The following is a 232,024-nucleotide window of genomic DNA, read 5'->3' as shown; positions in this document are numbered from 1 at the left end:
AGGCAATTTTTATAGTAGAGTCTATGAAAGTAAATAAAGCTGTTCTCATTTACATGTTTTTCTGTTTCTGTTGTCAGACAGCAGGATGAGAATGAAATAGTGACTGAACCTCAGCCCATTAAAGTGATAGTTCTGGTTATTTGACGTGGGGTTGTGTGAGGTACTTATAGATACTTATAGTCAGTGTATTACTTGCAGTAGATTCGTAGTAGTACCCTCTCAGTTTGGAGAAGCAGTCGGGAGAACTGGGACAGAAGCTGAGCTCTATGCTGTGGATGGTGGCAGCTACAAAAACGTGTTTTCGCCACTTTAAAAAAATACCCATCGGAAAAAGCCAATATCATTTGAAGTGTATGCTATATTTTGAATATTTTCACCTCTTTATCAAACAGTGCTTTCCTTTGGAACAACATTTTCTAAACCATTTAACTATCTGGTGTCAAAGTTGCTAAGTTGGCAACACTGGAAAGGCAAGGCGCCTCTCTCTCCCCTCATACCATCATAACCAATCTGGCAATTTGACTAAGGTAAAACCACCTACCTAATTAACATATGGACACGGAAATAAGTAAAGAAATGCAGAAATACAGAAACAAATACATGAATAAAGCTAGAAATGCATACATAAATAAATGAATAAATTATTAAATAAATACAGAAATACATGAATGAATGTTGAAAGACACAAATAAATAAATAGAAAATAAATGTAAAAATACAGAAATAGCATTTTTCATTACAAAAATCTATTTATTTTGCATTGAATTATGTATTTAATAATTTGTTTCTGCATTTAATGAGTTACTAATGTATATAATCATGTATACTATGTATTATTGTATTATTATGTAAATGATTATTATCATATAATGTATATAATTATGTCGTTTTTAGCTCTTAGTTTGTCTGTGATGGTGTGAGAGGTTCAACAACAGACATAATAAGACCTCATGGTCCATGACCATGGCCTTGGAACAAGCACACAACAGACACATGTTCACATACACACACTCAGTATATACACACCCGCTATAACATCTGACACCGCTTCCCTGCTGCTCCCGCCGTGTCAGGAGGGGAAGTCCATTCATTTCAGAAAAATGCCTTGTGAATCAGAAAGACTGAACCAGGACTGAGGTTTCAGTTTACATGGAGACTGAATGTTAACAGCCTGTGTCCACCCCACCCAAAACCATTCATAAATAACATTTATGTTTTATATGCAAAGGCTGTGATAAGGTGGACCAGGACCATCGATCACAAAGTGCTGTCCACTGCATTGAACCGTAAAATTAAGGTAGCATGAAATTTGACATGCTCATTTTAACCACATAGTTGTCAAATGTCTGAAACTTTAGCAGCCAATGTCTTATTTTGCACAATCTGCTGTGGTCCATCTTGTGGCTCTCTACCTCTCAGTAGCAGTCACAGTCAGACATATCAGCTATCACAATGCTTTTAATATTTCCTGTTCACAAACCAAACCTTAAGCTTTATTCAGGACCAATCTATCATTGAGATTTGTACTTTCATATAGACACACTCCAGTGAAGTCAGAATAAGGGGAATGCTGTAGGGTTGCAGTTTTGGAAATTATTCCATATTCTTACATTGTGCAAAACTGATTTTTTTTTATATTATCATATATTTAACAGCAACAATGTGACCACATCTCTCCCTATGAACCCTTTTTCTAAAACATCTTGGTGTTCTCCCAAATATGTTGTGCTGCTGGTTCCCTGTGTTAATTAAAAAAATGTCCCTTTGTCTTCTTGTCTGTTGCCAGAATGAAAGCAATAATGGAGAGAAATCTGAAGGGTCACTTTGTTTAAAACCAGGAAGTTATCAACAAAGGGCCTTCACTGATATTAATTGAATCCGCGTTCCTGTGAGATTAGCTACCGCTGCTCTGGCCTTGACCTTACAGCAGGCTTTCCAGGGCTGACAATGTACATGGATCTCACTCTCTCATACTGTATATTTATTCTGTAGGCTGACCTGCCCATAACATCAACACAGACAATAGACCCCAGTGGATGAAATGTTTGTTCTTGTGTCGGTGACTGCCAGAATCATGAAATATCAAACTGATTCAACATGACTTGGAAATATAACAACATATTTCTTTTCAATCTCCACTTTCCTGAATTTCAGCAAATCAGTCAACCAGCACTATCGGGCTTTTCACAACCTGAAAACCGCTAACATGACATCACCGAAGCAACGGTCACGTCCAATTTAGAGGCCAGAGAGCGACAGGAGGCCTGAACCCCCACTAATGGGAAATAGATATTGTACTTGTTGCACTGCTTGGAGGGTAAATTTATTGGGAAATATCACCCACCACCTCACTAAATGATGGAGACAGAGGCAAATTAGAGCAAGGGTCAGTCTGACAGATCCATCAAGCTATGAAAAGGCCCTGCCATCATATTCCCAACACAAATTACATATCTGCTTTCTTTAGAGAGCCGGAGCTCTGGGATAACAGGCTTTTTTTTAAAGGAGCCTTGAGGCCGTTGGGTAAAAGCCCAAAAGAAACAACTCCCATGTAAATCTCAGCAGGATATTGTGCTGAATGTGTGTGGGCATATCACGTTCTGGTAAAACACCCATGCATGCACGCGCACAATTATCACATCCCAGTGAAGAAATACACTTCGTCCATTCTTCCCATCTCTGAGGTCGAGTTAAAAAAACAGCAGAAATGTGAAGTGAGGAGGAAGTGACAAATAAGTGCCCTTTGATTTGTTTTACAGTTAAAATACTCAAGCTCATTCCCAAGTGTTTCGTCTCTGTTTTCTGTCAATATTATGAAACCTGCGGCAATTCCCAGATCTCAAATAAAACCTCAAATTTCACTTGATTTTTTGGAATCCTCTTTTTTTTTTTTTTTTTTTTTTTTAAGAAAAAGTGTAGCCTGTCAAGAAGGTGAAACATTCCCATCTTTGTTTGACAGTCAACGACCAAAGGCTACTCAGACTTTGTGAAATCCAAATAATTAAAGGATTTGGCCAATCAATCTCCCAGTGCAATTTCCTCCATCCTGGCTCCAGCCCAATGGGGTTTAAGGGAAGCCTGTGGAGGTGAAGGTCACGGGCCAATGGGACGTGTTCAGGAAGTAGCAGCACACAGCGCAGCCTGTAATGAATATCATGGGCGTCAGAGTAAACACAACACCCCCAGTCACAGCTCAAATCACACTCTATCTAGAATATTCTGCATTCCCAGCAAACATTGCACACTGAGTTACTTCAGTGTCTGAGTACAGGGTTGCTCACTTAGCACTGTCTGTAAAATAAGTCTAACTGGAGACTGCGCTGTATGAATGGAGAAGCAATAACTGACAAACAACATTTTTATGGTATTAGAAAAACTCTTTCATGGAGGCAATTATAGTTGGCTCTGCAAATGATGTCTGCACAGAAACGCACACATTCATAGAAGCACACTAGCAGCAGAACACACTAACAACATGAATGTGAACCACAAAAAATAATAATCTATTAGCTATTAGTCAAGGTTCGTAGTACAACCTTGATATTTGTGTCAGCGAATAACATGGCTATTGAGAGATGGAGAGACACAGAACAAAGGCTGTATGTCAGACCTGGGAGAGGACATCAATCCTGTAAGTGTTCGAAATACACACAGACACACACACACACACATACACACACACATATTCCATTTATTTTCCTTAATCACCGATCAGCCCTCCTGTCAAGTGGTTTGAGCCGTGCTCAGAGAAAATACTCTGTCAGTCAGTGAGATCTTAAGCACAATGAATCTCTCTATATTTCGCCACCGGCTGTGAAGACAGAAGTGAACAAAATGAATCTGAATCAGTCAGATGTCAATTAGACATGAAGTAATACTCCCACAGAGGCCCATTGTGCTGTGGGATGGTGTCTCCATACAAAAGTCAAGATGTCACATGAGGTGAAACTCTGAGAAGTCTGGTTCTGTCCTCAGGTAAAACAGGATGAGACGAGATTGTATGACCACCTGTGTGTCCAGGAGTTCTCCATCAAAAGCAAAGAGCCAGAGGAGAAAGAAAACCCCAAAACACAAAACTATTTATTGAGACAAATTCGGAGCAGGAAGGGAAATATTTGGTTAGTACGGCGGCAAACGGTCGGCAGCGTTGGAGCAGTCCACGGCTGAAGTGGGGGGGAACAGCCAGCCCTTTGTTTGCGGACAGAATGGTGCACTCCGTGGGGTCACTGCAGGAGGCCCAACATCACAGACACAAGGACACACACACACATTCTCCTGCTCTCTCTCTCTCTCTCTCTCCCTCACACACACACACACACACACACACACACACACACACACATACGTTTGCCTGCACATGCATGCACACAAAAAACCATAACATTCCTCTGCTTCTATGAATGTTTTATTAACCATGTGAATGGGTCACAGAGTTACACCCCCTGGCATAACTATAGTCTCCATAGTCACACACACAAAAACACACCCCTGCTCTTTCTCACACTCACACACCTACCTACCAGGCGAAGTGGATGACATTCACATGGTGGGATTTCTGGTCTTTCATTACCCTCCAACCTGTGTCTCCTTGTTAGGTCAGGCTGTCAGAATCTGGCCAGAAACCATGAATCCCTGCTTGTAGGCAATCTGTGTTTTACTGGGCATTCTGGTAACAGGCTTACCGCTAAAGCAGAGCATATCCTTACACTTTCCACTGGTGGTATCTAGCCATGCAAATAGTTTTGGTTTTATTTGCCGTCACTGACATTTCTGCTTTCACCCTAGTACAATGGAAATGTGTTTGTGGTGATTACAGCATCGAAACATTATATTAAGAAATAAATGTGTTTCCAGAGACAATGTCATGGTCACTCTGGATAATCCATAAATTGTTTTCGGTGTAAATTGAAATCAATTGTAGCCCCTACAAAAACTGCTGACAGCATGTCTTATGGATTATCCAGAGAAATGGGGACACTTTTACTGGAAAGAGATGCTGTTGCTGAAATTTTAAATGTTTTTAAATTTTTTTCCCAACACTGTGAGCACCACAAACAAAAATGCTGTCACCTCGGTTGTATCGAGTAGGAACCAGAAATCTCAAGGTTGTGAGATTTCTAGTGTCTCAGAACTTGGACAAGTAAAAACCAAAACTGCTTGCATGTCTAGACACAGCCAGAGCTGAAAAAACAGTTTTGCCAAATATTCTCATTTGCTTTCTTTCCAAGTTTTAGATAAGAGGATCAACACCACTGTCCTGTCTATATACTAGATATGAAGCTAGAACCAGCAGGAGGTTAGTTGAGCTTGATATGAAGTGTAAAAAACTATTGTTTTTATATTTTGTACAGATTAAAATTAGTACAATTTAAATATTTTTTAGTTTGTACTGTGCCACACTGGCTGTTCCTCCTGCTTCAAGTTTCTGTACCAGGCTAAATGCCATGTTTGCTTCAGATTTCTATTTATATTTAGTGTTTTTTTTTCATAACTTGGTGACTTGAGCCTTTAATGAAATGCAGGCAAGAAAGAGAGCCCAGCAGAAAACTCCTACAACAATGTAGTGATTTAGACGTGGCAGCGGTTTTCACCTGGATGTTTTTGTCTGTTTAACAGCATCCTAAAAGTTTTAAAACAGCCTTTAAACTGGCACTGGCACTTTTCGCAGACGTTCCAGCAGTCCTGAGTGACCTCTTGTATGTTAGAGTGTGACCTGTTGTTTTGTCCACCCATAAAATATTCCTGAGGTACACAGGAAATTCACTTATAGCAGCTGTAAACATCCTGGAGGATACACAACATGCAAAACATTTGGCTCAAACTTCCCCCTTTTTAATTTTATGAGCACAAGAAATTGCCGGTTAGTCCGTCCCCCATATGTGCACAGCACTGTACTTTCTGGAGAAACCATGACAACATCAGCAAATAGATGAAGACTGGCCAATAGTTGATCCATACCAAATCCCCTGAGCCTGCACACAAACATCCATCAGACCCCCCCAGAGCTGAGCTCTGAAACCAAATCTTGCCCAATACCATGCAAAGGTGTTAAACTAGGAGCATTTCCAGAACCAACCATCAGTCTTTGCACCACACATAAACGCACACAGACACACACACACACACGGGCATGTTAATTCCTCACGCTCCTCTATACCCCCACAGAGAGAAGAACACAACTCCTGTTTGGTTTGGACGGCCCTACGAGGGGACCTCTATGTTGAACAAACTATTACACACTGTGGCCCTGTAACACAGCCTGAGTGGTCAGATAAAACAAGTTTCACGGTTCAGTGCTAATGCAGAGATCAGTGGGCAGTTTAACTCATATATCAGAAGACCTGGATCACAAAACAATCATTCAAACCCTGCAGTGACAAATCATATTCAATCCTACAGGTCATGAGTTGCTTCATGTATCCACACGTTATTCAACAATCCACATTTCATCCATCTGTTAAATTCTGTTTTGCGTCTCTCTCGGCTCTGTGGTGCACTGATGCATGCTGTGCATCATGGTGGCTGCAGCCCCAGTTGTCCCTTTAATGTGATTTCTGATCCCAAAGATCACATTGCTGCATGTCCACACTCAGCCTGAAAGTGGCTGTTGCGCATCTGATGTGGCTGTATTTATTAGAATCAAAACGTGTGAGATTCTGATCTCAGTCTGAGTCTGATTACTTCCACATGTGGCTTTGAAGATCCAATAGCAACAGAAGAAAAGTCAAATTGTTGTGCACTTTGACCTGTCACTTAATACGCCCGCGCCTCAGGCAGAAACATAAAAGTCATACCAAAATGACATGTGTAACCATTGCTTTAGATGATGCGCCTATTGAGAGCTCTTCAGAAACATTTACCCGTGTGTGTTTTTTTTCTGTCCTGCTGTTTTTCATCTTATTAGATCTAGTCACAATGATGCTGCTGTCCTCACAGTCATGATGGAGCGAGGAGCATTATTGTAGATAATGCCCAACATTAATCTCACCCTGCCCTACATATTCAGGGTTAGAGGTCAAAGTCATTTCATGTTTTCATCCTCACGCTTGAACTTGGATTGGGCTGTCTCCTCCCCAGGACTATTTATTATGACCCTAACGCCCTGGTTTCAGATATCACTTTGACTCTCCCTCCCTCCCTCTCTGCTCACACATATGTTAGGTGCTGTTCAAACTTTTTGAGCCATTCCTGGATAAACTCTCATCTGCATTTTGTCTGGAAGATGATTCACACTTCCCGGTTTGTGTAAAATGCAAAGGCCCCCTTGTTTATTTCTTTGTGCTCAGAGAAGAGCAACAAGATCCTCTCATGTGGCCGTAATGACTAGGAGTTTTTAATGGCTTGTTAATAACAGAGAATGACGGCTCGCTGTTGGGCAATTATTGTTTGGTTTTCAATTTTTATTACTTCAAAAGAAGCAACAGTATATCTTTCAGTATTTGTTTGTGTAGCCAGGAGTTTTGATTTACGGAGTGGTCGGTCTCAAATGCCACTCGAAGTCCTTGCTGGGTTTCTCACAGTGTTTTTCAAAGATGACACTTAATCAAACGGAAAACAGCACTGCATGTGTTCAAAAAAATAACCACAACAATTAATCATATTTTGTTTTTCAAGAGTGTAACTCCGCATGGTGTGGGAAAAGGCAATGCATTTCTGAGTTTGTGTGCTATGACAAAACCATAGAGAATGCCACTCCAGCCCAATCCTTCATTATACACACACACGCACGCATTCATACGCACACACACTTTCAAACACATCTCCAGAGTAGTCCAGATTTAAGACCTGTCGCTGGTGTGGAACATAGTGAAAAGGAGTATCCTGTGGGGCCCTTGGGGGCCAGAAATGTACTAAGTAGCTCTGTATGTGTGCTTGTGCATGCATGTGTGCATGTGAGTATGTGCGTGTGTGTGTGTGTGTGTGTTTGTATGTGTGTAGTGGCAGAGTGTGACCCGTGAGGCCCAGCTAGTTATAGCCTCCCTGCTGGAGACCACCACTTCCACAAAACAAGCATTGTTGGTACAGAGCTCCAGACATCAGAGACACACACTGGAAGCAACTTGTATGCACACACACACACACACATGTACAAAAATACATACACACACCAGAGACAAGACTGTGTAGAGTTTGAACCCGGCTGTGCCAGCAGAGGTCATGTTCTGTTTGCCATGAATAAAATCACAGAAAGTCCCTCGAAAGTCTCATCTCACAGCTACACCACATTCATTCTCTACAAAACTTACTCTCATACACACACACACACACACACTCACATGCACACAACATTGCTGTACAAAATGCGGATCACTGTTGCTAACAATAGCCCTTGGGTGGTTGGCCAGACTATTATTGTAGGTGTTTCTATGCTAATTATGTGTGACTGAGAGCATGTCAGAGGCAGTTACTGGAAATAATGTGGTGAGATGGAAATTGTGAGGTGGAATTACTCTGCCTGCGAAGAAAAAAGCTCCGTTTATTGAGTTTGAACAGTGGCTTTGTCTGACCGGTGCTAAACAAATGACTACAAGTTCTGTTCTGAAACGCTGCGCCAAAGCCACTGGATCAATGTTGTCACTCCACCGATGCAAACCAACATAAGGAAGCCATCATCATCATCAACATCCTCATCATCATCAGAGAGAGAGAGAGAGAAAGAGAGAGAGACAGAGAGAGAGAGAGAGGAGGGGGGTCAGCATCATGACCTCCGTGCTCTGCAGAGACCTCGTTGGCTGACAGGCGTATACGTCAGCACCTCTCACCGCTCCACTATAAGCCTCTGGCGGTCACACAGGCGCAAGTGTAAAAGTAGCAGCTCCAACTCTTGCCCGGACTAACCCATTCAGCATCCACGTCTGACACAGAGGAGTGAGACGGCTCAGCGAGCGCGAAGCGGAAAGTGAGAGGAGAGGTGGAACATTTACGCACAGCCTCTTTGAGTTTGGATTGTCTTTGGCGCGTCATTAAAGTCCACCTTGGATAGTTTTTGGACAACATTGCTCTGCTCTCTTTGCCTCTTGGATTTTGTATTCATTTCAGCACTTAAATGGCAGCTCTAAGGATGATGTCCTCGCACCTGTTCCTGTTGATGTTGAACTGTTTCCTGGGTGCTGCCTCGGTTAGGACGATGAAAGGGGGCTCCTGGAGCGCACAGGACAGTAGTTTTCTCCACCCCTCGTCGGACCCATTCTCAGATGACCTGGATCAGGACATGGTCTCCCAGCACATGTCCAAGCTGTACGAGAAATACAACAAGGAAAACCGCCTCAGAGAAGGAAACACTGTCAGGAGTTTCAGAGCCAGCCAAGGTGTGTGAACACATTTATCAACCTGTATACAAGACCGCTCAAGTGCATGCATATTTCATTTTGGAACCAAAACGAAAAAAAAAAATCTAGTGTGTAATTAGTGCACTAGTAATCCGACGCAAAGAAACAAAAAAAATAGATGTCAGGAATATCCAGAAAGATTTCCATGAATGATAGTTATTAAAAGTGCAAGCGCTCAGTGGGGCTGCATGGTTCGGTCGGACGCTTTAAATAGGTTGGATTGTTTTGGAACAGTCTGAGAATGCATTTAAATGATTTTGGGACGCTCTGGACACACCGTGTTGGTTGCAGCAGCTGTGCCCCTTCTGCGCGGAGTCTCACCAATTACCACAGACAGACGCGCACTATGCGCAAGAATGCACGCAGGCAATGCCCAGATGCCCAATGCAGTTGAAACCTCTGCGGCAGTTACGCGCTTGCAAAGGGTCACTGCCGTGGCTTCTGTGTTCCTGTTATGGCTACAGGACATGTGTGACTCCACGTCCTGGAGTCAAGGGGCTTAAAGCACAGTCGTACCTCTCTGTCTGATGCTGTTTTTATAAACACAACTCATAGACATTTATATCCCTCGTAGTTCTCAGATGGCATATCATAACACGTGTGTATTTTTACTGCAGAGGCTGAGTGTAATCTAAGGAGAGATGTAAGAGAGTTCTCACAACAATGTGAGATCTGTTAAAACAGTTGATTATGTCGTGGTGTCTGGGCAGACAGTGCTGGCTGTATTAGGCTTAAGGGGAAGCTTTAAGAGAAACTGAGGTAAGCATTTCCATATGCAGGCTGAATCCGAGGTAATGTATATCTCTTGAGTCAGTCCATACTTCCGCTGAACTCTTGTACAATGAACAATAACTCTGCTGTTGAAGTTAATGTTCATCATGAATATGTAGCTCGCTGCTCACACCCCTCCACCCCTGCCAGCCAGATCCCCAGAGCCTGGTGCCTCTTAAGGGCACCTTCTGAAAGGCATGCAGCCTCATACCAGCCATGCAGCTCTGTCATGTAACACACAGAACATGGAAAGGCGTTTAACATTCCCACTTTTTCAGATTTCAGCTGCGGGAATGTGTTTGGTGCAATTTTGTACTTTCTTTACAACTCCCTCTCATATTTATGAGACTAAACTGTCTGCTTCTTTTTCAGACTTTCCTTCCATCATCTAATCACAGCAAATATTTTAGCCTGTCAGTATATGTACCTGTACAAGGACAACCAAAGAAGAGTAGAACATATAAAACAGATTTTGGCTGTAACATACAAGCACCTCTGAGCTGCAAAACAGTCCCATTGTCTCTGTGCGGATTCATCTTTTATGTAAAGGAAGATGTTTCAGAAGAAGTTTGGGTTTTAAAGACACCACTTTATTCATGAAAAACAGGTTTCACCTGACTGACTAACACTGATTGATTGTCTTTGCAGACTCTTCTGACCACAGGATGGTGTATCGGCTAAACTTTACAACTCTCCAGGATTCAGAGGTCATCCTCTCTGCCACATTCCACTTCCTGCTGGATCGGCGCCCTCCTCAAAAACCCTGGTTCTGTAAACGCTTCAAGAGCCCATCCTGTCGTTCCTCAGCCATCCACTCTTCTCCGTCCATCAGCCTCCTCCTTCGCTCTGTCTCCTCTGGGTCAGAGGTTAGGACTGGGTCAATGGGGTCATTTCTAGGCAATGTGACCTTCCACCCCCACAGGAGAGGGGTGTGGCAGATGAAAGATGTGACCCAGGTCATAAAGGAGGCACGGGACAAGGGTCATCTCCTGGTGTCAGTGGAGTTGGACTTAGGGCAGCACTACCAGAGGAAACCAGAGGAGGTGCTGTCTGCTGGCAGCCTGCCCTACCTGTTACTGTATGCTAATGACCAAGCTTTGGCAGAGCCCAACAGCGTGGCTGCAAGCCTTCAGAGATATGACCCTCTCAGCGAAGGAGGAGAGCCTTCACATTCCTCTCAGGCCTCTCAGCTGCTCAAACCTACCTCCTCACCAGAGTCCAAAGGACGTGTGAGAAGGGAAGCAACTATGCCCTCTGACCCCATCCAGAACAATGAGCTGCCCGAGGTTGACTACAGGCCTGATGGATACAGGAAAGATGACCTTTGGGAGAGCACTTGGTACCTCAAACCCAAGCCTAAATCAGGAAGGAAGGAAAACAAGAGAAAGAGCCAAGAGGAAGAAGGAGTGGAGGAAGGTAGAGGAACACAGGATAGAGAAGAACCTCAGGTTCTCAAAGAAGGAGAGAGAACATCACATGGGCTCAAATTTGATGACTTGACTGAGAAAAAACTCAAAGACAGTCGCACGCTGACTATCAGCGACAGACGAAAGCATGAGCGGAGAAATGAGGGAAAGGATGGAAGGAAGCACAAGGGGAGCTCTAACGCTCAGTCACCTGTCCTCAGTTTTGATGAACAAACAATGCGTAACGCCAGGAGGAGACAGTGGGGCAACACCCAGCAAAGAGGCTGCTCCAGGAGGAACCTCAGGGTGGATTTTGCAGATATTGGTTGGAGCGAATGGGTCATAGCACCCAAGGCCTTTGAAGCCTACTACTGCGCTGGTACATGTGGATTTCCCATGCCTAAGGTAGGAGCACATACATCTAAGTCACTGTACGTCATATAATATAACTCCAAAATACCATTAACAAGTTATATTGAGTAACTATATTGTGTTGTTCTTCTTTCTTTTGTTGATTTTCTCTTTTGCATGCCTCCCCTCCGCTCAATCTCTCCCAGGTTACAAGGCCGTCTAACCACGCCACCATCCAGAGCATAGTCCGAGCCGTTGGGATAATCCCTGGGGTTCCTGAACCCTGCTGTGTCCCAGAAAAGATGAGTCCTCTGGCCGTGCTCTACCAGGATGAATCCAGGAACCCAGTGCTCAAGGTTTATCCCAATATGTCCGTCCAGTCCTGCTCCTGCAGATAGAAAGAGGAGGAGGACAAAACAGTGTGGACGTGGAGAGAAACAGAAAACAGGACTAATGGAGACAGAACCATACCTCTGATTGTTGAGTGGTTTCTTGATACCGAGAAACAAAGTCACTTTGGCCATCGTTATTCCTTGAGGAACATAGGCTGTAGAGAAATCACTTCCATCTCTTTTGTTCTGTGGCAGCAGACTTGAAGAGACACATTGTCTGGCGTCTGCCTTAGCGAGAGGAACGGAGTCCCACATGTAAAGCTAGGGCTCCACATGTCTCAGAAGCCCAGTTGTTTTGATTCTGTGTTTGAGATAACATTGAGGATTTAATGGACAGGAGCATTTAAGAGATGTTTTACTTTCATCTCAGAACATACTGGTTTTCAAACAGCTCACACTGAGTTTGTGTTCATCTTTTCTTGGGGCACAAAGGCTATAAAGACTTTATCAATGTGCCATCGGGCAGCTTACACAGCAACATACAGATGAGAGATTAGGAAACATATTTCTACATTTTTTACATAGTGTGCAGTTCTTACTTTGAAGCTAATGATACGCCACAGTGTACATACATGCAGCGTTCATTTGTTTGCAAGACAGACAGGTTATTGTACATTCTTGCTCTGTATATCTTAAAAAGGAAGTATCCAATGAATTGTAGAGGGCATCTGGAATTCATTTACACACACCATCCCTCCAAGAATGTTATAATGAAACCAGAAATATTTTTCTATTTTGAATGTGAAACTTGGTTAAAAATAATTTGTCATGGTTACTAGGTTGTGTATTACTATATTTTAGATGAGATGGTGCTTTGTACATGTGTATTGTTTAAATTATGAAAAGGTAGCCTTCTGTAAGTTAGAATAAAAAGTAATTTAATCCAATGCTGTCACTGGAACATTATTGTTTTGTACAGTTTGTTTTTTGTCCAAACAAACCCAAAAGGGCACCATGGTTCCTCCAAAATAACGTAGTACAAAAACAGGAAGGTTCCACTCAAAGATAGCCGACATTCCCCTACAGCCCCTTGAACCCATTATTACCCTACACCAAAGGCTCAGGCGTCTGTTGACCAGCAAATAATGTGACTGATGCGGCTGCCGTGCATTAATGGTGGATGGAGGAAGCAGGCACGCACCTATTAGGACGTCAGCCACTTGAACTTCAAAACACGGTGCACTTCCTCTTTTCTACCCATCTGCCCCCTCCAATTCAAAAGCAGAACATTTCCAAGTGCAGGATGTTTTCCTCAACAAAAAAAACAGATGGTTACAGATCCATGATCTCAGCCACTTTAACTCAACTGCTTGTCACTTTTATTCTCTGGAGGAGGAAGGTGACCCATGTGGGGCTTAAACAGTGTGTCAAACTGACAGCGAAATGACAGAGGGAACCTTTTGATTATTAACCCATTACTCTGTGGTTGTTTTTGTCCTGAGCCAGAAAAAGTTGGCACAGAGCACCACATCTGTTTGCAACAACAGAACGCTTTGAAGCTCGCTAAGACTGGACAGTAATTTTGTCTCACATACAGAGACATTTAGGAACCACTTGGGGGAAAGGAAGAAAAGATTGAGCCTAACTGTTTATTGCAGTTGGGAATAATGCTAGAAGTCTTCTGGCTTGCGTACATGCAATTGTGCACGAAGAGCTTAAAAAAAAAAATAAAAGGTAGTTTGTTGTTGTCATATGTAAAAACATACTGTGCCACCTCTGCTGTCTGCATTGCTTTGTCCGTTAGATATAAAGAGATAAAGGGTTTCAAGTTTTCATGTTTTACTGTCAGCAATGAACCAATGAGGATTAAATTTGGCGTTTGATACAGATCAACCGAAGAAGACCTTTTAATGTCAAAGTGAAATCAGATCTCTTGGAATATGATTTTCACTTGCTCAAAATTTTGCCTTTCGAGATTCAGAGCAGTCTACACACTGGCAACCGTTATTTAACTAAGTATGTGACCTCTAAAACCAACATCCTGCACCAGACAGTGTCTTTTCTCACAGGGAGTCATTGCTTTCACAAACATTAAATCCCCTTTGATTCAATAAAACATGAAAACTCTCAAGGTTGGGTGCATGGATGTTTATTAAACCAGCAAGTATAATATTTTTTTTAAATCCTATCATTGTAGCTTGGTAATAAAAACTGTGATAAATACTATTTTACCATTTGTTACTACAAGAGTTGAATTAAATGGGCGTTTTTTTGCAAAAGGAAGAGACAGTGTGGCCTACAGCTGCGTTTTCACTGGCAGAGTGTGCTGCTGTTTTACAACGAGCAGTAGCACAATCCTAAATTGATTATCTTTAATCCATACTTGAGGATGACGAAGCGAGACAGATGAGGGGAGAGCGAGATGTCTCAAATACCATGCGCATGATTCAGTTTTCTCCATTTTGAACAAGTGGAAATGTTCTGCAGTTAGAAACCTTTGTACAAACGGACCCTTTATGGGGTCTAACCTCCATTTAAATCATGATGATGACTATAATTAGGGTTATTATAAATCATGTTTGCATTAATAGATGTTTAAGCTTCAAAGTAGGCTGGCCCAATTGTAATGTACACATCCAGGTTCATATTTTTCCCTCATTTCCTGACTGATCCCTTGTACAGTCCAGACCCACAGTCTGCTATTACAAAGTGAACCCTATGTCAACCGCAATCTCAGTCACAGGAGAGTACTTACAATGGTCAGTTCCAGCCGAGAAAACCACAGTAGTCTAGGCTCGTGTACAGAGGCCAATATGCCTAAAAGCCAAAACGAGGCGAGCAGGGAACCAAGAACAATATTTGTTTTTCCACATGATGACTGTTCAATTAAAGCAGAGCAATACAGCCATTATTAGACAACAGAGGATTTTCTGTGTCTGGGCTGAATTGGCTCTTTCCTCACATGGTTACTGAGCTCAGAGAACTAATTGCGCTCTTCATTAGGACATAGCTTTAATAAATTTACACTGTGCCTCTTAATCATTCATTTAATCATGTGGGCCGTTGGGTATTTCATGTAAAAATCCTATTTTTCCTTTTCGAGAGCAAAAAAAAAAAATCTACCTTTACCGGATTCCAAATAACTTTTAGAACTTGTTTTTTCAGGCAAGAAGTTGAAGAAGAAGCAAGATGACATTTGAAGTCTTGAAACAAATGTTACTCTGGATAGATGAAAATAAAACCTGACTTTTAAAACTCAGGGAAAAATTATGAGGCAGTACATTTGTTCTTTTAGCCACATCTTTGTACGGTGTTTGCGTGCACTTTTCATGTCTTGTGTAGGTTGTGGTGCGAATAATAAAACATAATGATCTCCAAGCAACCATGATCACAAGCAAAACATTCACGAAAGAAACCTGTTGTAATTGTCATAACTCCTCCAAGGCACCTGTTGATAGTCTAATCAGTATGTAGCATGCAAACTCTTTTACTCAAATATAAATAGATAGCAGTTGTGTGGGTGGGTTTCCATCCCTGCTGACGTCACAGAGTGACTGAACAGGGGTCCATGCTTGACTTTCCCATGAACTTCATGCCTTCTTCCCGCCTCATTTACCTGCAACAGAGACGGCTATTTAAGTCCATCTGTCCGGAGCCTGACCCGAAAGAGATGTAAGCTGCTCACTGATGGTGGAGAAACATACAATCACACATTCAGAGAAGTGGGCCTATGTGGACTCCATCCAAGTCTGGTGATGAATGACAACCATGAAACTTTTGAACCTAGAACTTGATTTCATTTGTTTTCCTAGTTCAGTTTTTTTTTTTTTTGTTTGTTTGTTTTTTTTCAAATAGCATGATGAAAAGTTGAAACATCTCAAACCACACTTTGATATTTAGCTGATGCATCTTTTAAGCAAACACATTTTTGTCTCATATTGTTAAGTAGTGTACGTGATCTATTGCTCTGTTCTGTCTTTCTATAAACACAGTCACAGTCCTGACGTCATTCAGGACTATCTGATCACAAAGAAAGCATTACACGGAATAAACGACACAGGCAGAAAACAGAAAAGCTGGTCTCAGGTCGACGCCTATTGTAACAGACCAAAACTGCCTCCAACAGGATGGTGGAATAAAATACTCGACACGTCTGTTTTGGTTTTCATCATTTTAGATTTCAAAACGAATGTGCAAACACACTCAAGTCCATATGTTCTGTACAAATCAGAGCAGAGAGAAGCTGATAAATAACAGAATTACGTCGAGATACTTATGACAATCGTGAGCTGTCCTCCAGATCTCCCTCCCCTCCTGAGTTCCATAAGGCACAAAATAATCATCAACCTAACAAACAGGGCTAAAGGACAGACAACAAACTGCAGTGAGATCAGCGTCACGCAAACCTCTATCGTCATCTAGTGGACAGGCTGTGGTGGCCATGCCTGTGCCTCTTGCTATTTTACTTTACATTTACCTACATTCGCTGTTATACACCTAATCTGGAGTATAAACATGTTAAATACGAGCGTCGTTTGGGAAATAAATAGAGTTTTTGTCGCGTCTTGTCTCAGTTATGAGAAGTCATGTGTCTGGACAGGTGGTGCCGCTCTCGGAAGTATTCGTGGCAGATCGGGCAGGTGAGTTTCTCCTCCCTCCTCCTCCTCACCTGGGACTCCGCCGCGAACTCCTTCTTGTGGTGGGAGCGCATGTGGAAGACGAGGTCGGAGGTCATGCGGAAGGACAGGTTGCACTTGGCGCACCAGTTCTGCACCGAGACGCCGAACGAGGTGAAAGTCGGCGGGAGGATCGTGAGGGAGGATGTGGTCTGCAACTGAGCGCCGATGTTCCTGGACCAGTGCTCCGGTGCGTAATGGAAAGCGCTGTTCAGTGCAACCGGGGAGGGCACAGTTTGCAAGTCACCGCTCAGGATGCTGGGTGCCATCAGGTTGTTGTATCCCATATGAGTCCTGGAGGTAAACGCATCAGTCATCTCCTCTAAGCGGCTAGAGGGGGCTGTTGTAGCGCTGCTCAGATGCGCCTGGGGGTCAACAGGAGAAGTTCTTTTACTCGGTTTACAGAAAGCGCTTTTCTGCTCACCCTGGCTGTTGGTCAGGACCAGGGAAAATGCGCTGCTGCTGCTTGAATGCACACCAGAGCTCTCTCCTGTTGTCCCTCTGTCGCGCGTAAAAGTCTCTTTGGCTTCCCCCACTTCAGCAAAAGCGTCATCCTTACATCCCAAATGATCCGGTTTGATCTTATCTGCTCTCAGTTTGCCCGCAGAGGAAGATGCATCACCTGCTGCCTGGTCGTAGCCTTTAATCAGCTGTGTAATATTATCATCATTTGAAATGTTTGTTTTTTCTAACAGAACTGTTTTCCGCCCTTTGGGATAAAGAGTTTCCTCGTATTTCCTTCTTTTGGGAGAAATCTCTGCGTCCTCGCCGCTGCTGGATTTTTTGTGTTCCAGGTCTCTAGCGATGTTGTGAAAATCTGTCACTCGGCGTTGCCTCTTCATCTCCACATGCTTGTGCCCGTAAACCTCGCGGCTCCAGGGGTCACTCTTTACATGAGTGCACAGGAACCGACAGTGGGCCAAGAAAGGATACTCGTTCTTGAAGGCCTGGTTACATCTGCCACATGTGAATTCTACAAGAAGCCAAAAATCACATGATTTGACTATGCACATAGAAATCTGACCTGTGACATATAACCTGGGTTTGGCACATCATTAAAAGATGCTCACAATGCAATGATGGAACCCACCTTCACTTGATCCTCTGGTCATGTCTGTGAAGCCCAGCAGGTGAGACAGCTCCTGGTCGTACCACACCAGCAGCTCTTCTTCTGGCCGGATGTCCCGAGTGGTCCGCACGTACAGCTGACCCGCTTTCAGAAAGGCCTCTGTGTTCTGCTCCTCGCTATTGCGCGCAGCCTGCACCAGCCGCAGCCAGGACAGCACCAGCGCAGAATTGCGCATGGCCTCAGGGTCCACCTGTTGACAGGAATCATTGACATTCTACCCGAGCTCCAAAACTCCACATTTTAATTTCTGCATGTCTTTCCTGCAAGCTTGAGGGTCCTAAAAGGGATGAAACAGCAGTTTGCTGATGTGGCACAAATTTTGACAGCAGGTGGCACGTTTAATTGTTTACTTATATGTTAGTCCCTTTGACAAAGTAGCCAAGACAGGAGCTTCATGGACAACATAAAAGCTCAGTCACACAAAAGAAAGAAGCTAAAGAAATAAATGTGTAAATTCAGTCACAATTGGCCCATATTGACTTAGCCCATATGATAACCAAAGTGAAGTTCAAACCGTGTCTGACCACAGGCTTATAGCCTACAACTCACCCTGAACACATAGGATTTCGCTCGCTTGTCGCAGGACTTCTGCGCTATGAAGGCGATGGTGTCGTAGAAAGTGTTTTGGAGCACACATGGACCAAAGCAGGTGCCTGCGGGGATGCTGCGCGTAACTATGACGCTGCTGTAGAGATCCGCTGGATGCTGGAGGAGTTTACTGTCACCGGCCCAGATGGACCGAGGCAGGAAAGTGTGATCCATCGTCAGACTGTAATAAAGATAAGCAAAGATTAACATTACTTAAAGAAAAAAATAAACAGTGCAGAGTCAAAACATTCAGAATTATTATTTCAAGATAGATTTCAATTCACGAGGCCTAAATTCATCTTTAACAAAATGAAACTAAAATCATGAGAATTGTGACAACTGACGCTCGTTTGTAATGTTTGTTCAGTCAGAGTAAATATAGAGAACAAAGCGCGATATAAAAATAAAACGTAGTGGTCTGACACGCCGTTAGCCAATGGATTCAGGTGCTCTAAACCCACGCTGAATTGTCCTGCGTGCAATATTGAAAAAAGTAATTAGTGCAACAGTATTTTATATATTTTTATTTCTTCTGCTAAAAATTGGCGTCCCAACTGTAAAGCAGGCGCAGCCGGTATCCAGGCAAAATCATTTCTAACGTCCTTTGTCTCAGTTTTTCAGTCGGTTTCTCCTTTTGTCTCCCCATCTGCCGTGGAGCCCAACTGCCTCCTCTGCGCGCAGGATGAGTTCAATCCGTTTTTTCCCCTAATTTATGAACAATATTAACGCACGAACATTACGCGACTGTTGATTCTGACCCTCTCTGAGAAACAGAAAGAATTGCATCTTCTGGGTTTTAGCTTTAATTTTTTTTTTTAAATGCTGAGAGCTGACCGCGGCAGAATGATCTGGTGCCAATCTGAAAATTCCCGTTTTTCCCATTAAGAATAATGACATTTGAGAGTAGAAATAATAATAATAAGAAGAACCGTGCATCCCTGTACGGAAAACCGAGCAGAAGTGCATTAACAGTGATGCGTGTGGACTCACCCGCCGGACACGGAGGGAGATGCTTGTGTCGTGCGGCGGCAAGTTGCAGCGGAGCTCGGTGATGATGCCCTTCTCGTTTCTTGGTGACGAGTTACTTATCCGGCTGAATCTTCCCCCCGTACTGTCGTCCCTCTCCTCTCCCCACTCCCACTTATCCCCTTCAGAGAGCGCGCTGAAGCGTGGCGTATTGATATAAACACGTGCGCGGTCACGCGAATACACGCGCGCACATGCACACACACACACACACACACACACACACGCCTTGAATATATAGCCCCCCCCCCCCCCCGATCAGTTCTCCCGAGTCTGGTTCACAGTCCACTCCACGAAGATGAGGGATATGGGCGTTAAAGGGTAATAGTGGAAATGTGGCTGAGGAACATTTTTGATCAATAGGCCTGCAACACAGCGTGGGGCCGGCTGACGTGGACGTCATATTTTAACGGTTTAAACATAATGTGTCCAGTCTCTGCGTAATTGTGCAATTTGAGGTAACTAACCCAAAACCAGGAACCAAGAACACATCCTGGGGCAGGAGACCTACACGCAGGCCTCAGTTAGTCGGATAAATAACATTAGGCTATAGTGTGTTCATACGCAACAGATACCCAGAATGCACTTCAGTCCATACACGCCATGCGGGGTTCAAAGACAGCTTTTGGTCATGTTTCTGGAAACAATAAGTCCAGCAACACGAGATTTACACGAGCGGTGGAAAAGGTCCTGGCTCATGTGGGCAGTGGGAAATAGTCAAATTGGCCACAGATTACATGACATGATGCAGGGTGGTCGGGGTTTGCCACCGGCCAAATGCATTATTCATAAAGTAAAATGTTTCTGTCTAATGAGCATTTAATGGATTATTCTGCATCAAAGCTTTGGTTTGGGTAAATGTCCTGGTTGTTATCGAGCCAACTTTCTGTAATGAGAGGCACATAAAAGCCTCGGATGGGGAGACCTCTGGCGCAGTCATGGTTAAAGTCTAGGCTGATTACACGAGCTGTGGCCTGAGAAGTACCCTGTGTTGTTATTTAACGTTAGATTACATTTCCTGGAATCGCAATGACAATCAAAGGGACACTCTGAAAACCTTTCGGCATCTCATCATCTCATGGGTCGAACTGCATCAGGCCCATACTGTCCACTGAGTTCCGCTTGTCTTTGCAGTTCCTCTGTTTTTCATTTGGGGGCGAAATGGCTGAATGGACAGTCCCTGGCACATAAAATGATGGACTATTGAAAACAAGACAAAAAAATATGGATTTATTAAAAAATATGAGTTCCTTGAACATGAGAACCCTACTTGTTTGGTTTTCGTGTAATAATAGCATAAAGCAAAAATACTGAGGAGAAACTGTGCATCAAACATCTGTAAGTTACATTAAATCAGCCGTTATTAATGGAATTTCAGAAAATGAAATAATTCAATTTTTTTTCAGGAAATGAAAATGAAAATTTTAGAGAGGGGAAACTGAAAAGTTTGAAATAAACAAAAAAAAAACTAAATCGACTTATTTAAGGACATTCTTGATTTCCTCCCCATCACCAAACGCTGTGTATCTTTATTCTGGGTCAGCAGCCGAGGCAGCCTATCTGCTCAACACTCCTCGAGATTTGAGGGGCAGGATTTTCTTCCTGTGGAAAAAGTGGAGTTTTGTATCTCTCCTCGGGTGTCGCTCCTCTCCTCCATCCTGCCCTGCTCCAGAGCAGTGCTTTTTTTTTTTTTTTTCCTCCGCTGAAAGAGAAAGACTTGGGGAGCCCGGCTTAAACTGAACAAGACTCCTGTGGGCTGAATGCGCCCAACCTTAGAGGACAGACCACCGAGAAGCAAAGCGACACACACACACACACACACACACACAGTCGATTCAGAAACAGATGCTAGAGAGAAAATGTGAAGATCTTTAGTTGTCAGTGTTGGAGCAGTCAACAGTAACCGGGAAAGATGGCGAGGACACAGACTCGCATGTTCCTCGCCTTGGCTTTGCTGGGAATTTTCTTTCTCGGTGTCTCGGTGAGAGCAGAGCTGCAGGCAGAGCAACAGGCGGAGGAGGAGGAGGAGAGGTCCTGTCAGGGCGCCTTCGACCTCTATTTTGTCCTGGACAAGTGAGTGTCTGATATTATTTATGGCTTTGTTAGTTTCTCATCGCTGCGCATTGCCATGCAACCGCCCAGTTGTTTGGAAGCGCGGAGCGCATCAGTCGGTTCAGTCTCCGTGTCTCTGTTGTTGTGACGGTGCAAGAGAAAAAACAAAACAAACAAACAAACAAAAAACTAACCTACAAGTTTAAACTTTGAAAATCGAGAAGCACCAGTTATTGTCAAATGTCTGCCTGTATCACAGAACCAGTCTGAAACGAGATAGCGGTTTCTTGTTTAAAGGAGTCCAAAACCTTGTGACCCTCATTGTTAATCTTTTTGTGCCTTTGAGTACAGGTATGCAGCATTACATATGAAGTAACAGCAGTAGTCGGGACATTAGGCATGCTGTTCTTTTCGTCCGGTTTTACCCACGGGATGTGGGCAGGGCGAGCAGGGTGGATATAGAGTTTCAGGCTGATGACGCCTGCGGACACAGCTGCAGCAGCTGCCCCACAGTGGTGCTGTGTGTCCCGGTGATCTTTCCTTTAAACTATTCTTCTCTCCATCTACTGTGAGCCGGCCGGTTCTTATAGAACAAAAACATCACAAGAGTATGACGTGCATACTGGTACCACTTTCTAAGGCATGTTATATAAGGGGCTTTAAAGTTGTAAGTAATGATGTTATTACCGGTTAATAGGATATTTATTAATGGTTTACATAACAGTAATAAACCATTTGTAAGCACAACATCTGGGTTGCCAGGTTATGAAAAAGCTATGTGTATCTTCCTGCAGAAAAACTTGCTTTGCCTTTTATCTAGCTCTTCAATTCAACAGGCTGGAGCCAGCAACAGACAGTTCAGCCACTGACCCTTCATAAACAGGCAACTTATTTATCTCACAATGACAATTTACAATCCCTTTTAAAGCTGTATATACAAGTGCTTCTACTGCATCTTTAAAAACCGCCTAACCTTGATCTTCAACTGATCTTAAAAGGGAATGTGTGTATTTATTTGATGGGCGGCCATTGAGGGCTGACTGCAAATGGGACATGAGAGAGGAAGAATGACAAACAAAGGTTCTGAGCATGATTTAGATCAGAGACCCTGCGATTACTTAGACCTCTAGGCTGCCAGGAAGCCCATGACTCTCAGAGTAACCCTTCCTTTATGCCACTGTAACATTTTTTATCTTCTGAAACTCAATAGACTTTGGCACAATGTGACACGAAGAAGAATGCACATCAGGCCAGCTCACAGCCTCGACAAACAGACTTGCCTTATTAAAATCTCATACGAGTAAGATTATTCAGGCTTCTTGTTTTCACCAACTTTTTTTGGGCTGCGTGAGCCTGACTCTGCCAGTAATTATCTGTGTGTGATCTCTGCAGGCTCAGATTGTGCTGCTGCTTGTGTGTGCTCGGACATTATAATTGACATTTTTGTCGTATCTTGGCTCGAGCTGCAAGTTGAGATTATGTTCGTGGAGACAGAACAATCAAACATGTCGAAACATGCAAAGTGAGCAGAGCAAGAGAGGGAGAGGGGGAATAACACCAGAAAAACAGAGGTATGGTTGAATTTGGTTGTGCTATTTCTGTAGAGGAATAACAGGTTGTAATGTCAAAAGAATAGATTGTGTTTTCAAAAGAAGGACTGAGTGCAGTGATTTTGCAGCGACACAGTTAAACACTGTGGTATCTGTGTATGACATTTGGGAATATGGTGAGGTAATGGTTTAAAAAGGCCTGCTGTATGTCCTCGGTTGCCCCGGGCTCACTACCTATGAGCTGTGAGGTGGACACGTTGAGTGACATTTCGCTCTGGTTTCGACACATTTTGTTGATCTTTCAGATGTCCACGGCAACATCTGTCAGCCGCTCTTCAGTCTTTACCCTTTGCTTCAGAAAGTTTAGGAGGAGCCTGGGGAGTGAGGCACTACACGCATGGCCAAGCCTCTGGTACGGCTCTGTTTGTTTTTGACGGTCTGGACCTGCGTGCTTCAGCGGGCCTCCAGGAAGCTGCTGATCTTTCTCCTGAGATGGCACCGACTTGTTGGCTGTTTTGCAGATCTTTAAATGCCACACTGTGACCTAATCTAATGTTTCAGTGGTTGAGAAAAGAGCAAAATCATACATAAGGGATATTTTCAAGTGTCTCCACTGGTCTTCACCTCTGCGATATTTGTCTTACTAACATGTCTGGCTGTGGCCTCGATGTCCAGAAGGTTATGAGGCATGCTGAGTAGAGAATGTGTGTGCGCGCCACTGGAAGTATCTCTGCAGACACAGAATGAACATTAGAAAAACTAAACTACCACATTCCTACACTCCACGTCTGATCCGCACCAAATACCAGGCTGCATTTTTCCCTCTATATCTGGTTTGCCCACAAATGGAATAATAGATGTTGGGTTTTATGGTTGGGTTTGAAGCAGAGAGTTGTTTTCACTGATCTGATTGAAGAGATTCTGCCCACATATTACGCAAACTTAGGAACTGCAGATAGACAGTTGGAGAATAATTGCTGAATTTGTTGGATGATGGCAGTGATTTAGATTTGCAATTCCATCTAATTAAAGGAGTAAAGATACAGTGTATGTACAGTACATGAAATGACTTTGAATTTAATGGTACATGTGCTTAGAATGAGAATTTTAAGAAATAATAAGCAATCACTCGAATCATGTTGGGGATTATTTTTATTAGTGATCTGTCAGTTTTTTCCTGATAGATTAATATTACAGAAAATAATTTAAAAAAAATGCCCACAGTCCCAATTGGTTGTTTCACCAGAACAACTGTCCCAAACACAAAGATATTCACTAATATAGAAGAGCAAATCTTCACATTTGAGAAAGTGGAAGTGGCAGATACCTGGAGTTTTTTCCTGATGATTGATAAAAAATTATATCTGTTAACTTTAGATAAATTAATTAACTAATAATCTCTGCACATGGAAAGGTACTAATAATGCTAATAAGGCCAACTCCTGCTCTGTCATTCATACACATAGGATACAATATAGAGGTAGTCCTTTGCTTCACTCTCAATTTGATGAAGAGATCACTTGAAGAGCTGGCGCAGTAAAATAATTTTAACTTTAGTAAACACTGAATATTGAGATTAAGATTTTGTGGTCCAAGTTCCCCCTGTAGACTCCTCCTTACACAAGGATCATGATCATGATCATGCCCTCACTCAAAGAATGAGTGGAGCACGAAGTGGCTGGTTAAATAGGAGGCACAAAAGGGCCATCGTGAATCTAACTAGCTCACACTTTCACCCTGTTTATGACCCTCTTACGCACACACACACACACACACACACACACACACACACACACACACACACACATACACTCAGCCTGCCCTTTGCTAAGTTTGGCGTATAAGCTGTTTGATGTTGTATCCTTCAATAGACACACTCACATTTACCCCCTGCTGGGTGTTACTTCTGTGTCCCTGTGTTGTTCATGTCGCAGCCTTTTCACTCTGCGGACCCTCAACCTGTTGTTAGACTGGCTGTGCTCACTGGGACCATCTGTTCCCCTTCACAGTCACACACACACACACACACACACACACACACACACATGCACGCTCACATAAACACAGATAATAAACACACACAGAGACACGGCCACACAGGCCAGCTGCCTGCTACATGGTCCCTGCTAGAGGCAGACTGCTACATCTGTCCCTGTCTAACCTCAGCCCTCTGGCCCAGCAGCAATTAGCCCCCATTAGCAGCCCCCTGGGACTGGGCTTCATTAAGGAGACTGTCATGTCCATAGCAGCATGTAGCAGGCTAACCAGCAGCTCTCACCACTGACAGGTTACAGTCCGAAGTAATGGAATGTGACTGAGCGGCCAGAGGAATGTCCTCAAATATGGAGGAGATGAACTCTGATGGTTGTTCCTGAAAATATATCTCCAGCTCAATTGCACAAATTTGTACAAAACCTCACACCACCTTTGAATCACATCCTACAAAAAGTAATGGCCGTATTACACAGATATGGATCCAGGTATTTATTTTTATGATTTGATAGTGAAATTGCAGTTATTACCTGTTTCGATTTAAGACCCCATCTCGTGAAAATTATGTTTTTAACATTGTGTCCCTGTGGTGCTTTTTTTATATTATACAAGACATATCATGAGCAAAATAACCAGTCAATGCCATGACTGCCGTGAACTGTAGTGAAACAATGAATGTCACATACCTAAGGAACCAATCCCATCAATTTTTGAGGAGCAGGCAAAATAAACCTGAACCCTTGTCAGTGCAGAGGGAGAGTTTATATCAGAACAACCACAAACACCGTATCAACCACTGCTTGTTGCAAGTGAGCAAACAACATTAACAAATAAACGATGCTAACTGAGCTAATTGTTCTGATATGTCAGCTAGTCACTGATTTTGGTGAACAACAGACTCTTCATCTGAGTCTGGGTCTGACTGAGGCTCAAATGAGTGGCTGAGTCTCTCGGACGTTTCCGCAGCCGACCATCTTGATTCGCTCTGCTGTTTCACTGGTCACCAAAACCTTGTCAGCACAGAAAGCAAGAGTTTGACACTAACTCTGTTAGACACTGTCAGTAAATAACTACACTTACCCTTCTGATAAGTCTTCTAGGCGCCGATTTTGGTGCACAACAAACTTCTCACTCCTTAACAAACTCCCTAGGATACATCCACTCTATTACGTTTTAGTTCTAAAACTCATCTTTTTTTTCTATGTTTACATGCGGCGTCCATATTACTCTGGAGTTTTTTAGCGCCTAAAACGGAGACTTCGGGGTTGAGTTGCAGTCTGGTTGTCGAGAGACTTTTGAATAAGGAGGGAGACATCCGCCTTGGTTCCTGATTGGGTCTTGTCAGCCATGACTGCCTGCTGTGAATGCAACATGGATAATGAATTACAAGCATTACTGACCTTGTTGCCTTTGTTAGCAGCTTTTATACAGTAAAATTCTGCATTTTAATGCTACGACTGCCGATGCTGTTCCTCGTTCGCAGTATCTTTTGCAACTACCCAACTACAGAGTAGACACTTTGCCTCCTTTTTACACCAGCGCGTGCATGCCTAGTGTATGTGAAAAGTCACGTGATATGTTTTCAGGTTTTCAGGTGTGTGAATATGGACAGAGATCATTTCTGATATTATGCTAAAACGGTCGAGATTGTTTTTATTTTAAAAAGCCATTCGTAAAACGCTGTTTTAAAACAAAAAACTACTTACACACAGTAATCTATTAAGTCAATGCTAAATGCTAACATTAGCAAGCTAGCATTCTCACACAAATATTTAGTGTGGTGATATTTAGCACTAAACAGAAACTGATTATTGTGGAGGTATTTGGTCATAAAAGTTGAGTGAGTATCAAAAGTTCTGTTCTGCTTTTTCGCAATGCAGCATTTGATATAATAAAATCGTACTGGCTGTGATTAACAATAGTCATCTGTGGTAACATCACAATTTTTCCATAAAAGGTTGTTTTTTTGTTGTTGTTTTTCAGATCTGGAAGTGTGAAGAATCACTGGATAGAGATTTACTCCTTTGTGGAGCAGTTGGCAGAGAAGTTTATCAGGTAAAAGCAGAATTACTCATTCGTGAATCATTCATGTTTTCTGATGTTTTTTTCTGCTTTGCCAGTGTTAATATGAAACAACTGTTTGTTTACAGCCCCATGCTGAGAATGTCCTTCATAGTCTTCTCCACACGAGGAACCATCATCATGAAGCTGACTGAGAACAGGTAACAGCCACACCTGATCTGTCACTGTGTCTTCTGTCTGGATCTCTGTGTGCCTGTCCCATGCAGGGATTTCATCTCCTCTTGTGTTGTTATCTCTGTCAGCAGTTCTAAATCTTTGGAAACCAGAGTGTTGTTTGCAACTCAGTGTAATTGCTTACAAATTTCATCCAGCTTTAGGCAGCGTACTAATACAAGGCAGTGCATTCAGTTTACAGCTTTGGCTGGGGACTAACACATGGGCCACAAAATTACTTGCCAGTTCCAGCCACTTTCTACCCACATCTACTGTAATTGGAATCTTTCTCAATCTCTTTTCCAGAGAGCAGCCTTCTTCCAGTGTATTTTATCAGTCTGTTTGTTTACCCCACAGGGAGGCCATTACTGGAGGCTTAACAGCTCTGAGACGGGTTATCCCTGGAGGAGACACATTTATGAATTTAGGCCTGGACATGGTAAGGAGGGGTCTAAAGACCCAACACATTGGCAAAACCAGCGCAAATCAAACTGGCTTCTTTTTTACTATAAGAATTTATTCTGGAAAATATCCAGTATTAATTGAACCTGGCAGCTGGAAGCAAGATGAATTAGATAAGTATGAGGAGTGGCTCAGCTCATGAAAGACTCGCTGCCCTATACAAGTTTTTCTGCTGACAAGTGTAAAATTAAGCATGATTCCAAACATCTACCTGATCTGGTTCTCATTTCTCAGGAGCATGTTTCGCTGGTTAAATGTGTAGCAACATTTAAAGATAACATCCAAGTTTGAAAAAAATAAAGACCAGTGACATGTTAATAAGTGTTATATAGAGCATAATTGGAATAACATACCAAATCACACTGAGCAAAGTGAGATTTGTTGGTTGGCTTTGTAACATTATCAACCTCTTTTAATTCGTGTTCTAGTCCTTTTATTGTCTGAAACTGTACTCAGTTAACTTCACTGGTTCAGAGGCTTGACTAACACCCTCTTTGCAATTGCAGGCTAATACCCAGATATATCAAGAGAAGCATGGTAAGCTCTGATCAACACGGTCATTACGTCAGCCTTCACTTAGCACATTTTTTCAGAGAACATGAAAGCTGTGTGTTTTTCAGGTACAGCCAGCGTCATCATCGCTCTAACTGATGGAGAACTGAATGAGTGGCAGTTTGACACAGCTCAGCGAGAGGTAGGATGTGTTAGCAATTAGTGGTTTTGTGGTTAACACTTAATGAAAAAGGATTAAGGATTGAAGTCACAAGCAAACACTGACACAAGGCTGCATCTTGTTACTCTGTGTTAGGTTTGAGTTGATTTTCTAGTCTGTTTTATGGTTGCTCTTTGCGATTTTCCTATTTCTTAGACTGTTCCTCTTAACATCGTAAATAATTTCACAGTTTTTGTTATGGATGCACCTGCAAGTTGGACACAAAAAACATCAAGTTTCATATTACTTAAAAGATTCAAGAGTCAGTACTTCATTGCAAATAACTTGCTTTGATGAGCTTAGGATGTCACATAACCACACTGAATACAGGAAGTAAAACACAACAAATTCCTGTGAATTCTTTAGTTCCTGTTAATATTTATAGCGCTGTGTGAATTGACACAACCTGATGTGTTCTTTTGGAGATATATTTTTTTATGCTCACTTCATCTTGGGTTATTTGTTCTCTTCTTGCAGGCACAGAGGGCCAGGTCTATGGGAGCCATTGTTTACTGTGTAGGGGTCAAAGAATTCAACCAGACCCAGGTAGGATCTACAGGAGGTTATTGTGTTATTGTATTATACCTAAAAAAGCAAATACATTATTTTTATTCTGTGCCTGTATGTTTTTCTAGCTCGCAACTATTGCAGACACTGTGGAACATGTGTTTCCTGTGTGGGGAGGCTTTCAGGCCCTCAGGGGAATCATTGACTCGGTATGACACATACATACCAGATGTATAGTCATAGAAACTCACCCACACAGTGAGGCACACAAAACCATATTATGTTATTGAATTATCTGCTCACTGTGTTTTTTTTTTCCTCTTTCTGGTCCCTCAGATCATCAAGAAGTCCTGTATTGAGATTCTAGCAGCAGAGCCATCCAGTGTGTGTGCGGGAGGTAAGAGGTGTGAGGAGTACCTCCTCCTTGAGACACTGGGCAGTCACGGTGTGCGATTGTGTCAGATGACAGTCATCTAAAGCCTCTGGAGTAGAACATGAGGTTGAGTAATCGCATGGACGCTTATGACCGCAGAGTGACAGAGAGCGTATTGTCATTCACGGCCAGGGGAAAATGAACATAGCCGCTTCAGCACAGCGTGTGTGCAAAAAAATGAGAGAAAAGGGGAGGGGCGGGTGTTGGTCAGAGGAATTAGCCATGAATCTTTAAGCATGGCTGCTTCCTTGGCCTAGTTTGCCACATCATATATGCTAAACAGTCATTTGGACAGTTTCAACCCTGTCTCCCACTTCAGCCCGTCTCCCCACATCCAGCTCCTCTGCTTCTGGACAGCAGGTTGAGGAAGCAAGAGGCAGAATAACAGCAAAGAAAAACGGCGAGAGAGAGAGAGAGCGCCTTAATGTCTAAGCCAGCAGGATGGATGAGCTTTGACATGACCTTATTAGGGCTCACTTAAGAGAGTGCATTTGGAGCCGTCCTACCAGGACAGCCCATGTAGATTAACGTCCATTATGGGATATGATATGAGGAGAGGAGAGGAGAGGAGGAAGGGATAATAAAGAATCACAGTTGTATCCATGTGATAATTACAGTCTCTTGGCTCTAGCCAGAGACTGAGTGTGTGTCACTCGACATGCGGACAAATATCCTCCAGCCTAATTTATTATTCGATTGATGAGCAGCCTAATGGTCAGTGAACTAAGAAACCAAGGACCCACTTTAACCAAGGCCTGTTTCCGGCCTAATTAATGAAGGGCAATGATTGTAATGTGCTTTGTTTGCTTTTGTTGGCTCATAATGTGTATGAATAATATACAGCTCTTATCTTAGAAATCCATAATCTTGTACTTATGAATGGATTTAAATTGCACTATGGTGAAATAAGCTGTGCTTTTGTTCATTACTTAAAGTTTATTCTTGCAGTAAATAATGTGGTTGTCGAGCACGAACACACACATTTAGCGAGTGTTTACTTTTATTTTGAACTGCGAGACTGTGAACAAGATTCCTCAGAGGTGTGAATATAACCATCTACCCTCATCTTTTTACACTTACATACATACACTCTGACATATTGCATAGGTATTGTGACAATCTCTCTCTCTGTCTTCCTCTCTGCCGGCATGTCGTCACATACCGTACATGCTCTACAGTAACACACATGTTTAAGTGTTCTTTAGTGAGTGCGTGCGCATACACACACACACACACACACACAGATCTTCAAGCACATATACACACATGTCCCTCACACTGATGTGAAGTGACCAGACTGTGCTGCCTGCAAACAGGCCATCAGACCGGACAGTGAACGTTAGGCCGCACTATCAGACATGACAGCACTGATTTCCCTCACACACACACACACACACATTGAGAGGACAGTGAGAGTTGGGCCTTAGATCTAACATGACAGCAGAGATTGCTGCTTTCATTAACGTCTGACCCTTTCCTCCGCGTTGTCCCTTCCTCCCTGTCCCCTCCCTGCCCTTCACTGTCCCGTCGCACTAATGTGATTGAAGAGCTGCTGTTCGGACAAGCCGTACCCCATTTTCTTTTCCCACACACACACACACACACAGGACACACATTCGCATGCATGTACATGTGTATAGTCACACACAGACAGACAATCATACAAATGAAATCCTTGTCAAACATTCAGGTGAGGATGTAAATGGACTTGTGGCCACAGAGGCAGGCAGAGAGCAGAGAGGAGAGGGCAGCAGCATATGTGTTGTACATGTCAGCAGGGCACCACCAGTCCCTGCCCACCATGTGTCTGACAGCACTGACCTTTTAGCCCATCAAGCCTCAGTGTGTGTAGTGTGTCAGGATGTGTGTAGAAGATGCTCAGATGCAGACTTTTAACAAAAAGCTCTCACTGATTTATTAAGATTCGCAAGAGCTGTGGAAATCAACCAAGTATAACGTGATATATGAAAATATATTTTTCTTTGGTTTGGAAATATTATAGAAGATTAATTTTTGAATTAATAATCTCCAGTTCTGATAAATGTTAAACTTTTATATCTTTGACTTAAAATAACTAATATGCAATGCAATACACTTCTTAATTAATGAATAATAAGGCAAAGCTTGTAACCATTTTTTTACTGAGAAGATCTGGACAATAACATCTCTCATAATGAGAGTAGTATCTGCCATGCGCCCTATCACGGTGCAGCTCATGCTATTTGATGGTAACATTGTGTGAAAGGGGGGTGACTGCTAAAGCAGACGAGGCACCGAGCAGTAGGAATAATTAGTGTTAAGTCCTCTCATTAAGTTGCAAGTTGTTGTGGCTGTAAACCGCATGAGTTGTCAGTTTATATGAAAATTGATACAGCCCAAGTTATTTGTATTGTGTTATGTTATACAGCTGTAATTTATGGTTTTGATTGCAGTGTTTGTGTTTTACAGTAAAATTAGGCCATGGCTGCGCATTAAATGATAAGGATGTCTGTAATGAGATGTGTGGGGAATCGGGTAGTGTATGTGTGTATGTATACACATGTGGAATCTGAGTCTTGCTCACAAAATGACAGGAGCAGTACTGGAAAGTTGCAAGTCATTGAACAGGTGTAAATAAGCATGAACACACACATGCAGATAGACACAGTCGCATGAGGTCAGCTGTGTATAAAGTTGTATAAGAGATTTGACTGAGCAAAGGTTTTATTTTTGCACTATTTATACAAACTGAGGTGCAATGTGTTTAGTAATATATATTATCTAATATCTGTTTCGTATTTAGTATATCATATATACAACTTATGCCTGTTTTGTGAGAGCTCAATGTCAACTTCCGTCTGCCTTGTACATCACCAGTTTTCATCTGGGATCCTCTCCAACGGCAAATCTGCACTCTTCAACATTTTTGCAGCATCTGTAAACATGTAGGGATGTGCAGACATCTGTAAAGTGATATTTATTTTCCCCTCTCAGCTTTCTCTGTTTTGTGTATCTGTATTTATGGCTTTTCATAGCAGCTTGTCTGACCTTTAAGGAAACACTGTCACGTATACACTCACACCCCATGATGTTTTTATGCAGTGATCTTCACGCTGGAGCTTTAAATGTTAAAGGTGTGGCAAATGTTCACTTCTATTAGCCTGGATAATGCTAGAGGAGACTTCAGTGCTCAGCCAGAGACCACAAACACACAAACACACATATACACACACACACACACGCACACACACACACACACATATATGTCCAAAGACATGCCTGCACACATTCATGCATGCACATACTGAGGACATGTAAACGCTTACACATTCCTCAGAAAAACACAAAGGCAGTGCACACATGTTACGTATGTATCCTCACATACACTTCTGCATACAGACACACACGTGCTGGTGCCATAGGTAAGGTCAGACCTACTTTGACAGTGCTACGCTGTTGTCAGCCCTACAGGCATGTTTTTAAGCAAGTGTTTTTTTCCCACTCTCTAACATATGCTGGGTAGCAGCCACATAGACACTCCAGCATATGCTGGCAAGCCTCTGTCAGTGCGCTTTAACAATGCCCGGGGGAAACTAAAGGTCAAAGACACACACACAAACATACGCACACACCTTCTGGCTACAGCACAGTCTAAGATATTTGTGAAGAGCAACACTTTTAAGCATTAGCACCACTGGAGCATATTATGGCCTTTCCACACATACACGCACAAGCACACAGATATAAACAAGTGGTAATGAAGCATGAACACGTTTCTACTCCTTAAGTTGAGCGCAACAGAAAAAGCGAACGGTTGTCAGCGCTTTGTCTAGTTCAAATCGAAATTGGAGGCCAATTTCTTTTAGCTTTTACGTCTCACATACACATGGCTGAAAATATGTGTCTTAGCATTGTTGTGCATGAGTGTGCATATTGCTCATCATTTCTGACGCTGCCTGTACTCTTGTTGTTTTCGCCTCAGAGCGTTTCCAGGTGGTGGTGAGAGGCAATGGTTTCCTCCATGCCAGAAACATCGATCAGGTCCTCTGCAGCTTCAAGCTGAATGATACACACACTGTGGGTAAGTTCTGTACCAAGTGCTCAAAAGATCAGGATACAGGTTGGCAGAATAAAGGAATAATTTATATTAAAAGGGAAAAGGTTGTGACTGCCACAGAATATATCACAAGATGAGGTCAAAACCTAGTGTATGGCTGGACTGCCTATCGTCAAATCCTGATCCTGTAACTGCGACATCATCACCAAACACATGAATTAAAGACAAAGACCGTGCTGTGTTTCAGCTATATCCACTTATAAAATGATCACTCAGAGAGAAAGTTAGAAGAGACAGATTGTCTCTCTCTGTTCATAGTTTTTACAGGCTTTTGCCCTTATTACAGTAATAAAAGAGAGAGCTCCCGGTTGGCATCCATACGTGGTCCTGCTGTGTACCAGCTTAATACCCAGTTTGTCTGGAAAAAAAGTCTCTAAATTGAGCAACAATGCTCTAAGTTGGAAACACTGCGGCTGCAAACACTCCCTAGTAGAACCTGTTTGCATCAGAAACAGCAACTCAGTCACGAAGCACTCGGCTGACCAGTGGTAGAAATATGATCACTCACTCAGTCAGTCAGTCAGGGACAGTCCAGATTACAGGGCTGGCCCTGCTATTGCGGTCCAAAAATGATAATCAGAAGAGAGCACTGAATTCTGATGGATTCATTTCGTTTGTGTGCTTCTTATTGCAGATAATTTGCTGTAATGCATAAATTCGGACGCTTAAATGGATCATGAGATTCTGGTTTAGATTATGCACCTAAGAAAAATATGCACACTGTGTCTACACCGCAGAAGTTTCAATTTGTACTTCATTAAGTGTGATTTTGTTTTTCCCTGGCCCTGCAGATGAGAGACCAGCTGGAATAGAGGATACCTTCCTGCTCTGTCCTGCTCCTGTTGTAGAGGAGGTTGGGAGGTAAGCTGGATATCTCTTTTGACTCTCGCCTCCTTTTCACCCCTACACCATGTCTTAGCTGTTACTCCAGTTGCCAAACTCTCCATGTACAGCTGCAACACTCTGAGCGAGATACTTGCCAGCTGCACGCAAGTTTGGTGTGGACACAGAAGACTGCTGTCCTTGAACAAATTAGGGCCAAAGTCATTGAGTGTCTGTGATCAATCAGTGTTTGTCACAGCTAACGAAGCCAGACACCAATCACAAGGGGACAACAGGAGTAGAGCCCAGGAACACGTCTTAATGAGAGCCTGCTGGAGAGGACCTTCGCAACTGTGTATGTGTGTGTGTTTATGTGCGTGATGTATCCCAATCTTAGTCTGACACTTTGGGAGAGAGGAAGTGTGAGTAGAGTCGGCCAGGCAGTGTAAACTTTCCTCTGAGGGCTCCCAGCTTTGCTCCTGGAGATTTAGAGCAGAGGTTTCTTGCGGGGCAGACAAAGCGATGCTGTGGGCTGAGCTCGGAGAGGACCCAGACCCAGCAGCCTTCCCATCCCCGCTGCCTGCAGTCCTGTGCATAATTATACACTCCGGCCTGCGGCCTCAGACACCTCCCAGTCATCATCTGTCTTGTTGCTGTCACTCAGATTTCTAGCGTGATTTGAGCTCGTCTTATCCACCAGTGAAAAGTACTGCTCAGAGGTGGCGAAAAGGAATTTTGTTTTTATACTGTGGCTACAAGAGGATTTAAGATTCTGTCACAGCACAATATATTTTACTCACATCTTTTGACAAAAGTAGCACATAATTGACCAAATGACAGAAGAAGCCAAATCAAGTATCTGGTCCTTAGTATGTCTTTGTGTCTGATAGTTGTTGCCAGTGCAGCTTTGTGGCAGGTTGGGCTGCTCCTCCTGAGAGCAAAGCAGAACAGGGGGCATCATTACACACAGCAATGGTGCCTGAAGGAGACATCCTTCCATGTAACAGAAGCCCATTAGAGCAGAGTCAGCACTGCCTAACACCCTGAGTGCTACTAAAGAGGAAGTCAGCTGTGAATGGCTGAAGGGCCCAGAGAGGAGGCCAGCAGCTGGCTGATGAGTTCTGGGCTGTGGAGCAGTGACGTGCAGATAGATGTAGACACATGTAGTGAAGCGAGAGTGTCTCTGTGCAGGCTGCACAGGTGTGGTACAAAATTATGCTTCATGCATTGGTGTGTGTGCCAACATGGTGCTATTTTTAATCCTGTCAGCAAAATCCTCCTTCTCATCAGCCAAGATCACCAGATTTTATATTTGATTGTACAAGTCATTGTAAATTGAACACCTCTGGACGGAGCAATTAGAAGACATCTTCTTGGGTTATGATCAATTTTGATCAACATTTTTCACAATTTTCTTTTGTTGTTAAAACCGTTCTTGTTCAGAAGACTACAAAAATAAAAGCATAGTGCATAACACACATTATCAAAAGAACAGATAACAGCACCTTGACAAAAAAATATCAGCAAAACTTCCACATGCTTGCTTTTCTGAAGCTCTCAACCACATCTCATGGCCTTCCTCACTAAGTAAGTGGACCTTGTGTTGAGAATTTTCTCTTTGTCAAACTGCTTTTTTCAAGGTCACTGTATAAGTCACGGAGGAAGTCACTGAGTGGGGGAAAAAAAAGCAACAAAAATAGTCCTGACACTTGTATATTAAATAATAGAGAGAGAGAAAGATTACTGGTAAAATAAATACGAGATATTTTATTCTCAGACATACAATGAACCATCTACCAGGGAACCAGCTAGAAAGAAAACTGAGGCCACCCACACATAAAGATATAAGATCACCTCCTAATACAGATTGCAAAGCAAATTTCTCACTATTTTCTGCCATTTTATTGATCAAACTTAATCAATAATGAGAATAATCATTAGTTGCAGTCCTAAAAATCAGCCTTACATGTCAGATCACATTATAGGTGAAATGCTTCCTGTTTTGGGGTAGGAAAGTCTATACAGGAGGTCTCAGGGACTCCAGCTCCCAGCATCACCTCTTCACCCGAACCCCAAAGACCCTCAATCACCTCCTGTTCCACCCGAGCCTTGTCGCATATAATGAAGTCATTGACGCTGCCGTCACACAAATCTGTGTTGACTGGGAACCTTCCGGATGCAGCTCCCCCCTCCTACACACATGCACACACACACACACACACACACACACACACACACACACACACACACACACACACAGGGCAAAGACATATATAGTGGGCAGATTGATGATTGATAGGGGCTGAGATCTCTCTGTCAGAGAGGAGCTGATAGCACCGTGTCCCCTGCCTGCCTGAGAGGAGGGCTGACCATATTGGGGAGAGAGAGAGAGAGAGAGAGAGAGAGAGAGGGGAGGGGGAGGGGGAGGGGGCAAAAAAGGGAGAGAAGAAATGGTCGAAAAGATGAGTGGCACCTGCACCATCAATCTCCTACTCTGAAGTGAGTGTCAGCATGAGCTCTGAGACGAGCTGCAGTGGTATGGAGAGGATTCAGGAGGGGGTGAGGAGGCGAAAACAGAAGGGAGGTTTCAGAAGGGAGGGACAGCGCTGAGGGGATGTAGAACAGGAAATGCCCTCCTCCTACCATCCCCCACTCTCTGTTTCCTCTCCTCCGCCCCCCTCAACCCCACCCCACCCTGCTTTGACCTCCCCTTTGTCACCCCCCCCCTCAAATCTAAACCCAGAGCTCAATGGCACCCTTGTCTCTGCCCCCCCCCACAAAACAGCACAAGAAGCCATTCTTTTCCGAAACCTATAACTACAATCCAGCTGTCTGCTGTTTGTACCTTCGCCCATGTCTTGTCTTTGTTCATATTTCTTAAGAGCTTTATGAATAAGCTGTCGACTAAATACTCTGTTGTCCTTTTCGCTGCCTCTCAGTCCTGGGACTCTCTGTCCTGTCTTCTTCCCAACCAAAACATTCCCCCTCGTCTCTTGTCCTTGCCTATCCTGCAGATATCAGCGCCGAATACCGGAGATGAACAAGTCATTTAGCTGTTTGTGGTTTCCACATTAGAGGCCTGGGCCTGATCCAAACAGAGGAGATTCCTTCTGTGGGTGGAGAACTCCCTGACCTCTGTGAAGACTTTGGCTTTGTGTCTATGTCAGCATGTTTGTGTGCTTATAAGGCAGCAAGTATGGACAGAATAGGTGGAGGAATGTGTTCGACACCTCCGGCGAGCTTCTACAGTGGCCAGAACAAGATCGTGAGTGTGGTGCGCACGAGCAGATGTGCACTCAAGTGTGTGCGCATTTCTGTGTGAGAGGATCAGAGCAGTCACGAGGTTGTGTTTTGCAGGGTGATCTACCTGCAGGTGAGCATGAACGAGGGCCTCTCCTACATCACCAGCTCTGTTCACATCACTACGACTGAATGTGTGAGTACATGCTGTGTATGTAGTCTGCACTGTCTCAACACGCATGATGATATTTCCTTCTTGGCATGCTGCCTTATTTGATTAAACTTTTCTTTCACCCTTCTCATTTTCTCTTGGTTAGTCCTCTTCTTCTCTCCTTCCTCTCTGAGGTCTCCTCTGTTGTGTCTGTCATCAGAGGAGGCTGTGAGTACTTCCGCTTCTCATTTTCACCTTTTTCTCATCCATTGTCTTTTAGTTCACGTCAGTCTTAATCCTGTCATTCTCTGTTTGTTTGTTTGTTTTTTTTGTTGTGCAGTTTGACGGCACCATCGTGCTAATATCGTTGCTGGTGGTGTTCCTGCTGTTGGCCCTGCTGCTGCTGTGGTGGTTCTGGCCTCTCTGTTGCACTGTGGTAAGTTACTTCAGACATTAATGTTCCAGCCTGATTATCGGACTCAGTTACTATTTCACTTCATATTTGAATTGCTTAACACATTTGAGACGAGGGTGATGGTTCACAGCTCTGGAACGAGGCTGCATTTGTAAATGGTTTAAATTCTCTTTACCTCATGTCATTGATTTTTTTTTTTTTTTCAATCTTCAGGTAATCAAAGAACCCCCACCACCTCCACCTCCAGAACCAGTAAGTCACCAGCTGCATGAACTTTTTTGTTACTATGCATCTAATCAGTGATCCAAACAAGAAGAATATGAGCTGTATCATAAGTGACGTCTCACTCACAGGACTCAGACGATGATGATGGGATGCCAAAGAAGAGGTGGCCCACGGTGGATGCGTCCTACTATGGAGGAAGAGGAGTGGGTGGCATCAAACGCATGGAGGTAACCACACACACACACACACACTCAGCTTTTGACTCTTGCAACACTGAAAAGAATGTATGTTTTAATTGTGTTTTTCCTTGCTTTGTCTTTCCAGGTTCGATGGGGGGAGAAGGGGTCCACTGAGGAAGGCGCCAAGCTGGACAAACCTAAAAATGCAGTTGTAAAGATGCCCGAGCAGGAATTCGAACCTTATGAGCCCAAACCACGAAAACCGCCCCGCCGCCCCCCGCAGCAGAGGAGGTGGTACACACCAATTAAGGTCAGTCTTTTATGTCACTGCTTTTAGAAATGAAATGCTTATCTAAGGTTGTGTTTTTATTCTTCTTACTTGAAAATCCTCCTTATTTTTTTTTGTCTGTTGTGTCTTTCTGGTTTGTTCAGGGGAAGCTTGATGCTCTGTGGGCTCTGTTCAGGAGAGGTTACGACCAGGTATCTCTGATGAGACCACAGCCTGGAGACGAGGTGAACTGCAGTCACATTTCATTTTTATCTCAACCTAAATCATGACAGTAAAATCCGATGTACCAGAAACAGGCGTAATGACTGATAGAAAACTATAATTTGGTAATTATGTGTAATTTGGGGGGATGGCTCTGTGGGTAACATGGTACAGAAGGTTTCGGAAAGTGTTTTTTGTCCCTGTTGTGAACAATTGAGCATCTGCGTCCTTCTCTCTGTCTGTCACACTGCATAAAAACAACACGTGTCAGTGGGTAACATGTACAGCACAGTCTTCAACACAGCAGCTCAGTACTGCTTTCCTACATGCACACACACACACACACACAGTGAGTCAATGAGATACTGATACCACTCTCTTCGTCAAAGCTGCCATTGTTCACACACAAGGAGTACTGTATCTTCTGTTCTCCTCCCTGTGACTCCTAGAAAATGACTGGGTATCTATCAAGTTCCCAAATAGCATGTTACACACTCACTCTCTACTTTCAAGTGATAATTAGAAAAACTGCCAATGTGTCAGAGAGGCTTTTACATGCTAAGTTTCCTGTAACTTTTCAATGTACTGGCCACCACTGCTGCTTCTGAAAAGTCCTAAAACATGACATCACAGAAATGTTTTCATCATCATACTGGTTGTCATGGTGAAACATCTGGTCTGTTGTAAATGGTTTCATTGTTGCTTTTCATAGCCGAGACCATATCGCTGTAAAATTTATCGATTTGTTCTTTGAATGGCATGATTCATCATCAGTATGAGTGTGTGTGTGTATGTGTGTGTGTGTGTGTGTGTGTGTGTGTGTGCCTACTGTATGTGGAGTCTATAAAAGTGGTCATCGTCTTTCATCTTCTTTCCATCTTTTTTTTTTTTTTTTCTAAGCCAAACAATTCATCCCTGTCAGAAAAGAAGTTTCTAGAGTCTTTGTCAGACACGGAGCAGCTCAACAATGACCCCCACATCTCTTTACGCACCATTAACTGAGGAAAATGAAACGCTGCTTCACACATGGAAAGAAACGAGGGGAAAAGAAATCCACTTTTGTTACAAGGGAGATAGTTGTTCAGAGCTGGTGCTAACAGCCATATCAGACATGAAAGACGACAATGATTTCTCATCATTGACAAAAGCCTGGCACAGATCTACGTTCTCAACAGCAAGAAACTGCAGCTGGGTGTCATACAGCACAGCCAGATTACAAAAAGCCCAACAAGGTGGCAAAAAGCACAGTGATATCTAGCATGGATCAGACTTCTCAACGCGGATTGTTAACCAGCAGCTCAGGAGGAGCTCGTCCTGCTTTCTCCCCACATTACTCCCACTTCACTGCCTCTGCAAACGGTCATCAGCGGGCGGCCAGTTTCTGCCACGCTCCCTGCATTTCACCTCTCCTCTCCGCTGTGTGTGTGCGTGCATGTGTGTGTGTGTCACTGCAAAGTGTGTGTCAGCTCTCCCGAGTGAGCGTCACACAAACAGATGGGGAGTTGAAAGGCCACGAGCAATATTGTGACAGAAGAGATTCCCTTCTTTTGTCCCCAGAGCTGATGGCACTGATGGCCCCATCACACAGTACACACCAGACCAGAGGGCGGCCACCGTCCCTCCGTCCTCACACACAGACGGCTCAAATGAGCACAGCAGCACCTCCCCTTCCTCACCCTCCTCTCCCTCTTACCACAATCGGTTCACTTAAAGGATCAGTTCACCCTAATTACAAAAAACAAAACCATTACTTTTAATTTCACTAAGGTTGTGAAATATTGCTCAAGTTTCCACCACAACACAGTGGACGTGGACTTACACGCTTGTGCTTTCGACCATATCCCACAGTCCTCATTAGCACGCGTAAGTTTGCTCCAGTTACACCGGAACAGAGATTTTAACTGAAAATTTAATTTTAAAAAGTATCAGCAACATCTGCTTCCACAGAAAATGCTATTGGTTTTCATAAGAACAATTTCTTCCACGGAAAGTAGTTCAACATACAAACCGGAGACTTGACCTTTTCTATATTTATTATCACAGTAAATATACTGTTGCAAAACTAGTTAGCAATTGAGCTCAGAAGCTGAAATAGATAGCTAAGAAATAATTATTAATCATCACCTAACTTCTGCCACTCCATGTTTGTAGTGGTACTTGTATGAAAAATGTAAGTCACAATTTCCATTAATTAACATGATTAAATAAACACATTTGGAACATGATGATCCAGAACAGCTGAGCCACTGATTCTGGAAAACGTCACTGTTGAATTTTGTCATCTTTAAATGCACTGAGCGCCACAAATAAAACTGTGTTCACCTTCTCCTACCGTCTCCTAAAGAGAAAGAAAATCTCAGTAGAATAAAGTTAAATGATCTACATGACTGGATGTGAGTGAAAAATGTTTTTTTAACATATAATTTGGACTCTCTCCATTTCAAATCTGTTATGCTGATATAAGGTATTCCATGAATCAGCACAGATTTAGTTTAGAAACTCTGTTAACTCTAGTTAGTGCACATGGAACGTTTCCCTCATGTGAGTGGATCGCTGTAATGTCATGCGAGGTGACAGGCAGAGCTGTCAGGTCAAATGTGTGTCTCCACTCTCTCGTCTTTCTCCCCTTTTCTTTACTATAAATGGTGACAAATGTGTGCACACATCAGCTCCCTGTAAACGGCTACAAACTATCTGCTCTGTGTGTGTGTGTGTGCATGTGTGTGTGTGTGAAGGAAAGGCAAAGTCTTGGGGCTCAGATAGAGAGACGGAGGCTAGACAGAGGAGTGGTGTGAAGAGGGATGCTGGAGGTGTTTTAGGGTTTTGTTTTTCTCCTCAAAAGGAGTTGAGGGTTTGAAGTAAACAGTCGCCAAGAGGGGGATGTAACACAGAGGCAGACATTACAGCCAAAGGGGGCTCACAGCAAGACTGACCATCACAAGTGACACATTGCTGACCTCTCACACAACTCATTTACGTGCGTATCGCCGACTTCAAAGTAGAAAGATCTCCTGTTTTCACCACTGCTCTGCTGCTCTCCTCAACACCAGGCCTCTGGTTTTTTGGTGCTCTCTTGCATCCAGCCCCCTAACCTCTCTCCCTCCTTCTGTTTCTGTTATTCATGAGGCTGAGGTTTCATTCAGGCCATATGCTCTGGTGGAGGCATGCTTACAGTCACACACACACACACACACACACACACACACACACACACACACACACACACACACACACATACAAACACACACAAACACACTCATATTCATGAGCTTGTGTTCTCATTGTGTCCATATGCTCGCTCTGGTGTTGTGCTGCTGCTCTGCTGCTCACAAACTGGCCTTTTCACCACAACCCAGCGACAAGACCAAAGCAGTCACCCCCCCCCCTCCCCATCTTGGCTTCCCCCCAATCAATTACGCACCCCTCATATACAAACTCACAATGGCCCCCCTAAGTCACAAAGCTACTGCTGCTGGGGTCCTCTTAATGGCCCCTGTGTGACTTTAGGGCCTCTCTGTTTAATAAGGTGTTATAATCAGACCACCAAGGGTCTGTGACACAGAGACCTACTCTCCATCCTTCACACGCTGACTGAGCAAGGCAAGACTTTGTGTGTGTGTGTGTGTGTGTTGTCTGCAGAAGGATGCTATGCAGGGAACAGAGAGGGTGAAGACAGGAAAACCATCAATGAGAACAATAAGAGAAGCGTTCCATTCTCTGTGACTTGTAAATTACGTTAAATGTTAAGGGGCCTCTGTTAACTATTGTGGGGATGTTGAAATCGCCCCTTTACATTCCAACAAGTCAAGCACATGAGAGACATAAACCACTTTCTGTTCTGCATCAAGAGAGGGCGAGTCGCAGCAGAGGCTCCTAGAGAAGAGGAGGGGAAGTGGGGAAAGCTTCAGACTGCAAAAGTGTGTGTGTGTGTGTGTGCGCGCGCCTGTCTTTGCTAGCATCACAGCTATTGTAGTGCAGGTGTGGACAGAGGCAGCTCTGTGTGCCGTCCAGAGGCCTCAGACACACATGCCTCTGTCAGCAGAGTTGGGCAAAGACTCACACAAACGACTCTGGCTGCTGGATCTTAGAAGCTCATTGATTTTCTTGGAACAAAGAGGCGCTGCATGTTAATCTGTATTCTGCATTGAAATGATGATGTGGAGCTGTGGTCTGACCTTGTGTGTCTTACAGGGTCGCTGTATTAGTTTCCAACGGGTCAAAGATGGGGAGTCCAGCCCAAACAACCAGGCCCCTCCTCGCACACATCACTCTCCCTCACCTCCTCCTCCTCCTCCCCCTGCCGAACAGCAACCTCTGGTCTCCAATTCTGTCCCCCGTACAAAGCCGCCGTCGAGAGGGCCTCGCACCACGCCACCCTGCCGCACACCCCCTTCCATCGTCCAGTCCCCTCCAGGTCCACCCCCAGCTCGTGCACCCCCGGGGCCTCCAGGACCCCCGCCATCTCGACCCCCACCCAGGCTGTGATGATGAAGAGTGGGACACCAATAAACAACTGATACATCCACAACCCCATAAAAAAAAAACCTTGTCCTCCTTTCACCCCACAGACTCAGACAGCAGAGAGGCATAAACTCTTATAAGCCAGGAGCTCTTACTTGAAGCTCTGTGCTTTGTTGCTGGACAGCAAAAAATATTTATCTGATATCAAAATCAGCTACTGAGTTTCATCAAGATAACATTTTTATTAAAAACACTCAAACATTATAGAAAAAAACAAGCATGTAGTTACTTGATTAAGCCTGTATGTACAGTATTAGAGGTTATGTTGACTTAAGTGGTAAGAGAAAGTGCAATCCTGTACTGGAAATTCAGCAGAGAGGATTTATGTGTTGTTGAAAGTTAGCTTGTGACAGTATGTGTATGAATGGTGATGATAAATACACCAGTTTGCTTTGGTTTTGCAGAGAATAGTAATGTCGAGCGAGGTTGTAGTGATAAATACAGCATGTAATGAAAGATATTAGCCATGTTGGTGATGCTGGCTTTGTTTTTTTTTAAATGTACACTATCTTAGGTTGCTACAAATCACACTGATGCATCCTTTTATCTTTTTGACCAAAGAAACTTTTTTAAATCTTAGTTAAAATGTAGTGTAAGCGTTCAGTGACCTTATTGCAACTGCAGGGCAGTTTCTTCGTATTTTATTTATTGTAATACAGGCCCTGTCTGCATCTGTTTTCTATTTAGTAGCAGGTGGATATTTAGGTCTTCAAGTCTTTGAGGGAGGGGAATATCTAGGTGGATATAAGGAAGCGTTCTGGCACAGCATCTGATGTGTTTGTGGTCTTGTTGACACTTTGTAGTGGAAGCTTTGAAAATGAGTATCTTCAGGGTTCTCCTGTATTCTGCATTTACTGACTGAAATGATCATTTGCATTATTTCTTTATTAACACTTGTCTTCAATAAAAATGTTTTTTACATGTGACCTGCCAGTGATTCCTTTCATAGTTATTAAAAGTGTTAAGTGTATTTAAGTTGGACTTTTTTGCACCGTCATTATGAATCAGTGTACAGACACATTGCCTCATTGCAACAGAGACCTGATGGCATATTTATTAGTTAATTGGATATATTGCAAGATGCCACATTTGGTGTTCCTCTTTAAGGAAATGTTCTTTAATTAAAATAATTACACTTCTGTTGCTGTCAGGACTCAACTTATCTATGACATTTATAGAGGTAGCCTGCAAGATTAATATTAAGGTCATATTTCTGGAACACATTACTGCTCTGATATAAATCTTTGTCACTTGTTTCCCATTTAAATAACCAGCGCAACGGTCCTGCAGTGCACTTGCAGTAATTTCAAAAATGAACTTGTTTTTGCTTTGTCATTATTTGTGTGTAGTGAACACGAGTAAATTTAATGTTACAGCCTTATTCCAAAATAGATTAAATTCATTTTTTTACCTCAAAATTCTATACACACACACACACACACACACACACAATATCCCATAATGACAAAGTGAAAAAAAATTTGCTTAAAACTTTTGCAAATTTATTAAAAATATAACATGTACATAAGTATTCACAGCCTTTGCTCAATACTTTGTTGAAGCACCTTTGGCAGCAATTACAGCCTCAAGTCTTTTTGAGTATGATGCTACAAGCTTGGCACATCTATTTTTGGGCAGTTTCTCCCATTCTTCTTTGCAGAACCTCTCAAGCTCCATCAGGTTGGACGGTGAGCGTCAGTGCACAGTCATTTTCAGATCTCTCCAGAGATGTTCAATTGGGTTCAAGTCTGGGCTCTGGCTGGGCCACTCAAGGACATTCACACACATTCACAGAGTTGTCTCGAAGCCACTCCTTTGTTATCTTGGCTGTGTGCTGAGGGTCGTTGTCCTGTTGGAGGATGAACCTTCGCCCCAGTCCAAGGTCCAGAGCGCTCTGGAGCAGGTTATCATCAAGGATGTCTCTGTACATTGCTGCATTCATCTTTCCCTCAACCCTGATTAGTCTCCCAGTTCCTGCTGCTGAAAAACATCCCACAGCATGATGCTGCCACCACCATGCTTCACTGTAGGGATGGTATTGGCCAGGTGATGAGTGGTGCCTGGTTTCCTCCAGACATGACACTTGGCAATCAGGCCAAAGAGTTCAATCTTTGTTTCATCAAACCAGAGAATTTTGTTTCTCATGGTCTGAGAGTCCTTCAGGTGCCTTTTGGCAAACTCCAGGCGGCTTTCATGTGCCTTTTACTGAGGAGTGGCTTCCTGGAGTGATGCAGGAATGGCTGTCTTTCTGGAAGGTTCTCCTCTCTCCACAGAGCAACGCTGGAGCACTGTCAGAGTGACTATCGGGTTCTTGGTCACCTCCCTGACTAAGGCCCTTCTGCCCCAATCGCTCAGATTGGCCGGGCAGCCAGCTCTAGGAAGAGTCCTGGTGGTTCCAAACTTCTTCCATTTATGAATGATGGAGGCCACCGTGCTCATTGGGACCTTCAATGCTTCCCCAGATCTGTGCCTCGATACAATCATGTCTCGGAGGTCTACAGACAATTCCTTGGACTTCATGGCTTTGTTTGTGTTCTGACATGGACTGTCAACTATGGGACCTTATATAGATGGGTGTGTGCCTTTCCAAATCATGTCCAATCAACTGAATCTACCACAGGTGGACTCCAGTCAAGTTGTAGAAACATCTGAAGGATGATCAGTGGAAACAGGATGCACCTGAGCTCAATTTTGAGTGTCACGGCAAAGGCTGTGAATGCTTATGTACATGAGTGATGTTTTTTGTTTTTTATTTTTAATATATTTGCAAAAATTTCAAGCAAACTTTTTTCACTTCGTCATTATGGGGTATTGTGAGTAGAATTTTGGGGTAAAAATGAATTTAATCCATTTTGGAATAAGGCTGTAACATAACAAAATGTGGAAAAAGTGAAGCGCTGTGAATACTTTCCAGATGTATTGTATAAATAAAGTCTAAAGTACAACAAAGTGCAAAGAGTAAATGGGGTCTGAATATTTTCACAAGTGTCTGTATGCACATGTGCAGCAAAACCTGATGATGTCTGGTCTGAGAATGTTCTGAATCAGTCATAGATATCGAGACTCCCTTTCCTCAGAAACAATGACAGACAAAGTGAACTCAGACACAAAAGAGTGTGATCAGGACAGTCTGACACCTCATGACTCATGAGGAAATGAATAACACAAGGCTTATGGTATGTTAACTCAGCATCCACCACAATACCCTACAGCCTCTTCCTCAATGTCTGGAAGGAGCTGCATCAAAGGCAGGGTCTCAGGAAAATCTCTTAATGCAACTGGAGATAACTGCAGGTTACTGATATGGAAAAGTGGAATTTTTTTGGTTTACTTTTCTATCTAAAAGTCAAATAAAAAGCATCTTAGTCACTGTTATTAATTCAGTCTACAGCGCCCCCAAGAGACCAAATGATGCAATAACAAAGGCACGAATCACTCCTTCCATAACAGTCTTAATGTCTGTCTACATATTCCAACACATGTATAGTTTTTGTCATCAAAAGGTGAGAGATTCATCTGAGGCAAACACAAAGGATTACACTTGAGTGGTTTATTTGACAGCCAAATGATTTTCCGTTTGGTCAGTCCAACTCCATCAAGGCAGGGACAGCACAATCAACATGTTTGTTGTCTCGCACACACACACACACACTCATACACACTTACTACTGACTGCGGTGAAAGCTGTATGATGTCAACTGGAGCATTTCTAGAGCTTTGATAACAGTTTAAAAACAAACCGGTTTCACCTTCAATGACACACACAGACACACACACGCATCCGAGGTGTATGTCCATATTTTAGTAAGTGTTTATAAACACGCCATCACACACAACGCATTTAAAGTCCATTGAGTTATATAAGATATGCTCCTCAGGCTTTCCTCTTTTTCATCTGCATTTTCTTTCCAGACAGCGCCCCCTTCTGAGCCCCTCTCACCATGCCCTTGAACTGGCCCTGGAGTTTGGCGCGCTTCCTGTGAACACAGAATAAAACATGTGAGTGTCTATCATTTTTATATAAATTCATTCCCTGTCAGAGACGTTTATGGGAATCTACAGTGACATGCAGCTCATACCTGCGATTGAGCTGGGCCTTCTTCAGAGGGATGTAAGCGTAAGGATCGAGCTTTCCTTTTTGTTTCACATCTCCTTTTCCTTTCTGGCAGATGCAGGATGAATGAACAGGCAATTAGAATTAAGAGTTTCTAACCAGCAATGCCTGCAGTGTGTGTTTCTGTCAGACTCACCTTTGACTTGTAGTCAGCTCCAACGTCTTGGCTACCTCCAAGAGGTCTGTGGATACCTGAGCCTCCGGCTGAGTGAAGAAAAAAAAACAGTGAAAACCCTTAAAAAAAAAAATCATGCATCAACATGAAATCAGCACAACACTTTGCTTTCTGGTAAAACTGCCCAGATCTTAACCTAAAGCCAAATCCATACCTATAATTAATTTTCACCATGTAAGCTTGGTACTAATCATACCTTTATATTTTAACTGAGGTTCAATGTCCATGTCCTCATCAAAGTTGTCATCTTTGAACTTCCTTTTCTGTGACTTTTTCTGAGGGTGATGAAAAAATAGACATGATAAATGAAAAAACAGCAATAAAAACATCTCTACAACAAGAGAACGCCATAATTCCTGCGTCACATATGTAAGTACTCACACTCTTGACTCCAGCCTCCTCTAGAATATCTTTCATCTCTCCCTCATCTGTGGGAATAGTAAACGGTCATTGTCACAGCCTGCTCAGACACAAAGCAATGTACAGGACATAAAGCAATGCTCACTTACCATTGTCTTTTACATCCTCCTCTTCGTCTTCTTTAATGATCAGCCGTCCGTCTGAGGTCACTTTAAATCCATGCTCAACCTTGGCGCTCTTCTTCAGCTCTGGGTTGGTGGCTGAGAAACAGCAGAGACCCGCATTAACCCCACAGAACATAACACTAACCACAGAACAACATGCGAGCTGGCAGCGACTATCAAAAGGAAAAGTACGGCGGCTCTGTTACCTAACACTCTCTGGGAAACTTTGGGATCCAGGAAGTTGAGCGGGTCATCTTCCTCTCCTTCTTTGAGCCAGGCTCGTCCTTTCTGTCCTTTCTGCTGTTTCCCTGCTTTCTTCTGAGCCTTTCCTTCATCCTCTGACAAATCACTGTCTGACTCCGCAAGGATGTCCTCAATACTTGAAAGGACAGGACAGAACATTATTAGGCAGGAGAAGGGTAAGTGTATGAGGGAGGGCAGGGCTTGAAGTGCACGGGGTGGAGGTCTAACCTTTCACCCTTTGTTTTAGGTTCCTCCTCTTCGCTCTCGGAGTCGTCCTGCTTCTCTGCGGCCTGCTTCCGTCTCTTGGTGCGAGCCTCAGCCTTGCGGATGTTTACGAGCACCTTGTGGTGTTCTGCAGGCAGCATGCTCTTCACCAGCTCAAAACTGGAAACACAGCAGGTGATCAGTCACATGCACAAAAACACATGACACTGTAACGTACAGAAGCAATGCAGCTGTGTTATTAAATACCATCGAAATAACCAGTGTAGAGCTGGCTGCATGCAAGTAGTGTCTGGATATATATGTGGATGATACAGATACAAACGAATGACACAATAATGCGAATATGTGGACCCAGCTCTCACATCTATTCCGCAACAGTAAGAGTGGAGTCAGCTGCGTTACTCTCCACTAACAGCTGGTGCCACTGCTGAACAAAGCACTCCTTTGTCAATGTCAGAACAGGATAAGTCTGCTAACATTATTACTGCTAACATCTCCTTCTAATAAACTCACCACTGCGCTTTCATCAGCTGTGTTTACAGCAAGTCTGTTTCAGTTAACTGGTAGCAAATAAACTGACACTGTTCAAACCAAAGAGACAACAGATGCATCCCTTATGATGAAATATTGGATCCAAATCAAAAACAGCTCAGAAATGAATCAATTCTGTCAGTTCTTGTGAGAATACAATGTATCACCTGAAAGCCATCTGTTGTTCATACTGTATATTACAAATCCACATCCAAAGACAGAAGCACTTTCAAAACATGATTATGCACCAATTCCAGTTAATAAAAATTAAAAAAAAAAGATTTTGCTCATTCTTTGTTTTAGTAAAGTGATTAACTGACGCTGTGGAAGGGAGGGATTAACCATGTGAAATAATAAGAGTTGACACCTGGATGAGAGTTTCAAAAAAAAATCTGCTGGCTGAATCCAGCAACACGTACCCAAACTTCCTGATGAACTTAGTGAAGATGTTCTTCAGTTTTGTTCTGAAGTGCCTCCTCACATCATCCTTGATGTTCCCGATGCCCTCCATCTGAACACAAGAGTGAAAGCTCTGTTAAATGAGGGCACAAATATCTTTAATACTGGACTCTCAGTATCCAGAGTGTACAATGCATACCATGACGGTGACATGTGTAGCCAGTGTCTTGGGGTCCATGATGAAGAGGACAACCTTGATGAAGCCTAAGGCTGCTTTGACTATCTCCCTCGTACGGGACGACAGCAGCAGACAAATGTTGTGCAGCAGCTGCTCCATGGTGCTCACCTCTATCGAGTCTGGGGAAGAAAAGGCGCCGGGCTGAATCCAGTCCACAGACATAAACATTTTAAAACACTGGCGGGAAGTAGCTGAGAGTCAGCAGGCCTACCTTTGTACTCAAACACTAATCGAGTTAGTGCCAACACTGTACAGGTGATCATGGTGACGGAGCCCGTGAGTCCTGCATACACCGTCAACAGGTACTGCTCCATGGCATCTGGATCAGAGACAGATGCTCCATTTGTATTTAAACCTTCACAGTCCACTTGTGTCCACACACACACACACACACACACACACACACACTACGGGAGGAGAAGTGTGTTACCTTTTGTGTTCCCACAGAAGCGAACAAAAGCCTTTCCTATTTCCACCAGCAGATTGTAGGCGGTCTTACGAGCACCGACAGACACCTCCTTTGTACATATGATCACCTGACAGAGAGAACAGCCTCATGACATTGATACACACCAGTACGCTCTGTGTTTGGGTGTTTGCTAGCACTTGTTTGTGTGTATACCTCTGGCAGCAGTGCAGTGATAAAGATTTTGTGTTCTTCGCTGAGCCTTTTCACGATGTGGCTCAGACACTTCAGTCTCGGCTGAGGAGGAAAAAAAAAAAAACAAAAAAAAAACAACACAAATAGAAAGTGTCAATCAGACAGCACTGTAAATCAAGACATACACTCCAATTTACTGCGGGTTTATTCTCTCTCTCTCTACACAGCGGTCTCACCCTCTTTGCTGGTGAAGACGCGTTTTTCAGAGTCTCGAGCAGCACAGCTTTGAGTGTTTCCAGATTAGCCACGACAAATGATCGACACTCATCTCTCTCTCCTCCGCACATCTCCTCCAGCACGCGGTACGCCTTCTTCTGCATGCCCGGCTCTTTGGTCTGAAAACAAATGTTCCACCAAACACAAGGTTGACAATAAATATTCTCCAGTTCAGCAGGTTTGAACTGAGCACAGCATCTATACCCTTACCTCCAAATATGGCCTAATCAGCTCAAAGGTTTTAGTCATGGTGACTTCATCTACAAAGGGAGCCATGGCAACCACAAGGTCCATCATTGACAGCCTGGGGGGTAGAGGAAGCCAGAGGAGTGAGTGCACTGATATTTATCCTATACTAAAATAACTAACTTACAAGGCAGAAATAGTTCTATATAATTAATGTGTATTCATTTCGTACCGTGTGAACTCATTGGTGTCTGTGCTGCTCAGTCGGTCTGTGGCCTTTTGCAGGAAAGTGCAGACCATCTGAGGATGATTGTTTTGATTAGTGATACACCAGCACAAGAAATATGGCCTATGATTGGACAGATCAAAACTGAGGTGGTTTATGTTTACTGAGTATCACAGTAAAGGCTTAAAGTGTAGGTTAAATTATGTAGGCAGACATAAATAGCTTCATCACTGAACCACATGAGAACATTGTGCAGCAGGATGTCAGCAAACTTCACTGACCTGTGTTTCGGTGACAGTTAAGTAGACTTTGATGGTGTCCAGGACCGCCATTCTGTAGGTGCCGGACTCTCCAGCTGAAGGCTGCTGGCCGTACACGTTGAAGAGGATGGGCAGGAAGTTCTTAGAGAAGCGTCCAACTTCTGCCTTTTCTTCTTCTGCAGACATAAAGCAGAAAACTTTTTCAATGGCTGGATTTAAAAAAAAAAAAAAAAAAAAAAGTAGGTGCAGTAGTTTTGTATGTTGTGTCTGTCTCTGTGAACATGTGTGTCCTCCTACCTGTGGTGCAGCTCTTGTTGATGATAGTGCGCAGAGCCTGGCACACTATCAGCCTCAGGTCTGGCCTTTCATTAACAGCCATACCAAGTGTGCGGGCCATGCCTTTGAAGGATGTCAGCAGGTCCACGGGACATGTACAGAAGCCAGGGAGCATGGTCCAAATCTGAAATCACACATCTTCATGACTCATTTGCTTTTTATACTCAGGATTATGTGGATCATCAAGTTTTTTAAGCTACCTGAAGCTGTAAAGTCTGGTAGACTTTGGCTTCCAGTTTTTGTCCTGCTTGCTCCAGCTCTTCAGCTGCAACACAAGAGAAGAGTCATCAGGAAAAGAAAATCCACCTTCCCAGTGACCCAGCCATCAAGAAGAACTGCACACATTTGGTTTACCTCTCTGCTTGAGTGTAGAGGCCAGAGGGAGAAAATAAGAAGCGAAGAAACCAAGGTGAGTATTTTTCACATTATCCCGTATGACCGGGACCAGCCAGCTTCGTGGGAACTCCAAGTCATCACTGATGAAAAAAAAAAAACACTTAGTTAAACAACAACAATGACAAGAAGACTGCTCCACAGTGTTCGTGTGTCTATGCACCCTTACTTGTAGCCGGTGATGTTGAGAGGCACAGCACTGAGCACAACTTCAGGCCCCATGCTCTCCACAGCTCCTCCTACAGCCAGGTCCAACTCTCCACTGAAGGGGAACTGAGGAGTGCAGCGCAGGTCTGCCAGAGACTGCAAGGACTGTCCAGGACACAACAACACAATGAGTCAGGCAAACTTTCACCTTTCTTTACTCACAAAGTGATCCGACAGCGTTTTGCAACTATACCTTTGTCATAATGGGGTGAGCTTGTTTTCCCGCAGTCCGATAGAAGCAGCCCAGGATCTGCAGCACAAATGGCCAGGAGGCATGGAAGCGATAAGACAATCCTTCTTCTATGATACTGGAACACACACACAATCACAATTATGATAAGCATTTACAAATAGCGTCTACAAGCAAACAGAAGAGTGAGACTAGCTTGAGGAACTTACCGAAACATTTTGCAGACATAAGAGGGATTTCCTGCAGAGGCTGTGGCAGTGATGACGCCAATTTCATCCAAGCACGGGGAAACACATTCGGTCAACAAAGTCTGAAGGAAAAACATAGGCATAAAATAATCATCTATAGACTTCCATGTCTGGGATGCGTCCTTGCAGTTGAGCAATCCTTAACAAATCAGAAAACCTCTTTCAACCTGTGTCCTGAAGTTTATTTCTTTACCTTTAGTGTGTTGGTGGCTGCAGAAACCACCTGTGTGTGAGGTGACAACAGGCAGGACATGGCAGCAGAGAAGAGGCGAGGGAGGTGACCCAGACTCAGAGAGCTCTGCAAGCTAGACAGACAGACTGCTGATCAACAAACTGATAACTAATCTACCTGGAAAATATGCAATTACATGATCAAAACAAAAACGTTGCTGTTGTGAGAAACAGGTTATTACCCCGCCAAATGGATGTGTGCCTTCTCCATGACAGCGAGCCAGGCCAGCAGAGGCTGCAGGTCGTTCTCGCTGGGCAGGTAGTCATACAGAGCCTAGGGAGGAGAAATGACAGTTTTCACACCACGTTTTGCACGACAGATTTGGCGCACTTGTTTTGTTTTTCATTCTCTCACCGTGATGATCTGTGCGTTGAGTTCTGGCGAGAGGGTCGAAGCGTTCGGCTTCCCACTAAACAGCTTATGGAAGGCCTGCATGGCACTCGCCGTCACCAGCTACAGCCAGAAACACAGCGGGCTGATTAAAAACTACATTTGAGTGTCAGTTAAGATGAACAAAGGGTATGTGGCTGCACCTATAAGTGTGTCTGCGTTCTCACCACATGGCTGAGTGTCATCACTCGCAGCAGAGTCTCACAACAGGACTTGACAGCTCCCAGAGGAAACGTCCCCATCAACTCCTTTAGAAGACCCAGCACATGAAGTGTAGTGGTGTCCTCTTTGCTGCCTGTGGGGTAAAAAACAGATATATACCACAACTTGCAATTTGTTCACAGTAAGAACACATAAGTACAGACTCAGGCTACACAGATGGATCAGTTAAGTGTCAATGACCATGTTGTTTTACCTCCTGCCTGCTCCATTTCTTTGATGCAGAACTTGGCTGTGGTCACTGCAGCAGGATGATGGGTTGGTGCATTGTCTTTAAACAGGAAGTCGCTACCTCTAAGAATGGAGCAAACACCTTGCTGTGCTGCTTTACGGACCTGAGAGGAAAAGTGGACATAAAATTAAATGGAACAAAGTTTTCTAATTTTAGCATCTCATTCAACGTTGAATTCAACATGTATGACTTCTGAGGGTGGTGAGACAGACCTTAGGCTTGCTGTGCACTGTGAAGCTGAGCAGGCCGTGGTAAGCCTGAAGAGTGGACGGATAAGTCCAGACAGACGCATCCTGCTTCCTCAACAAAGTGGCCAGGCATGACAGGATCTATAGATACAAAAAGTACAAAAAATATATATAGAAATACCGCCCTGCTACTCAGACTAGTTTCAGGTTACATCCCTGGTTATTCAGATTCAATAAAGTCGATCTTTGCTGCCATTTTTAGCAAACAAACACAAACGCAAAAGCAAAATCTACTCACCCATCTAAGGGCCGAGGCGGTGTCAGATGTGGCCTGTTTAGACATAACATCCATCAGAGCCTTGGTGGTGTCCGAGAACTTAGACATGAGCACTGGAGCAGGAACCCTAGAGAATGCAATACACCAATCAGATTAAAAAACATTTGCAGTCATATCTTATTAGCTTTGACATGACTGGGGGTTTTTGTTTTGGAGAAAGAATGTGTACGAGTCCAACCGTTTCATGACGAGGTTAAGGAGGTACGCCACCGCAGCCTGTGACTCTGCTGATTCCACAACCTCCAGGGTGGTCATCTATAAAAAGACACAGACAGGCTTCATTTTCAGGCACAACACCTAGGCTCATTAACACTTCTCAAACACACCAAAAGTTATTTAATGTCTTAGTGAACATATTAAATTAAAAAATAAAAATACCCAACAAAAAACAAATAAAAACAAAACAAAGGCCGAACTCACCAAAGCGGCAAAGTACTCTGTTTCAGTCTCCTTTCCTCCTTGACCACGGATCACCTCAGTAACAGCTGCCAAAACTGCACAGATCTGCGAGGCACATGAGGTGACAGTGTTACAGCTACAGGAGCACTCAAAATCCACTGGATTTGCAATCATATGTTTGTTAGTAGTTTTGACATCCTTGCATCAATTCCTGGAAATGTCAAACAACTTTTCTGCGCTGCCCTGAGTTTTTTTGTTTTTGCTCCAAATGCAAAAGGGTGATTTGACTACATCAAAACAAGAGTTTGCAAACATTACGCACAGCCCACAATTCACAATATCTAATTAAACAATTTGTTAACCAGGTGTGTGGAATAAATGATCTACCTTCTGTTTAATTCCTACCTCTTTGTGAGCAGCTGAATTGGATTCCCAGAAGCGCTGCACCTTTCTGAAGGTCAGGTTGGAGCAGTCTGATAGGCCGCTGAGGAAGGTGCCTGAGGTTCTTTCTGACAACGCCTCGTCTGGGTCCTCTTCCATAAAGGCATCTTTACGGCTGCCTGCATTGACCTCCAGTGGACCTGTCTGCAGCTCATTGTGTAGCTTTAGAGCATCAACTGTTAGATCACTCTTTCCTGTGTGGGGAGGGAAGCCATATGCCTTTACATTAAGCTGACTTCAATGTGAGTCAAAGAGAAGCAATCCTCAAATCAATGATTTTAACTTAGTATCTTCTGGCTTAAGTTAAATATAGTAAGAACATAAACAGAGAAACATGAAAGACAGACATGGGACAGTAAATGACAGTCCTGACTGTTAAATATTTGGACATGGAGCCTTTCTGTGTGGTCTTGGCTTTGTCTTCCACCAAATCAGATTTAAAAATATATGAAGACTAGAAAGCAAAATGCTGAGTATCAGGCTCAAGACAATAAGCCACAGACACATGGAATTGGTGAATGTGGCTTGAGCACAGGACTGACAGGAGCATCACTATAGATGTTACCAGTTAACTAAGGAGACCTGGTCCTTAAAATTGGCCAAATACTTCGTTATTGCATACTATCACTGTCACTTTCAGCTCAGTTCAGGGTGTTACCTGGAGGACATCGGAAATCATTTAAAGACAGGGGTAGATAATGTGTCTCTTTGGCTCACACATACACAAACACACCGTAGTTATTGAAAACCAAAAACTGTTCTTTTATTTAAACTGATTCACGGGAAAAGATAGAAAGCTGTAAAGTTACATTTTCCACTGGCATTGCTAATATACATTTAATGCCGCGACATATTAACTTTTCCTGGGCTGTGAAAAGTTAAATGGCTAACGCTAGCTAACGTTAGCACTAGCCAAAGACTAGCCAAAGACCCACGTGTAATGGGAGGCTTACCGGTGGGTTGGCTGAAGAAACGGCTTTTAGCAGCCTGCCGAAAACGGCTGGTCTGCGGGTTAGAGTCGCTACTGTGTCCTTTCTTCCACCGTTTGAGTTTCGACCCTGTCCCAGATCGAAGTTTCCCCGATTTCACCATTTTCGGGGTTGAAAATAATCACGTTACCCCGACTGTCTGTGCAGCTGCAGCTGACTCTGTCGCTGACCTAGTGACGTCACGGGCGCTCTCACGTGTCTGGGCCTGGTGTTGTTTTCCCGGTAGAGGCCGCTGTCCACACATGGATGTACACAGGACACATAAATATAACAAAAACAAACAAACAAAAAAAAAAAAAAAAAACAAGAAAACATCACAACAAGAGCTGAACTCAACAGCCCCAACTCCATGACAACTGTGCGGCCATTATTCGTTGATGAAGACTGTGCGATGCGACTGAAAGCTACGGGAAAAAAGCCAGTAGTGGACTTTGAGTCGGGACTGATGTGTAAAAACTGCAATTTCCAAGGTAAGAAGGTAAAAGTGCTATGGATGAGATGCATATCTGTTGCCATGACAACCGACTAACTGTGATACAGTTGAAAGCTCCTGAAAAATAAGTGGATCTTGATTTGGGTCAAACATGCACATTCTTTTACTACCATTCATCTGTTTAACTTTATGAAACTATTATACTATAACTATAGCTATAATTATTTCGAATAACACAATTCCTGCTTATTCACTCTACTCGACTATTGACCTTTGACCCCTTAAAACTGCAATTTCTGCTTGAGGCCCCTCCAGTTATGGCCATAATACAATCATGAGCAGATGGTTTGACAGCATTTTTCCAGCTTAGGTTGTCTCATCTGAAAGATTTCTAGAGGCATGTGGAGATGTTAGTAGCCAGATTTATCTGACTTGTGGTACCTCAGAATAAGAAACGCAGACACCAACTTTAACTTTACAATATTTATTGATAAGTTATTGAAGTACAGTGGAGCATCATATTGTACATAAAACTACAGTATCTTGTTTGGGGTGATGAAATTAAAAAACAAAACTGATAACCTCTTATTACCTTTTAGGAATGTGCCCTCGGTACATTCTGTCTCTTCAATATGAACAAACAATTGTGATTTGGAAATGTAGTGTGCACTAAACAACACATATGAAAACTGATATATACATTTTTCTTTTTCTGTGGAGTTTTCTGTTTAAGTTCCAAATTGCATGACAGAAATCTTTTCTTTTTTTTTAAGAGAGAGAGAGAGAGAAAGACTGCATTATTTGTATCCCCAGGTGAACCTTATTCAGTTTATCAGTAAGTACAAGTACAAACACACGTGACAAGGAGGGGAACCCATGTCAACAACAGAGATGTGAGTTGACAGACAGACACTGGGATGTGCATCTTAGGATTCTACTTTTAATCTAAAGTGTTTCAGTGCTTTTCAGTATTCTTACTTCATTTGGAAAAAGGAAAAATACAAAAAGGAGCAATATAAAAGCAATAATTTCTTATATAAAAATGTACACAAAATTCCACAGCAGTACCAACTGGAAAATGATTTCAAGCCCTACTCCTATTCCTGCAGCCCTCTCTGGCACACCCTTTGTCTCTTCTTCACTTCATAGCCATCTGTTTCATTCCTCAGTTAGTTATGACTGAGGGGTTCACATTGACGATCACTTGGACGACAAAGTCCTTCTGGATCTTGGTGTCTTGCAGACGAGTCTTGTCAGTCAGGAGCTTCCCAGAAAAGAACCACCTCTGGCGAATGACATCGATGTCTTCCTGTTCCTCCAATTGTTTCTTTAGCTCAGCGATAGAGTCAGCCATGCTCGCTGTCAGACGCACATCCTTTCCTAAGAAAATCACAAGGCATAAATAGAGTTGACGCAGATTTCTGAGAAAGCTGTGAGACACCGAACAGCTATGAATTATATATTAGTCTCCAGCCTAGATGAGATAAGATGCAATGATATTTCACATGCAAGGGTAAAACTGTATAACATGTAGTTCTTTAAATTTAAATGCCATTTCATATAGTATAGGTCATACTGGGTGTTTCTTACCTGTTGATAATCGCACCCGCAGCTGGAACTCTTGTCTGCATGGAGGAGGCTGAGCTTGTTTTTGTGTGGATTCAGAAACTTTGCTCTCAGTGGATGTTTCAGTGATGAGGTTGACAGGCGGGGCTAAAGTGTACGCTGGGAGCTGGTAGCGGTTTCCCAGTTCGTCATAACTCTCCGTCAGAGAGCCTGCAGAGGGAGGAATGACCTACATTAGAAACAAGTTTCCAAAAGCCTTTCTATCAATGACAGCAACTAACTTCAGCCTTATTACATAAACCCTTTCTCTGCACCCAACCATTGTCTACAGGGGGAAGTATGAGGCCATCACATTTGCACTTTATTTACATACATCACACTTGCATTCTTGAGCTAGTTGAGCGGCTAAAATCAAATCAGCGTGTGAGTATATAAATGTGCATGAACAGAGTGTTTTTCCACCTAACTGTCATGGCTTTGTGTGCACCAATCCATTCACAGTGGTCACGCAGCACTGCGACTATTATGTAACCATTACAGCAGTAATCTCTGAACAACTGATGCATGGGATTCTGCAAACTGTCCTTTGACATTTGGAGAATTATTACAGTGAGTTATGCATTTGTGCTGGAAGTTCCAGGACATTTACAGCTTACAATTGATAGCTGGATGAAAAACATTTCCATTTTTGAGAGGGCGCCTGTGTGTGTGTGTGTGCATGTGTGTTCATGTGCCTGTGGGTGGTTTCATACCATGTGGCAGAGTAATGCAGGCTCCATCCACTATAGCCTGTGCTAGCTCCAGGTCATTGCACTCTGCAGCCAGGGCTGCTGCTCTGAGTGCGTCCCAGATCTCTTTCCGTCCATCAAAGGCTGGAGCCGTATCCCAAAACTCATCCCTCTTACTCCTCAGCTGGCCTTCTGTCATCGGGTATTCACTCTTCCATTTTGGACGCTCCTTCTTGAGGGGCTCATTACGTCCTTGAAAAAAGAAAAAAAAAAAGAAGGCAGTGTTCAATCTGATATAAAAGCCGAATCTAAAGACTGTAGGCCAGTATAATCAGGACTATGCACTGCTGGGCATTTATGCACAGCAACTTTTACTTTTCAAATGGTGCCACATTTGCAGTAACATTTTGCAGCTAGTTTATCCTAATGGCATAATGGCCGCAGCTAAAACTGCTAAAAGGGATTATAGGGCAGTAAAACCAGGTATCTGGTATCTGGTGAAGCTCTTGGAAACCTGCTTAGAATGTAGGTGGTTAATGGGTTAGCTCAGGTCACAACTGCTGTAAAAACAGCTGAGCTCTTTGCCACTTGGTAAGCGTTAGAACGTTAAGAAAATAGTAAATATTTGATTTAAATATCATTTGATTTTAATCTATTAATAATATATTACTTCAAGCAGAGTTGTGTAAAGCTGATGATGGAGCATGTCAAATGAACTTAACCGTTTTTGGCTGACTGTAAATAAAGTGAGGCTCATCTGGCCAATGTGTGCGCCCCCCTGCATCTGTGATATTCAACACTTATTCATTTGCTACATGGGCTACGTAAAGCCAATTACTACTATGCACGCAACTGCTCCAACCACACATAAACAAAGTAAATTTATACACCTAGTGCAGAGGTTTCCATGCTGGTATCCTCTCTACCGATATACCAAGAAAGTGAATTTGACTCAGAGACGGAGGAGAATCAAAGTGATTATTTATAGTGCTGTGGATTACTGCAGTGGCTAGTAACGCATACATCTGCACTGACATGCACTCACACACACAAGCACACAGCAGTGGATTATGGGCAGTAATCAGGTTCCACATAACAGGATTTATCTGCCCCTGTCCCATAAGGCATTGGTTGGAGAGATGAGCACCCTTTGGCCAATGAAAGGCCAAAACACACTCAAGTCTACCACAGCGAGCACACAAAAATACAAACACAAATCCACTACACATAATTTATTACGTCATCCCATTTTCAAACTGTAGAATTTCTACAAACATTGGCCTTACTTCTGTCAAACACAGTATATATGTTCCTATCTGATGGATAATGCAATATAACAATACAATAGTTTCTCTTACTGACTTGGGTATTAGGTGTCATTCCCATCACACAATATACATTACATGATCTTCTATAGCACTGACAGTGCAGGCCACCATTTAATGTTAAATGTGACATCATGATGTTTGGATTTGGTGTAGTGTACTCCACTTTTTCTAATTCAATTTTAATGCCTAGTTTAGTTAAGACCTAGTTTCAATATCAATATCCAAAACTTCCAAAGCCATAATTACAATACAGCAGAAATCTGTAGACAGTAACTGCTATTAAAAATTATAAGCTGTATTCCTTTGATCCGGTGTCTGTAACATTGCTATGCTAATGAACAGTCTATTCGTGATATTTCTCTTGCACAAACATGGCTCTTTAGAGTTCATGTCTGTTTTTGTTATTGTGAAAAAGCATCTGCAAGGTTGCAAAGGAGCGCACTAACAAGCCAGCCAAACAAATGCAGATGTTATGGTTGTCTGGAATCCTAATGAGCAACCTGACTGACGTGAGACAGGAAGGTACGCTGAGATAATTCCGAGCTGCACAGATCTGTTGTGATGACAAATTAATTGAAAGGTATCCTCACAACAGCTACGGATAAAAATAAAAAAATGTAAAAAAGATCCTTAAAGGACAAAATCTATTTTTAGGAGAGTGTTAGGTTGGATGTTTTTAAGGAAGGAGGTTTGAAAGAATGAACATAGGTCACAGCTCCACATTACACACCTTTCCCCCAGTTGTACATAGCGTCACATAACATAGGTACCTTTTTGGTTTGGTTTTGTGTTTGCGAGAATGAGGCTGTTGTAATCAGTGATGAAAACCTGCATTGTATAGAGAATGTTTTATCCACCTCCTGCTGTCGTAAGTCAGTGAGCCAGACTGTTTGTGTACAGTGGAGTGTGAGCGCACAGAGAGATCAACTCCGGTGTGACCTCAGCTCTAAGCCAAGATACCTGGAATATAAGCTTAGCAATTTCAATTGAAGCCAGTGGATCAAGATTTTTCCCTTCAAACTCTTGGTGAATGGAAAAACTACCTATTAAACCGCTACCACAACAGAAGAGTTCCTGTTATGTAAATGAAAGTGATATTTTTGGGCTGTTATTACCTCTGCACCGTTTCTATTTTAAAAGCTACCACTAGTGCATGTAATAGTTCAGTGTACTGCAATGCACTGTGTTCTACACATAATACTGGAAAATACACAAACTCAGAAACATCAACATCAAAGCTAGGAAACAGTTAATCCAATCACATCAGCTTTGCAACCCTAACAAAATTTCTAAACTTCGAAACTCTTCTAATCCATCAAAGAGATGCCAGTCGCTATGAAAGTGTACATCTCAGCAAAAGGCAGCACTGTGGAAATGGTCAATTATAATGTTTGTTTTCTTGTATTTTTAGCCATTTTCCTTCTCGTTGCTTCATTTCATTTGTTGTGTTATTTCATGTACAGCCATTAACTGCAAATTATTAATAAAAGGTTTTCTTGTGGATCACCTGTCAACCTAAGGACAACAAACAACAACATCAACAGCACAATCTTGACCTCTACACAAAACCCTCTGAGGCAAGTTATGACACAACAAAGTGAGCTGCACAAACAGAAAACATGAAAGCTTCTTTTTCAGCCTAGACAAAAAAATCTATACTTACTTTTCAGCAAAATCCTGAAGGGTGTGTTTGGAGCGTGATAGTAGTTGTATTCCCTAGAGTTCGGCACTCCCATAGCTGTTCTTCCTCTGAGGTTTGATGCGAGTCAAACTACAGTACATCAAAAGTTCTCAATAATGAGCTACAGAGACTGACCCTGAGGAAGAAGCTAGCTCTGCTGTGTCCAACCAGTCTGCCGCAACACGCTGCACAATTGACGGGACAACCACCTGATCTTGTTTACCACGATGTGCAGATTCAGATTCAGAGCTTCGTTAACCGTCGTGTAACTTCCCCAGTTGCTTAAAAATGACCACACTCCCTCCACTTATATCCCCTCTAATAACAAACACTCCAAAAGCCAAAAATACCATAGGATCAGTTCATGGAAAGACGTGCAATATATGACGAGAGTAAGATGAGTGTCCTCGCCAGAAGACTTTGCACAAGAGGCCTAATCCTATCAGCTCTATTTAGAGACAGGATAGAAATACCCAAAGGCAACATGCTAAACCTATTAACAGACAATAAACCCTTGTCAGACTGTTACAGTCTGTGTGACGGAGAAACCACGGTAGTTCTGTGAACTGCCCCCAACAGGTGATAGTTTTCCTGCTATTTATATGAGTAAATGCAAACATGTCTTTCGGATGCTGCCCTCCCACAACTATTTCAGCTCATTAAAGATGCCTTGTGTGTAAGTACAAGGGCTGGGACAAGAAACATGATCTGAGAGGTCATGTCTGTCTTGCGGGTATATTATCTCTTTCTGCATGTAAATATATTTTGCAGCAGGTCGACACAAGGTCAGCCATGCACCAAGTAGGTCAAACCCCGATGTGAAAATTCTCCGTGCCGGCCCCTGCTACTGGCTGCTGCTCAATACATAATGCATGACAATCCAGCGGAGCCCACAGCCGCTCTTTCACAGGCAATGGACTGCACAGTGTTTATATAAAACATTGCCCTCATCAGCGCAGGTCCTCAGCACGGATTAGACACATGACTAAGCCATGGCGCCTGAAACATTTAACACCTGAGACAGTAAGCTTTCAGAGTGAGACAGGCGTCCATGCAGCAGGGGTGTAGATGGGAATCACCCTGCATTTTATTAATGCTTGAATTGTTGAGGCTGCATCTTATTGCTTATCTGGCTGACGCTATAAGTACTGTATATTCCCTTTGCACTCTCCTGTACAAGTTGCTGTGTTGTACTAGTTCTAACAGTGCATCCTGATAAATTATTATCTGATGTGCACAGGATGTTTACTGTGTACCACTTGCATTTTAATGCACTGACACAGAAGCAATTTCCTCTTCAATAAAATAATAATTTAATATAACAGTGCCAGGCCTACAACACTATTAGTAACCTCTCTCAAGCTGAAGCACCACTCCATTTGATTTTTTAATAGCACAATAAATGTATGGAAACTGTCTCATTCCCACTTTCTGATGTGAGGACATCATCTCCCAAGCTTGAAGCACTCACTGAAATATGTGGTTATTGTAATAACCGTGTGGCTGCAGTCTGGCGTGTTTTTCCACATTCTCACCTCCACGTTTTTTGCTCCTTGTCGAGCTCCGGGCACTCCCTTGTCCATCCGTCCTACTCCTCCCCACACAGCCTCCCATCACTGTCCCTACATTTCACAACATGGAGAAAAATCATCAGCCCGCCTGTATCATGTTCGCCATGTAGTCGAATACAAACGCTTCTCAATGCAGATGCGCAAGTGATGAACAAACAGTTAATGGTGATGTCAAGTTAAGAGCCTCGTATGGAAAGCATCATCAGGGGATGACAGCTCAGCAGTCCTTGTTCCTGTGAGGTCAGAGCAGCCGCGATGTTTATATCACGTGTACTGCCAGCTGACGGGGACACGCGTCTGAACCTCATGCCACACTAGCTCTGATTCCCATTAACAAATATATATATTTTTAAATGTGTCCATACAGCGCTGCAATTTATGTTATGTGTACTTTAATATATATGTATTTCCGATGGAATTTGATTGATTTGCTGTCTCATCAAGTCACAGGCCTTTTGATATGTCAGTATTAAAAAAAAAAAAAAAAAAAAAAGTGATTCATTTTGCCTACCGGAAATCCAGTCTGCTAAATTATGCATCCGTCTGCAGTTTGCTTGCCACATCCGAACTTGCGTCCAAGTGAAGTTCTCACTGGATCCAGACGAGACAATGAGCTAAAGGTGCGAGTCAGCAGCTTGACAGACACAATCTGGAAACACTGTGCCTGTGCAGGACTCCCGGGCCCTGCAGAGCCTCCAGGAAATCTCAACAGCTTCTCCAAAATAAAAGACAAACTGCAATCAATGTTCCTATCCCCCCCGAACCATAATGAATGGAGCTCACCCGAACAATCCGGTTGCACTGAGCTAGAATTAAATCCCTGTCAGTCCGCACGCATGCGCATCTGAGACCAATTATGTCTTTCGTCATCTCACCAGAATAAGAGCGGAAACTGACAAATGACTCCTTCACAATAATAGTACGGATTGTAATAATTAACCATTCAGTTTGCAAAACGGGCAAAAAAAAACACCAGTCATTACGCTAAACTTGTTTTAAAAAAGGTTAAAAAAATTAATGTGGGGGGGTATTTTGCAATATACGTTTGCATTCCTTAACATTGGTTTTAGTCTGAGACGTAATGCGGAAGTTGTTGGGTTTTTTTGCTGTTGTTATGGTCACTTGACGTTTTTCCAGAGCAAAAGTAATTTACACTTCATCCCTTTTCATAAAATCCGGTATTTGCAATAAAAAAGTAAAACGTTTATTAAAATAGGCCTACACCTGTTTCAGAAATCAGCTGTTGCTGGTGTTTCTTCCTCAAAATCCAAATATTGAGCAAAACTTGAGTAATATAATGTCAGTATTTATTTTGAAATAAAACTGTGTGGAACCAGCCTGATTTACTGCAAACTACAAATATGTCAGCTCAAACAAGTGTATTTTAATATGTAAATAAAATGTACTATCAAGTTTAAATTTATACTACATCCTGTTGTATCTTTTTGTGGGAACAAGTTAATCCTTCCTGATTTAATCTTGGCACAAAAATTCTGTTGAGGTGCCTGGTAAGGATGGGTTGTCCTTGCTTTTGGACCAACTCCAGAGCAAAATCACATATCATCCTGAAGTGTGTGTGTGTGTGTGTGTGGTGGAATATTTGATTATTCCTCTTAAAGCCAAGCATCCTAATGGATAAAAATAAGAAATTTATAGTTAAAATAAAAATGAGGAAAGGTCAGGAACACATGCCAAAATGAAAATACTGAATTTGTTCAAGAGTGTGTGTGTATAGGAACCTATAAACTTGGAATAAGAGCACATAATGAAGGTATGGACACATTTGCACCATACTCCATTATTATCAGTTATCCTTATCCATTTCTGACCAATACCGACATCTGCTGGAAGATTGAACATTGACAGGTGTGTGTGTGTGTGTGTGTGGTCTGTTTCAGACAGTGTGGGCGGGTGTGATGAGCACTGTCAGGGTAGAGGGTTGGAATCAGGCTGAAATCTGTTATCACCCCTTAATCTCTTCTCTCTTTATCTGACAACCTGTCTTTCACATTCCTATCTTAACTGACCCATTCTCTAACTGCCAGTTTATCAAATACTTATCTCATTACTCTCAAGAACATCCTCAACCAACACATCATTTCCTGTCAGCAAGATTCAGTCAAATGACCAATACGTCATTTAGAATAAAATCTTTCATATCTCTCATTTGCTTTAGCGTGTGTGCATCTCCACTGTTGTGTCTGCTTATTTGAGTTGTAAATTTTTGCAGATTAAATCTGGCATGCATCTCAGTTCATGCTTCTCTATTAGCTACATGCGTCAAGGTCTATCTGCGTAAGTGACACTGTGACATAATACTGGAGCTGCAGTTTTTCTGCTCAGTATATAATAAAGTGATTTGGGAGCAAAACATTTAATCCAGATATACAGGCACAGATGCATACCTTAAAGATGTATCTTTTTAACTTGTACAAAAACAAAATCTGTGCATGTGTAATAACAATTTGGCTCTGTAGTAATAAATAAATACTGACAGTGTACATTTATTTAAATAAAGTAAGTTATAAAGATTTATTAACTTATCAGATACAAAATACAGATAAATAACACATTATCATGGTAATGCAGTTTTCCTTGAAAGTTCAAATCAAATGATAATATTGGACTGGAGAGTGCAAATGGTATGGGGAGGTGGGGTTGTTGAGATGAACCATTTTGTCCCAAAGCTTTTTGGCATTTTTTTTTTCCATTTGGTTTAGTTTTTTTAGACAATTGTCAGCTTGGACAGAACAAGCAGAGATAGTCTGTTTCAAAAAAGAAAATATTATTTTACAGGTCCTTTAGTCCAATGATATGTCAGTCAGTACTTGTGGTTTGTAAAAATAGCAAAACCATCAATAGCATAATGCTCATAGTCAAGTAAGACCAGTTTGTGAGTAAAACCCAGTAGAGAACAACCCATCAGTGACACACTGCCTTTTCACTACTGAAAAATGTAGACCATCAAACCATGAGCAATGCCACAGCAAGTTTTTGAGGTATTGGAGGTTGACACAATCCCAGTTCTTCAGTTGTATGAAGCCATTATGCAAGGATCCTTTACGCCAACCAGTTCAAATGACCAGAGGAGGTTGGACACAGAAAAGAGTAGGCTACAAGGATGCCTAGGTTGAGTCTGTCATACAGGTATCAAGTCCTTTTTAACTGGGAAGATGTCCCACGTCAACCCATCACCATATGGGGCATGTCCAGAGGGAAGGAGAACACGCGTCACCCAGTGACTACAGACAAAAGATAAAGCGATAAATATCAACAGAGGTGACAAGACGTACAATGCTATGTTAGTCATAGAAGATAAATGGCAACCTTAACAGAAAATCTCGACAAACATCAGAAAAACACACCTTCTCTTCTCCACGCCAAGGAAGATTTTCCAGTTATTCAGCCTGCCATAGTTGAAGGGGTTTCTGTATACCTGACAGTTCAAGAAAAGGAAAGAGGTCATTAAAAGCCCATTATAGGTCTCTACCACTTAAACCAAAATGAACAAATTTTATATTATATTTAAATGTAAAGGGTTTGTGGCTCATCATAAGAATACCACTCAGTTTATCACAACCTGAATTATTTTAACATGAAATTTTCTAACATGCTCACCTTTCCCCATTTTGCCATTCGCTTTCTTTCTTTACTGTTAATGTGTCTTTCTATGCTGGTCTCTCCTCTGGATATGAGAACTGCGTGCCAAATGGTTAGTGCACCCAGTGCCACTCCCACTGTGCTGAGAGATGAGAACACACTTCATTTGATCCACTGCCAAGGTAATTAAAGACAACAACCGTGTCCCAGTCCTACTTGAAATACTGACAGTTAACAGTATGTGATTTACATGGGTCAGTATGAAATAATTATTATACTTATTATATAATTATTATATAATTATACTTTGATCTACGTCAACAAAACAAACTATTAAACAAATTTCAAATTTGCTTTACCTGGTAAGCACCCACATATAGATGATGCTCTTATGAATCATCTTATCCTTAAAGGTGTACGGTGGTGCAGGTGTCTGATAGTTGGTCTTGACAAAAATGAAAAGAGAGTGTATTACAAAACTAATAGATAAACAAGAGAAGATTGATTATGCTATTCAGTGAGTATGTTGAGACTGTACCTGGCCAGGGGGTAGAAGCCCTATAAGAAGTGCCATCCCTGTTACCGGTTCCCCTGGCTTTTCCATATCCAAATGCTTAAAGCGCTAATGGAATAGCCCGCGTACACAAACCAGAGCGTTAAAAACAGAAACAAGCCAGTGTCAGTAAGGAACAGTTAAGCCCCTCAGAGGAAGACACCAAACATGGAGGAAAGGTAACAGAAAAAACCTAAGCCAAGCAGGCCTACAGGTAACTGCAGTCTATCAACGTAGTGTTAAGTCGGAGCATCTCACCTCAAGAGCATTGTATGCATCTAGAAACAGGTTTCTGCCGCTGATGCTACAGTAGACACAGCCCAAGGTCATGAAGAGACAGAAGGAAAAGAAGTAACGGTGGTTCAAATGGCCCACACAGTTATTCAACCACGCTGAGACGCTGACATTAAGGTAAACGACCATCTCTTCATTTCGTCACATAATATGATCTCTGATACTACTACAAAAATAATGTTAGCACAAAGGATACGACAATGATGGTCCATTTTGAGAATGCATCTGCAAAAGAAAAAGAGAATATTTAGTCAGATGCTTATATAGACAATTCAGCAAGGTTTTTCCTCGCTTAACAGGAGGCTATGGTACTTTAAATTTACATGGAGCCCACCCCCAGACCTTTCTCCAACAATTTAGCTTAGGTGGTAAAATAAAACGTAAATGGTCCAAAAATGATAGGTGGCAAAACGACAATAAACCATACTTCAAGGAAAAACACTCACCAATTAAAGGAAAGACAGAACAGAAGAAAAATGACAGTGAGTCACCTGTTACAGATACCACAGTGGTGTGTTCTTGCTGGTTTGGCCATGATGCATTTTTTGCAGACTGCCACAAATGGAGTGTCATTTTTTTCCTATTTGAAAGAAGACAGTTTTTATTGCATAACAAAGTGTAAGTTTAATGCAAACCCAGGTTAGTTTTATTATTTTTGCACTGCGGAAAAGTGGAGTTGATATCTTACTGTCGGGGGACACCCGGGGGAGGTCTTAGCGGCTTTGTAGTAATGGAAAGCGATCATGATGAGGTTCCAGTGTCCATAACACACATGCCAAGCAATCCACACAGGGGAGTAAGTGTTGAGGACCAGAGGCAGTAGGACCACATAGGCTATCACCACAATGGAGCTGGTCAGTATCACCACCAGACACACAAACACCTTCCGGACAAAGACAGTGGATACCCATAGAGAGCTTTGTTCAGAGAAAAACTTAAAAACTCCTTGTTAATTAGATGAGCACACAGACAAACACATACTCACCGTGCCAAACCAGCGGGTCACATAGTCCACAGTCCAAAACACTGGTTCAAAGACTGAGTCGAAAACCACATCTGAGTCAGTGAGGGTGTTAAAGTAAAGTGACTGCACCAGCAGTCTCATGTAAGCCCATATTTCCCTAATCCACAGAGGCAGCCTGTTCCTTCCTCTCCTGGTCCATGACCGTGACCAGACACAGCACAGCAGGTGGAACATAGAGCTGGGACACCACCGCATCCTGCATCTGTAACATGAACACACCTGCAAGGGAAATAAATAAACAATAAATAGTAGACTCTCGCAGCCGTATGCCAGGTTGACAGACATGCAGCTTAAAAAATGTTGCCTTGTTTTGATAAATTATCAAACTAATTGCATGCATAATACATCCATCTACAACAAAGGGGACAAGCAATGCCAACTAACAATGCAGAGTAGGTCTGCAATTAACTGTTATCACTTAATCAGAAAAAAATCCAAAACCAAAGGATAAATATTTAATTTACTATCACAAGACACAGAAAGGCAGCACATCCTTATAAATGGATAGCTGTCAACAGACAGTGTTTGGCATTTTAGCTTGAAAAACAACTTCCGACTGACTAATCCTCTCACACGTAATCCAGTGTATTATATCAAACTTACCATATGCTGTATTTCAGAGCCTGTCAACTTGGATTTTTTGCCTGTTAAGTTGATTATATAATTCCCAATATCAGTCTGAGCCAGCTGACACTTAAACTTCATCAGGTACTTCTACAACTTACAGAAATAGATGAAGAGGCCTGGGCATTCGCTGGTGTATGAACTAGAAATGCACAGGAGTGTGGAGAAAGGGCTAGCTCACAGGTGACTGACATAGACAAAAAGTCGAGAAAGACACAACAATCTTGCTCTGCTGCATTCCTGGCAGGGTGGAGCCTGGGTGGAGGTTCTGGTTAGCAGCCACCTCAGGTTTTAAGGGGCAGTGGTCTGGAGTGGAGGTGACTTTTGTGAGCAGGACCATTCAGCTTCACTTCACCAGACACTGATGTGTTATTGAAAGACCAGCACAACACATTTAGCTAGCTGTCGCCTCATTAAAAGACCTAACAATTAAAATGTCCATAAATCACAGCGCTCTGAATAGTCTCACTGAATCCAAACGCTCCCAAATCCCTTTTGTTTGGGTGACATACAGTGTTTTCCTACTCAGAAGGCTGTGTGCTGCGGCTCATATTCTGATAAATAACATTTAAGATTTATTTTGGGGAATACTCACTGTTCTATAAAAGCATGAACACTGCCGAAAGCAGCCCTCCCGTCGACATTTTCAAAAGGAAGGCAAAAACGGGATTATTGCCAAATAATAAGCAGCAGGAACGGGGATCTTCTCTGACAGTTAGCAGATCTGAATCCTGATCCGGAATTATTGCGCTTGCGCCAGAGGGGCGGCGAAAGGCATCATGGTACTCGGAGTCAGGAATTACAACATTTCAGAAATTTAAATGCATATGCCCACGTTTCCAGTCTTATATGTAACGTATTCTCACGTAAACAGACTTGTACCGGTTACTTTAATTAATTGACAGAAATTTAATAATCCGGGAATTGGCGGCGGTGATCCTTGGAATTGTGGGATTTGATGTTCTTACCTGCAGCGGCTGTGCTAAGCTACACTTGCACGCCGGTGTGTTTGCCATGTGGACGCTATTGTAGACGGCGATACTAACTTTTCCAACCCCTTGTTAAGTGTGTGCGGTGTTGCTGCTCACCATGTCATTTTGTTTTAACTTCGACGTCCCAGCACAAACAATAAACCCGGACGATGTGGATGGAAATGGACCGCAAAACGTAAAAAAAGACAATGCTGCTGCATCTGTGAGTAATGTTACTTCACTGATAGTTTATTTTAGGTTCAGTTACTCTAAGTACTAAGAGCTGTCAGACTCTAGCTTCCTCAGACCTGAGACTTCTGCTAACATGCGTCCGTATTAATTAAAGAAACAATATGCGCATGCATAGGCGTGCATAACTTCATGAGGTGGGGATTGACTGTGAGGGAAAGAAGACCCTTTGGTACGCCTTTAAAGGCTTAGGCCTGCCTTTTATTTTAGTAACAGTCTTATTTTTTATCTATCTATCTATCTATCTATCTATCTATCTATCTATCACAATGCAGGAGATCCAGCTCGGGACAACCAGAAAGCTAAGGATAGCGTCAAAACAAATGCAGCAAATTAATGAGATTATACATAAATAATTGCATGTGAAAATTCTTGACCTTGGAGAAAGACCAAAAAAATCTTAACTCAGGGGTTCATAGTCTTATTTATTAAATACAATTGTTTATTTTATTATTATCATCATTATTAATTATTATTATTTCATTATTCCACTAAGTGCATAAGCTTTCATTCAAGTGGTTTTAATCCTATTTATATTCTACATAATGTGAAAAATAAAATTAAAAAAAGGCGAGAGATGACAAAAAAGAACAAAATAAAGAAAGAAAGAAAAACAATATAGTCAACTGATAAATGACCTGATAACTGTTTCTAGACTGGCTGGTGTGTAGGTGAAAACACCCATAAGAAAGAAAAATAATTCCATAACTCATTAATAAAGTAAGCTTGAAAGGGTTTCTGGATTTTAATTTTACATGATTAAATGTGGTATTTACCCAAAATAATGATGAATAATGTATCTTTTCAGATATTTCATTTTCTAGACTAGAGTTTAGAATTAGTCAAAGGACAGAAAAGAGTCTTCTCTTTCAGTAGATGCAGAAAAAGTTAAATTATTTTGGGTTGCCTCTTAAATGGAGCACGCAGGAAAACCGGAGAATCACACATACGCACACTCTTTACTCATATATGCAGATCATTTCATTGAGTAATTTCCATTGTGTGAGTAACTCCATCAGTCAATCAACCATGAAAATTGTTTTGCTAACTATGGAACCACTAGAGCGTGTAGGTTGACAGTCTCTTTGCCTTAGAGGGTTAATGTCACAGAGCCGTGGTATGTCAATAAAGAGTCATTGTGGAAATCATACAAGTCCATTCTCATGGGTTGTTATTGTTATGCCTGACCGCAAAGTTCAGAGACCTGCGACAAACTTGGCATTTTTATCTATGCTGTTGTGCTATGGAGGGCGTGATGGCAGGGGTGATTTGTAACAGCCTGCTGTCTAAGTTCATCAGCTAATCAACTAGTCATTACTATGAGTATTATAGAGATATGAGAGCATTTAGTAACTACTAAATACGCATAGAATCAAACAGAATAAGGTAGATTGTCTGTAGCAGTACTGCAAGCCAATTAACAGTTATATTTCATTTGACCTGACATCATTCACTTCATCAGCAGATGTCTCAGTAACTGAAAGTCAGAGCTGGGAACCCATTTTAACCCACTGTCAGTGTAGTTATCAAAGCCTCCGAAAACAAGATGACTACCAGTTGTATTGGTTAGTAAGAATTTCAAGTTAAGAGTGTATTAGTGTATTAGTACAAAATATATTATATAAAAATATTGTGTAAAACATGAACATTTCGTTTTTTACCAAAATGCTTACAGCACACAATAAAGCATATTTATGACATCTACATTTCTTGAGTAAGTTCCTGTGATGACCCAAAGGCACCATGATCATTTAAATTTTAAAATGCTACCAGTGGTCAGACTATATTGCTGATTTATATCTTTATCCTCAGATGTGCTTTAAGCAATGATACTGTCAACTTGTAACATGTGATGTCTATGTAGCTCCTTTGTAGCTCTGTCACAGAGCTGTCAGACACATACATAGCTGAAGGAAAGCATTTGTTCCCTAACCATGCATGCTGTTTTGTGTTTTCCAGAAACAGGAGGATACCAAACCAGCAGAGCCAGTAAAGGAGGCCCAAGAGCACCATCCACCGTCTGACCCACAGTTCCTCCTTATGGATGCTGTCTCTGAAACAGTGACCATTGGAACTCTTCCCACTCTCCACTTCCTCAACGAGACCGTTTTTGAGAAGACGGCCTCAGAAAGAGAGGACGGTGAGAAAATTCTCTCTCGCACTGTGGAGCAGAGGTCTGATCTCATCCCTGGCGTGTATGAGGGAGGGCTGAAGGTGTGGGAGTGCACTTACGACCTTCTGGAGCTCATTGAGAAAGACGGAGAGACCTTTGGGGGGAAGGCAGTTTTAGATTTGGGCTGCGGTGCGGGGCTGTTGGGGATATTGGCTCTGAAGAGAGGAGCCAGACATATCCACTTTCAAGATTATAACAGTACAGTTATTGAACAGCTCACAGTGCCAAATGTAATACTAAACTGCCAAGAGGATGATGACATAGAGACTGAAGATGACAAAGAAAGGAGGGGCAAAGGAAAAATACAAGAGGAAGATGGTTGTAAAAACAAGTTGAAAGAGAAAGAAGGGGTAAAAGATGGCAGCCCATCTCCAAAGAAAAGCGCCGTAGACCTCTCCCAGCACCCATTACTAGCTAAGTGTCGTTTCTTCTCTGGTGACTGGAGCACATTTCCTGCTTTGGTTCAGAAGACGGGCCAACAACCCAAATATGATATTATACTCACCTCAGAGACTATCTACAACACGGCTTACTACCCTGCTCTCCATGATACCCTCCACAAACTGCTGGCACCAGATGGACTGGTCTACCTCGCCACCAAATCCCACTACTTTGGTGTCGGTGGTGGACTGCACCTGTTTGAGACTTTTGTGGAGCAGAGGGGTACTTTCTCTGTGGATCACCTGTGGGATGGGAATGAAGGACTTCAGAGACATGTAGTAGTCCTACGTTTTAAAATGCCAAAGGACACTTGAAAAAGGTCTGTCGGGGACTCTTGTGCTCTGTTAAAAGGGATTTTATTTCATGAAAATAAAAGTGTTCAGCATTGTATATTTAGTCTTCTATATGAAGGTGGGATTGGATCCAGAACCCCATGACTTTCAACGGATAAGCAGTATAGCTAATGGATGGATGGATATATGAAACTTGTATAATGTATGTTACAGCAACAGTGGCAAAACAAGGAATGGCTGTAATAAAAAAATGCTGTCTCATGTCCTATGTGCTCTTTGGTTACCTACACCTTCTCTCACTTCCTATATAGTAATTTGAATATGTCTGCCAGTAACTGAAGTGCAGTTGAAAGGGGCTGTTACAGGTCTTTAGATGCATGGTGAGGAAAGAAAGGAAATGGGCTCAGTGACCTTTGCGAATGATTTCCCCAGTGTTCAAACAGCAGCATGAAAGCCAGGTTTGTTTCTGAAGTCCAGCACAAAATGTCAATTGCAACTTATCCCACCAGCCCAAGGATGTAGTTTGAAAGTGGATTCTAGAGTCACTGCACATCAATGGTGGGACTCTATGGGGTCTGTGTACCTCTTATTCTAGTAATGGTTCCTCCTGTTCCTTTCGGTTTTTACCTTCCGTTAAATTCAGTTCATAACCTTTAGTGTTGCAAGACAAAAACTCATGACACATTATGAGTATAAACATCCTGGAAATACTTGCAAATATGCATCCAAGTACAAGAAGGGAACTATGCTGTAATTTTTCCAACACTACGAGGAATCCCCGTTTCATCCAGATCAAGGAAAGCCATTGAATTGATCTGATAGGGATTTTTATGAGGAAGTATGCATCAAGTTCAGGCAAGTTTCTCGTATTTGAGGTGCCTCGGTGAAGAGAATGAGGAAATCATAGGGTTTTTACATGGTGACTGAATATCTGCTGGCTGTTGTAAAAGCAGGGGTTTTACCTTCCTGATTCAGTCCTGTCACGTCCATCTGAGCGAAGTCGGTCAGTATCATTCTGGTCATGTTTGACTATGACCACAAAGCAAATAAAGTTACTTTAGGAAGACATCGTTATCGATAAACACCACTATCAGGCCTCACCTGAATAATGATTCCAGCTACACAAATATTCACATGAATCGACCTCATTCTGAACATGCCCATGACGCAAGTGGTATACACTGCCCCGCTGATAAATAATATTTAGCAAAGATAAAATTGTTTTCTAGGAAACATGGTGTCACCAGCACAAACATGACATCGTGCATTTCGACACCCACAGCGTGGGGACAGAATTTCCAATTACATATTATGTACATATACTGTAGTGTTAAATGCTATTTCACTGTTACGCACACAACCAAACACCTAACACAGTTTCTGTTTGCATACGCCTGGCCAGCAAACTTCCAGTGTGTTCGCTTCGTCATCATCTCTCATCTCGACAGCTGTTCATGGCCTGTGGGGGAATTCCTGGTTCTTCGAGTAGACACAGCCTTTCCCCTGCTTACTTTATGGGAACAGGGGGCAGGGCCAGTCAGATGGTTTTCCTCAGAAACTATTATGTGTTGATTCACTGTGAGGGGGCGTGCTGTACACTCCCACTGTTTCCTTCTTACTGGGAAGTGACACTCAGCCTTACCGTACAGAGGGAGTGTATGAAAAACAGATAGAGAGGAGGGAGGGAGGCTGATGGGTGATGTGAAAGGTGGCGGTATTTAAGGTTCTTTGCTCTGAATGTCAGACATTATGTAGTATCCTTCCTTGGGACTTGGAGGACATGGGAGAGCGAGCAGAACATGCAGGTGAACAGAGGAGGGATAGCTTACTGTACCTTCATTCAGCTTGGAAAGACTTGCTGCTGATTCAACGCTAAAACATACTTCTGTTGAGATGGGACTGCTGAAGCATGTCTAAAGCCCGACTCTGAAAGAGCACAGCCCTGGGCGGCCTTTATGAGGAGATGTATTTCCAATATATCAAGGATCTGAAAAGAAAATCTTCAGTGACTGTCTGCGGTATGTATATAGGTAGAAAACTATTTCAAACTGGTCAAATCCTGGCACATTTTATTTAAAATCAGATATGCCTATGAAAAATACAAGCTACAAACCTTCGACATGTTTTTAAGTTGTGAAGTTTTTGATACAGGTGAAAAAAAAAAAAAAGAGTTCTTACAAAGAAATACCAACTTCCACATTTTCTGAGCACTGGCAGATTAAGCATGTTAAAATCACACTGTCATGCTATGTTAGCCAATCTTACATTTGAATGAGTGCTGTTTCACTTGAAGACCGGGTTAGTGTCCTCATGGGGGATTTTTTTTTTGTCTAGTAACAGGCTGTAGAACTGGTTGTTTCCCAAACCAACTGCCAGAGAGATAGGAGTTTCCTGAATGTGTTCAGGTGTGGCCTTCCTCAGATCATTGTGCTCTACTGCATGTATCCTAAAAGAATGTACACCCAAAGTGAATAACCCACAGTGACTGAGATAACATTGAGGAATTATCGCTCTCTACTGTCACTGTCAATATTATCTCCAGGCCTCGAAAGGAGAGGTTTTTTTTTAGATGACGGAAGAGATCCTGTAATTCAGCGGGCAACGGTTAATGTCAAACTTACTTTGGAAGGTTTGAAGACACCGTTTGACCAATTGTACGTCATTAATCACACCGTCCCAGAGTTCTTCTCATGGGAGTGTACTGCTATAACTGATGAGTCATTTCATGCCTTGACCGGAGAACATTATCACCACCATCTGATTCAGTGCTTGCATCAGCCCAGTGGACAGACTTTCATTTCAGTGGTTGCAAAGCATTTCCAGGAATACTTAGGTTGAAAAGATGGTTGGATTCCACAGATGACCGTGAAACTCTCCATAGGCTCTGTCTAACCACAGAATTGGATCCATTCAATCACAACTGCATTTTGGAGGTTTGTTTTTCCGTGTTGGTTTTATTTCACTTACAATAAAGTGCCTCTCCATCTGTGGCCAATTTATGAAAAAGTGTATGTTTAAAATTATATATTGCACTATTGTATTACATAAAAGCCAGCTATTACTGATTGATTTCTAAGATCAGTTTTAGTTGGCACTGTCATGTCCTCTTGCACAATCTTCCAATGAAAGAAGTAGGGCTGATGATATCATCTCATTGTCGCGCTGCTTTTCTTAAGAAATAGGTATGGTCTTGGGTGACCTAACCTCAGTGTGCTGCTCAGCATGTTATCATCTGTCTTACTTCTACTTCTCTTTCTCTAGTTTTTATGTTGCTATATTGGTTATAACAGCGTCATTTTGGTTTTATTTCATTAATACATTGGGAATAGATAGATGAGTTGAAAAGAGTATTCATAATGAAACATCGGCTGTATCAAAGGATTAAGCCATTCAAGGATCAAGAGGCTCCAGGGGACCACATTTTTGATAAGTGCTCTACTATGAGAACTGAATTCCATAGATGGTGGCATCTTCAGGTGTCATCTATGGGCTCAGTTCTTTTGGCATGGTACTGGTTTTTCACCCTTACTACACAGCGCTAGAGAGTGGGTTTATGGCGCATTACTTTTGTGTGTGTGTTTAAGTATATTGTTTCCTGTTTTCAAATGGAGTTCATTTGAAATTGCATATAATATTGCTGCTAGTAAAATAAACACATTTCTGAATTACTGATCAAAGTTTATCAAAGTTAATGTTAACCATATTGTATGTTGTTAATAAAGTCAATCAAAGTGAGTTATGTTTCTCTCTAATTTATCAACTCTCATAATATTTTGTCTGAGTTTCAAAATATCGCAATATTTAGGTTATAGAGCTCACAAGAATGCAAGGGCTGCCATGCTCTTATCTAGTCATATGAAATCTGCGGCCGTGGTGATGGCAGTTAGCCAAATTATCTATAAACAACATGATCTGATACAACAGCCGATATCCTTTCCAATTACAACATAACTGAAATAGAAATATGTATGAGGAATCTAACAAAATTTCCAGATAAGACTACTGAAGTATAAAACAGCATATTGTTATATGGACATTGAGGAGAGGAAGACTCAATCATAGATAGTTATAGTAGACCAGTTTAAAGTGGTTCTTGTTGTACCTGTTGTGTCTCAGTTATTCTGAGATATGTTGTGCACGCTACATGGGAACCTCCAGACAACCTCTGTTAGCGCCACGACAGGACTATACATCCTTTCCAATCTCCCCCCAAGAGTTTTTCCTCAGTCCAAACCCTGTTCTGGGGCGAAAGCCATAGTGGTCTGGGTGAAAATTCAACCACAGGAACCAAAGATGCCAAATCTACCACATGGGCTAAAGCTACCACAGGAGAAGGCCCACAGTGGTTTGATTCTTTACCATCATGTTTGAATCCTGGATTTCTGGCATCCAGATATGGAGGTGTATAACATGTGGTGGTGAAAGGCAGAAAAAGGCGGCCGGTATTGTACCACTGTATAATAGAAACATGCTCTGCTGTAGCATGTAACAAAGTAACATGAGGAAATCAAGGGATAAAGAGGAAACGTGTGAAGAATGGCCAACACCCTGCTGACCCTGTTGGCTGTTCATAAAAGCATAAAAAATAAATAAAACTATGCTTCATTGTCATTGCTCTACTCTTACATTCAGCATTGTGGAAAAGATGGCAGCACCATAATTATCTTTTATGAGGGAAGTAATAAAAAACACCCTCATGCTCCACAGCTCAGCATGTCGTTTTTTTTCTCATGATAAGTGTCTGCTGATGGATATTTCAATCATTCTGAAATAGATACATTTCATTGAATAAATTGGCATTTATTTCTTGTTATCACTCATGTGGGAAACAATAAGGCCTCTGTCACGTGGCCCAAAGATGACATTATCCAGGCAGCAGAAAAACAAGCAGGATAGATTTAAATCCTGATAATGAATAGCAGATAAGCACTTTCATATCAACATTCCAGATAGTTCGTTTCTAGTTCTATAAAAATTAGTTTCATGTAGGATTTTTATTCAAAACATACACAACACACAATACTAATTTCCAGCATACAGTGGAAAGATCAATAATCCAGCCACTGCATGTCGTGTTGACTTCTTGGCTATAACATCCTCAAATTAATGATGTTGCTCAGGCAGATTTTGACTGAAATTAACAGACACTTAAATGCTCTGGTTTGAGAGCCCCTTGTTACACTTACTCGGATGAAATGTTTACTAGAGACTAACTGCACAAATGAAATGTTTCACTTTCTGGACTAAGAGTTTATGAAACCATATTGAAATTAAAAAAGATGTCTAAACTAGAAAAGCCAAAATGGCATGTAATACAGTAATGTTAGTTGCAGTGGTGGAAAGTAATGAATATATTATTATAGTATATTTACTTAAATACTTTACCTAAGTACAGTTTTGAGGTGTTTGTGCTTTACTTGCATATCTCCATTTCAAATTACTTAATAACCTACTGCATTCCAGAGGGACATATTTTCTCAAATTTTTCTTTGCTGATTATCATGTTTACTGGATTATCAGATTATACGACGCATTCTTACAGATTAAACAACCCAACACTGAGTTAAAATTAGCTCCACCTCAACCAACTACAACCCTAAAATTGTGCATGCACATTAATGCATCACTTTTTACAACCTGATGATATAACAGATATTAGTATATTCTCACAAAAGCCATCTTTATGCGGAATGAATTCTTTAGATTTGAAACTTTAAGTACATTTACTGATTACACTTGTCTACTGTTAGACTATTTAAGTACATTTTTTTGAATGCAGGACTTAAGTGGGGCATTTTTTAGCTTTTAGCTTTGCTTCGAAGATCAATTTGGCCTATGCATTCATTATTTGGCCACTGAAACACTTTGAAGTCCCGACCTGGCCCCGACCCTAAAATCCGGTCTTCCCTTCTGCTTGATTGACAGTGTATCAGCCAATCAGAATCATCTAAAAATTCGCACAAACATAAACCGCCTTTCCTATTGGTTATTACTGCCGTCTGTCAATTACGTCAGGACCTTCGTCGAACCAATAGCTGAATAGTTATTTTTTTGTAGAGGACGAGCAACAGGCTGGGTCCCTGCTGAGTGTAGCACAACGAACCGAGTTAAAACTGTTTACTGTCGGACAGCATTGCTAGTGTAAAGCCTATATATGGTTTAGTTTTGTCTCTTTTCGTTGATCTGGCTGTAAGTAGAGGAAGATAACTGCATTCGCGTTGTTTCTTTTAATAGAATAACCAGATTTGTTCGAGGCCGTGGCATGGATGAGGTACGGCCTACCAGTGGTGCTCAAGCCCACGGACTGGTGCCGCTGTTTCCCCCCGGACTGCAGGCTATCTACGGGGAATGCCGGCGACTCTACCCCGAGCAAGCCAACCCTCTTCAAGTAACAGCCATCGTTAAATACTGGTGGGTACCCTGTTCTGTTGTTGGCTGGTCTGACACATCTGCAGGCGCTGGGTTTGTGGGACAAGTTAATGTAGTGATGGGTAAATGTTTAGCCAACAGTTAGCTTAGCTGCCAAGCTAACGTTTCTGCCAATTAAATCCAGGAACCAAACTTAAAGAAACTGCTGCTTTTTTGTGGAGTTTGAGGTTTCAGTACCAGGGTATACTATCTTAATTAAAATATGTTAATTTGAATCTAAGTCACCACTTGGATAAAAGTTATTGCCTCCCAGGTAAGCCAGCGGTGTGTACATGAGTGAACTGAGGAGTAATGCGGTCCATTGACAGAAAAACAAAGCTTGATATGGCTGATTTGGTTTTCATTTTATGCTTCTCACAGGTTAGGGGGACCAGACCCGTTAGACTACATCAGTATGTATAGGAATATGGGCTGTCCAGCTCAGGACATCCAGGAGCATTGGCACTATGTCAGCTTTGGACTGAGTGACCTGTATGGGGATAATAGGGTTCATGAGTAAGTACATTAATCTAACAACTTGACTTCCAGTTGCTCAGGGGAGTTGGGGCAAGTTCAACACACATTTGATGTCATAGATGAAGAGCTTCCTGAATTAAATGTTTTTTAATTTGGATTCATTTGAAATTTTGAAAAATTATGATAATTGGTATATCCTATGCTATTATTGTGAAGTGTGTTGTTGATATTGACAAGTAGTAGAATTTTAATGACCCATACATATAAGAGAGAATAAAAGTGCTGTTGCTGGTGTGTGTGTGTGTGTGTGTGTGTGTGTGTGTGTGTGTGTGTGTGTGTGTGTGTGTGTGTGTGTGTGTCAGATTCACAGGGGCAGACGGACCCAGTGGGTTTGGTTTTGAGCTCACCTTTAGACTGAAAAGAGAAATGGGAGAGACAGCGCCACCAACCTGGCCAGCTGAACTCATGCAAGGCTTGGCTCGCTACGTGTTCCAGTCAGGTGAGAGCACAGCATTAAAAACACAAAACAAAGTTCTTGCATCTTTGCATGGAGTAAGCAACCAATTAAAACACAAGGTCAAGGCAAGTTATGTAATCTTAAATGACATTATAGTGCACATTACTTTGAACAAGAAATAGGACAATGCATACACTACTCAGTGTTCTTGTGACAGAGGAGCTTTTTAGATTTATCAAACTAAAAATGGTTTAGTTTTAATTTTAGTTATTAGTTAGACAAGCAGTTTTGATTGAAATTAAGTTGGGCTCTGGAAGTATTGTTTATGATTTAATGTTATGATATTCTTCTGATTAATGGATAAAATATCTGACAGATTAAGCCGTTGTTGTTGCAGCTCCACATTCTTCACCCTTCAACCAGAAACTTTTGTCAAAGAGTAATGATTGCGTTTTTCATTCAGTCACCATTTGTTAATAGACTAGTCAATGATTTATCTGCATTGGTTTTGATAGATCAACTCCCTTTTGGCTGCGGTTACCATGCCACCTTTTCTCGTCTTTGTGAATGTGAGGAATGTTTTCTTTGTAAAGGTAGCATGTAATTCCACAGATACATGTAAACATCCATGAATAGAGGAGTCTGTTTTTGGCAAAGGTCATAAGTTTTGGGTACATCATTTATGTTTGTTGGAGCTCTGGGTATTGACAGGAAGTCTAATTTCCCCTTTCTTTCCTTTTACCATTTTAATAGGATTGTTTTTATGGATGGCAAACAAGAGCACTGTTGCAGTGTGTGAATGTGTACTGTGTGTAAGAGAAATCTGTATAAACTGTTCTGCTAAGTTCTTTAAATCCTTCAGTTGTGTATATAACCTACACAACAAAGTGTGATTGAGAATGGAGGGGGCATTTAAAAACCATGCAGAAAGAGAAGAAGGCTATTCTCCTCAGGCTACCCTCTCTTTTCCACCCAACCCTTCTCTGCTCTCCAGCTGGGGTCAATTTGCGCGTGGGTGGGCTGGGCCCCTGAGCTAAATGAATGCTGATTCCTGGCCATCATCCCCCTCACTTTTCTCCTGCAGCAAATCTGGACTGGGTGGATGTTACCTCCCAAGCAGATTCCTCAGATGGAAATGTAGTTTTTTTTGGGGTTTTTTTTTTGCCACAGTTGGGTTTTGATTTCATTTCTCTCACTCTCTTAGTCATTCTCATTCTTTGCTGATCTTTATCCCCTCTTTTCCTGTTACTGTAACTTCCCCTCAGCCATTCTGTGCTGTGAATAATGAAACGTTGGAGAGGACATGTTTTTCATCCCTGGGCCAAATGCAATCAGAGTGTGTGTATTTCAGAGGACTTGAAATCAAATATTTTGTCATACTCCATGTCTCTGTTTGTTCTCTCTTCCACAGAAAACACATTTTGTAGTGGCGACCATGTATCGTGGCACAATCCACTAGACAACAGTGAATCTCGTATCCAACATATGTTGCTTACAGAGGACCCACAGATGCAACCAATTCAAACGCCGTTTGGTTCATTGAGCTTTCTCCAGGTGAGTTCAAATATGTGGTATTCACACAGTAAATAACTTCACATCACGCACTTGTAGGGTTGTTTTTCCTACTAAATTAAAGGCTCTGGACAAAGCATGGACAAGCATTAGAAGAGATGAGGATGACAATAGCCCCCCAATTTAATATCAGTGATGAAAATGCAGGAGTTACTGTAAAATTTATTTCATATTGGCCAAAATTCCAAACTAAAATAATAAAAACACATGAAAGAAAAAAACTAATCAAAGTAGAGTTTCATTGTCCGGCCAAATAATAGATCTTTGAAGCACAACAGTGTTTCTACACTCATCTGTCCTTTAAGTTTAAGAAAAGTGAGTATGTGTATGTGTGTTTGATGAGTCCTATGGCAACGGGAGACTGGCAGATCAACAGTTTTTTTTTTTTTTTTTTTTTGTAACTAATCAAAATAAGTGCAGCAACAATAGTGGGAAAGACTCAGAAAGTAACATGATTGTAGACAACCTCCCCACGCTCTGCACTGTCTCTTGTAGATTGTGGGTGTATGCACAGAGGAGCTGCAGGCAGCCCAACAGTGGAACGGTCAAGGCATCCTGGAGCTGATGCGTGGAGTCAAAGTGTGAGTATATCTGTGTATTCGCACATGATTCGACTCGATTGAGCTGGGGTGGCTGTGGCTAAGGAGATACAGTGGGTTGTCAGTGGTTCGATCCCTAGCTCCTCTTCTGCATGTTCTTGGGTGAATGTGATTTGTAGTGTAAAGTGCTTTGACTGGACATCAAGACAAGAAAAGCACTATTTAAATGCACTCCGTTTACTATTATACCATGTGTCTTTTAGGTTTTAAAATCATACTTTAGATATTGGGCTATGCCATTTCTCATAGGGTTTACCTTTTTGCTTAACTTTGTTTCATAAGCGATTGTTGATTAGTTCGACCTAGTAACGTTAGTTCTGTTTTATAGCTTAGAATTGCTATGTTAATGGCAGTCTATGAAATTCTATTGTGTGATAAGAAACTCATCGTTTAGATGTATAGTAAATGTAATTTGACACATTCTTCAAGTCATTATCTGTCTTTTGTGTGTGAACTGAAGTGAAAACAGAAAAAAAGTCAAATCATTGCCACTCCACTGTGAAATGCATGGAGCTCAGTCGACAAACACATTGTGAGTAGCAAAGTAAAATGAGGTAGTTTCTTGTCCATTTATTAACTTTGTGTGTTTAACTTGAGGTTAATGCAAACCTGGACTAATGTTGATGATCATCCTGTGTACAGAGCTGGTGGCCCCTGGCTAATCACAGACATGAGGAGAGGGGAGACCATTTTTGACATCGACCCACACCTACAAGTAAGGCTTTATTAAGTTCTCACAATCAGCAAAGCGCACTATATTGCCTTTATGCAATGTGAGAGAATGGGTGATCATATGTTCCACAGCTGCCAACTGCTTAAATATTATAGGCCTGCTTTTCTTATGAGAATCCAACTCATCTGCCAAGTAGTCAAGCTAACTAAGTATTTCCAAAGAATTGATCCTCTTTTCTTGTGAATCAATATGCACTCCTCGGTTGAGGCAATCAGAGACAATACATTCCATGTTCTTGTTAAGTGATTCACCTTCAGTTTCAGCAGATTTCACTTTGTGTTCAGCTTATATGAACATAGACAGAATTTTTTTATGTTTTACTGGATATCATTTAACTGTTCATTACTGTCCTTGGCATCTCTGTGTTCTTTCCTCTCTTTGTCTCTGGCCAACAGGGGCATGGTTGGTTTGATTATTTGTTTTTCTCAGAACTCACAAAGTCATCAGATCACTCAAATCTTTTACAATTATAAACTTGGACTTTTCTCCAACATTAGAATTAGAATGTGGACCCAAAAGATTGCCAAAGGACGAACCACATCAAAAATGTTTGCTCAGCTTTGAGAACACTATCCCTCTGTGTAGATGTGTTCTGTGCACAACTTCACTCCCTAACGAAAAAACATGTACATTTAAACATCAATCATGAAGTGTGCTGTTGAAACAATTTTCCACCTGGCTAAGTCTGCGTTGTCTGGCTGTTCAGTAGTCTTCGACTTACTAACAGATCAGACCCCATAAAGGAACGCACGTAAACTTTCCCAGCTCAGGGGGGGCTGAGTGTGTGTGTGATTTAAAGTTATAGACAGCATCAGTCTGGCTGTGTTGTCGTGTGCACCAACAGTAAATTGCCCGCTATTTTGATAATCGATTACTTGTATGTTATCTGATTTAGTGCCCTCTGTTAACGCAAAAAAATGCATGCTGTGTTAATATTTCTGAAAATGTTAACCTCTTATGAGTTTTACGTGAGCTAGTGTTAATGATTGCGTATATTTCTTGCTCATCTAAGCAGGAGAGAGTGGACCAGGGTATCGAGACAGAGGGCTCTAACCTGAGTGGGGTCAGCGCCAAGTGTGTGTGGGATGATCTCAGTCGACCGCCAGAGGATGAGGAGGACAGCCGATCCATCTGCATAGGATCACAGCCACGCAGGCTCTCAGACAAAGGTATACCAAGTCCCAAAGGAACAAAAGAGTAGACTGAGCATTTCCAAGAACGCTTAACCAATCTGTGCGTATGCTGTCTGCAGTGCATGGTGGGATATTTCCATGCTGATATTTGTGTGTTGACAGACACAGAGCAGATCAGGGAGACCCTGAGAAAAGGACTGGAGTTTAACAGCAAGGCAGCACTACCACCCATCAGCAGCCAGAGGCAGAGCCACGAGAGACCCCAGTGAGTGTTCCTCCCACACACCAACACACACACACATTAACATGGGTTCACCTCAGTACAAGGGTTTCACCAGGATGACTCCTTCCACCATATGCAGTGACTCACAGCATATTTGACATCTGACCTTTTATCACCATTGTTTCTTAGCTACCAGCATAATATGATGGTTTGTCACTATCCTGTAGCTATTTTTCTGTGGAAGTTGTTGCGTCTGTTGCAGAGTCAGGTATCAGTTTTGTGAGAGGAGTTGTGAAATCTGTGTCTGTACACTCCCATATGCAGACACAGGCCAAGGAACTGCTTCCTTCACACCAGCTGTTTCTCACTGCTGATTGTACCATTTCACACTTCCTCACTTACATTTTCCTTCCACCTTTCTTTTCTCTTCGTTGTCTTTTTCTCAGGAGTCGGAAAGACAGTTTGGAGAGTGAGAGCTCAGCAGCCATTGTTCCACATGAGTTGGTCCGAACCCGTCAGTTGGAGAGTGTCCATTTGAAATTCAACCAGGAGTCAGGCACACTGCTGCCCCTCTGCCTGCGGTACGTCACAAAACCTCCCACCCACAAATGACATTTACACGCCGGGAATGTCCATAAGACAGTTAAAAAATAGTCCAAACATTTGTGTTGGATGGGTGTGGCAGAAAAACACCAGAACAAAAAACACAGATGATGCCAGTTTCTCAGACGTTCAAAGGCAACTTTCTGCAAATCAGCTCCAATGATTTGCCTCTTCATACTTGTGCTTTGATGTGACTTCAAACTGTCAAAATTGAAAGGCTAGCTAGTTATTATAATGTTCAGCGCCATTTTAAGGAAGTTGAATGTTCAAAGTAAACATAAATGTAACCTGTGACGTGAATAAAGTGACCCTTATTCACTTAGTGATGGTCATTTTAAACCTAAAGAGGGGATAAGGACTCTGGTCACCTGTATTTGCCTGGTAGGTTTTGTGTAAATAGATTTACTATTTTTACCTCTTTTCAGATCCTTAACCAAAGGAGGTGAGCCAAGGTTACTACTGTACATTGATACCATAATTAAATCACTGGAGTCAACACAGTTCACGCACAATGGCTGGCACCTGTTACACAACCACAAGTGTTTCGAAAGGTCTTAAAAGGTCAAAGGTCATGATTGGTTGCATTAAATCTAGGATTTTAAAATTATGTTTAACTTTCACAGACATAAGAAAGGTTTTTAATTTTTGCAGACAAAATAACATCAAAACAAGAACTCCAATTAGTCCTATAGGAAGTGTATGGTTTTTATAAAAGCTCCTCTGCACAGACAGGAGACATGGTTGAACCCACTTTGTGTAAATCTGTATTTGAAGAAAGAACAAGACCAGAGTTAGTTTACAGAGAGACCTTTGTGTGTGAGAGAGGGAGAGATGTGTGGGGGTTGTAAAGGTCCCGGTTATGTGATATTGGCAGAGTGTGACTGTCAAATGTTGTCTACAAGCTGTGTTGTTAAAGGTTGTGAGAATGTCACACTATGCAACAGACCCATGTTAAGATTTCTGTCATATAAAGACTACATAGAAATTTTCATCACTATCCAATTTCCTTGGTCATTTCAGTTGATAGATTTTATTGCAAAGCATCATAACATCAATTTTAATTCTGATTCATAATATTGTGCAAAAATATTTGTTCTTACATTGTCTACCTTCAACAGGAAATTCTTTAAAACTTCACTAAATCACAAAAAAAGCTTTGAATAAGCTCGATCGCAATTGTTGGAAAGAAAAATACTCATTTATGGCCAAAATAGATGAAAACTCACCCTGATACACTTGTAATGGCCTTTGCAGTTTATGCTGTACTGTATTTACTCTTTTACAGGGGCCGGTTGCTCCATGGGAGACATTTTACTTACAAAAGTATCAATGGAGACACAGCCATTACATTTGTGTCTACGGGAGTTGAAGGAGCTTTTGCTACTGAGGAGCATCCATATGCTGCCCACGGCCCCTGGCTTCAGGTATATACACACACACACACACACACACACACACACACACACACACACTCATAAACTCAGTTTCCATGCTGTGCTTTCATATTTAATGTATGTTTTTGATTTTCTGTTCTTCCTGTATAGATATTGTTGACTGAAGAGTTCGTGGAGCAGATGCTTGGGGATTTACAGGAACTTAACACTCGTGAGGAGGTAAGTTAAAAAAAAAAACCCTGTACTTTAACTTTTATTTTCAGTTTGGTTTTCTTCAACCTGCCTGCCCATTTAACCTTGTACATCCTTTCACTTTCTATAGACAAAGTTACCAAAGGAGTACAGTTGGCCAGAGAAGAAGCTGAAGATCTCTGTTCTACCAGACTCTGTGTTTGATAATCCACTCCAGTGAGACAGACGCTTAATCACTAAAAAAATACCAACAATACCTGCAAACACACACTTCCAGAGTGGACCATCATGAACAGGAAGGCATAGGACATGCAGCGACCCTGAGCCGTCAGGGCGCACAGATATGTTGTTCCCACAGTGGACGGCCAGAGATGGTTTCGTCCCTGAGGATGATCTGAGGGATGATCTGAAGACTTTTGACTGTTACCGCATTCTCAGACTTCCCCCACTGTTTACAACATTTCTCTGAGACTTGAATGCTTTTGAAAATGTCAAGCCAGCCTGTCCAGATGGTTGACCTGTTAGAACAATCATTATAGGTGATACACCAGCTGCAAGGCAAAACAGGATGTTGTCATTCCTCCAGTAAGGCCTGCCAGCTCCAACATATACGTCACATGTGCAGTTGAGCATGCATCCTGTGATCACTGATATTAAATCCCGAGCAATAACTGAAGTGCAGTTCTCAAACTAGTTTTATTCTATTTATTCCAGTGGCCTTAGAAAGGGCAGAAAAGTCCATTCTATCAGTATTGTTTTCAATTGAGCTAATGTGTATAGTATTTACAAATGCTGGACATTTTTCTCTTGTGTGTTTGTGGTCATTACCAAAGTTATAACTGTTCGCACTCCACTGCCAGTACTGTGTGTGTGTCTCAAATGTGTCATGATTCTGTACGAATGACTTGACAGGCTGAACTATTATGACTACTGTTCACTGCCTGTTTGTCTGGGATAACCAAACAAGGATCTGAACTGTTTTCTTAGATATTTGGCAAATGCTGCAGGTGTAACCACCTCGACCCTCTGTGCCAAGAACATGACTCCCATATTGAGTAATATAGTCTTCTTTCAGATTTCTCACACTTGATGATACATGTTCTACAGTTATGAGATCAAATCCATCAAGTCCGTTGTAAATGTGCAAAGACTAGGAATTTGTGTTGTGTCCTCTCTAAAGTTTTGTCTCCGGTGGCCACAGAAATATAAAATGTATTTGTTTTTTGTTTTTTTGTTTTGGTTTTTTATCAGTAGGACCTGCTTGAAAACAAGTTGGAGTAAAATTTCTTAGTGCCCTACGTTGAAAAGGACCACATATTCCCTTTTGACTCTTGCCTTCAGCTCCTGGATTATTAAGGAACATCACTTTGATTCAAGGCTGCTGCGTTCACTGCCTCTTTCTGATGCCGTCATTGCATTCCATGTTAACACCAAATCAAAGAAAAGACTACTTTTACTACAATGTCCTCTTACAAAAATGTACTCTTATACAATCTTATTTTTGTTTGTATTTTTTTTATCCAGAGTGACACATGTAAAGTTTAGACATCATTGATATGGTATTTTGTAATTACTGTCTTATTGACTGAACTGGCTGATTGTAATCCCAAGTGCATTGAAAGGTGTAGATATTTACACAAATAAAGCTGGAACACTAATGCAGAAGTGGAGAGGAACTTATTTCCTAAAATGTATCTATGTACCTTAATATATGATTTCCTATAAAATATATGGGAATAATGAGGAACCTTTTATAATGGGTTTATAAGTATGGTGTTATTATTGGTTGATAAATCATATAAGAATGCTTTATAGAAGCCATTAATAAGAGCAAATTTTGGTTTCTCTTATTAATGAATAAAATTATAAATCGGCTGGAGGCGACTCACTCTATATAGTTAAATCAGATCTGAATGTTGGCCATGTTATTAAATACTCATGGGTTTCTCACTTTCTAATTACCCATTATGTCTGCAGTTATAAATGCTACCCAGACATCAAAAACGACAATAGGTATATCACTCTTTTTCTAATGAGCTACAGTCTGAAGTTGTGCATGTCACTGAGCTGTTGAACAATAGATTTTGGTCCAGATGTTATACAAAACTCACCCGGAAGGTAAGTGGTTTAGCAGTCCACTGGAGTGGTTTTCCTTAAGGTTGCACCACTCAATCACTATATCAACTAGGAACTGATTCACGGAAATCACTATTGCCATGTCCTTTCGAGGGCCTCTGTGTTGTTATTGTAATTATTGTATTAAATATTGTAATAATAATAATAAAGTTGCTTAATTAAAAAGGCTATAAACCCACACACGTTCAGTATTTTCTAACACAGGGGTATGGTTGGCAGGGTACACGCTCAGCTCAGAGGGCAGTGCAAGGGTCAATTTTTTACCCCGGGATCCTCTCACAGGTTAATCTGGTCAAGCTGGACGAAAATAACCACGAACTACAGAAACCTTGTTCTTATTAATAACCTGTAACTGATTTACTAGCGTTAGTTAATTATGGAACCGCTCACGAAACTATATTAACCATAGATAAAGACATTGGTTATAAACCTGATGTTTATTACTGAAGTCTTCATCTATACTCAGCCCAGTATTTTTTTATTTTTTTTTTATACCCAGAGTGATTCAGTGTCCCCCCCCCCCCCCCGTCCCGACCAGGCAGAAATGCTTTTCACCAGAGGATGGCAGGTTACACTAACGCGTCCCGGTCATCTCCAGTCTCTCCGGTAGAGTTTGCTGTGGCTGTTCGTTTGCCTGCCTCCTCTCCGGGCTCCTCCCCCAGTCCGTGCATCAACTCTGTGACGGGTCACGTTATCTGAGGGAGGAGGAAAGGGGAGGTGGGTGGAGGGGGGGGGGGGGCAGTCGGTGTGAAAGCACTGAGCTCCCTCCCGACGAGTCACAAGCCGACTGCACTACTTACGATCAGATATTAGTCAAGGAGTTGACGGGAAAGCGAAAGCGGCTGAACGAACAGCCCGGGAATCGGATGAAAAAGCCCGGCGCAGAGCGCACCCAGCCGGGCACACCGCTGTGATCTCACCGGAGGAGCCGGATCTCATCGCGGGCTGGATGCGATAAGCTCAGAGGCATTATAGGTGCACCGGAGTCTGCCGACGACATGGGAGATAAATAGTTGGTAACGTTGCTTTTCTCCCATAATAATACTATTATAATAATACAACATGTTTCGCTGGCCTGCTGTGATGCGTCTTTGACAATAGGCAAGAGTGTCCTCGGCTAAAAATGAAATGTCAGTGGGATAATTTATTAAACAGAGTCTCGTTTCCAGTGTTGTTCTGTCGCAAGTTGTCGCTTGTGTGAAAATCCCAGGCGAATATCTACGAGCCAGATATTATATCGTCATTGTGAATTGTTTCGATATGACAGTGTGTTGTCCAAGTTTGACTGCGGTTGCACTTCGTTTGACACTTTGTTGCCGCTCCTATATGTGAAGAGTTAATTTTCTTGGCCCACATCTTTCTGTGCCATTCTGGACAGGATGTAAGTAGCAAGACTTTGGCAGGCTTGGTTTCGATGAGGCTGTTTCATTATATATTTCAAAAGGAGCTCAGTGAAGAAAGCAGTCATCCATATTTTCTGAAAATAATTCTCAGTTTTGCTCCTTTTAGCCACGCCGCATCAGTTTGGATCCAGGTGAAGTCATGGACGCAAGTTGGAAAAACTGCTTGGAAGAGGAGCTCCTGTGTCCCATTTGCCTGAATGTGTTTGATGAACCCATCCAGCTTCCATGCAAGCACAACTTCTGCAAAGGTTGCATCTCGGAGGCCTGGGCCAAAGACAATGCTGCGGTCCGCTGTCCCGAGTGCAACCATGACTACAACCAGAAACCCACACTGGAGAAGAACTTCAAGCTCGCCAACATAGTCAAACGCTTTAACGCGCTGAACACTGAGAAAGTCCCTGCTGTGCTGCAGTGTGTCCTCTGCAGGCGAGGAGGCCCCCAGCTGCCTGTGCGGAAGGTCTGTCTCCGCTGCAAGGAGCCCTGCTGCCAAACTCATATCCAGACACACCTACAGCAGCCGTGTGCAGCCCCGGGACACCTGTTAGTTGACGCCGAGGAGCTGAGTGCTTGGACCTGTCCCAGCCATGAGGAGTACAGGCTGCTCCACTGTGAGGAGGAGCAGGTGGCTCTGTGTCCGTTCTGCTGCATCTCTCACTGCACTAACCAAAGACATACAGTCTGCGATGTGGATACACAACGCATACAAATGCAGGTAGATAAATCACACCCACACATGCTCTCCTACTTAGCGATTCGCTTTAAACCGTCAACTGAAATGCAGGTGACAGTCGCAAAACGTGATAGATGCACTTCCTTTCATTGATTCTACTTAGAATTTGAAGGAAGCTAATGTTTTTCACAGTTCACATAAAGGCTTCCTTTCTTTGCCTCTTCCTTTAATCTCACATGATGTGAAAGGGATAGGCAGGTGAAAGCCACCCCTCATAGCACCCACTCCACACTGCCACACCTTCACATTAGCCACCCTGTGCCTTAGGGTAAGTGCTGTGATGCAATCTGCATCCACCGGAAATGATAACCCCAGTGCAGTGGGGGTGGATCCACATGTAGTTTGCCTAGCTGGTTGGTTAAGTACTCCAATCACTTTCAGCATTTGCTGATGAGGAAATGCTGAGTGGCAAGGCCGATGAATGAAATGACTGGTTCTGAGAAGGAAATGTGGTGATTTGGAGGACGTTCACAAGACAGCGAGTTTATAACTCTGCATTTCAAGCATTCCCACAAGTTGGAAAAGTGATTCTAGTGAAATTCCCAGGGAGAAAGAGGAGCATAGATTCTGCTTGTGTTAACCTAACTGACAAGAAGTGAATAACGATCTGCCTTGGCAGGGGTTGACCTCAGGGTGCGTGGAGATATGTGTCTCACTTAAGGCAAGTGTGTCATAGCTGTGTCAACCTCTGTATTTTCCTCATTTCTACGCTTTATTTCAGTTGACTCTCTTTTCACAAGTCTAAAGTAAGTGGCAAGGTGTAAAAAAACAACCACCCACACTGCCTTATACACATTTCTATCTGTGAAGGGGCGGTAGTGAGAATCAGATTAGTCTTAGCATCTGCCGTGTTGTGGTCTTGTTGAAACATTTTATGATCGCATTATTCCAGTTGGGAAAGTTACAGGCGCATTTCTTTCCAGTGTGTAGATCACAAAGTTCTAAATTGGTAGAAGTCTTTGGTGCAAACTGTTGCTCTGGTTCAGAGCTATTATTGGGACAAAAGATGTCTGTTCAGCCCTTTCCACAGCTGCTCTCTACACACACACATGCACACACCCACCCATTTTTCTGTTCTTTCACAACTGTATGTTTGCAGGGTAAATGGAGTTATCCTGGAGTTAGAGTTCCTGGCTCTTCTCAGATGAACACTCTCCATGCTTGGGCCTTTAGAAAGAGTGCACTCTAATACTGATAAATGTGGCTGCAACCAAAAAAGTTAGACTTCTTCTTGGATGCTGGGTCATTTGTTAAAGTAATTTGAGGCCAGCGTGGCTTCTCATCATCACTTACTGAGAGTTTGTTCTCCTTGACAGGGCTGTGGTCTATTTTGGTAAAAGGATTTTAAACTCCCCTGGCAGCACTCTTGTTGCTTTTTGGATAAACAAAGAGGGAAAAACCAATGTAGCTATGTTCGTATCTTTGGCATTTCTGGCTCTCAAAGGAGACTTTCGCAGTAACCCTTTGCAGGTGTGCTGGTAAATTTGGGACGTGAAAGGCAGGATAATATAATAGTAATGTCGTCCCTGGGACAGGCGGAGGTGGAGCCCTCCCACGCAACCTCACCTTGGTTTTCTCAGGCATCTCTGCAGGAAACCATCGCTCATGGAAGCTCTACCGTTAGCAGTTTCTCATATCTGGGCTGGAGTGAGTCAGTTCCCCAGAATGCTGAGGGCTGTCCATTGACATCAGACGTGGGGAATAGTTCTCAGTTGATTGTGAAAGAGGTTCTCTGTTCATTGAGCCTGAGGCTCCTCATTTAAACATGAGCTTCCTGGCAACCCGCGGGTGTCTGGATGCCTAAATAGGACAGTAGGGAAAGTGATCATTGGTGGGTTTAATCTTGATAAAGGTAGGCTTTCACGCTGCTACAGAGAGATCAGCAACCAGACAGTTCCCTCCTGCCCCCGTACGCTATTTCAAGCACACAACATGACGAAAAGGGAATTGGAGGAAACATGGCAAAATGAGGAAGACATGGTTGTTGAGCAGAAGCATCTAGGCAAAGAAAAGCTGCTGCCATTATGTGAAGCCAACTCACATAAAGCAGCTCATGCAACGTTTACGACAGCAATAACCCAGAAAGTGTTCCCTCCTGTTGTACAACTGTCACACAGGAGGTACAGGTACCACTGAGCTTTTATGCTCTGTGTTTAGACAGTGATTGATAATGTAAGTGAACTGTCTGAAAGGCTTTAAAGTATTGCGCACACAGTACTGGATGAAACTAAAAAACACAGCGAACTAACCAGGTACCACGTGAGTTTGCAGGGCAGAGTCAGTCGCTATGGGTATTATCAGATTGTTTGAAGAGGACTGTTTAGCTGAAAGTGCCTCTTGTATAAGCAATGTGTGGTGGAGTGATGTAGTACAGGTGTGGGATGTGACACAAGATTAAGGACCACTGCTGATTTTCAACAAGAATACTGCTAGTCTCATGTGAGAAGATGTGAAAATGTGAGCTTTCCCTCATATGCAGAACATGCCACCACCTCTGTATAATATGCATCCGCATATGCATACATACGCTACTGTTAGCAATTTAGCAACATCTCAGCAACAGGATGTCAGCTGGTTTGTATCTTCAAAGCCTGACAAACATGATGAATGCATGTACGTGAAAACACCTGGCCTCAGTGCATCACTTGCTACAGTTATTTACATACATACATTGGCAGGCTTTTTCTCTTCCTCTTTCATTGGTACATCCAAAATCTTCATGGGCATGCAAGTAGAAACACCACAATACATAGAACTGCTCACCATGACTTTCCCATAAGCGGTCAGAAATGCCACAGGATACTTTCAAAGTCCAAGTGATCTAGTGATCCAAATGTAATCAAAAGGGTTACGCACCACCACGGTTTATTACGTTAACAAGTTCGAATCTGCTATTGCTCTCAGTACAACTGACAAGTCATTTAATACACAAACCAGATGAGTCTTCAGCCAACACATAAATGCTGATTTGTTTAACACATACTAGTTGTGTATATGAATTTAACTCAAGTTTATATGCTTCACATAATGAGTCATTGTGTAGGATAGTTTGTTTAGCTGTCCGTTGCATTCCTCTAAAATGAATATTTAACAACGTATAGTTACCTTAAGGCTAATTTAAGGCAGATTTGCTGCCCCAGCATTTTACATCAAAATCATTTTATGATGTTTGGCCTGCTTCAACACCTCAGATTAGTCCCTGTCCCTTGTGCTCACATAGTACAGCCTTCAGTATCACAAACAGTAAAGCAAAACGCATTCTTGATATCTTTAGTGGGATCCTCTTTAACACTGACAGTCAACACTGCAATGGCGATGCAGTGCAATTAAGGCATTTAATCAAATTAATGGAAATGTAATGTTTTCCTCTAAGCACTTAAGCTGTCCTGATCAATATTCTTATATTAACAATGGATCATTTCATTATGTTTAATGTGAGAGACTTGTAAGAGATGAACCCTCAGAGAAATTTTGTCTGACTCTGCAATTTCCCTCAGCTCTGTGGAGCTTTTTAGCATCTTTCAGTTAGGCTGATTGTTTTGGTCTTACTGCCTCAAGGTAACTGTGCTGACTTGGTCCACTCGCATCAGTGACATTTCCTGCCATGGCAGCCGGCTGGTATTAGGAAAAAAGATATAACCCTGCACACCATCTGCCCATCACCAAATAGCAGACTGTCAAAGATAGCGACTAGCAAACGTTAAAGTCTCCAACAAAGTTGGAGACGAGCCAGCACTGACAGGAGTTAGTGAAAATCAGAACAGAACTAAAAGGAGAGTGAATATTGGACTTAAATTTGTTTGACCCCAAATGTATGCTAATGTTGGTATCTGCTGGAGGTGTAATCAGGCTAATTATTGCTATATATATATATAACACACTCACTAACAACTGAATAGGGCGATATGGGGGTTTACAGGTTGTCCTGCTGTCCCCCAAGTGGCTCTAAAACTCAATTTTTGACAGTTTACAAGCTACTTTTGTTTATTATGTGCTCTCTCCCTTGTTAGTGCATCTAACGTCAATAGTCCAAAGTCCATGTCACAATCCAAGTTATCTTAAGTTGTGAAATAACTGAGCTGGAGGAGACAGAAATCTTCCTGCTGTTCCCCCAAGTGAAACAAGTATCAGCAGTCTTCCTCACTGAAAAGGTTTTAAAGAATATGCAACCATATGCATTTTATCCTAATCATAGTCTTTCTTATTGTTGTGTTTTAGAAACTAGATGGCCTGTTGGAAGTGTTCACTGTGGTATAGTACTGTGGCCAGCCAGTTGTTCTACATAAGACTCCATGAGTGTTGTAAGCAGCTGAAGAGGCCTGTTGCTGCGATACCACAATGTAGATACCCTGAAACTTGCTCACTAGAGACCGCAGGAATGTCCTCATTCTCTCTATCTCTCTTATGTGCTTCAAACTTTCTCTCGGTTTCACTCTCGTTTTTTTGGTATGTCTTTCTCGCTTTCGCTCTGTCCGCTCTTGGCATGTGCAAGCAGAGCCACTCACCGGTTTGCCTTTCCTCCCGTTCCCTCTCTCCCATGCACACTCATGCGGAGGGAGAGAGCAGACCCCAGCGTTGTGCACACAGACATGACAATCTGTCACTGACACAGAGGCCAACGCAAACAATGGGAGCAATGCATGTGGCAAAAGGAGAAGGCAGAGAGGGGTAGAGTGACACCCCCGCTTTTTACTCCCTCACATACACATTAGCGTTCACATATAAATACATACACACGGCTTTGTTTCCATGACGGCAGGTTTTCTCTTACTTGGCCAGGGTGCCTTTCCCATTCAGAGATGTTCATTAAAAAATGTACCTGCCCTCCCCGGTTCCTACTTTCCTGTCAGACTGTGACTGCAGATTGATTTGCATCTGCTGCTGTAAATGGAGAAGGATTATGCTTACTGGTTCTTTTACTGGCCCTTGGCTCTTTTTGCACTCTGATTCAGCCCACAGAGGAAGCCGGCTGTTCCCAACAATGCACTTCATTTGGTGTAGCAGGGCCCCTGATAAACTTAGAAGCAATCAGAGATGGATTTGTGCAATTCTGTTTGCCTTTGCTGGTGCTCTCCTAATGGATAAATGCATGTGGTTGTCGCTGGCAGCTGTCGTTTCCTCCGTCTAATCAGGATTGTGGAGGAGGTTGTCTTAGTGACTCATGAATAGCGGCCAGGTTTGCTGAGGTCCCAGCAGAGGCCAGAGTTTTTAAGAAACTCTCTCTGTTTGTGTGTTTGTGTGTGTGTGTGTGTGTGTGTATTTTTTCTATTTTCAGTGTATCTTGTTCATCTGTCTAATCCATCTCTTGTATGTCATCTCCCCACAGGCCATGCTAATGAGGCAGCAAGACAGACTGGAGGGTCGTGTTCAGAACATCGATGAGCATCTCACCAAGCTGGAGTCAGACAAGACACTGATGAAGGTCCAGTACAACACATACATTGTGTAGACTTTCAGAGACACAATTCTGAACATTATCAGCACTAGTCCCTCAGTTCTCTGTCATCATGTAGGTTTGTGTTTCAGTTAATAAAGATAATATACAATGACTGAACACATCGAGACATTACTGAGTATTGAAGTATCATTTCTTTCTTTTTTGCAGTGTTTTTACTTATTTTCTGTTGAATGGTTTTCTAATTTATGTAGGTTTGATGCTTTTGCCAGGAAATTGCACAAACAATTGGTAAAAGATGCAAAGTTGTTTGTTAAAAATTGGCACTCCAGCAATTTAATATTGCACTTTTGAGGGACTCACAGGAGACTGGTCAGGAAAGTGAAGACTCTTGAGTCATTTTTTTGCAGTCACATTACAGAACTACTTTCACAGGCTCATTTTGACATGTAAAATAGGTGTTGTGCCTGTACAATTTGTGTGTGAATGCATTTTTTGCGCACATGTTTGTAAGTTGTCTCCAACCTGTCCTCTCTCCACAGGATGCAGTGTCTGAACTGAAGGAGCGCGTGAGAGCCCAGTACCAGAGGATGCATACGCTGCTAGAGGCAAACCAGGCTGAAACCATGCAGATGCTGGAGAGCACTTGCACCATGTACGTGAGGAAAAACTCCCAGCAGGTTCTGCAGCTCAACGAGATGCGGCAGGAAGCGGAAAAACTCCTGAGCTCAGTACAAACGTTCTTCCAAAGAGCGGACAGCATTAACTTTATAAAGGTAAAAAAATTGTTTTACAACATTTTGCATGCCCCAAATTAAATGTTGGATTTTAAAAAATACAAAAAGCACCGTCACACACAAACCTCATGTGCAACAAACACTGATGCATGTACACAATCTGAACAGACAGACAACAGCAGAGCCACTATTTATGTGTTCTCCTGTTCTCCTCATAGTAGCTGTTAGTGAGACTTTAAAATGCAGGTGGTGGGTCGGAATGATTTTTTTGTCTTATTTTATTCTCTCTTTTTCAGAATACAAAACCATACCAGCTGCTAATAGACAGGTAAGCATTGTTACTTCTATTGAGTTTCACTGTACATGATTGTATTAGTATTTATCATGTTATACAGCCAGTGAGAGGGCACAACACAGCAAGACAGCAATTAGTATTGCATTGTTTGGTGTTATTGATTAGTTAGATATTCTGTTCATTTAATATTCCTGCGCTCTTTTCCTTCTAAGAAGGTGTTAATCTCTTTAAACTAAATCAGTGATGCTTTCATGGACATTTTTTGGTGCACTGACCCTTATTCTGCTGTTACTTTGACTTGAACAGTGGCTAATCAGATATTCTCTTCCCAACCACAATTCATTTTTCATATACTTTTGCACTTCTTCACCTGTGTTTTAAAACCAAAGAATTTTCCTTGCTGAAGTAGAAGTGTACATGCATATGAAGACATGTAAACCTCACTGTTGGACGTCAGTTGATGAGCACAGTCTGCCTCTATTCTTTGAAATATTAACACAAGTCTCAAGGTGCAGAATGCGTCTCAAGAAAGGTTCTTACTGAATCTGGTCCTCATGGTTTTACATGCGTGTGTCTTTTTTCAGGTCAAACTCACACCTGAGTAGTGCCATGCCTCCAATCAGAGTGGGCCAGCTCAACTCTCATCATTTGCTATCTGATCTCTCAACGAGAGAGAAGAACCTGCGAAAAATGCTGGAAGGTGAGAAAGAAATGCCATGAGATATAATGTGGTCAGGACTATGGCTGAACAATTAATTGAAATATTATCAAAATCGCAATATGGCCAAGTAAAATATCCAATATCTACCAAAATAATCTCAATAGGATTTATTTGGCGTCAGTGAGCGCTAGTCAGGATTAATTATTATCTGTTTCTGCACCACCACTACTTTCCTTTCTCAGAACCGTTCAATGAAGCGCCCATTCTTGAGATTGTCCAGTCTCACAGCAGCTCTGCTGGCTCCCAAATGGGGACGAGTTCAGGACTACAGAAGAGGAAGTACAGCATGGCCTTCCTGGGGAGTACCACAGAAAACTCCACTTCCCAGGATCCTCCACCATTGCTCTACAGCAGCAAAAAACCCTTCCTACCTGACCAGAGTCATCGTGCTTCGTCCATGTTCTCTTCTGAGGGCTTCTCCCAGAATCTTCATGCTGGCCCCGGCCATAGCCGGCTCCTTGACGCTTCAGCCCATCACATGGTGGGTCTAGGGTCCAGCTCTAGCCACCACTCAGGGACCATATTCCCCCCCTCCCACTTCCCAAGTGGAGGTGCCTCGCAACAAGCCATGTACGAAGGGAGGAAAGTACTGATGTGCACTCTGAATAACTGCTGCTGCTCCAGGGCCCCCGCTGCTCGTGCCCGGCCTCCGTACCCAGCGTCGGACTCCTTCCCCTCTGTGACCTCTCAGGAGTTTCCCCCACATGCCCCGCTGTCCGCAAGCCAGCCGCTGCAGCATTTTCCCATCAGGGGACTGATGGAAGCCTCACAAACAGTCAGGCACCCTGACTTCTACGGGCTGTATGGCCAGTCTTCAACCAAGCATTATGGGACCAAGTAATAAACCAGAATCAGTTTGTTTCTTTTTATTGAGAATTTGGCATCAGAAATCAAACATTCGCTTTTTGTTATTTTCCATTTTGGTTCCAGACGTATGCTGTCTGCTTTGTGTCGCCAGCACACCTTCATGATAATGTTGTTTTGACCTTTACTTGACCCTGTTTTGGGAAACCACGCCCGGTTCACTTTGCTATCCCTGTTTACCTTCTGAATCACAGTGACAGCTGTAATGCTGTAATTTGAAAACATTTTGTATTTTTATTTATTTTCTGTTTTAATTTGACTGGAAGCTAATGCTAATGTGAATAATGTAGTCTTAAATCCATTCAAGCAGTGAACTAAGAAACAACATATCCTTCATCACAAGTCCTGACATGGGACTCCAGAGACTTCAGTGCCTAAAAAGACTGTTAACGCGCTCTTAATGTACTTGCAAGTTCCTAGCTCTTGATTATTTCCTGTTTGCGGCTGAAAGCATGCAGGGAGCCTCTCCATGCACTCCAAAGTCCATGTGGCTTTCAAAACACACTGGACTACAACTGCTTGTCAGGTTTTTCATGAATTTTTATATAAGATTATGAATAAACCAAAACCAGTGGAAATTGTTGAATAAACAAGCATATTAAATTACATCTTGGTGTAATTTTAAGCATTGATTTGTGTGGGATTTTAACTATACTCGAAACTAGCTGACACGTTTATTATTTTAAACATTATGTTTTATTGTAGTTTGGGGTCTGTTTGTACTGAGAAGCACACTGTGAGATTTGTTTGGGTTACGGTTTTGCAGTCTGACTCAGTGTGTTACAGTTGAAATGTCAGAGCTTCCTGTAAAAAGAGAAGAAAAAGCCATTATTACAGTGCATCCCACCCTGCAACTCACCCACAGTCTATTCATAGGTTAAGGTTAGTAGATGGAAAAGAAAGACACTGGGTGACCACATGTTTGAGATCTGCTGTGTTCAGAGGAATCTCAGAACATGGTGGAGGAGGTTTGGACAATGATTTGTTAAAGACCGGGCAACAGCAGGCCCATTATCTGCCAATTTAGGACAGTTCACTTCCTTGTCAACATCCTGGTCTCTGGCAAAGTCTCTGTCTCATCCCTCTTTGTCTCATTATTGGAGCTGGTTGTCAAGTTAGGTCAGAGAACAGGAATAACTGATGAGCTGCACCTCCCTCCCCTGTCTCTCTTCCTCTCCCGGGGTATCATTTGCCAGGGCTTGATGCAGAGGGGGAGGAGGAGGAGGAGAGGAGGAGAAGGAGGGTCAGAGTGGCGGATGATATAAGCACAGAGTTTTAATGAGGGCTGGGACAGTATAGTCATCTACTTATCTGTCACTCATACGCCTTTCATCGCTCCCCTCCCCCTTAGCAAGACGATGGGATAGAGGGAGTGAGCTGAGGGGCGGAGTGGAGGGCTGAGAGGGAGGAAGAATGGTTAGAGGGTTTTGGGGGGGGGGCAGAGCAAGTGAGGCACATCACTTATTTATGGGTTATAAAATGCTCTTCCCGTCTTGTTTCATTCTTCCTTTTCTCTAGTCCAGTTGGGTTTTGGTTTTTTTGTTCTTTTATTTAATTTGAGCGTGAATACTAAAATTTGTGAATATCCTTTCTGAAGAAGCCAGCTCACCTCAGCAGCAAATTACATGAGGCAGAAGAGTAGGGCTAGCTGAGGTTTAGTTACAGTGTGGCATCAATTTGACATTTATTGTGTGTGTGTGTGTGTGTGTGTGTGTGTGTGTGTGTGTAAGCCTATTAGCATTCCCCTTGTGCACTGTTCCTTCTGTGTGTGTGTGTGTTATTAATAAAACATACAGTAGATATTCTGAGTGAGGCCATACTATTAATTTAGTCCATATAAATAATTTCATTTATAGCTGCACATTAATATCAACCACGGCATTTTAAACTGTAAAAAACGTTAAAGAAGACTGAATCGGTCTTGAGTTTGAAAATAGTATAAATATATGGAATTAGTATTCTCCTTAAGATTTCTTAAGGAATATTTTTTCAATGCCCACTGCAGATCATTACACAGTCTAATAGTACTTGTAGTCATTTACCAAGCTTAGAACAGGCACAAATATTAAGCTTGAAAGGGAGGTGTGTAGCTTTCTGTGCGTGTGTTTGGTTTCTGCTGCCTCATGTGCAGGCTTGGAGCGGGTTGGATCCTGTTGTGCAAGCGAATGTGTGCTCAGGTGTCAGCACACAATCAGCCAGTTAGTGTATGTTTCCTCATATATGTGCAGAAGTAGGCTCATTTTGTGTGTGTGTGTGTGTGTGTGTGTGTGTGTGTGTGTGTGTGTGTGTGTGTGTGTGTGTGTGCATGTGCACTCATTGAGGTTTAGTATAAGGTGAAGGGTGATGCACTTGACAGCTGTGCTCTGTTGTGGCAGGTGTGTTGGAGCTGTATATGTATGAATATAACACGCCCCTGCCTGCAGCAGGATGTGAGCCTGTTTTCTGTGTGTGTGTGTGTGTGTGTGTGTGTGTGTGTGTGTGTGTGTTCAATGCATGGGGAACTGTCAGCTGTTGTGCAGCTGTTGTTTGTGTGCTTTAGCCAGTGGCTAGATGTACTAGTGGAACTACAGTGGGTACCATCTCTCTCTCTGTTTCTTTCACACACAGTTTCTTGCCAGAATTTATTATAGCATATTCCTCAGCATATTTACATTTGATGACATGTTGATACTGTAACAGATGTTTGGATCCTGAGATGTCAGTAATAGTTCTGCAACATTTGCATCACAGCCACAGATCCACTGCTGCAGAAGCTAAAAGAGGATGTTTTAATAAAAAGAGGATGTTTTGCAGACAACTTTAGAGTCAGTCCCTTAGAATTAAAGAAGGGGGGTTTATAGATTTAACATTTTGCATCAGGACTAAACAATCAAACAGCCAATTGAACTACAGGAGGAGGGGAAAGTAATTATTAAAAGTAGTCTCCAGATCACACTGGTGATATACAGCAGCTAAAGAGTATTTGAGGGTGGAGTTTTCCTCTTTAACTTTCATGGATATTATTGACGTGGTCCCAGTACATTTACACAGCTTGCAGCTTGTGTAACTGTCCCATCAGTTCAGCGGTGAATGTGGAAGGTGGCTGACATGGCAGCACTGAAGTATTATAATATGTATAATAAATGAATGAATATCAGTGTTATTAGTCTGGGCACACACACTGTGTTTGCAGTCCTCCCAGTGACACTGACAGAAACATGGACATATACAGCATAATGCATACAGAGTGGCTATTCATCAAGCATACAGAATGCTAACCTTCATCTGATAAGGCCTTTGAAATCAGTGCCAAAACTCCAATCCAGGATAACAGTGTACACACGCACACACACACACACACACACACACACAAGTGCACAAACATCAAAGACAAAGATCCATGGCCAATGTTTATTGATCTCCAGGTCTATTTTCTGCTCGTGGAAATCATTGTAACATAAACCAGTCCTCTGTCGTCTTTCAGCTGAAGGGAAACAGGCAACGTGAAAACAATGTATGTAAGTGAAACAAGCAAAGACAGGACGGGTGTGTGCAGGTGATCGGCACCAGGGCAAATGTGTCTGTATGAACATGGCAGGCATGTCAGACCAGAATTAAAGGGCATTTCAGGGTCCCTCTGTGGAGAACAGCTGTATCAGTTTTAGAGTGAGAATGCAAAGTGGCGCGCTTCAGCTGTTGCCATAGTAACTTTGGGCGACACTGGAGCGACACATGCAAGCGTCAGAAGTGAAATGAATGAAGTATCTTTAATCAGGATCTTACTTTTATTAATAACTATAATTCTGAGTGTTTTGATTGTTCCCTTTATTATATTATTATCGTTTTGCAGCTTTAGACATTTATTCCACAACATTTTAGAGGAAAATATTTACCGTGTACTCCACCGCCTTCCTCTACAGGCTCCAGCAGAAAGTGGCACTTTTTAAAAGTAGAACAGATATGTCTGCCCGACAATTAGTCCTGCTACTTCTGCTTCTGTTGTCTGCCACATCGACCAGCTTGTGCATCGCTTTGGGCCAGATAAAACTGACAGAACTTCCACACAAGGTCTGCATGTGCTCAGGGAGCGTGTTGCAGCAGAAAATACAGACGCAGTCAAAATCTCCAGTCAACTGTCTTTCTAGAGTTATTGCACAGGCACCCGAAAATCCCCAGCTTTTCCTCTCCTGGGTTCAATTCAGTGACACGATGTTTCTCTTTCTGTTTAAAATAACTGTACTTTCCAAAGTCATCTTCCTTACTGGAACACCTTTGCAAACTGCAGAGATTCCAGCACATATGAACAGCACATGCATGTTAAAAAAAAAGGTAAATCCTGAAAGTAGGAAAATAAGAGTGTTAAAATGTGCACTCTTAGTGTTTTTGTGTTCAAGTGTAGGGCGCTTTACTAGTCTTGGTAAATAGATGTGATAGGGAGGCAAAGCTGAAAGTGTAGTCTGTGAGCAGTTTAGATGTTCTCCTCCTAATTGTTTTTCCCCCGACAGGCCATGATAGGTTACATTCATTAGAGACAGACCATAAATCTGTCCATTCTTTTTTTTTTTCAAACCTAGCTCTCCCTACAGTGGGCTTAACAATGAACCTAAGCCGCTTTGACACTGACGCTCCCTGATGGGATCAGAGTACATTTACGTGCTGACTGAAACGTTTCTATATCGCAGACTATCAAATTGTCCTATTGCCTAATGCCGCCCAGGATGGGGTCAAAGGACAGCTTTTCTGTTATTCTAATGTTAAATTAATTTAATGAGAGACTCAGCATCATCCATATTTATAAGAAGAGCCAACCTCTGGCAAAGATGAAGTTGGATTCTTTTACAGTTACCTGATTACACTCTCAGTGCTGCGTGGTACTTTCCAATTGTCGGTCAATTGTCTGAAAGTCCTACCCAAAATGAAAAATCAGTCATCCATGTACTGTATGCTCATCTCAAACACTCCCACAGATCATCAGTTCTACACTCTCTCTTAATGTGCTGAAATTAATGAGGCCATCTTTTTTTCAATCATAGTGTTGTCAGGGAGGAGAAGACACATAATGGGGAAAAACATACATCGTGTGGTTGATACATACACTTATATTATGTTGCACAAGCTCTTTTGAGAACTTAATGCTTTTTGTCATGTCCTCACTGTCATGTGGACAGACAGGAAGTTTAATAGTAGGATGAAATGTATAAACAATAATTATAAAAACACAGATTTGTTTAAAGTGCACATACACAGAAAGGAATAAAGGATAAAATTGTGTGCAAAGCAAAAAGAAAGCTACCACTGCGCCACTAATGTCAGTGAAGTTTAACATGAAGGTGAATACAGAAGACAGAAATCTGATGTGGTGTGAACTCTTCCTATGAGGCATAAAGCCTCAGTTTCAGTCTTTTAAAATGCTTCTCGGCGTTGCCGCTCGTGCCACAGATACAAGCACCGCTCACTGCTGTAACCTCTACACAAAGGTGAGGACTTAATGTGCCGCACAGACGCCGTACCATAAAACCCTTATACCCAATAAAAGTGGTGTAAAGGTTCACATTTTCCCACTCAGCACACACCAGATGGATGTGCTTTATGAGTCAGAAAATAAGAAGCGGCGGCACCTGCTACCGCTGACATTAACTAGTTGTGGGATTGTTACATGTTGATTTGCTATCCGTCACATGACCCTCTGAGAGCTCTCTGACTGTGGCGGTGTGTAATTCGGGTTCATCTTTTTCCCGCTGCCCGAAAAGAGCTGAGATACTCCCATGATCTGTGAAAGCCACCGCCAAAATCTAGAGCAGGTAAAATGATGTCATCTCAGGCTGCTGCTCCTGTTGTTTCACCACCCTCCTCTCACAGAGAGAGAGAGAGAGATGAGAGTCACAACTACGGCAGCCAACTGGGACACTGTCGGGTAAGACAGTGTATCCTGATCATACAAAATTATTTATTTAGGCCTCCTCTGATTAAAGCAATGCTGTCCTCCTCCTCCTCTTTGCTCCTCCTCCCCCCTCATTACTGTCTCCTTGTTAACAGAAAGCTGCCATCAAGGGCATCACACAGGTGGTCATTTCTCATGTTACCATGGCAGCACCTGGCATGACTAAGTTGTCAGGACAAGAGTTGTGTTATTGTCGCTCAGCGATATGGCCTTTTAAGCGCTCTCTTCCTGTCTCTGTCCTGCTGTGGCACACTCACGCTGCCAGGTCGTGCAGAGACAGGAGAGATATGAATGAGGCTGAGAGTGTTTATAGCTACATGTGTGTTTTTCATTCAGCAGGTCATTCCCCCCCCCCCCCACACACACACTTTCAGTTTCAGAGGATCACATTCCTCCATGCACCTCTGCAAGTGAAGATGGTGGAAGTGCATGGTGCGTTATCATTTGCCTGGTGGGAAAGGTGGTGTTGCTTCTCCCTTTTCTGATTCCTTACATTTCTCTCCCTATATCTGCTCCGGTCTTATCTACGTCGTGCCTGCAGCCTGCTTGCTCTTCCCCACAGAAATGATGTAACAGCAGCTGGCAGATGGACCAAACTTTTGTCATTATTATTTGCAGTTGACAGTCATTCTCCAGATGAATCCTTCAGTGCGCAGTAATGTGCTGCTAAGAAACGCTGCCAAACTTTCTGGCTCCACAGCTGTATCACTTGATGTTTGCACAGTGCGGATGGGATTGTGATGTGCACGCTGACGGTGTGGACAGTAACCTGATAGTCACATCTGCTGTCATGAGGTTTAAACTGGCATCGCACCATTTACTGGCACTCTTCAGCCACACCCCCCCCTCCAATGAGTTATCCATTGTTGGTGGTTTACTGTCAGCTTGGCCAATCATTTTAAACAGCAACAGCAGTTAACTTTAGGTCATGGTGCTTTCAGTGGAAATATCTGTATTTATTCACTTTACTAGCTCTGCTCAGTTCAATAGTTTTTCTGTTACTTACTATTCTTCATTTGCTCTTGTTTTCAGCTTTGATGACCTACACCACGAAATTCAGTTCTACAACCTCAAATGCCCTGAAATCCTTGTTTCTATGAGCAACAGGGTCTTTCAAGAGCACATGTTCTCTCTGTTAGAAGAGCTTTGGTTTTCACTTTAGATTGATTTATTTTGAGTGGTAAGGGTAAGGTACTTGTACGTTCTGCTGCTGCTACATAGCCAGCAGAGCTTCAGCTATTGATGCGTTTACAAGACAAGGTTATAATATGTCCCCTGAGCAGTGCTACTTCTTCAGGGAAGACTGAGTGTTACTAGCTGGTTAGCATGCTAACTTTAGAGGAAGGAAAGATGTGATAGAGGTAAAAGCAAGACAGGAGGGCTGATTCCACCGCTGGTGACAGCTCTTGGTGCTTTGATTCTGAAGTGAACCAAAGTTTCTTCTAGACAGGTAAGTAAACAGCTTCTAATACTAGGTAGCAATAGCAAACTTTACAAACAGCTCATTTAAACTCTTAATTAAAAAAAATATATATAAAAATTTAGGATGTTTTATTTTTTATTATTAAGGATAGTTCAAGTTAAATATTTGGTAATTGAAAATTACATTTGGAGCTTTCAGGGCTTTAAGTGTGGTGCTGTAGTCATAACTTGGTTAACCTTAGCATTATGCTGGCTTTCTGTTATGTGTTTACTATGAACCTTTTACTTGATCTTCCTGCACATCGCCTTTCTGAGTAGATTTAGGACTCAGTACTTACACACCAAGGTCTCACACAGCACCAAAGCCTTACTGTTGTCCCTTACTTGTAAATTGTTTTGATTAAAAACATCTGCCAAATGAGTAAAAGTAAACGTTTACATGAGAACCCACCTACTGTACTGTGTGACCATGTTGATATATAAACTGTATATATATATATATATAATGTAATTGGCTAAAAATTACAGTTCTATTTATATGCATTCAAAAGGGAGATAGACAAACACAAACGGATGCATTCACTATGAGTACAAAATCCCACATTTATGACATCTCACATAGAAAAACAGTATTTTAAACTGGAACAACTGGAAATGGAGATACCTCTTGTGAAACATTTAACAATCTGTATGTATGTAAATCATCTGATTGCACCATTCAGCTGAAATCACAGTTAATCTGGTAAACCCTCTCCTGTCTGACACACACACACACACACACATACATTTTTACTTTTGCAAGAACAGCATCTTTAAACAATACCAGAATCCACTGGTGGTAAAAGACACATTTTCCACCACTGATGCAATAAATGCACATCAGTGGCGATGACTGTATCATGTACAGTATAAAACACTGGGTAGCATTTAATAGCAAAAACAGTTCTTCTACAAGTGAATGTCTTGAGTGCAGTTAAGTACACTGCTCAGACTGAGAGGAGAGGTAAGAACATCAGGGCCCCTCGTGATGTTCCCTCCTCCCACAGCATGTTTAGCTGCCACCACACTAAGCTTTCACATGGCTGTGTGGAAGAAGTAGTAACTCTGTAAAATGTGTCCGTCTGGTACAAAAATCTGTGGTATTTCGAGTGGGTGGGGCCATTCCAAAAACCCATCAGGGACCTCTCCGCCTACTGCTTCTGCTTCTTCTTTGCTGGTTTAATGGGGGTGATCTCTTCCTCCTCATCATCATCATCGTCGTCGTCGTCCTCGTCAGACAAATCAGAATCTTCAACCTCTGAGGCTGTGCGAGAACAGGCCACAATGTTAAACCACTGTCTTCATCTGAATACTGGTATTATATTTAATTATAAGGTCAGAAAGGTCACTTTATTTAATCTGCCCTCTCAGCTGACCTTACGCACAGGCTGTAATATGCAGCCGCACACACTCATTACAACCAGCGGTAAAAAAAAAATCAAAAGAACAGGGTCTAACCCTGATCACCGAGCTTTTTCTGCAGCGCTGATAAATGTATATTTCGCAAAGTTTTGAAATGAGCTACAGTGTGTCAAAGGTCTTAGATTTCATTTGGAAAGAAAGTTGACATTTTACTGCTCAAAGATACTTTTAACTTTTTATGTCATCAGGTCAAATTCAAAGGAAACTGAATTAAGAAACAAAGTATTTCAGAACCTCAAAAATCCCCGCAACACATCACACTAGCTCCTTAGTTACTGCATTAATTTGTCACACATGCAAAACACTGATTAATCTGCAGTTGATCTTCTCGATTCACCGATTGCTCTTTATGTCAGAAAAATGTGACAAATGCACCTCACAATTAGCTGATAGAGGGGATTCAGTAAATTTGCAGAAAACGACCAAATGTTCACATTTGAGAAGATGGATTTTGGCTTAAAATTGATTGAAATGATTAATTATTAAAACTACTGCTGATGAATTTTTCTCTGGATCAACTAGTCATCTCAGCTTGAAAGCAGGGAACCAACATCATTGTTTAATTTTTTAGAGCTGTACTGGTGTTATATTGAGAAATTAGAGTTATTCCTTTATAATTTTTAACAGCTTACGCACAGACCTCTAAATGTTTTAATAGTCTTATTTTGATATGAATCACATACAAAAAACAGATATCGTCAGTGGTTCATTAGTTGTTTAACAAGGTACTGGGATGTTTAAAAGGCTTTTGTTACCAATTAGGTGCAGCCCGCTGACAGTAACTGGTCCCGAACCAGCCTTGAGGCGGATGGTCACCGGGGCTTTCAGCTCAAACTCTCCCAGACTCACCTGAGAAGAGAAGAGTACATGAAAAGAGATATCATCCTTCAGCTTCTGCTGTGCGGTACATGAGCCTGCGCGCGGAGTCTGCTCATGACATTGCACGGTACCATGGGGAGACAGCTGATGTGAAGGTTGGCAATGGGCACTGAAATCGTCTTTCCTTGGTGGTTCATGGCCGTGACCTCCACCACATTGCTCTCCTCCTTGGCGCCTTCTCCCAAACAAATCTGCAGGAATCAGAGAATAATTAAGATAATTATTCTTATTTAACTGTCGGCCGGATCAAAGCGGCAGATTTCACTGGAGAATGTATATTGTCACACGTTTAGACTTCAGGACTGTGAACTAGTGGGGTCAAGACTTCAGCAGCCCTGGTAATGTGGTGACACAATGTCTCTGCTGCAACTGCACATACTGTTCTGAGTTCAAGGAAGTGCTCCAGGTCCTCCTCTTCATCGCCTTGGAAAGTGTAGAAAGGGACTTTGGAGGACAGCTCGCAACCTGAAAGCAAACATCACAAGCACGACTAAATATGCTGCCGTTTCTTTTCATTCATGTGAAGTTGGCCCGCTGGCTAATAGCTGAGAAAATGTCGGGTTTTTTTGTTGTTGTTTGTTTTAGAAAAAAATCGAGGCAGATTCACAGAAGTAACCCACGTGTGCGCCGAGAGAGATAAACTGATAAACTGGATTTAAATTCTTCTTACTGAACAGGAAGCTCTCCAACTTTGATTGACCGGCTAGTCCGATGTCCGAGGATTCATCGTCGTGGAAAGACATTTTGTCGACTCGCTAAATATATATTTTTTTGATTTGCTGTTAACACGTTACAGCTAAACGAGCCTCTCACGAGAAATAACAAGCGCGTCGCAGGCAATGGACATGAGTGTTCGTCATCACTGTGCGCCTGGTCGTGTTCTTATAATACATCCATGTTTTTTTTTTTTTTTCTTTCTTTCTTTTTTTTTCTCCTACATGAACGAATATGTTAGTTAGAATAAAAACTACGTTACTCAAGGATTACAAAAAAACATCTGCTTTGAACTGGTTACTCTTTTTCTGATGATGTGTGGCAGGCAAAAAATGTATAACATTTTAACACAAAAGTTTTTTTTTTTTTTTTTTTTTTTAAGAGATTGAATTTTAATTAAAAAACTGCCTCTCATTTATAAATTTGCCCAAGAACCTTCACAATCAAGAAGGGACAAATAGATTATTCGACACAATAAATAAATGAGGTGATAAATTAATGAAGTCAAGGGCTTGTTTCAGGAATAATGAAATAATAATAATAATAATGTGTGTAAAAAACCTAACAGACTAGATTTTTCTTCTGAGTGCCTAATCCAGTGTATTTCGTGATGAAGACAGTTCAATATTTCTATGCATGTATTTCTATGTAAAGGCATAACTTTCCTTTTGTCAAAACAGAAACCGAAAAGCTTCTTTCAGGGCAGAGACATGACACAAAAGACACAAAGCAATAAAGTAACTTATTATGATTTATTAGTTTTTAATCTTATGTAGTTTACATACAAATTTTACATTGGTAAACTGACACTTTTATGACCCCCGCCCCCTTTAAACTCAGATAATCAAAATGTACAATTGGAGCCCTTTCTCCCAGTCACAGCCCGTTTTCTATCAAACCCGCTTGGCAGAGGAGAAAGTCTGAGTGTCGGAAAACTGCAAAATGAATCATTTAAAACAAGTGTGAAAATTCTGCTGTTGTTTCTGGAGACAAACAGCGGATCTGTTGGTGAGTATCACACCTTGCCGAAAAAGCCAGGTAGGACGGCTGTACAGGACAGGGCATTGTAACAAGGCCAGCATTTTGGTTTTCCTTGAAGAAAAACAAAATGCTGGCAACAGTCTCAAAAAAGATATACAAAATAATAACACTTTATGATTGACAGTGTTAACAGACTGTCTACATACTACAGTATTACGCTCATAGAGGTGAGTGGCATGCTCCCTCCTCTTTGTAGCATAAGATGAGGTTATTCTAATGACTGCCACAGCAAATCCAATACACCTCATGCACATTATGAATGTACACAGTATCAAAACATCACATTGGCAGGCAGCTACTGAAGAGCAACTGATGATCCTCATGTAACCAACAGAACACTCCTATATATACTCAAAGTGCTTCTTTTTTAAATCAACTATATAGATTTACAAAAACAAATGGGAAATGCGTCAGAATATCAAACATTCAACGGACACATAGTAAAAGGCCTAGGAATTTCTGCTTCACGTCCCCACAAATACAGTTCAACAGTGTGGGAGTCAGTGCCACTTTGGTGACATTTGGTGACAGGATTTAACAGCCTCAGCAAATCCTTATTGCGCTCGCCGAAGCTCAACTGAGAGGACATTCGTTTGAGAGTGTGCTATGTTGAAAACAAAGCAGGGAGGGAAGACTGATGACAGGTGTGAACTGATCATTCACAATTACCAATGACATTTTAGCACAGCACATCTGAAACGCCAGCCCAGGTCATTTGTTGATTTACAAGTCAGGTCTTGATTTAGTGGTTATTAAGACCGGCTTTATGACAGTGGGAGCTTCATGCTTCTGTGTTTTTAGGATTCTATATTTCACCTCATGTAATTTCAATGTGAATTGTTGAAAAATGTTTTTTTTTCTACAGCAGATCAGAATGTCAGCATTTTGGTCCCACTGGGTGCTTTTATCAGGAAATGTTGATTTTGCTTTTTTTTTTTTTTTTACTCGGGCCTGTGTATACAAGTAATCTTGATATTTTAACTACTTAAACAAAACGTATGAAAGACAAAACTTAAAATTTCCATAACATTTAGTAATGTATCATTTTACATAAATAAACTAGACTGAGCTAATCTGAGCTTTCTCCAACAGTGATAACCCCGCCAGTCAGCTGAGGTTCACTGAAGGATGTCTGTGCTGGAGTCTGGGATGCAGCAGGTCAAAACTAAGACATGTGACTGTCAACGTCAGGCTATGTCTCTGGAATTTAAGCAACAACAAGGCCAATGTCCAAAATCACCCTTTTCTAGTTTTATCTGACACGTGCTAGACAGTCTTTACACAGAAGACACTGGGGGTCTGCGATATAAACCTAAAATACAAAGGCAATGAACCAAAAGGCAATAGCTCAAAGGGAAAATAAGCAAAAGAACTGCTGACTCATGAAAAAAGAAAAAAAAATGGACAAAAGCAAAGCGCTGAGCAGAAACAGGATGGGAACCATGTTTGTAAACTCGTGGAAGCTTTTCTATTGCTTTCCAAATGTCTACTACTACTTGAACAGAATTTCCTCCTGGTTGACTCTTCAACAGTCTCAACAAATACTTTGCTGGTCTGTGACGATCTTCTACCAAGGGTTTCAAGAACCCCCGAAAGCTACAATTTTCCACCCTTCATGTGTGCAGACTCAGCATTTCACATTACGTTTTGTTAGAAATACGCCACTTGAAAGGCCTCTTTCTCCATGTCTATTGTGGAGGAACTGGAAATACCATGATGTGATGATGAAAGGCAAAACTCTCATATAGCACCTCACATCCTGTATAAAGGTGTCCTACTTATGTCGACAGCTGTGCTATTCTCTACGTCAAAGCTGGGAAAGCAGGACGTGGGGGTAGTGAGACACTACCTGAGATACAGGCCGCCCTCATTTCACAGCTCTGCCTCCATTTCAGATACAGACACTTTGCGTTAGGGCATGCGGGCAATATCCATGTAATGGCTACTGGATTAAATCAGTAAAAGGCTTATGGAGTTATCGTTTCCTGCCTCCTGGAGGTATATGAGTAGTGGGACCCCAGAAATCAGTGCTGGAGTGCCACTCTTCCACGACGACTCAAATCAACTAACTACACATCACTCCTCGGCCTTTTAGCTTTGGATCTCCTGAATCCAACAGAGCCATAGCCTCTAAGGGCAGCACAGGGAATCTGTGTGTGCGACTGCTGTGCTTCTGTACACAAATCCTAAAAAGAGGTCTCCCGGGGCTAGCCCAGATGGTAATGTAATATAAAATCATCATGGAGGTTTTTGTTCTCATGAAGGTAGCAAACATGTTTGAGACGCGTTGACTTGCGCTCTTTGTCTTTTATTGTAGCAGTTCATTTCTTCATAGGCTGCGTCCCATAATGATGATGTCTTTGGGAAAGCCCTCCATTTTGGCCACTTCAAAGCATCCCAGCTTACTATAGAAGTCCAACATTCTCTTATCAGTCTGACGAACCTTACAAAATGCACCATGGGACCCTGTAAGTGAAAAGACAAAAACTCAGTTAAGTCAGTAAAAAATAAAATCCTAAAAATAATGTTCCTGACAACCAGTCTGGCCAAATATGGTGTTCAGCTGACAATAATTTTCTACTGCGCCCCTGACCAGTAATCAACCAGTTCAAGAACTCTGTCACAGGAAGAGAAGATTATTTTGGTTGGTGCTTTGATAGGTTCAGGTGCCTTTTTGTAGTTTGATTTTGATTACTTGCTAAATGGGTGTCAAAAAAGGCAAAAATACAAACAGAGCGTCTACACATAAGATCCTAATCTCAAAAGGAATACCATTACATTGATAAACTACATCTTATGAAAACTGAGCTGGGAAACATTTGTTGTTTTGGACTCTGGTCTCTTTTTAACAGTTCATCTTGATAAGATCAGTGCGCCTGCTTGTTTTCAGCTTTAGGAACACAGCTGCACTAACACTTGTTGAAATACATGGACTGATCTACACTTTTTAGGTCAAATGAAATATTCTAACACCCAGTTGCTAACATGACTAACAACTCTAATACAATATGTTCTTTCTGTTATTGATCCGAGCATTATCAATGAGCGTTGCTCTCATAGGAAAGAACGGCTGCTACCTACCGTTGGCCTTTAGAGAAGATAGAAGACATCCCATCATGCTTTTGGCCACACTAGGGTCAGTCACCTTGGCGTGAATGTCAACTTTGATGAGAGAGGGGAAGTTGGAGAGGAAAGAGTCTGGAAGACCCTCCTCCTCTTCGTGGAAACTCAGCATCATCTTCTACAGGGATGATAGAGATGGTTAAGTAAAATTCAACAATAGGAAACACAACGGACACAGTCAATCCGATAGTAAGAGAGATGGATTAAGACCCTACCTCCGCCTCTGTGAGGTCCTTCTCGCAGTCAGGCTTGTGGTATTTCTCTTGCATGAAGGGTATCCAGTTCAACTTGCATTTCTTGATGAAGGGCTTGACATCCACGGTTCCAAGAGCATAACCGCAGATCCCTTCATCATCCTCTAGCACGAACCCGTAGTCTGAACTCAGTGTCAGGAGACCTCCCACTAACCTGTGAGCAAACAGTAAGGATTTTGTCAGCCATGTTGATTTGCACTGCTGGTCCAGTCTAGGCTGATTGTAAATGCATACATCTCCATGTTTTACCTGTCTCCTATGAGGTCAGGATCATCATCAGAGAAAGGTACATCCTCCATTCCTTCACAGTACATTTCTTTACAGATTTTATAAACTGCAGCCTGCAAAAAAAGAAGGACCGATACACCGGTTATTGTGGTGGATTAGTTGACACACCTAGAATAAACAATTGTTACCATTTAACACTGGGTATAAAAGCATAACCCAGAAAATGCCACAAAGAAACTCAATGTGCATAAAAGAATTTTGGAAATACAGTCTGAAGCTGCCTTTCCATTCAGCACATAGATTTGCTGATATACAGCGCAGTTGAGGAGAATTAGCATTATGGGGCAGAGCACTCCCAGCTTAAACTAGGCCAGGTCTGCTGGGAATGCTTACAACTGGTAAACATTATTTCTTCAACCGTACATTAATAAACATTATTAATGCTTAGTAACTGTTGGTACTTCAGGACACTGTATCTGAGTTCTGGTAAATTCAAAGTGCATAAGGGCATGACTAAACACACAAACAACTTACCTCATCTTTGGGAAAGTATGGCCTTATGGAATAGATTTTGGAGGTTGGCATTGAAGGTGGAGGTTGGTAGAAAAGATCGTTTGCCCCATCTATTGGCAACAATCTCTGTGGGCATCAAAAGAAACAGGTTCAGTGTCACTGTGACCAGGCGGCGCGCTGCTTTGGCTGACTGCCTCACTGTGCATTTGCTACAGTTGAGCCACTGTCAAACCAAAAGGAACTATAGATGAGAGCAAAGTGCTTTCGATTGACAAATTTTAAAGAAAAAAATCATAAATATATTAACTATCGTTCCTTGTTGATCTGACAATGGACAACAAAAGCAAACGTCACATCTTTCTCACTTTTGTTAAAAGGAACATAGCACAACAAGCACATACATATTTGCTTCTCAAATATAATAGAACAAGGGTGGTATTTTGGTCTGACTAAGGTTTTACTGGCTGAAGGAGATGCTCCTTTCCCTTTTGTAAGGCATCGCAATATTTCGCTGCGCAGGACCCTCCTGTTGAGAAAAATAATGATGCTGGCGCAGAGACAGAGAGAACTCCAGGAAAAAAACCAAAGAGTCAAATTAAATGTGGGCTAACTGAGTCATTCAATAGCACTTCAGTTGCCATCATGAGTCTTGCTACTCTCCAAGGATGGAGATGTTACTTTGAGGCTGGATAGCTGTGTTTGATCATGGAGTTTTCCCATTGCAAACATGCTTGCGTACTCGCTGGCGCTGCGATGCTTTGTGCGTGCGCTTGCAAAGGGTTGGCTTGGTAATTTGTGCGCTGTGCTTTCCTGCAAAGAAATGAGATGTCATGAAAATAAAACCTAGCCATGCTCGCTTGCGCTGCGTGCGCCAGGGAAAAGCAGCATCTCCTTGGGCAGTTGCTGAAAGAAACTGAAATCAATCAATCAGAAAATGTCATGCCAAACACTGGCTGTAGACCTGTTTTGTCAGGATGGGGTTCAGGTCACCCATTCCCCTCACACAGACTGACAAAATCCCAAAGTTACACTAGGACATGAACTTCTTTGGCGAACAAGTGAAGGGGATGGAACTCAAATGTTACGAAGCCCGACCCATTCCAATCAGCTCACCTTCGACAGACCAAAGCCCTTCATACCTACGCACACATTACCATCGTCTTCTTTGCTCACAACACTCTTTTTTTTTTTTTTTTCCATTTGATTGCTGTAAGTTCAGTGCATTAGATACCTGGAACTCTCCTGCTAGACCTCCCCTAAAGGCCCAGGGCTCTTGGTCTCCTCTAAGGAACTGTGCTGAGGCCTGACTACGACACCCTGTTAGGAGCAGAGCCAAGCGGACATTGTTACCACAGGATGGGGCTCTCTGACACAGATGAAGGGAGTGGGGAGATGGGGAGGAAGGGGGTCATATGTATCTAATAGCATAATCCATTAAAATAAATTTATTTTGTTTTAATCATTAAAACATAAAAAGGACCTAATTTTGGAATAGATAAATTATATTCAGAGGAAAGATTTTAAGGTAAAATGGGGCTCAAGCAACTAAAGCTTACGTTTTTGCAAATGGAATCAGGTCCAAGATATAAATTATTCAAAAAACTAATGTCAATAAAGCAAAAACCTTCTTTGTGTCAACACAACAATGTCACACTGCTCCACATGACATGGTATTTAGAAATAAGCTCTCATGCAGTGGAACTCACGCTCTTCAAAAACTAAAGAGAAACCGAATCAAGTGCAGTTCAGCCCCCTTGCTGTTTTAGTAAGGGTAATGCTCTTTTAGAAAGCTTTCTGACACCAGAAATATTGTACTAACTTTCACAACCAAAACCCGTACTTCCTATGAGCTACAGAAGTAAGCTTCAGCTGCTGTCACCCCACTGATCTTAGCACCCCGTGTGAAGTCACATTCTCATCTTATCTGCCTCGTCACATGACTGGGGAGCATGAGTCATCAAACCAGGGAGACTGAACAAGAGAGAGGTAGCATGAGCCTTCCCTGTGTTAAAGGGCCTCTCAGCTTTCTGTTAAAAGCTGCAGTCAGACAAACCACAGATGAAACAGATAGTGGGGACAGAGCATATAAAGAGTATATATCTAAAGCAACTCAGGGCTCTCAAGAGTTTGCAGTAATGTTGCTGCTAACAAAGTCTAACCCTGGTTGACAAGGAGCCCTGTCATGTGACCAGACAAATGCAGCGCGCGGGCAGGACACCTAACACTGCCTTACATATGAACCTCACCCTGATACCTAAGACAATTCCTCTGACGAGCTGACACAACACAGCACGCAGATGCACCCACGGCAAGGAACTCTGAACTTGCTTACCCCCAAATTAACCTCCACAAAAACGGACAAAAGAATGATCTCTCAGTGGTTTACTTCCACCTGAATTATCTATTCAGACTGTATTGTCTTAACACAATCACAGTTCTGCAGAAAACATGCAACTCTTGTTCTTGCATGGTCCAACCAGCGTGTGTGAACACAATGATCTTAACTACACAGAAATATATCCCTGAGTAGGATGAGGATCAGGTGCCATGGTTAAATTTCAAAGCCAAGTGTAAATTCCCTTGAGTAGGTGCATCAGGCTGGTCTGAGCCTTTTCTATAGGCCTACTGACAGAAACAAAAAAACATGTTAGAGAGAAGCTGCCAAAGAGAGAAATTTGGGAGTTAACACTTAGGATTCAAAGCTAAATCGCTGCCCAAAATGTGACTTCATCCGGAAGGCTGCTTCCTTTCCTCCAAATCAATCTTTTACATTTATAGATCTAGTTTAAGAAAAAAAAATTACATAAATCCATTTCAAACATGAACAAAAGAAAGAGACAACGCCTGCACTGTGCATACATCGGCCACTGTCGATCCAATAGCAGTAGAAACTTGTACTGTGGATTCTTCCATCTGTACACAGTGAAGGGAGAAAACAGTAGAAAATTGTTATTAGTAAGCGTTCTCAGTACAATAACCAGGGAGGTTGTGACTAAGTGCCGGCTGCACAGCTTCTATTAAGGGGAAAACATGGGGACTGATGTAAAAACCTGCTAATAGCAACAGCAGAAGTCAACTGTTAGACATTTAACAACACTGCAGTTATTAAGAATATATTCAAAGATAACTATATATTTACACACTCCACGATGTTGCCAGAGTGGTTATAATTATTTACTGATGCATTAACCAGTAGTGTGGAGTTTTGATGTGGCTTTGCCAGTGCGGGTATGCTGCCTGCTGTGTACTGTGGGCTAGAGTCCTCAGCTTTACCATATAGCCGGACAGGACAGAAACCTGTGAATGAAACTGGGTTACAGGGAGTAACCTACAGGCCATGCTGGTGCTTCAGACTATCCAAAACAACACTCCAAAAAAAGATGGAGATGTTATCACGAGGCTGAATGCGTCACAGTGCAGCCTCATTTTAGAGACTACTCAGTGAGGCAACAACTTCCTGGAATATATTAATATGGTTCATGTTAAATGCAGCTGATTGAGTTTATGCACCAGAATGGCCTTCCACAGTCAGTCAGTCAACTTGTTCTCCAAGCTCGCGTGCGCGCAAGGGCATGGAGGAGGAGGAGGGGAGGGTGGGGACGTCCCCCTGGCGTCCATCCCCACAGACAGAGAGATGGAAGCAAGTGTGTCTGTGTGGGAATGCAGCAGTGATGTTACTGGATACACAGCAAGCAGCAGTAACCCTGCTGGGACATTTGCCACAGAGACCCAGTTTATATATCACCAAGATGGAGCAGCTTGTTATGGAATAAATAAGGACGATGCTAGCAGTGCAAGCGGCATTCAGTCGGACAAAAAAAAAAAAAAAAAAGAAAACAATCAACACGTGTGAAACAAGACCAAATCACAGAATCATAACTATTAAGAGGTGATGCATCTGGCCTGATCTGTGCTCAGGTATTAGCCACTACTCGGATCCTCACCCTGTATACAGGTGATGGCCAAGATCGCTAAGAGTCATATTTCTCTGAGTCTTTGATCAGCAATGCTAGCATCTGTTAAGCAGACTGTGCAAGATATGTGTTATAAATTTGCCTCTCTTTACTACAAAGCACTGGACTGCAACATAATCCATGCAGCTAAACAATCAATCATTAAGGTGCTTTTTCTTTATATAATCTTAATTTTTTCAAATAGTAAATTTGTCTCTGAAAATGACAAAAGTCAGGATTACCAGACTTGATCAGACTATTGCTATGCTACTGCGCTCTAACAGAAAGCAACTCATGGTTCCCCTCATACATACCTAGCCACTGGACAAAAGACTTGACCATAGAAATGATGCTCTTGATGTCCCAGATGTAAGGGTAGAGGTCGTACAGGATGGTGCGGTTGGCTGAATTGGACAGCCGTGTGAACATCTGGATGACGGAGCAGCACATCTCCTCAAACTTCTCTGCCCTCGACTGCCATTCTGCTACCTGCCACACATAGGCGGAAAAGCACAGGTGGGACATATAATATTAACAATGGTTCTGTTATATAATAATAATAAATAAGTAAATAATAATCTTATTATTTACAGCCAAACTTATCTGACAGCGACAACCAAACATCAGAGAGAAGACTGGTGGTTTAAAAAGAGAAACACAAGCACACTTCCTTCTCCTGTCATAACCACACCACCCAATGGGCAGTATGGGTAGTACACATCCACCATTTTGTTTTCAGCCACCAACAGTCCCACAAGCAGGTTCAGTATATTATAAACTAGTTTTCTCAGACAGACTTTGTTCTCTCCCCTCTCACTCAGTCCATGTGTTTATTTCAGTGTGTTAACCCACCTTGTCGGTTTCCTTCCTCTTGCAGTTGACGCTGACGACGCTGCTATTGGCCCGCAGCCAGTTGAACTCCTTTAACATCTGTATGGCCTTGGGTCCGTGTTCATAAGGCAGGTAGAAGAGCTCTGCCAGCAAACTCAGATCCTCAAGAGTGACGGGCTCTGCTGTGAACAGGGGCTTCTCATTGGGCCCAGGCACAAACAAATCCTGAGGACACAAACCAGTATTAATGTAGCTCTGTAGGGAACTCTAAGTTGTTTTTGTCTTCAATTTCAGTCATAAGGGAAAAAAGAGACTCACAAATGTTTGGGGCACCTGCTTGAGCTGATCGTCTGTCTGCATAGGGGCAATATCACTCCCAGAGTCCTCCTGGAGAGACTCTTCAGGGGACTTTGACTCTATCAGACTCTCCTTGTCTGTATCCATGGGCTTCAGGTCCTCAGCCATCTTGTCAGTTAAGATGGGACTAACATGCTTCTCCTCAGGATCAGCTTCAGCTTCAGCTTCTGGCTCATCCTGCTTCTCAACCACCATTTCCATGGGCTCCTCATCTGAATCCTTCTTCTCCACTTCGACCTGCACAGGTAGAGTATAAAAATACTTGGAAAACCACTTACAGACGTTCTCCTGTCCAATAAACCAATGCTTAAGAAAGAAAGTGAATTTTCTGTATTTTACCAAACCAATTCGAAAATAACCGAGGCCAAGATCAGAAAGAATTCAAAAGACCTGAGGGGTTCGTATGAACACTAGCAGTCATTATGTAGTCAGATGTGTATTTAATCAAGGGCCTAATAAGCAATCTTAATTTTAATATATTTACATAAATAGAAATGCCTGATTCCTCTGAGAAGTGTGCAGTATTCATTCGGGTCATTCAAATTGTACAGTTCTGTGTGAGTACCAATAAAGCTCACCTCCTCTACCTCCTCAGATCTTTTTGCCATGGGGTGTGAGAGTGGATCCAGACAGAGAGGGGGCATGGCTGGAGACATGATGGGCTGCTGGAACACAGTTGTGACTGTCGTGGAGGAGCAGAGAGAGGGAGCAGCCATGGATGACACGTCTATGGCTGTGCCTTTGGCACCACTCTGAGGCACCTGTCGGCCTGACAGACACAGAACAGTTTCACTATATTGCCTTCTTTAGGCTGATTTACAACTAGAATTTTAGGCTACTGGTGGCAATATTATGAGCATGATTCAAGTTATACTTGTCGGAAATATTGATAAAATGAAACCATTAGCATAGCGATATGATATAATAATGGGACTGCTCGTACTGTTGTATTGATGAGGCACACAAAATTCCCCAAGCCATTCTGTGAGAGCCAGTTTTAGGGCTAGCTGTGGGCTGTAGAGCATGTCCGTCTCCAGTTCTTCATCACTGCCCTCATTCTCTAACTTGATCTGGATGGACACTGTGCTGTCCTCACCGTCCGCTGGTGAAGATGGAGAATCAAACACAGAAAAGACAGCAATGATAAATGACCTGCGTTCTGATACCACATGACAGACTATAACCTCATACGCAGAGATCACACTGTACCCTCACCACAATCATACTTACTCATGACCACATCCTTGCGCACCCCATTCATATTGGACTTGTACCAGGTGGCCAGGGTGTGGATTGCTACAAAGTTGGACTCAAACTCGCAGTTTGGGTTGGTGAGGACTCCTTTCAGTCTGGGGATGAGCTCTGTGGAGCGGCCCTTGTATGGACCCAAAAAAAGCCTCTTCTGGTCATAATCATTTGCGTGAATGTTGTCCCAGATCACAGGGGCTCTTTTTAGGATTTTTGACACCTCCTCAATTGATTCCACTGTAATATCTTTGGAAACAACCTTGGGGCCTGCAGAAAAAATATCCTCGTTACTTTATCTACTTCTCTGACTTGTATGACTGTATGCTTGACAATAGTAATGGTGTTAGTCAGTTGACAAGAAACTGTGCTAGACTCACCTGTCCATAGCACATCAATGCTAGGTAGGAGCTTCTCTCCTACTGTGTGGAGGTAGGGGGACTGAGAGACACTTGGGTAGGTGAAAGTTCCACAGTACTCTGTAATTCAAGGCACAAAAACAAACAAATGCTGAATAAATAAGTGGATCAAACATTTGTGTAAAATGTGCAAAGGATTCAAACATAGAACCGAGGTACCTGTGGGACAGAAGAGGAAGGTTTCGGGCTCTCCCAGGTACTGGTAGATTTCGTTGGTAATGGAAACCTGAGCATGTGCAAATGAGCTGAACACCTCTTTGTCAGCAGGGCACATATTGTGGTCAATATCATCAAAAAGTAAGGCAAATGACTTGCAGCCAAAGTGAGAAACCTGAGGGGGGAAAAAGGACGTTTGAAATGAACACAGGGGGTAATTAACAGAACACTTCTATTAAGAGTATTAACACATAGTTCATGGTCATGTCATAAAAAATGTTGCAATACCTGATCAAGTTTCCTCTTGAGTGCAGAAACCTCTTTCTGATTGGAGAAGGTGATGTCCAGTCCAGGGGAAATGGCATAGATGAACTCTATCCCATGCTCCTTAGCAGCACCAATCAAAGTCATGAGTTGCTCTAGGAGATAGTTGGGGGGGGGGGTCACTTGTTGAATGCACTATTGTGCTTTTATGACAATTTATCTTAAAGCTTTTTTCACTTTTAGTGAAAAACTGAATATGCTGACTGTCATTAAATCAGGAATTGCTTATTTTCCTTGCCCCAAGACGGCTGATCCCAAGACCTTTTCTGAATATTCACCTGCTTCTTCCACTGAGTACAGCTCTCTCCAGAACATTCTGTGTTTGTAGTCATCTTTGGGTGCATAAAGGTATGTATTCAGTCCCCATTTCTGCTGCCTGTGAAATGCAGTGTTGTACAAACTCAGTATAACAATTGAAAACTAAATATAAGGGCACTAATGTTATGAACATGTCTGCCCAAATAATTCACGTGTCAACATACCTCCTGAACAACTCTTTCCTCTGTTCCATTGTCCATGGTCGACCGTAAAAGCCTGCAACAGTAAACAATATTTTCAGTTTCCATGCAGTCTGCAGTGCTGAGAATAACCTACATTTCCTGTGCATATTGACCTGCTTTACTGATACAACTAACAATTTGCCCCTAGGTATGGGCAGGACTGGAAGTGCCATTAGACATGCATTTTTTTGCCTTGTTATTCTGCATTTACCATTTTATCATTTTGTTCAGAAATTGTCATAAATGGCCATTTTAAGCGCATTTGCTGGAGGCGAAGAGTATGTCTTAATTTTCCTATTAAATCCAAACTACAAAAAATATGACACTAATGAAAACAAACAATTCCTTGCTGAAAGTGTAACCTGCCAGTGTTTGGTATCTTTATTTGACAAGACTGTCAACATGAATCCTGGTGATCATCACCTGATAATACTTGTCCACCTGCAATTTAAATTCAACTATCTGCCCGTCAACATCTGCATTCACGATTCATTTTAAACGCTTATTTTTTTAGTGCAACCGTCCCTCGTGGTATTAAGCAATGGACAATTAATTTCTAATTATACACTAGATTTTTTCCATCTTATACCAATAATCGTTTCCCTCAGGAAACAGGATTGCTGCAGCATTTTGATGCACTATTTACGACTGCCTGCAGAACACAAGCGGATCAAATGTCAGACTTGAAAGTTTTTGCTTTATATAATCGATATTACCTTCCACGACTCCACTTATGAATTTTCTGTGGCCCGTCAACTCGACTCCAATGCTGGGCTCTTCCACCGGGCCAGGGGCCTCGGCACAAGACTCTCCGGAGACTGGGCTGGGGCTCGGCTCACCGTCCACTTGAGGCGCCTCTAACGTCTTTTCTTTCTGAACCATTGTTAGAGATTTCCCTCGGTAAAAGCCACCACACTCCGAATAATTGACAGAGCCCCGAGTTATTTTTTTTAAAATGTAGTTAAGCAGCAAATTCAACCGAGCAAAACCTGGACGAAATAAATCGCGTCACTGTCTGACTAACGTTGGCTAGCGTACGGTATTAGCCAGTCTATCAAAACTGTCCAAAATGTAGCGACTGCTTCCAGAAGATATAATCGAAATTGCTATCAGGTGGTATAGCACATCGTTTATGTTGGTTAATATTTCAAGAAGAGCAAGACGTTCGTTCGTTTTTGGCCGATCATTTTCTTCTCTTTATGGTAGATTTGCCCTGGTTTTAGTCGTTTCTTCCTGTTTACACCGAGTGCGCATGCTCATGGGACTAGATTAAACCAGTCAAAACTAGATCTGCGTGACAAAACACTGCAAAGATGTCACCGTGGCAAAAAGATAGATGACATCCACACTCCACCACAGTAAACATCAGCACCTGGCTAACGTTATGAAAGGTAAAAGAACCATACATACACTGCTAACGGGAAACTGATTAATAAGGTCAAATGACATAAGTCGCATTTGTACAAAATATCTCGATTACGGTACAAGGTGACAAAACTATTACTGAAATTAGCACTACTCTGTATTTAATTGTGTTAACTGGGAAAAATTAAAATCTCACAGAGTTATTAAGAAGCCAGGTTAATAATTGTTCACATAACTGCTTAAATTGGTTTTGAATTTAAGCAAGTTAACACTCATTGACTTGCTTTATTCAGTGAATGCGTTGACTATCTCTACGGCTTTGTAATATCTTGAGATTCCAGTCCATATTAGGTATGCAGCTGAGCTTCAACAACACATTCAAACAGAGGGGAGGTGCTGCTCATTTGTTGTGACCTGAGCCTGTGTGCCCTGTGTCAGCAAAGTACTCATGCTTTGTTCTAAATCACCAGGATGAGTCCAATTATACTTTTGCATTATTACTCTTAACTTCTAATAAGGTAATAAACTCACAAATCACAAATGTGCATTAGTTAAAAAAGCTGGTGCATTATGTGATAGTGTCATAGTAGGAAAAACTCAGGCATTACTAACATTAAAGAGAGCTCTGTTCCTTTGTTCTGAGTCCATGCAAGCTGTGACAGTACGCTCACCATTTGCATTTGACATTTTGGCATTTCATAACAGTAAAAACACAGATGAAAGCGCATAATAATGATTGATATTTTGAATGTTGGCCCATGGTTGTGGTTAAAGGAATTTGTTTCAAATGTACTTTTCCTGCCATAACGGCCCAAAAGGTTCGCCACCAGAACCCCGACACCAAAGCAGCACAACTTATCATGTATATATTTAGTTGCAAAGCCTGCTTCTCTTGTGACAAAATGTACTGTGTGAAGTATTCTGACAAATAACTTCCCTTTATATTTTTAAAGATGTAACTGAACAGTGACAAATGCAAAGACACAAGTGAGTTAGAATGAAAAAAACAACACGTTTAAGTTTCTCTTTTTTTATTTAGGTTTGTAGCACATTTCAATGTATTACAGCCTCTCCCAATAATTAGGGAGCTCCATTCCACTTATTTTTCCCCTTTTAAAAATGATTTTCTCTCCATACAATTCAAATTGATTTTACATTTAAATAAACTTTAAAAAAATTATTTTATTTCTCTTATTCCTTTTTTTTAACTTCTTTTACTACTTTCATTACAAATCTTCACTTCAATAGAAGGTGTTAGCTTGCAGAAACAAAACAAAACAAACAAAAAAAAAACTAATGCAACAACTAAAATGTAAAGACAGTGTTGCAGGTGGGGAGCCAGCTGTTGGCTCTGAGGTAAGTGTGAGCTGCTTCCTGCTGCAGGCCTCTTGTTACCTCTTCAGATTCTGCTGGGCCTGCTTCAGTAAAGTGTCGAAGTCTAGTGCATGAAACTTGCCTTTCACAGGCAATGGATCGTACTCTCTACTCGAATCTGAAAAGAGAAGGACAGAAATTCAGCATCACATACAAATACAAGGATAAGGACAGCAGTACTTGCTGCATTTGGGTTGAACTATTTCAAAAGACTAATATGACTCAAAACCAAGGATGTAGCCAGGATTTTAAATTGTCAAGCTGTCATGAGCGGCACAACCCATCTCAAACGTCTTACTAGTAAGCCTGAGGAGAAAAAAAAACAAGCAAAAACTGAAGACCATCTTGTGATGGGGGCGACGCCAGTCAACATGTTGGCATTCTGACCCATGAGTCATGACTACAGTATTACACGAGTACTCAGTACACACCCATATTTGAATCACCTTCATTTTGATCTCCACTACACACCTGTAAAGTTTTCCGACTGTATCTTGCACGATTGTGATGCTAGTGTGACACACAAACCCCTGAAGTACCTAAAACCAACTCTGTGGTAATAGTTCAAGCTACAGTCAGTGTCTCCAGGACCACATTTTGCCATGATGACACACTCACACATGCATGCACGCACACACACACCTCTGATGATTTCATTTCCACATTTTATTACCAGCCCCAAGCATGGGTGGGCAACAGATTTTGTCATCACCATAAAGTCACAACTGTGGGAGATGCAGTTATGAAGTTCGAATACGGGTGTGGTGCGATGAGTACTCATGTAATAATGCAGTAGTGACTATAGAGTACCCAGTAAACTGTATCTCTGCATCTCCAAAAAAGTCCAATTTGACTATGATGAGTCAGGGACATCGGAATCGACATTTAAAAAGCCATCGTGAGTATTGTAAAATGTTTGGGGTCGGCTTAATAAAAACCTCCACTTTCACAATATCAATGCAGAGGATATGGCCTGGGTGTCTTCAATGTTAGCTGTAGCCTTGCTAGCAACTTAAAAGGCATGAAAGACTTTGTGGTGACTGTGTGAAAGCTAAAGACTTTTTAAAATGTTCAGCATTCAATATCTTAATGGATACATTTAACTGAACTGTTTGTTTAAACCTGCACACTTCACATTAAAAGGACACTATGTAATATAACATACAATATACAATATGTTATATGACTTCCTCCTGCTGCGCGATCATCCTTTCAAACAGTGGTTCCGTGATCTGCCAAGTTTTGCATTTATTGGCAGCACTTGACAAAGTACAATGGCTCTCAGCCGCATTTAGCTTGTGGTGAACACACTGTATGAGAATGAAGTGCAGTCAATATCTTCAATCTTCTGCAAACCACATCAATCCTGTTTGAATAGATTAACAGCGCTCTGGGAAGGAGCTACGGGAACTTTTGTTGTGTCTGTCGATTTCAAAGCCATGCCTACCCAAGTCAGAATAGCTGGCCTTGCAGAACTGTCTCCTTCCACCAAAACAGAGATCAAATGGCAGCTCATCAGGTTTGCGCAGCTTGCTTCCATTTTCAATGGCTGTGAAAGCATCCTTGGTGTCGTAATATGTCACAAAGCCGTAGTTGTCCCTGTGACAGACAAACAAAATATCAGCCTGTGTTATTGGTCCACTGAAGGTCTTAACAGGTCTTTTTGAGTTTTGAGCTGTGACTTGTCCTTAAAAGAGCGACCTGGGGGTGCTGCCAGGAGGCCCCAGTTATAAACAAGCCTAACTTTGCTGTAGCACTGTAGCTTGGCCTAAGAGGTCACAGACAAGACCAACAAGGTTCAAAGACAGTGCACTTTGCAGCCTTATTCAAATTCCAACAGTAATCCCTCATTACAAAAGCAAAAAATGAAGAAAAATCTATTCATGTATAATTCTTGCTGTTAACGGACTTACCCGTGGTCTCTAAAGTGCAGGGTGCAGTCTTCAATCTCGCCAAATAACGAGAAGCGCTCTTTAAGTTCTTTCTGGGTCATCGTACCCCGAATTCGACCAACATAAACAACCCGGCGCTCCTCCTGAGAGAAGAGTCAATAAGGTGATTGAGTGTTACAACGCTATAATTTGCTCACTCAAAGGGCACATGTGTACTCAAAGTAAAATGAACTTACAATAGCTTTTTCCTTGCGTCTCTTCACCTCTTGCGTATTTGTCTGTGCACTGTGACCACAGCTGGGTCTGTACGAGGGACTGAGGAAGAAAAGATGAGGGGTTCAGTCTTTATTTTTTTTTTTTTTTATTTAATTTTTTTTTAAACTGCACGTACAGCTGTAAAATTCATGTAATGACCATCACTCAGATGAGCATGATTCATAAACTGTAATACCTGTACAATCTACTGCTTCTACTCCACTGTGCTCGTCTCTGAGGGGATTGAGACCGTGACCTGGAGCGACTCCACGATCCAGAACGAGAGGAGGAATACGAGTACCTCCTCCTCCTGGGAGGGGAGCAGGACATAGACAGAGAGGATCTAGATGAGGAACGGGATGAGGAGCTGGAACTGCTCTCGGAGTGACGAGGTCGATACCTGGAGAAGAAAAGGAAGGAATGCCGGAGAGAAACAAGGAAAATCAAACCACCTGGAAATGAGTATTTAGATGCTGCATCAACCAGGTGTTTTTACAGAGGTCCAAACCTTTTCTTAGATGGAGGGCGTGATCTTGACCGAGATCTAGAGGAATGAGAGTCTGACTCTGAACCGCTGGACACGGGGCTGGGAGAACGCTGGGATCTTCTCTTTCTAGACCGACCTCCAGTCCTTTCTCTGGGGCTGGGTGTGCGAGAGGCAGCATGTCGACGGTAGGCCCTCTCAAAAGGCCCTCTCCTGTGGCTTCCTTCTTTAACTGTGGAATCAGTCTCCTGTCGAGCAGGAGAAGCATCTGGAGTTTCCAGAATAGAGCTTCTCTCCATCTCAGCTGTCCTGTGATCCAGGGGCTCTGTCAGTGGAAAATCTTGCGTTTTGGTTGTGACTGCAGGGTTTGTGGGAGATGGGACAGACGATGCCAGCGCAGCTGGGTGCGTCTGTGTGGAGGCTGTAGCGGGTTGCTTGATGGGTTTAATGGTGATAAAAGATTGCTGTTTGACATTCCAGCGCTTGCCTGACTCTCCGGTGGAAGTGCCTTTGTTGGGGAGGCAATAGTCATGGTCCATGCATGCCAAGTGGGGGTCTACAGGAGTGGCAGTGGGAGTGGGTTTACTGCGGGACTTGACTGAGGGCAGTGGGCGAGCTTCTATCTGGATAACCTTGGAAGGGCTCGACTTGGAGGCCTCAGCGGCCTTGCTCTTCCCTAGCAGGGCCACAGGGGCAAGAGGTTTCCACATCTGGTGGGGAGGAGTGGCTGGAGGAGTCAGAGCTGGAGCAGAGGGAAAGAAAGTGCAGCACAATTACACCCAACATTCAAGAGCACATGGCCATCTGTGTTGCAAGGTAGCAAGTCTCAGATCACAATGTACTATTGTTGACCATTTCTAATGAATGTGCTGTTTTAATGCTGAAAGCTATGGGAGCAGAATAAAAGGAGGCACTTCTAATTGGCCCCCTTATAATGATAACAATCTAAAAAAAGTCACCTTTACTATATGTGTTTTGCTGCTGTACTGATTCAACTCTTCTGAAGCCTAAGACAACATGCTGAATTACCTGCGGTACTTGAGAGGTCATTAGCTCTCACACGTTCCACAACTGTTTTCTCTGGAGCCAACTCAAAACTGCAAAGCAAGCACAGGAGCATGTTACTATACTGGTAAATAGTGTATTATTCACCTCAGTTTGTGTTTGGAGTGCAGCCAAATCTGGACCAAAAATCAGGCTGCACAAAGGTCAGACCTGAAAAGGCCATCACTGTGGCCAGACAACAGCAGGGTTTACGGTAGGTCTTGGCAAAAGGTGGACATGTGTCACCTCCACACGCAAACACACATGCAAACACACACGCAAACACACATAGAGCAAACAGGTCTCACTTGACCAGGGTTTTTCCATCACTCACACAGAGCAGCGTGAGGGCTGTAGGGTAACTCACCTTGAGTTTCCTACAGCTGCTGCTCTACCAGAGACCTCCGGCACACACTGCTCCTCTTTGGCTGAAGAGAGAAGGGAGAGGGAAATAAGTGCATCAGCACAGGGACTAACAGATGAAACAAGGGAACCAAAAACTACAATGTTTTGTGTGGATAAAAAAATCAGTATAATTGTGGTGAATAATGTGTTTCTGCTGGGTAATATTTGCTCAGTGCATTGTGCACAACAAACAGTCTGCACCTACGTTAGCCATAGCACACAGTACAATGGTTCAATAACACATCCACAGACATGAGTAATGGCACACACAGTCCAAGCACTTGGTTATGGTTGGGGTTTGCATATCCGCTCAAACAAAGACAGCAGAGCGAGAGTTAAATGGATTTGCGGACAGGGCAAAATTCCAGCAGCTGAGCAGGCAGGAGCACAAAGCAGCTTCTGACCCCCCACAGCACCCATCTCTTAAAGGGGACCATTTCAGTAGTGGGGGAAAAAATCCTGCCATTATGAGCAATCTTTGAACGTTTACACACACTTTTCCAGGAGGATCAGATAAGTGTCAAGTTCACATCAACAGCCCGATAATGTCTCTGTTCCGTAGGTCAATTTTGCTGGACCTCGTGTGTGTGGTCCGTTGGTTAAATATATTAGGAAATGGTCATCTAACTTCACTGATGACCCCCACCCCTAAGCATATGCATACCAGCATTGTACTTGTTATGATCAGTGAAGCTTTTAAAGTAGACACTTGCTATCTTTTTAAGTCTTAGTCAAAGTCCGTCTACCCACTAACACACCACTGCTGACCAGAGATAATGTTTTATGCCACTTCCTGCCATTACGAAACCAGGAAAACTGATACTCTGACTACATTTAGCTTGGTAGTAAACCCACTAACCTACTGCTCTACCATAACCACCCTTAGGCCAGAAATTAAGTACTAAAAATAAAATATACTCTGCAATGTGTAACATAGAACGAACCGAGCAAACAGCACAGTAAAAAAAATCAGCCATTATCGATTACCTTGAGTTTCCTCAAACTGCTCCAGCAAGCTGGTCAGGTCAGCAGCTTCAATACCTACAACAAGACATAACATTATCCAAAATGTTGTGTTTACAGTTATGCTGAAACAAACAAGAACACACATAAATAAGACAGACATTAACACAATACTGAGTCTGTTAAAGTTGTGACAGACGGGTGTAGGATGATCGTAGAGAGAAGTGCTGAAGTTACACAGGGTACCAAGTGTTTAGGTTATTACAGTGACACTGCATATTATTTTACTGCAATAACTACTGGAGCAGAGGAAGTGGGGGCTACAGCTCCAGGGCAGCTGAGATGAGACACTGACAAGGCGATTTTCCTACAAGGGCATTATAGATACATATCAGTTTGTCACTTAATCAATTGTTTCAATGTGTATTTGTTCACAAGAACACATAACATGGCTTCCATCAGAAAAATGAGGTATGGGAATGAAATGGTAATGACTATCAGCCTTTTATAAACAAAGTTAAACCTGAATTTTTAGCAATCATCTTTAAGCTCACCGATCTCACTGGTGAAGGCCTCAATCAGCTCCTGTGTGGGGCTCTTTGCCCTTTGGGGCTTCACGGCTGTAGTGGGGTTCTCTTTAGTTTCAAGCACAACAGGTTCTGCCTTTAGACTCTGGGAGTCTGAGGACTGAGCAGCTGAATAGGAACACTGCTGGGTACCATTAGCTACGGGTTTGGAGGCCTTGTAATCAGCTGTGATGGGGCTATTTAACGTGGTAGCAGCAGTGACCTCAGGCACCTTTTGGGAAACGACAGTGGTCTTCTGAGGGGCACTGGAGGCGGACAAAGTAGCAGCGGTGGGTTTGATCGACTCTGTAGTGGTTTTAGGACAGGGTTTAACAAGCTCCACAGACTTTAGGGATACAGGCTGAGAGTGGGGCCTCTCATCGACTCCACACTTTCCTCCTGAAAGGGCAGGAGAACATTTCCCATCGGCTGACGGCATGAACTGAGTGGCATGTTTGAAAGAAGCTGGAGCGCTCTGAGGCACACAAGGCACCGCTGGTTGAGCAGTGGTGTGTTGATGTGTGGGTAAATCCTTCACTGAATTAGTGGCAGGAGCTGAGGGCTTTTCGGGTACAGGAGGTTTGGAAGGTTCAGGTGTTTGCTGAGGTTTGGGAACAGGAGTAGCAGCTGAAACTTTGCTGGATGAAGCAACCATGTAGGCCGGGGGCACCAGCAGTGCCTCAGGGGTGGGCGGTGCAGCCGGTCCCCTTGGCTGCCAGGCAGGCTTGACCTCCTCCACTTCCTTCTTCGCTACCTGGGGGTTGGGGCGCCGGGAATCCTTGGGGCTGGGGTCAGGCAGGCAGGGAATTGGGGGAAGCTCTTTAGGAAGCTCTGGAAGGCTGGGCCACTTGGTGCTGTTGCTGTCTTGCTTTTCCACCGGCGCCGGCTTTTTCTGCTGCCGGAGCCGCCGGTACTCCTCCAGACTGAGTGATTTAGGTTTCGGCTCTGGGACAGCAGTGGCCACAGGAGGGAGGGCCTCACAAACAGGTGGTGTCATCTGGGGTGTTTCGGGACTAGGAGCAGCTGCGGGGCCCTCTGCAGACGGTGGGGCAGAGACAGCAGAGGGGGCTGCTGATGAATCTTCCAGCGTCTCGGGGGCTGGGCCCGGCTGTTTAGGGGTTTCCTCGGGCTGTTGGGAGCTCACTGCTGTGGGGGAACTGCTACAGTGAGTCTCCTCAGGGCTATCCTTTAACAAAGCAGTGTCCTGTCTGGGTGACGCACATGTGGCAACTTGCACATTCATTTCAGGCAACAGTGTTGTAGTGCTGATTCCTGTTTGTGTTTCATTTTGGCATGAATTTAGTTTCTTAGGTTTCACAGAGGAAGAAGGTGGAGTTGGGGCAACAGGAACCTTTGGGACTTTGTGTTTCTTCTTTTCTTTGACTGACCTTTTTTCAGGCTGTATGGGAGCTTCCTGTCCCGTCTTTCTTACTGTGCCACTCCTAAGGACCCTTCCCTCCACAGGTTCAGGTTGGCACTGTTCTTTGCATTTCTTTTTCTTTTTTCTGCCGGAGGAGCTTTTCTCTTTCATCTCTTCCTTCTGTCGGTTTACGATCACCTCCTCTTTCACATCTGGCCGTTGGTCTGGAGTTGCAGGGGCTGCAACTTTCACTGGAGCCTCGCTGACTGTTACATCATCATCATCATCAACGACTATATGCTCCGAGCTGTCAGAGCCTGCCTTTTCTGCTTCATCTGCTAGTTTCCGCTCATTTTCTGAAGTTTGCTCTGCAAGTGGCAGAGAGACCGGCAGGTCCATGTTGGGGATGGCCAGGATGGGCTCTCCATTCTCGCCCTGGTCCACAACCTCAAGTAAGATGCCTCCTTCGGGCAACATCTGTTCCCCATCGTTGTTCTCTACACAAATGGCCATGCAATACGGGTGCATATGTCTGACCAAGTCCCCCAGGCTAACTGAAACACCATCTTCACCCTCCTGCTCAAAGGTGACAGAAAGCGGGAGGGTCGGACCTTCCCAGTCCAACAGGTCACTGTCAAGAGATGATTCGTGCCTCACTGGGCTCAGAGTGAGAGAGCCATCATCTTCTTCCTCCCCATCACTCCTCTGGAGAGAGTCTGCCTGCATCCTAGGGAGGCTCTGAGTGCAGACAAGGAAACAAATATCCAGTCAATCTCTGAAATCTGTCTGCTGCTCTACTTTATAAACACATTAATTATGCGCGAAACTACCTTTCCAGTTGATATGGGTCTTGCGTTACATAGCAAGTCTTTCTCAGGGGGGGAACGAGACAGACACAGCAATCTCCGGAGCTGGAGAGTGAAAGATAAAGAGAGGCATGAGAACAATTTTACAGGGGTAAATAAATTTTTTTACAAAAATCCTAAACAATGAACAAGATGTATATTTATAACAAGGGGTCAGCAGTTTGCCCCGTCCACCTCCTTTCACTCTCTGCCCCCAAGCTAAAAGGCCAGACAGGGCAGTGGAGAGCAGGAATCTGTGAGACACTTGGAGAGTTATGTATGACAGCTGGGCACTAACCGGAGAGTGTTCCCTGCCCTTCTGACCTGACAGCAGGTCCGAGTCAGGCAGTGTGTCAAACGGGGACAGGTTCTCATCATCTACATTGTCAAGGATCTCTGTCAGGGCGGTTAGCAGCGTGGCTTCGCTCTCCTCATCTATTCCTTTAGTCTGAATAAACACATGGGAATTAGGTCAAAGCGTGCACCACAGAGGGCGTAAACAAAACACTGTACAAGGCTTACACGTCATAGAACTCCCTCACTTTACTGTAATACTGAAGTTAAAGCATGTGAAATGAGTCTTGCCTCTATTGTTGGTGTGTCCTCAAATATAGAAAGGATGGAGGGGTCTAAGCAGTTTTGAAGGGCTTCCAGAGTTTCTCCAGAGCTCAGCACGGGAGTCTAGAGAGGAGAAAAAACACTTTCAGATTCAGCAAATCTCAATACAAAAAAAAAAAAGCTACACACAAGTGCATAACTGTGGCTACTTAAGTTGAATACATTTTTTTTTTATTTTTATTTTTTTTAACACAACTGACCAAACTGACAACTGTTCACTGCTTCAGTCAAATGTAAATATTTTCAACAACTTAATCCTACATTAAGCAAATATCTAAAAGCACAACGTGTTATTTTGTGTTCGCAGCAGCTTCATTTCATTAGGCAGTGTAATGTCTTTAATGCCTGCTATGCTTTTTATAATACAGGTATGTACAAGTGGATGTACTTGGGAGCATGGGACTCAAGTTGACCCTAGATCTTAGTCAGACATGTGTCCCACTGGTGAAACATCATTGTAGTATCATATATGGACCACTGGGCGGCATTTTCATTACAACTGGACTTGTCCACTTTTTTTTCTTTAAAAATCCAGTCCAGCTGCCTTTGACTTATATCTTCTAAATGCTCTAGCACCTCAGAAACATCTTCAATATATTTCTAGGTTTAAAGAGACATACGTCAACAAATGTAAACAGAATCAGTGTTTATTTGTTTTAGCAGAGTTGACTTGCTGTTTCACAATGGCCATAGGATTTATTTTAAAAATGTAATGAAAGAAATTAAGTCTAGTCTGTGCTAAGGTGGGACCAGTAAATATGGCAAACTAGCTTATTGATTTGGTGGCTGGAGTTGAGGATAAGTCTAAACTAAAGTCAGCCATTTGAAAAGGACAATCAGAAGAGGAAACCCCAGAAGGCAAGGAAGGCACATGCTTTTAGTTCCAGCATGGAGAAGAGATGAAAATACCAGAGGCATTTTCCTATAATCATAAATATACAAGAACATCAGAGCACATACCCATTGGACACTCAGGACTCCAATTTACACTTAAATTATCAATGGAACTTCTAACTATATATAGAGTGTCAACATAAATTATAAATACATTCAAACACAATCTGTCCATAAAAAAAAGACAAAGTGTGATGGAAAACACTGGAAAGTCTGAAATAGTTACATTTTAAATAAAAGTTTATTAAGTAAATACAAATTTTAATAACCAGTTGTAGTAGTGGAAGGCACACATGGAGCATAACAACTCTTCAGATACGAGTTTGATGCATAACACTGAGTCCAGCATAAAGCTCCCCCTATGAGAGCCAACATAACTGATGTGTTTTTTTAGATGAAAGTGCAAAAATGTTATCAGTCTCGTAGAGTGACCCACGTGTTTCTGTCCACGCAGACATGTTTGATCCTGGCCTCACCCCGTCCAAAGGGAAGCGATCCTGCCCACGTGTTGCACTACAACAAACAGCAGGGCCCTCATCCCCACTCCTGTCTCTCATTTCCACCATCACGAACACGCAAAGACCACATTTTTGAAATACGCGTTAATACACTACACGTCAGAAAACTGCAGCCGGTTCATTTGAAATTCTGTGTGAGGGTGCGCAGAGATTTAACTCTCGCCCTCTTTCCGCGCATGCGCGAAGGAGTCCAACATGTGATTCACCACGACAGAGCCACATGTGGACAATACACACAGGTTTTTGAATGAAAAACGTGGAAATGTTGCAGCAGTGTGAGAGTGGACAATCGGACAGGCGTGTGTGAACTGGACTGACCGCGATCGTTGTCTAAAAATATAATAAGAGCTTCACCACCGAGCTGACGACACATCACTGCAACGTGCTGGCATGAAGCCTGTAAACTACAGCATGGCAAAAAAAAAAAAAAAATTAATCTACAGCACCTTTACCACTGTCAGGCCTGAAACACGTAAAGAAAAGGGCACATCCACGCTGCAGTGGTGGCGGAGCAGGGGACTAGCATCTTGCAGCGCTGGTTACCACGTGTGTGTGAATCAGTTTTGACGGACGGGACAGGCAGTACTTTTTGCACATACAGCCACCGGTGGAGCGTAAACGCGTCTCATTGATACAGTTTACACAACCCACGACCATGTCAGGTCGACCACCAACACAGACACACAGCTGTCACTTCGTTTGCTCTCACGGCTAGTTTACATTTTCTGGGAGAAACCCTGCGTCGCTCCTCCGCAGCCGAGCCGCACCGACTCCCCAGCTCGCGTTAACACAGCTAAAAAACCCGGCAGCACATCCTAACGAAGCACCGGCTATTATTTCACAGCCACACAACAAAGCGGGGGGGGGGCTACCTGGCTGCTGCCCCCACAGGGCGGTGGGTCCTTCATGAAGAAGTTTTTACTAGAGATACTACGGCTGCATCCACGTGTCACTTTTCCATGCTCAGTGTACATCACACACACACAACCCACTCTGCCCATCTCCCCCCTCCCAAAAAAAAAAACCACACACACACACACAACTACCAACAGTGGGGTTACATGCTAGGAAATAAAGCACAGGATCTACCCTTTACCTCGTCTAGTGTCTCCATAGGGAAAAACTCCATATTGCACGCAGTTAAAGTCTCCTCGCCTGCTCCCCACCGCGCCGCCATCTTGCCAGTGTGCTCCCTGCCCCGGCCGCTCTGCGTGGAAAGTGATGAACCGCCCGCGTCAGGGAGCCAGCACGCCGGTGGTGGGGGACACGTGGTCCGACATTCCCGGCAAAATGACGCGAAGTGACGCAGAGGGAGGGGGAGGGGTCAAGGGTTACGTGACCACGTTTTTTTGTAGTTCTATTTAGGACGTCTGAGAGAGTCCGACACTGCCGCGTGGTGGCGGGAGGGGGTTTATCCGCGTGTTGTTACATATGCAATGCGTGGCTTTTGCAGTAACGTGGACTATTTTTTAATCATTATTCAATCATGATTCATTATAAATTATTCGTAGTGGCTGAAGCAACAGGCTATTCAATAAATGCATGAAGGTAGGGTATAGTATGATTAGATACAAGCATAAAGGAAAAAATATTGGCTATATTAAATGATCGATTATTATTAGATGACAGGTTAGTCGAAGGACAGAAAATTAATCAAATCAAATTTCTTGTTTTGGTTTGGACAAATGAACTTTGAAGATGTCATCGTGGACAATGGGAACTTGTGATGGGCATTTTATACTATTTTCTGCCATTTTGCTATATATACTATATATCGATTAAGGATTAATCAGTTATTTTAAAAAAATACTCAATCTATGAACTGATTATATGAACATGTGTTTCTTGCAGCTCTTATGTGAACTGCAGTCATGCAACGCTCACCATATGATAATGAAGGTGTTAGTGGATAAATAATACTGCGATCTGTGTAATTAATTCTCTTTTATACTGGTCAGAACAGAAGTATCAGTATTATAGTTTTATAATATCTCTTTACAGTAGCTGAAATGTGGATTATATGCATAATTTAACATTGTTTGCATAACATGACATTGACTGTTTGTTTCAAGGCATTAATTCAGAAAAACAGAAACCACTAATGCAAAGCAACACTGGATTCAAATGCTCAGTTTTCTAGAGACAACTTCAGGTTGATGTATTTGTTGTTGACTTAGCTCTATGGTCACTTTTGAGGCTGTAGACTGCAGGTTTTTTTTTGTGATAGACTCTTCCAGTATTTTGTTTGTTGTATTTACACAAATGGAGCAGATGACACACCAGAATCACCTTACAAGGTAATGCAACCCAATACAACGGCACAACACACAGCTCACAAACCCTCCAGGAATCTGGTAACGTTAGAAGGAGGACACAGCATGCAAAACATGCACTACTCTCCACAGCAACAACAACAATTCACAAACATTCAGTGTTATGGGTCATTTATTTTCTTTAGGGAATCTACCATGTGATGGCGGACATCCAAGATTTAGAGGCCGAACTGACCTAAATAAAACAACTTGATTGTGAACATCTGTTTTTCTTTTCAGAAGATTTCTTTTTTTATCTTTATATAATTGATAAGATGTGATTAAAAATGAATTTACACACTGTTAACTGATTACCATTGTAATAAAATCACTGGACCGATAAAACATAAAAATGTGTAATATTTGAAGGGTTTTGACAAATTAATTAAAGAAAAAATATTATTTTGTGTTGTGTAATCACAACCTCTTCAACTCTAGTGTTCTTTCTTTGTGTTACTTAATCATGCACAGACTTTGTGGAGCTGTGCTCTGTATCTACGTGCCTTTGTAGAGTGACATGAATCTCAAAATATATCTTTAGATTCAAAAAAATCTTTACTTTAGAAAAAGTTCTGAATTTTTAGAACAGGTTCGTTTGCAGTTCCTATTCTGTTACATGGTTCTTTTTCTATCTGTCAGGTGGACTCGAATTGCTTGTACTTTCACAATGACTGTGAAAACAAGGAAGTAAGTAGGGCTCTTCAGGACTGGAGGACTCTTATGTTGTTCTTTGGATGGGAAAAACATCATTTGTGTGGAGACAGTTGTATTTTGTTCCAGAGTTAAAGCACACACACACACGCACGCACACACACACACACACACGCACACACACACACACACACACACTCTTCTGACAACAGATTTGTTAACATTGGATATTTTGACTCTTTTTAAGCAATTGTTATGATTTAACAAGTGTCACTTCTGGCTGCTGTGTAAATATACTTTGATTTATATCTGTGATGCAGTTCGAGCTCTGGAACAAGCTGGTAAGTGGACCTTGGGCTGAGATTTCCTTTTTTCTTTGTCAAACTCAACCCTCATGTTCAGATAGTTGAACACTAACCTTTTAGTGTCAGTCAAAATGAAATTAGCACAAGGGAATAGCACTATGAAAACATTTATTGGTCTCTGAGGACTAACCGAGCATCACACTGAGAGGAGAAATTGTTTTCCCTCAGAGCTGGGCAGGTAAATCAAATAAGGGGCGATGTCTGTTTGCTGTGAGTGTAAAACATGAACTAAAGGTATGAGGACTGAACAGGAAGAGAGGCTCTGAAACACAGAGGTGGGGATTAAATTGGGTCAAATACAAAACAGGGGGGTGATGTGTTCCTCATTAGGATCGGTTCTGCATGGCACAGAAAGCCATAGGCAATTCCCACTGTCCCACAGGCAGAAATGGATTAGAGGTGAGGCCACACGCAGACACACACACAGACACACTGTGGTCTCCCATTGTGGTGCACCACTTTGCCATTTATTCTCCTCTGTGTGAAGAATAAAACTGCTACGTTCTCCCACTGCCCTTTGTAAAGTTTTTAAATCTTTCTGTCTCGTCCGACAGCTGTGGCAGAGGATCTTCACTAAACACTATGCACTATGATGAATTCGAGAGAGCATCCTTATTGACAAGCAGTCTCAAAACAACAGACACTACACTGCAGTGTAGTTTTGTGTCTGCGTGCTGTGTCTTCTCTGGCGTCGATCCAGCAATCCCTAAGGCAACAATTACGAGTCTCACTGATCAGTTGTGTCCCTTTGCTGCATTTGCTTTAAAGAACATAACAACTTCCTATGAAGGCCATTACTTTTTTGCCGCAGCATATAACATTAATTTAAAACAAATGTAATGTTGGTTTGGTAGTTGGGTTCACCAACAATTAATGGGTGTGTAGTTTGATCCCCGGCTCTTCCTGTTTGCTTGTTGAAGTCTCCTTGAGCGAGACCCTAAACCCTAAATTGCTGGGGGGGGGGGGGGGGGGGGGGGGGGGGGGGGGGGTATGCATCGCTTTAAATAAAAACATGTCCTGAACAGCTGCAGCAGGGTCACAACAAGACATCTTTTCATTTGCAGTCTTGTTTGCCTTGCTAATTTTTTTCAGCTCCGCTCAGACACAGTTTTCTGGTTTTAGTTTTGGAGAAGCTGTGAATCACTGCTCACTGTCTCACATCGTTGTGCCTGCAGCGTTTCACACCATCCCTGTCCTGATAAAGTGTCAAAGTTACTTATGCCATTACCTGATGCTGGAGGTTCTCTGCTGTTCTTCTCTACATTTACAGTAGGATTAACATGTGCCTCCTGTGTTTCTGTTCTCCACGTGTCTGAGACACAACAGGCCCAATCAATCTGCCTCTCATTACCTGTCATGCCCTAAAGAATCCGCTGCTGCTCACGTTTCCTCCACAGCCTTCCCCTGTTTCTGAGAAAAACAGAGAAAGAGAGGAACACTACTGTGCCCCAACACACTCCCTGACTGCTACCTACCGCTGCTCTGCCGTTGCCATGGATACAGTGCCCTCTCTCCCCCTCTCTCCTCTCTCTCGGTGGGCATGGAGGGATGGGGCTAGAGAGGAGAGGAGAGAAGAGGAGAAGTGGCTCTGGCTGCTGCCTCTGCGTCATATTCATACCAGTGCAGCTGAGAGCTGCCCCCCCTCCTCTTTTCCCCTCCTCCTCCTCCTCCTCCTCCTCCTCCTCCTCCTCCTCCACCTCCTTCCTTCCTTCCTTCCCTCCTTCCTTCCTTCTCATCATCCAATTTGCAAACTGCTAGATCCCCCCTCCATTTGTGTCTGCTATCTGCATCTGTTCATCTCTCTCTCTCTCTCTCTCTCTCTCTCTCTCTCTCTCCCTCTCTCTCTCTCTCTCTCTGCTGGCCCGGCTTGGTTTCTTCTGCGTGGCTGACCCAGGCAGACTTTTTCGAGCGAGCGTGGGTGCAGAGGAAAGAGGAAGACAAAGGTAAGCAGCGAGATGGAGGTGGTTGTTTAAGAGTGTTTGTCTGTGAGAGAGAGTGTGGAGAAAAGAAAAAGGGGGGGGGGGGGGGGCAAAACAGCTGCAAAGACAAAAGACTGAGAGGTAAGCATTGATGGCATGACCTCACCTGAGATAACAAGTGTGACACCAGGAGCCTTTTAGGGATCTTAGTGGGGAAAAAACAAGGTTGTCAGTGCATGTGAGCAAGTGTTGAGCAGACGCGAGCCTCAGTGAGTCAGGCAGTCAGTGCATCTGTGTGCAGGCACTTTGCTGACTGTCATACAGTGTTGTGGAACTGCTGCTGCTGAGGGTTCCCACAGTGGAGTAGAAGGAGGTGAACGGAGGGGGGAACTTCATTATTCCGAGGGAGCTTTTTGAGGGATGTGTGGATGTGTTGACAGAGCGGGAATCTCTGTTTCTGCAAGAGTAGGAGAGTGAGAGGGAGAGAGAGAGAGAGAGAGAGAGAGAGAGAGAGAGAGAGTGCCTGACAGTGCAGTCAGTGGTGAAGTGCTCAGCTTCAAAGCCTGATCTCTCCTGGAAACAGAAGCCATTTCCCAAATCACATTCACACACCCCTCCTCTATTTCTTCTCTCTCGCTTTTATCTCTTCTTTTTTTTTTTCCCCCCCCTCTCTTGTTGGGGTGCTGCTCTCTGTCTCTCATATCTGCCTTTGTTCAGAGTTGTCCATTTTACAGCAGCAGAGTCTTCTGTAAATGTCAAACCCGCAGATCGTGACCTACAAGGTGTACAAAGGACCAAACGGTGACAGAATAGCAGCGAGAGATGAGAGGACTCAGAAAGAGACAGACCTTGTTGAAACAGACAGAGACAAAACGTGTGTGTGTGTGTGTGTGAGGGGGAAATGAAAAGCAGGAGGGGGAGAAGACAAGTAAGGGGAAAAGAAGAGGAGGCCCACGGGGTTGTTCATTGTGTCTCGGTCCTGAGAACAGTGTCTGACGCCGTTTATGACATTTAAATGTGATGCCTCTGCCAGTGCGCTGGTGTGCGGGGAATGTGCCCCGTCAGCTTTCGTTTCAGTGGAGACAGTTGTTTGTCTTTTGTTAGTATATTGGTTGTGAGTGACAGAAAACAGAGATCTGAGGGTCGTTAAACTGGGCTTCAACTCACTTGTCTCTCCCGCGTCAGTGCAGGACACATACAGCACGTTGGCCGGTGGTTCTGAACCTTTTTGCGTTTGATGTTCCTCCACGGCCTCGTCAGATGAACCACAGTACCCTGTCACTGACATCATAACAAACTGATTCTCAACCACATGTTTAACACTAATAAAGTGGATGAAGTTACAACATTTTTTTCGTACAGTTAAACAAAACTGTGGGGAAAAAAGGTGGATATATTTTTACCCATTTATCCATAACTTTTAGCTATATAATTCAATTGTTTATCCGTTACTTTTTATTCACTAGACTACTTGTAGTGTTTTCTTTTTGGCATTTTCCAATTTCTTTTAGCTACTAGCTATTAGCTAATTTCTATCACATCTACCTAACTTTCTCATCTCTTTATTAATTACCTTTTCACCATCTTCCATCACATCTATTTCAACCATTTCTCAATAGTTTTTTCAGTCAATTTAACGATTTACTCATGACTTCTTTACTATTTCAACTATGTTTCCAACTCAGAGAGGAGACTCTCAATTGCAACATATAACATTTAATTTGTGAATATATTTTTAAATGAAATTTTAATTTCTATTTGCTCACATTTGTTGCGCTACTCTATAATCTTTCCAGGAACCACTATACTTCATGATACTGTACATGTGTCCTTGTATTTCTTGCTGTCAGTTAACACTGAAGTTGTTTTTTTCTTTTAACATTGCAGTCAGTCACAATAACTCAGTGATATGGTTCGGTCTGTCATCCGTCTGACAGGATCATGAGCAACAAAGACATCCGGCTCATGGGAGTCAGTTATGTGCTCGTGTGTTGGTGCAGTGAAGTGTGAGATTATGAGATTATTGGCTCGGAGAACAGGCACGCTCCAGCCAAGAAAAGTTATGGGATGAACGGGAAGGGAAACCATAGACGTGGACCAGGGAAAGGAAATGAAACAAAATCACATCAAGCCACATCAAGCTGCAGAAAGGTCAAGGTAATATCAGCAGCGTGAGGAGATTAAAGTGACGGAGTGAAGTAAGATTAAGAGGCAAGAAAGGAGTCGAAAGGAGAGAGACGAGGCAGAGGCTGCTGGGCGAACAGTCTGTAGTTCGAGTCGGACTGTTTACATGCAGCTCCTGTTGGTTGTGAGCGTGTGCACGTTTGTACGTGCGCGCTGTTCCTGCCTCCCATGGGTCTCCAGTGTCCCTGCGCTCCAGGTGGGCTTTGCATTTTTAATCGATACTGTCTGTAGTGATTAACACCAGTCTTCTCTCTGCAGCAGGAAAACAGAAGGAAGGGGTGAGAGAGGGAGACGGAAAGAGAGATGGAAATCTGTCATACACGAGGCAGGGTGTGTGAGTGTGTGTGTGTGTGTGTGTGTGTGTGTGTGTGTGTGTGTGTGTGTGTGTGCATGTGTGTGTTTGTTTGGCAGTAATGACCCTCTGCCTCTGGGCACCTACTGAGTATGTTTATCTCCCACAGCAGCAACGGGCAAAAATAGACGATGCATCACTGCCACACACACACACACACACCTTGTGCATTTTCTCTTATTCCTCTCCTTTGCTCTAATTGCCTCCCTCTTGCATTCTCCCTTACACACACACACACACGCACGCACGCACACACACACACACACACACACACACACACACACACACACACACACACACACCTCTGCCTCCAATCCATATTACTTACTCTGGTCTCACATACCGTTAAGGCTCTTTCTTCCTATTTCACTCCTCTCTCATTTTCCCTCCCACTTGTGTTGCAATATGCCTATTAATGATGCAGCTAGAGCACCACTGCCAACTTCCTGCCTCTGACAGAGAGAGAGAGAGAGGAGTGTAGTTGTGGTGTACATGTCCTGCTTTGTACCACTCCCTCTTATCTCTCCACCCCCCTTGTCTGTGTTGTTTTCCTCAGAGTTGGCCCATGCGAGCAGCGTGTGGACGGAGTGCAGCTGTTTCGTTCAGAGCAGAGCCCAACATGTGAGAAGATGTCTGTTGGAGGTTGTGCTTGTCCCGGTGAGTGCCTGCTCTCTCTCTCTCTCTATCTCTCTCTCTCTCCCTTACCCTCTCCGTCTCTCTTCTCCCTCTTTCCTCTTTCCTCCTCCGTCTCTGTGCTCAGTGGTGCTGTCAGAAAGATGACTTATGTAAAAGTGCTGCAAAGCCGCCTAGGGCCAGCGTCAAGCTGTGTGAGTCTGTGTGTGCATGCATGTGTGTGATGGTGAAGCCATGCTACACTTTCAACACATGTCCTAAAACGAGGTTATAGACTGAGGCTACCACGCTTTAGGATTAAGTTGTTCAGCAGACCCTCTCAGTCACGCTAGCTTGCTGTGCAGCAGATCAATGGCTCTTTGAGTTTTGCCACGTACAGAGACACTGAGATATCAATAAGTACTCCACTTGCTGACTCTTTTCCCTCCTTCTGACTCTTTTTCTCAGCTTTATCTGTGACTGCTTCTTGATTATTTGTGCTCATGTACGTCTCGTAGAGTTGGTCGAAATCATTGCTTGCTGTCACTGGAATTATGTTTTCATATTTGTCCCAGAACTGATTGAGGCAGAAGTAGTTTAATTTACTCACAGTAAAATGGTTTAAAGGTCTCTGTTAATGACTTGAAACCATTGATGAGGGTACTTAAGAAGATTTAACTGAGAGTTGAATTTGCTCGGAGTTAAGCTGCTGTTTGGATAATAGACAGCTCTTTGTCATTGTGACTTTGCATTTTGCATTCCTGCATATTTTCTTTTTTTTCACGCAGTTTTTACGCTTGGCTTGACTCTTCCTGGAATCAAGATTCTTGATCTGCTGAGCTTTAAATAAAGGCTGCATAAAGTATGATTTACTGCCATTGTTAATGGTTTCTTATTGGTACTCAGTGTCCGCACTCTGCTACTGTATCAGACTAAGTGGAGGGAAACCTAGTATTGTCTGAGTCTGTCTGCACATGTCAGTCTTTGGCAACGCTAAATGTTTTGGCAGTTTTTATCAAGGGGATCTTATAATCTGTTCTCTCCCATAGAGTGTTTGGTCCTTTGTGACTTAGGAGCAATTTCTCTTTAACAGTACCCCAGTGAGAGCAGGCAGGCTACAGAGACAGTTGCCTTGCACACAGTGAAAAGCCTCACACTGCCAGGGGACGGGCTCTGTGCAGCACAAGGGAGCGAGTAACAGACAGAAATTGAATCGTAGCATCTGCTCGGGGGGATCTCAGAGAGAGCAGATTGAATTAGGGTGTCAGTATCATTTTAATGGGGCTGCTCTGATTCATTGGTAGTCAGCTATCAGATGGAATAATATTAGAGAGGCCTCCGCTTGATGTTCTCCTCTCAGATCGTTCCTCACTCCCTCCTGTAGTTTTCCAGTATCTCTGCCTCATTCGCTCCCTCTGTTGACAGACTCTACTGTGGAACAGAAACTTTTAATGACATCCATATGTTTTTCAAAGATGCAACCGAGAGCGAAGGTCCACCAGAGAGCTCTGCCATGTGCATGCTGTGCACCAACATTCGAACGCACACAATTGGTTTACACATGCAGGCATGCGTGCAAATAATGCACCATGCACGTACACTAGCGCACACACACCTTCATCGGGATCCTGCTGGGACAAGTTTAGGCTGGTGGATCTCAGATAACCATGGAGCAACATTGATCAACACTGGTTTGCAGTTTCTCTCTCTCTCCCTGTCTGTGCGTGTGCTGTAAATCATTATATTTGAAAGCTAGTTTGTTTACATTCTTGTATGGTGGTGGATGGAAGATCCTCCCCATCCTTTGTGTGTGTTTCTGCTTTGGAAAAGAAAAATCCTCTCTTATTCTAACATCACTTTCTCTTTTCACCTGGTCCTGGTCATCTTTGTTTTGCCATCGGGCCAGAACATTATTGAATAAAGGAGTACGAACCGAGCATATTTGCATGTCTGCCTGCATGTGGGAGAATGTGAGCCATAATAAGGAGCAGACTTCTCCTGTCTGTCTGGTTCATTGACAACCCTGTGACATCCTGCTGTTGTTGTGACTTTGCTGTGAATCAGCCTTTTTAAGGCTTTGTTCCCCGCATGAAGGAGATCCGTCCTAACACAGTGGAGCCAATCACATCCTTTGTTCAGACTAAATGGTAAAAATAGATTGCCTGTGAGCTGAAGATACCCCCCCCACCTCCCACCCACCCCCACTCACCCACCCACCCTCCATTTTCACATGTACCCACTCAACCATGCACTCCCCTCCGCTCACCACTCTCTCCGTCTCTCACCCATCTCATTCTAACCCCTCCCTCCCGTTTCTGCCTTCCTCATCTCACTCTCTCCCCTTCTTCCTCTTTCCCCCTCTCTCCCCCTCTGTCACTCCCTCATCCGTCGTCCACTGCCTTTTGCAGTAACAGTGCTGTTACTTCATGCAGAAAGTCACATGGCTCCTGATTGGAGAAAAGTGGCTTAAAGCAGAGCCAAAATGGCAGCCAAACAGCCAGGGCTTTTTTTTTTTTCTCTCTCTCTTTTTTTTGATTACCGTTACACAACAACATGACTGCCTCAGCTTTATCTCACTGCACTGAAAACCCGTGCCTCTCTTTCTTTTCCTCCTCGATTCTTCACTTCTTCTCTCCTTCTCGTCCCCTCCTCTCTCACTCTCTCTCTCACTCTCTCTCTCTCTCTCTCTCTCTCTCTCTCGATACTAGTGAGTCTCTCAGATCTTGTTTGCTAGATCAAAATGGCTGTGTGTGCAGAGGCAGAGAGAAAGAAGGAATGCGTGGGAGACAGAGATGCTGGGGAGTCAGAGAGATGAGGGTGGTGGGGGGTGGTGGGGCAGAGTGGAGACGAGCTGTAGTGATGTCACATCTGCTGCAGGCCGACAGGATGGCAGAGGAAAGCTGGCATGTGCCACACGGGGGGGGGGGGGGGGGGGGGGTAGGGATAGTAAATGCGTGGGAAGGGAAAAAAAAGGATTTTCTATCAAAGCACACCTTTATTTGTGAGAGACGTGCACGTTGCAGAGTCTTTCAACATGAAAGCAGGTCTGATACTGAGGTAGAACATGTCAGTAACAGTGCTCAGATTGAAATAGAGCTGTGCTGAAAACAAAAGGTGTGAGGACAGCCGCACAGTTGTTTGAAAGCTGCGTGCTGTATCTCTGTGCCACCTGTGTGTGTGTGTGTGTATGTGGCTTCAATGCTATTTAAGGCTCAGCCTTGTTGTATAAATACAAACCATCATTAGACTCTATAAATGTGACTTGAGTTAACCAGCCTGTTTAGGCTACTGGTTGGTGTCAAGGATGAACTGTGCAAACAGACCACGAATGGCACCCACTAGATTTGAGAGAGGATATGCAAATCAAGGCAAATGTTGACATTTTGCTTCTGTTGAAGAGATTTCTCCCATAAAACAGAATTCATATTGTGCTGCCAGTGATTTTGGACAGTAAAGTCGGGCTAAACTGTAAATCTGAGCATCAGGGCTTGAATAGATGATGTCAGCAGGTGGGGGTGCAGTTTGCGGAGTTGGTTCATTTGTTTGAAAGTGACTCATTGGGTTTATGGAATTTGTGTTTGAGATTTGACATTAAAATGGGCATCATTTGAATGTAGGGCATCATGTTTTGAGTTAGATAAAGCGTCCACATTCTGGTAAAATCAAGTGCTGTGTCATAGCTGTTCCATTATTCATTATCAGTGGAGCAGCTTCAAGATTAGTCTCTAAATAACATCATGACTATAGTCTGTCTCTCTGTTGTTTAGTTTAAGAGGAGACGTTAAAGCTGAGTTGTGCAGTATGATAAGGATACGAGTGTAAATTTTATTTTATGGTGGGTTTACACAGACACATTTTAGAGGTTTTGCTGAGATATTTTTTGCAGCACACGTCATTATGTTCCCTGGATGTTAACACAACAAGAGAAGCAGTAAAAATGACTGTTTTATTAATGGGGTTCAGTGGCCAAACTCACGGTTTAAACTGCACCGGATCCTATCTGTCTATCTACAACAGCGAGCCCATATAGCACATACCTTAAGGACTAGCGTATTCTGTCTGGATTCAAATCAGTGACATCTGTCTTTGCAAATGTCCACAACGTCAACCGTCGACATTCACACACTAGCTGTCTTTTGTTATCCTTCAATTTATCTTGAACACATGCTGTTTAACTTCCTCCTGTCAAGCCACAGTAGCATCCTCTGGGTGCAGCCTGTGTTAGTTCTGTCTGCCGCTGTGTTGCTATCACTACCAGTCAGGTGTCACAACTGTTTCCCTGACAGGTTTGTGCTTCCACTGTGGCGTCTAGAAAAGCAGCAACAAGGATCTGGACATGCTGTTCACTGGCGCTCTCTTCAGATTTTCTTTGCCCTCTCTGTCATAAGTCTGCGTACGCACACAATATGTGTGAAGGTTTGTTGTGTTTGTTTTTTTTTCTTTGGTTGATTTTTTAAAAATCAAGGCCAGTTTCTTCGAGTGTAAAAGTTGTCTAACTGTACCAGCATTTGAGTAATGGACCACATAATTAAAAATCTTTCCTGTAACAGAGACCACATTATTCATTTAAATGACAATGCATGAAAGGCATTTCGGTGTGAATGCAACGCAACTCTGCATAAAACAGCACATGAAAAGTGGTCATAAGAGCTCGAGATCTATTAATACAAGCGGGTACATCAGATCTTGTGTAGTACAAGACCAGCTTTCCTGTGACTAAAATAGGACTTAGCTCTGCTGTATATGACTGCCATATTCCAATTCTTCCTTTAGTGTTATCACTGCCTGCCAGCCCTGCTTGCCAGGTTCTCTGTGCATGTGTGTACTAAATGTGACTGTTAGTGAATACAAATGAAACAGGATTCAGTTCTCAGAAGGGAAACACCCCCACAGTAATGCATGATATCCCACACCTTGTGCCATCTTTATTAGGTTCATGTAATAATAATAATGCAGATAAGGCAGACTTCATTCGGAGGTCTCAGTATTAAAATATAAGCACTATTATGGATGTAAAGTTATTGATTATTATAAACATAGAAGAGTCAGATAAAGCTAAAGATCTAACTGCATGATAAAAATAAGAGGTTTTATACTTCTTCATTTTAAAAATGCTATATTAGTTGTGAATAGAGTACAGTATAAACTCCTGGAAGCTCATTCTGTTGAATTCTTCCATGTTCTGCTCTGAAGTATGAGGAAGATGTTTGCAGTGTTTGCCAGCAGAGGGAGATGCTGTTCTATCACGTCTCCCTGTGTCAGTCCATCAGCACTGAACAGACAGGAGACTGGGGAATCACTGTTTTCAACGAGACGTCCTAGATCTGGGCTTATGTTATCACAAAACGCTTTCTTTTATTCCCCCTGCAACTGTTTAATATTCTATTTTCTGTCATGAACACAAAAACATATGTCTTGCTTGGACCACACTTACTTTACTGTTACTTTAAAGAGGTTTTAAGTTGCATCTTTTTCCACAATTTAACAGAGTGGAGGAAAATAATCATATTAGATTAGCTGAACAACATTGTGGTAACAAGAAAAGGTCATGGAAGCAGTCTGACAAAAAGCAAAATTGGAAGAAATACACTCCACCTGTGTCGTTACAACATGAAATTCCGGCTCCAAGCAGTTACACGGTTAACTCATTAGAGTTTTCTACATGACGCAGCTCACAATTCACATTAGATATTTTTGTGTCTTCTCCGATCTGAGTGGTGGACCCAAGCTGAAGCTGATACTCTGTGCCTGATGTGATGTTTAGGCAGCAAGAGTGACTGGTGTGGGTGAGATGTGTTTACTCTCTCAATAAAATGCATCGCTTTACTTCTCTCATCTGCGCTCCTGGCTTATATAATTCTACAAGCTGACTGGTGGCTCAAGTGAAAGCCTCAACAAATTGAACTTTAAATGCACTTTGAGACCACTTCAAATATATTTGCTTGTAAACATTAGAGTGGTTATTGATTAAAAGTGAGGCCGCAGATTATACCCTTACATAATCTTGGGCTACGACAGGCTCAAGACTGTGGTCTAAAGGATTTGAGTCATCAGCCAAGGCGATCATTTTTCATAAGGCTTTACAAAGTTGGCTTAAACAGCATGTTTACGGGACAAGTCGGTGTCACAGATTTACTGAACAGTGTAAACAGAACATCTCTAATCAAGGGTCGGTCAAGGTAATTTTTTTTTTTTCCATTTTGTGATTGTTAATGTCAGGACAGACTGTACTGTACTGGATGACCAATGCTATTTCACATAGTTCCAGCAGCCCTGACAAAATTATTTCACTACCCCCTTATTCCTCATCACTGATTATTATGACTGAATTAGGTTTTAATGCCCCTGTCATAAAAAAGCTTAATAAATGCACCAAGTTGGAAAATATTCTCACATAGTGCAGATTTCACAGGATATAATCCTTTGGTCCAAGACAACATAAGATAAAATGTTATTTATAACGGAGAAAGTTTTGCATGTATGTACAGACTTAAACTGCCTCAAAGTTACAACGATGACTGAGGATGATTTCATGTCTGAGAGACATCTTAGCAAATGCAGACTTAAATAAACAATAATGACGATAAATCCAAGTCAACTTGTTGAACCTGGAGAACAAGCCAGTCCTGTAAATCAGCCTTGTAGGTCCTAGAGTTTCTGTTGAGTAGTTATTTAATGTCAACTGGTAAAAACCTCAAAATGACTTCATGTTTAGATTTATGGGGGCCAGCTTTATTATACTCAATTTTAAAGACTGTATTTAAAGCAGGTCATAAATCTCAGAGCAGAGTGATAGTTTTAATCTACAGGCAGATTTGTTACAATGAAAAAGCAAAGGGTTACCTTAATAAACTCCACTGTCCTGCCAGATGGTCACTCATTATAAACCTTGGCCGTGCAGTCTGTTCAGACCCACCAAACATCTGAATTATAGGGAAGATCCCAAAGTGTTCAAAAATACCTAATATTTCAAGTGCTCATGGATTTTACAGAATGAGGCAGTGACAAAAACATGAGCCCAGCTGGTTTTGACTGTTTGACACAGTGTAAGCATCATATAGCTTCAAGAAGAGCTGGAACAAGCTGACACATGATAAAGTATGATGCTGTTAAGACTGTATAATGATGTATTTTGTCCATCCACAATATGGATGTTTGGGGGCAAAATAGGCTGATATCTGTTCCTCGCAGTTGGGACCCATCTTGTATCATTCCGGGGCCACTGGATCCAGAACAGGACAAACTGTGGGCCCCTGCTAGAGAGGTAGGCCTTGTTTGTCCGGGTCTGTGTGTCGGGATGGGCGGAGGAGCCCGGAGGAGGCGGGGCCTTTGTTTGTTCGTGTCTCGCCTGGCAGGAACAAAGGGTCCTGTAGTAGTAGTAGATAGGTAGCAGCGTCCCCAACACAAATGACATTTAAAACATAGAGTCGGGGATTGCAGACTTAACCGGGACCAGGGGAATTAGCGGGAGCGTTTTCCTCAGCGTCGCCTGCCGTCTCGTTTGGGATCGTAGGACTGCATTATTAGCGGCCGGCGCTGGAGCTCTCCCCATCCAGCCGCTCCGGCTAGCACCGAGGCTAGCTGGCTAGAAACACCGAGCGGAGGTGTTGAGCAACACCGCGTTTCGGTGGACCTTTCTCTGCAGGTAACTCAAACTTACAGCTTCACCCCTGCTGCTGCTTTAGCGACACCGCTGGTTCACAATAAACCGCTGGAAAACAGTTGGTAAACAAACACGGGGTTTTATAAGTGAGTGGCGATGATAACGGTAGTTTAGCAACTAGGTTAATAGCTTAGCAATGGCATCCGTCCTCCGCGAACCGTTAACGGACGCGGCCCTGGGGCTCAGTTCACGCCCGGTCCGGGATGGTAAAGCAAGCACCGGCTTACTTTAAAATGTCCACGGTGCATGTCCTCAGATCGAGCCTTAAGTAGACGCCAAGAAGCAGAGCAAGTGTGTTGGGAGTCTCTGCACATTGCTTCGGATGTTTTACTGGCTGAGGGCCAGCCTCTGGATGCAGCTCTATTGTTCGCAGTGAACAGTTTGGGCGGACTAAACTGCAGCAGTTCAATTTATCTAAAGTTCACCTATGCTAGAGCGATCATGCATAATAAGCTCTCCTCCGATCTTACTCAGGTTGCTATATGAAAGCTTGCTCACAGGCTGCAGTCAGGCTCGTTCATCTGTATTTGTCATGTGTACTTCAACTCAGGATGCCTCCTGAGCCTGTCGTTCATGAAGACGTTGTGTTTGGCCCGTGAAATTGTTATTACACACATGCTTCTTTTTAACTGGCACCTGTAATCTGCAGATGTTGTGTAGATAGGTTTAATTCTGGTGACTGGGCTTTTTTTTTTGGGTGCATTTGTGTGTTGAGAATAATCTGTGTGTCAGCAATTTTGCAGATTGTTTCAGAATATGCAGGTATTATATAAGAGATTATAAGGTGCATCTGTTTTATTTGATAGCAAATGTTGTGATTATGAACATGTTTGATTGTAGAGGAATTATGTTTTACAGTTTTGCCCAATGTTCATTAGCATGAGACTGAACAAAGACTTCAGATCATATGGGGTTGAATGCTGTCTGGGGCTAATGACTGGTGGTGTTGGGGGGTGGGTCTGCAGGTCAGAGGTAATGCATAGAGAACCATTGAGCAGGTTCACCCCCATGGTAATGAGGAGGAGAACATGACCTGAAATGACTCTCTCGGGTATACCGAAGTAAGGAAGAAAAGGGTGAAAGTGAATTAAGGAGGAGTTGTAGTTGTTGAACGAGCTGAGAGAGTTCACGCAGGCATACTTAACCCCAAGTCATGCCTTTCTCCCTTCGTTTGTGTCTGTCGTGACTTTAACCACCACCATTTGTGGAGTGATGTGTCTGTGGGGCATCCATCATTTCACCAGAAGTGATGTGACTAGATTTAAAAAAAAAAAAAAAAAAGACAGGTTTGATGCTGCATTAAAGTGACCCCTGTTGGGAGTCCATGTTTCTCCCCTGTCTGTTTTTGATTTGCTAGAATCACCATTTCATATGCCAAGCTGACAGTGACTGACTGCTTTGCATAAATTGTGACTGTGTCAAAGTGAGGAATTAACATTGTGCTGCCTTCAGGTGCCTCTTGGGAATACCTGATTTACAAGCAAAGCATGCTCGAACACCATGATCAAGTGGGCTTACACAGAAACTGTCAGGATTTTCTATCATCCATTTCCTTTTTACTTTTTTATGAATGTATCACTACCACATTTTCCTCTAGAAAATGTACTTGTATCTGTGCTAAAAAAGTAGGGTAACTACACAGTGGTTATGATGGGCCAGTCTAGGTCAAATTTCTAGGGCTTGTTTTTCTCAAACATCCCAGTCCGCCATTTTTGTCTGCTTGTGTATAAAATATCTTTGGTCAGACCTCATTACACGCAGTCCATGTCTGTGTGAGGTCTCATTGAATGGAGATGCAGAATAGATGTTTTCTCATAGCCCCGAATTGTTTGAGCGTGAATTCCTTATCTGGGCAGACAAGGGTTAACAACAGCCAGGGTAGCCAGTGGGGGGATGGGTAGAGGAGGCAACTAGAGGGGGAGAAACACACACACAGAACAGATGAGCATGGTTAGGATCACATGGGCTGTATGCGAGGAAGAGGGTTCCCTGTAATGGTACGGATGGTACACAAAGAACATGCCAGACCATCTCCTCTGCTAGTATCCTCCCATCTCACTGATTATTTTCTCAGATTTTCTGTAGGCTAATAAACATTGCTGTTTTTTTCCCGCTCCTGATGATTTGTTTTCTTGTCCATTTACTAGATTGAAGATACATTAGATAATGAAAGCAGCAGGAAATTGTTTTGGCAGCATGCTTTTATTTGAGTAAATCTCAACAAAATCATCCCACATTAGATTACTTAGATGATGCTGTGATTTGAATGAGCTAAATCTAAATCTCCTCTAAATCTCTGCTCTTTTTACTCCCCCCCTCCTCCTCCTCTGCCCTGTGGTTGGATGTGTGCAGGCTGTTCGTCAAAGTCATTCAAGCTGTACTCTCCTAAGGAGCCCCCCAACGGCGGCAGCTTCCCCCCCTTCCACCCAGGCGCTATGCTGGACAGAGATGTGGGGTAGGTCTGGGTTATACTGTCAGGACATGAGATGCTCTGTGAAAAAGAAAATATGTCCAAAACTAGGACATCTATTGCCTTAATTCAGTCATCAAATCCTGTAATTTATTACTTTTCTGGTGCCTCCTTTTTACTTCTTACATCTTAATATCATAATTTGTTTTCTTGGCCTAGATATTTTTACAGAAGAATACCACATGTCTATTCTAGATGTTGAGTTTTTTCATTAATAATGATGTGTATTGATGTTTTATGACTTATATTTTAGTGTGTTTCAAATTATATTTTTCAAATCGGGCTGTTGGATCTCTCCACCCAGCAGCAGACTGGTTTTAATTGTGTGGCCTAAAATCGTAAAGCTAGAGAAGAAGCAACATTCAGCTTAATTAAAAGTGACAGACAAAATTATTACTTTTTACTGTACTTACTAAATGTGTTGTTGTTTATCACAAGCGCTGAATATTTTAACCTGTTTTTCCTGTACCTCGCTGCTCTATTTTTACCTGAAGCTCCATGTTGGAGAGAAAATGTAATACATTTGCCATATAGAATGAAAAGCACAAATGCTTAGTGTTTCTTTGGTTTCTTAGAAAATAGTTGCTGATTTTAGTCCTTTTTTTTTCTCCTCCTAGGCCTACACCCATGTACCCCCCCTCATACATGGAGCCTGGAATGGGGTGAGTACACTGATGCTTTAATAGTTTGTCCTAGCTCTGAAGTCATTTATTAAACATTTACACTGGGAATAATATCTCTATTCATGTAAAAAATATAGACATTAAATTCACCTGCAATTAACTCCAGTTTGAGCCTGCTCTTGGCCACTGCGGGTGTGGAAAAGTCACTGAAGCAGCCCAGACTCTGCAGTGTTGAATGGTGTTTTCTGTCTCAGGAGACCCACACCGTACGGGAACCAGACAGACTACAGGATATATGAGCTGAACAAAAGGCTACAGAATTGGACAGAGGTGAGAGTCATGTCATCATTTACACAGAGAGTAATGAGACTTCAACGCCAAATTGTTGCAGTATAAAATATAGGGTTTTCATTTTCAAGTAGGTTGTGATTACTGTCAAATACGTGCTACATTCTGCAGCTTCTGTGAACTACTTACTGTTAACATGTTTTCAGATTTTCCCCCAGATGCTGTTTTTGTGTAGCTAACCATGCTAGGGATTTTGTGGGGAAATTAAGATCGAGAACTCACTGACTTAATTTACATTCAGAGTCTAATAGGATTATCTGATCAACCAGGCTAAAACGTAATTGGAGTGCCAACTGAGCGCACAACTGAGTAGCCGTTACGAGCCTTTCTCTTCTGTGAATGTCAGTCTACACACTACAACAAATACGTGCACCATAACCTGTGTAGATTGGAGGGATGTTAAATGCAGTTATGTTTAAGCTCCAGCACAACACCTGATATTTGAATAAACAGCATGCCGCATTTAAAAAAAAAAGTTTACCCTCTCAACTTCTGTTTTGTTTGTACTTCCTCACTGAATCAACAAAACAATTACTTTTAAACAGTCATCTTTTAGGAAACTATCAGAGCTGCTTGCATGCCTCCCATCCTGTGTGGATTGCTATCATAGGGTAATAGAAATGGTACAGTTTAGGAAATATGAATTTCTGCTTCTTCTTTTTGAACAGTTAATGAATGTTTTTGTTTATTTATATTATCTTAACTTCCTCACCTCTCTGTAGACAGAGACAGTTGACATTCATCTTCTGACATGTGACCCATTTAGGTTGTTTTATGAAAGGTAACCTGAACCAGAACTGTTCCATATGAAAATGGAGAACATGTAGCATCTGTAATGTGTCTTCTTCCTGTATTAGACATATCATTTTCACAACGTTTTACTGTCACATTTGAAGGAATGAGAAACTGAGAGTCACGATGCTTCCTCTGCTTTCAGGACTGTGACAATCTCTGGTGGGATGCCTTCACCACAGAGTTTTTTGAGGATGACGCCATGCTCACCATCACTTTCTGTCTGGAAGATGGTCCCAAACGATACAGTAAGATAATCTTCAGTTTCAGGTTGCAGATTCTAGATTCAGATTCTGCAGGTTCTTATTCTAAATGTTAAGACAGTAAGTAGTGATGTATGTCATCTTCAAATTTCTACATATTTTTATCTTAATGTTTTATATATCTTTCTTGAGAACATAATCATTAGATAACTGTTAAAACCATAATGTGTATCCTTTCTGCTTTAGTTTTAATTTGATCCTATTTATAGAATAAAATTTTCTGCTACTGTAACCTCCCACGTTCCCTGTGTGGGGGATTCTGTTCAATTTTTGTGTATTAATTTTGATTTATTGACCATTTTTGTCCGCAGCCATCGGCAGGACGTTGATTCCACGCTACTTTCGAAGTATTTTTGAAGGGGGCGCCACTGAGCTGTTCTATGTTTTGAAGCACCCAAAGGAGTCCTTCCACAGTAACTTTGTGTCTCTCGACTGTGACCAGTGCACCATGGTGACCCAGAATGGCAAACCGATGTTCACACAGGTATGGTTAATGTCACACCGGAGAAGTCTTTCCTCCTGTTGTGGCATCGTGACCTCTGACCTGTGCTCTCTCTCCTGTGGAAAAGGTTTGTGTGGAGGGCCGCCTGTACTTAGAGTTCATGTTTGATGACATGATGCGGATCAAGACGTGGCACTTCAGCATCAGACAACACAGAGAGGTCCTACCAAGGAGCATTTTGGCTATGCATGTGAGTTCTAGACTGAAAAAACAACACACACACACAAACTCAAATGCACATCCTGTACATGTAATTATTAAGCTCTTCTTTTAACTCCATCCAGGATCCCCAGATGCTCGATCAGCTGGCTAAAAATATCACCAGATGTGGGCTGTCCAACTCCACACTCAACTACCTCCGTGTAAGCCTATTTCCTTGTCATAATGTTATCCTTTTTAACCCAACTATACATACCACAGTTCACCAACACTACTTCATGCCTCTGTGTTTCCTTTCTTTGTCTTCCGTAAAGCTATGTGTGATATTGGAGCCCATGCAAGAGTTGATGTCCAGGCATAAGACCTACAGCTTGAGCCCCAGAGACTGCCTGAAGACCTGCCTCTTCCAAAAGTGGCAAAGAATGGTAGCCCCTCCAGGTAAAACGCACCTTTTGATATTGCCAGTGGCATTTGCAGCAGTGTGGCCCTTATGCGCTTTTAACCATGGAGTACCCACAAACAAATCCAGCTGCAGTTGCATTTTTGACTTTCTCAAAAAGCTGATTTGTACAGATTACCTGATCATGAAATCTCTTCTCTCCTCCTGTACTTGTAGCTGAGCCAGCCAGACAAGCCCCAAACAAGCGGCGGAAAAGGAAGGTGTCTGGCGGAAGCACGGTGAGCTCCGGCGGAGGCAGCAACAACAACAGCAACAGCAAAAAGAAGAGTCCAGCCAACAGCTTTTCACTCTCCAGCCAGGTACCTGTAAGCATTACATCTACCTGACCACTATCTTCACCTCCGAGTTCAGCTGAGCAAGGCATGGGAGGATGAGATGGAGGATTTGGGGGGTGGGAGGGTGGAAAGAAAGGCAAGGAGGTTAGAAAGTTATTTGCGGGTTAGGGGGTGGTAGCTGGGGTTGGTAGTGTGCCTTGGAGTAGGTATAGTGGAAGGTCAGGGTAGAAATAGCTTAGGTAGGCTTCTGGAGGTGGGGTTTGGATTCGGGGTGGGGGGGGGGGGGGGGGGGGGGTTGATTTGTGTAATTCTACTGAGGATTATTAGATTTAGTTAGTAGATCCCCTCATGTGAACCAGTGATGGGCAGTCCCTGGTCCTCTGGGGCCGCAGGTTTATGGGTTTATATAGAGGGGGTGCAAGTGACCTCCATCTCTATGTAATGGTTACTCTATTTTGGGGCCATGGGGTAGGGTTACTTTGCTCTGATTTCCAGTGGGACAGTTAGGTTTTCTTTCTAAATCCGCTGTATCAACTTTGGTTGTAGAGCTACCACTGAGTCTATCAGAGCACATGATTCATGCAGCACTGCTGTCTTTGCTTACTTGGTTGCTTGACTGAGTGAACGAGACCCGAGGTGGAATGAAACCCCCCCCCCACACACTCCCGTGATGCAGCACTCAAGGATCAGGGATGCCCACTGCTGGCCAGTAGGGAGGGCCCCTCGACCCTGGTTCTTGGAACAGGGGCAGGGCGTCACATGGACTACTGAACTGTCAGGGTTAATGCCCTGACAACACTAATGCCTCAGGATTTTAACACTTTGGGTCCTTTGGTCCCTAAAACTTAGCTTGAAGTATCGATGATAATGTATTTCATTAGCCAAAATGAATTTGTGAAGCTGGAATTGAACCCAGTTTGATCGCACTTAGAGATTAGGAGAAAAAACGTTACAGTTGCAACCCGTCCGTGCAGCCAGTCATTCCGCGCACACCCCTGTATTATGGGGATAATATGTACCGGCCCTTGCTGTCCCCTTTAGGACGTGATGATGGTGGGAGAACCCACTCTGATGGGAGGGGAGTTTGGTGACGAGGACGAGCGTCTGATCACGCGGCTGGAGAACACGCAGTTCGATGGGGCGAATGGCCTGGAGGATGAGGACAGTTTCAACAGCTCGCCTGCACTGGGGGCACACTCGCCCTGGAACAACAAAGCCCCCTCCAGTCAGGAGAGCAAGAACGACAACTCTCAGTCGTCCCAGTAGAGTGCTGAGGTCCCAGTCAGCCCCCTTTTCAATGCTTAAAACCTACTGGGACCCACCTGAGCCAACACACTAGCGAGAGGAGTCAGGGAGGGTGGCCTTGAGCACTTGAGTTCAATTAATTTTTTTGTTTTGTTTTTTTCCGTTATGTTATTTTTAAGACAAAAAGAGAGTGAAAGGGATGATAGCTCATGGACTGATAGAGCTCTTTGCTGTCACATGAACGACAGGGTCAGTAGAATCCCACTCTCGCTCCCTCACATTGTTGCACATGACCAGTGGTGCTCAGCCTTGGCCCTTGTCTGCTCGGCTCCAGTCAGTCCTCTTAGATGTGTGGTGAGACTGGCGGGGTGGCGGTGTGTGTGCGTGTGTGTTTATCCCCCCCATCATCGCTCACCACAGTGTTTGGGCCAAAGTTGGCGTGTCCTGATGTCCGAGTGCTCGCCATGGCGACCATGTCAGTGGGTTCTTGTTCCAACCTCGGGTCTCTCAGGCGTGCGTTTTCCTTGACGACGCACCTCGTTGTTTCTGTTGTGCTCATGTCACAGGGTAGAAATGCTTAACTTATTTTTTTGCAGGCTGCAGAAAACTGTGTGCACTCTTAGTATCAAAATTCAACGTTCGGTTTTTAAAAACTCAATTATTTGTTTTTGTAGGACCTGGTTGGAACAAAAACCTGTACAGTGCCGGAGCTTGAGGACCGGAGTTGAGAACCACTACGCTAAATCTTAAACACACACACACACACACACACACACACACACACACACACACACACACACACACACACACACACACACACACACACAAACACACACACACACAAACACTCACACATACATGCGCACAAACCCTGACATGCACACACCTAGACCAGTGCATACACTAGCACACGCACACACACACACACACACACACACACACACACACACACACACACACACACACACACACACACACACACACACCTCACCCCCTCACCTACACCTACAACATATAACATTGAGGTACTGGAGAGAGGCGTACGCAGCATGTCTGGACCAGAGCACCAGACGCTACAGAAGTGTGTTTTCATTTTCTATGTTTTAGACTTGTTTTGAGTTATTCTTTTTTTTTTTTTTTAATTTTTGTAAACAATTTCTAAAAAATAAACAGACAAGCAAGCAAACAAAAACACCCCAGAATATTCTTTGCACTGTTTTCCACTCTTAACTCCAATCTATTTTTCTTATGAATTGACGTTGTATTTTTTTCTTTTCTATTATTGCTAATGTAAGAACTGTAAAACATCTGAAACCTGCAGTATATTAATGTATAGGTATTGCTGTTAGATCATTCTTATTGTGATGGTAATAACTTTCATGTAAGTCTATGCTCGATATAATGTCATCCATCTGTGTCAGACATCACACTGTCATCAGGCCCATCGGCTTCAGTGCTAGAAAACAGTGTTTTTAATACTGTACTACATCTTGTTTGACGCAAGCACACTGGAAACCAGTTCATCCACTAAATTATCATCAAGCGCCTGGTTTGGATCTGTTGTCTTGTCATTGCAGAACTGTTTGCGTTGTCTTGAAATCTCTATCTGGGGGTCCTCTCTTCAGAGAGCAGAAAACTTCTCAAATTTGCTACTCAAAATATTTTAAAAACAAGTTTTGACAGGATTGTAAAATAAGAAAAAAAAAGACTTTTGTATTAACTTAAGTTTCCCAGAAATGTTTTTAATCACAATTAAGAAAGCTGCAGACCAAGGAGCTACATGTAAAGATTCTTTAGATATTGATTACACTGCGCTGTTTTATGTTTTATGAAGAATCATTTTGTTGGCTTTACTCCTCATGTTTGTGTCTGTGCTTGTATATTTTTAGCTAGTAATTTCTGTAAAAGTTATTCTATGTATTCCTCCCTAGAACTATGAGAAACTCAATCTAATGTAAAGAGATGAAAAGCCTCTTAAAAGTTTTTTTAAACGTGATTTTTAATGGTACAATCACTGATAAAAGAATTTTGCCCTCATTTTAGCAAACTGTATTTATTTTTCTATGTACTGACATTCTGTTTAGATCCCACCCACCTGTACAATACTCATGATAATATATGGAGGAGTTTGTGGGGCTGCTGAGTCAGTTAATGCTAATAGAGGTCATTCCATAACTTTTGTTCTTTGACATGCGGCTCCAGGTCATTCTGGCCTGTTTATTACAATGGTTCAGTATGTTCACAGTAAAGAGATATTTAATAGCCATTCTCTGCTGTTGTAGGTTTCTGGTCTATCTGAAAAACGTGTCAGATGCACTGAAAACCAATAAATAATCACATTTAGAGAAAACGTTAACCTCTAAGTTGTCCTTTATTTTTTTCTTTGAAGTTGCTCAATTTTATGGTGAGTCATCCTCTGATGAAGAGCCTCCAGCTCTCCAGAAGCAGGACCTGTGCCACAATGGCGCAACCTGTTTTGAAACTTAATAAAATGTTCCTATCAAGCATATGATTTTTATGGTTTTGTATTTGATGAATGTTTTTCAGATACGTTTAAAGTGAAGAATAGGTAAAAGGGGATGTTTCAATAATGGTGAGCTGTCCTGGCTGTTAACATTACATCTTATCCTGCGTTAAAGACTCACTGGACCTTAAGCTGCTGTTCCAGGGTTTCCTGTTTCTATACATACAATAAAACAGAGAGCATTGCTGAACTCCCTCATCCCCGCTGGCAGCTACTGAGCAGTAATATGCTGACTCTCCCAGCAGGGGTCTCTCAGAGCGCCATTACAGACTGAGCAGCCTGTCAGAAATTCCTCCATCTTTATATCTGGCAGAAATATTGTCTGTAAATCCACACTGAGCTGCCGGCTTTTGTGTTTAAATCCGTATTCATTGTCTCTAGCACCCCTAGTCTACTTTAGTGGTTTATCGTTTCAGCAGGCTGACACAGAATTTAATCTAGGGGCAACTTAACATCGCTGTGTTTCCTAAGTTGTCATAATTTAGGGAACATAAGGGTTTGTGAGACGGATGAAATGGCAATGCACCCATAGCTGGCTCTTGTAGCACCTCATCGCAGGGGTGATTTTATATCTATATTTTTTTCCAGGTTTCTGTCATTGATAATTCATGTATAAAGATGAATTTTCACTGAAAAACTCTGTTGTCTGTGATTATTTTTTATAGAAAAATACTGGTGTGGAAATGTCTGTTTTTTTTTTTTTCATTGACGCAGAACTTGAACAAGAGACATTTCCTTTAGTGATCGTTGGAAACTGTTACTCAAGTATGCTCTGGCAAATCTGACCTCAGTGAATTCTTAATAACACCAGCTCTTGCAAAGAAATCATGGTCCAAAAAAAGTTTTTTCTTGGCATGCAAAATGGACACGAGAGCTGTCCCCAGTGCAGTTTATTGAATTCCTTTATTGAAACAAAGTTTGTGGAATGTGAGCGAGACCCTGCAGCCTTGTTTCTGAGTTAATAAACAAGAAGTTGTCAAGGATCCTTTCTCAGTGTGTCCCATTTTTCTATCTATCTATGTTTCTTAGCAACTTATCTATTATTTTTGGCAGGGCAGAACTAATTTAGAAGACGTTAGAAGCCATGTTAGTTCGGAAGAAAAGAGGATTGATAACTGAGGCCAAGAACTGCTACAATAGCAGTGTATGTAATAGATTGCCTGAGTTCAAGATAGCTGATAAAGCAGAACTATCGGCCTGTTTTTCTTTTTAAAGCTGATGAATCAGAACAAGCATCTCAGACATACTGTTCAATGGAGACAGAGGGGCAGAGTGCTGACACTGAGGATACTGTCAGTGATTCAGATCAGCATCTTTTCAGATTCAGATTCAGTATGTTTTTGTGCTAAAAGGTAATTTTTCCAAAGCTGTTCAATAACAGGCACATGGTGGGCTGCAGGTTGTATTTCAACATGGACACTGACTTATATGTGACAGTACACAGCAAAACTGAATACACCCCTGGTCAGTATCATTAGAATATTAAGTAATGAATCCTGTCGATAATGCAATTATATTTGTTTTTAGCAAAAGCCCAAGAAGAATGACGCCAATAAATTTGAAAAACAGAAATATTTGATTCATTAAAGTATAATAAAATTAAACTGGAGAGATGTCATTCTTCACAAATGATTATTTTCAGCTGCTCTTTGCTGCTCCATTCGAAAAGATTCAGGTCTTCACTTTATTCTTCTTTACAAACTCTTGTGTAATTGTGTAACAATGTGTGTGGGATACCTCTCCTGCAAAACTACTTGGGGCTGGGAAATCACTGTTGTAGTACTTTCAATCATTTATCATTTCAGTGGTGTTGCTCAGGGGGTGCACTCGATTTTGTTGTATACTGTGATTACTTTGTGTAAGCTACAATTTTGCTGAAAAAAAAAAAGGTCATCCACAGAATGCTGATTTTATAATTCACAGTAAGATGGGAAGCCAGTGAGGGATCATGTCCTTATCGGGACACAAACAGACCAACCACCAGGAGCCCTAATTATTGCGTTAAGGACATGATCCCTAACCAGGTCTCCCAGTGCTGTTGTTTCAGGAACAAAGAATCATTGAGGACAGTCGCTGAATGACAACACTGGAAGGCCTTAATAGTCTAAAGCTACTTGGTAAGAGCCCCCTTGGTAGCAGATTAAAGGATCAGTCTGTAACTGATGACTCTTGAGTTGAGGTGAACCAGGGATGAGTGATTGGCTAGTGCCTGTGCACCTGATAAGGCAAACAAGAGAAGAGCACAGAGACGTGTACGCATCCTTCTGCTTTATGTGCAACAGGGGAATTTAGAAAGGGAAATCAGAGCTGTGGTGCAATCTTGTTCCTTTTTGTGCAAATGTGTTTTCTACCCTGTACCTGTGGCGTCCTGACTAGCAGTGCCTCATCACACAGGGCATCACAGAGCTCTGCAGGTTGTCGACCGAGTTCTCAAACTAGACATCAGAAACAGTGATGAAGAGATTTCATGAGAATAAAGTAATCCCGCTCCCTCAATCACGTTCCTGTGAGGTGGCTTTAATGCTAGGTGCACTTCAGTCTGGAGAGCATTATTGTTTAATTCTTGGCTTCAGCTGCTGAGTTATCTCTTAGAGTGATAGCGTGGAGAAAATGTAATCTCTCAGCCATTGCAATGTCAGTTGAGCATTTTTTTGGCAACATTTAATTGTGCCTGCTCGAAACATCCTACCCCAAGTGAATCCTTCCCAGCTATTTTATCCTGCATATTTGGGCTGTGTCGTTACCTGTTTGGACTCCACACCAGATGAGGGCCGATGTACTTGGAATGACCAAAAATCACCATTTTATCCAGAATGAATAGAATACATTGTGATCAGTGGTCATTTCCTGATTTGAACTAAGTTTTCTTTAAATTCTCTTCCTTGTTTCCCCAACTTGATGAAATAAACCTATGTCAAAATTTACCTAGTATAAGCATAACCATTAGTATCATGTTGATTTGACATCCCCTCTTTTCCCCCATGACACATTCAAGGAAACAGAGTGGGAAAAATACATTTCCAAATAAACCAGAAAATTTGTTTTCAAGGTAACCCTGCCACTTCACTGCTTCCTTCCCACCACTTTCCCCTCCTTCTCTCCTTGTTTCTCTCTTTAAGACCCTCCCTCCCTCCCTCCTCCAGTCCCTTCTCTCCCTCCCGCTCTTCTCAGTACCAGTGTTCTCCAGGCGAGCACACAGTCAACTTCAACCTGAGCGCAGCTGCGGAGCATATCAGGTTTCTAAAGGGACTGCAAGAGTCACACACCCCTTACTGAATTACTGGAGATAGGAGCAGCGCAACTGTCCTTCACTGTCTGGCCAAGGAAGGTTAGTTCACTGAAAGAAAACAGCTAATTGCTCACTCTGTGTCTACATTCTGTTTTCCTCTACCTTTCTATTTCTACTTGTTCTACCTGCCCTCTTTTCACTTTGATCTCACTTTTTTTTAAAAATAATCCTTCATTCACACCCTTACCTGGACTAGTGCCTAGACCAGGAGGAACTGCTCAGACAGCCTGTTTCTAGAGTCCCAGTATGTACAGTAAATATCCTCATGCTGCTGTGTGTTAGGTGAATGAGGGTCATCCAATGGTAGTGTCTTAAAAAAAAAAAAAAAAAAGAAGCAAAAACTGGTAGAAGGTTTTTCCGCCTTGAAGAGCTTGCTTTAACTGTATGAGGAGTGGATGTGTTTAGTTAGTCTGGGGCTTTACTGTTGTGAAGTTATTTACTTAAGGGAGCAACACCCTCAAAAAACAGAAGTGATGCAGGTATCTGAGGTTGTCTTCTGGGTGTTTACACAACAGTGTAAACACCCAGAAGACAACGTCACAGGTTGTAGTCATCTTTCATGTGTCATATCATGCTTTTTGAGACTTTTCCTGTAACTTATAAATGTCAGCACCTCCTGTATTCCATGAAAATAGAGTCTGGATAAGTATAGTATGAAACAGAAGCTTAAAGGGCACCACTTATTCTCAGAATCTAAACAGGCGTTGGCTTAACATTTAGATTTTCCTCTTACAAAATACCATTGTTGCGTCTCTTATAGCAGCAGTTTTTCTCCATTGCCATTTTGTAAGGAACAGTGCTGTGACCTCCCTCTGTGTGACTCAGTCTGTGGGTTTCTGTGGGTTTCTTCTCTAGTCTCTAATTCTCCTGCCTTGTCAGAGTGTGTCATTGTACTCAGTCCTTTTGTCTTGTTTCCAGATGCATCAAAACAGAGCTTGTGCCATGAAGTGATCACTCCATAAACCTGATTTCTCTGGGTCGACTCTTTCCCCACCCGTCTCACTTATTAACATGGGGTTATGCGAGAGTACGAAGTGTTGGAGGTGGCGGGGCAGTGCTGGAGGACTCAGGATCCTCATAGGAGTGATGCTGCTGGGGCTGAGCGTGGCCCAGTCTGTCCCTCCACAGACCACCTGTGCAGCAGCTGCGGCCCCGCAGAGCCTCACCCAACCCCAGTACCAGGACACAGGAAATGACATCAGCGAGGGCTTTATGGCTGCTCTGGTCCAGTCCTTCCTCCACACAGTCCAGCCTAACCCATTTCCTGGAGGTCAGTGTCATCATCACTAAGAAAACTTCTGGGATCTCTCCTGTCATGTTTGATTCATGGCACCCTATCTGCTCATTCAGTCCATAACACTTTGTTCAGGCTCTAGCTCACAGAGCAACCAGGTGCAATTTAAATTACATTGAAATCTTTTGGTTTTGAAGCTCTGTGCTGGGCAACATTTCCCTAATGGGGCAAACGTAGGCCACCAGTGGTAGCCTTCCCCCTCCGCTCTGTTCCATATAAGCCATACAGGAAGATGACAGGGTTGGCAAATAATTAAGTTCATGGACATTCTTGTATTTTGCCTGGTCAATCTTTAACCTTTATATCCTAGTGTGATGTCTTTAGACCAGTGTTTCCTATGACTCAGACTCCTAACGCACCTGTAGTCGATTGTCTGGGCCTGTGATCTGTTGTAATTGTACCATAAACCCTTCTCTATTTCACACATTACTTCCTGCTTGCTATTCATTTCAAAACCCAGACAAAGTGACATAAACAATGTCTGTTAATGTTTGTCGAGGTCAAAGTCATTGCTGTCAGTGATCATCATGTTGGATATGGTGGATTGAATGTTGACATTGTGAGAGGATTTCAACTGATAGCCACTTAATGATCAGAGACCTGTGTTTCACTTCTGAAACCATCCATCCTGTCAACAGTTGTTCTATTGCTCTACAACAAGGCAAATGGCTTGTTTGCTTATTGTAAACTGGAGGTTTATGCTACACAATAAGCCTGTGATCCTGAGGTTATAATGTTCATGAGTAAATAATAAATGGTGGAAGGGTATTTCTTAATTAATTAATAGCTAGAAAGGCCAAAAAAAAAAAAAGCATTGGTACAACATATACACCAAACAGATCCTTCACTTCACTCAAATGTTCACAACCTGACAACCCAAAAGGTATTTTTATTTAGCCTGTGCATTTTAGCGATTTGTTTCTGATTTGTGAAGAACTGCCTACTCATTATCCAAGGCTGAACTGAAAAGCCATGATGTTTTCTCTGTGTTGTTGGTTAAAGCATACAGGTGGTTCTGGCAACCAGCCTTTGGTCTGGGTTCCTGGATTTAACCCGCCAGCGAAACAGCGACAAGGAAAATTATGAAAAGTCCTTCAATAAATGCTAAAATAATGAGACAATATTTGTTCAAACCTCACTGTGATGCAACCCCAAGCAGAGTTTTATAGTAAAACTAAACCATTTTAAAGCAAAATAAAGAGATTAAAGGAAATGCAAAGCAATGAGATGACGATGCAAATTTCCAGAACATTTTATGCCCTGCCGCCATCTGACGTGGAACAGACAGATAGTGAGAACTACATAAATAGCTTGTGTGAACAACATGTCTCCTCATTTACCTGCACCTGTGTTTTGTGATATCCAAAACAACAGGGTTCAGTGGGACCACAAACGGGAGGCTTTGTATCCTATGTTTTTTTTGTGTGTTTGAAAATCTAATCTCTCCTGAAAGCTATTCTGGTTTCCTGGTAACCACAAGATGGAGGTGTCAGATTCCCACTTTGACAATGTGATAGATTAAAATGTTTTTACGGGGCAGAGGATACATTGTCCCATTGGTTGGGCTTTTGTATGTGAAAGAGTATGAAAGAGTAGGACAGAAGCTGGCAGTGAAGAATAGTAATTAGTACTTCCTGGTCTCTAAAAACTGAAGTTTTTCAAAACACGGAGCCACTAAAAACTTTTTTTTTTTCTCTCCTTCTTCTTTCTAGATCTAATCTTGAAAATAGCCAACAATGTGGAGCGAGTGCTGTCAGATCAAGAGCTCATCAAAGAAGTAAGTTAACGCACACGAGTTTTACACACGTCATGCATACATGGGAAAAACAGACACACCCTCCACAGAGCCCTCCGAGGTGGTAATCTGAGAATGTTTAATGTTAAAGCATCTTTGTGTGTATGAATACCAGTCGACTGAAGTTACTGAGGCTTTCTCATGCTCTCTGATTGTGGACTGTCAACAGATGAAAGTAAAACTACTGTTTTTGTCATGTCTCACTGGTTTGATGACGCGACAGTTCCTTAAAGTTGATATTTTATTCCATTTTAGCTGTAACACATTTGTCTGTTTGTGTGTGTGCGTTTTGTGTTCAGGCCCTGGTATATGAAGTGGGATTCCTGGTATGTGCAGCAATTGGCGTCCTGTACATCATTCTGATGCCCATCATTGGCTTCTTCTTGGCGTGCTGCCGCTGCTGTGGCAACTGTGGTGGGAAGATGTACCAGAAGCAAACGTCCTCCATTCACTGTCGCAGGAGAACACTCTACTGGAGTGCATTTGTCACCACAATCATTATCCTGTGAGTGTGTGTATTTCTGAACAGCATAATGGTGTGTTATTTGAAATAAGCATTGGAAAAAGGCAGCTAGAATGTGTGCGCCTCACTGCCTGTGTTCCTCTCCTTCACATCAACATAATGTTCCTGACACATAATTCATTGCGTCTGTGTATGTGTATGTGTGTGTGTGTGTGTGTGTGTGTGTGTGTGTGCGTGTGTGTGCGTGCATGTTTACAGCGCTGGGAACATCTGCATGTTCAAAAGTAATGAAGCCCTCAAAGTGAGTGTGGATCAGGGTCCAGTGCAGCTCAACACAACTCTAGCCAACATCCACACCTTCCTCACAGATGTGCCTCAGGTAAGAGAAAACCTCTTGTTGATTACCGTGCGTATAGAGATACACAAAGGTCAAAGGTCTGGGACCTCAGTGTGGCAACTTTTATCAGCAGTGGTTGAGTTATTAGCCTACTTTTGATCTTTGTTCTTAAACATTTACGATGTTAAAAAAAGGTAAATGATCTTGTTAGAGTCTGTTTAGGATTAGTCACATTAGGTCTTGCAGCCCCGTCATCAATCTGCTGTGACTCGACAGCTTTTGTGTGAGATGCAAACAGACGCCCAGTCCTCTAATCATGACTAGCCCTGTTCTCTGCAGTGTCAATACACTTACCTCAAGATACAACAGAGTGGGAAAATGGAGGTGGAGGAAGAGATAGGGTTGTGTTTTGTTTATTCTTCATTTTGCAAAAGCTAGTATGAACGATTAGCTTATGTAATCAGTCCTTCACACACTGCATTTTGCATTTCAACCCATGTCTTACTGTATGTGCACACTTTGAAACTGTTGGTCTTTCCTCTGCATATCTCCAGCAACTTGACTATGTGGTGAATGAGAGCTACAAAACCATACAAGAGGTTACCAGAAACCTCGATGGTAAGAACAGGGAACTAATTATCTACAAACAGAGGAACCACTTTTGTGCGCTACAGTGTCTGTTCTCACATGGTCAACCATCTCTTTGTCTGTATGAATTAGACATTGGACATCAGCTGGGAACAGAGATCCAGGAGCAATTCAGGGCAACTCTGGAGCCAGCGCTGCACCCAGTTAGACTTCTGAACCAAGGTATGAAGTGCCTGCATGCTCGGTCCTGTTTTCAGCCTGAGCGTGTAAATGCCTGTGTGAATATCTGATCAGTGATCACAGGTGGGGTCCTGCTCATACGTGCATTGTGCAGTTTCCCTTCATTTAATTCCTACCCTGACATTGAAAAGTTTTGCGAAGTGACAGGCGTCACTTTTTTTTTACCAGCTGTTTTATATAGTTGTTAGAGAAGACATATCTAGAAACATACAAATATAGAAATAATTGTCCCTCCCCATGGACTGATTCTGTGCAGGCCTGCTGGACACAGGCCCAGGGGCTGTAAAGCAGATCCTCAGTTTGGACTGACTGTTGTTTAGATGTCTTACTTAAAAGTAAAAGAGTCAAATATGATTTTGTTAATATTGAACATCTGCTAATACTTTGGCTACAAAAATCCTTCCTAAAAATGTGTAAAGAATTTCAACCTTTATCATCTGACTATAATATCAGCATTCTCTGTGTCAGGAGGCTTTGGTGAGGGTTTACACAGCTTATCACCATGTACAACATAAAAAAAGTAATTGGTCTAGTATGAAACCATAATTTCTTGGCTGCAGTAACTTTCTGTGATGAGAAACCAAGTGCTGATACATCACTTACCAACATGTTTCTTAACACTGCACGTTGACTCTTTGAGTAACACAGACCAGGCTTCGCAGAGCAATGTGGAAAATATTTGTTACGCTTTACTAAAAGCAGCTGGATAACAATGATTTCCCTTTTGTTCTTTCTCTCATAGTGCTCACTTTTTGTTCTGAACTCCCATTAAGCTGCTTTTTATTTCAAAGCCCCGTCACATCACAAGGGAGAGATGGAAGTCTTGAAATAGTTATTATTATTTTAAAAAACGTGCACACACTGACTAGTCTTTATGTGTTTTTCATTTGTGCGAGCAGAGATTAGAAACACCAGTGCTCAACTTGACAAACTGAACTCGTCTCTGGCCGAGCTGCAGTCCAGCGTTGACCAGCTCCAGGCCAATGTCAGCGCCATTGGAAATCGCATCAATGACACTTTGTCCAACCCAAACTGTAACGGCTGTAACTTTCTCAAGCCAGAGCTACAGGAGCTAACACTGGACACCTCCATCACTGTAAGTACTGGTTTTCGTGTCACCTAGTGTGTAGTGTGGGATATTCCCATGTTTTCTTCTTGAATGGATGAACTGAACAACACAGGCAAATTACTTTTTTTAATTAGTTTGGTCTGAACGTCCACTCCTGTGTTTTAGTTAGGAACTCACTGTACAGAATAAGAATCCGCCCCTGTTACTGGGTTTAACAGGACGTTATCATGAATCAACGGGAAGAGTCATTTATGCAGTCAAACTGTCTCTGACGCAGACTGAGACAGTGTGACACATAATAAGACCTCTTCATTTCTGGCTTTGTCTGAACAGCTGATTTGTCCTCCCTCCATCTGTCTCTATTCCTCCTACACTGTGACACATGCATCCTCTCCTCTCCTCTCCTCTCCTCTCCTCGTCAGTATTTTGAGGAAATGTGTTTCACACTGTATAACGTCATCATGAAGATGAAGACATTGACAAAAAATAGAGATGCCATTCATTATTCTTTGGAACCCACGTTTAATCGTGGCGTTGTGGCTCTTGTAACGTCAATTAAAACTTGTGAGGGTCTGTTTTGCTGAAAGTCTGCTGCCTCCTTCTGTCGGTTGATGGTATAACGTGATGGTTCACAGATTCCCAGCTTGAATGAGCTCCAGTCTGCAGTGGACGAAGTCAACAAAATTAACCTCACATCAAAAATTGAGGAGGTCAGTGACTTTTTCCCCACTGAAAACATGATGATAAAATCAGAAATGTTTCTAATATAATATCTTCTTTGTTAGAATATTAGAATTTGTGAATCGATGGGGAAAATGTGTGAAGATTTTTTTAACCAAAGATAATGGAATAAAATGCGACTAATGGATTTTTACATAACTAAAAATGCATTGAATATGTGTAAAAAGAGATAAATAACATTTTTTTTCAAGCTTTTTTCAATCAAATGTAGACAAATAAATATTATTTCATCACTGTTTATTTGCTACTATGAAAATTAATGTACTACTTGTCTTCATTTCAGGTGGAGGAATATTTTAACAGCATCCCCCAGAGGGTGATCAATGACACCAAGGATGTCATTCAAAGTGAGTGAGCACAGTCACAAATGTGAGTCTCTTCATTCACGTATTTAATCGAACATGGTGAATTTTAAAAACATACTGGATGTGTGTGCCTTTCTGTGTTTGTTTTTTAGAAAGCAAGCAGCAGTTGGGTGACATAAAAACGCAGATCTCACAGGTTACCAGTAACATCCCTGCTCTGACCAATGTGTCGGGGGCTCTGGATCAGGTGCGCGTAGAAATCAGCAGGGTCACCCCAGAGGTCGAGAGAGCCGAGTATATTAGGTAAAACGCCTGGAGGTGCAAACACACATGATCAGTGGAAGAAGAAGCCACAAATCACTCATTGTGTGTGTATTCTTCTCCAGATGGGCAGTGTGTGTTGCCCTGTGCTGCGTGGTGCTCCTGGTAGTGGTGTGTAACCTCTTGGGTCTGGTCCTGGGCCCTGTGGGTCTGAAACCCAGAGACGACCCCATGAAGCGCTCCTGCACGGCGGATTGTGGCGGCACCTTCCTCATGATGTGAGCATTGGGTTGTAATGTTGGTTTCATCTTTTAGTCACATATAGCTCTCAACCGGAGGGGAAATGTCAAACTGTTGCAACTGTTTCACCTCCTGAGCGTTTGTTTGACCTCTGACCTGTGGATGTGGCTGCAGGGGTGCAGGATTCAGCTTCCTCTTCTCCTGGCTGTTCATGATAGTGGTGCTGCTGCTGTTCCTGCTGGGTGGGAACGTTTACACTCTGGTCTGTCGGCCCTGGAACAACGGACAGCTGATAAAGGTCGCCACACACAGCAGCTCATACACCTGCACTCGCACACATAATGTCGGGGCATACAAAGATGCTACAGACGAGTGTTAATGTTATTGCATCTTCTCTCCACAGTTCATTGATTCTCCTGGTTTAATTCCCGGGCTTGATGAGGCTTTAGGAGTTAAGAACATCAGTTTCTCTGATATCTATAGGTATGTGATGCTACTTCACCTCTCATGCAGGAACAAATGTGATTGTGCATGCATACACACTGACATGATTTTCCCCCCTGGGACTAAAGCCAGTTGGGATGTATGAATAACTTAGACTTGATTTCACTTGGTGTTAATGTTGACAGAGACTGTGAGGAAAACCAACCTCTGTGGACAACACTCCACTTGTATGAACTCATAAACCTTGAAGAACTCCTCAATGTATCCAAGGTGAGTTTCCTTGCCGTCCGTTTCAACTGTGCAAAATTAATAATGTTCAAACTTACAATAACTTCATGTGCATTAAATCTATATCATCATTTATAGTGTTTGTTTTCTCTGTCGTCCACGCGCAGTACACAGACCAGATCCAGCAGCAGTTTGAGAGTACAGACATCACTCTGTCTGCCATCACTCTCTTAAGTCCTGAAGTTAAAAACAAACTCAGCAGCTTCTCCACCAAGGCTCAGAGTTTCGACTCCACAGCTATCACACAGCAGGTGGGCGTCATCCATGGGGTTAGGTGTATCTTTGTGTAGTTTTTTTAGTCATTGCGTGCTTTCATGTGATTGTGACATAGTGCATGTCTCTTTCAGATGAACAACATTTCCAGGATCAATCTGAATTCAACAGCTGATAAACTTGATCAGTTAGCTTCTACTCAGGTGAGTGACAAGACATAATCATACATAAAACATTGCCCCCTGTTTGTACTTTACACTTTGCTCTGCTTTTCTTCACTGCAAACACATCACATCAATCCTAACCCATACATTTTCTTCTCATGCCCATGTCTTGTTTCTAGACCAACAATGATACTAGAAAAGAGCTCCAAAGTCAGGCCAGAGACCTGAGGCAAATCCAAGCCAGCATAGAAACAACCATCATCCCACAAGTGGTGAGTAGCTTTCCTTATCTGAGCTGCCGTCTCTCCCTATTATCCTCATTCTGGCGCTCCTTTTTTCAACGTCGGCCATTCATCTGAAGTTAAACATACTGCTTTTGCCCCCAGGAAAACCTGAACTCAACCATCAAGAGCCTTCAATCCAACACAGAAAAAATCAATGTGAGTACACTGACCAACACCTGGATTTTTGTAAACAGTAGAGATCAACCTTCTGTGTTTCTTTCTGTGGCTCATTCTCGCCTCTCTGGCTTCCCCAGGGAACAGTGGGGGAGGTGCTGAGGAACGTGGGAGCAGCACAAGACTTCCTCAACACAAATACGACACAGATCGTCAAGACCGTGAGTAGAGCCACGAGTCACATGAGTTCGAAGAAAAAGTGCTCCATGTGCTCTGTTAATGCCTGTGGTGGGTCAGTCATTTAGCCAGAGGGGGGAGAGGGCGGGGGGGATGCTATGGCTCAGTTGGTATGGGTGTGCTGCTTGGAGCTGAAACAATGTGGCTGTTTGGCCCCCATCCACAGGGCACGAGTAACATTTAGTGTCCATTTGCATTTGTCTTTATTTCAAGTTATACATGCAATTTAAAATAAATAATTACTGGTTGCTTTAAAGTGAAGTCGATGTACTGAGAGGTGCGGGATGACACATTTTATCTTATGTAAACATGGCTAAGAAAAACAAAGAAAGCTGAAAATAATTCTTAGGTGTCTTCCAGTGTTTCCTAGAATAGGGTTTAAAGTACAAATGCTCTGGCTCTCTTGTACCATGTGAACCCTAAGGTCATCTCATCAGGAGCGTGCTAACAATCCCCAGAGCCCAAACTAAACATGGAGAAACAGCATTTACTTGCTAGTTACCCCTGCGGCAAATGAAGTGCAGCAAACAGACTTGCTCTGAATTGAACAACCTTTAAATCCACTGCCTTTGACTGAAACTTAAACATACACTTTAATTATACACATTGCACTTACACTTCGCCCTGCCTAATAATCATCAATCATCCTCTATTGAAAGAGTTAGGTTGGCATTGTTCTATTTCTATTCTTATTTCTATTTTATGAAAAACCTGAACTAACCATGTGTTCGTCCATCTATCATTGACTCCCCTGCCCTGTCTGCGGCACTCAGACACAGGCACTTTCATCTCCGCTGAAGAAAGACAATCTTTAGAAACATCTCACAGATATGTTGTTTTGTGTAAAAAACTATTATTAAAAAATAATTATTTCGAGCGGTGGAGTTGTTGCTCTAGTCTGTATTTACAGCACCAGCAGGCCTCAAAATAAACCGTTGTCCAAGTTCATTGTAATGAAGAAACATGACACCTAGTGCAGAAGCTTTTTGTGCACAGGCAGTATAATAACTTGTTGACAATAAGAAAAAAATTAGACTCCAGACTTAACCTTTAATGTTTTTAATGCACTATGCAAAGAATTGAGTATGAAATGCAGTACATAAAATAAACTTTTCTTGCCTTGTGTAATCGTAATGCTATTGCACTTCTTTACGGGTCACTTCAGAGGATTTACCCAGAATTCCACACTGGTGAGACGGCTGGGCGTTCCACTGATTCCTCATGACTTCCCACTGTAAAGCAGGGAGAAAATGTGAGGAATTTATTCTCTCTCTCTCTCTCTCTTTGGGTCCTAGGAGAGCAGAAAGTTTTTGGACTGTCAGCTGGGTTACTTCGTTACTTATGCCGACTGGGCCAAACTCACGGTAAAGTCTGTTCTAATCTTTGCCTGCACTTGTTAAAATACCTGCTCCTTGTGTCTGTGTTTGCACGCACGTGAACTCACCTCCTGCACTGTGTGTATTCTCCCTCAGATCACACAGCAGGTGGGCCTCTGTCGGCCGGTGGCGGTGGCTGTGGACTCGGTGGAGGCCATCGTCTGCTTGCACATGGTGGAGTCTCTGGTGAGGGTCACATGTTGTTAGCTTCACCCATAGCTGCACAGCTCCACCCATAACTGACCAATATATGGACTGAAGGAAGAGTGGGACCCGATTTCAAGAAATGGCAGTTTTTATGTTTGTCCAACTGTTATAAATCACTTTATATTCTGCGTTGTATTCACCCACACGCCCTCTCTCTTTCTCTCTCCTTAGAATGCGTTCTGGTTCAGTCTGGGCTGGTGCTTGATCTTCTTCATCCCCAGCATCATCTTCTCTATCAAACTAGCCAAATACTACAGGAAAATGAAGCACTCTGATGTCTTTGAGTAAGTAGCACAAAAAAACCCCACAAACATCCGTCTACTAGAGCTATTTACACATACATGTCCATGTGTGAGCATGTTGTGCAAGAATCACATGACTGATTCATTTGACCGTGCTGACCTGCATTTGACTGGTTGTTAATGTTTCTGTTTCCAGGGACCACATAATTATGAACCACATCCCGCGGGCCCAGATGAAAATCACCTGAGAGGACGGCATATGTGCGCCACAGCTTTAAGAGACTGCAGGCATGACTGTGGCATCCCTAGACTAAATATAAGCACATGATGCTCTCCTGCACACATGTGGCACATTGTCACTCTGGCATTAAGTCTCAAACTGAAAAACGGGTTAGGTTACCTATTTCACCTTACCTTACTTTTTTATATTCAAGTTTTCACCATGTGGTGGACAAGCAAAGCCACTTACTGAGCGACTGCAGTGGTCATACAATAGATTTCATATACTACACTGAACATCTTTGAGTTGACCTCAGGTGGGCACAGGGCATAAGGGAATCTTCAGGGACCTTTTTTTTTTCATCATTTTAAATAAAAATTTTAAGAGTTTATTTCATCCATTATTTAACATAAATGTTTTCTATGTATTTAATGTGTGAATCTGACCCTGTTGCTGGATTCAGAGAATATACATTTCATATTTTAAACTGTAAAGCTGATTTTTGTTGAGAGTTGACCACATTTGTACAATGATATATAGTCATGTGAGTGCTTACAGAGAACGCAGCAGTGTGTTTCTGTGCCACCAGGGATTTGTAATGTGCCAGTCTCTCGCTCTTGTTTGACAACCTACTTCCACTGGAAAACACTTTTTTAACTGAATTCTTATGATACTTGCTGTAATGTTTGAGATCATAGCACAATTTCCTGTGTGAATCATGAAATGAATACTTTTTTTTGTGTGTGTGTGTGACAAACACTGATCAGTCACCATATGATTTCTATTTCAACACAACAAAATGCTACTAAAAGTTTTTTGTTACCATTTTGTTTGCAAATGTCTTTGTAAATTTTGAGTTTGATTGATGTGATTCATGATTTAATAATGATTTTTTTTTTTTTTACTTTGCACTACTTTGTACTCAGCAGTAGATTGTGTTTTATCTCTTTGTTGCACAGCACTTTATGTGATTTATTCATTTCTGCCAACTGTTGTGAAAACTACTGTGAGTAAAAAAATGTTACCGACTGACAAATGCACCCAGTCTGCTGTGCATTCTTCTACCTTTTAGCCGTGACATGAGTGGAATCTCAGATATCACTGTGTCTGTTTTCCACACAAACCATGAAAGTGCTTTTCACAGTGCCCATTTGTAGCCCAGTATAGCCCTACCTTCACTCCACTGCAATGCTATGTAAGAAACGAAGCTGAACAAATACAGTATCTGCACGGGGCTGTTCTCACATGTTACAAAAACGCAAACTCTCAGTAATTATCATTTAATATAGTTGTGATCTGAGCATTCTGACTTAATGGAGGATCGGCTGTCTTAGTCTCTGACGTAGCTTGCTTGCACTGTTGGCAAACAGTTAAAAGTACGCTACGCATAAAGTACATATTTGCACAGATTACACAGATGCACTTCTTATAGAACGTTTTGAATTACTATGAGACGGTGTGTCTATGTGATCATAATTACTGTCATGCATTTCTGCTACTGCAACAGTTCCTGCAAACAGATTCAAGAACTCAACCTTGAACTTTCCTGTCTCATGTGGCACTGTGTGGATGAATTAACAGTTTTAAAGATTTTATTTTCTATTTGAAGATTTCACAATAACTCGAACCTTGCTTTCATTTGTTGATTAGATCATAACTAACAGACGTGCACTAAGGGTTCTGTTGTACTAGTTAAGGAGATCATAAACTGGATTATATGTAAATAAGTATCACTCAGTATTGCCCTGTGTTGCTTTTCTAAAGGTATGAAATCTAAATCAGCTCTGGCCTGAGAACAACATTACCGTAAGAGATAGAAATTAGTCTTGTACTGATGCATTCATTAATGCAGCTCTTTAGGATACAGTCAGCTGTTCGGGGACAAACAGAGGACGGAGCAGCAGGCAGGGCCAGCCCCCATCTGTTTAGATGTATTATTGAATACATGATGCCTACATCCATAATTAGAACAAGTGAATCGATGGCGTTACTGCACCAACCAACGAGAGAGGCTGGACAGAGAGAAACTCAATCTGAGGGGAAAAAAATGTTAGACACAAAGAGCAGGAGAGAGAATGGTGGAGGGAAATAGAGGGATTGGCTGAGGGATGTGAGGTATCAGGTTATGACTGTTTCTGCAGATCTCTGCTGTTTTGTTGCCCTTTGGGAAGTCTGGGAAGCCTCTTATTACCTCCTGCTCTAACACTGAAGACACAGGACTCCCTGCACACAGGATTCCACTTCTACACTTATTCCACTCCTGTGATCATACCCTCACATCCCCATGTGCTACCTGCCTATGTTCTGTGAGATCCAACATCCACACACACGGACTCAGTGTCCTTGTTGTTATCAGTCAGTCAGTCAGAAGCTTAATAGGGAAAGACTGAACATTCCTCTTATAGGCTCTGACCACAGAAACATTTGGGTGCATTTACACACTCAAATCCTTCCACTAGATCACACACACACACACACACACACACACACACACACACCAGAATGCAGCTGTAAGTGGATTTGTCCATGAAGGGGAGATGGTGAAACTCAGAAATGAGGGCAGTGGATCATATGAATGAATAATTGTGTGTAAGCCTTTAGAGCAGTAGACTGTTCCTCTGTTCCCTAAACCTAAAAGAGTTTACTGACCTCAACACTTTAGTTGTTTGAGACTGAATAGCGTGTGTTGTTGTGCCGCAGTATGAATAGAATATGCTGACGTAGCCGAACAAACCAGATCTACAGCAATCTGTGGAAACAGGGACTTGACAATGTATGACACATGCTGGGAAATGCCATTAAGAGAAGTGGCCTGGCATATAAATTTATTGTTAGGTGACCACTGTCGCCTACACTGTGTGACAGCAGGAACAAGTTAAAGCTTTCAAAAGCTACCAGAGTGTAATCTAACCCTCAGTCTCAACAGCACTGGCAATTGTGAGCTGCACAGCCTTTTACAGGGTTGTTATAATGGATTGGATTACACTGTACAAATGCAGACGAGTAAATTAATATGCAAAACTCAGGACAGCAAACAGAAGTTTTATCTTCAGTTTAATAGCATACAGCATCTCTTCATAAATACATGTATGCATTTTTTTTTCATTTTTTTTAATGCAGGGTCACCAAAACTAACAGTGTAGATGTGAAACTTTGTCAGATAAATCCAAGAGGAATTCCTCTTTGTTAACAGAAACCAGGCACAGTTTAAGTTTAAGGCTAATCAATATTTAACATCTGAACAGTCATAACACTGGGCTGTGTGACAAAGTCTGGGGAAGTCAGGGAGTTCCCAGTTACTCTCAGATGGGCTGACACACGTCTGGTACACACTGAAACTCATGGTACTGACCTGAAGTCAGTCGTACAGATATTGTCATGCTTGTTCAAGTGTACAGAGTTTGGAATGACACCACTGATATACCAGCTGGACTCGAGTTAGAAATCAGCAGGCTTCATGGTGAAGTCAAATACAGCTTCTGACTGTAGAGGCCAAGAGCTGTTCCCCACATACACAGCTGATTACAGCAAAAACAAAACAAAACAAAAAAAAGCTACACATTGTACTCTACAATACAGAGAAGAGATCCTCTCATCTACCTCCAGTTCTTTGTCCAGAACACGGCTGAAGCTGAGGGGATGCAGCAGAAATGTGACACTACCCTGTAAATGAAGAGCAGTGCTGTGAAAGGCACTCTGATTGTTCTGCAGCGTTTTGGAGTGTGATTGTCACTCAACACTTTAGAGATGTCACTGTCAGGCCCTCACCCACGTAGAGCCCAGGGCTGTCATTCCAGTAGTCTTTCAAAGACTGTTAGAAAATAAATGACATTTTGTTCTGGAGGGGTGTACATCCAAAAAACACTTCCTGTAAGTAAAACAAGCCATACAGACTTGCTCGAAAAGAAGACAACAGGCACTTAAATATACTTCTGTGTACAACACTTAATCAGAAAACAATCAGTTCAACAGATGCATCAAAAGCACGGTACAGACAATACTGACTGGGGTGACCTAAAAGTGCAATCAGTTTCAGAGCATGGAGAAAAATACCAGGAGCAAGACAGAGGGCCTAACATCTCTAATAACATTACCCTCACTGGGTCCATGAAGGAAGACGCGCATGGCCTTATGCAAGCAGCAGGGCGCCTGTGTCAGTCACAACGTGCCCAACCCACACTTGAATCCTAACAGAATTACCCCCAAAATTGAATTTAAAGTCGAACTGTGAGTCAGTTTCCCTGGAATGTCCTGTGAGTTGGACTGCGAGAGAGAGCAGAGGGGACAAGATGGAGTCTGGAGAGAAAAATGGACGACAGGAATGGGGGAAAAAAACAACAACAAAAAAAAAAAAAAAACAAGGGAGGGAGAAGCTGGACAGGTACACTGTTTTGGGGTTTTGTTCACAGACGGCTGAACCCATCGAAACCAGGTTAATGTTTAAGCATTTGTAATATGTCAAATACAATACTAGAAGTAAGGAACCTTTGCCCCCCCCCTCCCCTTCCCAATCATACTTCACTTAAAACAAACATTCAAACACAAAGGCCAGCTTGTCTGGATAAAACTCAGTAGATTACCCACTGCAGGAATGCACTTTGACATCAGCAAGTGAAAGGCAGCTATACTTGGCTACAGTGAGCAGACATCAGCTACTTTAGACAGCCAATTTTCTACACACAGGTACCCACACAAACATTGGACTTAGTGGCTTTGTTTTGGACTGAGCAGTTAAACACAATATATTATTATTTATTAATGACATTCTAATAAAGGCTAAGATTATTCAATGCAAGACTATGCAAAAACTTTCTCATTCACGTGCAGTTAAGGCTTAAGAGATAAATAACATTGCAGATACAGTATATACACAATAAGACTTAAAATTACCTGCAGTACACCGGTAAGATCTTCAGTAGTCATTTCATAGTTTCTAGATGTCACACTTCATCTGAAATTACCAACCTGTTTAAAAACACGATCAAATAACTGCATTCCACTGATGATACCTGGAACATACTGATGCAATTATGTTTTCATTTGATTGTCAACACAAAGAGATATTTGTTTCTCTGTTGTAAGTGTGCTTAGTTTATTTTGATGTAAATCAGAATGGGTGAGCAGGCAGTGCCACCCTGGCCCTTTGCACACTTGTGTGTGTGGACGACTGCTGTTCCGGTGTTTCTGCGAGAAGAGGTGTGGAGATGTTGCTGCCTAGAGCAGAGTCTGTGCTGGGCTGCTCTGCAGGCTGACGAGGAGGTGCTGGAGGGGGAAACACCGGGGACTGGAGGATGTCAGCGTAGCGCTGGCTGGGCTTGGTCTCCCGCTGAAGGACTTTCCTCAGCAGGGGTTTCAACAGTCCGATGGTCAACTGGCTGCTGTGGGGGTCCGCAAAGGGAGCAGGGGAAGAGGAGGTGGTACTAGACATGGAGAAAGAGGAGGAGGAAGAGGGGGTGTTAGGAGAGGGGAGGCTTTTCAGCACCAAGTTGAGTATGGTGGTGACAGTGAGGTCCTCAGGGCACAGAGTCCACAACAGGTCCAAGTATGGGTCCAGATCTCTGTGGTGGGCCACCTCACACAGCAGAGTAGTGAAAATCTCCTTGTTGAGCAGGGGACTCTGTTTGCAGAACTTCTGGGCCACCTGGGTGACCCGCTCCCACTCCTGCTTGGCCATGAGGACCCTCATCGCCTGCAGGATGGCGTTAGGCCGCCCGCTGACCAGCAGCAGCTCAACTTCCAAGTCCTGGTGTTGGTCTCTGTCTTGGCTCAGGCTGGACAAGACGCACAGAGCTCGTTTATAGAGCGGCACATTGTTCTCCCCGCCCTCCCCACCTCTCCCACTGGAGAAGCTCCAGGAGGACGAGGCCAGACTCAGGCCCAGACCGGCTGAGCCCTGCTGCTGGGCGAGCTCAAGGAACCTGGGCAGCCAGCTGGGCTGGAAGTGGAAGACTGAGTGGCAGAGGAGTTCAAACACGGGCAGGGTTGAAGTGGCGCCTGGAGATTTGGCTTTACAGTTGGCAAAGCAATCCCCGTTGAGGCTGTGATTATATTTTGGCCCGCCGTTTGTAAATCGGAGGGTGGCCGGGGTGCTGCAGGTTGAGGCAGGAGTGAGGACAGTTTTCCACACATCTGGGGGCGCCCTGCTTGACAGAGAGCCCTCCCCGTTGTAGTGTAGCTGGAGGGCAGCCTGCGCCGCTCTCCACGCCTGGGAAGGGAAGATGCTGAAGATGGAGTTCAGGTATAGCAGAGTCTCTTTATCCAGCTCCGAGGATGACAGCAGTCTGACTACTTCTTTCTCAACTAGATTCTCACACACTGCCTCCACCTCTTTAACACTTCCCCTCACTAAACTCCCCTTCACCTCCTCCAGAGAGACCAGAGCCTTCAGCTCAGCCTCCAGAGAGCCCATTAGCTTGTCTTGCCCTGCCACACATCCACCGCCTCCATTCTGGGACAGCTCTGCTCCCTTCTGCCTCGACCCTGTGCTGAAGTAGTTCCTGAGGATGGAGGCTAAAGAGATGGGGGCCTGAAACCTACCTCCTTTCTTCAGTGTGTCCACAGTGAGCTGGGTGCTGCTCAGACTCCTCTGCTGGTAGTATTTACAGGCCTCCTCAAAGACAGCCTCTACCAGGAGGGCTCCAGGATGAACCCCCTCCACTGTACTGAAACCAGGAGGCTTCATCTTAGAGTTGCAATCTCTGGAGTCAGTCTCTTTGTTCACTACCACAAAAATCCCAGTTTCTGAGAGCAGGTGAGGTGTCCGTCCTTCAGCGCGGTTCGCATATAACAGCCCCTCTCTCTTCAGCACAATCTTTTCCAGCTCCCTGCCACTGTTCACATCTATGATGTGCAGGTTTTGCCCTACCAGCAGCGCCAGGGTGTCCTGGTACAAACAGAGGCTAGTGTGAGTACCGTATTTTACCAAGCAGTTGTCTGCCTGTTTGAATACCTGCCGCAGCATCCCATCTTTCTGCAGGAGACACAGCCAGCCTGTGCTAAGCAGCAGCAGCAGGCCTCCACAGCCTGTAGGAGAGAAGTTGTAGATCTCAGGTGGCTCGAGAGTTGATAAATATCCCAAAGAGTCTGTCACCAGCCTCTTAAAGTCAGACTCTTTAGCTGAAAGCTTTTTTAGGGGAGTGTTTTTACATGTGGTGCTGATCCTGAAGGAGTCCTGGCGGGGGGACCAGGAGAGGAAGAATTTGGAGATGCTCAACAGCGGCTTCACTTTCAAGTCAGGAAGAAGATGCACATATTCACCCGAGCTGACCACAGTGAATTTAGGATTGTTGTGGAGGGCGATTTTCACTCCCCCCAAGCTGACAGCCCCCTCCTCCACTTCAAAGTCACGTCTGCAAACACAGTATCTCAGCTTATTCCTTGTAGAGCTGAGGGCAGGGGAGCTTTCTGAGGGCGGCCTCTCCTCACACCAGATGATAAGGTTGGAGCAAACACAGACAGACACCACTCTGGCCCGGGGACTGTTGCACAAGTCCGATGTTTGCAGGAGATGCCAGCCAGCTTTGCACTCCTGGAATTTCCAAAACTCAACTTTTCCACTCTCATAAACCACCGCCACGGCTGCTGTATCTCTGCCGCCGCTTGAGTTGTTATTATTATGGTCCAAATATAAAATATCCACAATGGGCACAGTTCGTGTCAACCACAGATCCAGCTTCTTCTGGTTCTGGAGCAGCTGGGCTCTTTCATACTTGTCAAAAGTCACAAGACCGGCTTTAGGCTTGCGGAGGATGACATGGATGTGACGACCATCTGGGCTCAGCCGGACGTCTGACAGACTGGTGCTCGTCAGCTCCAGCACTTCAGTCAGCCCCTTACTGCCGGTGTAGTCCCCGAAGTCTGACAGCTTCTCCAGCCGCGCCATGGCTCCCCGTTTGTTATTGACTCGCCACGGTGTCTCAACTAGCCTGCTAGCTTGTTGTGCGGCACATAAATCTGACCTCCGGAGAAGCTAACTGTGCGGCATCTCGTCAGGTCCGGAGCAGCAGCAGCCTCATCCCGCCCTTAAAGTCCTTAACATCCACCGACAGCCTTCGCCCCCGGCAAGCCCATGTCGGCAGACGACGACGGAGCTACACCATTAGCTGACGATATCGGCTAGATACGTTTTTAAAGCCCGGATAGAGAAAGGTACTGTTGTCAACCCGACGCTGTGCGAGCACTCCCCTTGCATCACGGGATTGTTAATTTCCGGATACCGAGCATGTTTAGCATAAGAGGAGGGGCGGAGCGACGGCGCCGAGGCTGACGAAGATTGTGTACGGGCGGAGAGAAGAGTTACTGCGCCTGCACGTAGGTCTTCAGTCGGCTGTTCAGTGCCGGTGGCGCGGCTGTAGCTGGTAGGTCGAAACCAAATAAAGTTGAACATCTTAACATCTTTACTCTGAAAATAAAACATCAAATCTTTCTATTTAATGACACATTTGCTGAAAAATAGTTATAATAATTATATTCCTCTCTAGGTGTAGCTCCTTAGAAATTAGAAGAAAAATATGCTAATTTATGACATTTTTATGTTTTTGGTCCCAAATAAGTGTAACTTTACATTTATTGTCTCTCTGGTTGTTTAGATACCAGTGTTACCAGTTTTGTTTTTGCCACCTGCAGCTCTGGAAATTTTTTTTCCATTCAAAAATGAACAAAGCTTTATTGCATCAGTATCTGTGTCCGCTTTGAATATATGTTTAATGTAAAAATGGGGTCTAGAGCAGACCTATCCCATTGTGTGCTATGATTTTGTTTTGAGTTATACATAATTTGGTGTTCCCTGCTTTGACTAGTTACTGACTTACCATCAACACAATCAGGTGCTTTCCCATCAGCTGACATCTTGAGGAAGATACTGAGCTGCTTTCAGATCCAGCTTCAGTAGTTGACTTCGACCTCTGACCTTTCAACAGACAGTACAAACAAAAAGAGCACGTCCTTTTTGGGAATTAATAAAATTATCCAATTCGTTTGTTCCTCATATTGTTTGAGGGTAATTCAAAAGGAACATAACAAAGGATCTATGCAGTAATGCTGGCACTATTGGCTGAAAACAGCTTGAAAGTTGCAGAAGGTGAGATGACAACAATATCTTGATAAACACAAAAGAGGATCTGTGCTAATTTTCTTGTCAGATTTGACAGCACACACTTCAAAGGATTATTTTACAGCAACTGTAACCGGTTTTACCTCCAAGACCTGCAGGACAGAATCTATCTTTACTGACAAGAAATGAAACTGTGAAAAGTACGTAAGAGAAACTGTTCCAGTACGTCCTTGCTCATTTTGGCAAGAGGCTGTGAAAAGAGTGGCTGCTCGATAATAACCTCAGCTGGGTTAATACCAACCTGAGGAACTGACTCACTTTAATCAGCTTCAGGAATAAGAGCCATCCTGCTTCACACCACAGATGTGGCTGCAGGGACATTTGAGAAGTGATGTTGGTCTGGCTGAGATGAGTCTGTAGAGGACAGGCTGGTGGGCGTCTTAGGGGCCAACTAACATATCACGCAGAGGTAAAAAAAACAAAAAAAAAACACAGTTTTTGTGCTGAAGGAAAAGAGCATTTATTATAGCTGGAATGAAAGGCTTAGTGGTGACTCAGAGTGTAAGGAAATGTCTGTCTGCTGTGAGGGCCATAGTTATTACTTTAACAAACTTTCTTGGCAACTTTAAATTCAGCCCACACTGTGTCACTGCACTGACATTTAGATCCTCAGCCTCTGACAAACGAATGCGTCATTTGGTTTGCAATGCCACACACCAGTTAGACATACCTATATGAAAGATATTCTATTTCATATTTACTCTTGGCACCATGTTGAGGCTACCTCAAACAAATCTGAGAAGGTGTCAATTACATTTCCTTCCCGTTACAGAGAGTACACCCAGAACCAAAAGTTGTGTGTTCGTCTTTCTTGTCTCTCCGTTGACAGGAATGTTCTCCACACCTTTTTTTGGTCTGTTATACATAGACACGAATGAAAGCTTTCAAGCTCACTGCTATGATTGAAAAACCACCGGCGAAGAAGTGTTTGATAGTATTAATTTAATTAACAGGCAAGCTTGTGATACCAATAACATAATCAAATCACGATGACAGCTCCACTGTCACGGTCACACAAGGATTTGTTGACACTTCCTGTTTGCATGTTTTTCCATTATATTTTGACAAATTTGACTTTATGCCTTCTTTAACGTGGTCTGCTAAATTTACATCACTCCATGTGAAGGAATTTTTTTTTGCTGGCTGTTTGTCATGTACGCTCCATATCCAGGAGGAGGCAGTGTTGAGCTTCGGTCACTGCATGTGGGTGGTTTTGAAAGCTCAATGTTCAAATAGTAAAAATGAATGAAAATATCTGAAAAGTGCTCACTAGGGTAGAGTTAAATATGGATGATGTTTTTCTTCATAATTTCTCCTTCTCCCTTTTAAGCTGAACGCACATATGCATTGAATCTGAAGCACCACAGACAACACTCGCTGTGTTTTTCAATGAATATCACATGGCTATGCAGATGCAGCATCACAAGGCTGCTGTCTCCTCTCGCCCACAGTTTACTAAACTTGTCCATTCAGACTCATGACTTTTATTGTTTCTGTTTCACTTCGCTGCCCCAGGACTGTTCAAGATGTCCAGTAAAAGCCACAGTCATCCTGTGTTGGTGGCCGTGTGCGTCCACTGAGAGCTGAGGCGCCATGAGTAGTTTTTCCCACATATGTTTTAGGATTCAAAGTAAAGATTTTCTGGTCATGAAAAGCTGCATCTTTCCCTCAGATTCACATGTTGTTTCCACTTTTTCTGTTACTGGCTGGAAGTAGAAGGTCATTTGTTCTTTTAAACTTTCTCTGGCCTAACCAGTTTCTTTGAATTTGCTCTTTCAAACCTGCTGCTTCTCTTGCTTTCAGCTTTCATATTTTTATATGGGCTCTCTGTATTATTGTGCAACAAAGCACTTTAATGGAGGCAAGTGTATGTGTGTATTTATGTCCTGTTATGTCTTTTTGTCATTACTGATAAAGTGTATGGGTGCAGTGTGTTATTCAAACAGTAGATCCGAGCCCTGCTGCCTCCAGACAGGCTTGCCCTGGACAGAAAATACCCACTATTAGAGAGTGTGTTTAGTCTGCTGCGCCTGTAGACAGGAAGATAAAGTGCCTGTCTGGAGACTAGAGGGGGTTGGAGGCAGGGGAAATTTCCTTTTTTGAGTTGTATGGTGTAGAAAAGAAAACCAATGGCTGCGAAATTGTTGCTGCTGAGGGTAAAGAAGATGGGTAGGCTGTCAACTCTGCATCCCCTCAGGTGAGAATTGTTTTAATCTGAGCACAATTTGGAAGAAAGAAATATCTTTATCATTAGAAGTGTGCGTGTGTGTGAGCAAGGACTGTTTTGAGTTTGAGTGAGATGCTACTTCTCTGCTATCTGTGTGTCAAATGAAAGTTGCAGCTGCCTGTCAGCCTCCTGTCTCCGGCGAGAGCAGGCAGATATTACTGTCAGTTTGCTCTCGCTGCTGTAAAGCTGTCATGTGTGCAGCCTCCCTCTCTCTCGCCGTATCTCCCTTTGCTTCTCTAAGTCACCTCACTGGAGCATTTTGTCTTGGGCATCCAGGGTCTTTCATTGACTCCTCACAGTGGTGGCATTGTGGGAGATGAAGTCATCCATCATTTTTTTTATACTATCAGAGAAAGACAAGAATAAAAGGGTCAGACCTGAAGTAGAGGAAAGGAGGAAAGGATAAAAAACATTGCCTTACATCTTAATTTCATTTAAATAATATCATTATGTTCCATCTAAAAATTGGAAATATTTTTTGATCTCTTTTAATCTCTCTGAGTGGCATCATTGAAAAACAAACAAAAAAAAAAAAAAAACAAATAAAAAAATATTTGAATTGTCAGGTTTTCAATATATTTGTGCAAGACAGAAAAAAAGAGAGCAACAGACAGAAAAAGAAGTGAACAAAAGGATATTGGTGCAGTCCTGATGAAATATTTAAGTGTTTAATGAATCTGGACAATCTGAAAATGCAATAACCGCGGTAATCTCTAGAAATCTATATGAGAAATGTTCAATATTTGGACTTTATAATGGTTCAGAGTACTCCAGTGGGTTGAAAGTTATATCTCTTTCTCTCCAGAGCTTCATTTCCGACACTGATGAATTCCTGTAAGTGGTAAATAATTTTCAGCCAGATTATATCCTGATATCAGACGCACATCTCAGCAGTGTCTCTACAATATTGACTGCATAATGAATTTGTACGATCAAATTGAGTGGCAATCCCTGATTGACTGTCTGTCCCGGAGAACAGAGAGGAGAGATGATGCGGAGAGAGAGAAGCTTAGCGGTTCATTAGGAAGACAAACAGACTTGCAGATAAATGAGCTGTGACTGACTATATCTTCAGCTGAGATGTCTGAACAATAACAAGCTGGGTGAGATGACAGCCTTTTTGGAAATGTTATCAGCCATGATTTTGACATAATGATGCAGAAAGTTTATATTTGACAGGAAAAATAATAAGTCGTAATGAGAATATCCCAGAATTAGTGAAAACCTTGAAATGAAACTTCTGATGTTTCTCACATGAACTCAAATGAGGGGTCAGAGCTGCGCTGAAATGTCTGTAGCGCTGTCGCTCATAACAGATACCCCGCCTCATTGGCTGATTAGATAACAGGCCATTTGCAATTTGCTGTCCCTCCGCATTTAGCACTAGACTCTTATCTCAATGATCCATACCCCGACTCAGAGCATAAATAGCATTAGCTCTCACATCACACTATTAATCGGATTCATGGCCCTTGGCTCACTGTGGGATGTGCTGATGTTTTGGGAGCCCTTTGCCTCTCTTGCTTGTCTCCCATCTTTGTGTATCTTCTTCTGTCTTGGCTTCATTATAGGCACACAATAAGGCTACTGAGGTGTAGTACTGTGTGCAACCACAGATTGGCGGCATGTGCGCTGGCTTTGATGGTACGGCTGGGCTTGGCCATGTGAGGATAAAAGAAGGTCGTGCCATCCCTGTTCTCGCACACAGCTTGCTGACTGAACTGTTTAACCGTATCCAGAGGGTTTCGAGTGGGACACCTATACTCTGCCATCAATTCCTCCCTCCTTCTGTGATTGTGACAAGAGAGATCCACCAGCCAATAACACAGCTCCATTTCCTCTGTGTTTTATAGCTATGGAAACAGGTGTGAGTCACTGTGCTTGCTGCAGCTTTGCGTGTGCGAAGTCTCACTGAAGCAAAAGATCAAAGAACAGGATTCACCCTCAGCCTTCTAGATTTCCTGTTCATTTCACCTCACCGCCTCCTCATTAATCAGTCTGGAATTGTATCAAGGTTTCCCTCCACCTCTGGTATTTATGCTTTCTCTTTCTCTGTCAGCCTCAGCTTCTGCCTGTCTCTCCTTCTGCTTCCATCTCTCTGTCCCAGGATCGGGTATAATTGCTGTTGAGATAAACCCTCCGATGCATTTTCTCCTTTTTGTCTCTGAATACATCCGCCTCGCCTCTGCAACACGGAACAGTCAAACCTGGATCAGTGTAGCCTTTGATCACGCTGAGCGTCCCCTCCCCAGCCTTGGCCTAATTCAACCGGCTCTGTATCCACCCAAACCTCGATGCTGTCACTTAAAAGGCCTCCACCTTGGCCGCATTCTGAGGTGAATCTGACAGCATCTCGGCACGATCAGAGCCTCCGAACACAGGTGGCATGTGTGCATGTGTTACCTTACATGTGTGTTTATTTGCGGGTGCATGTGTCTGAGCATGTTGCTGGCGGTTTCCTCTGAAGTTGGCCCCACTTGCACGATAAGTGAGGCAGTCAGACCTGCGATGATGTGCATGTGCTGTGCCTGATGAGGGCCTCGCACGATGAGCTGTGAAATGATAATGTCTTGCTGCGTCATTAGAGCTCAGTGGCATTTGAAATCTGTGTGTGCTTTCAGAAATTGCCTTCATGCGCGTGTAATCTCCTATAGGTGGGAATGACAGCTCAAACCGATGCATTAACAACATCTGTTTCCCTTGCTGTCACGCACAAAGACCGTCTCCTTTCTTCTTTTCTCTCCCCTCTCTCTTGCCGCTGTTCTCGTTAATTGAACGGTATATTCCGCTCTGAGATGCCTGCATATGGCCTGATCTAGCAAGCAAACATTATAGTGGATGACAGCATATTGTCAATACCAACAGCCAGCTGCCGTCAGAACAGACTAAACATGTAAATGAAACAGACGCTGATGCAAGTGGTTACCTGGTAAATCCTCCAAACGTTCTGCAGTGCTTTCTGCTGGGCCTTATTTTCGTGGTCTTTTCTATCAGTAATAAGAGCATTGTAGAAGAAGTATTACTACATCAGAAACACAATAAAATAATCAAAACTTATTTGGAGGGGAAAACAAAGAACATCCATCACACAACTTACCTTGCTAGTTGGGTGCACATACAGATTCAATCTCAATTTTGGATTCCCTCTGTTTAGACCTTACCTCCAAACTAAGAGCTTCAGATAACCTGGCTAAACTGTTGCCTAATTGTCTCACTTCTCATGTTTCTTGTCCCATCTGACCTTGTTGTTGTGAATACAGCACAATAACCTAGAATATTCTTTTCAACAAGGAGGACTGTGAAAATCTGGTGAAGAGGCAGGGGGTGCTCTGCACCTCACTAGAAGGATGGTTGTTGTCATTCAGGCCACTTTCGTCTGACCACTGAAAACATCTGGTGTCTACTTTGTTCTAGATTTTGGCTCAGTGTTGGCTCAGGGAATAGCTGCAGTAGAGTTGGTGCTGTGTATTTTTGTTTAACTCATTTTCATCCCTATTATCTCCTAGGAGGAGAGACATGAGAGACAAATAGAGAAAAATTTAATTTGTCCCAACTTTTATTCCTTTATTTGGTGTGATTTGACATTCATGTTTCATGACAGGTTCAAAATCTCTACATGGATCTATGAGAACAAGTTTTCTTTGAGGTTTGTGTGGACTGTCGGTGAAGTGGATGTGGGTCTCGATGTCTCACAGTATTTTAACCTTGGCATTACAACAGTTCTGAAAATGTTCAAAGTGAGCAACGGGTGATGAAATGCACTTACTTTATCAAAGCACTGGTTGCACATGTGATGCACGTTTGCTACAAATCTGACCCTGTTAAAATCGCCCTTTAATTCTTCAAATTATGTTTTTAATGGAGCGCTCTGTTGCGAGCAGCTATTTAATGTTTCTACATTTAAAACGAAGCTGGAAGCGCAGCTGTGGGACCTTCACATTTGTGATCCCCATTACTAACAAAAAGCCTTTTTCTCTTCAAAATAGAAGTGAAAATGAAAATTGCTGTCATACTGTTGTTCTGAAGAAAAGCACATCAAGGCTCATTTGGACACACCAACATCCACTCACCTTCAGCATCCGTATTGAGATTACTCCAATGCCAAACCATAAAATATTCACACCATATTTGATGAAGCCAAATCAGTATTTTCCAGTCATTGGAGACCTGTCATCCGGCAGTATCCTCCCTGCAGGCCTGTGCATGGATGTTCCCTTTGTATGACCTTAGTTGGTGGGGGGAATACAGATATGTATGGCTACACCTTGCACATTGCAGCCCCATTGAGTCATTCGCTGTGTGCCTATGTCTCACGAGGAAATGGCTATGACACTGTTGGCCTTTGCTTGATAAATTAGGTCCCTGGGTAGGCATCCAACATTCATTATTAGCTAACCACAGGCCATACGGCAGGGAAAGTGCTAGATCACCAAACATTAGCTGGGCATTATCAGAAGCACTGTGGGACACAAACTTCCCTTTAGCTTTTGAAAAAAGCTTCTCATCTGTCAACAAAAACCACCTGATCATATTCAAGTCACATTTCTGATGTGTAGGCCAGAAGTGTACACTGTGTAGTTTTAATTGGCTTTCGTCATTAACACCCGCAATATCTAAAGATGTTAGGAGTAAAGAGGAACGAGTTAACCAGAAGTCAGCCCACCTCCTAATTGGAAGAAGGTGGAGCTCAGGGGACAGAGGAGATTGGTGGAGAGTTTCACTGTGGGTGTAATGATTTCCTGTGGGTAGCAGACGAGCTAGGAGCAGGCCTGATCAGGTGGGGGTCGGAGGAGGGGAGAAGGAGGAGAAAGGCGGGATCAGAGGATGAAGGGAGCAGCTACCTTGAGACTCATTTGTGTAGCAGCTCTGCTCTGAGAGAAAGGAGCGGCACAGACTCTTGAAGCAGGATCAATGTCCGACTTCTTCCCCTTACTGCCTCTCTCTATCAGCGTGTTTGTGTGCCTGTTTAGTTATTCTTATGAACTTTCAGCCCGTGGAGCTTTGCGTGAGAAAAGACTGTCTGACCCTCTGCCTCCTGGAGTCTTTTTGCATTCTTGATGTTTAGCTTTGTGGTTTTATTCTTCCTCATTTACAGAGTGTGTAATTCAATCCCTGCCTCCCTGATGGGGCTGGTTTTGAACCTCAATATGGTTTCGGTACCGACTGAAACAGGGTTTCTTCATTTAGGATGTTTTAATGCAACATAGAATCTAATAGACCTTTTTCACTGCAGACATTTGGCTTGTTATTGCAGGAAAGGCACAGGTGTAACTTCTTAAAACCTGTCTAAAAAATTAAAGGTACATATATGAATTTTATACATATTTACATATATTTTAGGCTAAGCATCTAATTGACATCATATCAGTTAAGTAAAACATTTACAGAACTTTGTAAATGAAGTTTAAGTCATTTTCATAGTATGCAGGCAGGATGTAATGTGTCTGACTGCCTCAAAAACATGACCTCCATTCCCTGTGAAATGTAGATCACAACCTTGATAGATTTTTATATTTCTTAACGTATTTTTTTCTCTGATTTTAGACAAACAAAACCAAACCAAACCAAATTCAAACAATACTGAAGAAGTATCTCTTGCTCTGTCTTTGAGACAATTATTTTCGGCCTGGTGCAGCAGAATCACATCTCTTCTTCATCTGTCTTTCTCATTTACCCCTTCTTTATCCCCTCTCCCTCTTATTTTCCCCTCCTTCTCTCCCTCATCTCCTCATGCTGCTTTTGTTGTGCCCATTAGTCCTCGACATACAATCGATACCTGGGGGCCTACAGCTCTGCCACCATAAAAGTGGTGAGGGAAACAAGGAAGGGCATAAGAAAATGAAAGTGTAAGCCAAGGAGAACATGTGGTGATGTCTCTTAATGTAGCTGTTGTTTATGAAGCCCTCTTTTTCTCTTTACTGTTTATCACTGTTATTGCTACTATTGATCAGATTCAAGCTTTAAGATGAGAGTGTGCTAAATGCCTAACTTTTAATCTCAGCTGTGGATTACTGGGTCACTTCCTACCATCGCCAACAATGCTCTCTCCTCAGTCTGTCTTTCAGTGGCTTGGTGCATCATATCAAAACTGTTGTTTTAGAAACAAGAGCATATTGACCAGTGGGACTAAGCAACAGTGCAGCATTTGTAGATTTATCATTGTGGCTCCTGTTGTATGTCAACAAGGTTTTTGAGAGGGAGGAGAGCTGGCGTCAGAGGTGTAAATTAGACCGTAGATAAGGGAAACCGGCACACACTGATGCTGCAGGCCTGATGAATGGGTAATGGTGCCTCTGTTCCAAAGAACCCTTGGCATATGGCAAATCAACCAGTCTGCACATGTGGAGGGGCCAACAGACAGACAGGTGTGTGCACATGCACACAAATACACACACACGGTAACGCGCACACAATTTCAGTTCAGAGCCAAGAAGCCGCAGACAGAAGCAACTCAAAGTGAATACAAAACATGGGGCTGAAATGAAAAATTTGTTTGGGCAACTGGAGAATCACAGTTTCTCTTAACTGAATCTTTTAAAGCTTTAACATTAATCTCTCATTAAAGGACGTCTGCTCAGAGGAAAATGAAATGTTTTACTCGTGTTTCGTACCATTTTATAAAATATATGACTGATTTAAATATTTAGCTGCAGGGTTAAAAGTCAACCAAGATACTTAGCTAGCTAGCTAGTTTCCACTTGTGCAACATGAAAATAAATCACACACAGGCAGACCAAGCCCACTTAATGATTAAAGTGTGCTTGACAGGTGCAAACGGGCTGCGAACAAGCTAATGTTAGTTAAATTCCAAAATTATTATTTTTTTACCTTTAACATTCGGTATCTGACCATCTGTGAGTTTGGGCTTTGGTAGGGGCAGCATGCAGGACTGTTCGGCACAATGGTCTAGTTTCTTACATTGCTGTTGGCAATTGGAGGAACATGTTACGAATTGTTCATCGTAACAATGTTTTTGCTCACATACACTATTTTCCAGTTTAATGACTGGGGAAATTCATATAAACATCCCCCAAGTCGGAACTTGGAACGGACTATGTTGGTGTCCACATAGAGTGACTCACATTAGTTAGAAAAGTTATCTATTAGCTGTAACCCTGATAATAAGTAAAACAAATCCTGGAAACAGCTAACAATGTGTTTTTTTAACACCTGATAAACAACAAAATACAACACAATATTTCTTTATAGCATCATTTCGTTGTTTCACATTCTGACTTAAAGGCACATAAATACACAAAGTTGAAAGATCGACTTCCCAACTCTGGAAATGGGACCATCTGAGGAGCATGTGAATACAGCATCAGTTCATATCGTATCATTCGGGCTGTAATGTGTGTTCATGTCAGCCTCTGCATTGTTCATCTGAATTGGACATATTCTGATGGCAACAGTATTTCCCACAAAAAGAAGTGTTAACAAACCAATGACAACACAGCTGCAAAGTTACATGTGTGTGTTAGAATGAATTTTTCTTTCTTGAAATTGTGTGATGGCAGCATGTTCCCAACCTCAGAAACCGTTGTGTCTAATTTCAAGATGGACCCCAGCTAAATAAAGTATATTTTCAGCTCTCAGACCTGGTTGGTTATAAGGTCTGATAGCTTGTTGATCCATTTGACATTTGTAGGAAGGTTCATGTTTGACCATTGGAAACAAGCACTGAACCTTTGCAGGGACTGTTTAACTCAGTCAATACTGTTATTGACAAATCATTTAAATGATACAGTGATTAAAATGAGTCAACATTGATTACTGTTAATATATTTGCCAATATTTTCCCTGCACAGGAAATGTAAAAGTCTCACACCCCGCCTGGCTCTCTACTCTCTGAAGGGGAAAGATGCAGGAAAAAGTCCTCCTCCACAAAACAGTGAAGAGTTATGGTGACAAAGGAAAGCGGGTGTGAGACAGTGGATGAGAGTAGGTGTTGGACAGATTTGAGATTACTGTTTTTACCTCCTCTACACTTGATATCCATCATTTTATAAATCTCCATCGAGCTGTAACTATGACTCAGCCGGCATCTTAGATAACTGAAAGATGGCTAGAGAGACAACACGCTGCAGCGAGTGGCTTCTAAAAACAGCCGCAATATCACATCAATCTGAGACTTTAATCTCTAATCTAACAGGCACATTCATCATACTGGTATAATTATACACCCCTTCTAAAAAAGGTCTTCACTTAATTGAAATTAGTTGGATTATTATTATTTTTTTTAAAATACAATCATTATCCAGAGAGCCTCCTTTCATGCCATGCCGTACTTGATTTAGTTGTACGATGATAAAGTCTTTTTAATAATCCAACAAATACGGCCGTGATAAATAATGTCACATCCTCCAGTGATTGATGATGTTTATATCCAAGAGTGATGACAACAACAGATGCTGTGATTAAGCAGACTTTGTCACACACACACACACACACCCACACACAGAGCCTAGACACACACATACGCTTGCGCACAGAGATGAAAAACTTTTGACAATGATGTGCTGTTTTTTTTCCACGTATTTGACAGATGCTTAGTCACTAACATGCTTCTGGAGATAAAGTCAGAACTGATGTATGAAACGTGGAACGTTCATCGTGTTTACACGCACAATGATGTTAAGATCTTCACACAGCACCCACAACTGTTTGATGAAATTATTGGCTGTATATGTACTTGGTTTGTCTGATTTTGAAATAATCATCTTCATGTGCTTATTCCTGTTCACAGTAATTGGAAACAGAAAAAAAACAGGGGTCAATCAGTCTTCACAAACACACATTGATGCTGATGTACACAACTAATGCAAACTCTTCCAGTTTAAGTCTGTTGTTAGATCACTCAGGCATCTGTGTTAGAACCAGCTGTTGTGCAGGGAAATTGCTCTGCAGTGACAAAAATACTTTTTCTTGATCTAAATGATTAATGTAGCAACCCGTTGAACAAGTGACGTGTGCCAGATTGCGTGCGTATAAAAAAGGGGCACACGAACCCAACTTTCAGACGAGGTTGAACTTCTCACAGTCACCGTGCAGCCGGTAATGTGATTATATTTTGTACATGCAGACTCAATGAATATTCTAATACTTGAGCTTATTAAGGTGAGAGGTTCTCAGTGATTGACAGTCTGTCTTAGCTCAATACCTGGCTTATGTTACAGCGTTTTATACTGATATGAGTAAGTGGCAGATACTCTATTACGGTGCTCTGCCTATTTCATGATTCAGCAATCTATAGCTGTGCTGTGGAGATAATGTGGCGGCTTTGAGGGGATTTACACAAGTATAGGTGTTTCTGCTTCCCCTGACGCCGTGGCAGGGTTTTCACTGTTGTGTTATAGGAGGTGTTTGACTGTGAGCTGCGCCAGTGACGCCATTGGCAGAGCGGGGGTAGACATGGGTAGCAGTCTAATACCTTGGCTTTAGCTGTTGGATCTGGGACTGAAGGATTTGATAGCCCACTAAGCTAATATCTGGGGGGACAACAAGTTATCGGCCAGACTGATTTCAAATGCTGTGTGACTAATTTGAAGAGGGGTTTTCCAAAACTCACTGTTTGGTCCCCTGTCATCACCAGCCAACTGACTCTTATTCCTTCTGTAATTATAGCTTCGTGACAGCGGCAGTTCTGTCCATGTTTATTGTGTTTTGCATTGGAAATGAGGCTGATTTTGTAAAATATCAATAAAAGTCCTGATGCAATTGCAAATTAAAGCACTGAATATTTGTACCAACATGCCCTTGCTACCTGAGCATCTGTGGCTTCCTTTCCATCGAGCTGACGAAACTTAATAACAGCAACACAATGATGCAATTAAAAAAGTAGAAACAGCAACAATTGCTTCATATTGGATATTTTTTTTAATTCCTTTGAGATCAGTGAAATGAGTGACAATCCATCACAATATTGTGCAACTATTAGTCACTAGATGTAAACATTCTCAATTAGCTGACATTGATAATAAAAGCCCAATTGTTTCCTCAATTACAATATATCATACACCATACATACAGTGCATCAAAATATATGCTGACAGGCAGTGATATTAGAGGGATTATATTTAGTGGTGAGCGTCTGAACCAGCCATTCTCAACTGTCTGAGAGCTATAACGCAAAAAAAACAAACAAAAAAAACTGGTGGGATGTCATTAGGATAACTTGGCATATGTGTGGGTGTTTTGAAGTAACATTTAGAGAGATGAAAAAATAGATCAAATTATTTCTCATTAATTTATAAAGCACTTTTAATTTTCCAGGGTCACCCAAAGTGCTGTACTGAGACCATACATCACAATTGAAGATACGAGGCGAGTGCATCGGAGACTCCGGAGCAGTTCAACAAAAGGCGTGTCAACCACTGGGGCCAGCAAAAACACAGCTGCTCTGTCAGAGATGCAACAGAAGAAGAGCAGGAGGTCAACGGCACAGTCAGATGGGTGAGGTGATTCATCACATTTTAACATTGTTGTCTGACAAGGCAATCCTGAACCCGCTGTACGGTCAAATGTTGTTTTCCATACTGTGTGAAATACTCCAGCTTTTGTCTTTCACATCACATCCAGTATGTACACCTTGTGTGGTTAGGTGTTGTGAAAATCTTCAAAATGTTAACCTACATGATCACAGCTTTAATGATGTGGCACTGCGGTCCACACACTTTAAGTAAAAAAAATGATAAGATATATTTCACTAACAGAATTCAAAAGCTGGATAAACATTTGTAGAGTAGCCACCAATACAGCAATGGATTGAACATGCTGAATTACTATTTCATTTATAAGTGTCAGTGTGTCAGTGGCTGGTGTGTGTGTCTGTTTTGTGTGACTTACATCATTGTGTATATTACTGGAAATTTCTCAGTAAAGCAAGGTTATTATTTCTAAGGACTGAGGCCATATGAGTATAAGTATGAACCAATTAAGGGAGCTTTAGGCAATGTTCTGAGTGTTTTGGCCAATTAATGAACATTGCTTTATGAATATTTTGCCCTCATAACCTCTGTGGTTGAATTATATTTTAAAAATGCCGAAGCCCAATTCACTCTGTCTCTTGTGTAGTTCCTTTTTCAGGTACCTATGAACTGAGGACAGTGGTTTCTTTTGGTTGGACCATGACCATCTCTCTCTCTCTCTCTCTCTCTCTCTCTCTCTCTCTCTCTCTCTCCCCCCCTCTCTCTCCTCCCGCGTGTAGCTTCCTCTCTCTCTCTCTCTCTCTCTCTGTCCCAAGGCTGAGAGAAGTTTCATGTACAGACCGTCGACATGCTCAACCGAGCGTTAACACTTCACTTTACATGTCACACATACGCCCACCCATCTACACACCCACACACACACACACACACGCATGCACACACACGGAATACTGACTTTCCATCCATCTGACAAGCTGTCTGCTGCACTCCATCCCTAAAAACACCTGCCAAGTCTACCCCATCTCTCTCTCTCTCTCTCTCTCTCTCTCTCTCTCTCCCTCATACACACTCACACACACACACACAGTCACAGCACACCAGTTCACTAAATGTAGCTGCTCAGACACAGCTCCATGCTTTAATGGTGGCAGGATGTTGGGATTCAGTGAGCTAAGAGAACTCTTCCCCAATTATCCCCGAGGATACTAAAATAAGTGTGTGCGAGTGTGTATGTGTGTGCATGCGAGAGAGTGTGTGACTGTGACCATGTACATGCTTATAGTTGACTTTCTGCCTCTCACCCGGAGATCATTAGAGAGGCACTCAGTTCTAACAGATCCCTGCGGATAGAGGCGGAGGCAGAGAGAGAGAGAGAGAGAGAGAGGAAAGCGAGATTTTAAAAAAGGGAAATGAGCTTTTGCTTCTGTAAAGAAAGAAAACAAGTTAGTTTGGGTTTGTCGGACGACTGCAAACCAGCGGAGCAGTTCTGGCCTGTTTGGTTGACAATGTGCTATCTTCTAGTGAGAACAACAGCTCTTGTCTATCATCCTGTATTGATTGCCCAGCTATATAAGAAAAAAAAAAAAAAACAAACTCAGGCATTCTGTGTTATCTCTCAATCTGCAACCCCCATCACAGTTTAAGAGTAATCCCGCACTGAGTGGAGCAGGACGTGTGTGTATCTGCCCGTCACAGTGCTGTGATAAGAGGCTGATAGAGGGAAAAGCCCGGGGAGATGCTACTATAATACTGCCTGTGATTAGCAGTGCAGGGGAGGGGAGGGGGCTTCTCTGTTGTGTTTCTCTGTGAGGTGGAGGCAGATGCCGCCAATAGAAAATGGTTTATATATGATATCATCCATCTGCTGTATAGAAAGCTAAATCCTGGCAGTAACCAGGCTGTTCACAGCCAGACGCGCATCTGCAGCCACATCCTCAACGCATCAGGCCAAAAACTACTAACGTGCACACACACAAAGAAGATTCCCCATTTACTCCAAGAATGATTTCATTTTATGAAGCGTGTCTGCTGAGCAACACATATACAAACTGCACTTGACTGACATTAATGCATCACATGGCAGCTTTGAGGAAACCCAGCGCAGGCATCACTAATGTTATTAATGATGCTCTGGTACGTGTTGTGAAAATGGCCTCTGCTTGCTCAGCCAAATTAAGTGATCGTTTCCATCCACCTGTGTTATGCACATTTTAAATTTGTGCATAAAAGAACCTGAATGGAAATGCTGGTAATTTGAAAGAAAAAAAAAAAAAACAAACAAAAACTTGAAATACTGCAAAAGTGTTTTCTACGCGTGGCTGAGGCTTCAGGCTACTGCAGTGCCTTCCTGATGGTAGCAGCCGAAACAGTTCATGATTTAAGTGGGCGTGATCCTATTTGTCCCTCTGATACAGCACTCAGTGTAGATGTTCTGAGGGAGGGAAGCTCACCTCCAATGATGAGCTGTGTTTCTGTGTTACCATTCCCTGCATGTGTTTCTGGTCATTTCCCAAAGCATGTGGTTATGCTGCCAGTCGGGATGCTCTTCAAGTGTCCCCAATAATGAAGGGGATTTATACTTTAACTGACCTTTTATTTACACTGTACTTTTAAGAAGCAGATTTCATCTCAGTGTTTTGTGTTTTTTGTCATCTCTCCGATTTGGCTGATAACTGACAGGTGTGTGCATCTTTGTGTGCCTGTGAGCACGAGTGTGCAAATACGCTTTTGTTTTAACGCTCTAACGTGGGCTTATGTAAAACATGCATTTGTGTGCATGTGTGGGTGGCAAATGACTCTCTAAAAGCTGAAAATAAGTGGACTGATGGATTTGCACGTCCTGTTATGTCTTGTTCTGGGAACACCACGCATCTCCACCGCTGAGAGGCACGAGGTAGAAGTAGAGCTGGTCGCCTCTACTGCAGATCTGTCTCTCTCTGAACCGCCGTGAAGCCTTGTTTGCTTTGCATTTAGACTCATTCTGGCCAGCCTCCGAGGAGCTGTTTGAGCCACAGTGTGGGAGATAAAGTAATGATCATTATTGCCTCAGTGATAGCGAAGCCCTGTGTCTTGCTCTACACAGATAATGTCCCTGTGTAATCCAATGTGCAGCGATGCACAAGGGTAAACTTGTGACCGCAAATGAATGCCCTCTTTCTTTTCTTTTTCTCATTTTGTTACATTCTTTCTCTCATGCATGTAGAGACAAGCTCCCCAAGGTTCAGTTAAGACTTATTAAGGTTTGTTTTTCTTCTTTGCTTGATACCACTGACTTGGGTCAGGCCCATTACAGCAGGGAACCTGTCTCAGTATAATGAGGAAGCGGGGCTCGGCTTATCGTCACATCTGTTCCCACATGACATTAGCTGCACTCTGCTTCAGACTCATTTTATTATGCTTGAGGGGCAAAGGGTCTTTGATGCAAATGGAGAACATACTTAACCAGATGGGGACAGCATCTGGAATGACAGGTACAGTGTTTCTTAATGTTCGGACATCATGAGTCTTCCTGCACGCAGCTTGGTAAAGATTACATTAGTGTCATTGTTTCACCTTGAAAGCTTGTTTACTGTCCAAGTGTTTTTGCAGAAGGAGCTATTAGAGCAGCCATTAATTAGTGTCACTCCGAGTTAGTGTAGGAGGTTCTCAGGCAGTCCTTGGCTTGCCTCCCAAAACAAGAGTACAAACACACACATATACACACACTCATATACACATATGCACAACACAAAATAAACTGTTGTGTTATGCACACGACCGTGCAAGCTTAATAGATTTTATAAGTGTTTTACTTCTGGCATGCTCAGTGAAGTTACGACCAAATCAAAATGTCTCCTTACAGTCCAACGTTTTGTTTTTATCTATGTCTTAACACATTCATGTCAAATGTTTCCCTTACTTCTCTCCCTTTCCTGCCAAGCGGCGTTCACCTTTTTTGTTGGCGAGCAAAGAGACCACTCTGCTCCTCTTTGGCCTTCAAACCCAACAAGAAACAAGGAACATTAGCAAACCTTTGCTGCAGGACACAGTTGAGCTTCTTCCTCATAGTTTGAGCGTTGAATTACACCACCTGGCCTCAGCTGACGTCCGACCACACAGGGTACTTTTAATGGAAAAAAAAGCAGTCTCTCCAACCCAGACTGAATATGTGGTATAAGTGGCAAATATAATTCCGCTGTAAAATGTGTAGAAAAATATGACTACAGTCACATAGACCTTTGCCAGCAGTTTTGATTGATTCTGTTTGAGTGGAACCGCAGTCAGGATTTACACTGCCCCAGATCGCTGCAACTCCATTGGAATGAATTGATTCTGCAGCAGATTTTTTTCCCTTTCTAAATTCTGGAGGGATTGGGCCTTAACTCTAAAACTAATAGCAGGGTTTATAAAGGTCAACACTCGTTGGGATGTGGGGTCAGATTGTTATTAATCTCAGGGGAACTGAACTATTTTACCAGTCTCACAAAATAGAATTTGGTTAGGCTGCAGGAGCAGAAGACAAGATGCATATTAAATACAACCAAATGCCAGGGCAATATAGAATATAAAGTATATATAAACATTCTAGACAACTGTAAATCAAGATTTGCTTTTTTATTCACTCCTGCCTCTCTCCTCCTCATAGCTCATCCTCTGTGCTGCTGAAGGTTTGGATTGCTGCTCTGGAGCTGGGCTTCCTCCACTCTGGGGCTGTGATTAAAAAGAGAGAGAATGCCAGTAGTAACCTTGGAAAATAATTGGGTTATTTTTCAGTGAGTGCCAAAGAAAGTGAATTGTAATAATCTACTTCAACTCACAATTTCGCTTCATTATTTTCATTTAGTTCACAGATTAATCAAAATACAACTGCACAGACACGGATGCAGATACTGACACATACGCACACAAAGGCACACAGGGGAAAGAGGACGACATCTTTCAGTTGCAATATTAGCAAAAAAAGAAATAATGGGCTTTTGCAGACTATCCTGAGGACTGCAGTGATTTATATCGAATATTTGTCAAATGAATGCATCCATTCGGCTTCAGCTTGGTTTCAGGCATGTATTGGAGGTTGTTTAGCATGCTGCCCCAAAGCTTGCTTACTGGTCTGAAAACCATGTTGTGTTTGTCTCTCAGGGTGCAGCCTGTGCCTCTTGGTTGGCTGCAGCGGACTGGGTGTGGTGAAGCTGCCACTGTTGAGAGCTGGGCGAGCTCCTGGCTGCTATTAGAGTTCAGTGTTCCAGCGAGCAGCCATTGAGAATGGACACAGAATAATGTATGAAAGGCTTCTCAGCCGCAGGTTAGAGCGCTGCAAAATGTGGCTGCGCGAGAGCGTTTGGGAATGTGTGAGTAGGTTTGGGTGGGCATAATAAATGCACACAGACTAGATTTGAAATGGCAAAGAGTTTTTATTTTTCAGAGGAGAGTGAGTGGTCCATCATGGACTCGTGCTTGCAAGATTTAGTGTGAAACTGAAAGAAATTGTACCTCTGTATCTGTTTGTATCCGCACTTCATTTCATTTGCTTAAATTCTATTTCATTCATATTTTATGATTTTATCTTTTCATTGTATAAGCACTTTTAAAAACAAATAACTCCTGTGAAAAGTTGCACATCAGTAGGTGCTACAGCCACTGTATTTGTAGACATCTGCATGGCTGGCTGTCAAATTCATTTTCTGCATCCCAGTTCATATCATCCTCCTCTCAGCGTGTGATCAGCAATATTCCCCAGTGCTCTCTAATATTCGTTAATCAGCTTCATTATTAAAATGTCTGGGGTAATTATGAATGTAATTTGCTGTAATTAAATCCCTGTGGATGTTTCATGTTCCATGATAAACACTACTGGGAGGAGACTGTGTATTGTATATTGTAGTTTTATTCAGAGAGTAAAATCAGAGATTCAAAGATGTTCAGATTGGAAGAATGCAAACACACACACACACACACACACACACACACACACACACACACACACACACACACACACACACACACACACATACAGACTGGAGGAGTTTGATGTATAAGGAATAATAGGAGAACAGTTGGAGAACCTCAGTACAGAGAGGCAGCATGTGGCACCGTGTTAATGAGTTTGATGAAGCAATGAAAATCAATTACTAGAAAATGATATGCAACTAAACACTGTTAGGATTCAGTCCACGAGGCCCAGTGTTTTCATGGGAGGAGATTATAGACCATGCTATCTTCACTGCTGAATGGCATCATCTGTGTACAACCCACAGGAAAGCTTCCCAAGTTTGGATTTTCACTGAGAAAGCAATCACTGCATTATGTGGATTTTAATTGAGTTGTAGAACAGTTTTTTAGAGCTATGATTCCAATGATTGTATAATTTTGTTCAATCTGCACCTGGATCAGACCCAACTTTTCCTTTCCATAGCAACGTTAAAAATTATGTTGGAAAAACTGAAAACAAGACAGGAAAAAAAAGAGTAATATACAATTTATAATGTAATAAAATGATTAACATTTTTTAAGATAAAAATACAAATGTATTAAACTTTCTGGAAACACATATGCAAGTAAATGATTACAGTATTACACTTAGGCAGGTAACCACTTTCATATTTGAGGATACCTCTATGAAAATAAATACATATGCACAAATCTATACACACAGATATCCAGTGTATTTACATACTGTACTGTATATAAACACACATAGACCCACTGTCTTTGTAAGGTCCCCTTCTACACAAACAAATCAGAACCTCCCCCAAACACCACATTACAGCACATTTTCCAGTGTTTTAACTACTGACTTGTCCTTCAACATTGACTATGACCCTGATGACAACTCTCCGTGACATTAAGCCTGTTTGCAGGATCCACGGCTGAACAACAACCTGCTAATGTGCTCGAGGTCCCTATTCACACAGCATTTTATCTAAAAATACTTCTTCCCTGCTTTCCCAAAAAAGCAGCAGAGAAGTTCCTCAGAGTTTCCTCTAAGAAACTGTTCACAGGGCAGCTCTTACAGTGAAGTATTTTTAGGGAACACCGAGACAGCTCCTTCCTCTTTAGGAATATCTGTTAGTAATAGGTGTTTTAAAGTGGCTGCTGAAGAAGCTATTAATGCAATAATTACCGCCGCCACTGTCAGTCTTCAAATGAGATACAGCGTGCAGACAACACTCAGGGAAGAATGGTCACTTTTAACATCCCCGTGTGCCACATTGAGGTAATGATTTTAACATTGATCTCATAATTGCTGATGAGTTACAGGCACTGTGATGAATTAAGACAATTATTGCTCAGCAAGCATTTTATATGTCATAGTAAAAAATTGTTTTATTCGCCAAACCTCTCCTCCGCCTCTTTGGTAAATCTTTTTTTTTTTTTCTCTTTGCTTTAATGCTTGGAGAACTGCTTTTAGGCTTTTAAAATAATGATTGAAAGGCACATTACTTTCAGAAGTTGTTCCTAAGTTGGCCAATTAGGACCACCTTTTTAGCTTCCTATGGCTTTGTGAATATGGCCCCTGTTCATGATTATTTCATGTACTCTTATTTGGACTCATGAATTATGCAGGAGATGTCATAAGTCTGAGAGTCTGGCACTGTGAGCGACCTTTGTATGTTTGAGAGAGAGAGTGTGTGGGTTCATGTGAGTTTGTGTGATGAGTATATTGTTATGTCTCTCCCTGCTGAAAGGAGTGAGAGAGGTAATTGGGAGGGGGCCGAATTGAAGCTGTCTGCAGTGAAGGGAGGCAGGAAGGAGGGAAGCCAGTATTAATACCCCACAGATTTAAGACTTGTGGGTAAGTTTCCAAACACAAAACAAACGCACAAAAGGCCACGCACGTGTCTGCAGAGGCAATAGACGTGTGTGTATTTAATAATGTAACAGCTTGCCCCTCTTTCCTCTTTTGTGTTTCAGAGATTAGGCAAACTTCCAGAGAGCGCACTCACGAGCTGTATTCTGTGGTACACACGCATGAAGGGACACACACAAACACACGCACACACCTACATATTTAATATCTGCAATGGCTTTGCAGAACTTTTAATCAGCCATGCTGGTGATTTGATGGAGGGAGACTTAGTTAACTACCCATTAACCAACCATATCCATAAAATGGACACACACACACACACACACACACACACCAGTCACATAAATTTATTTATGAGAAATCTCATTAAACTAATATCTGAATCGGAAATTCACATAAAAATTGGTACAAAAAGAAAAAAAAAAATTGATGTTTGATGGCAGATATTACTGATTATTGGGTATGACTGATTTGTATATTAGTGTTTGTTTGCACTCTGATGATCTATAACTATATGACATAATTTACAGAGCTTTCAATCACCCACTGCAGTAGAGAGCCGAGGTCCAGACATCACTTTTTTCTATGGTATTTTTTATTATGGTCTTTTTTCAAAGGAATACTGACATTCTGGAAACACGCCTTCTTAGCTCTTCTTAAGGAGCTATTTGTCAGTTTTTATAATGCTACTTAGCCAACATTAGCATTAACAGCTGTTTACTTACCAGTCTAGAAGAAACATTGAGCTCGGCATCAAACTCACGTTTTTCTTCTACTGAAGTTAGCATGCTAGCAGCTAGCCCTGGCCCTTCTTGTCATTTTCCGATGGTGGCTCACTGTAGCCTCCAATCTGAAGGCTTACTGCTGCTCAGAGAGGGTATTATAACCTCTTGTCTTGTAAAAACAACAGTGGCTGGAGCTCTTTTGAAGTGACAGTCACCACCACCCATTGCCGGCAAAAAAAAAACACGTTCAGCAGCAGAGCAAACTTTCAAAAGTATGAAGGTTAGCTCATCTTCAAAGTAACTTTTTCCTCAGACCTTTTCTTTTGAGCTGGTGATGTTTATTCCCTGGTGACTGTGGGCTTCGGCTGTTTGTTAAAGCTGTTAAATTTACGCTTTAAGTCCACAGTGACATTTAATTACAGTAAGAGAACTGCACGGCATACTGTTGAGAAAAGTTGGATTTTGCGTCATTTCAAATGTTGATATGATTTTGAATTATGCCTCGCACTGTAACTGCTGCCAGAACCCAGATGTTCCATTTCACTTTGACTCTCCTGCATTGTAGGTAACTGAGAAGCTGTTATAACGGTGTGAGGCACAGATGACCAGTAGTATTATGTATGGGTGAACCCCATCCATGCGTTTGGTTGTCTGTCCGTATGACTGTCTGTCCATTAATACATATAAGAGTTGTGGGAGGAAAGCCTGTGGGCTCATATTGACTCATCACTCTCCAGAAATATCTACATTTGCCTGCATGTGTGTGTATGCGTGTGTGTCCATGTGCTTGAAAGGCAGAGTTGAATCCTATGTGACATCTATGTTAATACCAATGTGCCCTGGGGGTAGCAAAGCATATTACGACATGCACATACATTAGGGGTCCTGCCAGGGCAGTTTATTTGCTTGTAATGTCTTGCATTCAGTCTTCTTGGCAGACCCAAGGCTACAGCACGACTGGCTGTGTTCATTCCTCTGTGTCGTCCGTACAGACACAAGCAGTCAGAGCGCTCCATCTTGTTTATTACTGCTGCTGTATGAATTTCGAGTAACTATATTTTCGTGATTTCATAATTTCACTTGAATTGAAGGCTTAAACGGATCTTTGTGGGATCAGAAACTTTCAAGGGCCTCAAAACAGATTTAACCTCCATTATATCACAGCAAAACTCTGTTACCAATGTGACAGTGACATTTTCTTTTTCCTAAATGCTGAAATCCATTCAAGATATAATGATGGCAACATTATGGAGATAATAAGATACAGATGTGAAAGGGAATGAGAGCGGACGAATATAAGTGTTGCAACATTTTATCCATTTCTGTTTTGAATTACCCTCCTGTCTGAAGTTACTGTAAACCAGAAGAAACATCCATTGATGACTGTGTGACTAGATCATTAAAAATGTGTTTTCTATGGATGATGTGACTTTTTAATTACTATAGTGAAAGATGTCCATCCTTTCAGGAGCAGCTTCTCTTGGCTCCCCTCCTTATGCGACAGTGAGCAATATCATTGAGCCAACTTGAAAACTGAGATGTGAAGGCGAGGAGGAGGATGGAGGAGAGGAAGGGAGTGCCAGTGTTTGGTGATTTGGGATGCACCTCAGTAATTAAATGCAGCTGTAGGAAAATTAATCTGCCAAGTGCCCGATGTGAGAGAGAGAGAGAAAGAGAGGAAGAGAGAAAAAACCCTCCTAGTAGTGGTTCCAATTACTTTTTTTTTCATCAACTTCACTGACCCTGGTGTGTGTGTGTATTTTTTTTTTGGTTTTGTTTTAAATGTCATTTGAATTTAAATAATTGCAATCCTAAAATCCTCACTGCTAAAGTATTTATAAATCTAACCTGGTTTTGTCTACATTTTCTTCCAAGAAGTGAAAAATGATTACTTTAACTTAATTATTGCTGCAATATGCAGGAAGAAGAGGTGGTTGTTTTGTGAACACGATATATGACATGTAAATGAACCATCCTGGCAGCTCCTCTACTCGACAGTATGTCAGTGCATGTAGCACAGGGAGTCTCCTCATGGTAGGCGTTGATGGTTTTATGACACTTTGTGACGACAATCTTCATCCTCCTCCTCCTCCTCTTCGTCCGGATGCTTATCGATCGTTCGGATCTCCCTTGAAATTAAAATGCTACCAGGAACTCCTCTAGCGATCGATCATGTTACACAAGAGTGCAGGACTGCTGTGGGTGGACAGATGGGGATTTAGAGTTTATGTTATTGGGCAAGTTCACAATTAAATGCACTCACACACACACACACGATCAGTTTGATTAATGGATTTGCATTGATCTGTCTGTTAATAGATGTGATGATATCTCACAGCAGGAGGTGGTCAATTATTCCTTCCAAGCAAAGCTTTTCTCCCGGAGAGTCTGGGTCATTATATTGGACAAACTGTGCGCGAGGTGGCATTGACAGAGAGCCGAGACAGTAGGTTCTTTTATGGCCTTAGTTGTTTAATTGGACTTCGTTTACCACAGTCTCAGTATTTTATCATGTGTTTTATATCTCTTCACCTCTGTGTTTCATCAGAGAGCAAAAAAATAGAACAAAAGCCAACTACAAGCAAACTAAAAGTAAACTCCTGTAAGCACACTTTTCACCACTCTTGCAGCATTCTCTGTGTTAACTTTTATATCCAAGAGGCGAAATCCCAATGCTTTGTCCCCTGGCTATTAAACCTTGGACCTGAAATACTTCACCTGTAGCAGCCCACCAAAACAAGCACAGTTTTGTGCAGTAGGAGGGGATTTGTGGAGGAGAGAAAAAGCAATCAGTGGACAGACACAGAGAGGGAGGGAGGGTGCGGGGAGGGAGAAGGAGGAAGGAAGGGGAAAAAATGACCCCTAGGAGTCTGGGAGAAAGGGAGAGGGAAGTGATACAGATAGAGAGAAGATGTTTAATTTGGCATGGTGTTCCACAGAGACACTTAATCTCCTTCGATCCTTGTGGAAGGTGAAAGCAGGGTAGCAGGGGGTGTGAGGGGTTGGCTTGGCCAGGTGGAGAAACCACAAATCTTCCACAAATGACCACTGAAAACCTGGTGTGTTTTTGCTGCTGACTGACTCACTGTCTGTCCCCTTATTTGCTCCTCTGTCATGCGTCTGTCACTCACACGTGTATCTTTCATACTATATAATATCAGGAAACTATTTACAAACAAAGATGTAGCACAGGAACTAAGTTGAATTCCTACTAATTTGGTGAGATTGACCCTTCAACAGCAAAACGAAAGGACATAGAGGAAGATCTCTTGAGCCGTTCTCATGGCTGAAGGGTCAAGACATTTATTTTGGCAGCGACTTTAATGACAACATCCTGGTCATTTGGAAGACATCTTAAAAATTATGTGTTTTTTGGCCAGATTATCTCTGGTTACATCACACCTGTGGGCAGGTGTACTAAAGGACAGAGATAGAGTATGAGGAGGAGGAAGTGGTAACTTTTATATGTAGGAGTCAATGCTACGAGTTAACAAGGGGGAAAGGAACAAGAACTCCACATCGACAATTCCTTGTTTCTACTCTTCTTAGATGAGTCAGTTAGCCCCTGGAGATTTTATTATGAAGCGTGAGAAGCATAAGGAACACACAGCTCCTTAGCTCTCAAAGAAATCCTACTACACGTTACTGAGGTTAAAAGGCTAGTGTAAAGGGTTAAAAGGGTTCAGACAGGCTCCGGCACAATTTAACCCTTGTGAGCCACTGATGGAGTGAGGCAGGTAGACGAGACGTTCAACTAACGTCAAGGTTAAGAAATAGTACGATCCACTTTAGGGGTGTCTGAAATCGTATTACAAGAATTTGGCAGCCATGAATAATATACTGTAATATTTACAATTACAGGTAAGAAGTATATGTAAACTTTTTAACCCCCGACCTCTTTTGGGGGGGTCCAAGCCTTAATCAGGGGGGTCAGACCCCCCAACCCCCCCCGTAATTAATAAACCTGAGGATAAATGAAGTCACTGTCTTACTAGTTTACTTATAACCCGACCTCCAACCTGAAAAACTATGTAGGTTGTTTGTCCTTAACCCTCTGGTAAGAGCCATAGGTGCATGTCAGCATCAGGCATACTGGTCCTTTGTTGTCATGGTAATGATAATAAACACAGTTAAGCTGATGGAAGGGTCACAGTTTAGTTAGGTTTAGGCACAAAAACTACTTAGGTTTCAGGAAAGACCATTGGCTCAGAATAATTCCTTTGTTAAAGTTAGATTGCCTTTTTTGTCATGGTTACAATAATAATCAATATGCAGCTATAGTTCTGCAATGGTCATGGTCATGAAACTCCTCCTAACATAGACTTTTTCACTCATTCTGCTACATCAGCTGACTCCGTCTTTGCTCCCGTCACAATAAGTACACCTGCTAGAGGTCACCTAACAATAAAACTATGGCTCGTGATAAGCTGCTTGTGGAGACGACCTATAAAGTCATTTATTAGAGGAGGACGGTCTCTTTACGTATGGCTGCATTTTGTTTTCATTACTCCCTTGCAATATTTATAAGTGGTCTGCTGACAACAGTGGCACACAAAATCGTCCAGATCTAGATGTAGGAAAAAAGTTCTCATTGACAGTATAGCAACACTTCTTTACTGCTCTGATAGCACAGTCAAGGAGAGTGGAGCAGAAAGCAGTTTAGATGAGAGATGAAGGGCGTAAGAGTAAGTGCATCTACACAGAAACAACAAAACTAAGAGGCAAAAAAATTGTAAGCAGCAAGTCTAGAAATTGTGTCCTCGCTTTCATGACAAAAACACGGAGCAACTTAATTCACTATAATGTTAACATAGCTCGGCTGAGGGGCAGTGCAATTAAAATTGCAATATAAATGAGGTCATTGTGACGAAGTCAGTCATGGCTGAAGCAGACAATACAGCCCACTCCAGACAATATAGAACATAATACAGAAAAACAATATTAAAGGGAAAAACATTAGTGTCTGAGGGCCTGGATGGCTTGAGGAAACAATGGCCTGCGGCTGTTTTTCATGGTGGATTGTGCTAATCGGGGTACATCACTGCAAGTACTGAATCAAGTTAGGGGGCTCACAAGAGACAGGCTGAGATGAGAACTGACTGACTAACTTTCAGTCCCTTATATGGGTCAAGGGGCTGCGGCTCACTATGATTCAATACTAGTTTCAAATTGAATGAAAAGTTGAATGTGTTTCAGTATGTAATGCAGGTATTTTGCTCATTTATGTACATAAAAAAGTTCATACAGGTGACGCAAATAGTAAACTTTTCTGTGTAAAGACTTTTGTACAAGCTTTTTTGTTATTGGGTTGTTATTAGACCTGATATGAAACTACTCTCTGCTTCACCTCTACAACCTAAATTGGCCTGTAGTCAATGAAAGAGGCATTAGTGTATATACCGTGTGTGTGTGTGTGTGTGTGTGTGTGTGTGTGTATGTGTATGTGTGTTTGTCCTGCCTAATTACCTATCCAGCTTGTCTACACAGGTGCTCTTGGGATCCCCCTTTCAATAAAGCAAAGGAGATTACCTCATTTACTCCGGGGTACTCTCTCTCTCTCTCTCTCTCACTCTCTCTTACACATACACACACACAACACACACACACACACACACACACACACACACACACACACACACACACACACACACACACACACACACACACACACACACACACACACACACACACACACACTTGTGTCACACTTTGATCTGTATATGTGAGGTACAGTGGCATCTGTGCCATGTGGTTGCCGGCCACAGTGAGCTCTGTTTCCAGTGGAGCATATGTGTTCACTTTGCATGGTCCACTGCTAAGTTTTTTTTTCCTGCTCTTTGATGTTACATAAGTCTTCCATATTTTTATTTTCACTCAAAATGTTTACTGCTTTGCTAATTTCATTGTTCTTCATGAGACATTTAAATACGTTTGGACTGCTATGTCCCCAAAGTCAGATAGAGGGATGCATAGTGTGGAACCTAGAGACAAGATAATTATGTCATTCTTCATTATCTGTATTTTCCTCATGCAGCATCTGTGGAGCTGGTAGGGATTCAATGCCTTGCTCAAGGGTGCTTCAGCAGGGCGGAAGTGATACTGACATGGGGCATCTCTTACCCCTGTAGGCCTCCCTCATGGCCTACATGGAGTCATCACCAGAACTGGACGTCATGCTGCACCTGCTGCCTGTCCCCTCTCTGCCAGAGGGTATCAGTGGGGGTTTATCCAGCTTGATGGAGGGGCAGATGGCTAACAGAACAAAATGCCTCATGAGCCTCTGTTTGCAAAACCACTGAGTCACACAATGTGATTCACAAACGACTGACTTTGACTTCTTCTGTGCCAAAGAAAGCATCCAGAAGCAAAACAAAAGAGATACAGCCTCTGCTCATCTCATGGTCTGACTGCTGATGTCCTTTATGGTTTGAATATATAATAAATATGCATATAATAAAACAAAATCTTTGATAAATTTGGCTTTCGCACAGTTTCCAATAGAAACACTCAGAGTGCATCCCTCTAGGAGCACAATGTGGCCCTTATGTCAGCTCAGAGGAGCATTTTGGCATCATTTAGGTCATTGTTTTGGTTTAAATGCTGCATTACTGGCTACTGGTTTTTGTTCACTCTCACTGCTCTAACTAACCTTGTTTCCAGCTACGGCAGGAAGCTGTTTTTGGAAACCCACTGTGCCCTACCTGGTCAGCACCAAACAGCAGATGGACAAAGTTAGCAACTAGCTGGCTGAACATAGTGGAGCATTTAAGTACAGTTGCAGCTAAAGAGACAGATATTTCCTTTGGAAGTTGGTGGAGACCAAAACAGAGGTAAGAGTGTGAATGTTTGTCAGGTGGCCAGAAATATGACTCCATGTGTATGCTAATGCTGTGTCTACTGAATCTACTGAAATTGTAAATACATAAGTGTTTAACATATATGTAACATATTCAATATATCAACTTTGAAAGATGGTAATATGTTAGTGCCATGTTTACAACTTGTTCTGCGACTGACCTCTAGCAGCTGTGGGAATTATGCCGGGAGAAAAGGAGGAGGTCAAATGATGCAGTATAAAGCATGATGAAGTGTGTGTTAGGTGGAGGTGGAGGGCGCACGGAAGGGTCAACAACACACGGGACTTTGACATGGAGACCACTGTTCGTTTTTGATTTCAATATGCTGTTTCTTTTATCCGTGACGGCAAAGGTCCTCTTACCTTAAGAAAATCCTTATTTTATCTTCTTGATCTTTCTCTAAACCTAGCCAGGTTGTTTTTGTGCCTAAAACTAACCAAACCGACCGTTCCTAAAGCTTTACTATGTCTTTATCATCATAACCATGACAACAAAGGTATGGTATGTTTGCTGCTATTGGGGTTGTATTTCAGGAGGTGTTCCTATGGGTCTTATCAGAGGGTAGCAACAAACCTACATGATCATTGAGGTTGGGGGACTTGTTATGATAAGAACACCAAGTCTCATGATTTTATGTAAATGATTTAGAGGCTATATGCTTTTTGTGAGACGTCCTCCTCCTCCTCCCTTTAAACAACGCCTGGCTTTGAATATATTGCGCATGAATTATAAATGCGCAAAACAGTAAGTGCTTAAACAAGAGAGAGATTCCTTTATTTCATCCAGTAAGGGATATAAACACAATTAGAGCTGCACCACCAGTATATGTGTACATCATCTGTGTTGACTTTGTCTGTATCCTTTTATGGGGGATGACTTCCATTAACTGTATAGCCGCACAATGATCACAGACACTTTGGGTTGGAGATATGCTCGCATGATGCTTTATTGATTGCAATTAAAAAGCAAATTAAGCTTCCACTGTCGCAGGCAGATGGAGGGTTTGGTTCAATTAAAGCTTTCATCAGTTTCTGTGTCAACATAGATCCCCATTAAAAAGTGGTATTAAAGGGGCTTTCAATTACAGCCCTTCTTTTTATCACCCTGAGTTTGGCATTTAATAATGAACACACCTACACACACCTACGCCCTCACACAAGCTGTTGCACTCGTAGACGTCCTCTGTGGGCTGTAAGGCTAAAGAACGACAAGGTTAAGTAATCTGCCTTGTTAAAAGCAACAATTTGCAGAGTGTGATTGGGGTCATTCGATGTGTATTTATTCACATACGCTCTAAATGCAGGATACACTGAGATACAGTCAAGATTCAAAACAAAAGTGACAGCTTGAATCTAAATATACCAATAAAAAAAAATTGAGTCATATGCAATAACACTTTCAGAACAAAATAGGGAGAGAAATGTCAGTGCCAGATAAACAAAAAGTATCCTCTCTCAGAAAAGTGTTACGTTGCTATGACTACACACCTACAGCTCTTATTTATGAAAGTAATTTCATTTGCAAATGAAACCAACACCACCAAAGCTAATCTTGAGAGGGTAGACAACAGCCTCTGCCGTGCCTGTGGTTCACGGCATGTATATTTTTAAAGTTAAAAAAAGTGAAGTAGGCTCTCCACCTTCTATCTCGTGGTCTCTTTCACGCGCTTGCTGTAGCTGGAATCATGGCAGAGAGTGCATGGGAGGACCTGCATGTGGGTGAGAGCTTGCCAGGTACACAAAGAGATCGCTGTCTGTAGGTGGAGGTTAAATTCTGTGTTTAATGCATGAAGAATCAGTAAGAGAGCAACAGAGAAAGAGAGAGGGAGTGAAAATGAAGATGAAAGCTGTTCAGCATGTGGTCTATTAGCATCCTCGATACAGTATGACTCCATTAAGACAAAGGTGATTGTTTATTCTGTCTCCACTGTGATGAAGACAGTGATGTATTGCTCTGTAGTCAACAGTTTTGAAAGAGAAATATGAAGTTGAAGCTGAAATAACATCCACAAATGGTAGGTTTATGGTTAGGTTATCACCTTTCTTTTACAACAATCCTGTGGATGATCAACACACAGGCAAAAAAGCAAAAATTAGTGAAGGAAATGGCTTATAAAGAGGTTTTAGAGGTTTTAGGGGCGATGATAAATGAGAGAACTGATTCGGAGGGCAGATGGGTGGAGTAAAGCAGCAATGAGAAGAGAAGGAACAAATGGACAGCAGGGATGTCCTGAGGACAGAGGGTGTAGAAGGAGGTGTAAATCTGGCTTAATGGGCAGGAAGAGGTCCTTGAGTGTCCACACACACACACACACACGCACACACACACATACACACACACCTGCTGCCAGCTAAGGAGGTAAAGTTAGACAAGTGTGTCTATGCTCGCAATGTGTGGCTGTAAAAGTGCACAGTGCTGCAGGGGTAGATCTGTGGGGGGTGTGCTTTATGCAAAATAAGACAAGGTGTATTTTATGAGATGGCAGATTAATGAGTCTTAATGGGAGAAGTGTGATCAAAGATAGCTGGTTGGTGCGTTACTGCTGACAGTGAGTGAATAAGAAATGTGTGCCTACTTTTATTTCGCCGTGCTTCCAGCTGCAGTGAATTTACAGTCTTTGTTCTTTCGCTATTAAATATGCGAGCAGACAGGAATATTTCTACCTGCTCTTCCTCGTGTTTCTGCTGTGTGCGCTCCTCCCTTGTGTTTCTTTTTTGTCCCCAGTTTGTGTCTCTCAGACATACACACACTGTGTGTGTCTGCTGGGTGTAACATTCTGTCTCCTTCCCACCATTTAACCATTCACCAAGACTCTGCAGTATATGAAGACCAGCTCTTCACTCCACTCTTTGCCAGATTGTCCATTTGCAACATTTGGTACACCGCTTCAGCCGACCTTTTCCGAGAGAAGTCCTGTATCCTGCTTCACCCAGCCCACTGGTTTGTCTGCAAATGCCAGCTCTTGAACCCGTACACAGCCTGGCCAGACTCAACCACCGCTCCAGGTCCTGTTCTCTACTGGACCTCACTGCCTGCCTCGTTTTCAACCATTGATTCTGGCCTGGTTTCCTGTTCAGCTGCCTCCTCCGCTCTCCAGCCAAACCAGCCCAAACAACCAAGGAATTTACAATAAACAACCTCTTTTCTACTACAAACCAATCTCTGTGTCTGAGTCCTACTGCCTGGTCCAAAACCTCATTTCTAATTTAACACTATTTTTCTGCATTTGGAGTTTGAATTCAAGCTTTGAGGCAGAACGGCCGTCTATTTCATGTCAGGAGTTTTTTTAATTAATGTATGAAGTCATTATAATGTTCCTGCAAATGGCATGAACAACTGCACATGTGTGTGTGTGTGTGTGAGAGAGAGGAGTGCAGTGCTGTTTATATGTAATCCATTATGCTGATGTGGCCTTTGTTTGGTGTAATCTTTTTGAATCAAAATCCCATACAATATGAGGACAGAATTTCAATCTAGGCAGACGGGCTAACTGAATGAAGAATGATGAGAATATTAATATTATTTTGTCAATTGATTGTTTGTTAGAAATGAATCCAGACAAATGCAGATTTTCAGAGAGAGAATGTGAATTACGGTGGTCACCCTAATATGGGGACATCCAGACAGTGTAGGTGGTGGTGAAGAACTGACTGGACCGTGTCCCACTGTGAGGATTTCATGATGATGACCAAAACATGGGAAAGTTAGTGAAGGAACATGCCACTGAAAAGAGGACAAGCAATGACAGCAGCAACACAAACAAACAAGAGACAACTGACAAAAGTGATAGTGCAGGATTTATACAGTATAAACTGGGAATTAGTCTCATCATAAGATTTTTTTTGCTTTGAAGGACAGCATAATTTACCATAACACACTCAGCCTGCCATCACTTACTTTTGAAAGATTGACGGTTATGTTACATGTAGGGTCTTGACCTTCACTCCTGCATTTTTGTTTTCTGTAAACATGAGCATAAGTCTCCTCTCTCTCTCCCTCTCTCTCTCTCTCTCTCCCTCTCTCCATTTTTTCTCTTTGAGTTCTCTTTTGAGTCACAGCTGGCGTTCTGCTCTAAAAGTCTCCTGTCACTGAGACTTTCAAGCCTTCTGTTTCTTTCTCTGCTGATTCCTCATTCTCTCCTTTTGCTCTTTTATCTTTTGTTTTCCCGTTCCTTCAGTATCAGTGTAGCACTGGCATTTGTGTCTTTTACTCCCAATGTGAAACCGTGTCTGTCATCAGTGTCGTAGGATCTCATAGGATCATTGCACATTCAAGTAAACACAGAGACAGAGAAAGAAAACACTGACACAAACATGCACTCAGCAGACTGTTCAGCAGTGCCGGAGAAGTTACTTTGAAAGGATAACTTTGCAAGCTACCAATTACTTCACCCATGAAGAAGTTAAACTACAGGAAAGCCCCCCTAAAGAGAAATGTAGTTTGGTCAGCTAAACTATTTAGAAAGAGTAGTTAAAACTACTTTGTAAAAAAAAAAAAAAGATCACATTGACAATGTACATGTAATAAGAAATTATTAAAAAAATATAATACAAAAATACAAGCCAGCAATAAATGTCACTCAGTTGAGTTTATTGCAAAAAGTGTGTTCACAGGTCATACCATAACCAAAAAATAAAATACCTCAGTATTCATGGAAGAATGCAAAGAATGTCAGCTTTGGTTTTGTACAATAATTGCTTAAGTATGACCATGGTGACTCTTCCTCAGGCTGAGATTCAGGATATTTATCCATGATGATGTTGTATGTGGGCACCGTGCAATACCCACCCTTGGCTTTTGCACATGCGTAGCACAAAGGTCATGTGTGTGGTGGGGATGAATTCATGGCCTGCACATGGCTTCACAGTGGTTGGGGCTGGTCAATGACAGTACAGAAGCAATGGTAAAATAAATATTAATTATCATTCCCTGCCTTTTGCAGCCCAAAAACTTTATAGTTTCAATAGTTAACCAAACAAAAAATAGCCAAAACCACAATGCTCATATGAATGTAGCTGAACTACTGCTACCAGCAAGCTGCAGCTAAATGTAATTAAACTACTTGTTTATTTACATATAGTTCACTACTCCCCAGTGCTGCTGTGCATGGCGTGCTCAGTGCACAATATGAGCAGTGATTATGTGATAAGTGATAAGTCACAAAATGATGATACTCAGAAATGGTACAAAATTAATTGAGACCAACGAAATGTGAAGTGTATTGTGCATTGTGGTTTCTTCTTTTCTTTTCTTTTCTACTCTATTCTATTCTATTTTATCTCTCTGCACACAGCCTCTGTCTCACTCTGTTACACACAAACAATCTGAACCAAGCAAGCAGCCCTTCCTCTTTTTTAGAGAAATTGCTGTCATACGCAGTCAAAAAAGATGAGCAAAGAAAACATGACCTATTTCGAGTCTTGATTTGAAGGCATTTTTTCTGCAAAATTTAATGGATATTTCATAAGGCAAAGGAAAAGGTGCTGTGCTGTGTGTGTGTGTGTGTGTGTGTGTGTGTGTGTGTGTGTGTGTGTGTGCATGTGTGTGTTGCGGGAGGAATCGAGACCAGGGTGCATGCATGAGTAATAAACCAGTGTGTGGAGGATACTGAAATAGTGTAGGTTTTTGCTTTTGTTTGACTGTTGTCCTTTTGTTGTTAACTCTAACAACCCAGTAAATATGGAAAAAGTACAACACTCATATGTCCTGCATGAAATGTGCTGATCGGGATGTTGTTGCAGAGAACACATGACTTCCTTTGGATCTGCTGCACCATTAGACATAACAAGCGAATGTTAAGAAAAACACAAATACAAAATCCTATATTGTAATGTATAACCATTTTTTATTAAATTAGAAATATATATTAAGCAATGCCAATAAAATATCAAAATCATTAAAAAATATATAAATTATAAAAAAGGATATAACAGTATAACAAAAGTGCAATCTGTCCACCAAATATTCACACTTTTCTTGTGTGTCTCTGATATGAAGCCAACAAATAAACAAACAATAGTATCTTTAATCTTTTTAACTGTAAGCTGCATGAAGGAGATTGTAAGGACAGTGAATGGCAATCTAAAACAAAAGTATCACAGTAATTCCATGATGATGAGCAGTTCATTTGTATGTGAAGACTTCTGTGAAATTTTCTTTATTTTGTAAACGAATTACTCTTGTACTTCTACTTAAAACTTGAAAGCCATGTAACTTAATTTAATTCCAGCAAAGTCATTATGTTTTCATGGCACAAAGGTTAGGGTTAGATGTGATAAATGTATAAATGTGTCCATATACTGCGTTTGTGTAAATGTTGACAGCGTCTGGCAGATGGAGCTCTGCACAATTTGGTTTCCTGCTTTAACACTATAGAGCTGAAACAATTAGTCGATTTGTCAACTGACAGAAAATTCATTGGCAGCAATTTAATGTGAGCATCTGACTAGAAAAATGTAAAATAAATAATTAGTGGCGGCGTCTCAATTGTGAATATTTGCTCAGCCCTATAACCTGTATTTGGGTTTTAGACTGTATGTCACACAGAACAAGCAATTAGAAAATGTCATCTTATGCTCGGGAAAACTGCAATGTGCATTCTTCACAACATAATCTGCAGATTAATGAATAATTAGCATAATCTATAGCTGCAGCCCTACTATTGTATATGTAGAGATAAAGCAGAAACAACAAAAAGCAGACAAATGAATTTCATTTCACCCTTATAGACATTAAAAAGCTCACTACGAGCAAAATCAATTCATGTAACAGTGCAATCACTTTGAGTTACCCTGAAGCGCTACACACACACACACACACACACACACACCGACACACATACACTAAAAAAACTGCCATGCATATGAATATAAAGCAGACATTTCTCCACTCCTTCCCTCAAAGACGTTTAGGCAGATAAGCACAGCGGCAGCTGAGATGTGATCTATGTGTTTATAGGTTCCATTCAAAGCAGCAGTCCTCATCTCCGCCCAGTCATATTTCCTTGGCCCTCTGGAAATCCACTTTCCGTGGATAGACTGTGCATGAGTGACATTTTTAGGCCATTAACACCCACTGCCATTCCCATTCAGGAAATCCAGTGATGAATTTTATAGAAGTCAATCTAGTAACATGACATTTAAGCCTTCTGTTTAATTCAAGCCCTTGCAGCTCTGCCCTCATGTGAAATGATCTCATGTGAGAAACAATGCGACACGACGCAGAGCAGAGGCTGACAATGTTAATGTTTTGTTAGGCAGTGAAGAGAGAGAACTGCTCTTACTGTGATCAGGTCCACTGATTCCAGACTTTCTTTCAAAGTCTTTTCCCATGTTGGAGTCAGTTTTGCAGCCAACAGCCACGGCCTCATTACTGTAATGAGAAGTACTAGATGTGTTATGGAAGACCATGTCAATGAGAAGCTCAATTAAATCTGTCACATCTGATTTTGAATCTGAGAAGTAAATTTTATTGAGGACCATCTTTCATCTACATACATTTCTTCTTAAAACAGAAGAAAAGTCATGCTGAGGAGGTTTCTGTATAACAAGGTGTTTATCATTAACATTGTTGTACTCTGTCAGTTCAACACATTTATTCTTCTTATTATTTATTCATTTTCTCGGTAAAACCTTTGTATCATTTCTGATGTGCAATTAACTGAACAAGTGACAAAGCTAGATGTGTATTAGAGCAAAAGCTCAAGCAAACAGATTAAAATACCTGCACCATGTTTTGGAGCTTTTTTGGCACTGCACAGCTCCCAAGGCATAATGAGTGTTGTACATTATGATTTGAGTGCATGTAATACAGAAGAAACGAGACTCAAATTATACTTTTGCATTGCCTAGCGTAGATCTGTGTGACATAAACAATGTAATCTGCCAATGTTTGTGAGGATCTGCACAGACTGTCCCTGTGCAGACCAAAAAGTATGACCATAACACAAAAACACAGACACGTCTGTGTATGTGAACAGCAAATGTAGTATAATGTAAACAGATCTGTGTGTGCATACACTGTCCTATCCTTAGCATGAAAACAGGCCTTGGGTTGCGGAAAAAACTGAAGCAAATCTGCTCTCATGAGATGGAAAAACAAGACTGGAACATGTCCTCTGTTAAAAACTGAAACATGTCCTGTGTTAAAGACTGAAACATGTCCTCTGTTAAAGACTGAAACATGTCCTGTGTTAAAGACTGAAACATGTCCTGTGTTTTTAAAGACTTCAAGACCACAAACCACAAGTTAGTCCTCATGGTCCTCAAGTAAGTTTTTACAAGTAGAACTGACTATATTTATCCAACAATCTCACCTACAGAACTTTATGATGTGTCTCTAATACATTTCTGTATAAACAGACTCAGTGATGGCAGCGAAGTGATGATGGCAGTTTAGATGTTGAAATCAGATACAGAGCCTACAGCTGCATTTTTTAACACGTTTGTCCCTGATCTTGTGGACCTTATTATGAAGTGTTGCCAGTTCAGCATCAAAACCCTCAAAACTTCAGAGAACTTTCCAAATTCAGAACTTGACTTGCAACTTTCTATGCACACAAACACACACACATACACACACACACACTTACAGTGATCAAGTATATATGAGGCAGCTAGGTAATACATTGTCAGGTTCATTTATCCTGATGACTTTGCAACACTGTCATGCCAATATTTCACACTAAAGACAGAAAAAAATAAATAGAGGAAGAGAAAGAGTGTGTGTGTGTGTGTGTGTGTGTGTGTGTCTGCTGGGGAGAAGCAGGTGTAGAAGGGAAGGGGAGTGATGGGGTTTCCCTCTCTGTAGTCTGGCTGCAGACCTTTTAGAACAGCCCAAGGTTCGAAGCCTCGTTTGTCATGTGGACAGCTCTGCCTAAGGCTTTGATACTCCGTGTGTGAGTGTCTGTGTGTGTGAGTGTGTGTGTGTGTGTGGAGGGATGACTCTGAAGAGAGACCATTTGCATATCCCAGCACCCAGCGGCAGTCTCCTGTGGTCTCTCAGTCAGAAGGTTTTTGGATTTTGTTTGAATAATGTAAGTTATGAAAGATGGGATTCATTCACAGCCAAAAATAGCAACACCCGAATTAATCCCCTCAGGTGTGACTGTGTGTGTGTGTGTGCGCGTGTGTGTGCTTGGGTTCTGATGGTGTTTGTGAAAACCTATTACAGCTGATGGGCCAGAGTGATAGCCTGCTCGCAGCTTTAGCAGCTGATGAGTGTGTGTTTGTGTGTTTGCATTATATGCATGGATCACAATCTACAGTGATAGCGTTGGGTAATTAGAAAAACGCTATCGCACTATTTGCCTACAAGATGCAATTTGTCAATGTTTCTCCTGTGATCAAAGTGCAAATCTCGTTGCATATAAATGTACACCATTAACATTAATAGGCCTGAATGTTTACTGTCTAGCTCTGTACTGATATGCAGTACTGTGTGCATGTGTTCTATTATTATCTATCTCCTACCCCCACTCTAATGTTTGGTTTCACTGCCTCAGTGGGGCTAATCTGTGTGTGTGTGCATTTGTGCAAACATGTGTAGTATGCCAACAATTTCCTCAGAGTACAGTGTCAACAAAGACTATCTGGAGACCAGTCAGCAACCCAATGAAAGACGCACCTGGGTGTTTTTTCCCAGTCACAGCAGGAAGGCTTGATGTATTTGTCTGCTATGACACAACTGCGCGCGCGTCACTGTCTGTGTGTCTCTCATACTGTCGTCCTCAAAAAGAAATAGATTTCCTGTTCTCCTGTTGAATACCTGCCTTTACACACGCTCCCTCGAGATAGATACTCTCATCACTGTGTGTGTGGGGGTGTGTTCTCTTGTGAGAGTGCGTGTATGTGTGTGTGTATGCACGTGTGTGTGTGTGCGTGGGTGTGTTTGTGTGTGGAGGACGAAGCACAAGTACAGGAGTGACAGAGAACAAGACAGCTGGTGGAAGCAGCTGAAATCATTCAGATACTTCATAAGATGACAAGTGCTGAGAGAATGTAAGGTTTTCACATTTTCAACCTCCCTGTTCATTCCTGTTCTTCCGCTCTTACTCTGGTTGTATATTCAGGTTCCATGTTCTGTATTTGTGGTTCTTATAATGTTTCAGAGCATCAGCATGAACAACTGTAAAATCTAAAGCCTTTCAGCCCAGCAAACCTACTTTTGTGAAACTGGTTTCATTTTGGATCCAGTTCCAAGTTGGTGAAATACCCAGATTTGTAAAAGTCTGACAAACGTCTTTAATTTCTCATTGCTCATTTTAGTAGCATGAACAATTTAACAAAACATTTAGGTAACCGGTGTCTCATTTTTATTTAGCACTGATGGACTATTATGAAGGCTGGACAGTCACTAGCACCTCTTCATATCAATTCTAACTAATTAATGTTAAATCTGTAACTTTCTCGAAGGTCTGAATCAAATATATAACATGGTTTCTGAAGATGGCCAGACATTGTATTGTAAGAGAAAAAAACACTCTCACAGCTCTCAACTGTCGCTGAATAACTTTTGTAGTTCAGCAACAGAAATGATGAGTCAGTGGGTTGATTCAAGGCTACTTCCAGAGCTAATTCAGACATGTCTACAATAACATCAGGATAAAGAGGTGTAGAGGTTAGACAGCAGAGATTACAGCTTTACAGGTTCTTTGTGAATATTAGGGAAACAGATAAAACTATTGAGCCCCTAAAGTCCCGAAAGGTGGATCTTTTTTCATTTTATGCGCACAAGCTTTTATCAAGATAATTAACTGACTAACTGACTCACATTGATTTTTGTATTGTGATTGTTTGCTTTGTTTTCTTTCTGCTTTTGTTGGCATCATTGAAATGAGGGTCAACCCTCAACGTGTCTCTGAGAAAATGAATGAAGGTTGATGATGATGATGATGATGATGATGATGATGATGATGATGATGATGATGATGACGATGATGATTAATTTTTTCTGCACACAGGATAAAAAATATCACCTTTAGGGGTTCCATACGAAACCAGGTTAGAATGGTTACCGCACAAAATTTCATCTACAGTAAATGTACCATCATTTCTGCTCACCTGCTGTCATTAATGAGAGCTGTACTGTGTGCAGCACAACATCTCACAGCTGGTACAACCATCACATGTTGACTGATGCTTCAAAATACTACTTCAGGGCAGATACACATCACTCCAGACCAGGACTGATTATCATAACATCAGGTGATTCACTCCATCATCAACAATCTGCTTTCTTGACAAGTCAGTCTGAAGAAGACAGAGGTTTGGCTACATCCCATCATGTCGGCAGCAGCAACTAGCACACTGTGATCTCTGTTACTGTTTGTCGTGCACTTGTTATTTCACCCAGTTTTCTTCCGCTCATTATATTCTGTAGTTTCCCTCTTTTCCTGCTGATGTTTCCCCCACCTCCTCCGCTTCCTGCTCAGTGCCATCTTGGGTCTGTGGTTCAGCATTTTGACGTTTCGCTCCTGCTGAGAGATTAATTAGCCATCTACCTCTGAGATTGGTGTAGGTGCCTGGTGGCAGCCTTCAATTTGCCTTGTCATCTCTCACTCTCTCTCACACATACACACACACACACTCACGCTGACTTTTCCATTTCCCCTTTTTTAAAATATTTTGTCTTATTTTCGTCCCTCCAGTCTCAGGCTCGTTTGTGCTATCTTTTATTCTCATGACGACAGACTCTAGTTCCTCATTTCAGCCCAAATCTAATTGGTTCTGCCTTTGCATTTAGAGAGGAAACTAAATCTGATGGATGTCGACTTGATGCACTTGAGGCTGGCTGTGTTATTGAACAGTTTATCTGCATTCAAACCATGAGCTTGTCTGCAAGGCCAACATGCTGCATGTACAAAGGATGAAGAGCAGAGAGGTCACCAGAGACAAACGCTTAAGCCTTTGTTGATAAAAGGATCAATCATTCTGCCAGAGGACAAGACCGAGAAGGATCACAAAGATTTGCAGCGCTTTTTGACACATTAGAAAAACGTTTGAGCTCAGATTTTTGTCAGATGAGCAAAGCAAAAGGAAAAATTATATATATATTTTTAAAGATAGTTGTTTCTCCCCTCTTTTTCCTCTCGGATGGAATGTAGATGTCAGACCCTTAGGTTGAATGCACTTAGCACGCAAAAATACAGCTTTACATAATTTTGTGCTTTTGGAAAAACTAAGCTGCAGCAATTCCCTGCTCTTTCTCCAGAACTAACAGCACTCTATTTTAAACTTTCATGTGCTTCCAGAGTCAGTCCAAAGCAGAGTAAATGCTGTGGGAGGAGGTCTTGTCAGGCTATGTTGAAGAAGAGCTGTGGTAGGAGAGAAGCGAGCAACACAGTCCGTCAGTTCAGCTGATTAGTTGCACATTTTAAGCTATATTTGTTTTTTTTTTTTTATCTCTTGGAGATGTTTTTAGAACATGTTCTAGCCTTACAGGATAACCATTTAAATTCAGCACAAACTCCTATGAAGTGAACAGGTATTTAGACTCAACCACAAGATGGACCCTGTAAGTAGAAACAGGAAGTGAATGGAGGAAGAAAGCTGCAGAATTGTTCTCCTGCAGCGGTGGTTCCAAACCGCTTCCAAGTCATGGCCTACTTGAAAATCTGAAAAATTTTGGCAGCTCATATCAGAAGCCAGAATACAGAGGTCAAATCATGCATTCATCAGATTCACCATCTGTTTTGATTCATTCATTTTTGAGTTTTTGCTATGGATGTAATCTTTTCTCAAGCAAAGTGGTCCCGCGGGCAACAACATAAGGCTTTAATAGGAGAAAAAAGGATGCTTTTAAACATTTTACTGTTGTTAAAGATCATTTAATTTTAAAACATTATTTATATATACGTTTTTTATTTGATTTGAATGATTTTACCAAAATCATTCTGTTTTGCAAATGATTTGTCGGCCCACTAGCCACTCGCACTGTGATTGGTTCCCACAGTTTGAGGACCACTGTCCTACAGTTTATATCACAACTCTTTTTCCCAGTATGAATAAAAGGAAGCTAGAAATCTGCAGTAAGGGGAAAAACTGTATGCACTTTTGTGTTTTCTGAGTCACTTACTTTGCATGAACTGCATGAAGAAGGCTGAAATATTGATGTTCCTCTACATTTGCTATGGCAGCTAGGTTTCTATTTTCATACATTACAGTCTGCAGGTACAACACCTTGCCAGTCAAGTTCTCTTTTGACATAAAACCTGCAGTTTAAGGGCAGGCACATGAAAAAGTCTAAAAATCTACCCAAATCATCTGTGATGTATTTACTGATACAACAGATTACCAAGTTACCTACAGTAGACAACTGTGGACCTGCATTAAATAAACTTTGGTTTGTTTGGTTTGGATTTATCATCAAGAATGGTTGATAAAGATTTCACATGAAAGAAATAAAATGCTAATGCTACTATCACTGACATAAGAGAGTCACAACCAAGGACAATCCTTTTTGTTAACACACACAAACAATGCACATGACTGGGATTCACCGACATCTCTGTTAAGAACAGACTCTCAGCTTCAGTTTCACTGTGACTCAGACAGATTTACTGTTGTGGTGCCCATGGCACAGCACAGAGGCTTTCCCAGGAAGACAACATGTGGAGTCACTTCACTAGTTGTGTAATCTAATGATTGCTCCTGTGGTGCAAGTAATCTAAATCTGTGTGTGTGAGTGTGTGTGTTTGTGCGTGTGTGTGTATTATAGTGTATATGTTGACACATGGTACACTGCTGTACACCCACGAACAGAATTTGTGCCCATTTGAAGAATGTATTACTCATTTGTGCCATTTATTAAATTGTTTAATTTGTTAAATTTGCTTTTTTTTTGTTTGCTTTGTTTTGGATCGCTCATCCCACACATCCCAACATCATGCACTGTCAAAACTTTTCTACTGGCAGCACAGTGCATCATTTGTTTTAGACAATATGTTTGAATCATGTTCGCTGCAATAAAAGTGCATGAAAGTTTGCAGATTCCCTTATGCATGTGTGTGTCTGTATTATACATATACATATATATGTGGATGTTCACCCATGTGTGTTAAATCTGAACGATAACCATCCATTTTCAATCAAGCAGATCCCATTAGTGCAGAGTGCGATAAGTGTAGCTAAGCCCCAGTGTGATTGCAGGGATTTGAGCTTTGGCAACAATAATTAGAAATGATTACTGTGTAGTCACACAAGCGACATCCTCTCATCCTTTACTTGGAGTCAGGAGACCACGGCTTGCTTCCTTTGTTGAAGCCTCTCTCTAACACAATAAGATAAAGCTTCACAGAGATTACTTTCATGTCCAATTTTCTTTCCCTGAAGATCATTGGCTGAAAATGTGTTTGCTGTTGCTCTCTTTGTTTTTGCGCTGTATTTGTACTGAGACAAGATGGGACAAAACATTTTTTCCATCCTCCTCAAGTGCCCTTTTTTCTGTTCTTTTATTCAACTTTTCTTGGCCCCTGGTCTATTCTTCCTTTATTCCCTCCCCATTTTCATTCTCTAATCACATCACGTACCCATCCTCTATTCTTTTACTCATTTTCTGTAGCCTTCGCTTCGAGTTCTGGGGAATCTACAGTGTCTGTCTTTTCTTTCAGTTTAGGCATCAAATTTTAAAGGAACATACTAACATCTCCCAGCTCCTTCTATTTTTTTTTCTTCTGCTGAGGGCAAAGACAACAAACAATGCAAAGGTCATAAATCAGTAACTGAGAGGTCTTATGAACTGTATATTGGATGGTATATACATGGCTTAGAGAGAGAAGATTGAAATTGATTGTTAATGTTGAAGATCTTCATCCTGTGGCTGTGTAGTGGTTATTGATTCGGCTCTGTATTTGCGCCCCAGGGGTGCTAGCTATGAGTAGGGATGTCTTTTCATGTAAACTCTTGTATTTGTGGTTTATTATTTACTATTTTTATATATTTTACACTGTGTTGACATACATTAATTGCAATGCAAGTACAGTGTTTGCACATAAACATGGAGAGGAGATCACATGGAGCGTGTGCAGAAAATCCTTCACGTCTTAAACCTGTGAGAGCAATCAATACAAACCTGTAGTTGCTGTAGTTTACAGAGTGGCTTAGGGCACAACAGGGCAGACAGAAACCGCTGAAGAGTGGGAATAAGGGTGGAAATGAAATCATTTGAATGGCCTTTTCATGACTACTGTATATCCAGAGAAACAACAAACTATTCCACTGCTGTGGTGTTCCAAAGAGTTCTGATAAATGAGTCCATTTTGCTGGTAAAAAGAAAAAAAAAAGGGCCAGAGAAAGTCAGTAAGTGTGCATTATCCACAGGCCAGTGAGCACATTTAGTGAGTAAATGCCATGTGTAAATGTTTCTACCAAGCTCCCCTGTACCTCTGCCATGCCATTTTAGGTCTGGGAGGGGAGGAGGAGGAAATGAGCCCTTTTTTCCCCGCAGGCCATCGGGAGCTGGCAGATTGGTCAGGTGACTGTATGACTGACAATTTAGTGCCCTTGCCAAGCAGACTGCCTGTCTGCCAGACAGCCCAGAGGAATGAGAGGTGTTGGTCTTAATAGCTCAAGTGGATATATTGTTGTTGATCAGATGTTTGCTGCTGACAATTTTATTGTATTTGGATTATTATCCAATCATTTAGCAATGTTATATTTTGATACAGACTTACAAATAATATCCATAATGTAGCATATAGATGTGCTAATACTGACTGCGCACATAGCTGCTTTCATTTTCTTATCGAGGAAAATTAACATGTCACACTTTATGTAAATAAAAAAAAAACTGAACAAGAAGTTCCTCAGGTGGCGGAGAAAGCTACAGCAGAGGGGACAGTTGCTGTGGTCAAACTTGTTTAGACTTATGAGCTCACAGAGGTTCTAGAAAAGTTCTAGACATCCTTTGGGAAACGGCTTGTACACTGCAATAAGTCAAGAAACATTGTCTTCCCATGAAAACACAAACTAAACTAAATAGAACCAATTAAATGATTTCACCCATGAGTCTGTGAAAAAAGTTGTGCAAAGCCATTTGCTCAAAGTCTGATAAACTGCCTCAAGTGACATCGGTTGAGGCTGAAGATAAAATCTGAAAACAAACAAAAAAAAAGTCTTGGGGTGTGAGGTCTGAAAATGTGAAAACCTCGACGGAACGGCAGAAACTCTAACCCCAACCAATACAGAAGTGGGCGTGGTTTAATCAAAACTGGGTTGAAAAAAAAAACATACAAGCACCTCCGTCTGGTGCCAGACTAAACAGATGCTGCTTCCGGTTCAGCCTGTCTCCCCCATCCCTGTACTCTGACCAATGAACCAGCCCTCCTCCTAACCGAAGAATGAGGTGAGCAGCACCGTGGTAAATGAGATGTCAGCTGCTATAATAAAGAGGTCCGCAGACATGGAGCAACATTCGGTCCGGAGGTCTAAATACATTTAAACTGTAAAAGATTACCTTTAGCACATTTCTTATAGAAGGTATCAGCCAGTGAATTCCACTGTCTTAAGAATGTTACATGCTTGTCTACACACTGTCATGTTTTCAGGGTTAGCATGGCCTGTGGTGGTGGGGCCCAATGTCATATCTTTTCATGGGCCACGGCGGTGCCTCTGCTTCTGACATTTGATTTCCTGTCATAGTGTTGACAGTAGCGAAAATTATTTGAGTTACTAGAAGCTGTGGTTCAAACTATCTTCTTGAATTCTTAATGTGATGAAACTGAAGATGAGAAAAAAAGTGACTCTTTAATGTGCAAATTGAAGTGCAATAGAGAACAGATAGATGGACCCTGTCAGACAAAGAACACGTATTTTCATGCAAACTTTTACTGAACACTTCAGTCACAACTTCATCACTCAGACATATGATGTAAATAGAAAATGTTCATTCAACACTAAAACTCCAGATGGAAACTCTATTATATAACAATCAATGAAACACACACTGTAACTTGTTCTGTGAAAACCGGTCCAATAAACACAAAAAGCAGGTTAAGAACAAATCTTGACATATTATGCTCAGAAGGATACATTTGATTTCTTGATGATGATAATAATGCATGAAACAATGTTACCATTCTCTTTAAGGAGTTTAAAAAAAAACTAAGAAAAAAAACAAACAAACCAAAAAACATACTTTACCCAGAGGGCTTGTAATTTACCAATGTAAAACATGACAAATGTAGCTGTAACAGTTGCAGGCTTTGTGAGACCCAGCTGGATATGTGTGTGATGACAGACAGGATGATCTTCAGGACAACAAACTGTATGTGATGCTGAGTTAATGATAACCTGGTGAACATATTAAGTATTGATCAGTAAATTGATTGTGACAATAACATGAAATAAATGTATACATATCTTTTAAAATAAGATAGTTCATTGGACATGCTGTGTCCTTTTCCCCTCGATGCCACTCCTTGTTTCTTTATGAAAGACAAATGGTGGATAAGGTTAATAACACTTATAACCTCAGCAAATACTACTGATAACAGAAATCCTGATTTTACATGAAATAAATGTACATTTACTTTTTTTGAATAAGAAAGTTGAATAACAGTTGTTAGCTTCAGTAATAACGTAAGCAGAAGCACCACTGATGAATATTGGAACTGATATCAAATGTACCGTTAGCTTTTGAAATGTGAGAATTCACAGTGCATGGGCGACCATGCACTGTGAATTCTCTCTCCCTCTTCTCTCATCCTCGCTTCTCTCTGTAGAGGTGCGTAAACGAGACAAACATTTGATCACTGTATGAATTGTGATCAATACCAATAAAAACCTAATATGAGGGCTCCCTGTGCACAGTGTTTTCTGATGAGGGGGAACAGTTAGCAATTTAAGCAATGGCAAAAAAAAAAGAAAAACTGATCAGTACAGAAATTCTGATGATATCACAGAATAAATATGTAGTTTTTGGAGAAAAGCCTTCAGATCTGATCCCTCTGTGGTTTGAACAGGTCTGAACTGAAGGACTTTCTCTCTAACAGCTCTGGACATATTTCAGTCCAGCATCAAAAATGAAAAAAAGCCAACTCAGTCATCCACATACAAACACCAGGACCCAGGTTGACCACACTGACATCAGATGTCTATCTCTGGCTTGTTCCAACTTTTCAGCATTTCATGAAAAATGGCCCATCTCCATCTTCATTGTACACCCCCCCTTCAAAAAAACTTTATTTCTCGTATACATAATCATACTTATATGGTGGTGTAATATTTTGATGCTGTCTAGGGGAAAATTTTTCAACCAAACAAATAAAATAACCCATATATGTATTTGTAAATATTCTATGTATTATGTCTAAAATATGTGGTTATGTCTAAAACATGGATTAGGTCGAAAACGAGTGCTTTCCATGAAGAACATATTTTTAGATACAGTCTATGATACACATGTGCACAACAATACCACTGCCGTAAATAGCATCAGCATGTTTTAGTGCAAAAAAAAAAAAGATCTGATCATTGGATCATGTAGTTGACAATACAAATGAATACTAATTTCACATATCTGCTGAGTAAGTGACATTTCACACTGGTACAACACAGGCTATATTGGTGAGACACGTTGGGTGTCTTACAAGCTTTTCTCCACCTCAAGGACACAAACATGTTAAAAGATTCTGCCAAATCACTCAGCAGGAATGTGGAAGATGTTGCATTTAGCCTCGTTCCTCATTAGGAAACACTGATACTCGCCTCAAGACCACTTTTCAGCTCACACAATTCACCACAGAGAAAG

At 42.2% G+C, this 232,024-nt stretch overlaps 15 protein-coding genes and 1 non-coding gene across 39 annotated transcripts; 7 read left to right on the top strand and 9 right to left on the bottom strand.

The window, feature by feature from the left end:
- Positions 1–8,798: 8,798 nt before the first annotated feature.
- Positions 8,799–13,136, top strand: gdf10a (growth differentiation factor 10a). The gene is made up of 3 exons (XM_071480717.1): positions 8,799–9,308; positions 10,749–11,911; positions 12,064–13,136. Exons 1-3 carry the CDS (start codon positions 9,047–9,049, stop codon positions 12,253–12,255), a joined length of 1,617 nt encoding a protein of 538 aa, XP_071336818.1. The 5' UTR covers positions 8,799–9,046; the 3' UTR covers positions 12,256–13,136.
- Positions 13,137–16,345: 3,209 nt separating this feature from the next.
- On the bottom strand, positions 16,346–19,734 carry znf488 (zinc finger protein 488). Its single transcript, XM_071480718.1, has 4 exons — positions 19,573–19,734; positions 18,544–18,763; positions 17,956–18,184; positions 16,346–17,838 (listed from the first exon to the last, which is right to left on the bottom strand). Exons 2-4 carry the CDS (start codon positions 18,754–18,756, stop codon positions 16,760–16,762), a joined length of 1,521 nt encoding a protein of 506 aa, XP_071336819.1. The 5' UTR covers positions 18,757–18,763; positions 19,573–19,734; the 3' UTR covers positions 16,346–16,759.
- Positions 19,735–21,312: 1,578 nt separating this feature from the next.
- On the top strand, positions 21,313–44,616 carry antxr1d (ANTXR cell adhesion molecule 1d). Of its 2 annotated transcripts, none has more exons than XM_071480706.1 (18): positions 21,313–21,681; positions 27,186–27,257; positions 27,353–27,424; positions 27,795–27,876; positions 28,406–28,436; positions 28,520–28,593; positions 29,089–29,157; positions 29,247–29,327; positions 29,455–29,515; positions 33,513–33,611; positions 34,439–34,508; positions 37,827–37,905; positions 38,201–38,296; positions 38,489–38,527; positions 38,629–38,727; positions 38,825–38,989; positions 39,112–39,192; positions 43,361–44,616. In XM_071480706.1, exons 1-18 carry the CDS (start codon positions 21,521–21,523, stop codon positions 43,652–43,654), a joined length of 1,725 nt encoding a protein of 574 aa, XP_071336807.1. In that variant the 5' UTR covers positions 21,313–21,520; the 3' UTR covers positions 43,655–44,616. The 2 variants fall into 2 exon arrangements, with proteins under 2 accessions (XP_071336807.1, XP_071336808.1); XM_071480707.1 differs by lacking the exon at positions 21,313–21,681 and adding an exon at positions 23,161–23,231.
- Positions 44,617–47,225: 2,609 nt separating this feature from the next.
- Positions 47,226–56,679, bottom strand: rrp12 (ribosomal RNA processing 12 homolog). Its single transcript, XM_071480704.1, has 34 exons — positions 56,454–56,679; positions 55,465–55,694; positions 55,081–55,164; positions 54,839–54,915; positions 54,622–54,727; positions 54,348–54,464; positions 54,100–54,238; positions 53,852–53,979; positions 53,649–53,747; positions 53,476–53,567; positions 53,256–53,367; positions 53,024–53,124; positions 52,818–52,932; positions 52,587–52,729; positions 52,379–52,500; positions 52,225–52,289; positions 51,986–52,148; positions 51,710–51,864; positions 51,435–51,502; positions 51,227–51,320; positions 50,977–51,135; positions 50,762–50,842; positions 50,570–50,675; positions 50,351–50,458; positions 50,101–50,258; positions 49,922–50,013; positions 48,975–49,130; positions 48,710–48,882; positions 48,489–48,599; positions 48,361–48,407; positions 48,176–48,254; positions 47,941–48,008; positions 47,770–47,852; positions 47,226–47,667 (listed from the first exon to the last, which is right to left on the bottom strand). The coding sequence occupies exons 1-34, from the start codon at positions 56,590–56,592 to the stop codon at positions 47,565–47,567; spliced, it is 3,873 nt and encodes a 1,290-aa protein (XP_071336805.1). The 5' UTR covers positions 56,593–56,679; the 3' UTR covers positions 47,226–47,564.
- Positions 56,680–56,818: 139 nt separating this feature from the next.
- Positions 56,819–74,279, top strand: mettl18 (methyltransferase 18, RPL3 N3-histidine). Of its 2 annotated transcripts, none has more exons than XM_071480712.1 (2): positions 56,819–56,959; positions 73,071–74,279. In XM_071480712.1, the coding sequence occupies exon 2, from the start codon at positions 73,152–73,154 to the stop codon at positions 74,037–74,039; it is 888 nt and encodes a 295-aa protein (XP_071336813.1). In that variant the 5' UTR covers positions 56,819–56,959; positions 73,071–73,151; the 3' UTR covers positions 74,040–74,279. The 2 variants fall into 2 exon arrangements, with proteins under 2 accessions (XP_071336813.1, XP_071336812.1); XM_071480711.1 differs by lacking the exon at positions 56,819–56,959 and adding an exon at positions 70,663–71,085.
- On the bottom strand, positions 57,391–64,669 carry ubtd1a (ubiquitin domain containing 1a). 3 transcript variants are annotated; one of them, XM_071480713.1, is made up of 5 exons: positions 64,308–64,669; positions 63,761–63,847; positions 59,241–59,468; positions 58,513–58,698; positions 57,391–58,302 (listed from the first exon to the last, which is right to left on the bottom strand). In XM_071480713.1, the coding sequence occupies exons 1-5, from the start codon at positions 64,357–64,359 to the stop codon at positions 58,088–58,090; spliced, it is 768 nt and encodes a 255-aa protein (XP_071336814.1). In that variant the 5' UTR covers positions 64,360–64,669; the 3' UTR covers positions 57,391–58,087. The 3 variants fall into 3 exon arrangements, with proteins under 3 accessions (XP_071336814.1, XP_071336816.1, XP_071336817.1); XM_071480715.1 differs by lacking the exon at positions 64,308–64,669 and adding an exon at positions 63,954–64,046; XM_071480716.1 differs by lacking the exons at positions 63,761–63,847; positions 64,308–64,669 and adding an exon at positions 62,208–62,612.
- Positions 66,300–70,632, bottom strand: zdhhc16a (zinc finger DHHC-type palmitoyltransferase 16a). Of its 3 annotated transcripts, none has more exons than XM_071480710.1 (11): positions 70,487–70,632; positions 69,229–69,486; positions 68,932–69,126; positions 68,735–68,823; positions 68,440–68,468; positions 68,208–68,341; positions 67,935–68,018; positions 67,756–67,841; positions 67,415–67,538; positions 67,162–67,232; positions 66,300–67,038 (listed from the first exon to the last, which is right to left on the bottom strand). In XM_071480710.1, the coding sequence occupies exons 2-11, from the start codon at positions 69,460–69,462 to the stop codon at positions 66,936–66,938; spliced, it is 1,149 nt and encodes a 382-aa protein (XP_071336811.1). In that variant the 5' UTR covers positions 69,463–69,486; positions 70,487–70,632; the 3' UTR covers positions 66,300–66,935. The 3 variants fall into 3 exon arrangements, with proteins under 3 accessions (XP_071336811.1, XP_071336809.1, XP_071336810.1); XM_071480708.1 differs by lacking the exon at positions 70,487–70,632 and adding an exon at positions 69,871–70,081 and having other exon boundaries at positions 66,798–67,038; XM_071480709.1 differs by lacking the exons at positions 67,935–68,018; positions 70,487–70,632 and adding an exon at positions 69,871–70,082 and having other exon boundaries at positions 66,798–67,038.
- A 1,427-nt stretch (positions 74,280–75,706) lies between the features above and the next one.
- Positions 75,707–89,467, top strand: sufu (suppressor of fused homolog (Drosophila)). Of its 7 annotated transcripts, none has more exons than XM_071480698.1 (14): positions 75,707–76,036; positions 80,253–80,429; positions 80,808–80,942; positions 81,266–81,402; positions 82,772–82,914; positions 83,428–83,513; positions 83,992–84,063; positions 84,174–84,246; positions 85,277–85,433; positions 85,560–85,662; positions 86,067–86,201; positions 87,509–87,647; positions 87,768–87,836; positions 87,940–89,467. In XM_071480698.1, exons 2-14 carry the CDS (start codon positions 80,281–80,283, stop codon positions 88,027–88,029), a joined length of 1,488 nt encoding a protein of 495 aa, XP_071336799.1. In that variant the 5' UTR covers positions 75,707–76,036; positions 80,253–80,280; the 3' UTR covers positions 88,030–89,467. The 7 variants fall into 7 exon arrangements, with proteins under 7 accessions (XP_071336799.1, XP_071336801.1, XP_071336798.1 ...); XM_071480699.1 differs by lacking the exon at positions 75,707–76,036 and adding an exon at positions 80,085–80,159; XM_071480700.1 differs by lacking the exon at positions 75,707–76,036 and having other exon boundaries at positions 80,058–80,429; positions 85,280–85,433.
- Positions 89,468–90,672: 1,205 nt separating this feature from the next.
- Positions 90,673–100,698, top strand: LOC139622949 (E3 ubiquitin-protein ligase TRIM8-like). 2 transcript variants are annotated; one of them, XM_071480695.1, is made up of 7 exons: positions 90,673–90,961; positions 91,455–92,060; positions 97,405–97,500; positions 98,016–98,249; positions 98,507–98,538; positions 99,090–99,205; positions 99,409–100,698. In XM_071480695.1, exons 2-7 carry the CDS (start codon positions 91,488–91,490, stop codon positions 100,065–100,067), a joined length of 1,710 nt encoding a protein of 569 aa, XP_071336796.1. In that variant the 5' UTR covers positions 90,673–90,961; positions 91,455–91,487; the 3' UTR covers positions 100,068–100,698. The 2 variants fall into 2 exon arrangements, with proteins under 2 accessions (XP_071336796.1, XP_071336797.1); XM_071480696.1 differs by having other exon boundaries at positions 90,816–90,957.
- A 7,317-nt stretch (positions 100,699–108,015) lies between these two features.
- Positions 108,016–110,624, bottom strand: npm3 (nucleophosmin/nucleoplasmin, 3). The gene is made up of 5 exons (XM_071480694.1): positions 110,443–110,624; positions 110,152–110,237; positions 109,844–109,963; positions 109,649–109,742; positions 108,016–108,735 (listed from the first exon to the last, which is right to left on the bottom strand). Exons 1-5 carry the CDS (start codon positions 110,513–110,515, stop codon positions 108,623–108,625), a joined length of 486 nt encoding a protein of 161 aa, XP_071336795.1. The 5' UTR covers positions 110,516–110,624; the 3' UTR covers positions 108,016–108,622.
- A 600-nt stretch (positions 110,625–111,224) lies between these two features.
- On the bottom strand, positions 111,225–124,691 carry oga (O-GlcNAcase). 4 transcript variants are annotated; one of them, XM_071480682.1, is made up of 19 exons: positions 124,147–124,691; positions 123,413–123,464; positions 123,209–123,306; positions 122,895–123,025; positions 122,610–122,781; positions 122,412–122,510; positions 122,017–122,301; positions 121,730–121,888; positions 121,365–121,555; positions 120,748–121,023; positions 120,451–120,654; positions 119,913–120,087; positions 118,505–118,558; positions 116,877–116,962; positions 115,667–115,771; positions 115,154–115,245; positions 114,866–115,058; positions 114,609–114,768; positions 111,225–113,993 (listed from the first exon to the last, which is right to left on the bottom strand). In XM_071480682.1, exons 1-19 carry the CDS (start codon positions 124,310–124,312, stop codon positions 113,857–113,859), a joined length of 2,835 nt encoding a protein of 944 aa, XP_071336783.1. In that variant the 5' UTR covers positions 124,313–124,691; the 3' UTR covers positions 111,225–113,856. The 4 variants fall into 4 exon arrangements, with proteins under 4 accessions (XP_071336783.1, XP_071336784.1, XP_071336785.1 ...); XM_071480683.1 differs by having other exon boundaries at positions 120,763–121,023; XM_071480684.1 differs by lacking the exon at positions 118,505–118,558.
- A 1,118-nt stretch (positions 124,692–125,809) lies between these two features.
- pprc1 (PPARG related coactivator 1) lies at positions 125,810–137,300 on the bottom strand. 2 transcript variants are annotated; one of them, XM_071480680.1, is made up of 14 exons: positions 137,110–137,300; positions 134,569–134,664; positions 134,282–134,431; positions 133,969–134,049; positions 131,767–133,876; positions 131,237–131,290; positions 130,212–130,272; positions 129,830–129,897; positions 128,825–129,542; positions 128,513–128,716; positions 128,298–128,376; positions 128,083–128,204; positions 127,617–127,768; positions 125,810–126,287 (listed from the first exon to the last, which is right to left on the bottom strand). In XM_071480680.1, the coding sequence occupies exons 1-14, from the start codon at positions 137,188–137,190 to the stop codon at positions 126,187–126,189; spliced, it is 4,077 nt and encodes a 1,358-aa protein (XP_071336781.1). In that variant the 5' UTR covers positions 137,191–137,300; the 3' UTR covers positions 125,810–126,186. The 2 variants fall into 2 exon arrangements, with proteins under 2 accessions (XP_071336781.1, XP_071336780.1); XM_071480679.1 differs by lacking the exon at positions 137,110–137,300 and adding an exon at positions 135,972–136,416.
- LOC139623449 (small nucleolar RNA SNORA50) lies at positions 127,843–127,982 on the bottom strand. The gene has a single exon (XR_011691510.1). It is a non-coding gene; the product is annotated as a small nucleolar RNA SNORA50 (small nucleolar RNA).
- Positions 137,301–141,094: 3,794 nt separating the features above from the next.
- On the top strand, positions 141,095–161,564 carry ldb1a (LIM domain binding 1a). Of its 7 annotated transcripts, none has more exons than XM_071480690.1 (13): positions 141,109–141,284; positions 144,353–144,453; positions 154,424–154,526; positions 155,159–155,203; positions 155,419–155,494; positions 156,450–156,552; positions 156,879–157,051; positions 157,137–157,259; positions 157,354–157,431; positions 157,543–157,666; positions 157,845–157,993; positions 159,883–159,985; positions 160,052–161,564. In XM_071480690.1, the coding sequence occupies exons 2-12, from the start codon at positions 144,426–144,428 to the stop codon at positions 159,934–159,936; spliced, it is 1,056 nt and encodes a 351-aa protein (XP_071336791.1). In that variant the 5' UTR covers positions 141,109–141,284; positions 144,353–144,425; the 3' UTR covers positions 159,937–159,985; positions 160,052–161,564. The 7 variants fall into 7 exon arrangements, with proteins under 7 accessions (XP_071336787.1, XP_071336788.1, XP_071336791.1 ...); XM_071480693.1 differs by having other exon boundaries at positions 141,126–141,284; positions 157,845–157,987; XM_071480686.1 differs by lacking the exons at positions 159,883–159,985; positions 160,052–161,564 and adding an exon at positions 159,005–159,876 and having other exon boundaries at positions 141,095–141,284.
- Positions 161,565–164,907: 3,343 nt separating this feature from the next.
- On the top strand, positions 164,908–177,183 carry prom2 (prominin 2). Its single transcript, XM_071480678.1, has 24 exons — positions 164,908–165,060; positions 165,940–166,291; positions 168,028–168,092; positions 168,410–168,615; positions 168,832–168,952; positions 169,465–169,528; positions 169,631–169,720; positions 170,638–170,834; positions 171,443–171,517; positions 171,832–171,895; positions 172,006–172,156; positions 172,240–172,392; positions 172,529–172,652; positions 172,758–172,837; positions 172,984–173,068; positions 173,194–173,337; positions 173,434–173,502; positions 173,643–173,735; positions 173,850–173,903; positions 174,002–174,082; positions 175,394–175,462; positions 175,571–175,660; positions 175,853–175,965; positions 176,120–177,183. The coding sequence occupies exons 2-24, from the start codon at positions 166,033–166,035 to the stop codon at positions 176,169–176,171; spliced, it is 2,499 nt and encodes an 832-aa protein (XP_071336779.1). The 5' UTR covers positions 164,908–165,060; positions 165,940–166,032; the 3' UTR covers positions 176,172–177,183.
- A 1,997-nt stretch (positions 177,184–179,180) lies between these two features.
- Positions 179,181–184,449, bottom strand: LOC139622943 (BLOC-2 complex member HPS6). Its single transcript, XM_071480677.1, has one exon. The coding sequence runs from the start codon at positions 184,023–184,025 to the stop codon at positions 181,251–181,253; it is 2,775 nt and encodes a 924-aa protein (XP_071336778.1). The 5' UTR covers positions 184,026–184,449; the 3' UTR covers positions 179,181–181,250.
- Between the last annotated feature and the right edge of the window lie 47,575 nt (positions 184,450–232,024).

Source organism: Trachinotus anak, unplaced genomic scaffold, assembly GCF_046630095.1.
Source record: "Trachinotus anak isolate AG129_WGS33_773 ecotype Australia unplaced genomic scaffold, CSIRO_AGI_Tana_v1 ptg000007l, whole genome shotgun sequence".
NCBI lineage: Eukaryota > Metazoa > Chordata > Actinopteri > Carangiformes > Carangidae > Trachinotus > Trachinotus anak.
Note: the sequence above shows the minus strand (reverse complement) of the source record. Positions and strands in the feature narration are given on the sequence as shown.

Excerpts from the sequence above, each read along its gene's own strand:
- ubtd1a (XM_071480713.1), bottom strand. The coding sequence starts at position 64,359 with ATGTGGCAAGCAAACTGCAGACGGATGCATAATTTAGCAGACTGGATT. Across the intron at positions 58,699-59,240 it reads CTGCATTACTCTGCCACATG|GCTCTCTGACGGAGAGTTAT; the intron begins GTATGAAACCAC and ends CTCCCTCTGCAG. Across the intron at positions 58,303-58,512 it reads GCGGGTGCGATTATCAACAG|GAAAGGATGTGCGTCTGACA; the intron begins GTAAGAAACACC and ends TGATTTTCTTAG.
- LOC139622949 (XM_071480695.1), top strand. The coding sequence starts at position 91,488 with ATGGACGCAAGTTGGAAAAACTGCTTGGAAGAGGAGCTCCTGTGTCCC. Across the intron at positions 98,250-98,506 it reads ACAGCATTAACTTTATAAAG|AATACAAAACCATACCAGCT; the intron begins GTAAAAAAATTG and ends TCTCTTTTTCAG. Across the intron at positions 98,539-99,089 it reads TACCAGCTGCTAATAGACAG|GTCAAACTCACACCTGAGTA; the intron begins GTAAGCATTGTT and ends GTCTTTTTTCAG.
- sufu (XM_071480698.1), top strand. The coding sequence starts at position 80,281 with ATGGATGAGGTACGGCCTACCAGTGGTGCTCAAGCCCACGGACTGGTG. Across the intron at positions 80,943-81,265 it reads GGGGATAATAGGGTTCATGA|ATTCACAGGGGCAGACGGAC; the intron begins GTAAGTACATTA and ends TGTGTGTGTCAG. Across the intron at positions 87,837-87,939 it reads AACTTAACACTCGTGAGGAG|ACAAAGTTACCAAAGGAGTA; the intron begins GTAAGTTAAAAA and ends CACTTTCTATAG.
- prom2 (XM_071480678.1), top strand. The coding sequence starts at position 166,033 with ATGGGGTTATGCGAGAGTACGAAGTGTTGGAGGTGGCGGGGCAGTGCT. Across the intron at positions 168,953-169,464 it reads TCCTCACAGATGTGCCTCAG|CAACTTGACTATGTGGTGAA; the intron begins GTAAGAGAAAAC and ends GCATATCTCCAG. Across the intron at positions 173,338-173,433 it reads CCACAGCTATCACACAGCAG|ATGAACAACATTTCCAGGAT; the intron begins GTGGGCGTCATC and ends TGTCTCTTTCAG.
- ldb1a (XM_071480686.1), top strand. The coding sequence starts at position 144,426 with ATGTCTGTTGGAGGTTGTGCTTGTCCCG. Across the intron at positions 155,204-155,418 it reads TACATGGAGCCTGGAATGGG|GAGACCCACACCGTACGGGA; the intron begins GTGAGTACACTG and ends TTTCTGTCTCAG. Across the intron at positions 156,553-156,878 it reads AGATGGTCCCAAACGATACA|CCATCGGCAGGACGTTGATT; the intron begins GTAAGATAATCT and ends TTTTGTCCGCAG.
- npm3 (XM_071480694.1), bottom strand. The coding sequence starts at position 110,515 with ATGTCTTTCCACGACGATGAATCCTCGGACATCGGACTAGCCGGTCAA. Across the intron at positions 110,238-110,442 it reads GTTGGAGAGCTTCCTGTTCA|GTTGCGAGCTGTCCTCCAAA; the intron begins GTAAGAAGAATT and ends GTTTGCTTTCAG. Across the intron at positions 108,736-109,648 it reads CAGCGGGCTGCACCTAATTG|CCTCAGAGGTTGAAGATTCT; the intron begins GTAACAAAAGCC and ends GTTCTCGCACAG.
- pprc1 (XM_071480679.1), bottom strand. The coding sequence starts at position 136,061 with ATGGTGGAAATGAGAGACAGGAGTGGGGATGAGGGCCCTGCTGTTTGT. Across the intron at positions 134,050-134,281 it reads AGGGCAGGGAACACTCTCCG|CTCCGGAGATTGCTGTGTCT; the intron begins GTTAGTGCCCAG and ends TTCACTCTCCAG. Across the intron at positions 130,273-131,236 it reads GCAGTTTGAGGAAACTCAAG|CCAAAGAGGAGCAGTGTGTG; the intron begins GTAATCGATAAT and ends TTCTCTCTTCAG.
- LOC139622943 (XM_071480677.1), bottom strand. The coding sequence starts at position 184,025 with ATGGCGCGGCTGGAGAAGCTGTCAGACTTCGGGGACTACACCGGCAGT.
- antxr1d (XM_071480706.1), top strand. The coding sequence starts at position 21,521 with ATGGCGAGGACACAGACTCGCATGTTCCTCGCCTTGGCTTTGCTGGGA. Across the intron at positions 27,258-27,352 it reads TTGGCAGAGAAGTTTATCAG|CCCCATGCTGAGAATGTCCT; the intron begins GTAAAAGCAGAA and ends GTTTGTTTACAG. Across the intron at positions 37,906-38,200 it reads ACATCACTACGACTGAATGT|TTTGACGGCACCATCGTGCT; the intron begins GTGAGTACATGC and ends TTTGTTGTGCAG.
- oga (XM_071480682.1), bottom strand. The coding sequence starts at position 124,312 with ATGGTTCAGAAAGAAAAGACGTTAGAGGCGCCTCAAGTGGACGGTGAG. Across the intron at positions 120,655-120,747 it reads AGCAGGTGCCCCAAACATTT|GATTTGTTTGTGCCTGGGCC; the intron begins GTGAGTCTCTTT and ends TTGTGTCCTCAG. Across the intron at positions 115,772-116,876 it reads GTCTAGCAGGAGAGTTCCAG|AGATTGTTGCCAATAGATGG; the intron begins GTATCTAATGCA and ends TGATGCCCACAG.
- mettl18 (XM_071480711.1), top strand. The coding sequence starts at position 70,981 with ATGTCATTTTGTTTTAACTTCGACGTCCCAGCACAAACAATAAACCCG. Across the intron at positions 71,086-73,070 it reads AAGACAATGCTGCTGCATCT|AAACAGGAGGATACCAAACC; the intron begins GTGAGTAATGTT and ends TGTGTTTTCCAG.
- gdf10a (XM_071480717.1), top strand. The coding sequence starts at position 9,047 with ATGGCAGCTCTAAGGATGATGTCCTCGCACCTGTTCCTGTTGATGTTG. Across the intron at positions 9,309-10,748 it reads GAGTTTCAGAGCCAGCCAAG|ACTCTTCTGACCACAGGATG; the intron begins GTGTGTGAACAC and ends TTGTCTTTGCAG. Across the intron at positions 11,912-12,063 it reads GTGGATTTCCCATGCCTAAG|GTTACAAGGCCGTCTAACCA; the intron begins GTAGGAGCACAT and ends AATCTCTCCCAG.
- zdhhc16a (XM_071480708.1), bottom strand. The coding sequence starts at position 69,972 with ATGAAGTTTAAGTGTCAGCTGGCTCAGACTGATATTGGGAATTATATA. Across the intron at positions 68,824-68,931 it reads CCCCCGGGTGTCCCCCGACA|GAAAAAAATGACACTCCATT; the intron begins GTAAGATATCAA and ends TCTTTCAAATAG. Across the intron at positions 68,469-68,734 it reads CACTGTGGTATCTGTAACAG|ATGCATTCTCAAAATGGACC; the intron begins GTGACTCACTGT and ends TTTCTTTTGCAG.
- rrp12 (XM_071480704.1), bottom strand. The coding sequence starts at position 56,592 with ATGGTGAAATCGGGGAAACTTCGATCTGGGACAGGGTCGAAACTCAAA. Across the intron at positions 53,368-53,475 it reads GCACACATCCATTTGGCGGG|CTTGCAGAGCTCTCTGAGTC; the intron begins GTAATAACCTGT and ends CTGTCTGTCTAG. Across the intron at positions 48,255-48,360 it reads AGGAGGCTGGAGTCAAGAGT|AAAAAGTCACAGAAAAGGAA; the intron begins GTGAGTACTTAC and ends CATCACCCTCAG.
- znf488 (XM_071480718.1), bottom strand. The coding sequence starts at position 18,756 with ATGGATCACACTTTCCTGCCTCGGTCCATCTGGGCCGGTGACAGTAAA. Across the intron at positions 18,185-18,543 it reads CGAAATCCTATGTGTTCAGG|GTGGACCCTGAGGCCATGCG; the intron begins GTGAGTTGTAGG and ends TCCTGTCAACAG. Across the intron at positions 17,839-17,955 it reads GACCAGAGGATCAAGTGAAG|AATTCACATGTGGCAGATGT; the intron begins GTGGGTTCCATC and ends GGCTTCTTGTAG.